The sequence below is a fragment of the Schistocerca cancellata genome, chromosome 2 (assembly GCF_023864275.1).
Source record: "Schistocerca cancellata isolate TAMUIC-IGC-003103 chromosome 2, iqSchCanc2.1, whole genome shotgun sequence".
Taxonomy (NCBI): domain Eukaryota; kingdom Metazoa; phylum Arthropoda; class Insecta; order Orthoptera; family Acrididae; genus Schistocerca; species Schistocerca cancellata.
Genome location: NC_064627.1, coordinates 770,736,113 through 771,024,470, shown reverse-complemented (window position 1 = coordinate 771,024,470; position 288,358 = coordinate 770,736,113). Strand labels below are relative to the sequence as shown.

The 288,358-nt window shown below is 39.9% G+C and overlaps 3 protein-coding genes across 6 annotated transcripts; 2 read left to right on the top strand and 1 right to left on the bottom strand.

Moving 5' to 3' along the window:
- The first annotated feature begins 52,043 nt into the window (after nt 1-52,043).
- Nucleotides 52,044-59,085, top strand: LOC126162599 (transmembrane protein 186-like). The gene is made up of 2 exons (XM_049919207.1): nt 52,044-52,521; nt 58,765-59,085. The coding sequence occupies exons 1-2, from the start codon at nt 52,167-52,169 to the stop codon at nt 59,067-59,069; spliced, it is 660 nt and encodes a 219-aa protein (XP_049775164.1). The 5' UTR covers nt 52,044-52,166; the 3' UTR covers nt 59,070-59,085.
- Nucleotides 59,052-144,248, bottom strand: LOC126162598 (28S ribosomal protein S7, mitochondrial). Its single transcript, XM_049919206.1, has 6 exons — nt 144,050-144,248; nt 117,726-117,911; nt 117,584-117,647; nt 99,386-99,553; nt 79,391-79,528; nt 59,052-59,262 (listed from the first exon to the last, which is right to left on the bottom strand). The coding sequence occupies exons 1-6, from the start codon at nt 144,112-144,114 to the stop codon at nt 59,182-59,184; spliced, it is 702 nt and encodes a 233-aa protein (XP_049775163.1). The 5' UTR covers nt 144,115-144,248; the 3' UTR covers nt 59,052-59,181.
- Nucleotides 144,249-144,279: 31 nt separating this feature from the next.
- On the top strand, nt 144,280-283,140 carry LOC126162596 (dual specificity mitogen-activated protein kinase kinase 4-like). Of its 4 annotated transcripts, XM_049919202.1 has the most exons (11): nt 144,281-144,707; nt 147,941-148,066; nt 187,526-187,607; nt 196,822-196,953; nt 239,946-240,009; nt 240,107-240,220; nt 240,321-240,440; nt 267,030-267,149; nt 267,368-267,547; nt 280,571-280,797; nt 281,039-283,140. In XM_049919202.1, the coding sequence occupies exons 1-11, from the start codon at nt 144,665-144,667 to the stop codon at nt 281,202-281,204; spliced, it is 1,374 nt and encodes a 457-aa protein (XP_049775159.1). In that variant the 5' UTR covers nt 144,281-144,664; the 3' UTR covers nt 281,205-283,140. The 4 variants fall into 4 exon arrangements, with proteins under 4 accessions (XP_049775161.1, XP_049775162.1, XP_049775159.1 ...); XM_049919204.1 differs by lacking the exon at nt 196,822-196,953 and having other exon boundaries at nt 144,280-144,707; XM_049919203.1 differs by lacking the exon at nt 147,941-148,066.
- Nucleotides 283,141-288,358: the final 5,218 nt, after the last annotated feature.

Here is a 288,358-nt window from a genome sequence, read left to right as displayed (position 1 = left end):
GCTTAGCGTATAGTGCTCTGTACCAATTCTAGTCATTTCCTTTCCTGTTCCGCTCGCAAATAGAGAGAGGAAAAACCATTGTCTGTATGCCTCCGTCTGAGCCCTACCTTCCCGTATCTTATCTTCATGGTCCTTACGCGCAATTATGTTGTCGGCAGTAGAATCGCTTGGCAGGCAGCTTCAAATGCCGCTTCTCTAAATCTTCTCAGTCGAGTTTCTCACAGAGAACGTCGCCTTCCCTGCAGGTGTTCGCATTTGAGTTCATGAAGCACCTCGGTAACACATGTTGTTCAGACCTACTGCTAACAAACATAGCAGCCCACGTCTGATTTGCTTTGATCTCTTACTTTAATCTGACCTGGTACAGATCCCAAGCACTTGAGTAGTAGTCGAGAATAGGTCGCACCAGTGGTCTATATGTGGCCTCGTTTACAGGTGAACCAATCTTTCCTAAAATTCCTTCAATAAACCAAAGTCGACCTTCGCCTCCACTACCACAATTTCACGTCCTCGTTCCATTTCATATCGCTTTGCAGCGTTACACCCAGATTAAAATGACTTGACTGAGTCAAGCTGCGCATAGTAATACTGTATACAAACATTACAGGTCTGTTCTTCCTACTCAGCTGCATTAACCAGCATTTCTTCACATCACACTAACCATAAATTTTGTCTATGTCGTCTTGTATCTTCCTACAATTACTCAACTTCGACACCTTACTGTACACCACAGCATCATCAGTGAAGAACCTAATAGTGATTTCCCTAAATCGCTCCAGGCAAATGCCGGAATGGTTCCTTTCAAAGGGCACGGCCGACTTCCTTCCCCGTCCTTCCCTAATTCGATGAGACCGATGACCTCGCTGTCTGGTCTCCTTCCCCGAACCAACCATCCAACCAACCAACCAAGAACCTAATATTGCTGCCCATTCTGTCTGCCAAATCATTTGTGTATTAAAAAATAGCAGTGCTCCTATCACACTTCCCTGGGGCTCTGCTGATGGTAGGCTTGTCCCTGATGAACATTCGCTAACGAGGACAACATACTGGGTTCTGTTATTTAAGAAGTCTTCGAGTCACACACATAGATGTGCTTGTCTGGAAAACGAGGTGCATTCAAGTTCTAAGGCCCCGATTTTTTTTCTCCAGACTGGAAAGAGATAGAAACATGCGCATTGTTTTAAAATGAGGCCGCGTTCATTGTCGATACGTCCCAGAGATGGCAGCACCGTATGGCAGATGGAATTTTACCGCCAGCGGCGAGAATGAGAACTGTTTTAAATACTTAAAATGGCGACGTTTTCCTTACTTGAACAGCGTGCAATTATTCGTTTTCTGAATTTGCGTGGTGTGAAACCAATTTAAATTCATCGACAGTTGAAGGAGACATGTGGTGATGGAGTTATGGATGTGCCGAAAGTGCGTTCCTGGGTGCGACAGTTTAATGAAGGCAGAACATCGTGTGTCAACAAACCGAAACAACCTCGGGCTCGCACAAGCCGGTCTGACGACATGATCGAGAAAGTGGAGAGAATTGTTTTGGGGGATCGCCGAATGACTGTTGAACAGATCGCCTCCAGAGTTGGCATTTGTGTGGGTTCTGTGAACACAATCCTGCATGACGACCTGAAAATGCGAAAAGTGTCATCCAGGTGGGTGCCACGAATGCTGACGGATGACCACATGGCTGCCTGTGTGGCATGTTGCCAAGCAATGTTGACGCACAACGACAGCATGAATGGGACTTTCCTTTCGTCGGTTGTGACAATGGATGAGACGTGGATGCCATTTTTCAATCCAGAAACAAAGCGCCAGTCAGCTCAATGGAAGCACACAGATTCACCGCCAGTGCTGAAAAAATGATGGTGTCCATGTTCTGGGACAGCGAGGGCGTAATCTTTACCCATTGCGTTCCAAAGGGCACTACGGTAACAGGTGCATCCTACGAAAATGTTTTGAAGAACAAATTCCTTCCTGCACTGCAACAAAAACGTCCGGGAAGGGCTGCACGTGTGCTGTTTCACCAAGACAACGCACCCGCACATCGAGCTAACGTTACGCAACAGTTTCTTCGTGATAACAACTTTGAAGTGATTCCTCATGCTCCCTACTCACCTGACCTGGCGCCTAGTGACTTTTGGCTTTTTCCAACAATGAAAGACACTCTCCGTGGGCGCACATTCACCAGCCGTGCTGCTATTGCCTCAGCGATTTTCCAGTGGTCAAAACAGACTCCTAAAGAAGCCTTCGCCGCTGCCATGGAATCATGGCGTCAGCATTGTGAAAAATGTGTACGTCTGCAGGGCGATTACGTCGAGAAGTAACGCCAGTTTCATCGATTTCGGGTGAGTAGTTAATTAGAAAAAAAATCGGAGGCCTTAGAACTTGAATGCACCTCGTAGCAGTGGTCCTATCACACTTCCCTGGGGCTCTGCTGATGGTAGGCTTGTCCCTGATGAACATTTGCTATCGAGGACAACATACTGGGTTCTGTTATTTAAGAAGTCTTCGAGTCACACACATATATGTGCTTGTCTGGAAAAGAGAGCCATCTACCTCTATATTGACATGGATCTGCGTTAAAAGATGATAGAAAGTAGATGGAGTAATCAGTTGAGAGGGGTTGTAATTAAATATGTTTTAATGATGGGCTGATGATGCGTTCTAGAGAGAGGGAGCTTTTACGGCAGGTCATTTACCACGCATTTAAACATTTTTTTCAGTTGTTCTCTTGGAGTGTATCAGTTGTGTGGAATAACCTACATTCGAAGCGTATACAGTTGTGTGTTTGTGTGTGACTTACAGCGCTATCTGCCTCTAATTATTAACACCAAACCTGTCCAACATCACAGTCAGCAGAGGACTTGCATGCATGTGTGATAAATCATGTCCACCTGTTTCGACACGTTCCTCTGGATGAATGAAGATGTATGCAAAGTATTCCATTTCTCTGCCACGTCTTGGACACAAATCAAGTCTTCAGTTTCAATTCTGCAGTGATTCTAAGTTAGTGATAGGGGTTTGTGAGGTACTGCAATCCCTGTGTATACATTTGCTTGACATATGTTCTGTGTGTCTGGAAGGGGCTGTGTTCTGTTCATGGAGTCAGTGCAGCATGACACGTAATTTCACATGTCAAACACCACATCCATGCGTTTGTCTATGTGCTCATAAGATGTCGTTGTTTCATGCATTTTCGGTTGCCGATGGTCATTTTATAGGACTGATGCGAGTATAGCATATTTCCAAACTGTAATTCAGTGTGAACAATGAGTGCTATACGCCCCCAGAAAGCTATATAGAGCATTTATCACACAGAATCTCTGTTCTTTTTCCTTTTGTGTAGATGGTAGTAGTTTTATCATCTTAAAGTTACTAGCCATAGTGAGTGGGATAGAGAACGTACAGGGTGAATGTAGGTCAGGAGTTGGAAATATATTTCCTGCACTGAACTATTAATAACATTGCATTGCACGCAACCAACATGTAGGAAATCACACTGCTTTTATCTTATAGCATGTTTAAGAGCAGAACCATGTAGCTTCAAAAGTGTGTGCTTATGTTCTTCAATTATTTCTCTCTTCCCAATACCTTCTTGACATCTAATCCAAATACTACAAAAATACTACAGAATTGAAAGCACAAGTGATTTACATAAAAAGTTTCATACTTCTTCTATCTGGAGCTCTGTCATGCATAAATCATTTGTTTCTTCTTCTTAATCGCCTGTTATATCAACACAACAATCTCAAATGTATCAATCTCCTATGTACTAAACACCAATAAGGAGTGCTAATCTCCTCAGCATGCAAGCATCTAGAGAGATCGTGTGTAATTGGTTGGGTGGTGTGAGTAAGATTGGTACAGAACAGTTCATGCGGGTAGGTAGTTATGATATTGGAATGAGAATACCGGTATATATCACAGGTGTCAGTCAGTTGTACAAATTTGGAACATGTGATTATGCTCTTTCTGAAAGCAAAATTTGGAAGTGCACTGATTACGTGAAACTCAGCCAGTTCTGTTCCTTAATGAGACATTGAATGTAGTGGGTATAGTGCACTCCTACTCTGGCCAGTTTCAAATCAAATGGGAGACAATGTAGCAGGGAGGGTTGGTTAAAGACAGAGGAATAGTTGCAAGATGCCTAGGGAGACCTTCGAGAGCTTTGCTCAGAATCCACAAATGCGAGAATATTTCTTGACTCCCATCCACATATGGAGAGATGGCCAATCGTAAAAACTTCTTAGAGAGTTTATGAAGTGTTTGGGTAAGGAAAGTAGTTTTTGCACCTCCTCTCTGCTGATGGCTACTTCCTACAGTGAGATACAATAGTTGTCTCATGTGATGTAAAAGGGTTCATGATATGTCACATGTATATAGCACTTGCAAAGTAATGGAGATGGGGGGCGGGGGTTAGCAATGACAAAGAAATTGAGAATCATGCTCCAGTTTTATTGGCTAGTAGCATCATGGGATTGATGTGATGAGATTTTTTCTCGACATGACAAATTGTCATGTCGTGGGTGGTGGTCTGGAACATGAGTAATTGGGTAAAATGCGTTTAAATTACGGGAAACCTGGTAAAAATCACAAAAATTGGTGGAAAATATATAAAACTGAGGAAAAATACTACAAAAGTGTGGATAAATGAAGGTACTTACATGCTCGTCTGGATGTATGAAAATAATTCCATTCCTACAACTGTGCGATTGACAACTAATGGTCCATACTATCCATATTCTATGGGTTTGAGTCCTGCAGAATACCCCATTGTTCTACATGCAGTCATGCGCTGTCAAGTCATAATAATGGAAGACACAGTGTCCAAAAATTTGGAGGTCAGGGTGACTACCACCTAGGACACCAAAACTGCGATCACATACCTGGTTGCAATATGCACGACCAACATGAGGAATCATTGTTCTGTGTCTCTTCGAAAACGGAACACAAAGACATTTGCTACCTCATCACTGTGGAATATGAGATTAAATGTATAGCTGTTTGGAAACGCTCGGCCGGCCGCGGTGGCCAAGCGGTTAAAGGCGCTACAGTCTGGAACCGCGCGGCCGCTACGGTCGCAGGTTCGAATCCTGCCTCGGGCATGGATGTGTGTGATGTCCTTAGGTTAGTTAGGTTTAAGCAGTTCTAAGTTCTAGGGGACTGATGACCTCAGATGTTAAGTCCCATAGTGCTCAGAGCCATTTGAACCATTTTTTTTGGAAACGCTCAACAATGCTACAAACTCTTCCAGTTTCCACATACTGCTGTGCCTTCCACATTTTTCTCAATAAGAAACACTGCCTCTGTCTTTTATTTTAAGTGTGCTATGTATTGTGAGAGCAGCTTAGATTACACTAGGCGATGTTCAATTTTCTGTGAGAGTCAGTGTATTGAAATGCGTTAATGTTAGTTTAGTACCAGACACAAACCTCAAACTCATGGCAGAAACACAAAATGTATAGCTGTGTACACAGCTGTTGTCATACACTGCTTTGATGTGTTACATCAAAAAACGATGTATCAGACTGCTTATGAACCATCAAGTCAAGAACCCTCTATTGTGATTGATAGCCTATGGGATATGGTTTTTCTCCAGTACTGGTGACAAAATTTGACACACGTCTGTGGAAGTGGCTTCGATCACTGGTTGCCTCTTTCAGTGGATCAATTTTTAATTCGATTCCCATATATGGTCGATGTCAACATGCTGACAGTGTTTGTTTCTGATATATCAGAAGAGAAAAATGCTTTAATATCTTATTATCTTATTGAGGTCTATACAACGCGACGTTAGTGAAGCTTTTATAGTTTGGAGCATTAATCTGTTAGGTGTTCCAACGAGGAGAGAGGGAGAGAGAGAGAGAGAGAGAGAGAGAAAGAGAGAGAGAGACATTGTGCTGTCAATGAAGACTCTGGCCCCATAAAACTGTCATATTTCTAGCGTGATAATCATAGAAATACCACAAAGGAGACTAGGACATGTACAGGGGGATATTTATGGGCTGTCATTTGGTATCAGTAAATTGTAGGTATTATACACTCCTGGAAATTGAAATAAGAACACCGTGAATTCATTGTCCCAGGAAGGGGAAACTTTATTGACACATTCCTGGGGTCAGATACATCACATGATCACACTGACAGAACCACAGGCACATAGACACAGGCAACAGAGCATGCACAATATCGGCACTAGTACTGTGTATATCCACCTTTCGCAGCAATGCAGGCTGCTATTCTCCCATGGAGACGATCGTAGAGATGCTGGATGTAGTCCTGTGGAACGGCTTGCCATGCCATTTCCACCTGGAGCCTCAGTTGGACCAGCGTTCGTGCTGGACGTGCAGACCGCGTGAGACGACGCTTCATCCAGTCCCAAACATGCTCAATGGGGGACAGATCCGGAGATCTTGCTGGCCAGGGTAGTTGACTTACACCTTCTAGAGCACGTTGGGTGGCACGGGATACATGCGGACGTGCATTGTCCTGTTGGAACAGCAAGTTCCCTTGCCGGTCTAGGAATGGTAGAACGATGGGTTCGATGACGGTTTGGATGTACCGTGCACTATTCAGTGTCCCCTCGACGATCACCAGTGGTGTACGGCCAGTGTAGGAGATCGCTCCCCACACCATGATGCCGGGTGTTGGCCCTGTGTTCCTCGGTCGTATGCAGTCCTGATTGTGGCGCTCACTTGCACGGCGCCAAACACGCATACGACCATCATTGGCACCAAGGCAGAAGCGACTCTCATCGCTGAAGACGACACGTCTCCATTCGTCCCTCCATTCACGCCTGTCGCGACACCACTGGAGGCGGGCTGCACGATGTTGGGGCGTGAGCGGAAGACGGCCTAAAGGTGTGCGGGACCGTAGCCCAGCTTCATGGAGACGGTTGCGAATGGTCCTCGCCGATACCCCAGGAGCAACAGTGTCCCTAATTTGCTGGGAAGTGGCGGTGCGGTCCCCTACGGCACTGCGTAGGATCCTACGGTCTTGGCGTGCATCCGTGCGTCGCTGCGGTCCGGTCCCAGGTCGACGGGCACGTGCACCTTCCGCCGACCACTGGCGACAACATCGATGTACTGTGGAGACCTCACGCCCCACGTGTTGAGCAATTCGGCGGTACGTCCACCCGGCCTCCCGCATGCCCACTATACGCCCTCGCTCAAAGTCCGTCAACTGCACATACGGTTCACGTCCACGCTGTCGCGGCATGCTACCAGTGTTAAAGACTGCGATGGAGCTCCGTATGCCACGGCAAACTGGCTGACACTGACGGCGGCGGTGCACAAATGCTGCGCAGCTAGCGCCATTCGACGGCCAACACCGCGGTTCCTGGTGTGTCCGCTGTGCCGTGCGTGTGATCATTGCTTGTACAGCCCTCTCGCAGTGTCCGGAGCAAGTATGGTGGGTCTGACACACCGGTGTCAATGTGTTCTTTTTTCCATTTCCAGGAGTGTACTTCTGAATTTCTTTGTGCAGTCCATGTATACTCTGCATGTCGTGAATTCTCTCGTTAGTGTGATATTTTTGTCGCTGTGATAGCCCTCTAGCGAAATGTCTTGTGGCTGATCAGTGCTGTAGGAATGTGATGGGATTTCGAGAGAACTAGCAGGGATCTATGACTTGGCTTTGGGTATCAGTTCTTCCTGCTCCAGTAAACATCGACTATCATGGAAGAATGTATGTAATATAAACAAAAGACAGGAAGGCTTTTTAATTGTAATTACATCCTTTATTCTTTGATGAGTATGTGATAATGACAAATTGGTGGGAAGGGGGTTTATTAATTGATTAATTTAATCATTAATGAGTTAATTAATTTGCTATCAAAAGTGCGCTTGTATTGACGAGAGGAAAGGGTTGGAGACTTCCAAGAATGATGGGGGAGGAGGAGGGAGAGCGGGATGGGGTGGGGGGTTTCTCAGGAGGATGGATTATCCCCAAGGGGTCATAAAATAACCTCCAGAGGGCCATAATCCACTTAGCAGAACAACAGACTAAGGGGGGAAGGGGGAGGGTTGAGAGGAGGGTCTGCCATCTTGAACAAATGTAGAGTGGGGTAGAATGAACTTTGCCTGACGTTACAGAAGCAACTCAAATCACCAAAATTGAGAAATTTGTCACTCTCCAACGAGACATGGACAAACAAAATGGTAGAGTGTGGGACCATGAATTCGGCGCTGAACAACAGACTAAGGGGGGAAGGGGGAGGGTTGAGGGGAGGGTCTGCCATCTTGAACAAATGCAGAGTGGGGTAGAACGAACTTTGCCCTTCTACTCACTGTATCTGATGTTACAGAAGGAACTCAAATCACCAAAATTGAGAAATTTGTCACACTCAAACGGGACATGGACAAACAAAATAGTAGAGTGTGGGACCATGAATTCGGCCCTGATAGCATCAGATGTAGAAAGAATTCCTCTGTACACACTGAACGACTCAACTGCGAAAATTTGCAGTCCAGCAGGGCGTTTTTGCCAGTGCAGGAAAGGCATATGGTAAGAGGGACAAGTGTGTCACCATATTCTGTGTCCATCATTGGGCAAGATTTCGACGACAGACGTTTCTTTTCAGTGTGAAAATTCCTCACACACACTGCAAGCAGAGATCTGCACACGGAAACGTGCATACCCGACCAAAATCTTGGCCGTTTCAGCAGATGTAGTTGCGTGAGTTTTGACAGTAATAAATGAGTGCAGAACGTTTAGTGAGTGTTGGACGAAGTTACAAATCTGTGCTGGCGAGCTGCAGAACAGAACTGAGTGCACATGAGCATCTTAAAAGCCCTGCCATTGTCAGGAATGCAGTTCCAGATAACCTTGAAATCAGCATTTAGATCACCCGTACAACAGTGGTGAACTGATACAGCTCTTTATCAATAAAATGCCAACGGAACACAGAAAGGTCCTGCTCTGTGTAGAGAAAGGTGATCTAGAAGGCTTCAGATTGATTCCAACGGTCCTGGATGACGGAAGAGAGAGTCTTGCAATTGACAAACACCAGCGCAGTAATTCAGATGAGGATGAGCGTATGAGCTATAATTTTGGTCGAAGGAGCAATGGCAACAGGCCTCAGAACCAACGAGGCAGTTGGTGCAGTCAGAGATAAGGAAACAATGGCGACAGTTTCTATCAGCTAAATCCGGCAAGACCAGTGAAGAGGGCAGGGAAACGAAGGAGCGTAAATTGTAGATATTCGAAATCCGGCTTCAAACAGTAATCACCGGGCTTGACGGGGCAAAGTATGAAGAGGTCAGGGACGACCTTAGGGTCGAGATGGGCGACACACAAATAGCAGTGTGTCCCATCATAGTGATAAGATTAGGTAACAGAGAATTTACTTCTACTCTGGATATGAGAAGTCTTATAAATGGAATACTGGAAACCGCATTTTGATCTGGGAACACGCGGAAAATTGTGCGGATTTGCTTGTCTTATTTGCTATGTTACCCACACATGGGGAACTCCTTATTTTTCTGAAAAATAATTTCCATTTGTAAAAATTAGTTATTTCAAAGATCATTGCCACAAGTAGGAAGTGGTCAAGCGTAATTGTTCATAACTGATTGTTAAGTTTTGTTTTTCGTCATTTTGCCATCACATTAGCTCGTAATTTGTTTCACGAAGCACGTTTAACTTTGCATTACGTCTTGTTAGTTATTATGGACTTACAAGGATGTGAAACATTCTTTTACTGGCAGATGAACTTCCCTGTTGAAATTGTGTTTTTTTTCACAAAGTGAATTTTGTTTAGATGTAAGATTTTGCAAGCATATTTTTTTTTGCTACAATATTAAAAGAAACTGATAAATGGCAAACAAAGAATATTTTCGTGTATTTATGCGCTCTCAAAGATGAGCAATCGTAGTTGTAGGTTTGACTTTGAGTTAATAAGAATTTTCATTCAATTGGTTTGGATGTTGCAATGATCAGTCTGATAAAGGTGGACAATGGTCCACATACTGTGTCTGTTATACCCAGATCTTTGTGTAATTGCTGATGCAAATTTGATTAATTTTAAATCAGTTAACAATGTATGCGTGAAATCAAGTCTGCACTGTCAACACAGGCTGAGAAATTACCCATTTTCAATTTCAGTTTTACGTAGGATTAAAATTCTATACATCCCTATTTTCGTGTTGCTTGCTCATTTTGTTTAAGTGCAAAACAGTAGCTACGGCAATTGTCCTCATATTTTCCATTTTTGTTGTATAAGTCATACGAGCATTTGGACCCTTTGCCAGTTCATACAACTTATTGGAAGAGTGTTAGGTGTTCATATTTTTATTTCTGTTTGGTTGCATCAATCAGGTTTTTTTGGGAGAAACCTAAACTAGGTGCTGAACGAATGTTCCATTTGACATGTATATTTTACTCTTTTTCCGAAGAGAGATGAGGGGTTGATGTAACATAACTGTCACACACCGCTTCGCGATTATTGTTTCACCGCTGTTGCGATTACTTTATAATGGATTGTGTATGTTTGGTACTTTTGCTGAGCGTGGAAACTTATTCGATTTCTAACAGAAAGGAAATGAATATAGAGTGCTTGGCAGTGTACCATTTCGGTCACCGGAAGGTTTTCACTGCGTCTCAAAAGCAGGGAACGGCAGTCTCCTGGGAGGCACCCAGTTTTCCTGCAACGGTCTTGTTTCCCATAACGTTATCGTGGGCAGTTCCTGGCACTAATCTGTTACAACAGGCGTGGTGCCACTGGCCACCACGACGTTCCCCTGTGGCTCCTTGAGCACGAAATTGGCCTTTCCGTCATCTAACCGAGCCACCTACCAGTCCTACCCTAGCCATGTGAGAAAGTCCGTTGCATTACCTACAGTTTACGGACAGTCCAATACAAACTATCGCCCCTGTCACCAGATCGATAAAGGAAATCATCGTTCGTCGCGTTGATAGCAGCGTTTCAGACACCACTCCTAGTGAAGTTTGGAATTTTGGACAGTTCTTGTCTCACGCCGACTAGTGCCCACTCACTGTACTTGGAAAATCTGTCACTCAGGCTATAGTGCAGCCCATCTTCAAAGCAGCTCGCAGTTAACTAATTCTGTTAGGCATCTTGTATGCTCAATTCTTTGTATTTAATATTTGTCTTGTTTATCTTGAATTTGTGTGAGCTGCATATGTGAAGGTCTTATTCCTTTTTATTCCTGCAATCTTCCAGCAAAGTGTAAGTCCCACAGTGCTTAGTGTCATATTTACTTCAGTTTACTTCATTTTTAAGACCATTGCTCTACGCTATTTTGTTGTAAATTATTCATTTGACTAGAGCAAACAAAAGTTTTGTATTCGCAATCTTGATTTACGTTTTGATATCCCTAACTTCCTATAGCTTCCCGTTGGATAGGTGACATTTATGTAATAAATATAACCAGCTGCATTTTTAGAATACTGCTTCAGACCGATGAGTTTCAGTTGTGCACAGAGAACAAGCAGCGGATTCAGATACACTACTGGCCATTAAAATTGCTAAACCACGAAGATGACGTGCTACAGACGCGAAATTTAACCGACAGGAAGAAGATGCTGTGATATGAAAATGATTAGCTTTTCAGAGCATTCACACAAGGCTGGCGCCGCTGGCGACACCTACAACGTGCTGACATGAGATAAGTTCCCAACCGATTTCTCATACGCAAACAGCAGTTGACCGGCGTTGCCTGGTGAAGCGTTGTTGTGATGCCTCGTGTAAGGATGAGAAATGCGTACCATCACGTTTCCGACTTTGATAAAGGTCGGATTGTAGCCTATCGCGATTGTGGTTTATCGTATCGCGACATTGCTGCTCGCATTGCCGAGATCCAATGACTGTTAGCAGAATATGGAATCGGTGGGTTCAGGAGGGTAATACGGAACGCCGTGCTGGATCCCAACGGCCTCGTATCACTAGCAGTCGAGATGACAGGCATCTTATCCGCATGGATGTAACGGATCGTGCAGCCACGTCTCGATCCCTGAGTCAACACATGGGGACGTTTGCAAGACAACAACCATCTGCACGAACAGTTCGACGACGTTTGCAGCAGCATGGACTGTCAGCTCGGAGACCATGACTGCGGTTACCCTTGACGCTGCATCACAGACAGGAGCGCCTGCGATGGTGCACTCAGCGACGAAGCTGGGTGCACGAATGGAGAAACGTCATTTTTTCGGATGAATCCAGGTTCTGTTTACAGCATCATGATGGTCGCATCCGTGTTTGGCAATATCGCGGTGAACGCACATTGGAAGCGTGTATTCGTCATCGCCATACTGGCGTATCACCCGGCGTGACGTATGGGGTGCCATTGGTTACACGTCTCGGTCACCTGTTGTTCGCACTGACGGCACTTTGGACAGTGGACGTTACATTTAAGATGTGTTACGACCCGTGGCTCTACCCTTCATTCGATCCCTGCGGAACCCTACATTTTAGCAGGATAATGCACGACCGCATGTTGCAGGTTCTGTACGGGCCTTTCTGGATACAGAAAATGTTCGACTGCTGCCGTGGCCAGCACAATCTCCAGATCTCTAACCCATTGGAAATGTCTGGTCAGTGGTGGCCCAACAACTGGCTCGTCACAATACACCAGTCACTACTCTTGATGAACTGTGGTATCTTGTTGAAGCTGCATGGGCAGCTGTACCTGTTCACACCATCCAAGCTCTGTCTGACTCAATGCCCATGCGTATCAAAGCCGTTATCACGGCCAGAGGTGGTTGTTCTGGGTACTTTTTTCTCAGAATCTATGAACCCAAATTGCGTGAAAATGTAATCACATGTCAGTTCTAGTATGATATATTTGTCCATGAATAACCGTTTATCTTCTGCATTTCTTCTTGATGTAGCAATTTTAATGTCCAGCAGTGTATATGACAAATGCAGAGGTGATAACGAGTGAACAGCTACTGAGCCATATTTTGACCTCTTCCAGATATGCCATTGTGTCATTATTAATGTTAATTGTGTCAAAGGATCAGTGATAGAACGTTTGCTATCTTTCTGCTTAATTTTATGCAGGCAATTAATTATAACTAATTACCAGTTTTGTTTCATTGGTGATTGTATTGTGTGGAACTGGGGACCTAGAAACAACGGAAAGGCTTCGTCCCTGCCGTAGCCCTCAGTGGTACACAACCCCACAACAGGCTACAGCAGTCCATTCACTCCACCGCTGCCCCACACCGAACCTAGGGTTATTGTGCGATTCGGCCCCCAGCGGCTTAAAAAACGTTCACTTCAGATGAGTCTCTTTCGTGTTCAGTAATTTCATGAGGGTTCTAGAGTCCACATGTACGCACGTTATGTTGGTTTACTTTACCGCTAACATGAAATGCTGGTTCGTCACTGAAAATTAACCGTGGTAAAAATGTATCGTGTTCCATGTCCTCTAGCAAAGCATTGCTGAAGTCAACCAGTTTGCTATTATAACCAACCCGAAGAGCGTGCACTTATTGTAGTCTGTATGGTTTATAGGCCAAACGACGACTTAACACCCGACAGAGGCAGTACCAGTTCACTGATCGAGCGGCGAATAGACTTTCCGCTCAGACGTTTGCCGAATTGTTTCGACCATATCATTTAGAAGTGCGAGGTCGATTTGTACTCTTACCTTTTTCACAAGCATTCTCTCTCTTCAAACTGGCGGTACCAACGACGAAAAGTTTTGGGTGTAGGCGCATCAATGCCAAAACGTCAACGAGAAGCAGGACCGAAATCACCGACTCACACTTTGCAAACTGCAGCACACAAAACGCCATCTGTTGAGCAGATGCCATGTTACTGCTCACTGACTACAAACTCAGAAGACACGTTGACTGGCATTTAATGACGATTTTCTGAAAATCTACGCCGCGCACATTCAATCAACATACATTTCCACGCCAGTACGTCCTATGTTTCGTAATTATTACCGTGAAAACATGGTAATTCTTTTTGAAACATCTTGTATTTTTCTCAATGTCATTGGTTTCCACGTGACGTCATATTATTCCACCTGTCTTTCAATTTTTCTGTAATGATATTATAAGTTTACCCTTTTTATTAATTAAAATTTTACGCGTTGTCACGGAAGATAATAAATGAGTGTTCCTTAAGATGCTAGGCTTTGTCCAAGCCTCATTATTTTCTCTTGACAGTAGCTAATTCAACTGTAATTACGTTTTGCAACTCTCTCTTTCGGTCATATTTACTCTAAAAGGGTCTTCGGCACACATTGTAAATCACTCGGAAAGGATGAGAACTAGGAGTGTTGCCAAAAAAAAAAAAAAAGTTCAAATGGCTCTGAGCACTATGCGACTTAACTTCTGAGGTCATCAGTCGCCTAGAACTTAGAACTAATTAAACCTAACTAACCTAAGGACATCACACACATCCATGTCCGAGGCAGGATTCGAACCTGCGACCGTAGCGGTTAGTCGGTTCCAGACTGTAGCGCCTAGAACCGCACGGCCACTTCGGCCGAGTGTTGCCCAGAGAATAATGCACCGCATTTTTTTTTCTCAGCCGAAAACAATTCTACGAATGCGAAACGTTACCTATGAATTATTTAAAATCTCCTGACGGAGCGCGCCAAGTTTCCGTCACTTCCGACAGATATTGTAGCTATAGGACAGTTCTGAAATGGCGTGTGAAGGTGATGTACGTTACAAGCAACGTGCCGTCACTGAATTTCTCACTACAGAGAAAGAAACTGTGGGGAATGTTCGCAAACGCTTGTACAAAAGCTATGGAGCATCTACTGTCTTCAGAAGTACAGTTAGTCGCTGGGCACGGAGGGTGAGGTCATCAGAAGGCGGTTCGGCGGAGCTCCACGACTTGCGGCGGTCGGGGAGACCATCCACGGCTGTCACATCTGTTCTGTTGCAGCGAGCTGATGTCGTTCGCGAGGACACACGCATTACGATTCGACAGTTGGCGCTGCATCTGTTAATCAGCAAAGGAAGTGTGGATGTAACTATCCGCACTCTTGGATATTCAAAAGTGTGTACAAGATGGATCCCACGGTGTGTAACGGTCGATCACAAATTACACAGAAAAAACATTTGTCTTGATTTGTTGCAATGTTTTGGAGCTGAGGGGGACGCTTTCTTGTGCCGGATTGTGACAGATGATGACACCTGGATTCACCATTTTGAGCCCGAAACAAAACGACAGACGATGGAATGGCACCATTCCCACTCCCCACTTCTTCCAACGTAAGGTCATGATCACCATGTTCTGGAATTGTTACGGTGTGGTTCTCATTGATGTGATTCCAAGCGGCGGTAACATAAATTCAGAAGCAATTGTCAACATATTAACAAAACTCAAGACGCTCTTCAGGAGACTTCGGCGCCATAGCAACCCAGAAAGATGTTTTGCTGCAACGCGATAACGCTCAGCGCCACACAGGCCTGAAGTTTGCTGAAGACATCGCTAAACAGGGTCGGGTTACTCCATCCAACATACAGCTCTGACCTAGCCCCCTTGTTCGGGACATTAAGGGATGCCATTCGTGGAAGACATTCTGAGGACGAAGAGGAGGTGATTCACACTGTGAAGCACTGGCTCTGCCACCAGGACAAGGATTGGTACCGACAGGGCATGCACGCCCTTGTTTTGCGCTGGAGGAACGCCATAGAATGGGATGGAGATTACGTGGAAAAATAGGGTGTGTAGATAAAATACTATTCTTTCGCGTGTGTAATTCTCATTATGTTCAATAAAGAATTGTTGAAGGAAAAAAAAGTGGTGTTTTGCTTTCTGGGCAACGTTCATACTTTGATCAGACTGTGTGCTTCTAGTAAATAGCCCTGCAGTTATTTTCTTACTAGAAGCATTCAGATGCAAACCATCATGTGTATGATGTGACCAAGGGAGGGGATTGCATCACACTAGTGTATGAACGCAGTTCTCACCTGAGCTATTTTTCCAGTTCTACATTAAAACGTTCCACAGAACACTTCATCCTGGGCTTTCTAAACAGCCAAAGAGTGCTATGGTCTTCACAGTGGAGCGAGGAGCGTTTTCAGCCAAGTGTCTGATGTCCTCAATTGTATAACTGACGTTGCGGTATCAACGGTTGTATGCACTTCCAACTACTAAACACGATTCTTCTTACTGATGCGCTAGTATTAATCTTAATCATAGAAAATTTTGATAAAATTTCCTCTTTCCTATGATTAAGATTTATACTAGCGCAGCAGTAAGAAAAATCGTGTTTAATAGTTGGAAGTGGATACAACTGTTGATAGCGCAACGTCAATTATACAACTGAGCACATCACACACTGTGCTCGCAAGTGCCATGTTTGCATTTCCTGGCCTACTAGCTGTCGACTGTTTCAACACTCTGCCAGCAGCCCAAGATTCCATCGTCCAACCACGTGTTCACTTCCGCCGTAGCAGACTTGTGCCACCCATCCCGCGGGACTACACGACGGTCATTCTTTCTATGCACTATTCGTGAATGGAAATGGTGAAACAGTACCCTCCGCCACACACCGAAGGATGGCTTACAGAGTGTACCTGCAGGTGTAGATATCAGGTGACATACGTAAAATGTTCGAGCCACTGTTATTTGATTCCAATTGTTTACTATGAAGTCCTGCCACCGGTTGGTTCTCTTTCTATTTACCTACTTTAGCATTACAATCCCCCAGGAAAATTTTGACATCGAACTTTGGCAGCTTATCATATACACTCCTGGAAATGGAAAAAAGAACACATTGACACCGGTGTGTCAGACCCACCATACTTGCTCCGGACACTGCGAGAGGGCTGTACAAGCAATGATCACACGCACGGCACAGCGGGCACGCCAGGAACCGCGGTGTTGGCCGTCGAATGGCGCTAGCTGCGCAGCATTTGTGCACCGCCGCCATCAGTGTCAGCCAGTTTGCCGTGGCATACGGAGCTCCATCGCAGTCTTTAACACTGGTAGCATGCCGGGACAGCGTGGACGTGAACCGTATGTGCAGTTGACGGACTTTGAGCGAGGGCGTATAGCGGGCATGCGGGAGGCCAGGTGGACGTACCGCCGAATTGCTCAACACGTGGGGCGTGAGGTCTCCACAGTACATCGATGTTGTCGCCAGTGGTCGGCGGAAGTTGCACGTGCCCATCGACCTGGGACCGGACCGCAGCGACGCACGGATGCACGCCAAGACCGTAGGATCCTACGCAGTGCCGTAGGGGACCACACCGCCACTTCCCAGCAAAGTAGGGACACTGTTGCTCCTGGGGTATCGGCGAGGACCATTCGCAACCATCTCCATGAAGCTGGGCTACGGTCCCGCACACCGTTAGGCCGTCTTCCGCTCATGCCCCAACATCGTGCAGCTCGCCTCCAGTGGTGTCGCGACAGGCGTGAATGGAGGGACAAATGGAGACGTGTCGTCTTCAGCGATGAGAGTCGCTTCTGCCTTGGTGCCAATGATGGTCGTATGCGTGTTTGGTGCCGTGCAGGTGAGCGCCACAATCAGGACTGCATACGACCGAGGCACACAGGGCCAACACCCGGCATCATGGTAAGGGGAGCGATCTCCTACACTGGCCGTACACCACTGGTGATCGTCGAGGGGACACTGAATAGTGCACGGTACATCCAAACCGTCATCGAACCCATCGTTCTACCATTCCTAGACCGGCAAGGGAACTTGCTGTTCCAACAGGACAATGCACGTCCGCATGTATCCCGTGCCACCCAACGTGCTCTAGAAGGTGTAAGTCAACTACCCTGACCAGCAAAATCTCCGGATCTGTCCCCCATTGAGCATGTTTGGGACTGGATGAAGCGTCGTCTCACGCGGTCTGCACGCCCAGCACGAACGCTGGTCCAACTGAGGCGCCAGGTGGAAATGGCATGGCAAGCCGTTCCACAGGACTACATCCAGCATCTCTACGATCGTCTCCATGGGAGAATAGCAGCCTGCATTGCTGCGAAAGGTGGATATACACTGTACTAGTGCCGACATTGTGCATGCTCTGTTGCCTGTGTCTATGTGCCTGTGGTTCTGTCAGTGTGATCATGTGATGTATCTGACCCCAGGAATGTGTCAATAAAGTTTCCCCTTCCTGGGACAATGAATTCACGGTGTTCTTATTTCAATTTCCAGGAGTGTAGTTATAGCGCCAAAGAAACTGGTATAAGCATGCGTATTCAAATACAGAGATATGTAAACAAGCGGAATGCGGCACTGCGGTCGGCAACGCCAGTATAAGGCAACAAGTGTCCGATGCAGTTCTGTGATCGGTTACTGCTGCTGTAATGGCAGGTTATTCAAGATTTAGGTGAGTTTCAACGTGGTGTTATAGTCGGTGCACGAGCAATGGGATCAGCATCTCCGAGGTGCGATGAAGTGGCGATTTTCCCGTACGACCATTTCAAGAGTGTGCCGTGAATATCAGGAATCTGGTAAAAAATCAACTCTCCAACATCGCTGCGACTGGAAAAAGATCCTGCAAGAACAAGACCCAAGACGAGTGAAGAGAATCTTTCAACGTGACAGAACCGCAACCCTTCCACAAATTTCCACAGATTTCCACAGATTTCAAAGCTGGCCCATCAACAAGTGTCAGCGTGCGAAACATTCAACGAAACATCATCGATATGGGCTTTCGGAACCGAAGGCCCACTCGTGTATCCTTGATGACTGCATGACACAATGCTTGACGCCTCGCCTGGGCCCATCAACACCGACACTGGACTGTTGATGACTGAAAATATGTTGCCTGGTCGGAAGAGTCTCGTTTCAAATTGTGTCGAGCGTATGGACGTGTACGGGTGTGGAGAAAACCTCATGAATCCATGGACCCAGCAGGTCAGCATGGGACTGTTCAAGCTGGTGGAGGCTCTGTAATGGTGTGCGGCGTGTGCAGTTGGAGTGATATGGGACCCCTGATACGTCTAGACACGACTTTGACAGGTGACACGTACGTAAGCACCCTGTCTGATTGTCTGCATCCATTCGTGTCAATTCCGACGGACTTGGGAAATTCCAGCAGGGCAATGCCACACCACACACGTCCAGAGTTGCTACAGAGTGGCTCCAGGAACACTCTTCTGAGTTTAAACACTTCCGCTGGCCACCAAACTCCCCAGACATGAACATTATTGATTATATCTGGGATGCCTTGCAACGTGCTGTTCAGAAGAGATCTCCACCCCCTCGTACTCTTACGGATTTATGGATATCCCTGCAGGGTTCATGATGTCAATTCTCTCCATCAGTACTTCAGACATTAGTCGAGTCCATGTCACGCCGTGTTGCGGCACTTCAGCGTGCTCGCGGGAGCTCTACATGATATTAGGCAGGTGTACCAGTTTCTTTCGCTCTTCAGTGTGTAATGGTAAAAGACAGAAATTGCGAAACCAGATTTTAAACTTAAAAATATTTGCAGTAGTATCGTACTAGATTTGTGAATCCAGTCACTTCCTTGCAGATAGAACTCAACATGCATCTCTTATTGGAACAAAACCGACAGATGTAAAATTTAACTCCGGAGTACCCCAAGGAAGTGTGATAGGACCGTTACTGTTTACAATGTATATGTCTGGCCAAAGCCCGAAGACCGGTCAGATCGCGAATTGACCGCCCATTTCTCTCTTTGACCGAGAGGATTGGCCAAAGTCCGATTACTTGAAAGAATCGGCGTTATATCGACTTGGATAGCTTGCCGGAGGAGATTCCTGGCCAAAACGCGATGTGATTGCACATACGTTAGGAAATCCCTGGCTATATCGCACTACATACTGTGATGAGGCAACAATGTGCTGTAGGCGTCATGTGTCTCACTTTCAGTGTTAACAGTGCCGTGCACGTGGTAGCTGCTGCTTTTCGGCAAAGATCCTGCCTCTGCTCTTAGTTTTTCTTTCTGACAAACTGGATTAATTGTGAGTACTGTTACTTTTTCTGGTATTTTTGTTTGTGGTATTTGTGAATATTCCAGATGTGTTAAAGAAACGTCGGTTTATTACACGTAAGCTACCCCCCTTTTTTTTTTTTTTTTAGAAAATGATAACTACATTATTTTAATGTTATTATAATGTGTTTAATTAAATTGATTGGTTTTTTGACAGCTGCGAAATGGCTCTCTACGATCGCAGTTTTTTTTAAAATAATTTCTTCAAATAAGTAAATACAAATTATGCGACAATACCATCTTCTGTAATTCCATCAGTATTCATGTACTTCCTCTATCGTAAACTGCATAAAACCCTCTACCAAGAAACATTAGTACATACACATAAACTGAAAAGCTTTTTATTTTTTCAAACATTGATTAAAAACACTTTAATAAAAACGTTTGTTTATAGAGAAACTGTATAAAACACCCTTTTTAAGACGTGAAAACACCTTGCTTTAAACACACCAACCCTGAGTAGGCCCTGGTATTCGTGTGTATAACCGTCAGATAGACCGACAAAAAATTTTCTGAAGATAGTAGACCTAACTGTTTTAACAGATCGCTAAAAACTGACCTTTTACTGATATATTCTAATGCCACTGGACCATACTATTCATATGAAAGATAACATTATTTGTACCTTCTTCCGAGGCTTATTGTTACGTACATTCTCAATTTCTAAATTTACATGACCCCTAAGAGAATTCTTGTCAGTGAACTTGAGCTTAGCTTCCTTTCACAACAGATAAACCTCTCTTCGGGACGTTTGTTTCAACTTGTCAGAAGGCCAATTAACAAACACGTGATAAAAGTTTTGCACAAATCCATTTTAAACACAATAACGTACATTTGTGTGCTGCAGATTATCGCGACTCTTTCTCAACTAACATACGTGAATTCTACACCTACATATATACTCCGCAATCCACCATACGGTGCGTGGTGGAGGGTACCTCGCGCCACAACTAGCATCTTCTCTCCCTGTTCCACTCCCAAACAGAACGAGGGAAAAATGACTGCCTATATGCCTCTGTACGAGCCCTAATCTCTCTTGTCTTATCTTTGTGGTCTTTCCGCGAAATGTAAGTTGGCGGCAATAAGATTGTACTGCAGTCAGCCTCAAATGCTGGTTCTCTAAATTTCCTCAGTAGCGATTCACGAAAAGAACACCTCGTTTCCTCTAGAGACTCCCACCCGAGTTCCTGAAGCATTTCCGTAACACTCGCGTGATGATCAAACCTACCAGTAACAAATCTAGCAGCCCGCCTCTGAATTGCTTCTATGTCCTCCCTCAATCCGACCTGATAGGGATCCCTAACGCTCGAGCAGTACTCAAGAATAGGTCGTATTAGTGTTTTATAAGCGGTCTCCTTTACAGATGAACCACATCTTCCCAAAATTCTACCAATGAACCGAAGACGACTATCCGCCTTCCCCACAACTGCCATTACATGCTTGTCCCACTTCATATCGCTCTGCAACGTTACGCCCAAATATTTAATCGACGTGACTGTGTCAAGCGTTACACTACTAATGGAGTATTCAAACATTACAGGATTCTTTTTCCTATTCATCTGCATTAATTTACATTTATCTATATTTAGAGTTAGCTGCCATTCATTACACCAATCACAAATCCTGTCCAAGTCATCTTGTATCATCCTACAGTCACTCAACGACGACACCTTCCCGTACACCACAGCATCATCATCAAACAGCCGCACATTGCTATCCACTCTATCCAAAAGATCATTTATGTAGATAGAAAACAACAGCGGACCTACCACACTTCCCTGGGGCACTCCAGATGATATCCTCACCTCCGATGAACACTCACCATCGAGGACAACGTACTGGTTTCTATTACTTAAGAAGTCTTCGAGCCACTCACATACTTGGGAACCAATCCCATATGCTCGTACCTTAGTTAGGAGTCTGCAGTGGGGCACCGAGTCAAACGCTTTCCGGAATTCAAGGAATATGGTATCCGTCTGATACCCTTCATCCATGGTTCGCAAGATGACATGTGAAAAAAGGGCGAGTTACGTTTCGCAGGAGCGATGCTTTCTAAAGCCGTGCTGATGCATGGATAGCAACTTCTCTGTCTTAAGGAAATTCATTATATTCGAACTGAGAATATGTTCGAGAATCCTGCAACAAACCGATGTTAAGGATATTGGTCTGTAATTTTGAGGATCCGTCCTTCTACCCTTCTACCCTATACAGGCGTCACATGCGCTTTTTTCCAGTCGCTAGGGACTTTACATTGGGCAAGAGGTTCACGATAAATGCAAGCTAAGTAAGGAGCCAATGCAGTAGAGTACTCTCTGTAAAACCGAGTTGGAATCCCATCAGGACCTGGCGATTTATTTATTTTCAACCCATTCAGCTGCTTCACAACCCCAGGGATGTCTATTACTATGTCCTCCATACGGGAATCTGTAGGGAGACTCAAACGGCGGTATGTTTGTACGATCCCCCTGCATGAAAGATTTCTCAAATGCTAAATTTAAAATTTCGGCTTTCGTTTTACTGTCTTCCGTTGCCAGACCAGACTGATCAGTGAGTGACTGGATGGAAGCCTTCGACCCGCTTACCGATTTTACGTAAGACCAGAATGTCCTTGGGTTTTCAGCAATATCTTTTGCTAAGTTATGACGGTGGTAGTGGTTGAATGCTTCGCGCATCGCTCTTTTTACAGCAGCACGAATCTCTACTAATTTTTGCCGGTCCTCATTCTCCCGATCTTTCTTGTACCGCAAGTGCAACTGCCTTTGCTTCCTGAGCATTCTCCGAATTGCGCTGTTAAACCACGGTGGGTCTTTTCCGTCCGTAACCCAATTTTTCGGCACATACTTGTCCAATGCGTGATTTACAATGTGTTTAAAATTTGCCCATAATTCTTCCACGTCCAACGTACCGGAAGTAAATGAAGTCGATTCATTTACTAAGTGAGATGCTAACAACTGCTTATCTGCTCTTTCTAGTAAGAATACTCTCCTAGCCTTCCTGACCGACTTTTTAACTTTCGTAACCATAGTCGTAATGACAACATCATGATCACTAATCCCTGTCTCAACACTGACACCGTCGATGAGGTCTGGTCTGTTCGTGGCTACCAGATCTAAACTATTTCCATTACGCGTTGGCTGTCGATTTAGCTGCTCAAGACAGTGTTCGGATAATGTGTTCAAAAGTAATTCACATGACGGCTTGTCTGTACCACCTGTAATGAATCCATAGACATCCCAGTCTATACTAGGTAGGTTGAAGTCGCCTCCGACTAATATAGCATGATCCGGGTACGTCTACGATACAGAATGTAGACTCCCTCTGAATGATACTAGAAATGTCACGGTGGAACCTGGTAGCCGGTAATAACACCCCACAATTAACTTTATTTCGCCTAGCCCTGTTAAACGTGTCCAGATAACTTCACAATCACACTCTATTTCGACGTCAGTGGACACAATATTTTTGTCAACTGCAATGAAGACACCACCTCCTACTGTGTCTAATCTGTCTTTCCGATACACGTTCCAACCCTCACTAAATATTTCAGAACTTCCTATCTCAGAGTTCAGCCAGATTTCACTCCCGAGAATAATTTGCGCGCCACACGCTTCCTGGAGGGCAGTAATTTCAGGAACTTTATTCGAACGCTCTGAAAATTTACTGCTAATATCCTGATAGCTGAAGTGTCTTTACACTCAGCGCGTCCTGATTTCCCTGCCTGCACGTCGAAAGGTGAGTGTTCATCAGGACACCTCGCACTCCTGCCTAGCCTAAAAAAACCCCATGTGCACGCCACAGGTACTCTGCTACCGGAGTAGCCGCTTCCTTTGTGTAGTGCACCCCTGACCTATCTAGGGGCGGCCGCTTTGGGAGGGAACTTTCCAAATGAAATCTGGCACTTATGTGTGCGGCACGCCTTTCAGATCGGGGAATCCCGAGCATTCGCACGTGTAGTGCATTCAGTTCACATAGCAGTCTTCATGAGGACTGGTGCATGCTTTAGTATTATCAATGCTCGGTATTAATTTTGTAAAACAAAATGTTATCTTTTTTAATAATAGTTTTCTGAATTAAAAAGTTAACGTGAGATTTTAATTGACCTCTCCCATCAAATAAGAATTGGTGACTTTTGCCGTACTAATTTCATCCATTTTGAGCTCACGTGACTAATGGACGTGCCCTAAATCAGTAATCAAACATACTAATTATTTGCTAGTAGGACCTAGGATGATGACATGTAATGGCATACGATTTCAATTGTTCGTGTCATTCTTCCGTAGGCTGACCCATGGCTACTTCACACGTGAACGATATTCACGGTGAAGGTGGGATACATTCAAATGCGGAAACGACATTTGATATGAGAAGCAGGTTCCTGGACACTTTGAATACACTTCTGCAAGAAAAAGCGAATAATAGCGGAATAATCACAAGAGATAGACTCTGTTGTAAGTAGTGGGTTGGGGAGGGGGGGGGGGGCTTATGTTTTACGACGATAAATAAGTAAACGCACTCCCGTCGTTTATTAATGACTTCTTTTATTCTCGCAGCGTATACACAATGCGTGTTGCATAGAGCGCGTACTACATAGAACTGATCTGGCAAAGATACAGTTGTTCTTGCCGTGATAGGGCAGCGATATTATTGGGGGGTAGAGCCAGTGGTTCTACGTCCCGACACTGTTCTTTCATAGAGGACGTCTAACAAGCCAAAGCAAAGCAGAGAAAAGAGAGTGTTGACCATCGTCGGCTAAGAAAATATGAAGTTACTGAAGTTGACGGAAAAGATAAACGTATTGCGCCAGTAACGGGAGACCACAGCTCTATTTTGTGCTCTGCCCCTGAAAAAGAACTTTTCGGAATACTGCACGATACTCACTTGAAAACGGCACAAGAAGATCGCGCACGGATGGAAAGGGAATACAGTTTAAGTACAAAAATATCACCAAAGAGGTGATTGCTTTGTATCTTCGCTTAAGCAAACCTTATCAGGCTAAACTGTCTAATCTAAAGAAAGATCTAGTTTCCAAACCTCTAATATTTAAAGAATTTAATTTTGGATACCAGACAGATCCGATAGACATGCAAAGTAGCCCTAACGGGGAGTACAAGTTCGTACTCAACTACCAAGACCACTTAACCAAATTTATATTATTGCGAGTCCCAAAAAGCAAAAGAGCAGAAAAAGTTGCTTACCATTTGCTTGACATCTTTACCACTATAGCTGCTCGAAGTGCAGTCAGATAATGATAGAGAGTGTTCGGAACAAGTTATGAATGAGCTAAATAACAAGTGGCCCGAACTGAAATTGGTACATGAAAAACCCAGACATAGACAAAGCCAAGGTTCTATCGAAGGGGCCAACCAGGATGTACAGAATATGATAATGACATGGATGCAGACAAATAACTCATCGTGCTGAGAATCTTCGATTCATCCAATTCATGAAAATTCGTTCTTTTCATCAAGGATTCGAGCAGTCACCATACGGGGCAATGTTTGGCTGTAAACCAAAAGTGGGGCTGAGAACTTCAAATATGCCTAAAAAAATTATTGATAACATAGTGACGAGGAAGCTCTTGAGAAAGTCGAACAAGAAATTAAGGATACTATAAATGTAGGAACAACTCCCAACAATGAAACTGCCGCCGTGGAGGTCGAACCATCGGGAAGTCGAGACCACCTACCTGACAATAATAAGGTGCAGATATGCTGTGTCGTTTGTAAAGAAGAGTGTAGTGCTGTATATTCTACGACGAAGATGTGCATGCAATTTTTGGAAGAAGTAATGAAGCAGGGGAACGATATGGAGGGAAAATTATTTACAAACTATGTTATAATAAACAAGAAACCAGGAAGAAGAGGGCAGGAGCTCACGACAATCTGCAAGCAGAAGGTGCAAAGAGCTTAAAAATTCAGATGCAAAATTCCCTCCTGCAAAAGTTGGAGACAATGTTCGCATCCGTATACCACATGCTGACACAGGTCGCGAGATTCCAGAAGCGTCCTTGCCATCGAATGCAGCTTTAGAATGGTGTTCTCAAGTAACTATGTTCCAGAAACGAGTACTCTGTTTTGCAGGAGAAACTGCTAACGCCGGAATCCGAGGCCAAGGAAGAAAAATCATTACGAGCCATATCGTCTTTACAGTCACTGAGCGGTGGCCGAGGATACAATTGATGCCACATGCTAAATGCGCCGCAAATCGCTGCATATGCAGAAAAATATTGTGTAATTCCAAATGTCATAAAAGCTTAACTTATTGTAATAAGTGAATAACCGCCGTATTAAAAAAGATTAATAAAGTGAATAGACTACAAAGTATATACTTCTTATAAGTGAAATTGATGAAATGAATAGATTCCACACAGTTTGAAATTGTACATATTCATCCATTCTTTATTTATCTTCTGATTCTGGCCGATCTGTTTGTGCCACTTAGCAAACTGGTCGGCCAGACCCCGAACTCAAGAAGAGATCGCACATTGCCTGGTCAATTTACAGCGATGTTCGCGATTTCCTGGCTTATACAATTTGAAATTGTTCAATTAAATCTGCTTTGCTTCTTTTAGGAGTTTGGGCGATCGGTCCCACCCACTTCGCGAACAGGCCGGCCTAATCCCGAAATCAGGAAAAGATCAGACATTGGCCGGCCGATTTAAAGCGCATTGGCCACTTCGCTACTTGGCCAGCCAGTTCCCGCTTTGGCCGATTTCGGCCTTTGGCCGTAACATATATAAATGATCTAGAAAAAAGCGTTGGAAGCTTTCTAAGACTGTCCATAGATAATGCGGTTGTCTATAAGAAAGTATCAAGCCAGAAGACAGTATGATTTGCATAAGGACTTGCAGAGGATTAATGAATGGTCCAGGCAATGGCAGATGATTATGAACGTAAAGAAATGTTACGTACTGCACATACATAGAAAAAAATCCACTACTCTGCAACTACACTAGTGATAAAGTCAAACTGCTTGAAAAGTGGAATGGCCATTTAAAACAAATAGTAGGAAAAACAGAGGCCGCACTGAATTTCATAGGAAGAATTTTAAGGAAATATAACTCGTCCACGAAGGAAGTGGATGACTAGGCCTACCTTACCAGATAGGGCTGATAGGAGAGTAGAGAAGATCCAACGAAGAGCGTCGTGCTTTGTCACGGGTTCGTTTAGTCCGCGCGAGAGCGTTACAGAGAAGCTGAACATACTCAAATGGCAACGCTACAAGATAAGCGTTGGGCATCAAAGAGAGATTTACTGTTGAAATTTTGGGTGAGTACTTCTCAGGAAGACTCGAACAACATATTATTTCGTCCTTCAAACGTCTCGCAAAATGACCACGACGAGAAACTTCTAGAAATTAGAGCTAATACAGAGGCTTACCGACAATCATTCTTCCCAAACGAGTGGAATAGGAAGGGGGATCAGTTAATGGTGTCAGACGTATGCTCCACCTCACACCGTTAGGTGGCTGGCGGAGTATGCTGAAGCTGTAAATGTGACTCTGGCCATAAATTCTTGCTTGTGAACCACATATTACAACTGAATAAACTGCAGAAACGTAGGAAATTAAGGAACGGGACATGGATGAACCGAAAATACCAGAGGTCGTTACAAGTTTCCAAGGGACTATTAGGTAATGATTACTGAAACTTGGTAATGAATGCAACAGAAGACGAATGGAAAGTTTTAAGATGTGAAGTAGTGAAGGCAGCAGAGAATGGAGGTAAACAGGTAAGATCCATCACAAATCCACGGATCACACCCAACATATTGAATATAAATACAGACGGAGAAAAAATGTAGCAAATAAAGCAAGTAAATAGCAATACAGACGTCTAAAAAATGAGATTGATAGAGAGCGGAAAATACACCACTGGCCATTAAAATTGCTACACCACGAACATGTCGTGCTACTGACGCGAAATTTAACCGACAGGAAGAAGATGCTGTGATATGCAAATGATTAGCTTTTCAGAGCATTCACACAAGGCTGGCGCCGGTGGCGACACCTACAACGTGCTGACACGAGGAAAGTTCCCAACCGATTTCTCATAGGCTAACAGCAGTTGACCGGCGTTGCCTGGTGAAACGTTGTTGTGATGCCTCGTGTAAGGAGGAGAAATGCGTACCATCACGTTTCCGACTTTGATAAAGGTCGGATTGTACCCTAACGCGATTGCGGTTTATCGTATCGCGACATTGCTGCTCGCGTTGGTCGGGATCCAATGACTGTTAGCAGAATATGGAATCGGTGGGTTCAGGAGGGTAATACGGAACGCCGTGCTGGATCCCAACGGCCTCGTATCACTAGCAGTCGAGATGACAGGCATCTTATCCGCATGGATGTAACGGATCGTGCAACCACGTCTCGATCCCTGAGTCAACACATGGGGACGTTTGCAAGACAACAACCATCTGCACGACCAGTTCGACGACGTTTGCAGCAGCACGGACTACCAGCTCGGAGACCATGGCTGCGGTTACGCTTGACGCTGCATCACAGACGGGAGCGCCTGCGATGGTGTACTCAACGACGAACCTGGGTGCACGAATGGCAAAACGTCATTTTTTCGAATGAATCTAGGTTCTGTTTACAGCATCATGATGGTCGCATCCGTGTTTGGCGATATCGCGGTGAACGCACATTGGAAACGTCTATTCGTCATCGCCATACTGGCGTATCACCCGGCGTGATGGTATGGGGTGCCACTGGTTACACGTCTCGGTCACCTCTTGTTCGCATTGACGGCACTTTGAATAGTGGACGTTACATTTCAGATGTGTTACGACCCGTGGCTCTACCCTTCATTCCATCCCTGCGAAATCCTACATTTCAGCAGGATAATGCACGACCGCATGTTGCAGGTCCTGTACGGGCCTTTCTGGATACAGAAAATGTTAGACTGCTGCCCTGGCCAGCACTTTCTCCAGATCTCTCACCAATTGAAAACGTCTGGTCAATGGTGGCCGAGCAACTGGCTCGTCACAATATCCCAGTCTCTACTCTTGATGCACTGTGGTATCGCGTTGAAGCTGCATGGGGAGTTGTTCCTGTACACGCCATCCAAGCTCTGTTTGACTATGCCCAGGCGTATCAACGTCGTTATTGCGGCCAGATGTGGATGTTCTGGGTACTGATTTCTCAGGATCTATGCACCCAAACTGCGTGAAAATGTAATCACATTTCGGTTCTATTATAATATATTTGTCCAATGAATACCCGTTTATCATCTGCATTTCTTCTTGGTGTAGCAGTTTTAATGGCCAGTAGTGTAGCTTAGCGGGAATGGATACAGAGCAGAAGTGCAAAGCTTTATAATTACGTGCGACTAGGAGAAAAATAAATTCCGTCTACAGGAAATTTGAAGAAGCCTTCGAAGAAAAGAGAAGTAGCTGTAGGAACGTCCCCCTCAGAATTATTGAGATACTTGGGAGAGTCAGCCATGACAAAAATATTCCACCTGGCGTGCAAGACACATAAGATAAACTTCAAGAAGAATGTGTAATTCCATTCCAAAGAAAGCAAGTGTTGCAGATGTGTATATTACCGATCTATCAGTTTAATCAGTGATTGTTGCAAAATATAGACACGAATTAATTACAGAAGAACGGAACACTACAAGCCAATGTCGGCGAAAACCAGTTGTGGTTTCAGTGAAATGTAGGAGCATAAGAAGCCTAACTTACTTTACAACTAATCTCAAAAGGGAAGCTGAATAGCGATAAGCCGACGTTTATAGCGTTTTCGGATTTAGAAAAAGTTTTTAACAATGTTGACCGCATTACCTTCTTTGAAATTCTGCAGGGATAAAATACACTCGAAAATTTATAGACTATGTGTACTGAAACGACACTGCCATTACAAGAGTTGAAGGACTTGAGACGGAAGCAGTAACTGAGAAGGGAATAAGGCATGGTTGTAGCCAATCCCTGGCGTTATTCAGTCTGTACTGTACACTGAGCAAGCAGTAAAGGAAACCAAGAAGAAATTTGGAAAGGGAATCGGTGTTCGAGACCGAATAAAATGGTTCAAATGGCTCTGAGCACTATGGGACTTAACTTCTGAGGTCACCATTCCCCTAGAACTTAGAACTACTTGAACCTAACTAACCTAAGGACATCACACACATCCATGCCCGAGGCAGGATTCGAACCTGTGACCGTTGCGGTCGTGCGGTTCCAGACTGTAGCGCCTAGAACCGCTCGGCCACCGCGGCCGGCCACCGAATAAAAACTCCGAGGTTCGCTTATCACGTAATTCTCTCAGAGACGGCAAAGGACTTGAGTGAGCGGCTGAACGGAATGTACAGTGTGAAAAGAGGTTATAACATAACCATCAACCAAATAAAAGAAGCGTAATAAAAAGTAGTCGAATTACATCAGGTGATGATAGGTTAGGAAATGGGACACTAAAACTAGTACATGTGTTTTGCTCTTTAGACATCGAAATATTTAATGATGGTTGAACTAGGGAGGACATAAAACGCAGACTGGCTACAGGAAGTAAATCATTTCTGAAAAAGAGAAGTTTGCTAATATGGAATATAAATTTAAGTACTTTCTCAAGATATTTGCAGTGTAGCGTTGTATATGGAAGGGAAATGTGAACGATTCACGCTTCAGACAAGGAAAAAATAAAAGTTTTTGATATGTGGGTACTACAGAAGAATTCTGAAGATTAAATTGGTGTATCAAGCAACTATTGAGAAGGCACTGAGTAGAACTGGGGAGAAAATAAATTTATGGCATTACTTGGTATAGTTGATAAGATACATCCTGAGATATCAAGGAGTCGCCTGTTTGGTTATGGAACGAGCTAAAATTTGTAGAGGGTGACAAACGTCTGAATACAGTAAGCAGGTTTGAATTTACATAGACTGCAATAATTATTCAGAGACGAAGAGGCTTCCGCAAGACAGACTAGCGTGGAGAGCTGCTGCGTCAAACCATTCTTCGCAATGATGACGATAACAACAGTTCAATGCCAATGACATGTATGAATTTTTATCACCGAACCGAATCATTTATGGCTGCGACATCACAACCGCCAGGGTCCCTCCAGTTCTTGATTCGCTTCTTCAGACCATCTGGTATTTTACTGTACTGCATCCCAAAGAATCGTGCTTTCCAAAGATCAAAGTTTCTGTCTGCATTCTTGCTATTTCTGTGTGTTTCGGGGATTAAGGGGAGGGGCGAGAAATCTGCCGTATCAACCACAGACAATATACAGTTTCCTGGTATCGATGGGAGTTTCTCCAGACGCCGCACACCGGATGCGCGTGACGCAATGCTTCCACCAATGGGCGTAGAGCGACACATGCACGCAGTGAGCGCTCGAGAACTGCGACGCCAACGGCTGTGACGTCGCGACACGGTGCGTGACACCGGCAATCTTTCTGGAAGTCTCCGCCCATACGTTCTGCTGCGCACCCGTAACAAAGGTGTCGACTATTATAGTGACTGTCGCCTAGCACGTTCTCCCCGTGCACTAGCGAAACGGACCAAAGTTTACATCCTGTGCAGAGTAAACTGCGTATTCTTAACTCTATACGTAAATACTGGTTCAAATGGCTCTGAGCACTATGCGACTTAACTTCTGAGGTCATCAGTCACCTAGAACTTAGAACTAATTAAACCTAACTAACGTAACACACACATCCATGCCCGAGGCAGGATTCGAACCTGCGACCATAGCGGTCGCTCTGTTCCAGACTGCAGCGCCTAGAACCGCACGGCCACTCCGGCCGGCACACATAAATACTGTTTTTATGTAAATGAGATTACGACTACTTACATAACCGCCTTTCTCTGGGAAGCCGGTGAATTGTTGTCGGGATTTCTTCCCTCTGTATGAAATCCCCAGTTTGGTACAACACTAATAGAGGAGGTTAAAAACTGGAATCGCTTTCAGTAGGAGTGAGTTTCGGGTTCCCTTCCGATCATCCAGATACACGCGTTTCGTGGTTTCGCCAAATCATTTAAGATGAACGCCGGGATAGTTCCTTTGAAAGGGTACAGTATTTCTGCCCTCACCAGTGGCTAATTCGGGCTTTTGCCCATCTGTAACAATCTTAAGTCGCAACTTTCATCCTTCCATTTTTTTTAGATTCTGAAGTGGACTGCCTGGGAACCACACATCTGCTGTTATCATTGCAAACGTTAATAACTTTTGAAAACATTACTGTAAATCAACACCAATTAGATAGATAACTAAAATACTGAGCAGTCTTGACTCAAAATTGCACGTCAAAATGGTAACCACTTTCGATTTGATCAAAAGTCATCTTCAGACTTCTGATCAGAATGTCAAAATGGTAACCAGTTTCAGTTATTCGGCTTGGCATTGATTTACAGTGTTGCTGGATGTCCTCCTGGGGGGTATCATGCTAAGTTCATTCCAATTGGGACATCAGATCGTCAAAGCCCGAGCTGGTTGGAGGGACCTGCCCATAACCCTCAGCTGAGGAGAGATCAGGTGACTCTGCTGACCAAGATAAGGTTTGTCAAGCACAGACACAAGCAGTAGAATCTCTCGCCGTGTCCAGGCGAGCACTATATTGGTGATATGTAAGCCCATGATATCTTGCCACGAAGAGCAACGAAACAGGTCGTAGACTATGGTCTATGTACCACTGTGCTGTAAGGGTACCACAGATGTCACCAAAGAGGCCCTGCTATGGAAAAAAAAAAGAAACGGCACCCTAGACCATCACTCCAGGCTGACAGGCTGCATGGCAGGCGACAGATAGGTCGGTATCCCACCAGTGTCCTTGGCGTCTCCAGAAACGACTTCGTTGGTCATTGTGGCTCATTTCGAAGTGGGACTCATCAATGAACACATTTCTACTCTTGTAAATGAGATTTCATGCCGAAGACGTGTCTAGGAGACTCCCGAGCAGTATTGTAGCAACCTGACTGTCGGCCGCCATACGGCCCAACAAACGGGAGTGATGGTCTGAGTTGCCAATTCTTTTCTTAACATGGCCTCTTTGGCTGTCATCCCAGCCACCTTACAGCACAGCGGTACGTCGACGATATTCTATGCCCTGTTGTGTTGCTGTTCATGGCAAGCCTGGGCTTACATTTCAACTAGATAATGCCGGCCATACATGGCAAGAGTTTCTATTGCATGTCTTCGTGCTGGCAGACCCCTACTTTGGCCAACAAGGTGGCTGGATCTCTCCTCAACTGAGAACGTTTGGAGCACTATGAGAAGGCCCTCCAACCATCTGGGGATTTTGACAATATAACGTGCCAGTTGAACAAAATTTGGCACCATATACCCCAGGAAGAGATCAACAAATCTATCAATCAATGTCATACCGAATAACTGCTTGTATAAAGACCAGATGTAGACCAACACGTTATTGACTTCTCAATTTGTGAAGCTCTTTCTCTTTAATAAACCATCCAATTTTTCTGAAATTGTAATCATTTGTTCATCTGTACATGTCCATCACATGTACCACTTTCTGTCCAAGATGGACAATTCCTTTGAAGTCGATCGCTTCTTTTTATTGCAGAATGTATCTCCTTGATTACAGTTTCATCCTTATGTGAGGTAATATTTGATAACTAGGAATTCAGGTGGGGAAACTAGGGATTGGGTCGCTCTAATGGAAGGACTAACGTCCCCACATTCAATGTTGATCATCTTTAATTCATTACGTGCCTTTATTAAAGTCAAACGAGTTTTAAAAACAATCAACCATAAAATTGACTCAGCAGACTTAAGAACAATGACTTTTAAACAGCTGCCACTGATTGTGAGCACCAGACCTTAACTATACACCAAAATTACAGAATTTTAAAGAAAATTAACTACAGTTAGCCAAATTCCCTGGATAGTGTCTTTTAACTAAATGGTCTTTAAACAGCTGTCATTAATTATGAACCCACTGTCACTCAGTAGATAACAAAGGTACAAATTTTAAAAACAATTAACAGCCACTGAATAGTTAGGTACAGTTCACCAAAATTCCTTCATCAGATTTTAAGCAAATGATTTTTAAACACCTGTCATTCAGTAGACAGCAAAATACAGAATTTAAAAAAGCAATTAACAGTCACTGAATGAGCAGCTACAGTTAGCCAAAATTCACTGATCAGCTTTTAAGCACATCGTTTATAAACAGTTGCCATTAATTATGAATCCACCGTCATTCAGTAGCCAGAAAAATACATCTTTTTAAAAACTATTAAGAGTCCCTGAATAAGCAGCTATAGTTATCCAAAAGTCACTGATCAGATTTTAAGCAAATGACTTATAAATAGCTGACATTAATTAGGAACCCACTGTCATTCAGTACACACTCAAAGTACAGAATTTTAAAAACATTTAACAGTCATTGATTATATCTTAAGCACATGACTTATAAACAGCTGCCATTAATTATTATGAACCCACTGTCGTTCAGTACACGACCAAGGTACAGAATTTTAAAAACAATTAACAGTCACTGAGCTACAGTTAGCCAAAATCCACCGATCACTTTTTAACCAAATGACTTTTAAAGAGCTATTAATTATGAGTGATGGTTGTATAATCCCCACTGTGTGTGTGTGTGGGGGAGAGGGGGGGGGGGAGAAGAGCGAGAGGTAAGGATGTACATGGAAGTTTCTTAATTTGGACAGGATGGCCACCGTCCTTCACCACCCTTCCACTCCTTAAGCCTGCAAGATAGTGGACTGCCTTCAGTAGCATTCAAATGACCAAATAATCGCCAAGGCGCTCGTGTGTTTTCCAAAACATTATACACACTCACAGAAACTGCTTCACAGAGCAGGTGATAACTGACAGCCAAAACCATGCTCAGTGCCTTCACCCGAGCTGATTCATTCTCTTGTGTACCATCCAGAATTCCGAAGCTCTCACGACTCTGGACAACTCACTCCACATAGCACACACTCACCTCCAAAACATACCTGCTTCATGGCTTTTGTCCTCACCAATGGCGCCACTGGCATACCTCCAAAGTTACTCAAACAAAGATCGTCAATGAGAGGCGTAATTGCTACAAGGCCGAGCCCACATGGCCCAGTCACCCGCACTGAACTCAAAGATGCCTCGCTGGGGTTCGGCACCAAGGGCAGAAGGTAAAGATGGGGCTAGCTACCCTCCTTAACCTGACTAACAGGTACTCTAGGGATACTCCCCCTCAATTCGATGTGGATCAAGGTTTTAACTGGCATCAGAAATCTTAAAATTTTACAGGGTGCTATAAAATGATGAGCCAGTTTATTAGAAGGGGTTGCTCCAGCCTTGGATCCGACGGTAAACCTATGAACAAACACGTGGTCTCCGACCTTCCCCTTGAACTCACGCCTCTCACGATTGTATCCACGTGCCTGACGCTTATGCACGAGCTCTGTATTGTGTCTCACTCTCTCATTATGTTGGGTGGTTTAGGGGTTTAGTCGTTTAAGGAGCAGCTTATCAATGGTGCAAAGACTACTCAAGGGAGATTTAATTGGGCAGGCCAAGATTAATGAGGCCAGAGTGACCTTGATGGCCTCATGCTAGCAGTACTAAAAGCAAAATTTAACTATGGGACAGAAAGGTCCATGCGTTTTTGGGACCTAGCATGAAATATTATCAATGCAGGCTTCAAATTCCTATCTGTACACTCACCAAAGGTTGGCTCTGGGTGGTAAGGAGTAGTGGTAACATACCTACCATGATGATCGAAACAAACTCTCCAGAATTCTGTAGATGTAAATGCGAGAGCATGATCACTTACTAGGGTGCTGTGTGGTCCAAAGACAGTAAAGACATCGGTAAGATGCCGTACAGATTCGCCACTAGTGACCCTGTGGTTAGGAATTAACCTAGTAAGAACGGAAAACCCATCCACCACCACCAAGATGTAACAGTCCCTCCCTCCCCCTTCTCCAGGTACGTGGAATGGGTCCTGCCTAGTCCGCAAAGAGATTGTCCATGGATATGCTCTCATGGGTAGACTCGAGAAGACCCTTGTGTGAGTTAGAACTGAGGTTCCCTTGTTTGCATAACCGACACCCCTCCACTAACCAATGTATTAATTGGTTGGTTGATTAGGAGGAGGGGATCAGACAACGAGATCATTGGTCCCATTGTATTAGGCAAGGATGGGGAAGGAAGTCAGGCATGCACTTCAATGGAATCATCCTGGCATTTGCACTTAGCGATTTAGGGAATTCACGGAAAACCTAAATCAGTGTGGCAAGACATGGGTTTGAACTTTCATCCTCCCGAATGTGAGTCTAGTGTACTAAGCACTGTGCCACCTCGCTCAGTAAACTGACATATATGCTTTCACACTGACGGCCAAACCACATGTTGTTTAATTTGGCCAAGATCTTATGGAAACCTAGATGACTGCCTACCAAGAAGCTATGAAAATACCTAAAAGCAGCAGGAACCAAAACCTGAGGCGAGCAGATTTTGAATGTGCAGTTGCCCTTCCCCTTTAGACACACAATACATTTATTAACAACATATCTGTCTGTGTGCTTGCAATTTAAAAGCCTTCTTTTTATTTGGTTAACATGGGAAATTTCTTCCTATCTCCACTTGAGATCGCAAAAGCGTTCAGAAACTTCAGTCAACACAGTGCCGCCAAGGCAAGTTGGCCACTATCTTCTGCATATTGTAGGGAGTCACAGCCTTCATACATGCGACTTAAAGTGCTGTCATCTGGACCCCTGATGTGATGAACTTTAAAACGAACTGCAGAGATGCAGACTTCCCAATGATCAACTCTACATGTTCTTCTAGGGCGTGCCAATACCCAACTCAATGCATGTGATATGCCCACTAAACCTGCTGGGCAGAACATGTGATTAGGGTTGTGGAAAGGGCCAAATAAGGTTGGGGTCAGTTTCACCTTAAAATTGTAATTTATTATAATTTAATAACACGTTTACCACCTAAACGGCACATAGCCGAACATTTACAACTACGAATTTCAAAATGCAATTCTTTCACTGCTGAAGGCCTCCAAACAAGAAATCTTAATAATCAACAAGATAAAAATGCAGTTAAAATAGCAAATAAAATAATTGATATATATATATATATGACAGTTAGGTGGAAAGCCTCAAGGCAAAAGTAGATAGACAAACATAACCAAGATGCGATACAAATGGCTGAAGGCCCACAATACATTTTTCAAGATTTTAAAATAAATTACAATAACCTTTCAAAGGCGAAAGTCCGTAATGTTTGAGCTTGAAAGGTAATTTTAAGAAAAAGGTTCCAAGCCGCAATGTTTAAGCTTGAAAGGTAATTTTAAGAAGAAGGTTCCAAGGCTGTAGGCCCACAATTAATTTTCCAAAATTAAAAAAAATACAACCATAAGCCTTAAGTTTTAAGTAGCTTAAATGGACTAAAAGAAAAGACAACACAATGGCAATAACCTTACAGCAAATATCTACTTGACGGAATTCAAACTTACTTACATAAAACACAGTAAAACCAAGAATTTTTTTATTGTTAGCCATGATAGATTATTAACAGACAATTAAACACCAGTGAGAAAGACAGTAAAGACAATAGCACTCAGAAGTCTCCAGGCGGTTCGGTCTGCCCTCGTTCACTTAGGTGAGACAGGTGGTGATCCCTACTATGCTTGGCCGGCCGGAGTGGCCGAGCGGTTCTAGGCGCTTCAGTCTGGAACCGCGCGACCGCTACAGTCGCAGGTTCGAATCCTGCCTCGGGCATGGATGTGTGTGATGTCCTTAGGTTAGTTAGGTTTAAGTAGTTCTAAGTTCTAGGGGACTGATGACCTCAGCTGTTAAGTCCCATAGTGCTCAGAGCCATTTGAACCAACTACGCTTGATCTGTCAGAACCCAAAGAAGGGACAGCCACGAACCGACCGACAAACAACTTGCTTGCCACCGATCGGTACATGAGAATTCAAACACAAAATGTCACGGGCGTGATTATCCACAATCAATCATGTATATGTATTAAGCTGTCAAACTACGCACCATGTTGGACAGCGACAACAGGTGAGGAAAGGACACTGCCTTAAATTACGTTAGTGGCCAGGGCAGGTAACCGGAACACTAATGGCCACAAGGCAGAAAATTCCGCTGGTGCACCTGAATTGTAGCCAACCAATATAGTTAATTCCACCGCATGGCGGCTAAATTTCAGCAATACAAACACTCAGTGTTTCTCACAGGAAAAACCTTCCCAACAGCGAACCACCGAAACGAACCACACAACATGAATGGACATGGCTTGGGTACTTGAAACCACTACTCAACTTTGACGTCCTAGGACGGTGAACCACGAAGCTCGTAGCCATCGGACAGCTCCACACATGCTCTGACACTGTGCAGGGACAGCCCGCGGACCCAGCCAACTGCACCATGCGGAGGTAACTTCCCTGGTCCGCAGCAACCGACCGATTCCTCTCAGAATGTCGACAACATGTAAAATAGTCGTCAGTGAAATTAATGCTAACTACACACACAACCTGACAAACACTTGCATGAAGACCTGAACGATACCCAACAGTAACTAAGCACACACGACGACAAATCGGGAGTAGATGCACACACACAGCCGACTCATGAACGATCGCCGAGCCAAACCGTCCGGTAGGACGAGCGACTGACGATCCACCAAGACCGTGGCCCAGCTCAAGTGATCCGTGGCGGCAATGGTCGGGCGAGCCATGTCGACGCAGACCTCACTTCTCCAACCCGACTGCACTAGTGCCGCATTGCAACTCCCCTACTGGCAGGTCCGGACTGCGCTCCAGACACGTTCCAACTGGCTGGCAGCCCGAACTCGCGACCCGAACTAGCCTACGACAGACAACGACCGGGAAGTAATAGCAGTCGAGCAAAGATACTATGAGAGGGGATATATCAATACGTGCTGCTAGCGCCGGCCACGGTCAGGCAAAGTAGCAACTCAGTGACACTAGTAATTTAAATTAACGTAGTGAGGTGGAAGTACGTTAAAAACAGGGTGTAAAATACATGATGGCAAGAACACGAGCCACGCACGGCTCAGCATGATTATCAGTCTTGAGCACAAACTCCCGATGCTCTAGGTAGAACTTAAACTTCTCCAAAGCGAAGAGAACTGCTAAAGCTTCCCAATCGCACACTGAATATTTTAATTCAGTGAGAAATAAGCAGAGTGATATGTGGGTGATGAGACTCCTGATGTTCTTGGAAAAGTACCGCTGCTAACCCAGAATTAGGTACATCTATCTGGACAATAAAGAGCTTGCTGAAATCTGAGATAACTAACACAGGAGAATTTCTATGGGCAGCCTTAATTGTCTCAAAGGAAGTTTGATAACTCCCCCCCTCCCCCCCCCCCCCCCACACACACCCAGCGGAAGAGCTCATGTTTCTTCCACAGGTTATTCAAGGGCGCCACAAATTGGGCGAAATTAGGAACAAACTTGCGAAAGAAATTTGCCATTCCAAAAAATCTGTCCATTCCCTTCGTGCCATTGGGTGGGGGTGGGGAGGGGGGCGTGGGAGGCAAGCAGTGTGTCTGCTCCCGAAACCAGGTGACCCAAATAGGATATACAGGGGCGAGCCAAGGTAATCTTAGAAGGCTTGACAGCCCAGCCTCCTCAAGATGTAACAAAATTTCTTCAAAGTTGTCCAAATGCTCCGCTAACATGGCACTATGAACCATCACATCATCAAAATAGTTATAAATGGATTTGAACCTAAGATTTTCCAAAACGTGGCGCAAAAGACAAGACAACATGGCCGTAGATAGTGAGAAAGGAACCCGATTAAACTCGTAATGGTTCCAAGCAGTAGAAAAGGCAGTTACTGGTTTGAAATCTTTGGTCAAGGGTATCTGATGGTAGGTTTACAGTTAATGTGAGTGAGATAGTAACTAACAACGCTAACGAAAGAAGGGAAACGATGGCCATTTTCCTCCTCCCTCTCCTCAGAGTCTTCCCAGTAAAAGGAAATAACCACACTCTGCTACCAGTTGGTAACTAGGAATTCAGGTGGGTAGATTTGGGATCAAGTCTCCCTATAAAAGGACTGGCATCACCACATAAGTGCTTCAGTGATCATCATCTTTAATACATAACTTGTCTTTATTAAAGTCTGATGAGTTAAAAGAAAAAAAAAAGAAAACCAAAAAACAGAAGTATAATCGACTGAACAGAGTTTAGAAATAAAGACTTATAAGCAGCTGCCACTAATTATGAGATACCAGCTATCAACTATACGACAAAAGTACAGAAATTTAATGACAATTAACTACAATTAGCAAAATTCCCTGAGTAGTTTTTTTTTAACTAAATGACCTTTAAACAGTGCCATTAATTATGAACCCACTGTCGCTCAGTAGACAGCAAAGGTACAGAATTTTAGAAATAGTTACAAGTCACTGAATAAGCAGTTACAGCTACCCAAAGTTCACTGATCAGATATTAAGCAAATGACTTTTAAACAGCTGCTACTAATTATGAATCCACCGTCATTCAGTAGACAGCAAAATACAGAATTTTACAAGCAGTTACCAGTCACTGAATAAGCAGCTACAATTAGCCAAAATTCACTGATCAAATATTAAGAAAATGACTTTTAAACAGCTGCTATTAATTATGAACCCACTGTTGTTCAGTAGACAGCACAATACAGAATTAAAAAAAAAAAAAAAAATCAACGGTCATAAATAGGCAGCTACAGTTAGCCAAAATCCACTGATCAGTTTTTAAACAAACTAGTTTTAAACAGTTGCTATTAATTATGAACCTACTGTCATTCAGTAAACAGTAAAATACGGAATTTTAAAAACAATTAACAGTCACTGAATAAGCAGCTACAGCTAGCCAAAGTAACTGATCAGTTTTTAACCAAATGACTTTCAAACAGCTGCTATTAATTATGAGTGGTTGTTACGAGGGTAATCCCAAAAGTAAGGTCTCCTATTTTTTGTTAGTACATAGACCTGTTTATTTCTACAATGGTTTACATCAGTGTACAGCTTGAACATTTAGCTGTTTTTCGACATAATCACCATTTCTGTCGATGCAGTTTTGTAGACACTGTGGCATTTTTTGTATGCCATGTCATAACAGCTCGCCGCCGTGCTGTTCAGAAAGTTATGAACCCCTTCTTTCACCTCGTCGTCGGAGCTGAATCTCAGGTGTAAAGTGGTATGCCCAGGTTTCCTCAGCCGTCACAACTGTGTCCAGAAAGTTGTCCTGTTCGGCTGCAAGGCGGTGAAGAAATACGCGGGAAACATCAACTCGTTGCCGCATGTGGTCCTCAGTCAGCATTCGTGGCACCCATCTTGCGCACACCTTCCGGTAGTTCAATGTTTCCATTAAAATTCTGTGAGGGCCATGAGGAATCGGAATAAAAAAAAGCGATCGATTTAATTACTTCTTTACAAGACCTGCATCTTCCCAAAAACCAGAGAATGATGAGCAAGAGAGATCCAACCCCCGCAAACCGAATTTTTTGTAAATAAACAATATACCCTCTGCTATGTAATTGAATTTCCTATCATGAGATCCTTCCTCTCTAGCAGAGAGCCGCCATTTTCCAGGTAGGAGAGAGGAGGGGAGTGGAGGGGGAGGTGGGAGGGGAGGAGGACGGAGGGGGGTTACCAGAGAGGGGATAGGTTAATTAATTGTTCAATTTAATTAAATAAATTGATAAAGTAGGAGGTTGCCAGTGAGAGGGACGGGGAAGAGTTGGCAGTTTCCGGAAGGCTTGGGATAAGGAAGGGGAGGGGTGGAGAAACAATAGGTTAAGGACCTGTCAATCAAAAGGAAGGATTATCTCCAGGGGATCCTAACCTGTCAATGAAAAGAGAACAACAGGTTTGCATCTGAGTGCATATTTGCCCCTGATGTAGGCAACCTGCACTAACAAAACTACCTGAAGCCCCCCTTGTCCTACTATTCACAATCACTCCCCAAATCAATGGCGCCACTGGCAGATCTCCAAAGTTATCCAGACAAAGACCGTCAATGAGTTGCAAAATCGACAGAAGGCTGAGCCTACACAGCTCAATATTCAGTATTCTCAGTACAGACAAAAGTCATTTCTACATGATGGCTATCAGGTGTGTTCAACGTTACTGGAACTTTCCATGTGGAGATTATAACAACACACAACTAGAGGGCATACACGTGTAGATTATCACCTTTTCTGAGAAGGGTCGAATCTTTGGCATGAGGGTCATGGAACCATCATACTGACTGATTGCACAACCATGTAGTGCAGTGACTATGGAACAAGTTGCAATGAAATAGACTCAGGATGGTAGTGACAAGAAAAGTAGGTATGGGCCCTTCCAGGAGGACTACACCACAAGAGGATCACAGGATTATTCGACTGGCTCTGATGACTAGATGGAAGACAGCAGCTGAAATCTGGGCAGAGGCTGTAGCCAGAGTGGGTTGAGACCTCTAGTTGCCATCTGTTGTTTACCAGTGACATTATACACAAGACAATAGATACTTGCATGGTGTGGAGTCAATTCAGAAATACGGAGTGGCCTCCTGTGGTGTTCAGCGATGACGCTTGTTTCTGATTTTGACAGACTGATGCCAATGTGTCAGTAGGTCACAGAAAGCAGTGACTCTCGAGACCCGTACTTCTCAAACGCTTGGAATCATAGTAGAGAGCTATCAGATATGACAATGGGACTGGTTTGATAATTGTTCACTTCTGGCCGAATGCTCGCCAGCATGTGCCAGAAATGGTAAACCCTTTTGTCATGCCCTTCATGACCAGGGCACCAGACAGCATATTTCAGCAGCAAACCCCAAACAGCAGCTCACACCACAGACATTCTGAGGAATGTACGAATCCTTGACCGGCTGACTTGTCCCCCAATGTGCCGCCCATGGAGCAAGTCTGAGTTACAAAGGAAAAACATGTACTTTGATGTCATCCTTCTACTGGCAGTCGTTATGAACTGACACAGCTTGTGTTTCAGGCATGGCAAGAAATTCTTTAGGATGTCATTTGGAGGCTATTTGATTCCATGCCACAATGATTACAAGAATGTAGTCATAGTAGTGGACGTTAGATCTAACACTGATATCGATGGTGGAAGTCAGTTCCAAATGGAATAAAAGTAAAACGATTTAATATCCATTATGTGATGGACAACTCAACAGAATTTGGTATCTAGGGCTGATTTAACTGTTCATAGAGACACTGACGCCTTGACTGAATCATTACTATGGAGTTATATAATAAATCATGGGGGACGAAAGCAAAGAAGGAAACAATGATATAGTTCTACAAAACAAGTGCCATCCTCCCTCACTATACGTGATCGAAGATGTTGATATTGTTATTATTTATAGAGTAGAATGTTTAAAAACGACATGGCTGCAAAAAATGTTCGAAATTACTGGATGTCGCAGATCCCCAGGGGCAAAGTTGAACAGACTGAGCGCCGGTGGTGCTACCTCGAGAAATAACACACAATCTTATGTGATTTTACCACTTTTTACAGAGCTTGAGTAGCAATCGAAGATGAAGCATTACTTGTAACAAGAACTTGAAGACATAAAATTATTGCGTAGTTCAGAAGGATGTAATGCCTGAAAAGCCAAGTGAATGATACAGAGAAAACTTTCGCATTAGATGCCATCCACACTGGAAGACATTTATCATCAGAGACAGAAACGTATGAGAAACTGGATCGTTCAAGACACAGACAGCTGATAAAGGTTCTTGACAAGCTGTTATTTTTCACATTAGAATTTGAGAAGATGCTCTTGTGTCGTGATGGTTAACACTGTGGGAGAAGATTCGTCGATAAATACCCTGTAAAAGATCCCATCCTAGTACTCTTCTCGTACTTGCAGACCTTGTTTATGAGCAAGTTACTAACTGAAATTAGGGGCTGGTCTAGAGATTGCAGCCCTGGACAAACAAGAGATCTAGATAGGCTCAAATAAACCTATAGACTCAAATTAAAAATATGCACTGAATAAACCACTCAGTTACAGATATAAAAGCTTTACATAATCAGTTAATGTGATACCACCGAAACCAGTGGAAAAGCGTCATTAAACTGTTCAAATTTTACATTTTTTTGGACTGGCAGTCACTACTCGATCATTAGGAGAAATTCAGACACAATAAATACCGAAATACCGCAGAAAATGGAGACGAGTGAGATAGAGGTTCTGTAAAACGATGATATGACTGCAAAACATTTAGAGTTACAGGGGTTGGCCAAAAGTATCGAAAGGGTTGCCTGCCCTTAGGCGCTAGAGCAGCAGTGACGCTCCACTCAGCTGAGTGGATGGCAAGGTCTCTGACAGGCCCATTTTTAATGTGCTCAACATAGGTACGTTGGTAGAACTGAAGGTCTTGCCGAAATGGGGTGTCTTAGAAGGATACTTTGCCGTTTTATTCACGCACATGTCAATGTTGCACTACCTGTGATCATGCCGCATGAGGGCATGAGACAGGAGGGCTGAAAAAGCATAAACACCCTTTGCTATTCTGGATCATGTTCAGATTGCGTCGAATGGTTCTGAACGTTCCCTGCTGGTTCCACCGTGTGTATCAGAGCAAAAATTACAGTCGCACTACACTCCAAAAGGGTTAGATGACGTTCAATGGGGTTGCAGCGCCATGATGTTCCTTAAGGTAGGATCAAATCGCCCGGGAAGGACGGGTGTCAGCAGCGTCGTCCTGTTGCTTACTGCGCTATGAACTGTCGTTTCGACTGCAACTTGTGGGAGATCAGCTACTCAAGGGAAGAGGTAGGTTCATTGACGCCCTTCATACCGCCTTCCGAGGATTTTTCGTGTCGGTTGGTTGCGGCTGTGTGTCTGAAATGTTTTCCTCGCCCATCCATAAGAAAACAGCGTGATTTCAAAGCTGGCTGCCGCAGTTCTGATCTCCATCGCAGGAGCGCCAGAAGAAGGGTTAAATGCGGCTAAGAGGGGTTGTGACGTCCTTCCCAGCGTGTAACACGCCCACGTTGGCCTTGGGCAGAATTGTGGTGAAATGTGGTACCAAGCGACGTCATTAACCCACTTTCCACATCACATGAACTGAGCTCTGCCCTCTTTCTCGCACGTGTCGACACCTTGCTGTTTGAAGCGTCTCCAACTAAGAGGTTGACGTCGCATGGTGCCATGCTTTTTCAGCATTACAAAGATAGGTTGTAGGCACCTTTGAGTATTTATCGGTTTCGAAAAAATGATACTTTTTTCGCAATGTAGATGTGCGATTGCTCCACAACATTGCCACTGGAACTTTGGTACATTTCATCCTTTGTGAATGACAATTGAAAATCACTAGGCAGTAGAGATGTATTTTGCTCTAGTGAGCGCAAAATTGATTGTAAAATGTACAAAATGAAAAAATAATAAATGTATATCAGTACCTCAATCCATGGAGCTTAACATAATTTGTTATGCCACAGGAGAGAAAGGTGACACCAGTTTAAAATTGTCTTGTGTTTTCAACTTTGGCCCCTAATTCTGCACTGAGCAGGTATCACTTCAGAAAGAAAACTGTGCTTTACAGAAAAAATTACTGTTTAATAAGGTCGTTGTGTAGTCTGTCTTGTGTACCTTCCACTGCACATTATAAGATGATGTGTGGAGCATAGGTATAGACATACAACTAATTCATTAATATTAGTTTATCGATATTAGTTCTTTTACTTTTTGGTTTCGTGACGTTTTTGGTCTTTTCAATTACATTTCTTAATATATGTCTTGTCTACTTGCAAGTTATCTGTCCCACTGACTTCTTTCATTGAATTTGTTAAAGAAATTTGTGTGTGTCACTTCAGCTTATAGACAGGTATTTTATCTGCGTGTACTGGCACTGACTGTAATTTTATGGATTCGTTTTGTACTGTGTTTTCATACTCTGTTCTGGATAATAAAATTATGTTTGCTATATGTTTTGTATAATTATTGTATTTTCGCAAGTTTCGTTGTAATTTCTCTGCAGTATGTATTTAATATATGCCACTATCCTTCCTCAGTTGCTATTACAGTGCTGTTTAGCATGAAAATCAAAACAAATGTTGCCCGTCTTTTTCAACTGAACTTTCTTTTTGTTTTTAACCAAGTGAGTTTCATTTAATTGTTTTAGGCATATTCTGTAGCATGCTGGAGTGTGATGAACAGCAGAACTATGAAGTGCAGTTTACTGAAAAATTTGGTCCAAAGAAGTTTGAGTCGAGAAATGCTAATGGAGAAACCAGTGATCATACCTAGAATATAAGATACATAAAAACCACTGATGAACCAATTGGTGTGTCATCCTAGAAACAAAAATACATCAAACTGCTTCTTAATAATTTGATAAATTCTGATTTAATAACAGTCAAATAATAAAGCTGTGTTCATTCTGTTTTTATGTGGCTTGCCAAGAAAATTGGTCCTTATGTTCCTGAGCGAGTGCAGACATGATTAATTCTTTATTAATTCTGTCCTTTTATGCAGACTATGCAAATCAATCTACAGAGATGGATGGAATGGATCTGTCCCAGCTACAAAATATACCACTTCTAGAAGACATGCCTTTGGGGGAAGATACCACGCAGAACCTCTGGGGTGTCATTATACAGAATGGCCACTTCAGAAGTCACCGCATACCAACACATCACAGAAAACTATAAGCATTGCTGCCAGCAAAGCACTCGCAAGTAACGAGTCTGAAAGTATTAGAGTAGAGTGTAATTATTATCCTGAGAATGTACGCATAGGTCATGTATCTGCTTTTCTTAACCCAACATTTTTAAATATCACTTCACATGAAACAAGTGATCAGAGCCATGGAGTTTCAGGTAGAAACTGATAAAGATTTACTCTATGAATGGTGTGTTTTCGGATGTGCAGCCGACTTTTTGATTCCTTTGCTCAACACAATATACAATATTTCTGTGACTGACCCAGTCGTCTTTTTTACGTTCTGCAAGATGTTGTTATGTGTACTCATTACCTGGGCTTCACCCCACAGTCTGTAAGTAGTGTCGATCTAGGGTTTCTATTCTAAACTATAGTAGAGACACCCGAATAGTTTCCAGAGGCCAGTGGCGGCAGTGTATTTTCGAATTTCCACAAATCTGATTTCTCACACAGTATTTTTTCCAGTGTACACGTTCTTACAAACTTAAGAACAATTTTTTGTGTTGTGATCCAAAGTAACGTCAGTTCCATAATCCCAATCTTGCAACCTCGACACCGCTGCTTTGTGGCTCTATGTGGGTAAGGTTTTGTGAGTGGAAAGTTCTGAATAATCTCTGTTGATTTTTCTTATATTTGCTTTACTGTTAAAGAAACTGTGTGCTGTTCGAGATCTTCTACTTTCTTATTTGAGTAGATATCCCTAACGAAGCCTAGCATTTTGGAAGCAAAACTGCCACAATGTTGGTTTGATGTGTACTGAACTTTCCAATATTCACACTCTTTATTCCAGTGCCAAAAGATCCTTGCTGGCCTCGATCAGTTTATTGTAATTTTCCGCATTCACTAGAGGATAGAATGACCGGCATTGATTTAGTGCACTGGAATTGATCCATTAAAAGAAATATCTGTTTATGCAGGTGTCGCTACATGGGTCACATCAGTGTGCATCTGTAATACATTTGATGACTTATACAGAATACTTTTCCATTATATTTGAGGCAGCTGGTACTAGGCATTGTTTAGTGTTGTACTCGATTTATTTCTGCGATAAATGTACTTAAGTGGTTTCTGTGAGCTTTACTTTTGGAAGGGGTCAAACAATTGGTCTTTAATAAAAGGCATGAGTACAAGTAGAGATTTACCCAGAACGAATTGTGTCTGCAGCATGTACATGCTGATTTGAAACTTTCTCGTAGATGAAGACTGTGTGCCAAAGCACAACTCGAACTTGGAGCTTTTGATTTTCGTGAGCAAATGCTGTAGTGACTGAGTTATCTAGGCATGACTAAAAACCTGCCCACATATCTTTACTTGCTCAATTACCTCTTTCCAGCTCTCTGAAAATACTAATCGGATTCTGAGGAGTGTAATGGTGTTGAATGCTCATTTCTTTTAGAACTACAATACCAGCAGCAGAAATGACTATAATTACAACTGAAAACGCAGAGTCAATATCGATACCTCTGTAATTAACATAGCTCTGTAAAGAGACTATATATCATTTAATAAGGACTTTTTCACAGTTCATTTGACAACACACAGAATTACAGCATCTTAAATGGTTCTGGCAATATCTGACACGAACAGCTTAGCTGAATCACCCTGGATGGACATCATAAGCACTGCTCAGCTATCAGAGACATGGCATAAAATGAATAAAAATGGCGACAGCAGAACCACACTGATCCAAGTGTCAGTTACATCATTTCAAGAAAACTGGGACAATGTGTTTGTTTTTGTTTTAAGGAAACGGTTTTTTTATAGTTTAATCTTTAATGAAATGCTGACTAATATGTTAGAATAAACTTAAAAATGTTTTATTGACATCTTTTTATTGAAAGATACAAAAGTTTGGTTCCTGCATTAAACAAAGCACTTGGATCATTTTCATAAAACGAATAATGAATCTACAGCTGTGTCACATCAAAACACTGATCTAATGAGGTAATCAAACTTGACCATCTCCAGATCTGCAGCGTAACATGTTTTCATCCTCCTGGACCTCATTGCCCCTTAGTCCTCTGGGTACATGCAGACTTGATAAGTAGACTGAATGACGAATTGATGGAATAAATTTCAGAAGTTTTTTTATGACTTGTATCTTTTTGTACAGTTTTGGATTTGCCACCATAGCCTATGCAGATATGTAATTTCAGAAGCTTATCAGAAATGGCCACAAACCTGTTTCACTAGGATTCAGGTCAATCATTTTATTCAGAGTATAAAAACTGCCAAAACTGAAGAAAGTCAGACATTAGAAAGCTGACTTTGACATAAATAACAACTTCTGTTACCAGTCGAAAAATACTCTGTAGTAATTTCTATGAAATATGTTATAAATTACTGTTTAAGAAATAATCACCTATAATAATATTTTGCACTTGAATCACTTCAGCCTTCGCACTAAGTTAGAACCATAAATTGGAAATGTGGCGGCAGCCTGACTCTGTGCAGGTCGACCAGTACCTCTGTGAGGACTAACTTCTTTGACTTACTTTTCGTGTGCTCTCAGTGATCTCCATACTAACTATAGAGATCACTGTGTGCTCTCGTTCAGCCACGTTGCGTGTCGTTTTTGCTATCAAGTGCTACTAGTGCGTGAAAAGACCCCGCGAATGAAGTGTTTATTATTTAACAGTATGTCTCTAGCACTTCTGAGAATAGCATAGTATTGAGTGGAGTACCCACAGGGTCATAACAATTCAAGTGCAGTTTTTCAGTTGGATCAATATGACAGGATGCATTTTTCAAAATAAGATCAAATCTAAAATTGGACATTGAGGCATACTTATAGAAGATTGTGGTTTTTATACTTGGATAAATATGGCTTGAACTTTTGTAGTTTTTCACATACATCCATGCAAAAAGCTCTAATAAAGAAAGAATGTCACTTGGATCAGTATGGTTCTACTATCCCCAAATGTCTTCCTGCAATGAAACCATATCGTCCAAAATGACTGATAAGGTGGCAAAGGTGGTTATGCAATTTTAATATGAATGATATTTCCCATTTTGGAATATAACTATATGCAATGCCAAACTGAAAATTTTTAGACTGTAGCTATGAGAATGAAAGCCTTCAGGAGAAAAGCTTAATCCTCTGCCTTTACTGTTGGCCAAGGACTTCAATCTCTGTGGCAGTGGTACTCACTTCCATCTCAAACAACAAGTTTACTTTTACAGGAAATTAATAAAACACACATAAGTAGGAGGGTTTTGCTGTTCCTAGCCCAGTGTGCACTGCTGCTAGATTTCCAATAATCAGATCCCCCTTCCCCTACCTCACTTATCTAGACCAATTGTTGTACATATAAGATTGTTGTAAATTGTCCCACTGGTGGAGGATACAGAGGCCGCCTGCATGGTTGCCAAGCTTAACTAGTTGTTGACAATGTAACCGAATCAAGCGAAATTAATTGGTAGCATTCTGCCAAGTGTGAGCTGCACATGTAGCACTTAGACAGGTAAGTCATGTTACAAGATGTCCCAAGATGGTGGTCTTAATAGAATTTTCAGAGGCTGAATGGTTGCCATGGGGAATGAATTGTGGTCCCCAATTGTGTAATCCACCCAAGTACAATTAATTCTAGTGTCCTGCCAGATGGCTTACACCAGTATTGATTGGGATAATCTACTGGAAATTCCAATTGGGATGTTACTATAAACAACTGTGGCTGCACCACACTGTAGGGTTATTTTGTAGTCATTTTGTTGATCTTCTTATATTAGCTCTAAATATAATTGCTCGGTTTGCAATCATTCTTTCTCATATGATTACAATGAATATAATAATTCCTACAATAGAAATTGTAGATCCAATTCTTGATACTAGTTACAGCTAAGTCCTTGCCACACCATGTCACCACCACAATGCTGAAGACTTGTTATGTGTGTGGTGTATCATTCATATCTTTTGTGGGCAATGGGTGCTGGCTACTGTCTGGGCTACCATGCATCTGCTGCTGAAGGGCTTCCACAAGGCTTACAATGCACTCTTCCACAATCATACTGCAGACATGCAAGCTAATGGATGACAATGGCATCATCATACAAGACCTAACAAGCGACTGTGATTCGACTGGCAATTCAGATGCTGTCAAATCACCGTTATCATTGTCAGACACCTCAGATGATGATGAGAACTGAATTTCTATGATGTAGCAGTCCATAACATGTAGTCAGCCGCATATACTTGGCAATGTTAGAGATTGGTTAGGTATTTCTAGAAGTCTCCTTCTGTCTTTACCTTTCCTTTGCGTAAATTTGCACATGCCTGTATTATTAACAATGTTTTACTGACTTCTCTCCTGCTTCTTCAAATTCTTGCAAATTTGTTGTTGCAGAGTTAGAAGATGTTGATCCCCTGTATTTCTTCATGTTTAAGTTGTAGTGCTGTTTGTGTGCCACCGTTTTCTTCTTCTCCCCCATTACTAGACGGTATCCAGGCTGCGTCATCAATATTATACTCGGAAGCACTTCTATTTTCTTCTCCACCATCACCCAAAATTATTGACGAACAACCAAAAAATGTGTATCTTCTTATATTTCACCACAGCAAAGTTGCAGTTTCCTTATTTAATTAGGACGTTGTTTTCTTCTGTCGGACCATGAATTGTTTCTGGTTTTCCACTGGTGATTATAGTATGTAATATATCATTCAGCAATTCGTTATCTGGCATCTGAATGAAAGATACATCCTCCTCTAAATTTGTATCATCACAGCTGTTTACACTTGCGCTAATACCTTCATTATGTGCGCTCTTGTCCTCTGAACGCAGGCTTCGTTCAGAATATTTTGATGTCTTGGCTTCCATACCACGCATTTGTTAAGTCCCTAATGTGCTACACATTTGACTGACTGATTGATAAGCAATCTCAACAACTGCCAGATTTAGATCTGGCGGAATTACAGTATCGGTTGCTGGTGTCTCACCTCAATTCAGAGAGCAAGGCGCACACAGTATTTCTGGTACATTTGTGGTGATTAACATGCAATAGTTCTGTGGGTTAAGATAGTTAACGTCAACGTGCATATGACGTTTTTAGTGGGCGTTTACGATTCTCGTCCAAAGTGATGATAGATATGACAGTGAAAGTTCAAATAAGTAGTAATGGAAAAATCTTAGCAACCGACGCACAATGTTCAGTGATTTATCGCGATGTGATTTCCACTCAGAAATATTACTTACGATAATTTGCCTTGCAAGGAACGATGTGACACGTCCTGCCATATACGAGATAACGATACCGGTATCATGGCACTAGTACGTGACTCTAAAAAGTCGTCAGATATGCCTGAGGTAAATGTATGTCAGCATATTCATAATAATTGTTTGATTGCAAACGTGTTCACAGAGTTACCGGGAAAGTTGTCTGTACTCCGCAAAACATCACTGAATATTTTCCTTGTATGTTTCATAGGTATCTTGCGCGACATGCTGTCGACATCATAGACCATAGATTGTTATATATGGTCTATGGTCGATAGTGTCAGCATTTTGATTAAATATTTGAAAGAACATCTTTGACATTTTATGGGAGTGCAAACGGCCAAATGTAAACATTGAAGTGCGCGTTGGTTGGAGGCATGAGAGATTCCGAAATAGTTTGTTGTTACGTGCTCGACGCTATAATCTAGTAAACATGCAGAGCATTTCAGACCTTAGTAGGATAGTAGTACGTTATGGGAGAACAAAAGTGCATTTCAGGGGGATGAAGACTATGCTTCTAAATACGAAGTGTAGTTGTGAGAACATCTTTCGATGTGCTGGAAATACTATAAACAACGTTGACGATAGTGCTTCAAGCATAAATACAAAAGGCGCTTCTGATGTATATACACCGTTTTATAAATTTCAGTATGTTCTTGCTGCAAGAAATCTATCCAGACTGAAGTGGTATCAAACATTTTGTACCGCGCTGAGTATTCCAACAGCGCTGTGTTTGGAAGTAGCTGGTTTGGTGCCAACTGATACTGTGAAAGCGGTTTTTATTTTAGGTTCGTCACTGGTTATTTTATGCAGATTGAATCTTAACCTCGTTACTTAATAGTATCTAAAACAAATTTGAAAGAAAATTATGTTAAAATGGCTCCTATTAATCTGAGAAACATCACTAGTAAGCTGCATGAAGATCCATTATACGCATTAAGATCCTCAGAAGCCGTTTCTTTTAATATCTTTTCTTCCCGGAATAACATAAGATAATCTAGAAATCATAATTTTCAGAATAGTCTGAAGGGTATAGCACTAGCCTAATTCGTTTCTAGTATTCGATACAGTTAGCAGCAATTGTGCTCTCTGGTGATGACTCATCTTAATCAAGCCATACACAACTTCAGCAATAAAAGGAGCAGTAAATGAGTTATTCAAAAGTATTGTTGGATAGTGGATAATCGCTCATCAGCTAACGCTGAAAAAATATGTTCCATTAAATTAAAGCGCCAATTTGTGATATTGGAACCCTTCCCCTGTAGTTGTGAAACAGACGTGTCTGAGGTATATGTTCGGTAGGAATGTGGTAATTGTTAATTTGCATACCCAACGGATGTCGCATAAAGGTTGTGGTGACAGACTGACCTGTAGCGTGGCCTATGCATATTTGGCCCATATTTAATGCACCTTTCACCATAGAACTAAAACTGAGAGGTGTATTAAGAAAACATATGAAATAATGGGCAAGTTTCCTAATATTTTCATGTATTTAATGTACATATTTCGTACATAAACTACAATATTTGCAAGGTGGACACCAACACAACTTGTACCCTGTTCTGTACAAAGTAAGATATACACAATATGATAAAAGTTTGTGGCGCCCTCTATCGGTGATGCTGGAATTCAATATGGTGTTGGCCCACCCTTAGCCTTTATGACAGCTTCCATTCTCGCAGGCATACATTCAATCAGGTGCTGGAAGGTTTCTTGGGGAATGGCAGGCAGCCCACTCTTCACGGAGTGCTGCACTGAGGAGAGGGTTCAATGTTGGTCAGTGAGGCCTGGCACGAAGTCGGCGTTCCAAAACATCCCAAAGGTGTTCTTTCAGATTTAGGTCAGGACTCTGTGTAGGCCAGTCCATTACAGGGATGTTATTGTCATGTAACCGCTCTGCCACAGACCGTGCATTATGAACAGGTGCTTGATCGCGTTGAAAGAAGCAATTGCCATCCCCGAATTGCTCTTCAGCAGTGGGAAGCAAGATGCTGCTTAAGACATCAATGTGGGCCTGTGCTGTGATAGTGCCACGCAAAACAAGGGGTGCAAGCCCCCTCCATGAGAAACACATCCACACCATAACACCACCACCTCTGAATTTTACTGTTGGCACTACACATACTGGTAGATGATGTTCACTGGGCATTTGCTATACCCACATCCTGCCATTGGATCACCACATTGTGTACCGTGATTCGTCACTCCACACAACGTTTTTTTCACTGTTCAATCGTCCAATGTTTAGGCTCCTTACAGCAAGTGATGTGTCGTTTGGCATTTCCAGAGTGATGTGTGGCTTATGAGCAGCTGCGTTGAGAGTTGGCAAAGGAGTATCAAAGATGTCTATTAATCCATAAACTGTTAAGGTCCAATGTTTAGGCTCCTTACAGCAAGTGATGTGTCGTTTGGCATTTCCAGAGTGATGTGTGGCTTATGAGCAGCTGCGTTGAGAGTTGGCAAAGGAGTGTCAAAGATGTCTATTAATCCATAAACTGTTAAGGTAGTAGCAATATACATCTCTATCAGAAGATAGTGCTTCATGAAGCTTATAAAAGTGGATGTATAGCACTGACAACAATTTTGCAGTTATAGAAACATTTGACCATGATAATTCATTCATTATTCTGTGATTATGAAGCTGCTTAGTGAGGCTTGTTGCAATATTATGAAATGGATAGATTGCTATTCACTGTAAAAATGTCATGTTAAGTTGCAGATGGCACAACTAAAAGATTCTTAACACATTGAGCTTTCAGCCAAAGCCTTTTTCAGAAAAGGAAACACACACATTCATACAAGCAAGCACACCTCATGCAAACATTACCATTTTCTCCGGACGCTCTAAATTACATATTAATCTTTTTTTTAGATTGTGTTTTAGCATGTCATCAGCTGGAACAGAAGCTGCTTGTGATGAACTTGCAGATTGCTTTTAGAGGAAATGGAATTTCCCAAATTGTAGTGAAGCTATTGAGGGCAAACACATTACCACTCATTGTCCAGAATACAGTGGAAGCCTTTATTTTAATTACAAAGCTCGTCCTGACATTGCTCATTTACCTATTGCAGTGTGGGATGATGGGAAAATTTTGAGACATTGGAATATTTTCTTAAAAAAAAAAAAAGAGTGAGAAAGTGTCAGCAGTATACTTTTCAAAACAGTTTCTGGCTACAAAACATAAGAATTCATTATTTTCTGTTGGCTGATAATTAACATTTTTCTGTTACCATAGAACATAATGACTCAGTTCACTGTGGGGTCGACAGAAGCGTCCGATCCCATGCGTCGGCTTTGACCCGTGATGTAAGGGTGTTGTGTGTGACGTCATGACGGTGCTGAGTTTGGTTTGAGTGTGGCTGTCTCCAGTTCTGTTTTATCTTATTTTATTTACTTTTCTGATCTGTTCGTTCTATCTTGTGATTTTTTTTTTTAATTTAAAAACACTTATTACTTATTTTAATTGTCTGTTTCCTCCAATTTCTGTTTTAGTTTATTATATTTATCTTTCTGATTTGTTCGTTCTATCCCGTGAGATTTTTTTTTTAAAAAGACAAAAAACACTAATCGGCTACTGAAGCATCTTTATCTTCTATGGGTTGCAGGGGTTACGACCCCTGGGGAGGTGGGTGGGTATTCATGCATGGCTGTCTTCACTTACACGTTGTAGCTACGCAAGGCGTCTAAATTTATTTATATTTAGTTTTCCCCCCACCCAAAACACCCCATTTCCCGCGCCTGTCCTGTTAGTGTCATTAGGCTTCTTGTGGAAAGTGTGTGTTTTTGTTTCCGCCATATTTGTGACATCATGGGTCAAAGCAGACGGGCGGGATCGGACGCTTCTGTATTTCCTTCACTGTGTGTATGAAAAACAGTCCAATAAAATGAATAGGCCTATACAGGTATAGACAGAGCTCATTGCACTGTGGAAAATGCTTTAGATTTATTGACAACTGATTTTAAGGGAACAGTGGAATTAACAGTTGAAAATGTTAGTCATGTGACTCTGTTATGTGTACTTTCATGATTTTGTTCAAAAGCAGCTAACATCTATGAATATGTATGCTCCATACGGGTTACAGCATACCGAGTGTTCTAGTTCAGAAGAGGTAGTTGCAGGCTCAAAGAGAAAGACAAGCTCTGATACAAATCTTGTGCCTTTACCAGGTATTTCAAAAAAATCAGCAACATGTGTTAAAGAAGTCTGAGAGGAATGTTTGGAATATATTGAGAGAAAGCCGATCAGAGCCCTGACAGAACAAATATAAGTAAAACTGGTCTCATAAAAATGTAAATATGTCACTACAAGTAATAAAAGGATACTTCATGTCCTCATAGAGTAATGAAAATAAACGACATAACACCTTACAGCTATGAGTCATGTTCATGCAAAGCAGAGGGGTTTATTAACTATACCAGTGTACAATGTTTTAAGAATAGGTTTAAAGAGGTAGTACGAGTTGAGGTATATATGGAAAGATATGCTAATGTGAATGTCAATATATTTTGTATTGTCAGTATTTGAACACAGCTTTCCTAAAAAAATTATTCAGAAAGTTCATTAAAAAAAGCCGGCAATAGATAACTAAAAGTGTCTAAATATTATGTCCGAGGAAAAGAGAGATTTATGTAAAGGCCGGAACAAGCCAAGAGCCAACGCCACTTAAATTCTACAAGAAAAACTGTAGTATTTTAAGGATAATTATTTAAGTGTCCAGAAATATGCACGTAAAGACAGAAATTAATAATGCTGACAATAACATTAAAACTATGTGGTCCAGTTACATTAATGAGGCCACCACTGATGTTTAATGTCAGTGTGCAATAGCCACTCGCAGATGGCAGTTAGCAGCATTAACGTGGAGGGTATATAAAGTGTGTTGGGGAGATGCGGAAGATTGCCCTCATCGTAATGCGGAACTGGAGTGATGTATCTGATGTCCATAAGGACGTGATTATTGGCTCGCTGGTTAAAGGTGGAATAATTTCCGGGTTAAAGGTGGAATAATTTCCCAAAAGCATAAGTTTTTTCATGTGTTGCCTTGGTTAAAATATACTGTTCATGGCAAACCAAACCTGGTGCCGAGACCACTGTGGTGCACCATGGGCCGTAGATGATGGGTGAATGATGGGTGCAGAGATGTGAATAGGCGAATAGATGTGTAACTGTTGAGCAGTTGACTGTACTTGAGAATAGCCTCACATTTAAGGAGAAAAAAAATTATTAATTGGATTCCACAAGAGTTGCCCAACTTTGAGTGCTGTTTATACATTCTTTCACAGCCGTAACAATAAAATATCATCAGTTGTAATTTTTTGTGGTCTTTCCAAGGCATTTGATTGCATAGATCATGTTACTCTCTTGGAAAAACATACGTTTAATGAACTGATGGCTTTACAAAAAATTGGTTTGACTCGTACTTAATAAATAGAATGTAAAAAGCTGTGCTTAATAGTTCTAACAATGTTGGAAAAAGGGAGACTTTTAGTGACTAGGGAGAAATCACAAAGGGTTCAATTTTGGGTTACTGTTATGTATGTGAAAGACCTTCCACTTCCTTTTATCAAACAGAATTAGTACTTTTTGCATATGATACTAGTGTTATAATAAATCTATTTAGAAACAGAACAACAGGGGATAAGGTTAATGACATTTTTCAAAGAATTGAGAGTTTTTCTGAAAATGGAAACACTAAATTTTGAGAAAACAGACTATATTCAATTCTGCACAATAAAATCATGGTACCAATTAATGTAGTACATAAATAGGAGTCAGTAAACGGGATAGAATGTTCCAAATTATTGCTTGTATGTACTGATGAAGACCCGTATTACTGAGCTGCTCAAACAGTTAAGGTCATGCAGCAACAATTTTTTTTTTTATAATTTACCCAATAAAATAAAATTTCTGTCAGGTAGCAAAGCAAGTTTTAAAGCTAATCTGAAATTATTTCTACTGGACAACTTCGAGGTGTGTGAGAAAAGTAATCAGACTGGCAACATGGAGAGAGATCTGGCAATGCTGTGTTGTTCTACTTGTGTAGACTGGTGTGTTTGTTCCTTCCAGATCCTCGGGCTGAGTTTCAAGTTCATACAGACATCATGTGGTTTTTGAAAGTGCCATCAGTGAAGTTGTGTTTTTGTTTTGTGTTTAGAAAATGGAACAGTGGAATTTAGAGCAATGTTGTGCCACCAAGTTTTGTGTTAAACTTGGGGAAACTTCAAGTGTGACCTATGTAAAGTTGAAGCAGTCCTATGAAGAACATTTCTTATTGATAGCACAAGTGTTTCACTGGCAAGGCCAAGAATGTGTTGAATATGAACCTTACTCAGGGAGACATTGAATCAAGCGAGACTGGACATTGCAGACAAGTGGATGTTGCATCCTGCAGTGCCTCATATCACATAGCCGTTTCTATCATGGATTTTTTTACCTCAAAACGCAATCCTATTGCCCCACAGTCCCCCTATTCACCTGATCTGTGTCTTAGTGACTTTTTTTTGTGTGACCAACCTACCAGTTGAGACCTTTTGGCACTGCTACCAAGACTGGGAATGACGACTCCACTGGTGTATTGCTGCCAAAGAGAACTATTTTGAAGGGGACAATATTGTTGCTACGGGAAAAAACCTTTGGTGGATAAAAATAAGTCTCATTACTTTTCTCATTCACCTCGTACACCATAGCCAAATTTTTATTTAAAAACTAGCAACTTGAAGAAGAAAAAAGAAGTTAATGTTAAACCTAGACCTGTACACACATCCTATAAAGTGACTAGTTGCACATCGTTTTAATAAAAGAAAATCATTCAGATGATGTATGGAACATGTAACTAACTCGTGGGTCATTTCTTCCATACTTGTTTTTGGCACAGTGTCTATCATTGGTGGCAGCTTGTTGTCTTTCAAAAGTAGCAATGCAAAAAAGGTGAACCACTTGGATTTGTATATTATTTCTACTGTGCTTCCACATTTCAATAAATAATTCTTTCTTTTCTCATAAACTAGTTTATTTTTACTGTTTTTGCAGGTGCAATGGGGACACTTGCTCTACACACAATTGGTGTACTTGGCACTAATGTAGTAGGAGCATTGTACCTCAATTCATCTGAGAGCCTTGTAAAGATTTCTTTTCTGGATTTCTATGGTCGCCGTATTGATACCATCTGTGGTAAAGAAGATATAATGTTGTTGTCTGAGTTAGCAGATGAACCAAATGACGTGTATATTTACCTCAGGCGTTACTCCACTTCACAGAAACTTAAGCTGAGTTTAAGATTTGGAAAAATTTTACACATGGATAAATTTGTATCAGTCTTTGGTCAAATAAAGTAATGTTTTATTAGCTACAGATGTATTTCCAGACTTATAATGTCAATGTAAATTTCAGTTGCTGTTGCAGCATGGAAAGCAATTACCAAAAAGTACAAAAGTATTTTTTTTTCTTCTATCCCCATCGGTAATGTGCGTATGCTCTGTTAGCTTCACAGAGTTTATGTAGTTCTTGCTTCCTTCTAACAACTTTTCCCTGTAACAAAAAACAGACTGTAATGAATTTGAATGACACTTTTGTTCCCTCCATGAAGGAATGTCCAGGAAAATTTCAGCAGATCACTCATGAAACTAAAACATTTTTATCATGGGTACAAGAAATATCATTGCCACAATGAAATCTTTGGACTTGGAACTTTAATTGAAGCAAATGCAATGTGCTCACTCCTTGATTAGCTAATGGTGATCACAATGTAATCCAAAATAATGTGTTTCTGCATTTCACACATTATTATTCACAATTCAGTTACACAGTATCCAGTTTCTTTCTTCCTGAATGGATTCTGTGTAGTAAGAAAGCTCAGTAATGAAATGTATCAGCAGCTGCTATTATTCTCATCGGACTTTAATACATAATTGTTATTTCTAACGCTCAGTAAAAAGAAGTGTCAATAATGTACAGCAACTCAAAAGGATGCTTGGAAAGCCTGTATACCGTGGTTTAACAATGTGTTACTATATAGACTGTCATTTTTGCATTTGCCATAAACCACATAGCACTTAAGATATTTAGGCAGCATGTTATAGCAACAATACACAGAATAAGCAAGACAGAAATATAAAATATGCATTTGAATATGAAAACAGTGGCAACATCACCTTTCTAGGCTTGAACATAGTAAAGAAAACAATATACACACCTTCAAATGGTCAAACAAGAGACACCCCCTTTTGCTACCTTCCAACACATAAATATGCTTCACACACAGCATTAGTTGAAAGAGCCAGTAACATATCAATGAATAAATATACAAAGCGTGACAAACTCAGCATAATCAAACAAATAGTTTCATTAAATGGCTATGACACACTTATTGACAACCTCATACAGAAAAGAAAAAAAAAAAAAAAAAAAACTGCTACAACAAAAATAGAAAGAAAAAAAAAAATCCCACTCTCCTATCAGATAGCATATTTTTCAGATTGTACCCAATTCCCATACACCACAGCATCAAGCCACGGGTTGCTGCTCATCCTGTCCATCAGATCATTTATGTATATAGAGAATAAGAATAGTCCTATCACACTTCCATGGGGCACCCCTGGCAATAATCTTGTCCTGATGGCCTATTTGAGCCTTGGAAACATTTTACAATACTGCTTCACATTAACTGTTGCAAACCATGGTAGCTAGATGGTCAGCAGAGGACCTGCTTCATTGAAAAAGAAATTGAGCATTACTTTTCTGGCCTTAGGGATGCAGTGGCCTTGTTTTAGATGATCAGATCCAGGTTGTTGCCACTCCATGCTCACGTATTTGGAAGGAGGGTCAAAGTGGTGACACATTTCATCATGTCACAATCTGAGCAATGAAATCCATTACTTCCTTTGTGTATCTCAACATATGGGTCAAGCAAACACCCATTCTCACTGCTTTCTCATTCATTGAAAGCTATAATGAAGCTTCTCGTGTTTACGGAATGCACAGTTCCTTTGATGACACCACCAGAATACAGTGCACCATCAAAGACACTTATCTCCATACACCTCTTTCATCCTTTGATAAATTTGTGAAACATGCTTCCCTTCTGTGCAAATAAATTGGCTGACCACACTTTGTGCTGATCGGGAAGAACTAATAATACAACAAACTGTAGAAACAACTCTTCAAAAATAAGGGAATTGCTGTGAAGCTGTTAATTATGCTTGTGCAACTGGAATACCACCACACCATCTCTTGGCAAACACATCAGGATTACACACAATACCTCTACAGCGAAGGTTTCCTTTTCAATTGGGGATACCTTTTATATATTTCTTCCTTAAATTAAGTCTCTTTGATACTAGTAGACTTCTTTTGGCCAGGAATGCCTTCTTTGCCCTTGGGTTTGCTTTTCATGTCATCCTTGTTTTGTTTGTTGTCTGTTATTTTGCTTCCATGGTAGCAGAATTTCTTAACTTGTAGTCCTTAACTTTGTAATTACCTTCCACTCCAAGACGTTAAAAAGAGATTTGCATGTAAGGCACAAACTCAAGAACAATTCTTCACTTGGAAACTTCTATTAAAGTATTGCAAGTGACAGAGGCAAAATATACTATATACATTAGTAGAATTTAAAGAGAGGAACAACATGATTATCTTAACACATTCTTTCAGAATAAATTAAACAGAAGTTGGAACTGATTAAGGTTAAATGGAACCCTTTAGTTCCAGTGACTTCTCCTCTTCTACCTCTCCCAACCAACCCACTTTTCCTACCTGAGGAAGGAAATACAAATGTTAACTTGATTCAAGGGAAGAATCTGAAACAGATAGATAGTAGTAAAAACCACAACACTCCAAAACTACCATCAAAACAGGTGCATAGAGTTATCTGAGGAATGAAAAAGTGAAGGTGTGGTCCACAGCATGAAAGGAGAAAGGAAATGAGTTGAAATGGAGGAAAACAATACAAAGGGAATTTGTGATGATATTTACATAATGCTCATCAATGAATACACTCCTGAAAAATGGAAGCAATGTTTCAATTATTCTACTTCAAATGAAAGGGACTTACAATGTGTAAAAACTATAGACTTATCTGACTTCTCCCTGAAATATACATAAGATCTTCACAAGAACATGGGATTTTAATAAACAAGAAAGCCAGATAGCTAGCTAGTTTTAGAGGTGAATAAAGCACAATGGTCCGTATAAGATCACGTATGAAATTACAGTCAGAGCAATAAATAGGAACCACCATTTCACTTGGGCTTAAACTATTCTTGGGAGGTGGTTGGATGGTTAAAAGCTGAAATATAAGAAGAAGAAATATTGCTGTCGCAGATGCATGCCCGAAAGTTGATGGAATGGACCAAAAGGAAGTTTCCAGATCCTTCAAGTAAGGAAATGAATACACATTAACGGAACATGTAAAACTGTCCTTCATTTTGCTGGCAACACTGTTTACCTTTATTCAGATGAACTTCAACAACTAATGAAAGAAGTTTGCAAGTAAGCTGAAAGTCAATTATAATAAGAATTTGTAATTACCATACAAAAAATATATATAAATTAAGAGCGAATTCATAGAACCAGTTGACAATTTCTTTTGTATTTAGGACAACAAAAGAAACAAACAGAAAAGTAAAAAAGAGGCTGGAGTGTAGAATTTTCCTCTTTCAATTCTAAACTTCCCACAATGCCGATGAAATTTAACAGAAGCTGTAGCACCGTCATATGGATTCTGCAGCATAGTAACATTGGCTGAATCAATATATTGTTTCTCAAGAGCTATTAGTACTGCTTATCTTGAAACTGACAAGGAGAGGCCCCCAGCAGTGAGACAACTTTTTGAAATCATCTATATGGTGATGTAGGTTTAGATCACAGCTATCACCTTGTTTGCGAGTTACAGGAGGGGGGGATTCAGAATTCTGCATGAGGTTCGATAGCATTAAAAAAGTAGCATCATATCGACTATAGCTTGTGTCATGTAAGATGGTGTTTCCACACATCGAGGCGGAGCTGTGGAGGGATGAGAACTATGCATGTGTGACAGCAGAGAGCGGCAAAGTCCACACTGCCAAACAGTGTTGCTGCAGACAAAAGTCAGGCTCATTTTCCTACAGTACATCATATTATATGTTCAAATCTATGTGGGGAATAGTAAATATTAAAACCAATTTTGATCAGTCGTCATGAGAGAAATATTAATTTACATCTGGACAAAGTTGCATCCACTGCTCCACAGATTTACTCTATGTGAGGTCGGGAGGCGAGAACAGCTGACACAGCTTTGTGAAGACACGAAGGACAATTTTTCTCAAAATGATAAGTGTCTAATAACAAGATTTTTGAAATCGTTTGCAATGACTATCATTTACTGTGATCTGAACTGTATTATAAGTAAAAATTTAATACATTACAAAATCAACTTCAAGCACACATGAAATCATTGGATTTGATTGACAACTGCTTCTGCTCAATAGAATTTTGAAAAATATGTATAAGGTGTGTGTGTGTGTGTGTGTGTGTGTGTGTGTGTGTGTGTGTGTGTGGGCGCGTGATGTGTTTGACTGTAGTTAAGTGTAATCACTGTGCATAAAAAGTAATTAGTGGTAGGAAAGACTAATGAAAAGACTACTGTAAAAATGGGCAGTAATTTGTCATATTTTTCGCGCTGTTAATGGGCATTATGAGTGTAAACTAATTCATTCGACATTACAGTGAGAGACCACATTTATAATCCATTGAACAAGCAAACAGTTAACCATCAACTGCGAATAACGCCAGGGAACAGTGACCGATGACATAAAAAACCACTGATATCTCGACCAGTAACAGTTACTGTCATTTTAGGGCCTTATCCAATTCGTTCCTTGAAAATGAGAGGGGTTTACATGTGGAAATATTGGACTTTTGACGAATTCATCCAGCTGCATTCTTGCATATTAGAGCATACAAAAAACATGGTGGGAGAAGCTTAACTTCTCCTTGGGTAATATGTTGAACATTAAAGTCTGTGTAATTTAAAGGATACAAAGTCCTAATCAAAAAGGCTAGGAAGTTCTCATTATTATGTATCGAACTGAAATGTTGACAAACATGTTTTTTAAACCACAAGTCTTTAAAACTAAGAAATATTATTACTTTGTTCCACAGTCTACATCGAAATAGCACCATCACTTCTATTTGAGTCTGTTTCTGAACAATCTGTTTGTAAATTTACAATGATGCGTTCAAGCCTTATATCCACCATCACTTCCCTGTGAAATTATTCTTTCTGAAGCTTTTCAGCATGCACAGATGTGCCCACACTACAGGTGGGATGTTATCTATTGCCTCATGCACAAGCGATTCAGTGAATATTATCTTGAATGTGTTTTCCTTCTCCCATATAGCCTTATCCTTTGCCCACATTAATTCCATAGGGCTACACTGACAGTGATGCATGGGTAAACGCAAAACTGTGTGACCCCATTCATGTACAAAGAAGTCAAGTTTGTACGTTCTGTCATGTGACCCATATAAATTAACGAGCTGCAGGACATCGGCACGATTCTAGTTTATACTGTGCTTAGTATTTTTATTTTTAAGTCAGGGAAAAATATCCGCTTTTCTGGTGTTTATACTTGGTGTTTTCTCTGTAACAGTTTAATTATAACTGGCAATGACCGACTTCGAAGCAAGGTATGACAAGAATTGTGAATCACATCACAAAACTAACAGTATTCATTTCCGAATGGTAGTCACTGCTGTTTTTCTTATATGCAAATACAAGTTTACTCTCAGGAACGAAACCATAAGAAGTTTCAGCATGCAGAATAATTATCTGAGAACCTGTTCTTATGAAAACTTTAAAACCGCCAGTACCAATACTCATTTTCCAGCAGAGCTTCCTGGAAAGCTTCTAATTGACCCATATTCCATCAAGGTAGTACACTGTTGAACAACCTCCTCCTCTTGTATCATGAATCTTTATATGGGATGTAGTTTGTGCTGCACCTATGTCACTTCTTTGAACTAAAAACTCTCTTCTTAACATATCAGGAACCAATGTCTTTTACACTGGTGAAGCATTTACCACTAAAGCTATTTTTCTCCTGCATAACTGTAACAAGTTTTTGTAATGTTGGGCATTCATCATTCACATGGAGTACTTTCAAACAACGCTGTTAATACCATCCATTTGTGTTACAGGTTCCTTGTGATTTTGATGCTTTCCAGGTGACACGAAACCAAATTTTCCTGCGGTTCCTACAGCTCTGGCACTTTCTTTTACAGTTATCTTTATATTTCTCTTGCTGATGCAACATGGCTCTGGAGTCCGTTCTTGTGAGTTCAGCTGTAAACAGTAGGAGACCTGCTTTCAAATTCACATTTATTGCCATCACCTGGCTTTTTTTAATCACACTTAAACATTTACAGATATACATTCACACCTACACAGCTACAAAAAAACTGACAGTTGAATGAATAATTTGATTGTCGTAAAGTGCAGCATGTAGGAGAGAGATTCTTGTTGCTAGCTGCTTGGAAAGAGAATGCATGTTAATGGCTGCCAGTGGCTAGTGGAGGAGGATGTGCAGAACGGCCTTCCAACATGATGTGGACTTCAGTTGTATAGTGTAATGGATAGGGTAAGGCATTGACATATGTAAGGTTGTGGGTTTGGATTGCGTCAGGTACTTTATTTTTTTTATTGAAATTATTTTGATCATTATTTTCATTCAATTAACTGGTTTAAATGCATTTTTTTTATTTCTGTTCCTTCATTACGTCAGTTTAATCATCATATCAATTGCTTCATTTCCTCTCCTTTTTCTTCCTATCATTCTTTGCATGCTTGAAATCTTTGTTCTCATGATTTTAATTAATTTTAGATATTAATTACATTTTAATATCTTTCATTTAATCATTCTATTTTCCATCAATGTCATTGCATTCATTATTTCTATTCCTCATTTTGCTTGAATTTAATTTTCCTAATAATCCCTTCAGAATCTAAGTGTGGAATTGTGATTTCTGAAAATACTGGAATCTGAACTTTATGCAATACTATTGTTTTGTAATAGAGTTTTACGTTTATTGTTATGTGCCAATGTTCAATATAATGACATGAAAGAAAAAAAAGAGAACAAATGAAAAAATTCATATGGTGATTAAAATGATGTGACAAAGGAATGGAAATAAAAAAGTACATTTAAAGCAATTAACTGAATATAAACAATGATCAGAGCCATGTCAATAAACATTTAAAAATGAAAAAAATTTAAAGAACCTGACAAAATTTGAACTCATGACCTTCAACACATGAACATCTTACACTAAACATTACACCACACCGCCCATCTGCAAAATCCTTCTCTTTTAATGCTACTGAGTATCATGCAAAATTCCAATTTTTTTTTTGGCAATTATTTGCAAATGAGTGCCCAACAGTGTGAATGCCTGCAGGATGTGATAGCTGGGATTTTAACCTTCCTCGCTATATAGATGGTTTCAAAAAGTTGATCCCACCACTGGTGACCCCTCTTTGTGAGTCCAGGCCTTCGTCAAAATTTAAGCATCCAAGACAAATTGGTACATCCAACTCATTGCTCCATAGTGTCAATGGTAAACCAGTTTAGTATCTGCAATGGCCATAGATCAATAAGACATGGGGATGAAAAATGAGGGTACTAACCTAGAAGATGGTAACTCCTTAAGGTTCAGTCCAGACTAAGTATTCACAAATTCTCAATAAAACTGACAAATTCAAACCTCTAGAAATGATTACACTGAGGGCTTCAATACAAAAAAAGACCAATTATTTGTAAAGGCACTGGAAACACATTGCAGATATCTAGAAGACATTTAACAACTTTGGCTAAATATGAAGATGATAACCAAATTATTAGTCTGTAACAAGTTAACAATGATGTGAATAACTGTAAGTCCATTCTGTTGTATGAAATCTGTTCAAAAAATTGCTGAACATTTGTAATTCTGTGCCAATGGTGTCTTGAAGCGAAATGTGGTTGGCATCCCTGCACATGCCTATGTTTTATGTGTACCTGCCAGAAGTTTCGTTGTTGTATGTCTGTCAGTTATTGTTCAGTGCTGTATTGAGTAGAACATTGTGTCGCACACTTTGCGAATTTCGAGATGGCGAAGGTAGAGGAGCAACATGTCTGCATTAAATTTTGTGTGTCTCTCAAGAAAAACTTTACAGAGGCATACAAAATGATGCAGGAAGCCTACAGTTATCAGTGCTTAAGTCGTGTTCAGTGTTATGAATGGTTCCAGTGTCCCTATTGAAAACCTCTGACATCTGAAATGTGCAATATTCTATAATGTCTTGAGTGTTGGAAGATTCAATTAAGGTCAAGCTTATCTTTAACATCGCCACAATGTACAATAGCTGCAGTTATCCACCCACAACCATGATGGGTAACATCATTCTCCATCAATGTAAAGTTCAAAACACCTCCAACAAATAGTGATGGCCCGTGAAGAACTGGTTGAGCTTCTAATTGGCTCTGCGTAGTAATTGATATATTGTCAACAGACACATAAACAGTAATACACAAACACCCCCCCCCCCCCTTTTCAGTAAAGCAGCATCTCTTTGAGTCATTCAATGCTGTTACACAAGCAGCTCCATGGTTGTGGGTGTATAACCGCAGCTATTGTAATTGTGGTGATGTTATAGATACGCTTGGCCTTGGATCTTTCAACACTCAAGACTTTATAGCATACCACACATTTCAGCTGTCTGAGGTTTTCAACAGGGACATTGGAACCTCAAACTTAGGATGTTTAGTACGATGATCTGACACTCTAACCAACTCATCCAATCTTCACATTCAGAGCTCACAGATACGGTTTGCATATACTCCGTAGTTCTGGTGTTACTTTTAATTACCATTTCCACATCTTCTACTGGAGAACAGCACACAGTCGAACTAAAGTGGCGTTTTGGTTGATACTCCATTGACACACAATGTTTGGCACTGATGTGAGTGTCTGACATCTGGAGGTTTGGGTGTGAGCTGTACTAAAGGTCAGACTGCTTGTGCAACAGCACTGAACATCTTACAGAGATGTTACTGTAGGAGGAGAAGGCATGCGCATGGTACTATTTATAAGTCTATTGACAATTTATCAATTAAAATGCAGAGCCAATTAGGAGCTCAACCTGTTCTTCACAGGGCATTATTCTTAGTTGGAGGTATTTTGAAGTTTATGTTGACAAAGAATGATGTAGCTCGACATGGTTGGGGATGGATAACCACAGCTGTTGTACATTGTGGTGATTAACAAAGATAAGCTGTATTGACATCTTCAAATTTTATAGTCCTGTCCTCCTCAGTTGCGCGCAATATTACGGTATATTAATAATTTTTACTTATGGACCGTCTGACAGCAACTGAATAAAACACAATTTTAGTGCCATACGCGTTTCGCCTTTATTTTCTGCAAGGCATCATCAGTGGCAGGTTGCGTGGACAATTTCCTACATATTACGCTCCTGTTGCATTGTTTAAAACAGGCCTTCTGTGCATAGTGTTGTGGGATGGCAAAAAAACCGCAAATTGGCGTTCATAAGAAGAAGAACAACACCAAAAATGCAACAGGAGCATAATATATAGGAAATTGTCCACGCAACCTGCCACTGATGATGCCTTGCAGAAAATAAAGGCGAAACGCGTATGGCACTAAAATTGTGTTTTATTCAATTGCTGTCAGATGGTCCATAAGTAAAAATTATTAATATACCGTAACAAAGATAAGCTTGGTCTTGACTCTTTCAGTGCTTAAGACATTATTGCACATCGCACATTTGAGATGTCTAAGATTTTCAACAATGACATTGGAACCTCTTATTTTATTTCATGTTTGCCTTTAGTTTTAAGGACATTTAAAAATGGCCAGATGGAAGTTAATGACCGATGCATGTTCAATACCACTGCTACCATGGTTAAGGACATTTAAAAATGGTCGGATGGAAGTTAAAGACGACTCTCATTCAGGATGTCCTTCAACGTCTACCGACAATGTTCATGTCAGGAACAGCAATGTGTATCAATTGAAGACTGACTGACTGAGAGATTGCAGAAGAATGTAGCAACAGCAATGAAATTGTAAGTTACAGTCGAAGACTGACTCTCTAAGAGATTGCAGAAGAATGTAACATTTCAGTTGAATCATGTCATGAAATCCTGACACAGCATCTTGGAATGCATCATGCTGCCACCAAATTTGTCCCACAGCTCATGAGTCAAGACCAGAATGACCTTCGCCTCGCAATCTAAGAAGAGCTTTCAGATCGCACAAATGAGAACAGTATGTTCCTTCAGAGTATCATAATTCATGATGGGATGTGGGTCTACAGATATGATATTGAGACCAAAGTTCAATCTTCACAATGGGTCCAGAAAGGTTCTCCAAGACCAAAAACAGCTTTTCAGATCAGGTCAAATGTCAAAGCCATGCTGATACTTTTCTTTGACTCTGAAGGATTAGTTCATAATGAATTCATGCCACAGGGACAAATTGTTAATCGACGGTACTATTGGGACGTGTTACAACACCTGCAAGAAAATGTGAGAAGGAAATGGCCTGAAATGTGGCGAGACAATTTATGGCTCTTGCATCACGATAATGCACCTGTGCATTCATCCCTGTTGGTGCGTGACTATTGCCCAAAAAACTAAATCACTGTGCTGCCTCATCCTCCGTACTCTGCAGATATGGCCAAGCAGAGTTTTTTTATTTCCAAAGTTAAAGACCCTAATGAAAGGATAAAGATTTGCAACGATGGATGACATAAAAGAAAATTCGCAAAACGCAATTTGTGCGATCCAGCAAGCGGCATACCAAGAGTGCTTTCGGAGGGGGAAACAGTGTAGGGAGTGGTAAATTTTTGAACATACTTGATTTACAATATGGCTATAACTTCAATTACATCATATGAAAAAGGACGAAAATGCAGAATTAAGGAAGCTGAATCTAGGTTACCAAAACGGTTTTCTATTTTTGACCAGTAAGTTGGAATGCAGGAATAATATGAAGAAACAAGTCTACCCAAACTCTTTGATTTGAGGAGGATATTGTTTCATTGCACAACTGCATTTGAACAAGGAATGGAAAGAGCTTGGATGATCAATTATGAGACTAGGCCTGAAAGTTAACTACAACAAGATCACAGAAGATAGTAAATATTAGTAATTAAGTTATTCAAGCAGTTGATGAATTTGTGTACTCAAAATAACTAAAGGTAAAAAGTAGATGGACACTGAAACATATAAACAATAGTGTAAAAATTGTTTTCAGCTCGTTTATGAAACTGAATATCATATTAAAAAGTAAAATCTACTGTTTGCCTGAAATTCTAATAGCATGCTGGGACTAGTACATGGGAGTAAGACATATGAACTGGGTAATGGAACACGGAGAAATGACATCGGTGACCAGATAGGAAAAAAATGCACTCATAATGCTAAAATGTAATACAAAAAAGTTCGGAAAAGGCCCTTATCCATTAGTGACAATAAACTTTTCTAATTTCTGAAGAATATCTTCTATTCTTTTAACCATTTTTGCTATTCTCAGTGAGATTTTGTATCACAATTAGTAACCCATCTACCCCAAATATCCTTCTTGTTAAGTATCTACTCGATTAATGACAAATCTAGATTGATGCTCTATGTTATCCATCTTTTCCCTTAACTACAATACTTATTAGTACAACTTCCAGTTCTATCAGTCTAGCTTTAAGTAAAGTACGTCCTCCGAACCTATACAATATACTTGTCTATCCATACACAACCCCTGCTCGCAAGCCCTTAACTCATTCACAATTACTTTTCCTTTGAAGGCATCACCTATAAACAAATCCATGGTACGGCCATTGGCACCCGCATGGCACCATCCTATGCCCACAAATTCATGGGCCATCTAGAGGAATCTGTTCTAAAAACCCAAAATCATAAACCGCTCACCTGGTTCAGATTCACTGATGACATCTTTGCTGCCTGGATCGAAGGTGAGGACACCCTATTCACATTCCTCCAGAACCTCAACAACTTCTTCCCCATTTGCTTCACCTGGTCCTACTCAAACCAACAAGCCACCTCCTAGATGTTGACCTCCGCCAAAAAGATGGCTACATCAGTGCCTCCATCCATATCAAACCTAGTAACAACCAGCAATACCTCCACTTCAACAGCTGCCACCCGTTCCATACCAAGAAGTCCCTTCCATACAGCCTAGACACCCGTGGTCGTTGCATCTGCAGTGATGAGCAGTCCCTCTCAAAATATACCGAAGGTCTCACTGATGGCTTCACTGACTGTAGTTATCCTCCCAACCTTGTACAAAAACAAATCTCCCATGCCTTATCTTTTCAGTATCCCACCACCTCCCAAAGTCCCACCATCCGGCCACAGAGGAGCATTCCCCCTGTAACTCAGTACCATCCACGACTGGAGCAACTGAATTACATTCTCCTCCAGGGTTTCGATTACCTCTTGTTGTGCCCTGAAATGAGAAATGTCCTGCCTATTATCCTTCCCGCCCCTCCCACAGTGGTATTCCGCCACCATCGAACCTACGCAATATAATCGTCCATCCTTACACAACTCCTACTCCCAATCCCTTACCTTACGTCTCATAACCCTATAATAGACCTAGATGAAAGACCTGTCCCATACATCCTCCAATCACCACCTACTCTAGTCTGGTCACAAACATCACCTATCCCATCAAAGGCAGGGCTGCCCGTGAAACAAGTCATGTAATCTACAATCTGAGATGCAACCACTGTCCTGCATTCTGTGTGGGCATGACAACCAACAAGCTGTCTGTCCACATGAATGGCCAACGACAAACTGTGGCCAAGAAACAATTGGACCACCCTGTTGCTGAGCACGCCGTCTCCCTACAATATATCGTACGTTCCCGTAACCCTCCTGGCCTCAACCTTCATTAGTCACTGTTCTTATCCATCCAGCCCCTTCCCTGTTCCCATTCCATCAGTACACATCCCTCTATTCCACCAATGCACCCAGTCTTTTTACATCTCTCCTTTTCCACTACCCCTCCCCCCCCTCCTCTCTGCCCTCCGTCTCCCCACCCCCCTGCTCTCCATCTAACCTCCTGACTGCACCTAACTGCCCTAACCTCTTTTCATCTCATCCTTGCATGCTCTCCTGCAGCACTTCACCGTCCCCCATCCCTACTCTGCTATCTCCCCCCTCCCCACCCCATTCTCCTCCTTACCCACATCCAGTTGCCTCTCCCATCATGCACTACTGCTGCTGCTCGCAGTGTGGCTTCAGCTGCCAGAGGCTGCAGTCATGTGTGCGTGAGTTGCATTTGTTTGTGTGTGTGTGTGTGTGTGTGTGTGTGTGTGTGTGTGTGTGAGAGAGAGAGAGAGAGAGAGAGAGAGAGAGAGAATGTGTGTGTGGGGTCTATTTGATGGGACTCAGCATCTCCACTATATGGTGAGTAGCAACTATCCTTTCATAATATTGTTACATAGTATTAAAGAAGAAGTTATGGTTTGTTAATTGATTACAATAACAATGTTTGAGAATAAATGTATTATATTCATGAAGGAACTTGACTTCACCTATCAGAGTCCTAGAATTTTACAGTTTACGGTTCCTATATATCATATGACAGAAAGGGTGGTAGATGTAGTTGGGTATGTTCAATTTTTCAAATACACTGCCTAAGCTTCATCTATTATTTCCACTATTCTTTCATACAGGGTGAGATACTGCCAGCCAATGAGTTCAAATGCAACAACAGTGCCACTAAATTTTGGCATTGCTAATTTCTCATAATTTTCACCCCGACTGAGTTTCATGAGCTGTACAATTCAATCACGTTAAATTTCATGAATAGAGTTTCTTAATGCCTGAGATGTACACCTGTGTGACCAGCCTGAATACCAAGTGTGTCGTCGACAATAAATTTCAGTCTTCTACTTCTGCAGATATTGTGGTAGGCCTATATGGTGAAGGGAAAATGATGGTAGAGAGTGATAAAAGTTAAAACACCCTGTCTCACTTGGATGACCATGCCATAAGCTGCAGAGGTTGGTTCACCTATGATACCAGTGCTGCCTCCAGGGTTGTGAAAACCAGTAGGGCTCTGACTGCCATGTGGCGCTCTGGCCTGTTACTCTGACAGTGGTTCAAGAGATGCATCGATTAACTGTGTGCCTTGTGCCTCATTTACTACTCACTATAATGGATCACTGAGTGTTTCTTATGTTGAACTATGCAACAATAGAGTTTCTGATGTCAGCTTGCCTTCACATAGAAATTTTCTGACGGTCACATTCCAAATAATTCAATGATACATAGATTAGTAAAGAAATTTCAAGTGACTGGATCCATGTTGGACAAGAAAGGTCTAGAAAACCAAGCATTTCAAGCAAGAATAAAATTCACAAGTTAGAAGCAGTCTCAGAAAGAAATTCAATACAATCATAGCAATACTTAGCACTCCACATGGTGTCCATAGCATCAGCTCCAGAGCTGTGCACAAACTTAAATCTCACTAACTAATGGCAGTACATTAAGTGGCCAAGTGGTCTCTGATTGGTATCAGTACTGCAACTGGCTATTTCAGCCTGTGGATGATGGAGTTTTCTGTTGAAGCATGGCTGCATTTATCAAGGCATGTGATGTTACACAACAAGCAATGTTGGAGATTTAGAACACACCTGTTATATCAAGAGCAGCTGCATAATGTGAAAACTGGAGTATAGTATGTAATTACTCCAATGTGAATTACTGGACCACTCTTTCTCAACCAAATCATAACTTCTGATGGGTATGTGAATGGTATACTGCAATCTTATCTCTCTGTGTTTTCCAGAGAACTAACAGATAGCGAAAAGACCTATGGTTATTTCATGCAGGACAATGCAAGAACACATGCCATCAATGCATCTAAGGCAGTGTTATGAGATTTTTTAATGGTAGGATAATTGATTAGCCTCCTCATTCCCCGGCTCTAAATCCATGAGACTTTTATCTTTGGACAACGTTAAAAGATTAACTATGTGCAAAAATACCTATAAACTCAGAGAGGCAGTATTCAGCTTGCAATCTCGTGAAAATAATGGGAAGCTTAATTTAATCACATGCTTCTTAGTTTATACTCACCTAATGGAAGACATACAGAGTCATGAGGCAGCTGCCACAGAAATTAGCTGATACACATTTAATGAAAGCTATAGGCATGCCTTTGTGTTGTTCGTAAAACACCCCGTACACTAACACTGGAATAATTTTAGGCTTCCTGTTGATTCACAAACCTCTCTAGTGTCTTTGTAACATCACTGAAAACCAAGCTGTTGGGTGCCTCAATTTCATACTCCATCCATTCATCCTTGGCTATTCATCCCTACTATTTTCTTCTTGTCAACAATGTTGCCGACTTCCCTCTCTCCAGCATTGCTTCATTAAATTATCAGGAGACAGACCACAGCATACTGCTTTGTTCCCACCAATTGAAACATCTTATTTATACTCAGGTTCAGAGTGAATTTTCTCTTTTTACACAATGTACAATTTCCTCTTTTCCTTCTTCCCTTCTCCTGATTAAATATGGAAACCATGTGATGCATTCATTCTGATGCTGCTGTCAGCTGTATTTTACTCTTTCTCTTCATTAATACAGCCTCAAATATACACAGTGCCCCACAAGAAAAGTGAAAAGGGGATAATGAAACAAAAGGAAAATTCAAAGGTTGAGAGAGTATGTGATGGTATTTCAGTCATTAAAAATCAAGTCAAATTTACAAAGAACTTGGCACTATGAGTCCACTTATCAGTGTTCGGTTGCTCTCCCTCTTTGTTGGATGCATGCATTGATTCATTTGGGGAGGGTGTCACAAAGCTGTTCTATCCTCCTCCTGAGACAAGCCAGCCCACAACTGCTGTAACTGACCCTTGATATCCCAGGTGCTGGGACTTTCACGAAATTGACGTCTAAGCTGGTTCCAAACATGTTGTATCGAGGACTGATCTGGCCACGGAAGTGCCTCAACAACATACAGACAGTTTACAGACACAAATGCCATACGTGGATAAGCGCTGACCTGCTGACCCCATGATACTGTCACATAAGGAGTAACACATGATGATGCAGGATGTCTGTGACATACCACTGTGCTGTCAGAGTTCTCTCTATCACTACCAGCTGTGATATGAAAACATTGAGGGCTCCCCGCACAGTGACGCCAAGAGAAATACCACTCTTTATCTCAAAAATATGGGAAGACTGAGAGACCTCTCCTCCATGTTACCAACATACCCACCTACGATGGTCATCAGGGGTAATGCCGAACCATGATTCATTGCGGAAGACAATGCAACATCATTCATCAGCAGTCCAGGCTTTCTGGTCATCTGGTCACGGCAGCACTCCAAATATAACCATTTCTGTTTTGGTGTTAATGGCAGCATACACATGGAATGGTAGTTCCCTAGTTCAACTGCTGATAGAATCGGACCAATGGTGCAGGATGACAGGGAATCCGTAATTTGGTGTGGTCCTGTTCTCCACTCAAATTCCTACTCTGGTTGGTCCTGCATTTATTCTCACAATGGCTGATGGTATCATGGAGAACATTTTACATCGGTTGGTCAAAAGCAAGAATCTTCATCACAGCATTGCACTACCAATCGTAGGTGCAGAACAATCAAGCTCAGATACTTTAATCATTGGTTTCTGTTTTGTCTAATCGGCACTCTCCTCAGGCTGTGTTACCTCCGTGACTCCCATGATTTATCTGCCTCCCTTTTCTACAAATGATGAGCCTGTTTGAAGAATGGGACACATACGAGAAATGTCTGCAACAACGCTTTCAACCTTTTAGGATTACTGATGCTATTTAATGTCCTGCCTTGTTCCTGTCATGGGTATCGCCAAGAATGTATCACGTCCTATGTCAACTTGCAGCTTCGCAGGACCCTCTTCTTTGAAATTTGACCAAATGTAAGAACTTCTCTTCAAAATACTACTGTAAATGCACCCATGTTATCACATCCTGGGTTGAGTTTTACTACTGTAGGAAGCAACCACATCAATTCTATCGAGCACGGGTGTCTGAACTCTGTGGGTTAAGCCGTCATTGTCATTTTCTGTCTGATGTGCATAAAGAGCCATATGCGGATCAGATGGTGAGAAATGCTATCATTCATTTAGCTTTGGATTGTGAGGTGTAAGAGAGAGCCCTCAAGTGTGAAAATCCATGCCTCTCCGAGGTTTTAGCTATAGCACAATCGTTTGAGGTGTCGCACGCTGCAGGTAACCAAATTGAGTCATGGTGTGAGGTATTACCAATCCAATCCTTTCCTCAACACGCTTCAGATAGTTCACAGGGGGAAGATTGATCACTGCGTCAAGGCTGCCAGCCTTGCTCCCAGCAGCAGCTGCACTAACAAAGTAAACAAACCAGTAAACAGCAACATATGCATACCACGCTCCCATCCTCCCCTTATTGTTTCATTAATCATGAGCACTGGGACTGCCCAAAATGCTGGGCACCTGTCATAACTGCAACAAAAATTGTCACATTGCTTCTGTTCGTAATGCAAAAATTCAGCACACATTGCTTCTGTTTGTAATGTCATATTCAGCATGACAATCCCAATCCAGATACGTACATAAATATTGTATCAGCAATTTCTGTTATGCCAAACAAGCTTTTCATTGATGTTATGGTTTTTTGTAAAGTTCTGCAGATGCAAATGGATACAGCAGCTGTGATAACCTCATTAAACTCACAAACTTACAAGAACTTGAGCTACCCTCCACTTCTCTTTGTGTCACGAAACTTAGTACGTTACAATAAACAGAGTACAGAGAATGTTTTTGGATTAGATGCTTTTGAGTTGTTTGGTTTTAACATTTCAGATGAAGTGAATCTAGTGTCCTAGCAAGTCCCATATACGCAGTTAGATGCATTATGTTCCGAGTTTTCCTCTTTGTTGTCTCCTTGATTGGAGTGTGCCAACAATTTTCAAGTGCACATTACCATGAAACCTTCTGCTCGGCCTCATTTTTTCTGGGTGTATCTTGTTCCAGTGGCACACAGGAAATAAGTCACAGGTGAATTAGATCACCACATGTAATCTGGTTTTGCTTGGCCAGTTGCATCAAGTGAATGGTCTATCCTCCTTATTTATAGTAAAGAAACCATCGGGCTGCTTATGCGTCTGGCAATTTTAAAGTTTCTGTGAATGCACAATCTGTAGTGGATACATATCTGATACTGCGCCTGAACAAATTCTTTGCAAAGTCATAAGGTGGTTAATATTTCTCAAAAACTGACAATTCAGATGCCTATTTACAACTCCCTTTAGATACAATCACAACATACGTTAGTTGTCAATACCCCTTGTAGACTGTACCAATACTTGCAGTTGCCTTTTGTAATCATCAGCGCACCCACTATTTTTCAACATTTTTTGGAACAACTTGCAGTGTCTGTGCAGGGTTGTACAAACTATCTGGATGATACTTTAGTTTCTGGTACCTCCACTGAGGACACTTACAAAATCTCCTTACTCTTTATTTCTGTCCTCCAAGTGGCGGGGTTGAAGTGTAATTTAGGAAAAGTCAATTTTTTTCAACTTTCTATCATTTATCTTGTATTTGAAGTTTCTCATGAGGGTCTCAAATCCCTGCATCAACATGTTTCTGCTGTTGTATTGCTTCCACTCCCAACATCAGTCAAAGAGCTTCAGGTTTTTTCCGGGCAAAGTCGCCAACTACCATAAATTCTTGCCTGGGACAGCAACAATTGCACAGCTGTTATATGCGTTGCTGTAGAAAGGGACTCAGTTTCGCCCCTGATGATCGGCTTGTGAAATCACGTTTTCCACCCTTAGACCATGTTGCAGTCTGCGCCCTGTTTAGTGACATACCAACCAGGCTCAAATTAGATATTCTCAGACAGAAAAGGAAGTTTTGGCCATTGTATATGCTGTGAAGAAATTCCATGTTTTTCTCCATGGTACCAAATTCCACTTGGTCACTGATCATAAGCCATGGGTTTCCTTATTCTGTCAATCTGCGTAATTACTAGATAAAGCAGCACATAACATTCAATGTTCGTCTATTTTCCTTTCGCATTACAAGTACAAGATTCATTTCCACCCTAGGAATCAACAAGCAAATGCCGATGCTTTGTCCTGCCTGCCGGCCGGTCCGAACCTATGATTTGATTACGAAGAATTGTTTTGTTTCCACATTGATGTTGCCACATGGCAGACAGTTGATGGCTTTCCTGTAACTAACATGCAGATCATGAAGGCTGTAGCTTTGGATCCTGTTTGTAGAAGATCATAGTTTGCTGGATTCACCACCTTCTCGTGTATCCACCCCCTCTGCAAGTATTACATCTTTTGAAATCGATTCTCTGTTGTGGACAGTGTTCGGGTTTTAGACACAGATCACACAGCCCCTTGGGTAGTGATCCCCTCACTGCTTTGTTCAGAGGTTCTCCATTTATTACATGCAGGTCATTGGGGTGTATCACGCACAAAAGTGTTGGCCCTTAGACGTGTATTTTGGTCCAGTTTTAATGGTGACATTACCTGCCTAGTTGCTTCTTGTTCACAGCATGAGACACACCAAGCACTTCCCTGGACGTCACTGTCTCCTTGGCTGACACTGTCCATGCATGTGATTGCATACATGTAGATTTCACTGGCCCTTTTCTCATTGCTTATTGGCTCCTGGTTGTTGTCACATATTCTCATTTTCTGTACGTTGTTCGTTGTGCTTCCACATCCACAACTGCCACCATCAGAGCCTTGGCCAAAATTTTTTCACTCAAATGCTTAGCCAAGATGTTTAGTATCTGATAATGGTCCACAATTTTCATCACAAGGGTTTGCAGCATTTTGCAGTGCCCATGGTATCTGTCACTTCCTTGCCCCGACGTTCCATCCAAAATCTAATGATGAAGTGAAATGCCTAGTGCGAACATTCAAAACTCAGATGAAAAAGTATGTTGCCAACTCTTCATCCCACGTTGCCTTAGATCGGTTTCTCTCCTCATACAGTTTCATGCTGACTGGTTATAAGAGCCCAGTGGAGCTATTCTATGGGTGCTAGCCGAGGAAGCAGCTGCACTTCCTGCATCCTCCAGCTGGACATCAACCCGTGCACCCACTGTGGCTTTCCAGCCAGGTGTAGCTGTCTGGATACACGGTTTTGGACGTTGCCCTAAATGGATTCCAGCTGTCATCGCAACATGCCGGGGGCAGCGTCTCTGCGACATCTAAATGGAGGACAGCCTCTGCTCGAGGCACCATGATCACATCACTGCTGCTTCTCTACTCCTGCACGGGTGTGACCATCCATCCTTGGTGGCCGAACCAACAGTTCCTCAATTGCTTCCGATGCCATGGTCAGGAATGCTGTCACCTGTTCCTGAGCAACTGCTGATAACAGTATTATTAGCACTGGCAGCACCAACACCAGAGCCAATGCCTAAGGTTGACATGGAAACAGCCCCAGCATCGCCATTCGACCATGTTTTTGTTAAGTGGTGTATATTATCACTGGCCCAAAGTTAAGTAATAAAAACATGAATTCTCACTGTTGAGGTTAGATTTTATGTTTGAAAATTTACGCAAATGAGATCATTGTCAAGAGACAGTACCTGATTATTTGCAGCATCCACTAATTCCCACGCAAGCTTTTCTGGAAAATGAACTGTGCGTTCTTTGTCTTTAGCTGCTTCAATTAACCATTTCATAGCCAGGAAGTATGAGCGCTTTTCAGTGATAGGCACAGGAACCTGGAAAGCCAAATTTCTTAACATAATATTCACTTTTTAATAGTATGTCACATATTGAATAGCGGTTGTTCATGAGACATACAAATGTTTAAACTCTTAAGAATAAGAAAAGGAAATTACAGAATGAATGAAACTTTATAGCACTGGTTCTTAGAAAATGATTTAACTGATATCTGCTTTCGGGAAACAACTGAAGTTTCAAATTTTGTGTAATAATCGTGTTGCTTTAGTAAACATACATCTTCCTCCACTGGTTGAGGTTACAGCAGCACTCCATGGGTAAATTGCAAAGGAATCTTTGTCCACATCCACATATATTTTCAGCAGCCAGTGCAGGGCATGATACAGTATACTTTGTTTGAACATTAGCAAATGTTAAAAATTAAACTATGCTGATAAAAGTAAGTTTAAAATGTAAGTCATCAAGTCTGAGCAAGCATAATGCAACAAACTTCAGAATCATGAGAACTAATGCTTGATTAGTCTCAGTTACTTTATACTACTACAACAAACAATATTGTAAAATGATATGTATGGCCTCCACAATTCATTGCAGCAAAGATTTTTGCATTGCAGTGAGGACTTTCAGCAGTTTCTCTACACCCCTGACACTAATATCTATTTCACTAATCTTCTTAGTGGTACGAGGATCAAATTGGGGCAAGACTCCTGTCTCGTCTGTGTGTGACTGGACACTAGCTTTGGTGATACTAATAGCCTTTATATATACACAGAATTTCTTTGCATTTTGCAAGAGATCTTTCAACAGCATTCTGGTGTGGTAGCCACTGAAGGCTTCACACATGGCTCTCTTGATAGCCAAACGTATAGTCTCTGTTTCTTTACAAGTTTCTTTACAGTGATTGTATAGTATGGAGGATTCCTCCTATCATAAACCATTCTACTGGTTACAAATCCACCCACTGTGTTGTCAACTATGCTGGTATAGTTCTTCTACATGCTCCTGTCCTGTACCAAAAGTTTAAAGTTCTTCATGAGATATGACACTACTACTTCTTTATCTATCTTACTGAACATTTAAATCTGTCTACATGTTTTAGTTGTCCTATGTACTTTGATCGTCATTGTTACTACAACTGCCCCTTGATCAATGATACCACTTTCAACTGGACATTCTACTATATGTAACACTTTGTAAAACATTTTTCATTCCAGAAGATTTATAAGTAGCCATCACTTAAACTGTCTACTTTTCGTTTGTGCAAAACATTACATTTTTAAAATATTTTAAAACCACTTGTACCTTAAGCAATTTGAAAAAAATAGTAATTCCCATCTTTTATTCTTACAAAGGGACCTTACACACTGAGTGTCTTCCATTTTCTACATACTGATAGGATTTGAAACTCAGTGCACAGACATCAGTTTCGTAAAGCAGTCTGATGCAATTTTCAAAATCAAACTTGAACATTGAAAACTTTTCGAGTGCAGTTAAGTACAACACATCTATAAACTATTAACATGGCATCAGTAGTTGAGTGCATAGTAGAATTGTATATTTGCTCTTTTGATATTTGTTAGTAGCAAAAGTTTTATTAACAAATAGAAATATGAAATCATAAATATTCAACCATAGTTTTTAATAAAAATAATCTTTTTATTTTTAATTACCACTAGTATGAAAATGACAGTATTCATAATAAATTAAAATTTGGTACATCAGTGCAAAACACTGAATATAAAATAATGTTCTTTTTCATTTCTAGAGACTGAATAATATTACTGAAGTACATATTTGTTTTCATTTAACAATAAGGCAGTTAGCACATCTGTACCAAACTTTAACTTATCTTCATTCAAGTAGTAATTAAAAATAAAAAGATGTTCTTTCTATTAAAAAAACTATGATTCAATATTTGTTAGTTAAGATTTCTATTTGCTAGTAAATATGACATTTAACTGATAACATAACAACAAAAAATTGCAACTAGCAAATTTTGAACCAGCAACTATGCAGTTACCAGACTTGTATATTACAGTTTGAGCTACTGATGACTACATTAATTATTAACAATTGTTTTGTACTAAACAGCACTAAGAAATCTTACCTTCGAAAGAAATTTTTTTGAGTTGTGTATGCGCCCCCCCCCCCCCCCCCTCTCCCCAGAACTGCTTCGCACTGCCCTAAGAAATTTATGTATTTGCACTGACCTTTAAATCTTACAAATATGAAGAAAACTGAAGAGGGCCAGTCTGCCTCTACAGTCTCTCTGTTAGATTAGCACAACTGATGGGATCATTATATATTCAAGTATAAGATTATGTTACTTAGGTTGTGCATATGCATTTTTAATCACTGTCCTCATTTTTTAAGGAGATCTAATTTCTAACATTCTATAACACTCTAATGCCTGAAGTTTATTTTCTCACGAGTAAACTTTTATGATAGCTTCATATCATCTTTTTGGTTCTTATTATCTTCATGCTTTATATCTTAACAAATTACCAGACTACCACAGACAAGAGACTAGTACAACCCATTCAAGAGGACTGCTCTGGTATTTGAGGTCTCTGTCAATTAGTCTTAACAGTAAACACAAAATAATTTAGAGAGAATTGAAACAGTTTACTGTAGTGCAAAGGGAAGTGTGAGAGGGATGCTTAGGACAAGAAAAACGGAATTGTTGGAAGAAAGGTGACATTATCATTTGGAAAGCCTGTAGGGTAGATTTAGAGAGATGGCAGTAAAGGCAACCCATGCAATAGCTCTATTGCCTCCATCATATGGTCACCATCTCCAGTTCTATGTGTGAACGGGTTTGGATAAAGAAAGTCTACTATTAATACAGAGCACCATCTACTACATGCTAAACACAGGTTTGCAGAGTTTATATGTCGATGATTGTAATCTAATTCTGGAAATGACATGTCTTTGCTTTTCTCATTTAGCACAAGTGTAATGTGCTGCAAATACATAGAAAGAAAGATCCCTTATCATTTAGCTACAATATAGTGGGTCAGCAACTGAAAGCAGTTAATTCCATAAATTATCTGGGAGTATGCATTAGGAGTGATTTAAAATGGAATGATCATATAAAGTTGATCGTTGGTAAAGCAGATGCCAGACTGAGATTCATTGGAAGAATCCTAAGGAAATGAAATCCAAAAACAAAGGAAGTAGGTTACAGTACGCTTGTTCGCCCACTGCTTGAATACTGCTCAGCAGTGTGGGATCCGTACCAGATAGGGTTGATAGAAGAGATAGAGAGGATCCAACGGAGAGCAGCGCGCTTCGTTACAGGATCATTTAGTAATTGCGAAAGCGTTACGCAGATGATAGATAAACTCCAGTGGAAGACTCTGCAGGAGAGACGCTCAGTAGCTCGGTACGGGCTTTTGTTGAAGTTTTGAGAACATACCTTCATCAAGGAGTCAAGCAGTATATTGCTCCCTCCTACGTATATCTCACGAAGAGACCATGAGGATAAAATCAGGGAGATTAGAGCCCACACAGAGTCATACCGACAATCATTCTTTCCATGAACAATAGAAGACTGGAATAGAAGGGAGAACCGATAGAGGTACTCAAGGTACCCTCCCGCCACACACCGTCAGGTGGCTTGCGGAGTATGGATGTAGATGTAGAGACGGTGATGTACTCTTTCTATGGCGTCAATCAATAAACTATTCTCCCAACCAATTTCAATAACAAGCGGCAAACAATCAGTAATCTTTAAAGGTAATGATAAGGCAAAGGATTAATTTTCTCCAACACTTCACTTTCGATTTTGCATTTATTGTCACGCCCTTCAGTGCGAACCACAGAACAAGCAAGTGTAACAATGAGAGAATATTTGCACTCATAATATTTGCTATATAACTTGAGAAATACTTAATAAACAATAGGAATCTAAAATTATTCCTTTTTAACAAACATATTTTTCAACAGTTAATAAAGTCCCATAAACTTGAGCAAGGATCACCTTTTCGGTCCCTGAATAAGTCCGTAGGTAACATAGGGGACAATCAGACATACATTAAATGTTACACCACTGAGGACAATCACTCATTAAGAATTATAACCACAAATTAAAGAAGATTCATTTAAAGCAATTAACATCAATAGCATATAATTAAGTCACATCCCAGCAAATGTATCAAAACCAAATCTTTCAGTTCTGTAACAACATTGGATCGTGGAATACGCCGGATTACCGACACAAAAGGCAAAATTTTACCAAACAGCAATTTCTCCAAACCGAGAACCATCTTAATAGTGTACAATACTTAGGTTATCCAGAACTACTCTAATTCACCTTTCTTGGGCATAACGGTGGAGTAGATAATTAACCTCTTATTTCATTCTCCTGGAACACTGAGTGGCAATAGACGCTCGGGAAACTCTTACCCCAGCGTGGCTCATGAAAGAGGATGGCTCCAACAGGAGGAAACATTTACCCGAACTGGAAAGGGAACTCGACTAACACGAGCCACTAGGTTGGACAAAGACCAGTTGGTTAATTTTAATCATTAACCAAAGCTTCCTGGCCAGCGGATGAAAATTACAGAGGCAAAGGTAGCTTTATTTGTGCTCACAAGAATTGATAACTTCTGCAAATGAGATTCCGGCAGAACTACTGCCGTAGTATCAATATGGGACTTCGGAGCTGAGGAGAGCAAGTCAACAACGGTCTCTACCCAATAAGCCCAACATTTCAGACAGACTGAGCAACTGACATCAGTCGTGGCTAGGCGGATTACCAAATAGAAACTACCTTAATATAATTAAATAGAGCACTTAAATGCCACGGGGACTAAACTCCTTAACACAAGAATATGTACCCAATAACAATGACTAAAGTTAAATATGCCTACATACTAAAACACAACAGATATTGGCAAAGATAAAATCTTCTCGGGTTGACAGCCAAGTCAATGTGTTATTCTCCAGCAACATTTCAGCAAGTTTCTGGAGAACAACACATTGACTCGGCTCTCAACCTGAGAAGATTTTATCATTGAGATTCGCTGAGAAAGCCTGCATTCTCAGATATTGGCGAACATTAACATAATCTTGCATTTCAGACATCCATAACAATGTGAATATCCAAACAGTGACCTACGCCGTCCATGGGAAAACAATGGCTTGCAAAAGGTCCACAGCAAATTATTCTTATTATTTTTTTTTACAATGTGCACCTTAAGTCAGCATGGCGTTCAAATGCACGATCATGCAAGGGGGCAGTAACACACACGCAAAGTAATTTCCGATCACAAACTCAAAGCAGAGAAACGTTGCCATGCAGTTATTAATAGCTCCCACAACACTGGGAGATTGTTCCCGCCAGATGACGACCGTTGCACTAACTAGATGAAAAATCTTATTTTCAGTGACGACACCACCTTCTGTAGGTTATTGGCAGTTGCAGATGGACTTCAAGGCTTCCCCAGCCCATGAACAGAAACCAAACGTTGTCCACAGATTTATGGCCTCTTGTGTCCTCATGCCCCGGGTTTTTGAGCCCATCCAGACTTAGCATAAAGGGACTGAGCGTCCCACTGCAGAACGGTCGTCCAGGGACAAACACTCATCTCAACTGCCTCATGCGCCCTCGGCATGGCACACAGTGCCTCCTTCCAGAGCGCGCATTAGCAGAGGCTCTGCAATGCCCTCTAGGAAAGCACAGAAATTCCAAACAGGAGTAAACCAAGGGAAAAACAGGAACCGTGGCAAACGACATGGTTCAGATGGAACATTCAAGAGTTCACCTTGACACCTCATAGAGAAATAGCAGCAAGTAATGGGAAGGATCATCTTTTGCAGTCAATGTGTACACCTCCGGACCTTGTGTAACGTGTTGCAGATGCTGTTCTGGTGGCCACTGAGGGTACATGGTGCAACAATTTGCAAATTGTGACAAATGTTGGAGTAAATGATGGCTGTCGTCTGAGCTCCGAGGCCATACTTGGTTCATTCCAGTAACTGGCAAAGAAGACCAGTCTTGCTCATGAATCTCAGTGAAGCTCACAATCTTCAGCATTTTCCCAAGAACTGATTGTGGTTTACCGGTTGTGAGCTGAATAAAAGGGTGGAACCAGAAACTGGAGGCTCTGTGGCATGCTGGACTGTGACTTCCTGCACTTGTGCCATATTGTTAAGAACCGTAGGGTCCTATAAAATAGGTCAGGGGTGCACTACACATCAGAGGTTACGACCAAGAGAGCTGACTGTTGTGAAATGCACACAAGAGTTTCTTTTAGATCTGGTTACTATCTACCCAGTCCAGATAATGATAGCTGTAGGAGGCTGAAGTATTAGTGTAACACTTAAAGAAATGTCGCCCAACAGATGATGCTATCAAAGCATTAGCAACAAGATCTTGCAGTTTGAAGCAGTCCTAAAGGACAATGGAGCTCATACAATACCAGCTATAGAAAGCTGGATACAACCAAAAATTGAAAGAAGTGAGACTTTTTTGGCTATGTATGAGTGTATATTAAAAGAATAGACTAATTGGAAATGTATGTGGCATACCTGTTGCAGTAGCCAAGAAACTCAATTCCATCAAGATACAAACTGAAGCTGCATGAGAAGTAGTCTGGGCCTGACTGATTATAAAGGATGGGCATACACTTATAACCACCAGACTAATCTCCAGGTGAAACTGAAAACTTTAGATAAATCCTCATTTTGCTAATACATATGTTCCCAATCATATAGTCATCACTGGAGGGTACTTAAAACATCCAAAAATTGACTGGGATGATTACACAATTGTAAGTGGCAGATGAGTCAAGGAATTCCAGGAAATTAATAGCAATTACTTTCTTGGAAAACTACTTGGAACTATAGGTATAAAGGCTATTAACAAAACACAGCCAAAACAAGTAGAAATTACAATTTCAGCCCACTGGATAGGCATTAACATCATAATGAGGAACTTGAAATATGTAGCTCTGCAGCAGGAGCATTTAGAGGCACTGTGGTTAAAGTGTAAAAGAATAGCTGATAAAGCACTGAATACATATGTACCTAGATTCCATGGCATGCAGTCACTGTAAAGAAACTTACAGAGAAACTGCGAGTATTGCATAATACATAACAGGTATGGGAAAAAAAGAGGTATATACATAGAGAGATGCTGAATAAAACACTTTTAGTTGTCAAGAGGGTAATGCCTGAAGCCTTCAGTGACTACTGCAGTACAATCTTAGCAACATACCCCACAGAAAATCTAGAAGATTCTGGTTACAAGTAAAGGCAGTCAATGGCATCAAAGTTAGTGTCTAGACACTCACAGATAACAGTGGAATCAAAGTTGAGGATAGTAAAGCAATAGGAGAAATGTTAAACTCCATTTTTAAATTGCCTTTTACAAAGGATATATAAGTGAGTGATGTACATATTAATGTCAGTGGCATTATCAAGCACCTGAAATCGCAAAAACTGAACAAAGTTCTAGAGTCTGAACTCATCAAAATTCTGGAGCCCAACAGAATCTCTATCAGATTCTCTACACAATTTGCAGATGAGTTAACTCCCATTTTGACCATAATATATCACCGACCTCTCGAACAAAAAATGGTGTCCAGAGTTTGAAAGAAAGCGTTTGTCACACCTGTCTGCAACAAGAGTAGCACAAGTGATCTACAAAACTTAATTTTGAATTTCATTGACGTCAGTCTATTATAAAATCTTAGAACATATTCTAAGCTCAAGCATACTGAGATATCTCAAAAACAATGATCTCCATGCCAACCAGCATGCATTTTGAAAACATCGGTCTTGCAAAATCCAACTTGAGCTTTTCACACATGATATCTCAAAAGCTATGGGTCAAGGCTATCAGGTGGGTGCAGTATTTATTGACTTACAAAAAGCACCTGATTTAGTAGCACACCAAAATTTATTAACAAAAATACTATCATATTGGCTAGCAAATGAAATTTGCGACTAGACAGAGGATTTCATGGTAGTGAGGCTACAGCATGTTATCTTGGATAGAGAGTTATCAACAGATCTGCACCAGGGAAGTGCATGAAAGACTTGCTGTTCATTGTATGGAATACTAAAATAAAGTCCACCCCCACCAGTGTTTCTTTGTTACGGTGTTCTTTTGTATGAGAAGGTTAATTTCAGGAACTACTGTTGGGATTTTAATGTGTTCCTCACTAATATATGGACTGATTAACAAGCAAGGTTATGTATATAATTAATAAGTGTAGTAATGATGAGTGTGTAAGACATATATTTTGTTATCCATTCCATGTAATGGGTATCTGGAGTCACATCGAGTGCCAATGAGAGAAAAGCAGTAAAGTAAACAGCCAGCACAGCTCCAGAGAATCAGAGATCAGAATCCACACATATCTATCTATGCAAGTTTCATTGATGTCAATGTGAAGACTAATGTCAGGAACTACTGCAGGGATCTGGATATGGTTTTCACTAACAGGTAGAACGATTCACGGGGATGGTTTGTGTAATTATTTTATTATCGCTGTGTCAGACAGAAGTCGTCTGGTTGTAGACACAAAGAACCCCTTGAGTGTGGGGATGCAAAAGGCCAATGATGTTTACGGCAATCAATGCCCCATATAATGTCTGCCCTGCAAACACAATATTGGCTGCTAGTGGCAACAGGGGGCAGAACTGGAGTTGCCCAATGGTGAGCACAGCATGAGGCTATGGTGTGTAGTTGACCTGCTTAGTCGACATGTAATTCACAACAGTGCTTCAGTGCAAGTGGTGTCGATACAAAGCAGAGCAATGGCAATAATAAACAAAGCAAACACTGCATTATATCTACAACAGTTTCCAAAGTTGACATTTCATCACAAAGGAACCCAAGGAATTTCATAGAGAAAGAACTAGCTGATGAAATATTAGCATTTCTGCGAGATGAGTCGGTGGAATGTGTGGTCTCATAAACGCTTGACTGTGCGGACAATGTACATGATGTAGCAGGACTTTGAATTTCGCTGTGCTACACTCGTTTCCTCAGATATAAATTATACCGTCGCAGCTGTATGAGCGCTCGACGGCAGAGAAAATATATAAGAAAATGAAGGTACTAAAATTGTAACTCTTTTTGTTTTCTATCCGTCTTTTGTCTCTTGAGAGCGGAAGCTTAACTTACTTATTAGCTAGTCTTGATCAGATTAAGACGAAAAGACTCATTGATGTGCATATGTATTGTGGAAGTTGGTATGAAATTCGGACGATGGAAGTAGCAACGTAAAATAAATTGCATTCAGTACCAAGATGGTTTTGATTTGTATAAATTAGTGATTCCTGGACGAGTGCAAGATTTCAGAGCAGCTACTACTTTTCATGCAGAAATGAAGTGGGAGATTTTTGAAGACCTGGATGCCGCACGAAAGAAGACATGTTAACATGGTAAAAGATGAACTCTTATCTACAACCTTCCCCCCTATTAATCACATTTTGTTATTCTCTGTTCTCTTTCAAATAATTTTTGTAGTGGAGATTGGTTTGACTTTTGCTCAGAAACGCCACAAGGACCACCACAACAATAGCTTTTCCGAATCACTAAGTCCGATAACTTTTCTGTAATACGAAGTCCGATTTGCATTTTATTCTTTCCCTTTTTCACAGTCATTAAAGATTTTAAAACCCCCTTTTCATTCACCATTTCTTCCCACATTTTAAATCCTTTCTTTTCTTCTCTTCTCTTTTTCTTTTTATATTAACCACTACAACTGGCTCCCATGACAGGCCGCAATCTTCGGATGTGTCGTTTTTGAGCAAATTTGAAACTTTAATTTGTATTTTTTCCCAACAGAGAATAACCAAAAATCCTGAAGTTCAAATGGTAACTAAAAGACTAACTTTATTGTACCTAATCAAATGATTATACAATAATATTGTAAAGAATTTTTGTAACTAATTCAATCTGTTTTTCTTTGCATTGCATATATTGATGCAAAACTGTTACCTTGAGACCTTTTGGTGATTATCCGACAGAGATGTGTTAAGAAAATCCATATTTTGACGAATACGATTTACGCAGAAGTGACTGACCAGCTGCTGCAGGACAGAAAATTTAACGGTGAGTCACACAATTATATTTCATTCAAACATTCAATAGCAAACTGCAGAATCCATTTTTCCCTTTCCACACATCCTGTAGTTTTCTTCTAGATTTTTCCAAAATTATCTATCTCTATTGTAGTTTGTGGTAATTATAGTATTGTTGTAGCATATGAAGATCGTGAATTTGACCGTCAAACAGTCATTTGTTATGAAGAATTTTGCCCGCCCTGCTGCATCTTTCTCAAACCATTGTTGCAATAGAACAATCATTTACATTGATGAGAAAATATTTCAACCTAAATTTGAGTCAAATCTTTATTAATCAGACTTATATTATTCCCTTTTTGACTTACGATTATACATCTTATGACAATGGAACGCGGTAAGGTCGAGATAGTTTTGGCAGATGAGTTAAGTGAAATAGATTCATCGTTCAACCAACAAGAAAGTCTGCGTTTCCCTCCATGGATGAGTTCACAGATCAATGCAATGATTTTGCCTCAAACTCACAACCTTTGTGATAATACACAGATAGCGACTTTAAAGGACGAAATGTGGAATGGACGCGAGACTAGACCATCAGCGCCATTGTTAACATCAATGTCAGAACTGAATATGAGATAAATTCAGCAATGTGACACAAATCGGACACAGGAGACTGACAAACTGGACCGACTATTAGAGTTATTTGCAGACATGAAATGAGACGTTAGTCAGAAAATTGACATATTAAACCATACTATGACCGAAAATTTGGAACCAACAACAAACAGATGACAGAATTAAATACCACCACTCAACAGCTCAGCCAGCGATTTGAGACATTGTTCGACCGAGTCACTAAACAGGAAGAAACAATATCACCCGATGTGAGAATCAGTTAACTCAAATAGTTAATGTGCAGCAGGAAGTGAACACCCCTGTTTAAGAGTCAGCCCAGGCCCACACTTCAGCTAGCTCCACCGAAGAAAAGCTGACTGAAGAAGTGGGAAATATTACCCAACAGCTCACAATGGTAGTTCTTGAACAAACCCACCTCAAAGAAAAGATAGAAAAATTAGAAGACCGAGCGGACCTCGCGTCACTAAACGACGACACCAACATGGCAGAAAGAATTGTACATGAATGTAAATTATGTGACTACTATCTGGACAAAAAACTTGAAACAATTACACAGGACATACTTTCAAAAACAAAGACACATGTTAAAGACGAGACAAAACACATAGAAGACGAAGTGACAAAATTACGAGACAATGTTGTGCCGTGTTTGGCGATTGGTGCAAACGCATCGTCAGGGAATGACAGAACAGCTAAAACCATGGCTAATGACACAGACAGAACACCTATTGTGGAATCACCCATTTCCAATCAAAATTACAATGTGCCGCTTTCTTTTCCACCAAACGAGCAATATTACGGTACAACACCTAGAGTAGCAAGTGACATAAACCACATCAATACAGTTATGCCAACTGGCATGGCCGATGACACGTTTGTAAGGCATGGATATTTCCAGACATTTTCCAGTGAGGACAAGCACAAAGTCCACCCTATTGTGTTTTTTAGATCATTTGATGGTGTTTTTCCACGCAGTTGGTCAGAAGTCAATAAAATCAGATACGTCACCAATCTCATGAGAAGACGAGCAGCTAAGTGGGGTGCTGCTATGAAACAGCGGTGCCTTACGTTTGAACAGTTCGAACAAGCCATCTTGGATGAATTGTGGTCCGAGAATGAGCAACAGAGTCTAAGGAGAGAAGCGTGCAACCCTGAGACCTATGACCCTAAAAAAGAGACATTAAGACAATACTTTGAGAGGTACCTAGACAAGACACTGTACTGGTCCAAACCAGCCGACTTGCCAGCGATAACTGACACTTTAAAAAACCACTTACACTTTCCATACCGAGACAGATTAATAGGAGTACTGGAGAATGACATTAAGACTTTCTTAAACTTCTTAGATGAAATAGACGTAGTTTACAGAGGCGATTCACGCCATTCAAATTTTACTCATATTAGTAACCAAAATCAGCACCCATCACCGTAGTGACGGTGGTTGGTGGAACCATTCGTCCGCACCGCGGCACAATACGATGCCGGCGCGCGAAACATATTCAAATGGAAACTTGTATGACGGTAGGAATAACCGCAGAAATTCGAGGAATAACAATAACAATAATTATCACCCATATCAAAATGGTAACTACATGCAAAATGAAAATCACAGACAGTACAACAACAACTGCAATAGGAGACGTGAGAATAACCGGCACAAACAGGACTACTTTGACAGGAACATGCCATATAACAGGCATAATTACCACCAAAACAACAACAATCCCAACAATCACTGACAGAATATGTGGAACACACAAAATTCACGCATGACAAATCATAACCCTCCATGGAATCCGTCGCTGTTCCCCAGTACAGTTATACACTCCCTGCCACAAAGTAGCAATAACAATTGCAGCGCACCATCAGCTGACGTGTGGGTGCCAACCGGCCTGAATGTAAACATAGTGGAGTTGATCAATGAATCCAGCCAAACACAGCAGACGATGGAAAATAGTAGACGACTGAGCTAAGCGCTCGTGCTTCGGTCGTGAGGTGTTGTAAGAGCGCAAAGACTGAGATGGTTTGTTTCCTCAGGTACGATGACAAAATGACAGCAGAACAGGAATTAACCGACGAGAAAAACATTAAATCAGACAGTTGTGTTAAAGAATTCATACAAGCTATGGCATGGGTTACGTTTAATGATTATAATGTACAAATTTTATTCGATACTGGTGCTGCTGCAAGTGTGATGTCAACCGCATTCTATAATGAATTGAAACAAATTATAAACATACCTACTTTACCTGTACAGAACTGCCACGTGTTTTAGTGCCACAGGTACTGAATCTAAGAACATATGCATGCAAGCCCTAGTTAACTTCATGTTTTCCAATACACAGTTCAAGTGTAATTTTCTGATTGTAGACAAGCTTATTATACACTGCATCCTAGGGTTGGATTTCTTGAATGAACACAAAGCAATCATAGTTTTAAGTAATGGCATATATCACTTATCTGTAGGAGAACAACAAAATGAACAAGACGATTGATCCACGACAAAAACATTACAAAGTAAGTCAATTTCAATTGGTATATCCTACCATAGTTAGTGTATGTAACTTAACACTTGAAGATTCAGACTATCAGGAGATTGAACAGGATTTATTGTATCAGAAATGTGTTGAATCTGACTATTTAATGAAACAACAGCAAGAAGAATTGTACAAATTATTATGTGATTATGCACAAGTTTTCACTGAGAGGCCTGGTGTAATCAGAGGTTACAGCTACAAAATGGATGTTAAGCCACATAAGACTTATTGTAGGACACATTATAATATTCCATGGGCGAAGAAACCTGCAGTTTTACATGAAATCGAATGTATGTTGACCTGGGGTGTCAGAAAAATCACATTCCCCTTATTGCAGTCCTATCCTGGCGGTAGGCAAGCAAGATGGCAATGTCAGATTGGTGCTAGACGCACGTGAAATCAACAAAATTATTATACCTGTTAACACAAGACCCGTCAACTTGGACGAACAGTTGCTAAAATTTTATAATGTACAATACCTAACTAATATTGACCTTCGCTTATCGTACTGGCAGGCGTCCCTTCACAATGACAGTCGTAAATACACTGCTTTCCTTTGTGAAGGACGCAGTTATCAGTTAAGTGTGTTTCCTTTTGGTTTGTGCGTAAGCGCCGGTGTGTTCACCGAGGCGCTTGACGCCGTTCTCGGCCTGTGTTTGTTGTCACGCGTCACGGCGTACGTCGATGACATTGTTATGGCAACAAATACGTGGGAGGAACATATTGATCTGTTACAGCAAATTTTATTTAAATTTTCACAAGCTTGAGTCACAGTAAATCTTTCAAAGTCCCACTACAATGAGGAGTACAACGATGATATGTGCTTAACAAGTGAAAGTGATACTGAAACAGGTGTTGAGGCATGCAGTTCATCATGCTTGTCGAATAGGGAGAGATAAAGCCTGTCTCCAGCGAAGCATAGTAAAGAACAGTTGTTGTCCCAGGAGCAGGTACTAAACATAACTATGTACATTGAAGATCATCCACAACATATTACAAAAAATTATAAACAGATTTCAAATAAACCTACAAGCCATGCGGGGTGGCCGCACGGTTTGAGGCACCATGTGACAGATTACGCAGCTCCTCCCGCCGGAGGTTCGAGTCCTGCCTTGGGTGTGTGTGTGTGTGTGTGTGTGTGTGTGTTTTATTCTTAGCATAAGTTACTTTCAGTTAGTTTAAGTAGTGTGTAAGTCTAGGGACGGATGACCTCATCAGTTTGGTCCCTTCAGAATTCACACACATCTGCACATTTGTAACCTACAAGAATATGACCACCTAGTGCATAAGAAAAACTTACAGATATTCAATGGAGGACAAGGTGCACTTGTTACAAAAATTGGCATTTGCGCATTTCAAGCATGCTCAATACAATTTACAGGATGTGCATCATGTGACCTATTACATTACGCATTTAAAACTGCATGCGAGATAGACTGCAGTGACTTGAAGGGTAGCATTGGATGGTTGCATAAGTTCAAAAAGGCTACAGAATTGGAAGATGTAAGATAACGAAATTACAAACAAAGCATCAACTTGATGATGCACAACAAGCAGCAGAATCGGCCTGCAAATTTGTAGATGAAATCAACAAACTTATATCATCATTCAGAAAGGAATTTGTTTTCAAATCTGACCAATTGGGATTTGAAGAGGAAATGCATATGAAAGGAACCCTGGAAATTAGAGATACCAAGAGAGTTGTATCAAGATCAATTAACATCAACACCTCAACGCATTTGTAAACAATTATGCTCGCTGTTAATCTGGATGTTAAATTGGATGGAAAGTTACTTAGTGTGCTGTGAGAGGTTGGAGATGCTTTGCCCCCTGAGATACTTTCTCGTGTGCATGATCTTGCAAGAGCAGAGGGGAATATTTATGTCACAGCAAGAGGCAGGAAAATGGGCTTAAGAGAACTAAAACTATGGTATGAGCACTGCTTTTGGCCAATAGCTGGTCAAAATAGCTTGCTTTTGCTTCCTGGTCTGCATATAAATATCATTCTCCTTTAGAGCAAACTATCCCTCCTGAAAAGTGTGTGATATTGCAACTCATATCACCTAGAACCACTGGACAAGCCCGGGCTCTAGATGTTTGTTTTTTCCGTGCCTATTAAAATATATTATTGCACTATCTGCAGCTATGCCTTAAAGGATAGCCAGTTTCACATTAAGCACCATGACAGACTGTTTCACATTCAGTTGTGTGCCATCACATTCCATCAGTTCTCATCACCTCATTTCACCAATATGATTCTATATGCATTCCTTAAGAGTGGATGCCTAGCTGAAAGTCCTGCTCAGTTTGCAACTCCCACAGAGTTCACCTACAATCTTGATGGTGCAAACCCCTGTGATCACCATGGCATGCCATTTTTCATTTGGTGTTCATGGTGCAATCTAATGGTTTGTTTTGAACATTTCTTGAATGTCTACAATGTCCATTTTGCAAAGTGTAATACGTACTTCTCATAGAAGGTTGATCTCTGCCACTACTGCACACTCATTTTCTGTCACCATCCTGATGCACATGTTGAGTCATTAGCAGCTAATGTTTTTCCTGTCATAATTGTTAACACAACACTTTCAAATGAGCCTTACTAAATACTGAACTTGCAGCCTTGCATTTGAGGGGTTCCTTATTAGTGCTACCTAAGTGTTGTCTGCTCTATCCAAGGCAGATAATTATAGTTACTGTGACACGAAATACAGTGGAACAACGGCAGAAGTAAAGCTTGAGGGAAGGTACTATGTTTTACATAAATAATGCTCTCGACCTACCCAGTCCACATCAAGGCTCCCCTCCCCTTTCCCCTCTCCACATCACTTTCCTGAATACCACTACTCTACTCACACACCAATTTTTTAAAGACAGCTTAGTCGGTAAGTGCACTGCCTGTGAAAGGCAAAGTTCTGGATTGTAGTCTCAGTCTGGCACTGTTTTAATCTGCCAGGAAGCCTCAGTTAATGGAAGTCAATGATGCAAATCAACAATTTTAGTGGTCAGCACTAATGCTATACTTGTAGATAAATGTAAACAGTTCATTATTAACTCTCTCTCTCTCTCATGCACTATGGACGAGTTTCTCCATAAGACCTGGGCAGTAAATCACAAGAATTAAGAAGCATGGTCAGTACAGAATCTTACATGGATTCAATCAATTAACAGAATAATATTCAAATTGTAATGACTGATTGCTGGTCATTGTAGCTATGAAGACCAGAATTATAAATTTATAAAGAGGGAATTATGCTAAACATGCACTTTTGTTTATGGTAAGCATATGATGTATGAGGAAAACTATAAAGACCACACAAAAAAATGTCACCTGCAATCATAAAATATCTTTGTTGTATCCAGGTACAATAACATTTCATAACTCGAATATCCACCTCCAAGGGCAATAAAAGACTGTACAACTCCTGCAAGAGTGTAACACAGTGGCTGTCTCATGCTTACATAAATGATCATTTCATGCTAGAACAAGTGTGTGAGGATGAGGAGCGGGAGGAGGAACTGAGGAAGAGTGAGTACTGTTTTAAATCTCAAATACTTCAAAATAATTACAGATGAGCACAGTACTGAAAAGAGAAGACAAGGGAAGAACTCCTCATGTCTTTGTTCTATGAACCACTCTGACATTTACTTTCAACAAATTCCTTGAAAAATGTCATTTGAACCCCGCACTTCCAGATACGAGCCCAACACTCAAACTATTGTACCATTTCGCACATTTAGTGAATACATATCCTGTCAAATGAGAATTTTGTTAACATCAATACAGATTTCAGAAAGAACGTACTCAGAACATGTACTTTTTCATTGCAATTCTACTTTATAGCATTTCTTTCTTTCAAGGGACATCTGATTTAGTGTTCCTAGTCTTCACAAACTGTTTAAATTCTGCACACAGCTAAAACAATCACAAAAAACCTACATTATTAAGCTATCCAATGAAATAGTTTGTCATATATTTTAGCAGTGGAGACTGCATGTCATTTAGTGAAGATCATATTTCTGGACCTTATACAGAAGTATTAAACCGAGTTGTTCAAATGATTAAAAAACTAAGGGCCTATTCCTGAAATACAACCACAGAAAACTAAGCTTTGAAAACTTGTACTGAAAATAAGTGATCTACAGCATTTAGACTAAAGTTACGCTGTTCTTTCCATTCTTCACAAAATCTTAATCCAAATACATTCTTGGATATTTTCACAAAGTGATACCCAATGCCATAGACCTTATACTGCTTTTTAACTTCTTTCTTTCTCCTTTTAGTTCAACTACATTTGTATTTGATAACTTTATTTGAACATTCACTATTTGATCTCTGCACTTACATTCAGTCTTTCAAAACAGTTTAGTGTAGATCTTCAAATAAACAATGAAGTATTTGTTTTGTAAATAAAACTGCCTTTTCCTGCTGCTAGTTATTTTATTTATTCCATACGCGTTTCGCCTTCTCCTGTTCTAAGGCATCATCAGTGGGATCTATTGTGTTGTGTTGTGGTCTTCAGTCCTGAGGCTGGTTTGATGCAGCTCTCCATGCTACTCTATCCTGTGCAAGCTTCTTCATCTCCCAGTACCTACTACAACCTACATCCTTCTGAATCTGCTTAGTGTATTCATCTCTTGGTTTCCCCCAACGATTTTTACCCTCCACGCTGCCCTCCAATACTAAATTGGTGATCCCTTGATGCCTCAGAACATGTCCTACCAACCAATCCCTTCTTCTGGTCAAGTTGTGCCACAAACTTCTCTTCTCCCCAATCCTATTCAATAATTCCTCATTAGTTATGTGATCTACCCATCTAATCTTCAGCATTCTTCTGTAGCACCACATTTCGAAAGCTTCTATTCTCTTCTTGTCCAAACTATTTACCGTCCATGTTTCACTTCCATACATGGCTACACTCCATAGAAATACTTTCAGAAATGACTTCCTGACACTTAAATCTATACTCGATGTTAACAAATTTCTCCTCTTCAGAAACGTTTTCCTTGCCATTGCCAGTCTACATTTTATATACTCTCTACTTCGACCATCATCAGTTATTTTGCTCTCCAAATAGCAAAACTCCTTTACTACTTTAAGTGTCTCATTTCCTAATCTAATACCCTCAACATCACCCGACTTAATTCGACGACATTCCATTATCCTCGTTTTGCTTTTTTGATGTTCATCTTATATCCTCCCTTCAAGACACCATCCATTCCGTTCAACTGCTCTTCCAAGTCCTTTGCTGTCTCTGACAGAATTACAATGTCATCGGCGAACCTCAAAGTTTTTATTTCATCTTCATGGATTTTAATACCTACGCCAAATTTTTCTTTTGTTTCCTTTACTGCTTGCTCAATATACAGATTGAATAATATCGCGGAGAGGCTACAACCCTGTCTTACTCCCTTCCCAACCACTGCTTCCCTTTCATGTCCCTCGACTCTTATAATTGCCATCTGGTTTCTGTACAAATTGTAAATAACCTTTCGCTCCCTGTATTTTACCCCTGCCACCTTTAGAATTTGAAAGAGAGTATTCCAGTCAACATTGTCAAAAGCTTTCTCTAAGTCTACAAATGCTAGAAACGTAGGTTTGCCTTTCTTTAATCTTTCTTCTAAGGTAAGTCGTAAGGTCAGTATTGCCTCACGTGTTCCAGTATTTCTATGGAATCCAAACTGATCTTCCCCGAGGTCGGCTTCTACTAATTTTTCCATTCGTCTGTAAAGAATTCGTGTTAGTATTTTGCAGCTGTGGCTTATTAAACTGATTGTTTGGTAATTTTCACATCTGTCAACACCTGCTTTCTTTGGGATTGGAATTATTATATTCTTCTTGAAGTCTGAGGGTATTTCGCCTGTTTCATACATCTTGCTCACCAGATGGTAGAGTTTTGTCAGGACTGGCTCTCCCAAGGCCGTCAGTAGTTCCAATGGAATGTTGTCTACTCCAGGGGCCTTGTTTCGACTCAGGTCTTTCAGTGCTCTGTCAAACTCTTCACGCAGTATCGTATCTCCCATTTCATCTTCATCTGCATCCTCTTCCATTTCCATAATATTGTCCTCAAGTACATCGCCCTTGTATAGACCCTCTATATACTCCTTCCACCTTTCTGCTTTCCCTTCTTTGCTTAGAACTGGGTTTCCATCTGAGCTTTTGATATTCATACAAGTGGTTCTCTTATCTCCAAAGGTCTCTTTAATTTTCCTGTAGGCAGTATCTATCTTACCCCTAGTGGGATATATAATGATACAGTTTTGTTAGTTATAGATTATCAAACAGTTCACTTCGCGATTTTTTTAATAAAGTATGTCAGTGGCATTACCATTTTAATAAAGAAATATGCCTTTACTTCATGATGGTCTTGGTCTTTAATGAGTGAATAAAATTCATGAAAGTCAATCTAAATAACTCAGTGAAGTTCTGAAGAATGTAATATAGTTGCTCTTGAGGTGACTAAGCCTAAAATAATTACATACATAGCCTTGTAAGCAGTCATAGCAAGCACCATCTTAGTACATAATTGGGGTAGACTTTTATGTAAGAAGACGTGTGTGTGTGTGTGTGTCAAAAATGCTTTTTTCCTACTTGACAGCATTAAGTGTGGTGTATATTATGACTGAATTGTAAAAGAGAGCTTGGCTGAAGATGTTCGGTTTGAACATAAGTTAACTTACTTGATAAGTTGCACCACCTCGTTTTATTGGTGCAACATGCAGCACAGGTCTTGAATTAGCAATAGCTTTATGGAAAATTTTTTGTGGATTAGTTTCAATTTTTGACTTTTCAAGCTCATTTGCTTTGTTATATCGTTCAAGCTGTATCCTTTTTATGTTTTCAAATGCCTGTAACAGAGAAAAATATTTTCATGCATAAACTGAAATTCGTTAATAATCCTCTCATACTACACTGCAGGACAGCTTTGTATCAAATGTGTGGTACATCATTAACAAGTGTTTTCTTTCAAGGATGAAATACAAACAGTAAACCGTGAAGTGAATATAAAACAGACTATTTCTTGAGAAAAGAAGTAGAACTGCTCTTGGAAGCTCTATCAAACTTAAACTGACAGCCATTCAATAAGACTCAGGTGGTACAAATGAAGTAAAGATATAATGAAGTATCTTTTTAACTTCGTGTAGCTGTTGTGTAACAATGGTGATAGTAGTGACAGGCACAAGAAGTGAGGGTGACTGTTAGACTACCTTTACTGAGTACGAGATTTGTCGCATCTGATTAATAAATTAATTTATTTATTGTGCATGCATCACCACCTATACTGCATACTTTCATTAAGCATCCACATGGATGCCTTTGTCATTTACTATGATAAGGTCTGCCACTGCAGAAGTTTTGCCTATTTTTGGCCATATCATTAGATGTTGATGATCTTGTATTGTACCACACTCACAGGAATTGCTCTCTTTATATCCCCATTTTCACAGGTTGGTACTGCATTGTATGACACCAGTTCTTAAAGGGTTAGGTGCAATGCATGCTGGAAACAGTACATAATTCCCAGCAGCCATTTGTTCTTACAGCTTCATTAGTGTCTGATTAACACAGTTTTGCCATAAATTTTCTTGTCGTATTTCAGGTGGCTCGGCTAAAGGATTGGTCATTCGCATAAAACTTTGCTGGGACTTCAGTCAGTATTGCTGTACCTGGTAGCCTTATATGGGTACCTGTGATCATTAGACTGTTTCCTACTTTCAGACTCAGCTGCAACTTATCTTCTGATTGTGGATAGAGCTATGATGAGAATGGATAAATTTGTTGAACTGGTGCTTGCTTTAGGCAACAAGACACTACACACATTGATGATGATTCTGAAATGATGTAGCTAATATCAAAAATAGTTAGAAAAAAGTTTTAAGCACCAAATGGCAGCACAGGCAACTACATGCTCATAAATATGTTACAGGTACTGTAACAAGAGATTCTTTAATGTTGAAAAGATGATGAATGGGTAGGATGAAACAAGACAAATGAGGTGTTATTTAAAAAATCCAAGATTACAGGGCAAATGAGAGACAACAGGACAGAACACAGACAACCTAACAATGACATGCTACTGGCAGATGATATTTGTAAAACTGAGAGGGGGCAAATTATAGCTTGTAGCTCAGAGATAACCAAAACTGGGAACATAAATGAGACAAAACAGGCACCAACAGATAAAATGTAAGAATGGAGTATGTAGTAAGGTGGAAATAACCATGGAAAAAAGAAACATGTCAAGCCATGTAAAGAATAATAAAATGTAAGTAATGGAAGGAATAATGGTAACCACTCAATATATAGTTGCAGTGTTGAGCAGACAACAAGATTAAAATTCAAAATTATTGAGGCTTTTGTAGCCATTTGTTGACAAACTGCCTATTGGAATCTGTTTTGGGTTCTTCTGCTGAAATTTGTTTGATGATTTTTCCAATACTTTACCAGCACGAGTGGTCAGCATTGTCAAAGCTTCACTCTCCATTGCTGGTAGTGGACTGGACTTGAGCTTGCGGGTGCAGTTCATATGTCCCTGTCACGCCAGTGTCCGAGAGCTTTTCCTTGGCTCTCCCTTGCTACCTGCAATTGTTGTTCGCCACAGCTTGGGAATCCAGGATCTATTCCCAACAAAGAATTTCCTCAAGCTTGCTGGAAACACTGTCATGTTTTTGGATCTGTATGGCTTCCCAGAACAAGTGAGCATGGAGCTCTTGTCCACAGCAAAAACCTCTGTGTTGGAAAATTTTATTATGTGGTCACTCTCACACAGTGCATGCTCCACCACAGCCAATTTCTGTGTCCCAACCTATGATACAATTTGTGTTCTGTGATCCTGGTGTTGACGGACTATCCAGTGGTTCCAACATAGACTTTCCCACATGTACAAGGTATGCAGTATATCTCCGACATGGCACTCTACCAGTTATGCAACTGGTAGAGTGTCCATTGCTTCTCAGAGAGCTTTCCATGTGTTGCATTTTGTGTCTGAAGTGCTGTGTCTTACATATTCTCAAGGTGAACATATCTGGAGTCCCGTGCTGCAGCAAATGACCATTTTGGGCAGCAAGGGGAGAACCATAGTGATAATGATCAGGGAAAAGCCCTCTGAAATTAGTGCAACAGGTAAATACTATCTGTAGCTGCAAGCTTGACTCCAGTCTGCCACCAACAATGGAGGGCGAAGCTCTGACAATGCCAGCTACTCGTGCTGGCAAAACACCAGAAAAATTCTGAAGCAAATGTCGGCTGAAGAACCCGAACAGAAGCCAAAAGGCAATTTGTTAACATTGAAATTGTCACTAAGCTTTCAGACAATGTCCTTTCTACTCTAACAGACAAAATACATACTGGCAGACTATATTATCTTTGTGCTGCCACCCAATTTCGGTCAGGGGTTGTTCTGGTGATGCGAGTGAAAGGAACAAGGAAGAGGGGCAGGGGAAGGGTGGAGTGGAGAGAAGAGACAGTAATGGCTGGGTGGTAGAGACAGCAAGAGAATGGTTTAGGAGTGTGACACCAGCAAGCCAACCCTGGACTCTGGACGAGCAGAAGAAGTTGCACAGAGGCTAAACTGAGGTCCAGCACTTGGGTGGATAGGGAGAAAACATACTCTTCAATCAAAGTGGTCACAACTAATGTTATAGTGCGTTACAAAAAATCACTGCAATTACAACAGTACACATCTAAGAAAGGGAAGATGGAAAATGAAGGGACAGATATAGATGGATGAAGACAGAGAGAGAGAGAGAGAGAGAGAGAGAGAGAGAGAGAAATTTACTGTCTATATACATCTATTCATTTTCACTGATCGTTTAGTTATCGTCTTGGCAATACAAAAACTTATGCAGTGGTTGACTGTAAGCTGGATAATGGTTGTTGTCTCACAAGACACATTGTGGAGAAATAGAATGAGTGATCAGATTGTTATGGACACTTGGCAAATTAAAAATAATTGCTCTTGGTGAATCAAGTAAAATACTTTCTACAGGGTACCACTGCCATCAAGGAAAATTTGATCGACACAACCCACACTAGAAAAGCATTGTGTGGTATTCTGTTGTTTTAAGAGAGGTAAGTATGTAATGGCCTTGTCGTACTACTAACCTATTTGTAATTATGGTAAACTTTTATTGTCTTTTATTATGAACCTTCAAAATTACATGACATTGATTGGCTGTCATAACATGTAACTACAAACTCACAAAGATTTATAAGTCTACACTTTGAGAATTGTTTTCACTTAAAGTGAACTTTTTATAAATATTAACAATGTGTAAACTCATTATTTGCTTATTCGATGCATGCTGGCATGGGGTGGTAGGTTTGCAACTGTTCAGTAATCTGGAACTTGGTTAATTTTTTATTTTGTCCATCTCAGTTGCATTGATGTAAAACTCAGCAGTAGTGGTTACAGGTTTCGGGCTGACTCGCCCATTTTCAAACCACACACCATGCTATTAACCTCAGTTGTTCATACAACATTGTTAAAGCTATTGTAATTATTACAGAGTGTTCAGAGGAAATTTGGGGAGGGAGGGGACGAGGAGGAGAGGCTTGTTTTCTCTAGAAACAACATTTAGCACTTCAGTTCACTCTTACCTTAGTTATGAATTTGATAATTGAAATTTACCACTAAAACAAAGTGCCTGTATTTACACCTTGGCCAGGAACCTGTGCAAACTCACCTCGAGCATTTTCCTTCTGAAAATAAATAATTATGGCTTCTAAAATTGATCACCAGTCCTGGAGGGATAAATTTTGAAAATAGTTCTGTTCACTGGACTTGAAATAATTAATAAATTTGTCTTTGAATAAATGCAACTTCTACTTTTAGCACCAGAATGAAACTCTCACAAGAATTCAGCTTCTATCTTTTTAACAATTAACATCATGAAATTTTTCAAATAAAATGTAGTTAGTTATTATTATCATGTGGTTGCATTTGCTTTCATCATGAGAAACAAAGTAAACTGAATTCTTGATGTAATCAAGGCCTAATTCTTGCAGCACTGAATTTTGCATGCAAATATCTTGGACTCATGGCCATAATTTACATGAGATGACTTTATCTGCAAAGTGCTAATCATTGTCTTCCTCCACAAACTGAAACATTACAAGCACAAAATATCTACATTTTGTAGAGTGGACTATTATGTGAACCTTACTCATGCACTGCTTGTTAGCTACTCTGTCCACTGTTGTCCATTAGCTGCACACTTGTTCCAAAGAAAAGACATACCAAAAACTGGGAAAGACAAGGCCAACGGTAAAACCTATAATGATAGTATCTGCTGGAGAGCCTAGTGTGAATTTCTCCCAAAGAAAAGGTGTTCCAAAAGTGGAAGAGACAAGGGAAATAGCTTTACAGTTAAAAGACATTATGGCTTCCCTTTTTCGATAACTGAAAATCATTCTCTTCATCAGGAAGAGGAGAAATATTCACAAATACATGTGTTCATAACAATATAATAAGGGGATCAATTACTAATTACAAAATAATTATACAATCATCTTACGACATCTCTCTCTCAGTATCAAATACATTGATATGGCAGTGGCATAATTGTGAGAAGTGAAGGCAATGATTAAATTGACTGGGTACTTATAAAGAAAACTAGTATTCAAACAGTCAACAGTATATTTGTCCTGACAAGTAAGGCTGCAGAGGAGGAAGTGTCTAAAAGGCAAACAAAATGAGCCTTAGTGAAGCACCTGGTGAATGTGATCAGTGAGAATAAATTTAAGTTTTATAGTGAGTTCTGCATTTCATCCTTGCTGTGGATGTGGCTAGTGAAAATAGTGCCACAAATAGTGTCGCTATTTCAGAACTTGAAGATGAGCTGTAGGGTTCAAGTATTCCAGAAAAACTTCTATAAACAAATGTTGAAAATACTGACTTTAACAGAGATCAGCCTAACTGCATGGATCTGTTTGTTATGTTAACTGTGAAACAGTTAGATTAAGGGGAAATGAAGTAGAGAACAAGACTGTCTTAAATGGATAACATCAGAAGTCTTTGGCATGGATAACATCAGAAGTCTTTGGCATCGAGGAATGTTGATGTTGTGGAAGTAGGCAATGATGGTGACAATGAAGGTAATATGTGTTTGTTGCAGGGTTCTAGAGCACATTCTTAACTCAAACACTGTTATGTTCCTGGAAGAAAACAAGCTTCTTTCAAAGAGTCAGAATGGATTATGGAAAAACAACTAGTGTGAAACAAGGTTGTTTTATTCACACAAGACATCATGCAAACAATAGGTGCTGGTTAACAGGCAGATTCCTTCTTTCTGAAAGGCATTTGACACTGTACTACATCACTGACTAATGTCAAAGATAACATCAAAAAGTGCATCTTCAAAAGTGTGTTATACCAGATGGACTGTTTCACAAAAATGAAGGTAACATTGACCATATCCTAAGGAAGTGTAACAGAAACTCTAATGTTTTTAATATATAGGGTGTTTCAAAAAGAATATACATATTTTGAACACACATTTATTAAACGTGTAAGACAGAAAACTGTGAAACTTAAGATATGTATTTATGAATCTCTCAAATTTAGATACAGATATTTAATACGTCATCCACCAGCATCAATACTCAAATTCCTCCCATACTCGGGCAAGCATGTCCATCATCAGCAATGTTACAGCGCTATGAATCCAGTTCGTCACCTCTTCTAGGTTCTGTGGTAAACGTTGTCCTTAACGAAACCCCACAGGAAGAAGTCACAGGGTGTCAAATCTGGTGACCACAGAGACCAGCTGAGAAGTGTTTCTGGTTGTTTGACGATCAATCCAATAGCTCAGTTGAGTTTCATTCAGATATTTACACACTTGTCGTCTCCAGTGAGGGGGTGTCCAGTCTTGTTGAAAAATAAAGTACTCCTCGTTCAGCCTCGGAAACAACCAATTTTGTACACAGTACAATACTGCTGACTGTTAACCATGTTTCCATCAAAGAAGAATAGTCCCTAAACAGATGAGTGGAACAGTGTAAAAAACACATTGATTCTGGACGATTCTTGTGCATATTCAGTGTGTGCGGGTGGGTTATGTATGCCACAAATTTGAATATTGTGTTTGTTTACTTTCCACTGAAGTGGAAAGCTGCTTCATCACTGAGTATGATGCGCTGTGCAAAGTGTTATCATTGTCAATAGCATTTGAAGCTGGTCAGAAAATGTCAAATGTTTGTGTAACTTGTACAGCTTCACAACCAACTGACATCTTAAAACACACCAAGTTTTGTTGCTGTAGGCAGTTTAACTCCTGACTAGTATGACAAGTTGACTTCCACAATTAATTTAGTGGGATCCGCTTCAGCTGTACTAATATTTATCCAAAGCAAGACTGGTTTTGAGATTTTAAAATCCCTTCTTCAAGTGTATGAAACTGTAACATAAGAGAGGAGGAACATAATGGAAAGTATGTGTAAAAACCAGAAGAGCAGACAGCTGAAACAAGGTGACTTACTTATTGTATACAGTAATACATAACATGCAGTTGAGTCAATCAGTACAAAAGTTCCAATCATTACATGCGGGCAGAACTAGAAAAAATAAAAAAGGGAAGGCCCAATAATCAAACTGATCTAAAAATGTAACATCTGGACGCGTGGGGCGAAGTAAACAGAAGAAGAGAACAAACACAGTACTCACTCTGTCCGCAGCCGGACAGCAGTATGTTAGGAACGCCAACCACTATTGTGTGGAGGGCCATGCCAGAGGTCTGGAAAAACAGTGTGTGTCAGGCACCAACTGTGTACAAGCAAGTAAAGTGACATTATCAGCGATGATATATATATATATCTAAAAAGAAAGATGATGAGACTTACCACACAAAAGCGCTGGCAGGTCGATAGACACACAAACAACACAAACATACACACAAAATTCAAGCTTTCGCAACAAACGGTTGCTTCATCAGGAAAGAGGGAAGGAGAGGGAAAGACGAAAGGATGTGGGTTTTAAGGGAGAGGGTAAGGAGTCATTCCAATCCCGGGAGTGGAGAGACTTACCTTAGGGGGCAAAAAAGGCAGGTATACACTCGCACACACACACATATCCATCCGCACATACAAAGACACAAGCAGACATTTGTCCTTTTTTCCCCCTAAGGTAAGTCTTTCCGCTCCCGGGATTGGAATGACTCCTTACCCTCTCCCTTAAAACCCACACCCTTTCGTCTTTCCCTCTCCTTCCCTCTTTCCTGACGAAGCAACCGTTGGTTGCGAAAGCTTGAATTTTGTGTGTATGTTTGTGTTTGTTTGTGTGTCTATCGACCTGCCAGCACTTTCGTTTGGTAAGTCACATCATCTTTGTTTTTAGATATATTTTTCCCACGTGGAATGTTTCCCTCTAAAATAAATATATATATATATATAAAAAAAAAACAAAGATGATGAGACTTACCAAACAAAAGTGCTGGCAGGTCGATAGACACACAAACAAACACAAACATACACACAAAATTCTAGCTTTCGCAACCAACGGTTGCCTCGTCAGGAAAGAGGGAAAGAGTGGGAAAGACGAAAAGATTTGGGTTTTAAGGGAGAGGGTAAGGAGTCATTCCAATCCCGGGAGCGGAAAGACTTACTTTAGGGGGAAAAAAGAACGGGCATACACTCGCACACACACACACACACACACATATTCATCCACACATATACAGACACAAGCAGACATATATAGAGGCAAAGAGTTTGGGCAGAGATGTCAGTTGAGGCGGAAGTGCAGAGGCAAAGACGTTGTTGAATGACAGGTGAGGTATGAGTGACGGCAACTTGAAATTAGCGGAGATTGAGGCCTGGTGGATAACGGGAAGAGAGGATATATTGAAGAGCAAGTTCCCATCTCCGGAGTTCGGATAGGTTGGTGTTAGTGGGAAGTATCCAGATAACCCGGACGGCGTAACACTGCGCCAAGATGTGCTGGCCGTGCACCAAGGCATGTTTAGCCACAGGGTGATCCTCATTACCAACAAACACTGTCTGCCTGTGTCCATTCATGCGAATGGACAGTTTGTTGCTGGTCATTCCCACATAGAATGCATCACAGTGTAGGCAGGTCAGTTGGTAGATCATGTGGGTGCTTTCACACGTGGCTCTGCCTTCGATCGTGTACACCTTCCAGGTTACAGGACTGGAGTAGGTGGTGGTGGGAGGGTGCATGGGACAGGTTTTACACCGGGGGCGGTTACAAGGGTAGGAGCCAGAGGGTAGGGAAGGTGGTTTGGGGATTTCATAGGGATAAACTAAGAGGTTACGAAGGTTAGGTGGATGGCGGAAAGACACTCTTGGTGGAGTGGGGAGGATTTCGTGAAGGATGGATTTCATTTCAGGGCAGGATTTGAGGAAGTCGTATCCCTGCTGGAGAGCCACATTCAGAGACTGATCCAGTCCCGGAAAGTATCCTGTCACAAGTGGGGCACTTTTGGGGTTCTTCTGTGAGAGGTTCCGGGTTTGAGATGAGGAAGTGGCTCTGGTAATTTGCTTCTGTACCAGGTCGGGAGGGTAGTTACGGGATGCGAAAGCTGTTTTCAGGTTGTTGGTGTAATGGTTCAAGGATTCCGGACTGGAGCAGATCTAAAATGGGTGTAGTAATGTAAACATCAAAATAACACACAAGAATGATCAAGTTGGAACCCATACATTTCACAAAGAACGGCTAAGAGAAGCAACTAAATGAATGGGAGAAAAAGTAAATCTGTACCCTACAGATTAGTAAAAAAATATGCGCTGCAATAGGTAACCAGAAAATGGTAGATAGGCCAATCATTATTCCTTTGTATAATGTATGGCACCAACATGATCTTTTTTATGCATTGTTTCAATGCTTTCATTTTAGACTTGTGATGGTTTTTATATATTTTATTTTATTTTATTTTTGTCACTTGAATCAATAATGTATCATACATGTGAAGATTTACTTAGGATGGTTTATATTACCATTAATTTTTATCACTGATCTCACTCTTTTTATACCTTGTTCATTCATTTTACCTGTGTACCATCACCTTAAAACATCACATATTGTCACATGCTTGAAAGTTATTTGGTCTATCGGAGTAGCAGAGCTCATTCATATTCTATTATGTCCTTAGATGTAGTATAGTAAGTGCTTGGACCAGTAGCTCCAGATTTTCTATATCTTTGCTGATAACATCAGTTTATTTGCTTTGCACAGTTGGCACCCGCACTCACCATGCTTCCACACCTCTGGCGTAGCCCTCCACTAAGTAGTAGTTGACGTTCCTACCATGGTTCTGCCCAGTGGTGAACAGCGTGAGTACTGTGTTTGTTCTCTACTTCTGTTTACTTCGTCCCCCCCCCCCCCCCCCTGCAAGTGTTACATTTTTAATTGATTTGATTATTGGGCTCTCCCCTTCTTTTTTTCTAGTCTCGCCTATATGCAATGATTGGAACTCTTGTACTGACTGGCCCAACCACATGTCATCTATTACCAGATACAATAAGTAAGTCACCTTGTTTTGGCAGTCTGCCATTTTGGTGTTTACCCGTATTTCACATTATATTTCTTGTTTCCTCTCCTTTATATATTACAGTTTATAACCTGATGATGGGATTTTAAAATATCAAAACCCATCATAGTTTGAATAAATGTTAGTACAACTGAAGCGCATCTCTCTAAATTAATTACCAGGCCTCTCATTTGCAGATGTTCTATGTATCAAATTCTGTGAGCTGATTTTGTATGAGTATGCTGGAAAGCAGTTTGAATTTGTGTAACATTTTTGATGGAAACACAAGGGCTGCCTGGATTCTTCCCTTTACACACACATCCTGTACCTACAAACTGTCAGTACCTTCTGTGAATGTTCCAGCCATTTGGAGGCTCAGTTTGGTAACTCAGTCTGAAATGTCTCTGCATATAATCATGAAATTACACTTTGAAAACTCAAGAACACAAAATGATTTCTGCTGTAAGGTAGCCATTTTGCAACATGTGATAGTAACCAAGCAAACAGAAGATAACCAACATCTAGCAGCAATGAATATAAACTAGACAATGTATTTGTTCCTCCAATAACTGAGCTGTGATGCAGCAATCAATATCTCGACACACAATACTTTGTAATATGTACAGGGTTATTATAATTAAAGTTTAACTTTCAAAACACTGTAGAAATAACACCACTGGTCAGAATGACATCAAATTGCAATGGAATATTGTTGGAGGAGGAAAACATACAGCAGAAGAAGAAGAAGAAGAAGAAGAAGAAGAAGAAGGAAAAAAAAGTATGAAAATTGATCAATAGATGGCGCTGTACGTGACAGAGTACGTAAATGAAAAAAAGGTGTCACGTGCATATGTGCATGACCCACTAAAGTTTGTATAAACATGCTGGGTACACGGCTTTTCCTCCGTCTGTGACATTCACCATAACTGTCTCAATACAGGATTGCACTCTGCTTGTAAAGCTGTATTTAAAGATTGATGACTGTGCACATGTGGCTCTGCAGAAGTTCTGGACATGGAAGGGTTTGAAAAAAGGTGTTGTGAAACTAAATTTCCGACGCATTGATCCAGTTTGGATGTCTTTTAGTTTATGAATTACAGATACTTAAAGACAAATAAAAATTAGTGCAAGAACTGTGAAATTAACAGTGACTAAATAAAAACAGCTACACAGAAAAACACTGTGTCAACTGTTGGTCACTGATGAGTGCTACCAGTTGAGTTGCAGTCTAGCATTGCACAATTATTTACACGGCAGCTTTAAATGGAAAACTACTTATTAGGATTAATTAATAATTTTCACTTATAATGAATCCATACAAACTAATGAATACTGCAGCATTTTGTAGGGTTTGTGTTCCCAATGCATAGGATAACATTGTAAAACATAGCTAAGTTAATCAGGAGGATATATCAAACATGGTGCTCACGTATGAATGAGCTGGCTTTAATTATGATTTTGTGTGTGGAAAATACAACTTCAGTTTGTGTGGCACGTTGGCTGCACAGTTATGGAGACTTGCCAATTTCAGCAACTGTGTTGTATTACAATACATAGCAAATTTCACAAGACTAATCACTGCACTTAGAGAAAATTCCAGGGCAGTCAACTCTTGGAATTTTACACGTATGTGATGAGCTGAAATAATTTAACCATTTTACAATTTATGCTAGACTAAATTCTGCTCAACTGGGATACCTTACAGAGTTGATATGAAAAGTACCCAAAGGTGGGATCAACTTTTATGAACCACCTAAATGGTGTTGCAGGTAGAGTCCCAGCCATCACACTCTACAGCCACTCCTGAAAGTGTACCCTCATTTGCAAGTAATTGATAAAAAAAATTACGAATGTCACATGAAGACTAGAACTTTAAAAATATTAGTATCATGCAGAGTGGCGGCACAGTTTAATGGTTAAGGTATATGGAGCCAGCTGAGGGTTTGAATCCTGTCAAATGTTATGAATTTTTTTTATTTTTAAGTAACTCCGGTTAGTGTTTTTGTTCAATTACTTAGTTTAAATGTAATTTTTTCCATTTCTAAATGTTTGTCAAGTCACTTTAGCCATCTTATTAACTTTTTCATTTGCTTTAATTTTTCTTCCAATCATTTAATATTTCTGTCCATGTGATTTTTATCGTTTTTATGTATTGGTTGCAATTTAATTTCTTCCATTTTATCCTCTTATATTTCTGTAAATAAGTTATACAAAACTGCAACCAGTCACTTGTTTGAATAATTATGTTTTATTCCATGAATCGGTTTTCGAACCTTTTCAGGTTCATCTTCAGATGGTTTCAGGAAGTTACATCATTATTGCTAGCATAATGCTGGGTGCTGGCTCTATGATAAAAAGATGGAACACACTTTAATGTATCACCATGACTACAGCTTATCTGTCGATATGGATGTAAATTTAGTTTTTTACTTACTGCGACAGTATAGGCAGCTTTTCTCGGTTAGTGTCCATCTGTCTGCCTCCATTATGATGTCCAGTTGTTATATCACTACGCACACTTCCATGCAAACTATATTAATTTACACTCTGACAGGGAAACTTTTCCAGCATACAGCATGTGCTTTACAATTGTTGCTTGTAACAAAGATCTTGACAGAAAGATATGGCATAGGCATAATTTGTTCTTCTTTACATGTATTAAAGTCGATATAAGGGCAAATATTTTAATCAGACTGGCGATAACATGAGACTACAAAATAAAATAAATACTCTTTAGTTCAGCTAAAGGTATACGTATAAAAGTTATAGTGATTGTAATGGACTAAAGCTGTTTGTATGGCTGGCTGTACACATTATACTTAAAAAAACTATGAACAAAAGTTCTTTAACTGTTAACTTATTTTTATTCTAACATTAAAGTGATTGGGAATATTGGCAAAGGCACAGCTAGAAGTAATATGTATAAAAGTACTGATTTATATTAGCAGTAGAGGGCTTTGACATTTAGAAATATAGTACAGGTTTTATTCTGTGGTAGGATATTACATTGACACTGGTGTAGTTAGGATGTAAGGAGAGGGAAGGGGGTCGTTGGGGGCTGCTTTATTACAAACGCTATGTTGATGACACTCTCATTCTGTTCAATGGATCAACAGAAAAAATAGATAATCTAGCCAAAGAACTTAATAAAATTCAATTAACAGTAGAATATGAAACACCAGAAGGCATTAACTATCTTGATCTAACAATCTCAAATAAAAATCAAAAGCATAAATTTCAAATTTTCAGAAAGCCAACAAACACCAATATTACCATACACAAATCCTCTTTCCACCCAGACCAACATAAAAAAGCATTCTTCTGAACAATGGTTAATCACATGCTTAAAATCCCAATTGACACAAATGAAAGACAAAAAGAAACAGAAATTATTAAATAAATTGCCTCCAGCAATGGGTACAACCCTGCAATAGTAGATAAACAACTCCATACAACAAAATTAAATCAACCAACTGCTGAACAACCACCCACAAACAAGAAGACAACATTTTATAAGTATGCCTTTCCTAGGGAAGATTTCTCACCAAATTGCCCACCTCTTCAAGACATACAACATAAAAATAAGTTTCATCACCAACAACATACAAAATAAAATCATACACAGCACCAACACCACTATACAACAGTATCAAAAGTCAGGTGTGTACAAGTTCATTTGCAACTCATGTCCAAGCTTCTACATTGGACAAACTGGTGGAAGCTTCACAATAAGATTTAAAGAACACATAGATGCACTCTGTCTTAACAACCTGAAAAGTCCAGCTTTGCCTCACATCTTGCCCAATACAATCATTCTGCAAACAACATAGAACAGAATCTGCAAATACTCCACTTTGCCAACACTGGCACAACACTTGACCTTCTTGAAGAAACTGATATATTTATCTACACAAATACAGCACCTGACTACCTACTCAATGATCAAATTGAACTGAGAAACAAATTTTTCCTTCAGAACTTTGAAGATCTACTAGTTCAAAACAAATAACCACTCAACGAATGCTACACCGCCCCCCCCCCCCCCCTCTCCTTACATCCTAACTACACCGGTGTCAATGTAATATCCCACCACAGAATAAAACCTGTACTATATTACTAAATGTTAAAGCCCTCTACTGCTAACATAAATCAGTACTTTTATACATATTACTTCTAGCTGGAACAAACAGAAGCTGCCCTTACCAATATTCCAGATCACTTTAATGTTAGAATAAAAAATAAGTCAACGGTTAAAGAACTTTTGTTCATAGTTTTTTAAAATATAAAGTGTACAGCCATACAAACAGCTTTAGTCCATTACAATCACTATAACTTTTATACATATATCTTTAGCTGAAATAAACAGAATCTACTCTTGCTAATACTCCAGATCATGTTAACATAACAACAGAAATAAGTCAACAGTTCATCTGAAGGTTTGTTTTTAATTTAAATTTAAATATAAAGGTTCTAGTCTAACAGATAGCTGCATCTCACTGCAGATACAATAACTCTGTATCATTGATTCCTGGGTATTCATGTTAATGACAATCACATTTTAAAAAATGCTAAAAACTGCCTGTATTATATGTAATATACAAATAGAAATAAGATATCAGATCACCTGAAGTTTGTTCTTGTAGTAATTTATTTTATTTTGTAGTCTCATGTTATCGAAAGTCTGATTAAAATGTTTGCCCTTATATCAACTTTAATACATGTAAAGAAGAACAAATTACATCTATGTGCAAAGTACGCCTATGCCATATCTTTCTGTCAAGATCTTTGTTACAAGCAACAGTTGTAAAGCACATGCTGTATGCTGGAAAAGTTTCACTGTCAGAGTGTAAATTAATATAGTTTGCGTGGAAGTGTGTGTAGTGATATAACAACTGGACATCATAATGGAGGCAGACAGATGGACACTAACCGAGAAAAGCCGCCTATACTGTCGCAGTAAGTAAAAAACTAAATTTACATCCATATCAACAGATAAGCTATAGTCATGGTGATACATTAAAGTGTGTTCCATCTTTTTGTCATAGATCCAGCACCCAGCATTATGCTAGCAATAATGATGTAACTTCCTGAAACCATCTGAAGATGAACCTGAAAAGATTCGAAAACCGGTTCATGGAATAAAACACAATTATTCAAAAAAGTGACTGGTTGCAGTTTCGTACAACTTATTTACATTCAATATACAGTCACGGTTCTAAAATATCCGTAATGGATAAGCACAAACATTATTTCACATTGCACAAAACCCACTGCTTCATACCACAAATTATTAATGGCTTTGTCAAAACTTACAGTAAAGTTGGCTCACATCATGTTTCTCCTATGCCAATATGTCCTACACTATCTCTTCAGTTCCTTTATGACCTCTCACTGGTGTTCCCTATGGACAATATGGTGAAATCTCGATATGTCTCATTCCATAGTATTCCCACATTTCCTCTAAATTGTGCATTGTAAATTGAGGACCACTGTCCAACAATAACATGCCAGGCTTCCCCACTTGCACAAAATAGTCCTTTTCTTTCTTCTTTATCAAGACCCCTGAAATAAATCTGTTGCAGTAACCCCAGAAATATACCTGTTGTGGCCTTCATCAGTGCAGTTGAGCAGGTGGCTCTCAAACTGCCTCCAAGTGAAATCAAAGTTGTCCAACGAGATACATGCAGGTCGTTCACCAAGCATTGTGGTGTTACCAGCAGATAAGGGGACTGCTACCATCATGCTACCGAAGGCAGACTATGATAGCACAGTTTGACAACTTCTGGATTCCAGAATGAGATTTTCACTCTGCACCGAGTGTGCACTGATATGAAACTTCCTGGCAGATTAAAACTGTGTGTGCTGGACCAAGACTCGAACTCGGGACCTTTGCTTTTGCGGTGAAGTGCTCTAACATCTGAGCTACCCAAGCACGACTCACACCCCGTACTCACAACTTTACTTCTGCCAGACGAGTCTCCTACCTTCCAAACTTTACAGAAGCAATTTTGTAGTTCACATAGTCTTTAAATTCAGTATGATGGTAGATTGACAGGCCACAATGCAAACAAAGATGTATAAGAAGCAATCAAATGAAAATGAGATAGGACGGAATAAAAATTCGCCAGCTGCTAGTAAGACACACACACACTGAGGGATCCATACAAACTTAATTAGGTATACGGACTGTTTATCCATTAGCAGAATCAATCAAGAACCTTGGTGATTTTTGTCTGTTATCAATATTGATACTGGCAAGATATTGGCCCCAGGCATACCAACACTTTCAACAATGTTTTAATTTCAAATTTAAAGTAGAATAAAAGAAATGTTTTTTGTGACTTATAATTAAAAATTAACAATTTCCTATTTTTTCTCTTTACTTGTACTGTGAAACCTATCTTCTTGCCAAATTTCATTATTCTATGTCATGAGGAAGTACCCTCTACATTTTACTGAGTGAGTCTGCGAGTAACCAAATATGTGACATAAATGGCCATACCTTTTGACTGCACAAACTTAGAATATTTTCATTTTTACGCCATCAAAGTACTGTAGGCCACAGTATGTGACATAAATTTCAACTTGAAATATCAACCAGTTCCTGAGAAAATGGGGTCAGATATATATACAGAGAGTCTGATAACAAATGACATTTTTTTCATGTGATATAATTACAAGTTAACAATTTCAGGATTTTTCCTTTGGTTGTAGTGTCAAATCTTGCTTCTTGGCAAATTTCAGGATCTATGTCAACAGGAAGTACAGTTTTAAAAATTCGGACATACATACATACATAGATACATACATCATATGTATATACAGACAGACAAATGGGCAGTTAAGTGATCCTATAAAGATTCATTTTTTCCGACTGAAGTACAGAACCCTAAAAAGTAAGTAAACCGTTTACTGTTTCAAACATAATCACCATAAATGTTAACACATTTAATCTACTGTGGGACAAGATGACACTAGTTTCATGGAAAAATGTTTGTGGTTGCCCACGACACCATGATTGTACCCAAGCATGCAGCTCTTTGTCTGAATCAAATTGACAAATGTCATTCTTCAGGGCTCCAAAAATATGGAAATCGCATGGGGAGCGATTGAGACTGTATGGATGATGTGTAGGAGCTCTCCAGCAAAACTACTGCAGTGCAATTGGAACAACCTAGGCAACATGTGGGTGGGCATTATCCTGCCATCCTTCAACATTCATGGGCGTTAGGACTTGATGGCTCACTGGCTTTTTTGGAACATGACACCACAATTAATGCACAGTGCTACGTGGACACTTTGCAAAAACAGAAGAGCACCATGACGTCCAAAGGCCCAAGAATGTTGAAGGACAGCATCATTCTGTTGCAGGATAATATTCACTCACATGTTGCCAAGGTTATTTCAACTAAGTTTAGAAGTTTTGCTGGAAAAAAACTTATACATCCACCATACAGTCCAGATCCTTGACCATGTAATTTCCATATATCTGGAATCCTGAAGAAAGATATTCACGGCCGTCAATTTGATTTGGACGAACAGGTGGTCACCTGGCTGCAAACAGGGTTGTGTAGGCAATCGTAAACATTTTTATGTGAAGGCATTGACCATCTTGTCTCACAATGGTGATTACTTTTGAAATATAATGTTTGAAAACAGTATTGGCAAAGCAGTGACTTGATTAGATAATTTGAAATAACAATCAGTCTTGATCACTATTTTTATTAAAAAGTCTCATGTAATGATAAATGGTTTTTATCCTATATAGATCATCATCAGTCCATGTTTCATAAGGAGCACTGACAAGTTTCAGAAGACACCTCTGGCAGCTTGAGCAGTTTACTCTTATTCCTCCCTAAGCCCCCCCCCCCCCCCCCCCTCCTCGAATTTGTTGCATTTTCATTTGACTGCCCATTATACTTACAGCAGAGATCATTCTACAGAGATTACAAAAGAAGTGACAGAGTAGTTAGTTTCAGTAGGGGTTTTACTGTAGGTAAACCACAAAACAATCACTAGAAATGATATGTTTATATCAGGGAAATGCTGTTGGTGTTCCTAACCTCTGTATATGTTGGTCGGATGTTCTACAGTAATGCACACAACTGGGCAAGCCTAAGTTTGCCTTGGTCATGTATGATGCACAGTGATGAACAGTATTCAAAATTAAGTTGAAATTTTAAGTTTACTCTGACCAGTGATTGAATTAATTGCTAGCTTACAGAGAACAAAATCACTCACGACATGACAGGGCAATATATGACCTCCTTGGAGGAAAAATATTATTTCATGCAAATGCTAGAAGGAGCCATTATATTAGCATTTAGTTAATAAACTCTACATTTGCATTCTTTTAATAAACACAAAGTCGAATTCTTCCAAATTTTTACATACCTTTTGTACCAGCTCTCGGGCTAAAGCTTTCCGTCCCGATTTCATAACATGATTTGTAAATTTCCTGCAAATCATAATGCAATAATGTATTCACAACAGATTAAATAAATAAATATACAATGAAAAAATGTTGTTTATTTACCTCACAATATCATCATGAAAAACAGACGAAGTCTGATCATTTAGGGCGGCTTTCACAGGTAAATGTGAGAGCTTCTGGGCTTCTCCTTCTTCTATTAATCTATTCTGTTCATTCTGCTTAAATACAGGGTCAATAAAATATGGTGCGTATGAACTAAACGATGCTTGTTTCACAACATTACAGCATCTGAAAGACATGAATACACTCTTTTTTAAAAAAAACACCCACACAAAATGACAGAATAAAAACTAATTGCTAAAATGGTTTTAACAATATGTCCAAATGGTGATGTGTGGAAACAGATTTGATTTCACCTCCAACAAGGTTAGATTTGAAAACCCTACATGTGGATAAAAACAAATAAAAATTGGCTTGTTCAGCAACATACAAAATTACAGAACATCTGTACCTGAGATACTGCTATTGCAGGCAGAAAAGATATGCCTTGAGTTAGCTAAAGACCGATCACAATCTTGATTTGAGGAAGCAAATCGGCCATATCCCTTTCAAAGGAATAATCACAGCAATTTCCTTAAGCAATGTAAAGAAAACCACGGAATACCCATCTGATCCCTAATGTGACAGTATCTCTAGTGTTTTACTCTGTGTTGCTTTGCTCAGTGTAGTTGTTGCAGGAGTGAATTTTAATTTGCTCTCCTTGCCAGTCTTTACGTTTGTGTTGTCTGTTATTTAGAGTTCAGTTTAAAAATAACCATCCTTTATTTTCTAAATTTGTGTGTGATATATTATTATTATTGTAAATGACTAATCAAATTTATGTCAAATGGGCATCAAATCTCATTAAACATTTACACAAGGCTTTTGGGTGCCTCTACTAACATTAACACTATGATTCACAGCTCAAAAAGCAGCACAGTCAATGGCACACAGTAAATGAAAACCCTTGCATGAAGTTTGTATGCATCCAGGTGGCTATGAAAATGATGTGACACCAGAATATGAACAAGTTAATCAAGAAGCTCAGTCCTACATGTTTTTTCCTTAGAAATCTTTCCCCTTGCTGATCTGCAGGCAGGATTGTATGGATAGTTTCAGTCAATACTGACCTGTGGCAAAATCTTCTGGTTACTGAACTATGGCAAAGTCTTCTGGGGCAAGGCGGCCAAGGTGACAAAAGTATTTATTCTACAGGAGTGTGAATGTAAAATTGATAACCAAATATCAAGCAGAAGTGAATTGAAAGACATTGGGCTTTTTACACTCACATACCAATAAAATTATTCACTAATGGTATTTGGTTTAATAATAGTGAATTTGGGATGAACTGAGAAATTCACAATCACATAAATAATTTCCATATGGCTCATGTTTCATCCATGGCAAGATGTTTAGAAAGAAGGTTTACGTTCTCAAGAACAAGTATTTAACAGATTGTCATCAGACATCAAGCAGGAAATTGCTAATCCCCAAATATTCAAAAATGTAGAGAAAGAGTATCATATTACTCACTATTCCTATAGTTTTTCAGCATATTTGGGTCCAATGAATTGCATTTCCAAGTGCTGCACTTATTCCACTACTTTACATTATACTGATGGCATTATCAACAAAGAGAACTAATTGCGCTTCCTGGATATACACTCCTGGAAATTGAAATAAGAACACCGTGAATTCATTGTCCCAGGAAGGGGAAACTTTATTGACACATTCCTGGGGTCAGATACATCACATGATCACACTGACAGAACCACAGGCACATAGACACAGGCAACAGAGCATGCACAATGTCGGCACTAGTACAGTGTATATCCACCTTTCGCAGCAATGCAGGCTGCTATTCTCCCATGGAGACGATTGTAGAGATGCTGGATGTAGTCCTGTGGAACGGCTTGCCATGCCATTTCCACCTGGCGCCTCAGTTGGACCAGCGTTTGTGCTGGACGTGCAGACCGCGTGAGACGACGCTTCATCCAGTCCCAAACATGCTCAATGGGGGACAGATCCGGAGATCTTGCTGGCCAGGGTAGTTGACTTACACCTTCTAGAGCACGTTGGGTGGCACGGGATACATGCGGACGTGCATTGTCCTGTTGGAACAGCAAGTTCCCTTGCCGGTCTAGGAATGGTAGAACGATGGGTTCGATGACGGTTTGGATGTACCGTGCACTATTCAGTGTCCCCTCGACGATCACCAGTGGTGTACGGCCAGTGTAGGGGATCGCTCCCCACACCATGATGCCGGGTGTTGGCCCTGTGTGCCTCGGTCGTATGCAGTCCTGATTGTGGCGCTCACCTGCACGGCGCCAAACACGCATACGACCATCATTGGCACCAAGGCAGAAGCGACTCTCATCGCTGAAGACGACACGTCTCCATTCGTCCCTCCATTCACGCCTGTCGCGACACCACTGGAGGCGGGCTGCACGATGTTGGGGCGTGAGCGGAAGACGGCCTAACGGTGTGCGGGACCGTAGCCCAGCTTCATGGAGACGGTTGTGAATGGTCCTCGCCGATACCCCAGGAACAACAGTGTCCCTAATTTGCTGGGAAGTGGCGGTGCGGTCCCCTACGGCACTGCGTAGGATCCTACGGTCTTGGCGTGCATCCGTGCGTCGCTGCGGTCCGGTCCCAGGTCGACGGGCACGTGCATCTTCCGCCGACCACTGGCGACAACATCGATGTACTGTGGAGACCTCAAGCCCCACATGTTGAGCAATTCGGCGGTACGTCCACCCGGTCTCCCGCATGCCCACTATACGCCCTCGCTCAAAGTCCGTCAACTGCACATACGGTTCACGTCCACGCTGTCGCGGCATGCTACCAGTGTTAAAGACTGCGATGGAGCTCCGTATGCCACGGCAAACTGGCTGACACTGACGGCGGCGGTGCACAAATGCTGCGCAGCTAGCGCCATTCGACGGCCAACACCGCGGTTCCTGGGGTGTCCGCTGTGCCGTGCGTGTGATCATTGCTTGTACAGCCTTCTCGCAGTGTCCGGAGCAAGTATGGTGGGTCTGACACACCGGTGTCAATGTGTTCTTTTTTCCATTTCCAGGAGTGTATGATGGAAGATCATTTATACAGAAAAACAATAACAGCAGTTCCAATATCTATTCCTGTGGTACACCCATAGTGATTATTAGATTCTTATGATGCTATCTTACTGTGTATGCTCCCTTTGTGTACTATTAATGTAATATTTTGTAACTTATCAGTTAGGTAGGATGAAAAGCAGTTACCAGTATGATACCATGCTATTTGAGCTTCTCAAGGAGGGTACTGTGAACTGCACAAGCAAATGTTTTTGATAAGCCACAGGAAATATCAGTTGGTAGCATTTTTACATTTAGTAAATGTATAACATGATTTACAAATTGAAAAGTAGCATGTTTTGGGAGAAACACTTTGAAATCAACCAAAACAAGCAGTTTCCAGAAAGAGACTAAATCTTTGGTATCTAATAATATTTTCCAGCTATGCCTATGTTCTTCTAGTCACACATGCAGGCATAAATGGGGTAATGCCTATTGATAGGATATTGTGGAGAGAGTAAGGCAAATCAACTATTTCAATCTACCCAAGAAAAATTACTAACGGAAAGAGATGTGATTTTTAAAGAAAATACAGTTCAAAAGGGTCTCCTGAACCTACCGTAACAGATGTATGCTCTGTCCCATAACATAATGATGATGTGGCATGTGATGTCACATGTGAACAAACCGAAAGTGAACAGAACACTGACAATATGTCGTTGCACAGACTTCAGATCTGTCATTATCAGAAGAAGCTTTGTAAAGTAAAGGATTGTACAAAGGTTCTCAGGCAATTAAAGAAGAGTGGCAAACATACTGAAAATAGGACATGGGAAACAGCTATTTTCCCTCAGATAAAAAGCCAGTCAACACCAAGTGGATTTTCAAAATTAAAAAGGCTGTTAAAGGCGTCATTACCAGTTACAAACCACATCTAGTAGTTAAACGATGCACTGAACCAAAGGGTCAGTCTACAAAGAGACACATGCTCCAGGAGTCTGCTACAATTCCGTAATACACCTGTTTGCTTTAGCTTGCCAGATAAATATTATCCAAAATATATCGCTTACACATTGCTGCAACATTCCTACAACACTATTTGAAAGAGCAGATTTACGCTAAAATCCCAGAGACTGATTTTCTCACTAGAATTATTAAGGACAAGTGCATCTAGAGAGTTAAGAAAGCAGTTTGTGGGTTAAAACAATGCCATTGCAACTAGAATATTAAACTATGTAGAACCGACTTAAACACAAACATTAATAGATGTGCAACAGGTTCATATATTTATTAGAAGAACAATGTAACAATATTATGAAAAGGAAAGTTGCTACTCACCATGCAACAGAGATGCTGAGTCGCAGAAAGGTGCAACAAGAAGACTGTCAGAAATAAAGCTTTTGGCCCATAACGCCTTCGTCAAAAATAGACACCCCCCCCCACACACAACGCAACTTGCACACTCATGACTGCAGTCTCAGGCAACCGTAGCCATACTACAAGCAGCAGCACCAGTCTGTCTGCTGCTCACAGTGTGGCTACGTGGCTACAGTTGCCTGAGACTGCAGTTGTGTGTGTGTGTGTGTGTGTGTGTGTGTGTGTGTGTGTGTGTGTGTGTGTGGGCACGCGCATGCGCTTGGATGTGTGTCTGTAGTCTATTTTTGACAAAAGCCTTATTAGCCGAAAGCTTTATTTGTGACAGCATTTTTATTGTGCCTATCTGTGACTCAGCATCTCCACTATACAATGAGTAGCAAATTTCTTTTTCATAATATTGTTACATTCCATCCTGGACTTTCCATTGTTAGAACAATAATTGAATGATATATTAATTTTTGCAGTGTATGTTGGCAACATGTTGATTTTAAGTAATAAGCCACAAGAGAAGGGAAGTGACAAAAAGAAACTCAAACTACAATTTACATTCAAAAATCTGGTAGTACTGAATTGTTTGGGCATCAGAACCACAAAAGTTCACAAAAGAGAGTATTGTAAATGAATCAGTCTTTATATAGAATGAATACTTGATAAATGCAACATGAAGAATTGTAATCCAAAGTTGACAAACTCTGAACAACAATTACATACTCAGACATGACCTGTGATCCAAGACAGATGAAGAGAGTACAGTCATGAGAAATATTCCTTAAGACGACCTGTAAGCAGGGAATGTATGAACAATCTGGCACAAAATCTGCATATGCAATTGCAGTTGTAAGTCATTTCAACAATAATCCACGAATACTGCACTGGCAAGTAACTGAAAGAATCCTGTGATACATGAAAGGACTAAAGATTGAAACTGTCACTGTCTAGTGCTGAAAATTAGGCAGGAGACACAGAGGGTAGAAAATCAGCCACTGGATTTATGATTAAATTACAAGCAGGTGCAATTTCTTGGAGCAGCAGAAACAGCCTACAGCAACTGTATCAACTATCGCAGATGAAAACATGATCTTTGCTTCAACTTGGTCACGAGACACTCAGACAGCAAAGATTGGAAAATGAAATCTCTTCATTCCTTGGAAGTAACCTAATTAGAATTTACTGTGATAATAAGTGTGTGACTGATTGTCCAAAGCAAGTGTCTACAAATAATAAACCAAACATACTGATGCCAGACATCAATTTCTTAGAGAAAAATACAATCGGCTCAGGTTATAAAGGAACAAAGTCCAACAGAGCAGAAGCTCACTCAAATCTAGATGAAGCAACACTCACGACTACATAATCACCTAACTGAAGATTGTCATAATTCAATGACGTAAAATGTGTTTTTGATGCACATGCAATGTGACACTTCTTGCTCTTTCAGTTTAAATCTGGCTAAGAGCTTCTTTTTGTCACTTCCCTTCTCTTGTGGGTTCTAACTTAAAATCAACATGTTGCCAATATAAATTTCAACAATTAATATATCACTTCCAACTTCTAACAAATTCATAGACCTTTTGTACATCTATTAATGTGCAAATTTAAGACTGTTTTATTTAGCTTAATATTCTAGTTGCAACTATATCAACATTGAGTACTGACTAATGATTTGGTGTCACCTGAGTAACAAATACATCAGAAATGTTTTAATCATTCTAAAACTGCTCAAGTTGACTGTTGGTAATGTTACTGTGAACTGGAAAGGTGAAGGAACAACTACAGCTCTGATAAGATGAGAACCATCGAGCATTGTGGAGTGTGAGTATAAAAAATTGCAAGAAATCAATTCCAATTCCAACTGACTTCCAAAGTACTGGCTCTGAGCACTATGGGACTTAACATCTGAGGTCATCAATCCCCTAGAACTTAGAACCACTTAAACCTAACTAACCTAAGGACATCACACACATCCATGCCTGAGGCAGAATGCGAACCTGTGACCGTAGCGGTCACGCGGTGCCAGACTGTAGTGCCTAGAACTGCTCGGCCACACCGGCCGGCTCCAAAGTACCACCAGGAGTCCAACTAGCACAATAACTCTGTGCAGGGAGTTAAAAAGAAAAAGGTACAGTGGTCAAGCAGCTCCTCATACATCATACATTTCTATAGTCAATGTTAAGCGACACTTGAGGTGGAGTAGAGTGAGACAGTCTGATGGAAGGTTTTAGATTAGGTGAATGCCTGGAATGTTATCTGGTATCATGTATGTACAGATGAGATGGTGTTATTGTTATGGTTTGGGGGTGTTCCATGTGCTTAGGATGTAGTTCCCCTATTGTGCTTAAGAAAATGCTGAATGTGGAGGGATATGAACACATGTTACAGTATTGTGTACTGTATTTAGTACAGGAACAGTTTGGGTTGTTTTGAAAAACAGTCCTATGCAAACACAATTCATTTATTTTTGTATTGTATGTTTTGAAACCTTTGTGTCATCTTCTGTGCGGAGACCGTGTGTATGGATATGGGTGTGTGTGCGAGTGTATACCTGTCCTTTTTTCCCCCTAAGGTAAGTCTTTCTGCTCCCGGGATTGGAATGACTCCTTACCCTCTCCCTTAAAACCCACATCCTTTCGTCTTTCCCTCTCCTTCCCTCTTTCCTGATGAACCAACCGTTGGTTGCGAAAGCTTGAATTTTGTGTGTATGTTTGTGTGTCTATCGACCTGCCAGCGCTTTCGTTTGGTATATATATATATATAGTTATAATAGAAGGAAACATTCCACGAAGGATATATATACATATATATATGCCTTCACCCTGGCCAGATTACACTCCCATATTTTATTTACTAAGGCTTGTCTGACATTTGGCATTACCCCCAAAGGCCTCACACTTAAAGTTCCCATCTCTGGCTGTAACCCTTCTTTCCATCAATCCCCTATACCAGTTCCAAACTGAACAATCCATTGCCCTCACCCACCTAATCCTTCACCTACACATCAAGTCAGCCAATGAACACAATCGTCAACTCCTATCCTTAATAAAGTCCTCAATCTTTCCTCTCCCACATCCACACCGGCTGTTCAGAGCATCCTCCTACAGGCCAACCGCAAATTAGAACAGCATGCCACCCTCCACCTCAAAAAACTATCCAAACTCCTGGTTTACCACCTCCGGAAAGGCAACTCACTCACCCTTCACAACCTTTCCAGCAAACATCAACCTCCTCTCATTGCACACAGACCCAGTCTCTCCCATCTACTCAATCTCCCACTTCCAGCTCCATTATCCCCAAAACCTCAAAATTCTAATCAATACAATCTGGAACCACAACACCCTAATTCAGTAGTTAACCTTTCCTCCAAACCTCTCTCCCAATCCGAAACCTCTGTCCTATCCAAAGGCCTCACCTTCAGCCCTACTCCCAGATTCAACCAAACAGCCCTCGTCAACGATTTACTGTCCTACACTTGTACTCTCTGCTGGAAATATCACTTTGCCATGAAGAGAAATGATCCTAATCCTACTCCTAATGATCCAACTCCCCAAGACACTATCCAAGTTGAACCCTGCCTGGAACAGTTCCATCCTCCGTCACAGCAAGACCCACCTCCTCTTCCTCAAAATCACCCTCTCCAAACCTTCCAGGAATTTCTCACTTCCAGCCTTGCCTCTCAATCCTTCTTAAAAAACATTAATCCTACTACCAACATCACCACTGCTGAAGCCCAGGCTATTCGTGATCTGAAGGCTGACCAATCCATCGTCATTCTTCCGGCGGACAAGGGTTCCACGACCGTGGTACTTGATCGTTGGGAGTATGTGGCTGAGGGACTGCGTCAGCTTTCAGACAACACTACATACAAAGTTTGCCAAGGTAATCCCATTCCTGATGTCCAGGCGGAGCTTCAAGGAATCCTCAGAACCTTAGGCCCCCTACAAAACCTTTCACCTGACTCCATCAACCTCCTGACCCCACCTACACCCCGCACCCCTACCTTCTACCTTCTTCCTAAAATTCACAAACCCAATCATCCCGGCCGCCCCATTGTAGCTGGTTACCAAGCCCCCACCGAACGTATCTCTGCCTACATAGATCAACACCTTCAACCCATTACATGCAGTCTCCCATCCTTCATCAAAAACACCAACAACTTTCTCGAACGCCTGGAATCCTTACCCAATCTGTTACCCCCGGAAATCATCCTTGTAACCATTGATGTCACTTCCTTATACACAAATATTCCGCACGTCCAGGGCCTCACTGCAATGGAGCACTTCCTTTCACGCCAATCACTTGCCACCCTACCTAAAACCTCTTTCCTCATTACCTTAGCCAGCTTCATCCTGACTCACAACTTCTTCACTTTCGAAGGCCAGGCATACCAACAATTAAAGGGAACAGCCATGGGTACCAGGATGGACCCCTCGTACGCCAACCTATTCATGGGTCACTTAGAGGAAGCCTTCTTGGTTACCCAGGCCTGCCAACCCAAAGTTTGGTTCAGATTTATTGATGACATCTTCATGATCTGGACTCACAGTGAAGAAGAACTCCAGAATTTCCTCTCCAACCTCAACTCCTTTAGTTCCATCAGATTCACCTGGTCCTACTCCAAATCCATGCCACTTTCCTTGACGTTGACCTCCATCTGTCCAATGGCCAGCTTCACACGTCCGTCCACATCAAACCCACCAACAAGCAACAGTACCTCCATTATGCCAGCTGCCACCCATTCCACATCAAATGGTCCCTTCCCTACAGCCTAGGTCTTTGTGGCAAACGAATCTGCTCCAGTCCGGAATCCCTGAACCATTACACCAACAACCTGAAAACAGCTTTCGCATCCCGCAACTACCCTCCCGACCTGGTACAGAAGCAAATTACCAGAGCCACTTCCTCATCCCCTCAAACCCAGAATCTCCCACAGAAGAACCACAAAAGTGCCCCACTTGTGACAGGATACTTTCCGGAACTGGATCAGACTCTGAATGTGGCTCTCCAGCGAGATACAACTTCCTCAAATCCTGCCCTGAAATGAGATCCCTCCTTCATGAAATCCTTCCCACTCCACCAAGAGTGTCTTTCCGCCATCCACCTAACCTTCGTAACCTCTTGGTTCATCCCTATGAAATCCCCAAACCACCTTCCCTACCCTCTGGCTCCTACCCTTGTAACCACCCCCGGTGTAAAACCTGTCCCATGCACCCTCCCACCACCACCTACTCCAGTCCTGTAACCCGGAAGGTGTACACGATCAAAGGCAGTGCCACGTGTAAAAGCACCCACGTGATTTACCAACTGACCTGCCTACATTGTGAAGCTTTCTATGTGGGAATGACCAGCAACAAACTGTCCATTCGCATGAATGGACACAGGCAGACATTGTTTGTTGGTAATGAGGATCACCCTGTGGCTAAACATGCCTTGGTGCACGGCCAGCACATCTTGGCACAGTGTTACACCATCCGGGTTATCTGGATACTTCCCACTAACACCAACCTGTCAGAACTCCGGAGATGGGAACTAGCCCTTCAGTATATCCTCTCTTCTCATTACCCACCAGGCCTCAACCTCCGCTAATTTCAAGTAGCCGCCGCTCATGCCTCACCTGTCTTTCAGTAACATCTTTGCCTTTGTACTTCTGCCTCGACTGACATCTCTGTCCAAGCTCCTTGCCTTTACAAATGTCTGCTTGTGTCTGTGTATGTGCGGGTGGATATGTGTGTGTGTGCGAGTGTATACCTGTCCTTTTTTCCCCCTAAGGTAAGTCTTTTCGCTCCCGGGATTGGAATGACTCCTTATCCTCTCCCTTAAAACCCACATCCTTTCGTCTTTCCCTCTCCTTCCCTCTTTCCTGATGAAGCAACTGTTGGTTGCGAAAGCTTGAATTTTGTGTGTATGTTTGTGTATCTATCAACATGTTTGTGTTTGTTTGTGTATCTATCAACATGCCAGTGCTTTCGTTTGGTAAGTCACGTCATATATATATATATATATATATATATATATATATATATATATATGTGTATGACGTGACTTGTGTCTGGACAGCTTGTGTCTGTGTATGTGTGGATGGATATGTGTGTGTGTGTGCGAGTGTATACCTGTCCTTTTTTCCCCCTAAGGTAAGTCTTTCCGCTCCCGGGATTGGAATGACTCCTTACCCTCTCCCTTAAAACCCATATCCTTTTGTCTTTCCTTCTCCTCCCCTCTTTCCTGACGAGGCAACCGTTGGTTGCGAAAGCTAGATTTTTGTGTGTATGTTTGTGTGTCTATTGACCTGCCAGCGCTTTTGTTTGGTAAGTCTCATCATCTTTCTTTTTAAATATATTTTCCCACGTGGAATGTTTCCCTCTCTCTCTCTCTCTCTCTCTCTCTCTCTCTCTATATATATATATATATATATATATATATATTAGGAGGAAACATTCCACGTGGGAAAAATATATCTAAAAACAAAGATGACGTGACTTACCAAACGAAAGCACTGGCATGTTGATAGATACACAAACAAACACAAACATACACACAAAATTCAAGCTTTCGCAACCAACAGTTGCTTCATCAGGAAAGGGGGAAGGAGAGGGAAAGATGAAAGGATGTGGGTTTTAAGGGAGAGGGTAAGGGGTCATTCCAATCCCGGGAGCGGAAAGACTTACCTTAGGGGGAAAAAAGGACAGGTATACACTCGCACACACACACATATCCATCCGCACATACACAGACACAAGCAGACTGCTTGCATATAAATGGTCAGCACGTTGCCTTATTTTTCACTAACAAAGCGTAATGTAATTTAAAATCCTACTCACTCCAAATCCCACTGAGAAGTCGCAATAATGGTCCATGGAACACACAAATAATTGACTAACTCTGGTGTCATCCCTTTTAAGGTTTTCACAAACTTTCTGTTTGCTGCAGAGACTGCTTCTCCCTACCGATACATCTTTTTGGTATTCCTGTATCAGACAATAAGTATCGGGCCTTTTCTAACAATAATTTTTTTTACATTTCTGTCACTCCATTTTGTTTCTGTGTGTAAGGTACAGTTGTTGGATATCTTATTTCTTCATTCTTTAAAAAGTTTGATAGTTCCAACTTAGTTTCATGTTACATGGATCATTCTGCACGATAAATGATAATAATGTGGAACAAGTCATTTTACATACACACTGCTAATTAATTTGGAAATGTGGCTAAATACTGAATCTTTCTAAGGCTTTTTTAAAAATTTTATTTTAATGTAAATATGTGAATTTGTAATTTCTACCCACCACCTTTTACACATTACCATAGTAGGAATTCTGCTACAGAATACAAAGAGGTGTCAAGTAGAAACTTTTTCAGTTTGTTTTCAAATTTTAGCCTGCTGTCTGTCAGACATTTTATATCACTGGGTAAGTGATCAAAAATTTTTGTTGCAGCATCAAGTACCCCTTTTTGTGCTTAACACAACCTTAATGTGGAGTAATGAATGTCATTTTCCTTCTGTTATCGTAATTATGTACATCATTGTTCATTTTGAACTGCAGTAGGTTATTTGCAACAAACTTCATCTACATCTACATGGTTACTCTGCAATTCACACTTAAGTGCCTCGCAGAGGGTTCACTGAATCATTTTCATACTACTTCTCTACCATTCCACTCTCGAATGGCGCATGCAAGCAACAACTAAATCTTTCCGTTCGAGCTCTGATTTCTCTTATTTTATTGTGATGATCTTTTCTCCCTAAGTAGTTGGGTGTCAAAAAAATATTTTCGCATTTGGAAGAGAAAGTTGGTGATTGAAATTTCGTAAATAGATCTCGCTGCAAAGAAAACCGCCTTTGTTTCAATAACTGCCACCCCAACTCGCGTATCATATCAGTGACACTCTCACCCCTATTGTACGATAACATGAAACAAGCTGCCCTTCTTTGCACTTTTTCAATGTCCTCTGTCAATCTTACCTGGTAAGGATCCCACATCGCAAAGCAATATTCCAGCAGAGGACGGACAAGTGTAATGTAGGCTCTCTCTTTAGTAGGTTTGTCGCATCTTCTAAGTGTTCTGCCAACAAAGCGCATCCTTTGTTTTGCCTTCCCCACAATATTATCTATGTGGTCTTTCCAATTTAAGTTGCTCATAATTGTAATTCCTAGGTATTTAGTTGAATTGACAGCCCTTAGATTTGTGCGATTTATTGTATACCCAAAATTTATTGAATTTCTCTTGGTACCCATGTGGATGACCTCGCACTTTTCTTTGTTTAGTGCCAATTGCCACTTTTTGCACAATACAAAAATTCTCTCTAGAGGAATAAATATACTGTGAAGCAGTAGACAGAATGCTCAACTCCTTAAACAGATGTCTACAAAATGGCTGCAGGCTAGTGCCACATATTATTCTTACAGCATGTTTCTGGGCAATGCATACTTTCTTTCTTAAAGATGAGTTACTCCAGAACATTATATACAACATTACTGAATGAAAATATGCAAAGTATGTCAACTTACTGATTTGTCTACGCCCAAGATTTGCAATGATTGAAAGTGTAAATGTGGCTGAACTAAGATGTTTTAGAAGTTCGAAATTGCACTTTTTCCATTTTAAATTCTCATCAATATGGACATGTAAGAATTTTTAAATTTCCATCCTATTTATTAATGCCTCACCGTGTGTTAACTTATCATTGGTGTAGTACTCCCAGATGTACAGAACTGAATATGTTGTGTTGTTTTAAAATTGAGGGTGACATAATTTGTGAAAAACAACTCAATCCTACTTTTAAGAACATTGTTTCTGTATGTATGTTTGGTGCTAGTGTCATTCGCAAAATGAACTAACTCTGCTTTTGTATATTAGTTGGAAGATCATTTACATATATGAGGAATGACAGTGGTCCAAAGTTGAGCCTTGGGAAACTCAGACGTGATTTCTCCCCAGTCAGAATTATGTTCCCAGATTATATTGGCTGAATTACTAAATAAAACTTTCTGCATTCTTTTGGTTAGATATGGCATTATTCATTGGTTGGCTAGAGCATCAATCCCATAAAACTTCAATTTATCTAGGAGAGTACTATGATTCACATTGTCAAATGCCTTATAAAAATAACGGAGAATACCAACTGGTGCTATGTTATTGTTTAATGCTTGTAAAATTTGGTGAGTGAACATGTAAAAAGAATTCTCAGGTGAGCAACCCTTCTGAAGCCCAAAGTGAGATTTGTTGAGGTTATCATTGTTGCTAAGGTGACATATTATTCTAGAACACATAACCTTCTCAAAAATTTAGGAAAACGACATAAGCAGTGAAACAAGTTGGTATTTATTGACATCTCTTTTATCACCTTTTTTACAGAGGTTCTTAACAACTGATTCTTAACTGATATATACCATCAGTCTCCCTGGAAAAACTGTCTTGAGTCCGTGATGCATAACATATTTCCCACAAGACTGGGCTTATTATATGGGAAGAAATCTTTAGCAGTCTTTTGGAAACACCGTAAAACCCAGATATGCTTTCATTTGTAAGAGAATGTATAATTTTCTAAATTTCAAAAGGAGAAGTAGGTGATAGTCCATATGATTGAATTCTATGAGAGTTATTTTTTCCACATACTACTGTGATTTTCTCTTGAGCTGTTTGTCCCTGCGCTTTCTATTATATTTAAGAAATGATTATTAAATAATTTTGCTACATGTGCTATTTGTTCACATATCCTTCTCTTTGTCAACACACAATATAAAAATTTTACTACCAGTCTGTTTTCCCACCACCTTCTTGAAGTCTGACAATTTCAGGTACTTTCACTAAGTGTATACAAAAATATTTATATTGAATTATCATCTAGTAGTGTCAGAAACTGTCTAGTACCTCCAAGTGGCATTGTTTGCATTGATCCACACAAGTCAGATTGTATCAATTCAAGAATACTTTTTGCTCTCAATTCAGAATGCTGAAAAGGCAGTCTTGTCTGTTTACCTTCCCAATAATCAACACATGACATATACAGTGTGTCCAGGAACACTTTCATTTATTTATTGCACAAGACCCAAACATTGTACAGATTATCATACATACGTAATTTTGAAGAGAAACCCTGAAAGTCCCCCCCCCCCCCCCCCCCCATGTATACAGTCACAACGTAGTTTGTTAATATCCCGATAGTCAGCGCTAGTCACAAACATGGTTAGTTCAGATGCGGAGTGAGTTTTCTATGTGTGTTGGAGTTCAACAAAAACAAGTGTGCTACAGTTGTTCAAGAGATGTTTAGAACCAAGTACGGTAAGAAGCCACAAACAAGGAAGGCCATTTACCACTGACACAACAAATAATTCGTTACGATGGGTTGCTTGTGCCTAGCAAAGAGAAGCAGACGTCCCAGTGTGAGTGAAGTGAATGTGGAGTGCGTAAGAGAGACATTCATAAGGAGTCCACGACAGAAGCTGTCTATGAAACCATTCAAACTGGAGCTAGTGCAGAAGCTCAATGATGAAGACAAAGATATGAATTTCAGTTTTGTTCGCAGTTGCAACAATTGAATGAGGATGGCATTGTTGTTCACTTAATTTTTAGCGACAAAGCCACTTTTCACACTAATGGGAAAGTGAACAGGCATAATTGTCGAATCTGGGGTACAAAGCATCCACACGGATGCACTGAATTTGAGAGTTATCCCCCAAAGGTAAATGTTTTTTGTGCCTTGTCACACCGAAAACTGTATGGGCCATTCTTCTTCGCTAAGAGCACTGTCACTGGATATTCCACTTGGACATGTTGCAGCAATGGCTAGTGCCTCAAATGCAATTGGACTCTCCATTCATCTTTCAGCAGGATGGGGCTCTATCCCATTTTCATCGTGAAGTTTGTGGGTAGCTGAACACAGAGCTGCCGCGTCAATGGAACGGCTGTGCTACAGAAGGGGACAGCTGCTTCATGAAATGGCCTCGCTGATTGCCAGATCTCTCTCTGTGTGACGTTTTTCTGTGGGGACACATTAAAGATCTGGTGTATGTATGGCCTGTACCACGTGATGTGCTCCGGAAGAGAATACGGGAAGCGATTGCCACAGTCGACGATGCCATGCTGGGATGGGTACGGCAAGAATTCGATTACCTTGTTGACGTCTGCAGGGTCACTTACGGTTTGCATGTCGATTGTTTTTTTTTTTTTTAAAAACTTTCAGAGTTTCTCTTCAAAATGCAATATGTATGACACCTGTACAATGTTTAGTTCTTGTGCAATAATTAATTGAAAGTGTTCTGGACTTTGTATACACCCTATATAATGAAACTGTTCATACTGTTCTGTAAAGCTTCCGTTATATCAGGACTTAAATGTCTCAGATTTCTATGTCATAAGTTCATGTCATTTTATAGTGATACTGTTTGGATGGTTGTCTCCGACCACAATTTAGTGGTCATGAACTGCATATTAAAACTGAATAAATTGCAAAAAGGTAGGAAATTAAGGAGATTGGACCTGGAACTTTGAAAAAATCAGAGGTTGTTGAGGGTTTCAGAGGGAGCAACTGACTGTAAGAGGGGTAGAAGATGAATGGGCAGCAATAAGAGACGAAATAGTGAAATCAGCACAGGATCAAATAGATAAAACAACAATTTCTAGTAGAAATCCTTGAATATCACAGCAGATATTGAATTTAACAGATGAAAGGAGAAAACATAAAAATGTAGCAAAAGAAGTGCGCAAAAAGGAATACAAAAGTCTAAAAAAATGAGATTGACAGAAGTGTGAAATGGCTGCACACGAATTGCTAGAGGACAAATGTAAGGCTATAGAAATATATATCACTTGGGGAAAGATAGATTTCAGCTATGGGAAAACCAAAGAGGCCTTTGGAGAAAAGAGAAGCAGTGTATGAGTATCAAGAGCTCTGATGGATGCCATCACTAGACAAGAATGGGAAAGATAAAAATTTCATGGAGCAATGGTAAACCTAAGTTGAAAAAAGATCTCTGGAGTAGACAGTATTATGTCAGAACTACTGACTTCCTTGGGAGAACCAGCCGTGCAAAACTATTCCACTTGGTGTGAAAGATGTGTGAGACAGGCAAAGCAGAATGTAATAATTCCAATTCTGAAGAAAACAAGGGCTGACAGGTGTGAATATTACCGAACTATCTGTTTAATAAGTCATGGTCACAAAATATATTACAAATTCTTTCAGAAGAATGGAAAAAAATGGTAAAGCTGACCTCAGGAAGATCAGTTCCAGTTATAAGGAAATGTAGGAACATGCAAGGCAATAGGTTAAGGAAAAGCAAATGTGTGTTACAGCACTTGTAGATTTAAGGAAAGCTTTTGATAATGTTGACTGGAATACACTCTTTGAAACTCTGAAGGTAGCTGGGGTAAATTATATGGTGTGAAAGGCTACCTACATCTTGTACAGAAACTAGACGGCAATTATAGGAGTCGAAAGCCATAAAAGGGAAGCAGTGGTTGAGTAGGAAGTGAGACAGGATTGTAGTCTATGCCTGATGTTATTCAATCTGTACATTGAGCAAGTAATAGAAGAAACCAAAGAAAAATTTGTGTATGAATTAAATATCAGGGAGAAGAAATAAAAACTTTGAAATTTTCTGATGACATTGTAATTCTGTTGGAGACTGCAAAGAAATTGGAACAGCAGCTGAATGGAATAAATTGTGTCTTGAAAAGGAGGAAAATCAGATGATGCTAAGAGAATCAGATCAGAGCAAGACACACTAAAGGCAGTAGACAGGTTTTGCTATTTGGGCAGTAAAATAATTGGTGATGGCCAAAATAGAGGGAATATAAAAAATAGACTTGCAATGTCAGGAAAAGTGTTTCTGAAGAAGACACATTTGTTAACAATGAATATAGATTTAAATATCAGAAAAGTTTACTGAAGGGGCATAATCTGTATCACTTCAGGCAGGGGAGTTACCTTCATAGTCTCGGATGTTATAAATTTTAAAATGCTGTGTCTCTGTATCAGTTCTAGATATTTGTTAGAGTATTTTTAATTAGAAAGAGAATTGCTTTATGATTACAATGGTATCCTCCATTTGGACATATCTGTCAATTTTTTTTTTACTGCCGCCTTTTGAATTTTTTTTTTTATAATTTACAGAAAAAAAAAATGCCAATCCAGAAAAGTTACATTTCTTTTCTCTGTTGATTAGTACTATGTAGTACTATATTCTCTGTAAAGTAGAGCTTCCACTTTTACGTTGAACAGGTTTTATTTTAAAAAATCATTTTTTTAACTTTCAGGGGTAATCTATGACTTCACTGAAGTCGTTTCTTACTAATTTCTTTGTTGCAATGTTTATTTCTATTGTCTTTGTTGCAGTTATTTTTCACCACTTTCTCTGTTGCAGTTATTTCTTATCACTTTCTTTGTTGCAGTTATTTCTTTTCACTTTCATTGCTACAGATATTTCTTACACTTTGTTGTAGTTTCTTTGTCTCAGTTGCTCATTGCAGATTTCTGTATTGTAGCTGTTAAGTACTAATTTGTTTACTGAAGAGGCTCCTAAGAAAGCTGAGACCATCTACTGAGTTCTGTGTTTTTGTGGGGAATTTGCCAGCTGACACAGTTGCAGTGTGTTTTGTGAAAAGGACTGTTTGAAATGTCTTCTGACTGGGGCGACAGGACAGTGAAGTGTGCTGACTATTTGCAGATCCATAAAAGAGTGCTAGACTTTTTCTGTTCTAAATGTTCTCACAGAATAACAACAATGACAGTATCTTAACAAGGTGAAGCCTCCCATGGTGCAGATGATGGAGATTTTGCATCAATGGAGGAAGAATTACATACACTGAATCACTCAACTACAGAGGTAGGTGTTAGTACTGTTAGGAAACCATGGTCAGTGAAGTTGAGTCATAAGCTCTATGCATCACGAAAGTGCAGAGAGATTACTAAAGGTATGGATGAATACACTACAGCAAAACTGACCACACTCTTCAAAGTAGAAATTCCATCTTCAGAAGCGGCTACAAGGGTAGCGGAGTACGTGTGGAGTGCACATGGGGGTTTTTTAGGTTAGAGAATCCCCTCCCTAGGCCTGACAAGACGCCTCCTGAGACGCGGCAAGGTAGGAGTAGGCAAAATGCAACAGAGAATAACAATATTAATGTGCTAATAGTAAACTGCAGGAGCGTCTATAGAAAGGTCCCAGAACTGCTCTCATTAATAAACGGTCACAATGCCCATATAGTACTAGGGACAGAAAGTTGGCTGAAACCAGAGGTAAACAGTAATGAAATCCTAAACTCAGATTGGAATGTATACCGTAGAGACAGGCTGAACAGTGAAGGGGGAGGCGTGTTTATAGCGATAAGAAGTGCAATAGTATCGAAGGAAATTGACGGAGATCCGAAATGTGAAATGATTTGGGTGAAGGTCACGGTTAAAGCAGGCTCAGACATGGTAATTGGATGTCTCTATAGGCCCCCTGGCTCAACAGCTGTTGTGGCTGAGCACCTGAAGGATAATTTGGAAAATATTTCGAGTAGATTTCCCCACCATGTTATAGTTCTGGGTGGAGATTTTAATTTGCCAGATATAGACTGGGAGACTCAAACGTTCATAACAGGTGGCAGGGACAAAGAATCCTGTGAAATTTTTTTAAGTGCTTTATCTGAAAACTACCTTGAGCAGTTAAACAGAGAACCGACTCGTGGGGATAACATATTAGACCTTCTGGTGACAAACAGACCCGAACTATTTGAAAAAGTTAACGCAGAACAGGGAATCAGCGATCATAAAGCGGTTACGGCATCGATGATTTGAGCCGTAAATAGGAATATTAAAAAGGGTAGGAAGATTTTTCTGTTTAGAAAAAGTGACAAAAAGCAGATTTCAGAGTACCTGTTGGCTCAACACAAAAGTTTTGTCTCAAGTACAGATAGTGTTGAGGATCAGTGGACAAAGTTCAAAACCGTCATACATTATGCGTTAGATGAGTATGTGCCAAGCAAGATCGTAAGAGATGGAAAAGAGCCACCGTGGTACAACAACCGAGTTAGAAAACTGCTGCGGAAGCAAAGGGAACTTCACAGCAAACATAAACATAGCCAAAGCCTTGCAGACAAACAAAAATTACGCGAAGCGAAATGTAGTGTGAGGAGGGCTATGCGAGAGGCGTTCAATGAATTCGAAAGTAAAGTTCTATGTACTGACTTGGCAGAAAATCCTAAGAAATTTTGGTCTTATGTCAAAGCGGTAGGTGGATCAAAACAAAATGTCCAGACACTCTGTGACCAAAATGGTACTGAAACAGAGGATGACAGACTAAAGGCCGAAATACTAAATGTCTTTTTCCAAAGTTGTTTCACAGAGGAAGATTGCACTGTAGTTCCTTCTCTAGATTGTCGCACAGATGACAAAATGGTAGATATCGAAATAGACGACAGAGGGATAGAGAAACAATTAAAATCGCTCAAAAGAGGAAAGGCCTCTGGACCTGATGGGATACCAGTTCAATTTTACACAGAGTACGCGAAGGAACTTGCCCCCCCTTCTTGCAGCGGTGTACCGTAGGTCTCTAGAAGAGCGTAGCGTTCCAAAGGATTGGAAAAGGGCACAGGTCATCCCCGTTTTCAAGAAGGGACGTCAAACAGATGTGCAGAACTATAGACCTATATCTCTAACGTCGATCAGTTGCAGAATTTTGGAACACGTATTGTGTTCGAGGATAATGACTTTTCTGGAGACTAGAAATCTACTCTGTAGGAATCAGCATGGGTTTCGAAAAAGACGGTCATGTGAAACCCAGCTCGCGCTATTCGTCCACGAGACTCAGAGGGCCATAGACACGGGTTCACAGGTAGATGCCGTGTTTCTTGACTTCCGCAAGGCGTTCGATACAGTTCCCCACAGTCGTTTAATGAACAAAGTAAGAGCATATGGACTATCAGACCAATTGTGTGATTGGATTGAGGAGTTCCTAGATAACAGGACGCAGCATGTTATTCTCAATGGAGAGAAGTCTTCCGAAGTAAGAGTGATTTCAGGTGTGCCGCAGGGGAGTGTCATAGGACCGTTGCTATTCACAATATACATAAATGACCTGGTGGATGACATCGGAAGTTCACTGAGGCTTTTTGCAGATGATGCTGTGGTGTACCGAGAGGTTGTAACAATGGAAAATTGTATTGAAATGCAGGAGGATCTGCAGCGAATTGACGCATGGTGCAGGGAATGGCAACTGAATCTCAATGTAGACAAGTGTAATGTGCTGCGAATATACAGAAAGATAGATCCTTTATCATTTAGCTACAAAATAGCAGGTCAGCAACTGGAAGCAGTTAATACCATAAATTATCTGGGAGTATGCATTAGGAGTGATTTAAAATGGAATGATCATATAATGTTGATCGTCGGTAAAGCAGATGCCAGACTGAGATTCATTGGAAGAATCCTAAGGAAATGCAATCCGAAAACAAAGGAAGTAGGTTACAGTACGCTTGTTCGCCCACTGCTTGAATACTGCTCAGCAGTGTGGGATCCGTACCAGATAGGGTTGATAGAAGAGATAGAGAAGATCCAACGGAGAGCAGCGCGCTTCGTTACAGGATCATTTAGTAATCGCGAAAGCGTTACGGAGATGATAGATAAACTCCAGTGGAAGACTCTGCAGGAGAGACGCTCAGTAGCTCGGTACGGGCTTTTATTGAAGTTTCGAGAACATACCTTCACCGAAGAGTCAAGCAGTATATTGCTCCCTCCTACGTATATCTCGCGAAGAGACCATGAGGATAAAATCAGAGAGATTAGAGCCCACACAGAGGCATACCGACAATCCTTCTTTCCACGAACAATACGAGACTGGAATAGAAGGGAGAACCGATAGAGGTACTGAAGGTACCCTCCGCCACACACCGTCAGGTGGCTTGCGGAGTATGGACGTAGATGTAGATGTAGATGTAGAAGAAAATGAAACAAAGCACTCCTGTACCTCATGCCAGGAATTTTTCACAAATATTAATTCATCTCCTGAATACTGTGCATCCTACAGCAAAAAGGAGCTCAAGTTCAAATAGTGCAGTAATTTTTATCTGGAAGATAAATGGGACTGTTCTCGGCAGAGTGCCAACAAAAAATACACTATAACTGTAACAGTTGAAGGTCAAAAAGTTGTGAAAGTGAAGATGCCAATGACTCGCAGTATTAAAGAAACTTTTGCAAACTATAAGAGCAACTATACAACTTCACATATTGGAAGATCAAACTTTTATGTACTATGACCAAATTGGGTAGTTCCACACTCATCTAGAGAAGTCTGTTTATGTGTGTACTGCGAAAATTTTGAATTGTGTGTAGTAACTTCGAAGAACTAACTGGAGCACGTGACATATGACACCTTGGTTGGGCATGTGAAGTCATTAGTAGCCTGTGATGTTGTAGCGGCACTACCATTTGGGATAGGAAAAGTCAGTTTTGGTGCAATATTTCGGAGCACACAAGTTACAGCCAGGCACGGGCCTGTTGACAGTAAGTTATGCTACCAGCGGTTGTGATGCAGAATGGAGGCCACAGGGCCATAGACCCGCTGAAAAGAGTAAACGCAGCGGTTTTGCATGTCGCAAATCACAGGCAGAAGGGGCCCACTGGCTAACCTAGCATGTTATGAGTATGTGATGCATACGGCAAAACAGAGGCACACAACTGTGTCTAAATAGCTGCAGGTTTCTAACGAGATTCATTCAAGTGTGGCAGCTCTCCTGGATGGCGGGGCGTGTAACACCACCAGCTACACGCAGCAGCAGATGGGGCGCCAGCATTCCAGTTCACGGTGGGTCACTGGTTCGACCCCTCCGAGGCCGACGCGGGGTCTGTAGCCAGCCAGCGGCAGGCCACTCCATGGCTCGCTACTGCGGGCAGTTGTCCTGGCTTCCAACACATGCCAGAGGCATACCGAGGTGAGGGCCGCAGATTTGGATGCCGGATCGTGGGTGCTTGTTGTCGTCACGATCTTAGCAACGCCGGCGAGAAGCACACAGCTGGCCGCCTGCGGCTCACACCGAGCGGTGCTGAGTCAGCAGGGACGCAGACCGCTGAGTCGACTGCCGGCATCCTGATGACGACACAACTCTGCTGCTGTACAAGGCCGACACACAGCAGGGCAATACAATTTTGCACATCTGAGACCTGATCCTTTACAAGTTTACACTCAGTTACTGCAGATTCTCACAAACTATCTTCATCAGTATGAATTTCCCTGATATATTCTTGAATTTCATTACGTACAAGTTCGCATTGTTGAAGCATTTGAGTATGAATTTCGTTTTTAGAAACATTTAATTTATGATCTAGTGTACTGACTAAACCTTCCCCCAAATGCTCAAGTTTCTTGACTGGATAAGGGAGCATTTCCTTCAGACTGATTAATTAAAGTTGAATGTTTTGTCACAACATCTTTCTCTTAGTGGAGGGATATGTAGTGATACATCCCATTCCTTGAATGAGGGGTATCATGCCCTTAAATACGTACCATAGCATCCAAATATGTTCATGACTGAAAGTAGTTGATAAGTGGTGAGCACCCCCATTGTTGGGAGGTGTTTTAAATTGCAGGTGCTATTTGCAGCTACAAGGTCTAAAATATTTCCATTGTATGTGATCTCTCAGACTAGCTGCTCAAAGCATTTTTCGGAAAATGTGTTCAAAAACACTTCACAAGACTACCTGTCTGTGCTAAATGCAATGAATCCACAGACTTCCCAGTCTATACTTAGTAGGCTAAAGTTGCCTCCAACTAATAATATTGCATGATCTGGCTAATTCCACATTAGTGCCCATAGTCTGTGGTTGAATGCCTAATTTAAAGCTGTCAGCAGAAACAGGTGACTGGAAAAAAAACGAACAATCTAGACCTGTTACACGTGTCCAGATAACTTCACAGCCACATTAAGATTCAGCCTCAACAGAGACAACATTTTTGTCGACTGCAATGGTCACTCCTCCTATGGCATCTGAACTTTCTTTCTGATTTACATTAGGCTACATGACTTGCTAAATATTTCAAAGCACCCTATTTCGAGTTTCAGCCAGCTCTCTGTACCAAAAATTTTGACAAGTTGATTTGTCTTTATTCTTCTGATTATGTGATTTTGCTATCTGAGTCAACTAGTGAATGTTCATCAGAGTACTTCCGGGAGAGGGAGACCATGTGTAACCACAAGTATTAATGCTCCACTGACCAATCAAGGAGGGAGTCCTGCAATTCTCCGCCTAATAATGCAGATCCACTAGTGCCAGCTGTCCATATGAGCTGAGGATGCCCTCACAACCCCAGTGACTGGCATCAATGATGCTGACATGAGCCAACTGGCAAATCATTTCTCCCACGTGCCAGGGGAAGATCCACTGTGTCGGGCACACTATGAGGTGGCTCAGCAGGGTGAAACAAATGACACATGAGATGTCCTAAGCAATGCACCAAATTCTGCACCACTGCTACATCCCGAGGCAGCACCATGAAGACAGGTGGTCATAGACAAAAGCGCATTCAATTGTCCGTGAACTGCTGGCAGCTCTTCCTGCGTCTGCACACATCCTATCCATTGCAGCAGAAGTAAACTACAAAATCACTCAGAGAAACCTAAATATGCAACTTGCTATCCTCCTGAGGTGTCACCAATAGAGACTGACTCTTTACTGAGTTGTGTACTGGCTGTTGAAAAGTAATGACTTATGTGCTACTGACTGCCTGAATCAAAAACATACATAGAATTTAAAAATTAAACTATGAAGAAAATACAGAAAAAGCTAAATACATAACCAGCTGAAACTACCTGGCAGATTAAAACTGTGTGCCCGACCGAGAATCGAACGGGTACACAGGTAGATGCCGTGTTTCTTGACTTCCGCAAGGCGTTCGATACAGTTCCCCACAGTCGTTTAATGAACAAAGTAAGAGCATATGGACTATCATGGACTATCAGACCAATTATGTGATTGGATTGAGGAGTTCCTAGATAACAGGACGCAGCATGTCATTCTCAATGGAGAGAAGTCTTCCGAAGTAAGAGTGATTTCAGGTGTGCCACAGGGGAGTGTCATAGGACCGTTGCTATTCACAATATACGTAAATGACCTGGTGGATGACATCGGAAGTTCACTGAGGCTTTTTGCAGATGATGCTGTGGTGTATCGAGAGGTTGTAACAATGGAAAATTGTACTGAAATGCAGGAGGATCTGCAGCGAATTGACATGCATGGTGCAGGGAATGGCAATTGAATCTCAATATAGACAAGTGTAATGTGCTGCGAATACACAGAAAGATAGATCCTTTATCATTTAGCTACAAAATAGCAGGTCAGCAACTGGAAGCAGTTAATACCATAAATTATCTGGGAGTATGCATTAGGAGTGATTTAAAATGGAATGATCATATAATGTTGATCGTCGGTAAAGCAGATGCCAGACTGAGATTCATTGGAAGAATCCTAAGGAAATGCAATCCGAAAACAAAGGAAGTAGGTTACAGTACACTTGTTCGCCCACTGCTTGAATACTGCTTAGCAGTGTGGGATCCGTACCAGATAGGTTTGATAGAAGATATAGAGAAGATCCAACGGAGAGCAGCGCGCTTCGTTACAGGACCATTTAGTAATTGCAAAAGCATTACGGAGATGATTGATAAACTCCAGTGGAAAACTCTGCAGGAGAGACGCTCAGTAGCTCAGTACGGGCTTTTGTTAAAATTTCGAGAACATACCTTCACCGAAGGGTCAAGCAGTATATTGCTCCCTCCTACGTATATCTCGCGAAGAGACCATGAGGATAAAATCAGAGAGATTAGAGCCCACACAGAGGCATACCGACAATCCTTCTTTCCACGAACAATATGAGACTGGAATAGAAGGGAGAACCGATAGAGGTACTCAAGGTACCCTCCGCCACACACCGTCAGGTGGCTTGCAGAGTATGGATGTAGATGTAGTAGACGTAGAACTCGGGACCTTTGCCTTTCGCGGGCAAGTGCTCTACCATCTGAGCTACCGAAGCACGACTCACGCCCGGTACTCACAGCTTTACTTCTGCCAGTATCTCGTCTCCTACCTTCCAAACTTTACAGAAGCTCTCCTGCGAACCTTGTAGAACTAGCACTCCTGAAAGAAAGGATACTGCGGAGACATGGCATTGCCACAGCCTGGGGGACGTTTCCAGAATGACACTTTCACTCTGCAGTGGAGCGTGCACTGATATGAAACTTCCTGGCAGATTAAAACTGCGTGCCCGACAGGTATCGAACCTGGGGTCCCATATCTAAAGGCAGACTTTTGCAGTAACCACCAGCCCACGAGCTGCAGACAGTCAGCTGCTGGTACCTTGCTCCATTCCTATGTAATATATCTAAAGAGGTGAGCATATTCAGAAGCTTTGGATAGATCACGCACTGCAACAAGCCATGCTGTGCTGGCGAGGCTTCATACAGTCATACTTCAAACGTATGGGTGTATATGAAAACGTTTATAGATTGGTTTGAGGAATCTCTTCTCCCACATGCCAGGATTTCTGATCGAGGCAGTTTACTACTTCACTTTAGCCGAGGCGTTCTTCGGCTCCGAAGTGTTAATGGTATAAAATTTGTTTCCCCCAAAATGCAAAAAAGCTATTTAAACCACTGGATGTCTTCAAGCCTAGGAGTGATTGGGTAGAATGACGAGTCGGTGGAGGAGGAGGAGGAGGAGGAGGACGAGGAGGAGGAGGAGGACGAGGAGGAGGAGGAGGATGTTAGCCAGTGTGAGTGAAAATGATTCGCGCTACCTTGAGGAAACGATTAGGCAGTTTAAAGAAGAGTTCATTTGTGCTTGTGGAAAGATGGCTCTAGAAAAAATTCACAGAGTACGATATGTGCACAAAGTGCTGAAAATTATGAAAATATGGAACGACACTGATTGTTATTATTATTATTCGTAATTTATGTTGCTTCTCTTTCCAGAAAATATATCAGACAAAGATACCTGACACTGTTGTTAATAACATTTATTGTTCCAGCACACGTTTCGAACACTTTACACAATAGCATATTCGTCTGTTTAATCTCCAACCTTCGTAGTATTCATACGAAAATATACACTCGTTCAAATTAAAAACAAACTTCACCATTCAGACATCACTCTACGCGTCACAGCTAAACTCTTTGCTGCATTTCAAGGATGTTAATGGCACAGACAAAACGCCACAGCATGTAAACATTTCTGCAAAGGAATTTGTGATGCCTGTTAATCAATGAATTCTGCATTACGAACTGAAAGGGTGGTGAAGATAAACTACACATCTACAGTTAAAAAAACGTTAAGAATGAGTGAAAGTTTAATAAAACGTAGTTCTGTGCAAGTTCTTCGAACAGTAAGATAAATGTGTCAGTAAACTTTATAAGTGGAAAGCAGGTGCGCGAAGATATTCTCTCGCTAAGGTCCTAGGCTGGATAGGAGTTGTTGTTATATACCTATAACAGATGGTTTTTATTATTGGGGGTGAGCATTTTCTTTTATTGAAAGTACGAGAGAAAGTGTCTTAAAGTGGCGGAAATTTCGTATTTATTTTTGCTGAGGACAGTAATCAAAAATTTCAATATGGCGGAACCCCAAGGAAATTCTTCAAATCAAATGAACCAAGGTGTGTTTTTGTCAACCAGTCTAAATGACATACTGCTTTTATTTAAAATATATGAAGTGTATTTTATTCAAATGTTCATTAGCTTTGAATGTCCACTTATTTGCAATATTAGCGGCTGATAAAGTGTAAGTAGTAGTAGTAACAGCACTTTCATGACATGTCAATAGAGCTGTTTAATTTGTAAAGGTTTTGTATACCAACCCTCATTTTTTTAATTTGTCATCCATTAAATCTTGCTAGTACTGATTGCCCAGTTCCAAATATTCAGGCTTAAAACATAAGCGTTGTCAACTAAATAATGAACTGTCATTACTGGTAGTATAATAAAATGCCCAAGACTGTTGACAGCTCACAGAATTTTTAAACAACGTATACATATAATTGATATTAAATTAATATACTTCAGTTATTGAAGTTTCATGTGATAGTGCGATCTCAAGCGTTTAGAAATTATACCCTCTAGAGGACAATATTTTTATTGTCCAACTTGGTGCAAAGTTTGTGATTTACATTGTCACAGGAAAGACACTTTCACTATCAAATTAAAAAAAAAAAGAAGCATTATGCGCTGTTTACTTCTATCCACTAGTTTGTCCATGGATCATTTTGACAGTGGTATGAAACACATCAAGAAATACATTAGAACAAATAGATAGTATATAAATTCAAAGAAAATTAAAATTGTAGAATAAACACTGTCTATAATTGCCATTCAGAACATACCTCCAAAAATGCAATACACTAGATGTAACATTTATTTTGTTTGATATTCTGTGTATTCACATTTGATTAATTATTTCATTTGTTCTTGCACCATTCACTACAACAAAGTTGGACATGTCATATACCATACATAAATAATAAACACATATATAAAACATAAACAAAATAGCATAGAACTAGGTAAGGAAAGGGCAGGAAGTCGACCTTGGGCTAATAAGTGGAACTATTCCAGCACTCACTTTATAGCAGTTTGGGAAAACCATCAGAAACTCAAGTCAAGATGTCCAGACCGGGTATAAAACCAGCTTCTCCCGAATACAAGTCCATCTTGCTCGGTGCATGATTAAAAAAGAGAACCACATATACGTAGTCTTCAAAGATATTGCAACACGCAAAAGAATGATAAACTTGATCATGATATATTGCTCTTCTGAGGGAAGAAACCACATGGATGATTATAAACCCTGCTGAAAAGTGTAACACATGAACACTTGCTGCCACAGTATACATCACAACCAACCTTTGCCAGGTGCTTTCTCTGAGAGAGTATATTGCACTGTATTTGGAACAAACAAAGCCAACAGTAGAAATATATTTTTGCAGAGACAGACACACAGCACAGATGGTACATCAGTCAACAGATTGAAAAGAAGTACTTATCAATAAACAAGGGCATTTTAATACTAAATGCTAACACATTCACGTACATTATAGAAATACTTATTGACAAGAAATTATGTTAATCCTGTTGTAAAAGCTGTTTCCTTCTCCAACATCTTAATGGATGTTGGCAGTGGATTGTGAAGAATGACACTAAATGGCTCAGATTTCTTTGAGTGTGAGTTACTTTTACTTGTTCTACATAGAGGGTTGCCTCAGTTGCGAGTATTATTACTGTGGTAATTGGTTTGCAGTTCGCCATGTTTAGCTCTGATCAGCAACACACATTTATAAACGTACAGTAAGCACACACCACTCAGTATGAAACTAGTGTCATCTCAGACAACATAATCTTAGCTGCATTTTTAGGTCTGAATGTCATTTACATATATAATGAAGAGAACGGAGCCAAAACACTACCCTGTGATTCACCTATTTCAGCTTTCTTTGCATCAGATACTAGTCTGATTTTATAACTAAATTGAATTGATGTGACTTCCACAACAGGTGTTGTTGTTGCTCTTGTTGTTGTGGTGGTGGTCTTTAGTCCAGAGACTGGTTTGATGCAGCAATCCATGCTACTCTATCCTGTGCAAGCTTCTTCATCTCCGAGTAACTACTGTCCACCTACATCCTTCTGAATTTGTTTAGTGTAGTCATGTTTGGGTCTCCTCCTATGATTTTTACCCTCTGCACTTCCCTCCAATACTAAATTGATGATCCCTTGATGTCTGAGAACGTGTTGTACCAACTGACCCCTTCTTCTAGTCAAGTTGTGCCACAAATTCCGCTTCTCCCAAATTCTATGCAGTACCTCCTCATTAGTTATGTGATCCATATTTGTACCACTCAGAAGGCCATATTGATTACTGTTCAGTAGATTGTGGTCATCTAAGTACTTGATGCTTCTCTGTTTCATTACTCTAGCTCAATTACTTTAGAGAATCCTGAGAGAAATGATATGGGTCGACAATTTTCAATTTTATGCATGTTATTACTCTCAAATAGGTGTATTTCCTTCTGAGATTTTTAGTCTCTGTGAGGAATGCTCTGTCAGTAAATGATGAATTAACAGTGTCAGCTAAGGGCTTTGCAGTATGTAAATATTTAGGGGTATAATACTTATGTTTCTCCTGACTTGTGAAATTTAACTGTTTGGGAAGCATTTATAAAGTAATCAGTTACGTAGTGTGGCAGTTGATACTCTTCATTTAGCAAACAATTGCAATAAGCTATTAAAAGGCTGTTTCACATCATAATATTTATTGAAGCCTTGTTAGCAGTTACTTGAAGTAAATGCTGCTCTTATACCTTGTGGAATATTTGTAGTGGTACGGTATTAAAAAAAAAATGAATTGAGAATTACAGGGCTGCAGTAACAGTATTAGACTTTTTAGCTTTCCTGCACCATCCTTTGTTGCTGATAGTTCTTTTAACTATAAATTCCAGAATTTACCTAGTCTGCTAGTTATCATTTTATACAAGTACTAGTTCTTTCCCCATATGGTATGCAAAACTATAAAGCCATCTGTCACCTTTGACACAAAGTAATGCATGATTCTGTAAATGTTTAGTTGTTTATCAGATTCTTAAAATTTTGAGCACATGTAGGTCTATGTGAAATGAATGTGCAAATACACAATGAATTTTTGTCAGAGTGAAATAAAGTAAGTGCGCTATAACAAATGTTAAATTTAGATATGGTTTTAACAATACAGGAGATGCAAGCCTTAATCACAAAAGACCTAATAATACCAGTACTGATATTATTATTGTTATTATTCTTATTCTTACTGTACTAATCTAATAGTTAATACAGCTACTATTATCATGTTTATTTTTAATTCCAGTTTCACACTATTGCAGTGGTTTCAGTCCCAATTTTGAAGTCAAGAAACCTTCATCCATTGGTGAAAATACATACAAAAGCATTAATAAAGATACAGACAGATGCTTTACTGAGAGTACAGACAGAGGTATTAATGAAAAAGATTATTGTAAATAGTCATGCTTAGACAACATATCTGTGGACAGTAGAGAGAATTTGTACTGTAATTGGTTTCTTATAATGTGATAGGTGATGAGGTTTATGGATTTAGAGAAACCTTTATGGACAGTTCCTCAGAGTAAAATAACAGTTGGGATTTTTTTTTTTTCCACTCTAGCTGAAATGCCAAGTTTGCATATTTTGTAAAGTTTTCACCTCCTTGTACTATGCCTGTTTTCCTTGGGCAGAAAAGATGCAACAGGAAGGAGAGGAAATTTCCATTACTTGTTTAAAGTTATGAGATGTGATATATAGTGTGCAGCTGTCTTTTGTGCGAAGACTGGTTTATGTTTGGGATGCATGACTGTCAAGATCATGCCCTATTTGTTTCTAGTATTATGGCACATCATTTTCTTGTTACAGTTTAGTCCTTGTTACCTAACGGGGTATTAATATACCATTTGATAGTGTTTGTTGTTATAACAGTCAAGTAAGTTTATTTGAATCAGAATTGATATGATTAGCTGTTGTTAGTCTGTGCAGTGTCAAATCCCCTAAGGTTACCACTGTGACCATTTTAAACTATTTGAATGATTCTTTTTTCCCCCACATATATACATTTCATCATTCTGTGTCAACATGTAGCTACCAAAACACTTACCTGGGAAACTTTTTAAGAGATGATATCTCAGTAAGAGACTGCTGTTGTGTGACGAAAGTAGGGATAAGATTCAGTGATTGTGATTGTTGTTTGTATTTCAACTACTTTCAAATAATTTTGTGCTGCATTTTATTTTCAAAACAATTCTGATGGAATATGATTTGTTTTAAACAATAGGTCTGGAGTTTGGGAACTCTCCTACTACCCGTATTTCATTTATACACTGGTTGGAGCTTGCATGGTTACCTGTTGTGTGTTTGTTTTTTCCACAAGTAATATGGAGGGCTTTACATTTGCCGTGGCACAGTTCAAAACAAGTGACTTCTCAGCATTTGAGAAACATGGCAGAATAACAAGACGTGTTTCTTAAAATAAACAAAAGACATTTCACAAAAAATATTAAGCATGTACACCAACAGGCTTACAATGAAAATGTAAATAATGTCGTGAATAATTGAAAGATAATTGGGGGGGGGGGTTGGGCAGGAATGGGTTGAAAAACAAAGAACAATCTTCAGTTGGGTGATTTTGGTTATCATACTTGAAATGAGCGAGGTCATACATAGTAGAATTTGTGAGATGGTTGTATTTTTCCTTAATGCATTCTTTCAGAAAACGTGTGGTTACAAAAATGGACTTGGCAGGGACTGCATATGACCTACAGTGAGTGAGGCTCCTTATTAATATGCAGTGGTGGGACTCATAATGGGAGAGACTGTCACTCACAGCTGTTAGCTAGAGCAGTTTCAAATTTCATAAATGTTTGAGCAATACATGACTCATACCCTGGAGAGCATACAGTATACCACTCATTGAAGCCATGATAATTGCTAAATGTATGTGGCGGGCTTACTAAACTGCTGCCCCATTGATTTGGATGGAAACCACAAACTTCTTCAAAGCATCTAAATTCCTTCAAAGTGTGTGTGTTTTTTTCCCTCTCTCCCATTCTCCTTCTCACACTCCTCTGTACACTGAAGTGCAAGATTTATGGGCAAAAGTAGCTTTTGGATGATTTGTTACTGCTAAGTAACATAGCTCAATGAAATTTGGGTTATACATCAAAAGAAATTCAACAGTATAGTACAGAAAGTTACAGAAAGAAGTCCACTATGAAGTGAATAGAAATAGCAGTTTTATTCAAAGACAATAATTGCACTGAAGTCACCACAACCCAAGATGGTCTCTTGGATATTATAAATGGTTGGACATCTTTCTTAATAGAGTGTGTGATTATCATTAGCAGCAGTGCATGTCCTGCAGCGTACTCCCATGCAGGACATGTTCTTGTGATAGGGTGTTCATTCTTCCACCAGCAATTCGCAGCTACTGGTTTATCATTGATGCATGTGGATGTGCTGCAGTTTATTTGCCCAATGCATCCCACAAATGCTCAATAGGATTTAGTTAGGGGAAGTGGCAGGCCCATACATTCACTGAATATGCTCTCATTCCAAAAACTACTACTACTCCTGTACTGTTCAGTGTGGTCACACATTGTCAACATTGTGCGTCCCTCCACTTGGACCACGAAGACAATCACCTTTGACAATGCTGAACATACTCTTAGATGGCAAGAGGGGTAACATTGTCTGCTCATTGGCAAGAGCCATAATGTTTTAGAATGCAAACTGTTGGCAGTTGCTGCTTACTTCTTTCTTGTGAATTCCTGTCATGTCCAAACTCATGTCAGAATGTCTGTCTGTAAAGTTGTTGTTATTTTTGTATCCATGACAGTACAATAAAATTATTTACAAAATCAAACATTTCTACAATATATACACAGGATTTTACACAAGTCAAATTGGTTTTGAGGCCCAGAAATTGGCAGTCTTGATTGCTGGAACATTTGCTGTGACCAGATCATCAAGTGTGCAGGATTCAGGCAACTTTGGGCAGATCAAGAGGTGTGCATCATCTTGAGATTCTCTGCATTCACAGGCTGCGTTTCCAGAAATGTATCCCCATCATTTCAAGATTTGTTTCCACTGCGTCACTCCAGTCCGCAGTCTGTTCAGAGTATTCCACGTCTGATAAGGTTGTTGGAAACCAGCAACAGGCTCTTCCTTTAGGTTTTTGCTATTACTATTACCAGTTATTTTCTGACACAGCTCAATTTGGGGAGTGAAAGGTGAAGATGTAATTGCTTCAGTTGTGTGCAGGAAACTCTTTCTGGACTTCAGCCTTGAATATGGTGCTTCACTTCCAAACATGGGATGCCAGGGGCCGTTTTCCTGTTTTTTCTTTTAAACTTCTGTCATTGTTCTTCGTTTTATCTCTAGGAGTGCTATGCCTGCCAGCTGGTAGATTTTGTCAATTGGAGTTGATTGTAGGCAACCTGTTATGACGAGGCCTGTCTTGTTGAGAGCAGTATCAACATTCTTGGTGTGTGCAGAGTTCTGCCAGACTGGTGCTCCATATTCAGTTGTGGAGAGACATAAAGCTAGGGCAGATGCGCATAGGACATTTGGTTGAGCTTCCTATTAGCTATTAGTGAGCCTGCATATTATATTATTTTGGCTGCAGACTGTGAGCTTTGTTTTCTCGTCGTGAACTTTGAAAGTGAGTGTTCGGTCAAGCTTTACTCTGAGGTGTGTAGGGGTGTATGTATGTTGTAATTGCATTTCCCTCCAAGTTATATCCAGTTTTCTTGTAACTTGTGTATTTCTCAAGTGAAATGCAGACACCTGTATTTTGAATGGGTTGTGCTTTAAGGTGGTTGTTATCATAGAATTTTGTCAGGTCTTCAAGGGCTGCAGTCAGTTTCATTTTCACCTCTCCAAATGTAAGTCCTTGGGCTGCAACTACTGTATCATCGGCATAGTTGAAAGATCTTGTATCTGTCCCGACAGGTTGGTCATTGGTGTAGATATTGTACAGCAGTGGTGCCAGCATACTCCCTTGGGGGGGGGGGGGGGGGGGAGACCATTCTTCTGTATTCTCTGTCAACTTCTCTTGTTGTTCAGGATGATGAAGAACACCCTGTTTTGAAGTAAGCATTGGGTGAACTGCATTAATTGATAGTTCTTGGTGATTGTATGAATCTTTCTTGTCAGTTGGTTGTGATTCCCTATATCGTGTGCTGCTGTTAGGTCCACGAATGCCACAACTGTAATTTGCCCTCTCTTGTATCCGTTCTCAATGTGCTGAGTTAGGTTGAGGATTTGACCACAACATAATTTTCCTGGACGAAATCCTACCCGTTGTTTCATTAGGCTCTGGTATACATAACCTGATGTGCAGTTCAAGATCATTCTTTCCAACAGTTTGTATAGATGACACAGAAGAGAGACTGGTTGAAAGTTCTTGGGGTCTGTCGATTCATACCTGGGTTCAGTAAGGCTACCAATTTCGCTTTATGCCTGAATTTGGGTATCTGTAGTTTAAAAATTCGGTTGTTAATTAGATTTAAGATCCACCTTTTAGTTCCTGATCTGAACCTCTTAATTTGTTCTACTTGTAGATAATCTAATCCTGGAGCTTTGTTACTCATCATGCAATGCATGGCATCCTCTAGTTGTGCTAATGTGAAAGGGCAGGCAATAAAGTCATTTTCTTCATCATATCTTTTTATAGTTTGGTCTTGATATATCTTCTTTTCATTTTGCCATTTAATAGCAGATGATGAGGTTCTTCATCAGTAGCTATATTAGCCATTTCAGCAGGAGCTTTAGTGTGGTCATCGTTGAGGTTTTTCAAGAGTTTTCAGGCTTTAAGACTGCTATGCTTCATGCCTGTGTCACTAGGTTGCACCACTTTTCCCTTCTGAAGGCAGATATGCCAGACACAGCTGTTCACCTGTTCCAATTCTTTCTTCAGAAAAGGGTCCTCATTGATTTAAGCAGTGCTTTTGAATCTTTGTTAAGTCGTGGAATATATGTAGTTCTGCATCCCCTAGGGATATATTTTTGTAATATGGTTTTCATTAGGTCGACAAACTGGTCATACATTTCTGGAATGAGTTCCACATTTTCCACTTCCTTATCCAGATCTTCTGCAAAACTGCTCCACTTTGCTGTCTTAAAATTAAGTCATCTCTTGAACGGGACTCTTTCTGGCACCACAGCTGCTTCTACAGAACAGATTATAGGTCGATGTTGATAATGGTGGGATTGGCTCCATAACATCTTTCTTTGACTGGTGTGCTATACGTTCACTTACGGAGATGTTATCAGAGTTCCATCCAGGCCACCTTCCACTGTTTCAAGGGGTGGTTTCTTAGTATCGTGTATGAGCTTCAGTTCTATGCTTTCGGCCCAATCTTTGAAGTCTTCTCCATTCTTGTCCGTGTCCCTGTAGCCCCATGATGAGCTGTGACATTTGAAATCACCCATAACAAGTTTTGTTGGTTTGCGACAGAAGTTACTTGGTTCCTTGAAACTGAAGTCTGTCTTTAGTGGTTTATACACTGATGTTATTGTGCATGGCTGGACTTCAGCGGTCAAAATTTCTACATCATCTTCTGCCATTATGTATATGGATAGGATTAGAAGGTCCGTTTTGGCAAAATATTGCGCTACCATATTGAGCACTTGGTCTCTCAGCAATCAGTTTCATTCTATTCAACATTGGCGTCTGTTCAGTGTGGCCTCTGTGGGTTTCTTGTATCAAAAGAAAGTCACAATTTGCTTGTTTGTAGATGTCTGATGGCAGAGCTTCTTTCTCATATGATATTCCTTCAATGTTAATGGAGACTGCTGTCAGAGCTGGCTTTGATATTTTAAAAGCCTTTTGAGTTCTCATTTTTGTTGTCCTGGTGGTGGAAGGAGCTGACACGAGGGTGACTCCTAATGTTGCCCAGGGAACGCCTGATCATTTGTGTCGGCGTATTATTAGCAGAATGATCTTCATGGAGGCTTCTTGGTTTGTTTGTGGCTGTAGAGAGTAATTGTATGCTGATGCAAAGTACATATTATTAAGTGAGACAAGTAATAGGTGGTTTTGGCACTGGGATGCTCCCTGTGTAAGGGAGTAATGTTCATTTTTAGATCCAGGAATATTAAATGGTTAGGTACCCCAATCAGTCATACATTGCAGTATTCCACTGTATGTGCCACATTGTTTCTGGATGTTTTCTAATGTCATCTACACATATTCCATTAAGCTGCCATTTTTGTCTTTCTTTCGTCTTTATGAATCCAGCATCCATTTGCCTGTCTGTGTGTCATGCCCACTTCAATGTAATTTTTATTACAGGTGTGGCTCTCTCTGTAGTCCCTTCCATATTGTTTCCCTGTTTCTCCGAGTGATTTCCAGTATGTATCTCCATTGCTTGGTGAGGGACTCTCATAATTGGATGGGTTTTTATGTTAAAAGTCCATAGTTTCTGTTATTAATCAAAACTGGTAATACACAAGGATAATGACCTTTTTTTCTGAGATAGAGGAAGTACAGTTTCGAAATCCATGTTTAGCTTACTGAAATCACTTCAGGCCATTTTTATCCTTCAGTTTATTTCTTTTCTTGTTCATGTGGCGAGTGCCATTGACTGCCAAAATACGAAAATTCACAACTGCTTCTTTGTCTTCAGAGCTAACTTGAACAGTTTCATTTTTGACATTTGTCATCCTTTTTTAAATTTGACTCCACCTGGAACCTGGAAGTGCTCATTGATCGTACTTATTTCAGTTGGCGAAAGAGGGTACAGTAAGCAGTTGTAACTTGTGTGTATTGTAGCTGATCTAGATTTCAGTCAGTGCATGTGTGTGACAATCTTTAGTGCTAGACGTAATACAGGAAGCAATTAAAATACAGTGGCATTTATGTTAACACCAAAGTACAGTTGTATAAATTTCACACATGAGTGGATGGTATGTACCAGCAGATAAAGTTAACACATTTCAGTCATTATTTGGTGTAGTCCCTCTTGAAGTATATACATCAAGAGTTCAAATTACACTAGATTAGATTAGATTAGATTAATACTTGTTCCATAGATCATGAATACGACACTTCGTAATGATGTGGAACGTGTTAGGTTAATAAAAGATGTCTGTACAAGATATTACATTACACAAAATATTGCATGACACTAATGTTTAAGGTGCACTTCCAGGTTCAAGACAGAGTAATTAATTAAAAAAAAAATTCCTTACTGGGCATGTGCTACAGTCTAAATATACAAAAATTCCGTGAGTGAAACTCGCAATTCTGAATAAGCACATTAACTTGGACAAAACTTGCATCGCAAGAAAGTTAACACAAAGTATGTACAGTCACACATCAAGAATAACTACAGCAAGAATGGTGGTTTTGGATGCAAAAGGAAATGTGAAGTGGCGATTATGATAAGTGAAATTCAGGGTCTCTTTGTTAAAAACAAATTTTAAATCAAGAATTATATCAATTGCTCTTTGCCATATCGGCATTGGTTAGTTCCTTGATCTTTAATCATCTTTCTTTGTTTATTTTTGAATAAGTAGATAGAGTTGCCAATGAAACTAGACTAAGAAATTTGAAAAAAACATTGAAAATTTAGAGAATGAATCTAGTAGCTCTTACGGCAGTGGCAATGCAAATTTTAAATGTTATCCTTGAGAGTTTAATTTTACTAATAATATTTTTAATGGACAGGGAGAAAAAAATTTTACCTAAAGATTTCCAATACAACACCCATACGTGTATTGATACAAGGACAGTAACCGATACTGTAGTATACACCAAGGGAGCAACTGTCAGCTTGAAATTTACCAAGCACAAACAAAATAAGATCACTGTATCAGTAAATAAAACTATAGAGAGTGAAATGCTTTGATTTTTTTTTTTTAAACCACTTTGTATTCAGCTGACAAAATTTTCAAAAAATAGCTTAGAGTTGATTGAAAAAATAAGATGTAACAGTAGCTAATGTCATGGAATTTATTAGACATAACCAGTTTATGCACTTATTTTCCGATAAATGAAACGATAGAGATTATTAAACAAAACTTTTAATGCAGAGTATATTATCTAATGATGAAATAACAGAATTTCTTCCAGTGCTTACTCTTATTTTAGGTAACAAGTATATTAAATTCAGTAGAGAAATATTTGTACAAGAAGGTGGTTTAAGAATGGGTAGGCCATTATCAAGTTTCCTAGAAGATATTTTGTCATTTCATTGGAAAATAATTGTTTTAAGGTAGTACAAAAGTGGCAAGTACAGTTATATGTTATCTTAGATATGTAGATGATACATTGCTCCTAGTAAAACAGTTGTCGACAGGTTCAGTAAATTACATAAGAAAATTATGTTTTCTTGGAGATGGAGTCGGACAATCCATAAATTTTCTAGGCTTAACTGTCAGCATTTCTAGTGATTAACACACCTTTGCCATCTACAGAAAAGAAATCCATGTTTAACCCTCCAAGCTGACGTAAGCAGGCATTTTTCCATTTTGCATTTAACCAGTTAATTAAAACCCTAGTTTCTAAAATAGAATATGAAGTAGAGTTGAACATAAATATATACTGGAAAAGTTGATGATTACCCACATAATTATACAGGGCAGCAATTATTGAACTATATGAAATAAAATCATCAAAACTTCTGAATGGTTCACATTAGGATGTTCAAACTTTGCGGTTGGCCGTGGGGCATGATGTGAATTAGTATGCACATGCAAATGCAACTTGTTGTTGTCAGTCATTTGCATGTGTAAATGTCAGAGTAAAGCATGCCTGAGTGTATAGCGCTTGTGAAGGCCTACTATGCGAGCAATAAAAGCCCAAAGGTGGTTTGCGACCGAGCTCAAGCTGAAGACAACTGGTCCAAGTGTGCTAATGATCAAGAATTTGATTCACAAGTTTGAGAGAACGGGTAGTGTTCGTGATGACAGTGTCAGCAATGTTGGTCATCCAGAGAGGGTGAAAACATCGAGAAGACGCGCTGTGTTTCAAACGAGCCCCAGGAAATCAATCAGATGAGCTGCACAACAGGTGGGAATGAACCAGGAGACACTGCAACAAATTGCTGTTGAAGACCTGCACCTCTTCCCATACAAAATTCAAACCCATCAGCCATTAAACCCCAGGACCATGGAACAGCGGCCGTGTTTTGCCGACACTATTGTTCACAGGATAGACAAACAGGACTTTGATGTGAATGTGGTTGGGTTTAGTGATGAAGCCCACTTTCATTTGGATGGGTTTAGTGATGAAGCCCACTTTCATTTGGATGGGTTCATCAATAAGCAGAATTGGTATATTTGATTGACTGAGAAGCCGCATTTCGCGACAGAGAAGTCTCTTCACCCTCAACGGGGGACTGTGTAGTGTGCAGTGCTCAATCAGGGAATAATCAGTGTGATATTCCTTGATGGCATGGTGCTGGCGAATGGTATGTGAAAGCTTTGGAAGATGATTTCATGCCCATTATCTAAAGCTATCCTGAGTTCGACGAAATGTGATTCATGCGAGACAGAGCTCGACGCCATCGAAGCAGGAGAGTGTTTGATGTCGTGGGGGAGCAATTTGGGGACCGCATTGTAGCTCTGAGGTCCCAGAGGCCACTGACGAGGGCCTTGATTGGCTGCCATATTCTCTGAGTCAACATAAACGACTCCATTGTGTGGGTCTATATTAAAGACAAAGTGAACAGTAATAACCCCAAAACCATTGCTGAGCTGAAAACAGCCATTCAGGAGATCAACAGCAGCGATGCTCTGACACTTCAGCAGGTCATGCAGAATTTTGCTGTTCATCTGTGCCACATCATTGCCAAGGATGGCAGGCATATCAAACACGTCATAATATTTATGATTAACCTGTAGATCAGAACCATATACAGGTGAGACCTGAAAACAGTTATCTGTCAGTTTTCTTAACATGTATGTTGTATTTCACTGTTAAATGTCTTTTCAGTGTAAAGAATTATAGAAGACAACTTGGGTGCACAAATGTGGTGATATGTCTTTATTCCGTTACTTTAAATTGAAAAGACAACTGCAGTGAAACAAAAGAAAAGATGCTAGCAGTAGTGAGAGACATTAATAATTTTTTATATTTATATGGGTATAAACAGTATAAAAATTCTGCGAAGTTTAATTTCAAAACAAATTCAGCTATAAAGAAGGAAACTGTATTTTTTAAAATCTTTCATATTGCATATAACTTTGATTTCCTTGACATTTTGATCCAAAGAAATGAGTTCCCTTAAAGGAGACAGACGCGATTTTTTTTTCATAGCACTTATTATTAAGTTCATACAACTGTGCACTGTGTCTTTGTGATGATAGGACATCCACTAACATGTAAAATTCGAGAATGGGACCCAAACAGCGTTTTTCCTGCTGGGCCATGAAAGGAATTGTGATTCAGCAGGAGATACGCAGTTAATCTCAACATCTTTAAATTCATGTGATACCTGGTCGAAATGTGTCCTATGTACCAATATTTATCATATTTGAAAGCCACGTACCGCCTGATTGCAACTGTTCCCACAAAACATTTTTATAAGCTTCCACGGCAACAGTGATCCCATTTCCTTTGTTTCTGTTGAGTGTGTCTTCATTAGAAAGGTGTTAGTAGCAATGCCTACAAATACTTGGTGTGAATGTGTTCCTGTAACTGTCCTCATTGTACTGTACCTGCATTCTAAGAAACCTTCATACAGTTTGATGTCGTTTGAAGAAACGAGGAAGATACTAATGCCCTGTATTTTGTAGAGTGCCCATGTGAATAGTGCAACCATTTTCCTGATGTAATGGATCTCCTAAATCAGAAATACAGACTTAATTCAACATGCAATGAACAGATCCAAGTTTTATCACTTGCTCCGCCTTCATGGAACATTATCAGTGTAACATCTACTTCTGGCATCACAGAGCATATGATATGTGCAACAGGAAACGTGAAAGACTTGTTTCTCCAGAATGCAGGAGTTGTTAAAGAAGTTACCTGAAATTGCCAAACAACATGTAGTGATGCTTTTACAAAAAGGACAATTTTTCAAGAGTTCATGCAAGAGAGGAAAGATTATGTTTCCATCATGATAAGTAACAGATTCACATGCAGAAAATATTTATTTTAGTTAATCTGGGGGAATACTGCATGAAATGCAGAGTGTTAGTATGTTCTTTGTTTCTTCACAGGAGATCAAATCTTATGAAGGTTTCTTGGAATGCAGGTACAGTACAGTGAGGACAGTTCCAGGAACACATTCGCACCAAGTATTTGTAGTCAATGCTACTAACGCATTTCTAATGAAGACACGCTCAACAGAAACAAGGCAAATGAGATCACTGTTGCTATGGAAGCTTATAAAAATGCTATGTGGGAACAGATGCGTGTCGAGAAGTATGTGGTTTTCAGATATGATGAACATTGGTACATAGGAAAAATTTCCCAGGTATCACATGAATTTAAAGATGTTGAGATTAACTGCATACCTCCTGCTGAAGCACAATCCCTTTCATGGCCCAGTAGGAAAAACCCTGTTTGGGTCCCATTCTTCGATGTTACATGTAAAGTGGATGTCCTATCATTACAAAGACACAGTGCACAGTTGTATGAACTTCATAATAAGTGCTATGGAAAAATTGAACTCATTTCTTGTTTGGATCAAACTATCAAGGAAACCAAAGTTATATGCAATGGAAGATTTTTAAAAATACAGTTTCCCTCTTTATAGCTGAATTTGTTTGGAAACTATACTTCGCAGAAGTTTTGTCTGTTTATACCGGTATAAATGTAAAAAATTATTAATATCTTCATTACTGCTTACATCTTTTCTTTTGTTTCACTGCAGTCGTCTTTTTAATTTGCAGTAACAGAATAAAGCTATATCATCACATTTGTGCTCCCAAGTTGTCTCCTAAAGACATTTAACAGTGAAATACAACATACACATTAAGAAAAATGACTGATAACTGTTTTCAGCTCTTACCTGTATACAGTTATGACCTACAGCTTAACCATAAATGTTTTAGGAATAGTTTTTCAAGGAATACACAAGTTTTTTATTTACCAATTCCCCATAGTGGTGAATGTAGATGGTACGTGTAATTGGCGTAATTATTTTATTCTTTGGCAATGAAAAAAATGAGTTAGAATATTCTTATTTGTAGCTAAGATTACTCCCAGATATGTTCCAGCAAAAAATCAAGTCTGTACTCAACTGTCTACATACTCCCCCAGGAGTTTTATTGCAATGGAGTTACCTTTAAGGGAAGATACAAAATACTAATTGGAATGCCAAATGCTTTTCATTATTATTTCTACTTAACACTAAGACTACAGAGTTACAGTGCAAAAGCTGTGGTACATATTGTTTTCCTGTGCAAACAGTGGCGTCAGTGCAATTTAAACGCTGTATGTGTGTACTCCAAGAGAGACTATGGTAAATAACAGCTGACCTGTTATCTTTATCTGCTGGTATGTGCCATTTCCTTATATGTGAAATTTATACAAGTGCACTTCGATGTTAACATGGATGTGGTTGTATTTTAATTTCTTCCTGTATTACCTCTAGCATTGACGATCTACCCCCATGAACCATGGACCTTGCCGTTGGTGGGGAGGCTTGCGTGCCTCAGCGATACAGATGGCCGTACCGTAGGTGCAACCACAATGGAGGGGTATCTGTTGAGAGGCCAGACAAACATGTGGTTCCTGAAGAGGGGCAGCAGCCTTTTCAGTAGTTGCAGGGGCAACAGTCTGGATGATTGACTGATCTGGCCTTGTAACATTAACCAAAACGGCCTTGCTGTGCTGGTACTGCGAACGGCTGAAAGCAAGGGGAAACTACAGCCGTAATTTTTCCCGAGAACATGCAGCTCTACTGTATGATTAAATGATGATGGCGTCCTCTTAGGTAAAATATTCCGGAGGTAAAATAGTCCCCCATTCGGATCTCCGGGCGGGGACTACTCGGGAGGGCGTCGTTATCAGGAGAAAGAAAACTGGCGTTCTACGGATCGGAGCGTGGAATGTCAGATCCCTTAATCGGGCAGGTAGGTTAGAAAATTTAAAAAGGGAAATGGATAGGTGAAAGTTAGATATAGTGGGAATTAGTGAAGTTCGGTGGCAGGAGGAACAAGACTTTTGGTCAGGTGATTACAGGGTTATAAATACAAAATCAAATAGGGGTAATGCAAGAGTAGGTTTAATAATGAATAAAAAATAGGAGTGCGGGTTAGCTACTACAAACAGCATAGTGAACACATTATTGTGGCCAAGATAGACACAAAGCCCATGCCTACTACAGTAGTACAAGTTTATATGCCAACTACCTCTGCAGATGATGAAGAAATAGATGAGATGTATGACGAGATAAAAGAAATTATTCAGGTAGTGAAGGGAGACAAAAATTTAATAGTCATGGGTGACTGGAATTCGTCAGTAGGAAAAGGGAGAGAAGAAAACATAGTAGGTGAATATGGATTGGGGGGGGGGGGGGGGGAGGAATCAAAGAGGAAGCCGCCTTGTAGAATTTTGCACAGAGCATAACTTAATCATAGCCAACACTTGGTTCAAGAATCATAAAAGTAAGTTGTATACCTGGAAGAATCCTGGAGATACTAAAACGTATCAGATAGATTATATAATGGTAAGACAGAGATTTAGGAACCAGGTTTTAAATTGTAAGACATTTCCTGGGGCAGATGTGGATTCTGACCACAATCTATTGGTTATGAACTGCAGATTGAAACTGAAGAAACTGCAAAAAGGTGGGAATTTAAGGAGATGGGACCTGGATAAACTGAAAGAACCAGAGGTGGTAGAGAGTTTCAGGGAGAGCATAAGGGAACAATTGACAGGAATGGGGGAAAGAAATACAGTAGAAGAAGAATGGGTAGCTCTGAGGGATGAAGTAGTGAAGGCAGCAGAGGATCAAGTAGGTAAAAAGACGAGGGCTAATAGAAATCCTTGGGTAACAGAAGAAATATTGATTTTAATTGATGAAAGGAGAAAATATAAAAATGCAGTAAATGAAGCAGGCAAAAAGGAATACAAACGTCTCAAAAATGAGATCGACAGGAAGTGCAAAATGGCTAAGCAGGGATGGCTAGAGGATAAATGTAAGGATGTAGAGGCTTGTCTCACTAGGGGTAAGATAGATACTGCCTACAGGAAAATTAAAGAGACCTTTGGAGAGAAGAGAACTACTTGTATGAATATCAAGAGCTCAGATGGCAACCCAGTTCTAAGCAAAGAAGGGAAGGCAGAAATGTGGAAGGAGTATATAGAGGGTTTATACAAGGGCGATGTACTTGAGGACAATATTATGGAAATGGAAGAGGATCTAGATGAAGATGAAATGGGAGATAAGATACTGCGGGAAGAGTTTGACAGAGCACTGAAAGACCTGAGTCGAAACAAGGCCCCGGGAGTAGACAACATTCCATTTGAACTACTGATGGCCTCGGGAGAGCCAGTCATGACAAAACTCTACCATCTGGTGAGCACGATGTATGAGACAGACGAAATACCCTCAGACTTCAAGAAGAATATAATAATTCCAATCCCAAAGAAAGCAGGTGTTGACAGATGTGAAAATTACCGAACTATCAGTTTAATAAGTCACAGCTGCAAAATAATAACGCGAATTCTTTACAGACGAATGGAAAAACTTGTAGAAGCCGACATCGGGGAAGATCAGTTTGGATTCCGTAGAAATGTTGGAAAACGTGAGGCAATACTGACCTTACGACTTATCTTAGAAGAAAGATTAAGAAAAGGCAAACCTACGTTTCTAGCATTTGTAGACTTAGAGAAAGCTTTTGGCAATGTTAACTGGAATACTCTCTTTCAAATTCTGAAGGTGGCAGGGGTAAAATACAGGGAGCGAAAGGCTATTTACAGTTTGTACAGAAACCAGATGGCAGTTATAAGAGTCGAGGGACATGAAAGGGAAGCAGTGGTTGGGAAAGGAGTAAGACAGGGTTGTAGCCTCTCCCCGATGTTATTCAATCTGTATATTGAGCAAGCAGTAAAGGAAACAAAAGAAAATTTCGGAGTAGGTATTAAAATTCATGGAGAAGTAGTAAAAACTTTGAGGTTCGCCGATGACATTGCAATTCTGTCAGAGACAGCAAAGGACTTGGAAGAGCAGTTGAACGGAATGGACAGTGTCTTGAAAGGAGGATATAAGATGAACATCAACAAAAGCAAAACGAGGATAATGGAATGTAGTCAAATTAAGTCGGGTGATGCTGAGGGAATTAGATTAGGAAATGAGACACTTAAAGTAGTAAAGGAGTTTTGCTATTTAGGGAGTAAAATAACCGATGATGGTCGAAGTAGAGAGGATATAAAATGTAGACTGGCAATGGCAAGGAAAGCGTTTCTCAAGAAGAGGAATTTGTTAACATCGAGTATAGATTTAAGTGTCAGGAAGTCGTTTCTGAAAGTATTTGTATGGAGTGTAGCCATGTATGGAAGTGAAACATGGACGATAACTAGTTTGTACAAGAAGAGAATAGAAGCTTTCGAAATGGGGTGCTACAGAAGAATGCTGAAGATAAGATGGGTAGATCACGTAACTAATGAGAAGGTATTGAATAGGATTGGGGAGAAGAGAAGTTTGTGGCACTACTTGACTAGAAGAAGCGATCGGTTGGTAGGACATGTTTTGAGGCATCAAGGGATCACAAATTTAGCATTGGAGGGCAGTGTGGAGGGTAAAAATCGTAGAGGGAGACCAAGAGATGAATACAGTAAGCAGATTCAGAAGGATGTAGGTTGCAGTAGGTACTGGGAGATGAAGAAGCTTGCACAGGATAGAGTAGCATGGAGAGCTGCATCAAACCAGTCTCAGGACTGAAGACCACAACAACAACAATTGATGATGGTCATTCAGTGTCTAAAACCTGATTCTGCCACAATAAACACAAGTTGTGACTGATTACTGTACTTTCTTTCATCAGTTGTTTTATTATTCAATGTTTTAGTCTTGTAATTGATTTTCAGTCCTACTTGCTAACTTGCTGTGTCAAATCATTCGATTTGTTATTAAAGTTTATGCGAACAGTCTGTTTTGGATATGATCAGTCCGCTCCCATTAGCTGAGTGGTCAGTACGGCAGAGTGCCATGCCAAGGGGCCCGGGTTCGATTCCCAGCTGCGGCAGGAGATTTTCTCCGCTCAGGGACTGGGTGTTGTGTTGTCCTCATCATCATTTCATTCTCATCTCTGACATGCAGGCCGCTCAATGTGGCGTCGAATGCAGTAAGTACTTGCCCTTGGTGGCCAAACTTCCCCGAATGGGGGACTCCTGGTCCACAATGCCGTACACTCATTTCCATTTCTTTGGATGTGATCAATTAAAACAGATTCATTCTTCATTTGCTCATTGCAAGGATCAGAAGACTTCCTCTTGGAATGCTGAGAATTGTATTGGTTGAATCTCCTTGCCTGACTCTTTCTACTGTCTTGATGAGGCATAGCAGAAGCCATAGAATAGATATTTGTTACTGTACTCGTATAAATTGAATCATTGCCTTGTCTCATTAGGGCTTTTTCTACAGATTTCAATGAAAATGAGTTGGAAGCTTTTCGGAATCCATGAATTGCGGAGAAAGTAGTAAATCATAATAATTTCTTCATTCTCTTATAGTTTTGTTGATGACTTGAAATTGATCTGTAAAACTAGCCCCTCCTAAAGCCAGCATGTTCATTTGCCTGATTAATTGTTTGTTCTATGTAGGTCATTATAATTTTAGTGAATATTTTTTGCAGAGGAGGCTGGTAAGTCTAGTTTTATTTGTGTGTCTCCTTTCTAGTGTAATTGAAGAAATAGAGCATTGTTACATTTTTAAGAAATTGTCTTTGCTGGAGCATTTTTAAAGCTAATGGATTTTGTCCTCAGCAAATTCTTAGAGCATTCAATGTAAAACCTAGAATGCAGGTATGTAATGGGGCAGAAGGTAGCAATTCTTTCAGATCATGTGCTGTTTTGCCCTATGTGGGCGCTTTTTCCTCGGAGATAGGCCATATTCTCCTTGAAACACTGTGTTAAGGTTATCTTCTGACCTCCCACGAAGATTGTAGCTTTACTCGGCTCTGTAAAGGAACATTTATGGCTTTGTAAGGCGGGTGTGTATCGGATTCCTTGTGGAAATTGTGAGAAGTCCTACACAGGTCAAGCAACACACAATGTTCATGAGAGATTTGTGGAACATCAAAGATACACACGTTTATCACAGCCAGACATTGTATTGACACATGGCATTCCATGAACTACAGTGATTTGAAGAGTCTAACATCAACCTCTTCCTTTCGTGATTCCGTCTTCAAGGAAACTATAGAGATTAGATTAGCTAATAATTTAATAAATAGAGATAATTGTTTTACTTTGTACAAAGCATGGAACCCAGCTCTTGGGATAATTAATCTGCAGAATAAGTCGTCATGGTGTCATTCTTGCCGTACACAGGTCAATAAGCGAATAAAATGTCTACACGTCTTTGCCATACGTGGCACGTATGTAAGCATCTCTCTTTGTTGCCAGTTAGTGTCTATGACTTGCAGGCATGTACTAATGGGATTGAGCATGTAAGGCCGCGCGTGGCACCTTGTCGTCAGTCTCGAGACTCACTCTGAGGATGGGCGGATGATATGCACCCGAAATACCAGTGGAAGAAATTTGGTTTAAGTGGCTGCATGCCAGAAATTTAACGGACTGTCCATATGCCTCCATATGAGCTGTAATTTCTCTTACCTTCACGATACTTAGGCGAAATGTAAGTTGTTGGTGGTAGGATCCATGAGGTTCACAGTTCTCAGTTTCTGAGCTAAGTGTTAAACCAGTTAGTCCTTTGCCAATTTTTACAACTAAGATGCAAATCAGTACTTTCACTGTTACTTTTATGACACTTGTGCTGTGTGATTAATTCTTTATGTTGACCAGTGTATGATCTCAATAGTTCTGAAGAAGAATTCGCCTGAAAGATAACAGCATTGTCAGTATTGTTTATGTGCTTAGCAACAACTTAGAGCCTTCAGAGTTAGACAACATACACACACATATTCATGTAAATGCAGCTCATACACACATGACCACTGTCCCTAGTTGCTGAGGCCAAATTGCGAGCAACAACTCATGATTGGAGAAGCACTCTGGGTGGTGGGGGTAAGGGGGAGGCTGGGGTGGGTAAGAGGAGGATAGCAGTGTAGGGATGAGGATGGTGAAGTGCTGCTTGTGGGAGCACACATGGATGAGGTGGGGAGAGGATAGGGCAGCTAGGTGCAGTCTGGAAGGTAAAGGGAGTTGGAATGGAAAATTTTTTTCACATTTTTGGATTTTTATCTCATTATAAAATTTGCAATTTTCTGAATAAAATGATGTATATATCATTTATAACCTTACGTGGGAAGTATTTTATTTTATTTTTTTAACTATAATCTACACCAGTTGAAAATGTTAAATTTTTTACTTGCGTTACTTCAAGATCTAATGAAATCGGTAATTTTTTATATAGAAGGCTGTGGAATGCTGTGTTATAAAAGTTAAATTATGTGTTTGTATTGGTAGCACTGTCAGAAACAGTATCGTATCGTTTCATAGTATAAACATGCATTATATGTCTGCCGCTCGTGGTCTCGCAGTAGCGTTCTCGCTTCCCGAGCACGGGGTCCCGGGTTCGATTCCCGGCGGGGTCAGGGATTTTCACCTGCCTCGAGATGACTGGGTGTTTGTGTTGTCCTCATCATTTCATCATCATCCAGAAATGTGGCGAAATTGGACTGAGCAAAGATTGGGTAATTGTACGGGTGCTGATAACCACGCAGTTGAGCGCCCCACAAACCAAACATCACATCACATCAAACATGCATTATATGTTGAAGTGCTAACATTTTTCCAAGGAAAAGTGACGAATAGATTGGTAAATCTCTCAAAAAGTAAAACATGGGTTTCATGGTAATAGATTTTTGAATAAAGGGAAACGTGTTCAGCTTGTGGCGTGTGAAGTTACAGATAATGAAATACAGGCAAACTTGTCAGTATTGTGAGAAGCACCAATTAGTGCTTCGAAGATTAAAACAAAACATTGTGATACACAGGTTTCACAAAATGAAAGTGATGTAAATGGTAGGTTAGATTATATTCTGATAGATTTACACATCCTAACAAGGGTATTAGATGAATGTGTGTGTTGTAAAATATGTGGAGGGCCAGTTAGTTTACATAAAGACAGTGAGGTATCAAATGGACTAGCCAGGAAACTTATCATTAATTGTGCCAGTTGTAAATATACTCATTCATTTTAGAATTCTGAAAAGCGTAAAGATAATTATTTCGAAGTAAATGTATGGTGGTTTTACGGATTGAGAGCTATTGGCAAAGGACGCACAGCAGCAGAAACAATGTGGGCTATGATGAATATGCCACGCCCACCTCGTAAAATCGACAAGTATGCAGGATTTATTGGAGCTGCTGTGGAATCTGTTGCATGTGAGTCAATTTAAGGGTGCTGCAAATGAAGCTGTTGAAATAAATGATGGTATGACTGACATACCAGTAGCTTTTGATGGCACTTGGCAGAAGTGCGGGTACAGTTCTAAGAATTCTGTTGCTACTGACTAGTGTGGATACTGGTAAGGTGATAGATTTCCAGATTTTAACCAAACATTGTTATAAGTGTAGTCAGGGAATGAAGAAGGGCATATCTGTGACAGAGTGGTGATATGGAGGCCACTGCAGCTATTGAAATTTTTAGTTGATCTGTGAACAAAAAGGGAGTGTGTTACACTAAGATCTTATGTGATGGAGACTCAAAAGCATGTAACAGTGTAGTAGTCGCTCAGCCTTATGGTGAGAAGATTATCACAAACCTGGAATATGTTGGTCATATCCAGAAGAAGATGGGCACTATGTTGAGGAAGTGGAAACAAAGTTTGAGAGACTAGAAACTTTCTGTTGGTAAAACCATAAGAGGTAGGCTGACAGACAAAATGATTGATGAACCACAGCAGTATTATGGGATGACAATTAGAAATAATACTGAGGATTTGTTGAAAATGAAGCAGGCAGTATGGGCTACCTTCTTCCACAGACCGTGAACTGATGAAAAATCAGTACATCACCTTTGCCCCCACCCCCCTCCCCCCCGGCACCTGATTCATGATGCAATTACCGCAATGCCCAGTGCTGAAATAGTTCATACAACCATAAACATTCCATCCCAGCAGCAGTCACGGATATCATAGAACCTATTTAACAATACCAGAGAAGGAAAGTTGCTACTCACCATATAGCAGAGATGCTGAGTTGTGATAGGCACAACAAAAAGATTCACACAGTTGTAGCTTTTGGCCATAAAGGCCTTTGTCAGCACTCACACACACACACACACACACACACACACACACACACACACACACACACTCATGCAAATGCAACTTGCACAAGTGTGCAGTCTCAGAGAACTGAAAGCACACTGCAGACACGTGTGCAAGTTGCGTTTGCGTTTGCGTGTGTGTGTGTGTGTGTGTGTGTGTGTGTGTACTGCTGACAAAGGCCTTTATGGCCGAAAGCTACAGTTCTGTGAATCTTTTTGTTGTGCCTATTGCAACTCAGCATCTCTGCTATATGGTGAGTAGCAACTTTTCTTCTCTGGTATTGTTACATTCCATCCTGGATTTTCCATTGTTTGATAAAACCTTTTTACAGAGATCTTGCAAATCCTGAATTACTGAAGAAGTGTCTGCATGGTCAGACTCAAAATCTTGATGAGTTGTTCAGTAATCTTATATGGACTCACTTACCAAAAAAATGTTTTTATTGGAATGAAGACACTAAAGTGGGGGGTCAGTGATGCTGTTATTGCTTTTAATGATGCCAACATTGGTAGGGTGAAAGTGCTACAGCATATGGGAATTAATCCTGGAGCAAACTGCATTAGAGAACTTGAATGGATGGACAAGGTTGGCATTGATAAAGCAGAGTATGCAGCATAGTTGGCCACTAAGGAGTCCAGAAAGAAGAAAAGAAGGAATAACTTGGAAAAAGATCAAGAGGATGATATACAGTATAGCGCAGGGTGCTTCTCAGTGAGTAAAAATAAAAAATTAAGCATATATAAGTGAGTTACAGTCTTTTGAAACTTTAGAAGCCTTTCCTGAAAATTTACATTTCCTGTTGCATTTTTTCCTAAATCTCAGAAACCACTTCTTGTAGTGTATTAAAATTTTCAGGGAGTAATAAGATACATATCCTGAGTCTACTGAAGTAAAAGAAGAACATAATGTTATGTATAATTAAAATTATTTACGATAACGTACAAAAAAAGTACACATAATTTTAACAGTGTAATTAAAAAATTGTATTTTCAAAATCAGTGGCTGAAATGCAATTATTGTAGTTCAGTAGACTCAAAGCATACAGTTTAATGTCCTGTAAAAGTTTCATGTCAGTGGCTACAGTGGTTCCTGAAATCCAGGGAAGCCAAGTCACTAAATTGAACATTGTCGGGATAGGGTATTCCAACTGGCCTTAAGACGGCCCTGGGAGAGGGGGGCAGAAAAAAGGAGAAATAAAAAGATTGTGTGTGTGTTGGTGGAATAGAAGGCTGCATAGTGCTGGAGTGGGATCAGAGAAGGGGATAGTTGGGTGTAGGACAATGACTAATGAAGGTTGAGGCCAGGAGGGTTATGGGAACATAGCATATATTGCAGGGAGAGTTCCTACTCGCGCAATTAAGAAAAACTAATGTTTGTAGCACAGGCTGTGAAGCAGTCATTGAAACAAAGAACATTGTTTTGGACGCCATGCTCAGCAACTGGGTGGTCTGGCTATTTCTGGGCCTCAGTCTGTCAGTGGCTGTTTGTGCGGACAGACAGCTTGTTGATTGTTGTGCCCACGTAGAATGCAGCACAGCGGTTGGAGCGTAGTTTGTAGATCACATGATAGCTTCAACAAGTAGCCTTGTCTTTAATGGGGTAGGTGATACTTGAGACTGGACTGGAGTAGGTGGTGGGGGAATAGATAGGGCAGGTCTTGCATCTAGACCTATTACAGTGACATGTGGCATTAGGCAAGGGCTTGGGAGCAGGGGTGGAGGGACAGAGGGGGATACTGTGTGGGTTCAGTGGACGGTTGAATACCACTGTGGAAGGGGTGAGAAGATAACTGGGTAGGACATTCCTCATGTCAGGGCACGACGAGAGGCAGTCAGAATCCTGGCAGAAAATGTGATTCATTTGCTCCAGTTCTGGGTGGTACTGACTCATGAGGGGAATGCTGCTCCGTGGCTGTATGGTGGGACTTGAGAGGTGGTGGGTGACTGGAGAGATAAGGTATGGGAGGTCTGTTTTTTGTACAGGATTGACAAGGTAATGTGCTCCCACAAGCAACACTTTACCTTGCCACACTCCTACCATGCTATCTCTCTCCCCTCTCCACCACAGCCTTCTCCTTACCCTCACCACCAAGATTGCTTTTCCCATCATGCATTGTTGTTCGCAGTCTGGCCTCGGCAGCCAGTGGTCATGTGTGTATGAGTTGCATTTGGGTGAATGTGTGTGTGGTGTGTTTGCCGTCTAATTCAGAAGGCGGCCTTTTAGCTGTAAGCTTACTTGTTTAGCAGTGTTTGTGCCTGTCTGTGACTCAACTTTTCTGCTGTAAGGTGAGTAGCAATCTATCCTTTTCATAATATTGTCATTATTCTATCCTGCATTTCCCATTTTATGGAATGTGTGTGTTATACACAAAGTCCATTCTGAGTAAGCTATCATTATTGTAACACTTTGTGTGCTTACTATAAGTTCTATTATGCCTTTGATCTGTCATAATTCCTTGTGGTTGGGTTTGTATATGAACATTGGTCTCCTCACTGCCAAATGAGGTGTTTTATTGCTATACGACACTTGACAATGAAGACTAGACAGATGTAATAATCTATGTTTCAGCATCTTTAAGAGCTCTCTGTGAAAGGTTTATCTCATGGCGTCAGATGTGAATGGAACTAAATTTATTTTCCCCCACAATATTTGCTCACACATTGGCTTGCTACATCTTCTCCTGATGGTACAGTGGCTAATGTATATGGCATTCATGCATCACTTGCTGTGCTTGCTTATGGGGAGTCAATAAATACTGCAGTCAGTCTCTGATTTCTATTTTATCGCTCATCCTCAAAATGTTTGGAAAAATCTCATCTTCAGGTGGACAAAAAATCTATATCTATACTCTGCAAATCACTGTGTAGTGTGTGGCAGTGGGTACGGCAGAGGGTACGTCACATTGTACGAATTATTGGGGCTTTTTCCTGTTCCATTTACCAATGGAGTTTGGGAATAATGATTGTTTAAATACTTCTATATCCTGTAATTAGTTCAATTTTGTCCTCACTATCCTTATGGAGCAATATGTAGCAGGTTGTGAGGTATTCCTAGATTCCTCATTTAAAGTTGGTTCTGGAAATTTTCTAGGTAGCTTTTCATGGGATAATTTGCCTGTATCTTTAAGCATATGCCAGTTTAGTTCTTTAAGCATCTTCGTAAGATATTCCCATATGTGAAAAAAATGTGTGACGAGCTGTGCTGCCCTTCGTTGTATCCATTCAATATCCCCTGTTAGTTCTACTTAGTATGGGTCCTACACACTTGAACAATATTCTAGGATGGGTTACATGAGTGATTTGTAAGTACTTTTCTTTGTAGAATGATTGCAATTCCCCAGCATTCTGCCATAAAACCAAAGTCTACCATCTGGTTGACCCACAGCCGAGTCTTATGTTATCATTCTATTTCATATACTTACAAACTGTCACTCCTAAGTATTTGTGTGAGTTGACAGATTACAAGTATGATATAGCCATAGGATACTACACTTCTTCATTTTGTGAAGTGGACAGCTGTACATTTCTGAACATTTAAAGCAATTTGCCAATCTTTACACAACTTTGAACATTTTTTTTTATGTGCATCTTTTTGACTGGAAGTCTTGGGGAACATGGCCGTTCACTATTGCGAGAAAATGAAATGCCTATAGCCATCTGCATGATTTTATTTATTGTGTAGCTATCAGTTTTGGCATTTCAATGAGCCATCTTCAGGCCATAGTTGATGCTGAAGGGGTTATCACGATCCATATATACACTGAATCAGTGGCTAACATGACTGGGTTACGCAGGCTACCTGTAACTGTGGTGTCAGTACTCCAAACCATCAAATGCTGATGGTTGGAGTGCTGACATCATAGTTAAAGATAGTCTGCGTAAACCAGTTATGTTGGCCACTGATGCAGTGTACATGTGGATCATGTAAACCCCTTCAGCATCAATTACAGCCTGAAGAGGGCACATTGAAGTGCCGAAACTGGTAGCTGCACAACAAATAAGATCTTAAGGATGGCCATAGGCATTTCATTTTCTCACAACTTTGAACTCTTGTCAATATCTGACTGAATATTTTTGCAGCTTTTTTCAGACAGTACTTCATGGTAGAAAACTGCATCATCTGTGGAAAGTCTGAAGTTACTATTGATATTGTCCACGACGTCATTAATATTCAACATAAACAGCAATGGTCCCAACACACTTCCCGGGTCACACCCCAAGTTACTTCTAAGTCTCATCTCACTCTGTTTGCAAGTGAAACGGGAAAGGAAATGACTAGTAGTAGTACAGGGTATCCACCACCATGTGTCATTCAGTGGCTTGTGGAGTGTCTATGTAAACGTAAATCTGTCATTGCCTCTCCATCCAAGATAACTTGCTGCATCCTCAGTACCAAAATATTCTCAATCCAGTCACAATACTTTTGACAGCCCAAGTAGTCTAGGTGGAACTGGCACTATCTTTTGTCGTTGTTCAATGACTTTGTCAGGCATACTGGTTTCCTTCAAGAGAGCCCTGGTCTTCTTGTCCACTTTGTCTGTAGGGTCACAATCCAAGAGTCTATACGTAGGGTCCTCCAGAAGCTGGCGCACTTTCTCATCATAATCAGTCTGCTACAAAATGAGTAAGAGTTACCTTTGTCTGCTGGCAACACCATGATACTTCTGTCTTCGTGAGCTTCTTGAGTGCAAGCCACTCATCACTTCAGGTGTTCGATTTTGGAGTCTTTGTCCTGGTGAGCACCCTGCAGGTCTCCCAGTGAATTTCTTTAGCCACATTTGGTGTAAGTACATTGGTTACTTGCTCCACTGCACTGATGAAACCTGAAATGGGCACATTTTATAGAAGTCATTGCAAAGTATTTTCAGAGTGGTGTCATCAAACTGGTGACAGTTAATCACAGTGCAAGTGCCCTCCATCTGCTTCTGGATGTAGAGTCTGTTGATGTAATTCTTCATACTTACCTGGTGATCTGTTGACATTTTGTGTCAGGTATTCTGCTGAACATTAGCATCAGTCTTGCATGATATTTCAAAGACGTGACTCGTGATCTCCATCGGGTGTTACCTGTGAATGCTTGTCAACTAGAATGGTTTCAGTATTTATATGTACACTCTTTTCCCTCCAGCGTTGGTTCCACGCATTCAATATGCCGTGTGCTCCTGCTAGCAGTGTCCTTACGTGTTCCATCTTTGGCCTGAGTGCCTGTCTGTGGGCTGACATTCAGTTTTTGGTCCACTGTGGTTCCTGTCTGGAGTCCGCTTCCAATAGAGATGTTCTTAGCTCTCGTTGGTCCCGCCAAGTATTAGTGTTTTGTCTTTCACCCCATGCACAAATCTGCACACTGGCATTCTGTTTTTGGTCCAGTGCTGTTCTAGGTGTTTCCTTTGTGGTCTGCTCACACTAGAAGTGCCCTGTGACAGTCCATCTTTGGTCTGGTGAGCCTGGATCTTTATCTGGGGCTCTTTTCCAATGTCCACACCCTCAGCTCTTCTTTTTGTGGAGTTCTGCTGCTGCTCCCATTGTGTTTTCAGCAACTCCAGTGCAGAATCCCAGGCTATACTGAGTTGGTACATAGTGTCATGGTTCATGAGGTTTTCCATCACCTTTATCCCCACAGATCCTTTAAGTCTGATCAGTGCAGGGGAGCAAATAGCCAACACACTTCCATAAAATGTAACAGAAGAAATTTACCAGAGTCATGCAGGGTGCTCACCAGGACTAAGTCTCTAAAATTGAACATGGTAAGTGACGAGGGGCTTGCACACAAGAGGCTATGGAAAGGCAGCAGCATCATGGTGTTGCCAGCAGACAAAGGGAACTCTGCAGTTATTATGCATTAGGCTCATTACAATCATAAAGTGCATCAACTTCTGGAGGCCTCTGCATGCAAACTCGTGGAATGTTATCCTATGGGCAAAGTGGACTAGAAGATCAGGGCTCTCTTCACGGAAAGCAGTATGCCTGGGAAGTCTTAAACAACTATGAACTGGAGTGCCCTCTTCTATGTAGACTGTATAGGCTGCTGAAAGTACACAAAGAGGTTATGCCACTGTGCCTAGTTGTGAGCAACATTTGTGCATCAATGTACCCAACAGCCAAGTATTTGAAGAAACTGCTGTTCCCTTATGTGGGGAAGTGTGTTCACCACATCCACTACTCTGAGGACTTCTTGCAGTGTCTCAAGCAACTACATCACACAGAATCTGATATAATGGTCAGTTTTGATATGGTATCCCTGTTCACTAGGGTTCCACTGAAAGACTCGCTGGAACTGATTAAAAGATGCTCTGTTGGACCTGTTCAGACATATACTGACCTTAACTTATTTTCTGTATGGGGGGGCAATATTATGAACAGACAGAAGGTGTAGCCATGGTCAGCCTTCTGTCTCCAGTGGTTGCCAATATGTTTGTGGACAGATTTGGAGAGTAGGCATTAGAGATGGCTAGATACAAACCCACACGCTTCCTCAGGTATGTAGATGATACCTTTGTGATCTGGCCTTGTGTGGTTTAGGCTCAATGACTTTCTGGAACTTGTGATTTCATGCCACTCAAATATTAAGTGCATAATGGAACTGGAAAAGAATGGCCACCTGCCATTTCTAGATGTACTTGTCAAAAGGAGAGCTGGACCTGATGGGATACCAGTTCAATTTTATACAGAGTACGTGAAGGAACTTGCCCCCCTTCTTGCAGCAATGTACCGTAGGTCTCTAGAAGAGCATAGTGTCCCAAAAGATTGGAAAATTGTACAGGTCATCCCTGTTTTCAAGAAGGAATGTCGAACAGATGTGCAGAATTATAGACCTATATCTCTAACGTTGATCAGTTGTAGAATTTTGGAACATGTATTACATTAGAGTATAATGACTTTTCTGTAGAATAGAAATCTACTCTGTAGGAATCAGCATGGGTTTCGAAAAAGACGATCGTGTGAAACCCAGCTCGCGCTAATCGTCCACTAGACTCAGAGGGCCATAGACACGGGTTCCCAGGTAGATGCTGTGTTTCTTGACTTCCGCAAGGCGTTAGAAACAGTTCCCCACAGACGTTTAATGAACAAAGTAAGAGCATATGGACTATCAGACCAATTGTGTGACTGGATCGAAGAGTTCTTAGATAACAGAACACAGCATGTCATTCTCAATGGAGAGAAGTCTTCCGAAGTAAGAGTGATTTCAGGTGTGCAGCAGGGGAGTGTCGTTGGGCTGTTGCTATTCACAATATACATAAATGACCTTGTGGATGACATCGGAAGTTCACTGATGCTTTTTGCGGATGATGCTGTGGTATATCGAGATGTTGTAACGATGGAAAATTGTACTGAAATGCAGGAGGATCTGCAACGAATTGACGCATGGTGCAGGGAATGGCAATTGAATCTCAATGTAGACAAGTGTAATGTGCTGCGGATACATAGAAAGAAAGATCCTTTATCATTTAGCTACAATATAGCAGGTCAGCAACTGGAAGCAATTAATTCCATAAATTATCTGGGAGTGGGCATTAGGAGTGATTTGAAATGGAATGATCATATGAAGTTGATCGTCAGTAAAGCAGATGCCAGACTGAGATTCATTGGGAGAATCCTAAGGAAATGCAATCCGAAAACAAAGGAAGTACGTTACAGTACACTTGTTCGCCCACTTCTTGACTATTGCTCACCAGTGTGGGATCCGTACCAGATAGGTTTGATAGAAGAGATAGAGAAGATCCAATGGAGAGCAGCGCGCTTCGTTACAGGACCATTTAGTAATTGCAAAAGCATTACGGAGATGATTGATAAACTCCAGTGGAAAACTGTGCAGGAGAGACGCTCAGTAGTTCGGTACGGGCTTTTGTTGAAGTTTCAAGAACATACCTTCACCGAGGAGTCAAGCAGTATATTGCTCCCTCCTATGTATATCTCGCGAAGAGACCATGAGGATAAAATCAGATAGATTAGAGCTCACACAGAGGCATACTGACAGTATTTCTTTCCACGAACCATACGAGACTGGAATAGAAGGGAGAACAGATAGAGGTACTCAAAGTGCCCTCCGCCACACACCGTCGGGTAGCTTGCGGAGTATGGATGTAGATGTAGATGTAGATGTAGATGCCACCACCCAGTGCAAAAGAACGAAGTTCTGATGACATTGATATTTTCTTCCTTCAGTGACATGTTTTAGGTGCCAAATGTTCAGATGTATGTCCTCCCGCTGTTCTAATGAGACTGTCTGTAGGGCATGTGGACAGGTGTCCCATGAGGGCAGCTCTCAGTATGTTAACTGTCTGGAACAGCCAACCTTCTCATTCACCGCAATGCTCAGTGTTCAATAGGCAGAAGAAAATTCAATAGTATAAAACACTTCACTGCCTATCTTATCAAGATGCAAAGAAAAGTTTGAAAGACTTCATCTGACTGATATGGTCTCAAATTTTGCAACTGTTGTGTCACAGTCCATATCTCAGGTGATGTCAAGGTCTCGCATGACACTTCCTGGCCCTCGTTGTATTCAAAGGCTTGCCCTACAGTTGAGGGAGGGAATGTCAGCTCCCTTACCCTGTACAACTGTAGCACCGATGGCACCTACACCATTGGTGTGACCAGAGGTGCCTAGACTCCTCTGGCATCATGTGGCATGAGGATACCTGCCAAGGAGCCCCCCTGTCAAGACAAGGACCAGTAGCCAAAGGCTGTATGGTCCTCGTTGCTCCTGGAAGATAAAATGGAGAAATCTTTAAGGAAATTGAAGTCTCACAAGGATAAGATAGATAAGCAGAAAGATAAACTACTTTCTGAAGCTTTGGATGTTGCACTACCCATCCCTGCAGATGTTGAGCCTATGCACACTGATGATGCATCTCACAATCAGGTGGACTATGATCTAGTAGTGAAGTAATCACATCCATCTTTTCCATTCGCCATTTTCTCAGACCTTACTCCATTGCTCCTTCAATGGAACTTTAACAGCTCTTATCACCATCTGACTGAACTCCATCAATTAATGGCTACTTACTCCATAATGGCATAGTACGTCAGGAAACATGGTTTACAGCAAAACACGTCCCTGCTCTGGAAAACTTCAAACCCTGCTGTATCAATTGCGTTAATGTCAAGAGAGTGTCCTGTGGGGTCTGTAACCTCGCACCCTCTGATACTTCCAGCAAGCAGGTGCACTTTACCAGTGCATGAGAGGCTGTGGCCGTTAGTGTGTACCTGTCAGCTTGGGTGACAATATGTAAATTTCATCTATCCTCAGATGGACCTTTCCATTATTACGAGTTGTTAGAGTGGAACAGCTATCTCCCTCTTTCCTCTTACTGGGGGACTTCAATGCCCATAATCCTCTGTGGGGTGGAGCAACTATGTCTTGCAAAGGTAAAGTACTAGAAAACCTTTCAGAATTGGACATTCGCCTACTCAACACAGGAGCTGCAACACATTTAGTGCAGTCCATGGAACATACTCAACTACTGATCTCACGGTTTGCATCCCAAGTATCTTATACCTTATTCAGTGGCCGTCCATGTTGATGATGATCTTTGTGACAGTGACCATTTTCCTATTGTTCTCTTCCTCTCCACTCACAAATGTCTGGAACATGATCCATGTTGGTCATTTTGAAAAGCTGACTAGAAGGCTTTCATCATCATGGCCAATTTTGCAGCCAGTTGTGCAATGGATATCCGATAAAGTGGTGCAGGATACTCTTGATACTATTAAACATACTATAGCAGCAACGATACCCTACTCCTCCAGTTCATCCTGATGATCACTGGTGCCATGGTGGTCTGAAGATATAGCCACATCTATCAGGGAATGCCGCAGGGTGCTTCAACAGCACAAGCACCATCCCTCTATGGCTAATTTAATAGCATTCAGGAGACTCTGGACGAAAGTACAGTTTTCATTAAAGAAAAGGAAGCAGGGGTGTTGGGAGTAATGTATATCAACTGTGCAATCTCACACACCATCGTTCCAAGTAAAGACTAAACTCTGGCGCGTTTGTGGCCTCCTCCATCCTCGGCAGTTCCTGGTGTCCTCGTCAGTGGTAACATCTGCCCTGATTCCATGGAACTTGCTGAATGTTTTGTGACACAGTTTGCGGAAGTGTCTGATAGCAGTAATTACTATCCTCATTTCCTGACTCTGAAACATCTTACTTAACACCACCTGCCAACCTTCCATACACACGGCACATGGCTCTCTATCGTACAGCATCAATGTCAGTGAATGGGAGCTTTGCAGCACTTTGAGTATCGAGATATGGCTCCTGGATCCACAAAATCCGTGACCCAATGCTCTAAATTCATTTTGCGAACAGCAAAATATGTATCCTTGGGCTTTTTAATCATATTTGGGAGGAAGGAGAATTTCCCTGGAAAAGGACCCACATATTTTAACTAACTACTGGCCAATCTCTCTCAAATGGGCTGTGTAAGCTATTCGAATGAATGGTCAATCACCATCTTTGTTAGTGCCTTGAAGCTGGAGAGCATATATCACAATTTCGAAGTGGCTTTCAGGCTTTCCAGTCCATCACAGATCATCTGGTTCATCTAGAATCTGCAGTGCCAGTGCTTTTGTGTATTGCCAGCATCTGATTGCTGTATTCTTTCACCTATAGAAGGCATACAATACCACCTGGTTATGTCTGTCACACCCAATCTACACTGCAGGAGTGGTGTTTTCGGGGCAGTTTACGATTTTGATCGAGAATTTCCTGTCTCTCGGTCTGGATAGGTTTCAACTTTCAGCAACCATTATGTACAGGAAACTGGAATCTCTCAGGGATCAATTCCGAGCGTAATGCTGTTCACTCTTGCTGTCAATGATATCATAAATGCAGTGAGCCTCACAGTCTCTCCATCACTGTATGTGGATGATCTTTGCCTGTGCTCTACTTCTGCATCACTGCGCACTGCTGAGTGCCAACATCAGGTGGCTGTCTAGAGAGTAAGTGATTGGGCCCTGAAACACGGCTATCAGTTTTCTCCTGAAAAATCATGAGTTATGCATTTTTGCAACTCCGAACTCTGCACCTGCAACCAGAAATTTATCTTGGTGACCAGTCATTTGGAATCATTGAAACTTTTAATTTCTTAGGTATTAATTGTCAACAAGATAGCTTGACTGCCACATGTGCAGTTGGCGACGGGAGCCTTCCTTATGATCACTGTTGACAGCCTAGTGACACAAGCTGGTGTCCCACCATTGTGGGTTAGATGACAGCAGCTTCTGGCAAATTATGCAATCATAATCTGTCAGAGGCCTACTTTCACCCAACTCTGTTCCACAACCAACGGTTCATACTGTTGAGGCATCACCCAAAACTGGGTGGACCAGATGGGATTAGACTTGATATTCTACTGAAGGACCTCTACAGCCTCCTTCACTCTGTGTTCCTACAGCTCCCTCTTGACAGCCCCCATAGTCTGTACCCTGTCCTGCGATACAGATGGATCTGTTTTCTTTTGTGACCCCAAAAAGGATGCTCATCCTACCCTTCTCCGACACCTGTTTCGTTCGATCTTCCATTATTATTTTAATTCAATATGCATCTACACGGATGGATTGAAAGTCAGTGACAGGGTTGGTTATGCTTTACCACATTCAAGGGGATACGAGAAGCACTCTGTCAAGTGCCTGCAGTGTATGCACTGCAAAGTTGGTTTCTGTATCTCAGGCATTGAGATATGGCAAATCCATGGCCACAATGAACATTCTGATCTGTTGCAGTTCCACGAGTTGCTTAAAAGGCATATTGCTGTGCTATCCCAGAAATTTTTTGGACACCAACATCCAGAACCTACTGGTTGAGCTCTACAGCTCTGGAAAGTCAGTGACCTTCATCTGAACACTGGTTCACATAGGGATTCCAGGAAATGAACTCACCGACCATTTTCTGTTATACAAGAATGGATGCAGCTGCACGAGACCAACATGACGTTGGAATAATGAGCTACTGGGCATTGACTTATGACTACAACTTCAATGCAAACATCATGAAGACATTGGTCCACCAGGCATGCAGCTTGTCAGATCCAGACAGTCTGGTGGCAGAAATAGAGTATCTATGATCAGTGTTATACAAGAATGGATACACAGCCAAACAGACTCAGAAGGCCCTTCAGCCACTCCAACATATGACCTAGAGGAAGAGCAAGATGAGGCAAAGACTCTTGCATACATGCCCTATGCAGAATCAGTTTTTCTGCCAAAATCGGCCTGATTCTGAGGAAACACAATGTGAAATGTGTGTTCTGCCCTCCTACCACAATAAGAGGGCTACTGTGAAATATGAAATATGACCTGGGGCTTCGAAAATCAGAAATTTGTAATAAAACTTGCCAGTGTGGCATGCCATACACCGGCCAAACAACTAGGACATCGGACATCATATGCAAAGAACATCAGAGGCGTACCCAGCTAAGACAGAGAACTATATTGGTCATTACCAAATATTGTCAGGAATTCAATCATTTCCTGAACTCTTATGAAATGAGGGTTCTGACACAGACCCCCCGATACTGGGCGAGTCTGCGGAGATAAAGGTGATGGAAAACTGGCTACCAACTCAGCAGGGCCATGGGTTCTGCACTGGAGTTGCTGGAAACACAATGGGGGCAGCAGCAGAACTCCAGAAAAAGAAGAAGTGAGAATTTGGATGTCAGAAACGAACTCCAGATAGAGCACCAGGATCACCTTACCAAAGATGCAGCATTGCAGAGCATTTCTAGCCAGAGTAGCCTGAAGAGAGAGCACCTAGAACTGCACTGGACCGAAAACAGAATGCCAGCGAGCAGACAATTGCAGGGAATTGAAGACATAACACCAGCACTTGGCCTGGTGCACAGGACAGAAGAGGGGATGCTTAAGAATGTTTCTAGTGGGAGTGGACTGCACAGAGAACACCAGGAACCGCAACAGACTGAAAATGGAATGCCAGTTCACAGACAACCACCCTGGACTAAAGAGAGAACACCTAAGGACACTACTGGTGGAAATGCACTGCAGACTGAACACCTGGAACTGATGCGGGAGGGCTAAATGCATGGATGTAAATACTGGAACCATTCCACATGACAAGCCGTGTGATGATGATAATGAGTCAGAGTTGTCAAAATATTTCGTGCAAGGATGATGCTGATACCCGACAGAATACCCAACACCTCAAGATGAATTTCACATGTTTGATGTTTTCAGAATCCATGCTTGTTGGCATGGAGGACGTCATTCTGTTAGAGATATTTAATTAGTTTGAGTTTGGGATATGTTCTAAGATTCTGCAACAAATGGATGTCAAGGATATCACATGGTAGTTTTGTGGGTCGCTTCTGCTATGCTTCTTGTTGATAGGTGTGACCTGTGCTTTCTTCCATCTATTGGGCATGTCTTTTTGAGAGATCAATGATAAATTATTGTTAAAAGGGACCTAACCTAGATGAAAATTCAAGACAGAGTCCTTAGGAATTTCACTGGGCCCTGGAGCTTTGTACAGTTTTAGCAATTTCAGCTGCTTCTCTATGCCACTGACACTAACATCTATTTCTCTCATCTTTATAGTGGTACAAGAATTAAACTATGGTTGTACTCCTGGGTTTTCCTTTACAAAGGAACAGAAACTTTGACTGTCAAAATTTTATCAGTAAATTGTTGAAGTATTCATAACAAATTTACCTTATTTCCCATATCGTTAACGTTGATATGCAGCAAGATTTTAGAACATATATTGTGTTCAAACATTATGAATTACCTTGAAGGAAACGGTCTATTGACACACAGTCAACATGGATTTAGAAAACATTGTTCCTGTGAAACACAACTAGCTCTTTATTCACATGAAGTGCTGAGTGCTATTGACAAGGGATTTCAGATCGATTCTGTATTCCAGGATTTCCGGAAGGCTTTTGACACTGTACCACACAAACGGCTCGTAGTAAAATTGCGTGCTTATGGAATATCATCTCAGTTATGTGACTGGATTTGCGATTTCCTGTCAGAGAGATCACAGTTCATAGTAATTGACGGAAAGTCATCGAGTAAAACAAGTGATTTGAGGCATTCCCCAAGGTAGTGTTATAGGCCCTTTGCTGTTCCTTATCTATATAAACGATTTGGGAGAGAATCTGGGCAGCTGTCTTTTGTTGATTGCATATGACGCTGTCATTTATCGACTAATAAAGTCATCAGAAGATCAAAACAAACTGCAAAACGATTAGAAAAAGTATCTGAATGGTGCGAAAAGTGGCAGTTGATCCTAAATAACGAAAAGTGTGAGGTCATCCATATTAGTACTAAAAGGAACTCGTTAAACTTCGGTTACACGATAAACCAGTCTAATCTAAAAGCCGTAAATTCAACTAAATACCTAGGTATTACACACACCTACTAAGGAGACTGCCTACACGACGCTTGTTCCTCCTCTTTTAGAATACTGCTGTGCGGTGTGGGATCCTTACCAGGTAGGACTGACAGAGCACATCGAAAAAGTTCAAAGAAAGGCAGCATGTTTTGTATTATCACAAAATATGGGAGAGAGTGTGTCACAGAAATGATACAGGATTTGGGCTGGAAATCACTAAAAGAAAGGCGTTTTTCGTTGCGACGGAATCTTCTCACGTAATTCCAATCACCAACTTTCTCCTACGAATGTGCAAATATTTTGCTGACACCAACCTACATAGGGTGGAACGATCACCACGATAAAATAAGGGAAATCAGAGCTCATATGGAAAGATATAGGTGTTCATTCTTTCTGGGCGCTATACGAGATTGGAATAATAGAGAACCGTGAAGGTTGTTCGATGAACCCTCTGCCAGGCACTTAAATGTGATTTGCAGAGATGTAGATGTACTCCCTTCAGGAAATTTCTCACACTCAGATTATTCTCGGGACTGAGAGCTGGCTGAAATCCAAAGTAGGAAGCTCTGAGATATTTAGCAATTCCTATAATGTAGGTTGAAAAGACAGATTTGATGCTGTAGGAGGAGGAGTGTTCATTGCAATCGGCAAGAATATTGTCTCTACTGAGGTTGAATTTGAGTGTGACAGTGAAGTTGTATGGTCACATATAACAGATCCAGGTGAAATCAAGGCAGTTGTTGGATGTTTTTACCAGCCACCTGATTCCACTGTGACAGTTGTAGAGTCATTCAACCATAGTCTACAGTCAGTAGTGCAGAAATAATCAGATCATGCAATATTAGTTGGAGATGACTTTAACCTACTGAGTATAGACTGGGACATCAATGTATTCATTGCAGAGGGTACACACAGGCAGTCTTGCGAAGTATTTGTGAACACATTTTCCAAAAGCTGTCTTTGAGCAGCTAGTTTGAGACTCCACACACAGTGGAAATATTTTAGACTTGGTAGCTACAAACAGGCCTCACCTTATCGATGATGTAAGTATAGAGACAGGGATTAGTGACAATGAGGTCATCATTGTGACTGTAGTTACTAAGGTTAATAAGTCAATCAAGAAGGATAAGAGAGTATTTCTAGTAGAAAGAGCAGATAGGCAGTAGTTAGCATCATACTTAGACAGTGAATTAACATTATTTAGTTCCAGTATGATGAACACAGAGGAATTGTGGGTGAAGCTTAAACAGACTGTAAATCCTGTTCTGTGGAAGTATGTGCAGAGTAGGTAACAACAAAATTTGGAAACTGCTGTGGAAACAAAGGCTGTTGCACTCTCGGTTCAAAAGAGAATGTGCAAATGAAGATGAACTCAAGTTAGTAGAGATTTGTGTATCTGTAAATAGATCAGTGCGCAAAGCATATAGCAACTAGCACCGTCATACCTTTGCAAAAGATCTTACTGAGAACCCGAGAAAATTCTGACCGTATGTAAAATTGCTAAGTGTGTCTAAGGCTTCCATCCAGTCACTCATTGACGAGTCTGTTGTGGCAACACAATATATTAGAAGGACATCCGAAGTTTTAAATGTCATGTTTAAGAAATCATTCACACAAGAGAATTGTTCAAGCATACCATCGTTTGACCATTGCTCAGACTCCTGTATGGAGGACATAGTAAGAGGCATTCCTTGTGTAGAGAATCAACTGAAAGTGTTGAAAACAAATAGGTCACCAGGTCCGGATGGAATCCCAGCATGGTTTTGCAAAGAGAATTCAACAGCATTGGCCCCTTACTTAACTTGCATATATCACAAATCTCTCACCCAGCACAAAGCCCCATGCGATGGAAAAAAAGGTGTGTGTGACTCCTGTATATAAGATGTGTAAAAGAACAGATCTGCAAAATTACAGACCAATATCCTTAACATCAGTTTGCTGCAGATTTCCTGAAAATATTCTGAGTTCGAATATAATAAATTTCCTTGAGATGGAAAAGCTGCTGTCCACAAATCAGCATGGTTTCAGAAAGCATCACTCGTGCAAAACTCAACTTGCCTGTTTCTCACTGATATCTGGTGAACCATGGCTGAAGGGCAACAGACATATATTTCATATTCATTGATTTCCAAAAAGTGCTTGACACAGTGCCCCACTGCAGACTGTTAATGAAGGTACAAGCATGCGGTCTTGATTCCCAGGTATGTGAGTGGCTTGAAGACTTTTTAAATGACAGAACCCAGTATGTTGTCCTTGGCAGCGAGAGTTCATCAGAGGCAATGATATTGTCAAGAGTGTCCAAGGTAAGTGTACATAATTGAAGTGTTGGACAGAGTGAGTAGCAAAGGACAGCTGTTTGCTGAGGTGTATGGGAAGGAGTCATCATTGAGTGACTAAAGGAGGATAGAAAGTGACTTACACAAATTTTGTAGTTGATATGATGAATGGCAGCTCCCTCTAAATGTAGAAAAATATTATTTAATGCAGATGAGTGGCAAAAACAATCCTGTAATATTTGATTACAGCATTAGTAGTGTCCTGCTTGATGAAGTCACCATTATTAAATATCTTGGTGTAATGTTGCAAAGCAATATGAAATGGAACAAGCATGTAAGGATTGCAGTAAGGAAGGTGAGTTGTTGAACCCTTCATTGGGATAATTTTAGGAAAATTTGATTCATTTGTAAAGGAGACTGCATGTAGTACACAAGTATGGCCCACTCTTGAGTACTACTTGAGTGTTTAGGGCCCGAACCAGGTCAGATTAAAGGAAGACATCGAAACAATGCAGAGGTGGCTACTAGATTTTTTACCAATAGGTTTGAATAACGCACAAGGATTACAGAGATGCTTAGAGACCTGAAATGGGAATCCCTGGAGGGAAGACAGCATTATATTCAATGAACACTATTGAGAAAATTTAGAGAAATGGCATTTGAAGCTGATTGCAAAATGATTCCAGTGCCACAAATGTACATATTGTCTCTTACTGAGGCATACAGATTGTCATTTTTCTCTTGCTCTATTTGCGAGTGGAACAGGAAAGGAAATGGCTAGTAGTGGTAGAGGGTGCTGCCCGCCACACATCTTACAATGACTTGCAGAATATATATGTAGATGTAGAAGAATTTCTGCTTTTGCTTTGCTATCCTCAGTTTCAGTTCCTGTCACATCTGTGATTGATGGGGTGCTAACAGTCTTTAATGTTTGGTGTACATAATTTGTGTGTGTGTGTGTGTGTGTGTGTGTGTGTGTATGTGTGTTAGATCATTTATTTGGTTTATGATTACAAGTAATGTAACTGCATACATTCAGTAGTAGTAGTAGTAGTAGTAGTAGTAGTAGTAGACTGCTTTTAGTTGTGCGAAATTTGTAAGAGTACGTATGTTGCAACTGGGAAAGACATTGCTTAACTAGTAAGGATCTCAAAACAAGAAATGGAAATATTAAAAATAATAGCAGCTGTGAGTTGATACAAGGCGTAGGGTATAGATAACTGAAATAATTGTAAAAAATAAAACCTATACGACAAGCCAAAACTGACATCGAGGCACTCTAGCAGCCTGTGTGTATTACGCAGGGCTGCATATCACAGAATATTGCCAATATCTTCAGGTTCCACAGTATTAAGTTAGTATTCACCATAAATAAATAAATATATAGTAGAGATTTAGACTTTATATGAAACAGGATGTAAAGAATAGCACACAAAATCAGGCATATATAGGATCATTTATAAACTGTGTTCAGTAGGTAAGTTACATCCAGAATGTTATGTTGCTCGACAATCTGAAAGAGAATTTTATAAATGCACGAAGAAAAGTATATAACAGCAAATGTTTGACTATTGTTAGTCAACAGAAGAAACAGGCCACAAGTTTGATAAGAGACATTTCTCAGGATATTACGCAACATGGAGAAGAGAGACCAAATGAAGATGCATGAAGAACTAGACACATTTTTCCTTTCTGTTGAAGGTGAACTGCATTATAAAAAATAAGATAACTCTACCCTTTCCTCCAGGCATTTTGAGAAAATGTTACATAATGTCAAAGTGTTGTGTTTATTAGTACCCTGCTGAATTGTATAATAACAATATTATTTGTACCTTTGCACTCATTTAAGTGTATATTAATTTAAAGGTATAGTATTCTTGAAACAAACTGTCTAATTTAGACAGAACAATACATGTGCCACAAATTCTTTATCTTTATATTCAAATGTAAACACTATGGTTGTGTATGTTTGTGGTGGGAGGGGTGGGGGATAGTTGGTAGAGCATTGCAGTAGATGCGTAACATCCAAATGCATTATGCAAATCTCAGCACATTTAGTCTGGTAAATAGTATATGTACAAACAGGTTTTGTATGATTCATTAAAAATACTTGAAGGAAATGTAGCTGCTCAGTGACTTAAAAGTGATAGTTGTTCAGAACCTGACAAATTAGGTATATTCATGGTAACCCCTCTTTTTCTGTCCATCTCTATTTCGAGCACTTCTTTGTAATTTAGGAAGCATCCATCCATTGTTTGGTCTGTGTTCACTGATGATATTTGCTCCACCTGAAATAATAAATTTATCTTATTCTGTTTTTAGAAATTATTTCATGTGATCTTTTCTCTTAATGCCATGTGATACTCCTTGTTGAAGATCGTATCTGTTCAGCAGTACTAAAACCTGTATTCCTGAGTGGCTTTCCTGTTTAACGCCTCAGTAGTTTTGTTTTCTCCAGTCCTTTCCCATCCGAGTATCAGATGAAGGAATGGCTGCACCCAAGGTGTATGTAGGATTCTTGCCACATTTTATTTGTGTATTTATTATGCTAGCTGATTTTTAGACTTTGTTCTATAGTACATTGATTGTAATTTCTTTACCTGGTCACTTTTAATTGTTGTTATGTGAATAGCTTACCTTTTGAATACAGTAAAGTATTTTGTGACTTGCTCATGAGGGGTAGTGTGTTTAAGTACACAATATACTGCCTTTTACAATTGTACATATACTGAGTCATTAAGTGATAATATGATATAGCTCTAAATAATTTATCATCCTTCTGTAGAACTTGTACATTGTACTATTTAATTTATAATTTTGATAATTTCTTGGTGTGTCAGGGTTTGTTATGTGTACAGTATGTATTTCACACTGATCAATTGTGTTGTCCATTACAGCTGAGAAAAGGAGACAGTTGAAACTCAGTTTTGGCTCATCTGGCGGTGGTTATGGGAGCGGTTCAAGTTATCAGCCATTTGTGTGAGTGAAAACTACAGGAGTAAACTCTATTATCATAGTCATAATGAGAGCAAAATTTCTGGGACATTATATGTGCAAAGGAAGAATAGACCACCACTGACTATATAGATGAAACCAATGGGTGGTGCATAGTAGGTAAAAAAGGACAGGCGAATTGCTTAGCACCCAAAGTCATCATTTATTTTTCATGGAGCAAGAATTAGTGAGAGAACATATGACACTTCTCTGTTACTGTAAAGCTGCTAATTGTATGTGTTTGGGGAGGAGAGGGGACAAGCTACCTATTACCTCTTTCACATATGCCACATGAAGCTATGCATTGAAAACATGTACGGGAAAAGCATCCATTCAGATCATCTGTAATGTGAGTGGTTGTTTCTGCTTCCTTCACTTTCAAATCCAGCTGCAGGCTATATCTGACGATGCTTTTTATAAGTCTATTAGTCTGCTGCAGTCTAGTAGGTAGATTTTGGTTTCTTTTTTTGGTTAAAGATAAAATGTATTGCATTCATTTTGGGCTGCATTTTGTAGTATGAAGCATACAACACCATCACAGAGTATTATGTCCTAAAATTTTTGTTTCTGTTTGGCAGCAACAGCACATTGAACGTTTCACAAGGGAAGTAGTGTTTTTCCAGCCTATTTTATGAAATATTTTAAATGTAATGAATCATTCTGGGTGGATGTTTGTAATAACAGTCTCACAGAAAAGCACACTGCCTGCAAATTTCCATTCTGAATAATAAATTTAAATAGTATTTTATTTGTGGTTCCTGTGTAGTTTCATGGTTCTTTATCTTGGGACTGCGGCCAATCGATTTCTTAGCTATAATAATTTATTTCATCATAATCAGATACATGTCTGTGTTCATAGTCCGATAAGAGAATGTCTCCTTCTGTGCTGTGTTAATAAAATTATCACAAAACCTCTCCCACAGTAAAGGAAAATACAACAAAAGTCTTAGATAAATTATGCAGGATTGAAATTGTATCTCTCACAAGCGTTAAGTGACATACATATTGAGAAGTAAATCGACATCTGTTAAATTATTTCGTGTGGGGTGTATTATCAGCTTCCCATAAAAAGTGCATGGTCAATATGACTAACATGGTTGCTTGTATCTTTGATAGTTACACATTTGATTACAAGCAAATTAGTATTGGGCAGAACTGCAATCTTGTAATAGATCTTTTGTCATTTCTTTGATTTTCAATACCATTCTCTGGTGGTCACTCACAAGTGCTGAGTGATGAATCTGTTGTGACAGTTGAAAGTTTTTGTCAACCGGAGATTTGAACCCAAATATACTGCTCACATAACCAGTTGCTTTAATTAATTTGGCCATCTGAGCACAGCTCCAGGACCAGTTCAGACTGTTGTAAAGCTAACCTGTATGAAGCAATGGTTTTCCTAGAAGTTTCAATATTTTATACTCCTGTTCTACCAGTGCTGGTATTTTTGGGTATTATAATACTTCACAGCTGATATTGCCGTGTTCGAGTCCTGATGAGGATAAATGTGAATTCCCACTGTGAAGTTCAAGTCCAGTATTGGAATCAAAGAAATAAATTGAATGAAAATTTAAAAATGAGATATCTATAGTATGTAAAACAAGGGGAATGCACTCACCCATAGTGGACTAAGGTGTGGCACATAGAAACATGTAACAAGAATCACTGTGCTTTTGGGCTCTTGCACTTTTTCTAGTATAAGTACACACATTCCCACACAAACACTCAAATGCACACACTGGTGGCCATGGTGAGACTAATTATTACTGATTATTTGTAGCAATTACCTAGACTGAAGGAGGCATAGGAAAGGGTGCAAGGAGGGGATAATGGGGAAGAGAGAGGTCTTTTGACAGATGACTTGGTTTCTGAACAACAAGATGAAAGGAGTAAAGAGAGCAGAGCATAAAAGAGAGCTGGAAAGAGGGAAAGGGGGAGGTAGGGGGAAAAGTGGACAGGAAGGTATAGATGAGGAGGGAGACAGGACAGAGGAAAGAGAAAGCAAGAGGTGTGTGTGTGTGTGTGTGTGTGTGTGTGTGTGTGTGTGTGTGTGTGTGTGTGAGAGAGAGGGGGGGGGGGATGAGAGAAGGCAATACACCGTGTGCTTGGGGAAGGGGTGCTGTGGACAGAAGAGAAAAGGAAAAAAAATAAAATTTTTATCCATTATATCTCTGTACAAGGTTTATGCCTATCTATAAGGTCTATTGCGAGCTTTGTTATACATAGAGGATCTTTCAACAACTAAACACAGGTAGTGGAGGCAGCACCAATTGCAGTGAATTGGAACTTTTGTAAGTGGTAGTTGGCAATCTTGTGAAGAGTATTAACCACTTGTTTAATTAATATGTATGTAAACATAACTTCTAAGATCTTGGTTACGATGGTGTATTTGCTCCATGAACGTACGTTTGAAGAACAGTGTCCTATGATCAGATTTTTACTTTCAAGAATAGGGCAGGAGAGTAAATTGTGTTTTTAGTTGTGGAACTGCTTAGCTGTTGAATATGTTCTTTTGTCACACACGCACGCACACACACACACACACACACACACACACACACACACACACACAGAGAGAGAGAGAGAGAGAGAGAGAGAGAGAGAGAGAGAGAGAGAGCGCTAGCACTGAGGTAGGGCCTCATCCAGAACCTTAGTGGCAATTTCAGTGTTTATTTTCTTATCAACTGCTCAAAAACTCATTCAGATGTCTTACTCTGTTGATAAATGGTTCCTGAAGTGAGACTACTGGTCTGACAACAATTTTTGGGTATTCTTCTCAAAAACCTTCAAAATACTGGAAATAAAGAAATTGGTCAATAATTGTCTGTATTATTTCTCACGCTCACACTCATACTCCCACTAGTTTCAGTAAAGAATGTTTTGGTCTAGCTGAGAAGTATGTGAAAGATACATTGCACAAGTGACTAGTGCAGCAATTACATATACTATCTCCCTGCATTTCACTAGTCTTCAGGCATAACATCCTTTGTACAGGCAATAGCATTGACTTGAAAGCATTATGCACTAGATCACTAATGTACATTGTAAAGAGTGATGGCTCTATCTCACTCCCTTGGGATACTCCTGAAATTATCTTTACATCATATATTTTGTTCTGCTAAGTATGACATGTTGCAAAGAAGTCTTGAATCAGTCACATATTTTGTCTGACTCTCAGTACTCATATTTTGTTCACTGAACAATAGAGCATAACTATATCAAATGCCTTTCTGAGGTCAAGGAACATTCCATGAACCAGGATGCTGTTGTCTGCAGCACTTTGGATCTGTTGGACAAACAGAGCAAACTGAATCATTTGAGGAATTCATGTTGATTTTTATAGAGGAGATTTTCAAAATGTTATTCTCCAAAAAAGTATAATATAGGAACATAAAGAATGTTCCGTAATTATATAATAATATTACAAGAAGGAAAGTTGCTACTCACTGTATAGTGAAGATGATGAGTCGCAGATAGACACAACAAAAAGACTCTCACACTGAAGCTTTTGGCCAACACACACACACACACACACACACACACACACACACACACACACACAACTCACCCGCATGACTGCAATCTCAGGCAACTGAGATCACACTGTGAGCAGCAGCACCAGTGCATGATGGGAGTGGCAACTGGGTGGGGGTAAGGAGGAGGCTGGGGTTGCGAGGGGGAGGGATAGTATGGTGGGGGTGGTGGACAGTGAAGGGTTGCAGGTTAGATGGAAGGCAGGGGAGAGGTGGGTAGGAGGGGGGGGGGGAGTAGCAGGCAAGGAGAGAAATAAGTAAAAAGACTGGGTGTGGTGGTGGAATGATGGCTGTTTAGTGCTCGAATGGGAGCAGGGAAGGGGCTGGAAGGGTGAGGACAGTGACTACAAGGTTACGGGAATGTAGGAAGTATTGCAGGGAAATTTCCCAACTGCGCAATTTAGAAAAGCTGGTGTTGGGGGGAAGGATCCATATGGCACAGGCTGTGAAGCAGTCATTGAAATGAAGGATATCAAGTTTGGCAGCATGTTCAGCAACATGATGGTCCACTTATTTCTTGGCCATTCGTGCGGACAGACAGCTTGTTGGTTGTCATGCCTACATAGAATGCAGCACAGTGGTTGCATCTTAGCTTGTAGACCACATGGCTGGTTTCACAGGTAACCCTGCCTTTGATGGGACAGGTGATGTTAGTGACCGAACTGGAGTAGATGGTGGTGGCAAGAAGTATGGGACAGGTCTTGCATCTTTTGTTGTGCCTAACTGTGACTCAACATCTCTGCTATATGATGAGTAGCAACTTTCTTTCTCATAATATTGTTATATTCCATCCTGTATTTTCCATTGTTTGATAATTCTATAACAGAATGACATCAGCAATATTGGTCTATAATTATGTGTATTTATTGGACAACCCTTCTTGAAAACAAGAATAACCTCCACTTTTTTCCTACAGATGGATACCTTATTGCCCCAGTGACCTATAAACTGCAACTAGAAAGGGAACAAGTTCTTTTGTACAATCTCTGTAAACCTGTATCATGTGCCTCATCTGGTCCAGATAATTTTCCACTCTTGAGCAGGTTTAGTTGATTTTTTTCTATTCCAGTATCACTTCTCAATATTCAATATCTGTGATTTTGGTGTTCATGTGGTGGAGGAAGAGCCGCACTACAATCTTCTGGGGCAAAGTGATCTTTGGAAGGACACCTTCTGTTTATGCGCTAGCATACTTCCTGAGTCACTGAAATAATGATTTCAGTTGGTTTTAATGAACAAACCGTACAAATGCCCTGCATGTCCCCAAGTAATGTGCCCAGTAGCTGAAGCAGAATTGAGTCATTAAATCTAGTATCCATGTGAGGTTCTGGTAAGTCACTTCTGTGTAGCAGAAGGGCTTGTGTTGCACTGATTATGAGTCCATTACTAATAGGAACATTGTAAATGACGTTGCAAAACAAAGTTGTATAACAGGTGAATGTTTGGTACATTCATAGGCCGGTCAACTACACAGCAGAAAAAAAACCAACATATTCCATCTGTTGCATATGTTTCATGTAGAGACTGTTTGTGAGCTGATGGATTGTGGAACTAAAGGTTTTGATTTCAGTGTGTTGGTAAGCTAGGAAATATTAAACTGTGTTTATTCAAACATGAACATAACTCCAGTCTATGTGTACCCTCTAAGTTCATTCTCAATTTTTCTAACAAAACAACAGATCCTGAAAGAAGTGAGAACTCTGAAAATAGTGAAGAGGATGTAATGCAAAACAGTATTGTCTATTTTGCTGAGTATATTAGCACTTGTAAGATATCTTCAGAAAGTTACCTCAAATAATATAAATAGTGTACAAATTAGTAGCTGATAGTTGCTAGACTATAAGAATTTTAGAAGTAGGCTAAGTGTATCATTGGCAGAACAGGTAGTAATGTATATACTGTGTGCATATTGTGAAATAGCTTGTGTCATGCTGATGCTGGTGTGGTCTCTTCCGTGGCCATTTGAAATCTGTTTGTTGAAGTGCAAGATGAAAGGACTATCCTCATTAGCAGATATAAGTAAATAATAGTGACATTAACTGAATTTAATGTCAGAGTCTGGCAGAACATGACAGTAATATTTAATAAGAAACCCTTGCTTTTTGCACTATGGCTATACATGATCATAGGACACTGGGTCAGACTACAGAAGCTTTCAGCAAGTGTGCATGTACAAACAGAAAAAGGAGGTACAGAAAGTTACTTTTTAAAATCCCCTTGATGATGAAATTGTTAAAGAGGCAGCACAAGTTAGTATTTGACAAGTATTATCCAGGATATTGGCCGTGGCCCACTTGAAAAACTAGCTTTTAATTTTCTTGAAGTCATTCAGTAAATACTGGCAGATGAAATCTGGATAGCTTGAAGGGATTTGTACTTCTCTGAATCCAAGTTCTGTACTAAGAGGAACATACTGAATGACAGTGCCGAAGTTGGTTGTGCGATAAGTGAACAGTGGTCACAGGTGATTGAATGGTTCCAGCAGACAGACAGATTTTGTAGACATGGAACAGTCTTACAATTTGTAGGTGCTATTGTGGTTTACATCAGACCTTAAAGAACTTATTTACTGAAATGTGTTCATTCACTGCATACAGTCAGACAAGGAACAAAAACTTGAGGGAATGGAATTGTGGCTGGCAAACTTTTTCCCAGTATTATCCAGAATAATTCGAGCTTTATTTTCAGCATCGTCATTAGTGCTGGAGCCATTATACCATTATTTTCATTTCATTAGTACACAGTAAAAATACATGAAATTATCAGAGCTAAAAAAGTCACATGTACACTATTTAAGAAGATACTGCTATCATCTTTTAACATAGAGCACTAACCTCGAAATCTAGTTGAAGATGAAACAAAATAACCTTTTCTTATGCCATAGCTTATTTCTCTGTTTTATGGCTTAGTTTTGTGATTAATTCATCCACTCATTCATTCATCATGTTGTGAAGATCCTTCAGGAATTTGGAAGAAATTACACATGTTCATTAACAAAGTGAAGGAATTGTTAGAAAGATTTTGTATTATATACTTGCATTTCGTTGTTTAATTTTATGAACATAGACATATGCAGTTGTGTGTTTGGACTTTATAATTGGTGATGGATAACATATTTCATATTGAATATTGCTTTTGAAATGAATCTATCTTTAAGTTCACCTTAATATCCGTTTGCTTGTCTGTGTGATTTTTTTTTCTGTTTTATTAATTAGAATATTTGAAAATATTTTTAATTAAGGTAGAAGTGATAGTTCTCTGTAGTAATAAGCATCTTGTTTGTCACCTTTTCGTGTTGTGAATGTATGTTTCCATTTCTCTGGTGTCTGTTCCAAGTTATATCTTTCTTGGAAAATTCTTTGTTGGCCTTTAATGATTTTTATTTAGGATCACTTCAAAAGCTCAAAAGTAAATTTTTTATGCAGCAAATTTGATTTGCTTTTGTTGAAACTCTGTGGTAATGTTACTTCTCATTTTCTATTCCTACATACTCTCTTTTTACTTCTGACTGTTCTAAGTATTTCCATTTCTGTATTATTGAAATTGTTATTGTGATTGTATTATGTTAATTCTGTTATTATTTGTGTTTTTATTTCTAGTAACTATAAGCAAATAAGGTTACTTACTTTTAAGCATAAATATTCTAATACCTAGTACCAGTCTCTAGCTCACAAGTTTCTGAACTATTATCCTCAGTATATATGTTTCCACTAATCTCTTATTCTTTGTTTCACTCTAGTTGTTATGTTAGATATGTTACCAAACTTTCTTAAAATTCTAAATCTCTCAACTTTGTCAGTGCATTTTATTACCAATGCAAACAGTGTGCTTTTAGAAATTTGATGTGTCATATTAATAAGTACTGTGCTGTGCTGTTATTAATTTGTGTAAATCGTGCTTTCTTTGTATCATTTGTGTTATAATGTCTTTGTGTTACATGCATGAATATTTTTGCAGCACATCCATGAAAAAGTGATAATATTTGTCAGTATAAAATAATTTACAGTTACCAACATAATTCTTACCAAGGGTGCTGTTGATTCCAAGCAGCCAGTGAGAGAGTAGCAGACAGATAGTGTATTATGAAACAAGAGATGGAGAAATATTTTCGCATTCTCATTTCTCATGTCAGTATACCACCACCTTGGAAATTGTAACATATTCAGAAGAAACAGTTAAATAATTGCCACAACCCAAATTATAAATTTAAATACTGCTCATTTCACTTACAACAATTTAAGCTGCGCTATCAAGTCCCAGTCTAACGAAAACCTCATAATTCATTGACATATTTGGAAGAAAAACAAACATTTGTGACAACAGCAAAGAAGAGAAAGGGGTTCAATTTCAACACTACAGATTCATTCTCTCTGTTCTGACCTCTCATTGGTTACATGAAACTATCATTCCATTGGCTAAGCTAAACTGGCTCATTGCCAGCCTGTGAGCAGCAGAGAAACACAATCATGACTGGTGCTGGCTGTGCTCTAGACTTTACTTGTGCATAAGTGTTGTCCCACAGAAAATAAGTGTGGCGACTGTAGTTTCTAATCACTGTCACATATACCTACAAAATCAGCATTGATGCAAGCATCAGAAACTTTAATATTAGATCATGTAATGTATTATTTACATAACTAGTTGAAAGATATCAAATATAATTATGGCGACAGAAATATAAAGTTTACAGAATGCTTTTGAAGCTAATAGTGTTCTATTAGAGGAAAATTAAGAAGCGAATGTAGTTAATTGTGTAGAATGTTGGAAAAGGTGGGAGAAAGAGATTGGATTGGGGGGTGGGGGGGTAGTCATAAACATTGGGCAAGCTTTTGAATCTTAAGTTTGACAAGCTTGAGTAGCGAACTTCATATTTTTGTCTGTTTCCTATCATGTTTCACGTGTGCAGCTGTTTCATGTATTTGTGACACCATTCAATTTTTAATTTCTAAGGAGCACTTACCAATTTTGTATGTTGTAGGAACTGATCAATTTGGTTTGTAATGCTAAAACAGCAAATAAGTGAAGAAAAGCATCACAGTATTTGTTTATCATGTTTGTAATTTTTGTAACAAGCCTGCCACAATGTTTTTCAAAGTTGATTGCTGTTTTCATATTCACCTCATTTGTCAGATGTAGAGCTGAGTGTTACCTGATAAAACTGCACGTTGATTAAAATATTTAAAAAGATGACTGTTATGATTGATATCTCTGTCTCCAACAGATTTCTTTTTTCTAGTGAATACAAGTGCTGTATGAAGCATGTGTGCTGGTATTACAGATTGAAATAACAGGTAGCCTTTCTTGCAGGTGCAGATTTACACTGTGCTATGATTGTTTTGCATGCCCTGTGTAGGTTGCAATCATCGCTTAATGTGGCGGGTCTGTCAGCTGTGTAGTTGTGCTATGGTTCAGCATGTGCATTGTATTTTAATACACAGTTTTGCATTACCGAGCTCACTACTCGTGGTACTGGTGAATATTACTAATTCCATTAACCGTTATTGGTAGAGGTGGGTGGTTTTTCTGTATACACAGCTAATTTGTAAAAAAATTCTATTGCACAACTCTCAACATTTTGCTACTGTATAGTGCCAGTTGAATTATATGTTGATTAAAAAGAGAGAAAATGAAGTTCATTATGAGATAAAAATAATTGCGATTGTGTTTAGGTGTCGAACATCTCAATCTGGTTCAAATTCTACAGTTGATGAGAGGCTCAACTCAAGTCCTGTTCGCTCACGAACAGGATTTTCTCGCTCTCGACTACCCTTCACCCAAGACCTGATGCCCGACAAGTCACGGTGAGCCCCATTCTGTCAACAGTGTGCAACCAGCAGTGTGTGTGTGTGTGTGTGTGTGTGTGTGTGTGTGTGTGTGTGTGTGTGTGTGTATTTAACCAGCAGTAACATTAAATAAGCCTGTTGTAATTAAATTCCTGTTTTGTAACAGGTTTAGATTTCTTGACTAGTTCGCTATGAGATGTGTAAATTGCATAATGACTTCAGATGTAGAAGTGCAGAGTGTGCTGATTATAGTTCCCAATTTCTCCAAATAGGGGAAAGTTGCTTTCTGTATAATATTTCATGTTATTTATTACCTTAGAACATGTTAGAACATATTCTTTGGCTCATGTTGATGATTTAAATTTTAATGTGTTTCATCATCATTTTGAGTTGGGTCAAAAGTAAAATAAAAAAAGGAAACATTTATCACTGTGACTGTAGGAATGTCTATTTGCTCCATTTCAACCAATGAAATTACCATACTAGATTGGAGAATTACTCTCTTACCCCAAGTTTATTATTAGCTGAAAAAATCTGTTCTGGCGACTAAATATGTTGCGGCAATTTTGTATCATTACAGTCTATTTTCTGTTATAACTGTAACTAGTGAAAAGCTGTATCCAAGGTTCTCGGGTGTCCAGCTGGATCCGATCGTCGAAGTTCCACGATATTTCAGCGAATAACTGTTCTGCCATCATCAGGTGGTGCTGATGGAATGATCTGCCTGCGCTGTGTCCGTGGTATTTATGTCAGCGGCCAGTCTGGCCCTGACCAGGGCCAGACTGGCTCTTCGCTTAATACGGTTCGCTGCAGGCGTGCATATGTGATGCATCATTTTGGCCAAAGTAGGTATGGTGTTTTCAGCCCTACACTTATGTAAAAAGTCGAGAGAACTCAGCAGACGTCCTTTCTGGTTTCGAAGCTTATCCAGTTTCTTCACCGGTTGGTACATATCCTCCCCGTAGAGGTTGGTAATATGTGATCTGAGGTTTAAGCGAAGAGCCAGTCTGGCCCTGGTCAGGGAGAGGATTTGCTACACCCGTCTACTACTCGACAAGAACGCCAAGGAGCTGCTGCATCTTCACCTACGATTATCCTCCATACTACAAGATCACTCCTGGGAATGGGTGGATGGTGTTACCTGGGCCCAGGCAGACTGGACCCACCGGAAATCCACGGAGAAGCAGATCACCAAGTTTGCATGACTACCTGGCAAACCGAAAACCGAAAAATGAGATAGTGTGCACTAGACGGACCGTGATTAACCTCATGGGTAAACCACTTGACGACACAGCTACAGCTGTACTTGAAAAAGGACTCAATTTCGCACCGACACCTGCATCTCTGCCGTTCAATGAAATAATCTCTTCAGTAGAACAGGCAGTCTGTGGCTTACCAGATGACAAAGCAGAAGAAATCAGAAGGGAAACTTGCCGGATTGTTTCAAGGGCAACACCGGCCAGAAGCAACATCTCGGGAGCAGAAAGAGCAGCCCTAAGAGCCCTCAGAGACAATAAGGAGATAGTCGTCCTTCCTGTCGACAAATGAAATGCCACAGTCATCCTTGAGAGATGTGACTATGAACAGAAGATGCTGCAATTGCTAGATGATCCAGCATATCGGAAAATCAACACAGACCTGACCAGGAAGATACAACAAAGCACTGCCACCCTTGCTGAAAAATGGCGCGGTTGAGGACAAGGACATCAAAAGACTTCGCCAACATTCGGCGGTAGCTCCGCGGATATATGGTCTCCCAAAAACGCACAAAGAAGGGATGCGACCTGTAGTCAGCAACATAGGGGTACCAACGTATCTTTTGGCACAGCACTTGGCGGGTATGCTAAGACCTCATGTGGGGAAATGTGCGCAACATATCCGGAACTTGACGGACTTCATTGGCCGCCTGAAGGAGATGACAGTACAAGAATCTGACATCATGGTCAGCTTCGATGTCGTCTCATTATTCGCACGTGTCCCGCTGGAATATTCTCTCTACTTAATCAGTGAGAAATTCGGGCCTGGCCTGACACAACTGTTCAGGCACGTGTTAACATCTATGTACTTTGTCTTCAATGGTCAATACTACGAGCAGACTGATGGCGTAGCCATGGGGAGCCTGCTCTCCCCAGTGGTGGCCTACCTGTTCATGGAGAGTTTCGAAGAGAAAGCACTGGAAGCCGCCGAACTGAAACCTATATGCTTCTTTTGCTACGTGGACGACAAGTTCATCATCTGGCCACATGGACAGGAACAGCTACAGATACTTTCTACAACAGCTAAATTTGGTCCACAGTAACATTCGGTTCACCATGGAGACTGAGAAAGATGGAAAACTATCCTTTCTTGATGTCCTAGTGGAATGTATGTCTGATGGCTCACTGGGTCACAGTGTGTACCGCAAGCCTACACACACTGACCTGTACCTACATGTCTCCAGCTGCCACCATCCGGTGCAGCTTAATGGAATGCTCAACACCTTGGTACATAGAGCACACTCGATCTCTGATGAACAGAACTTGCCAACAGAACTCAAACACCTGGAGACCGTGATCTGCAAGAATGGGTATGGCAACCGCCAAATCCAAAGGGCCTTCCGACAACAGAAGTGCAGCAAGAACCGAGATGAAGAACAAGCCGAAGAAGAGAAGCAAGCTCAGGCCTTTCTGCCGTTTGCTGGCAACGTGTCATCAAAACTAGGGAGACTGTTAAGGCGACACAAGATTGACACAGTCTTCCAACCACTAGCAAAGATTCGTGACCTACTAGGAACGGCAAAAGATGACGTAGGCCTTAAGAAAGCGGGCATATACAAAATCCTACATCGGCCTAACAGTTTGCACGGTTGAGGACCGATGCAAGGAACACGAATGTCACACCCACTTTCACCAACCCAGCCATTCGGCCCTAGGAGGACACTGCATTGAAACTGGACACACAGCGAGATTCAAAGAGACAAAAATCCTGACGGCCACAAGTGCCTACTGGGACAGTACCTACAAGGAGGCCATAGAAATTTGTGTAACAGATAACCTCATCAACAGGGACATCGGGTTTCAACTTAGCAAGGCCTGGAAACCATTGTTAAACACCGTCAAAGAGCAACGGCGTGAGCGGACGTGAGATCCTTCCACAACAGGGGACGGAGATGAACTGCACCTACCACCGGGCCCGGCTGCAGCTACACCCCCACCCCCCATCCCCCACCACCACCACCACCACCACCACCACCACGCGGCACTCCGCTCCATCGGCCGTCCACGCCAGGGTACGACTCGGGACCCTGCGGACATAAATACCATGGACACAGTGCAGACAGATCATTCCATCAGCACCACCTGATGATGGCAGAACGGTTATTTACCGAAATATCGTGGAACTTCGACGATCGAATCCGGCTGGACACCCGAGAACCTCGGATACAGCACACTCGCTGGGAAGGCCTCAGATCACATAGTGAAAAGCTTGTTTTCTTTTTACCTAATGTGCTACATGGCACTGGGGTTGTATGGTTTGTATATGTTTAAAGTTGTTGAAATTGCTTCTTTTTGTGTGCGCTTTAATATGGTGATGGTTTCTCTACTTTTGCATTGCTTTTGATTAACAAAGCAGCTTATGCTTGGATAGTGGATTGTTATAAAGAAAATGAACTTTTTTGGGTTTCTGCTTGTTTATCTTTGAGCCTTTTACCAGAGTGTGTAGGCAGTTAATATACATTTTTGTTATTGGTTGTGTTTACAATAATTTAAGAGGTATGAAAAACAGACAGATGTAGAAAACTGATGTAAACCCAAATTTACCACTGTAGTGCATTCCTGGACGGGTTGGGGATTTTCTCCGCCTCGGGACTGGGTGTTCATGTTGTCCTCATCATTTCATCATCATCATAATTTGTGTCAGTGACTACATTGGATTGTGTAAAACTTGGGACTTGGTACGCATGCTGGTGACCGCGCAGTTGAGTGCCCCACAAACCAAACATCATCGTCAACACCGTAGTACATCAAAATAACATGAAGTTGTGCATATTATGTGTTGAGGAGTGTAATTAACTTCTGTTGTTTGATTTTTTCAGTAATTATTTGATCAAAATGTTGTTTCTATATCTGCTTAAGGTGAATCTCTTGCAGAATGAGAACAAAAGGGATGGGCTAAACACCTTTTTACATCCAGCACTTTAGGTACCCATAGTGACTGCATATATTTAAAGCATTTTCAAGCTGCAAAACTTTGTGATATCAGAAACAGATTGTTTAATGAGCTACTAATATCTGATTTGTTTTGTTGTCCAACCTGCTTGTGATATCTAGTGCATTCTGTGTTTGCATCGCGTGTTTATATAAAATGAAATGAGTCTTACAAAGAAGACTGCATTATTTTAAGTTCTTTGCTTAATGCAAGAGCAGATATAGTGCAAAGAAAGCCATTAAGTAACAGCCATTAACACTTTGGTATTTCTTGGTATTAGAGCCAACCTGTCATCATCACTTTCTGACACAGATGACTCGCACTCTCCAAGATTTCTATTAATATGATCCGTGATCATGCTCCTTCTAATTTTTCTGTGGTAATCTTTATTCTACAGTTTTCTGTGTGTCTTATGCAAGCTGCCCATGCAGGTGTTGAGGTAGTGTCTATTGCTTCGTTTGTGCCTCTCAGTATTTTGCAGTTTGGAATGTACTATTATTCTCCACTATGTATGACTGTACATGAATCCATACTCGCTTTGTTGGGCTACAATGACACTATTATGGTGGTAGTCAAACAACACAGTGCCCATACCGATTCAAAATTTAATCAATAAATTTGGTATGCTAGTTCGTGGGCAGTGAGAAGAACCCGCTGTTCTCTTCTGAATTAACAGTGACATGAAGTCACCATTGAACTTGTGCTAATATGGATACTAAAAAAGATATATAGGAGGCACAAGTTTGTGGTGACTAATTTATTTAATGACATAGGTCGATATAATCATCATCAGATAATCAAAATATGAACTGGACCAATATGCGAATAGTATGGAGTCATGTAAATTACATCAAGATAACACGTCCCATGTCATATTTGCATGTGCCTAAATTACATGACCCCATACTACTTTCTTGTGAATCCTATTCATATTTTGATTATCTGATGATGATTACATCAAAATTGTCATTAAATGAACTAGTCACCACATAATTGGTGACTCCTATATATTTTTTGTAGTGTCCGTATGAACACTATTTGAATGGTTAAAAAACTCTCCTCCGGTCTGTGACAAACCAAGAGGTATTCTGTATGAGGCAAACTCGGCAATAATATGAGGCAAGCTCAGCAATAATGTCTGTCTTTTTTATGTTCCCAGTTGGAGCTTAGTTCACTTGTGCAGAGTGGTTGATCACGTTATCCACGACTATAATCAAACATGCAAGAATATACAGCAACAACAATTTTCAAAGACACTGTATGAGATATGAGAATGGTAATCTTCAGAATTTGTAGTCTGCTAATTATGGAGAATAAAGCCAGTTTCTACAGCACCTTAAAAATCAACTTAGGAGAATAAAGCCAGTTTCTACTGATCCAACATGAAGCACTATGTCACTTACCGTGCCAACTGGAACTTTTAGTCCATCGTACCCATTACTTAATTGCAGCACATTCCTCTTGCCTAGTTGTGATTGATTTAAGTTTCATCTGTAATGAAGTCTCTATTTACACTTTTCAAGTTACTTTAAGCATGTTCTTTATAAAAATCAGTAAGCCATTTTATTAATTGTATTGGCTTTCGATCTGAAACACTTAGTTTTACGTAGGGTTGATGTTTCATGAACAGATTGATAGTGTCTACTTTTCACAAAAAAATTCAGAACTGTAGTTTATTCACATTTCTTGTCATTATTATTTTTCTATGTAGTTTTCTAATTCATAAATGTGTTTGAAAGTTCTGATGTCTACATCTGCAGCTGATTTTATTTTATTTTATTTTTTGGCTTGCCCACATACAGCACAGGCATGTTATTAATGCATAAACATGTACAGTTGTTCTAAGCCTTGTGAGAACAAGTTGAATTATATGAATCAATAAAGTATCATTACCTGCAGGCATTCTTGATGCTTGACTGTAAATGACACACACACACACACACACACACACACACACACACACACACACACACACACACACAAATTCCTGCTATGTCTGTTATTTAACAGCTGGTCTTTCACAACTAAATACGTTTTGTGGTTTTCCATCCTCGTGCAAAGATCAGAACATATTAAAATCGACTGATATAGAGTTTTTTTTAATTGTTTGTGGTAATCTAATGATCAGAACAACAAGAAAAAGCTATCTTATACACGGTGTCCCAGGAGGAATGGTCAATATTTAGGGATATGACGTAAATGATATTTTTTTCTTAATAATAAAGGATGGGACCCCTCCACGTCCACACCAACGTGGTGACCAAACCAAAAGTTCTACTTTCACCTCCGTATAACATGTTTGTTTTTGAATCAGGAGTCACAGGATGCGGGCTGTGATGTTATATATGCGTCTAGGTAAGATTACTCATTAACATGGTCCATCAGGAGATGAAAGCAATAGAAGGGTAGCGGTTGTAAGGGCAGAGGAAAACAAGTGCCAAGGCAAGCGCCAAGGGAAAAAAACCTCTGCGGCAGTGCATGCAAGGTGTGGTTATGTTAGTGCGAGGTATCGTGCATTGTTACCTTTGTTGTTGCTGGAGCTCGTTGCGGGGCTTGCTGCAGTTGCTGCGTCCCTGCAACAGTTCAAAGTCGTTGTACATTAGTGGGCAATCGGTCATAGATTGGCTCACAGACAGTGTAGGGGGTGTGTGTGGTTGGTTTACGTGCTGTGTATAGTACAGTTTCCCTGCGGTTGCCTGTTTTTTGGCTGGTCAAGCATCTGGGGTTACCAATAGTAGCTGTGTTGCAGGAGCTTGCCAGTACTGTCGTGTTAGCGTGCTATGGACCATAGATGTTTAGTTCCTAGCCAATAGTGTCTTTGGTCTGTTATGCTTCCATCTATGGTTGTGGTCGTAGTTACCCAGAGAAAGGATAAACAGGTTGCGCGAGTGTCTCGTGTTATTGCACAGTCGTGTGGAGAGCTTTTGGAATACCTGCAAGATGGTATCTAGCTGGTATTCCCAATGAAGGTCCGCGATGCGTGTGTAGCGCGGAGCGTTGTTTATGATTTTGAGTACTTTGTTCTGTATGAGCTGCAGACGGCATAGGCGAGTAGGCGCAGCGTATCCCCAGACGGGCTGCGTACGTCATCAGGGTCGAATAAGTGTCATGTACATGGACTTAGACACCTTCCTATTCAGTGTGCTACGCCTGTTAAGCGTAGGGTAGAGTTGTTTGAGCCTCGCGTTTGCTTTGTTGGTCACGTGTTGGATGTGGTCCCCCCAGAGTAGTTTCCTGTCCAGCCAGATACCGAGGTACTTGACCTTCTCGCGCAAACATACTGGGCGTGTGTGTAGTGTTATTGGGTTGCAGTGCTGATGTTTGCGCAGTTGCTTCAGTCTTCTATCCAATCTTGCGCAAGGATGGCGGTGTCATCCACGTAGATTGCCACCGTCAGGTTGTATGTAACTGGGAGGTCGTTAATGTAGAGGTTAAACAGTAAGGGCCCTAGGATGCTTCCTTGGGGTACTCCTGCCTGGATACCATGTCGTGTTGATTGGAATGATCATATCTACATCTACATATATACTCTGCTAGCTACCAAGCGGTGTGTGGCAGAGGACACTATTCGCACCAAAGTCATATTTTTCCCCTCTGTTCCATTCACGGATCACGTGAGGGAAAAACGGCTGTTTGAATGCCTCAGTACAAGCTCTAATTTCTGTTATCTTTCCGTGGTGATCATTGCGCGATTTGAAAGATGGTGGTAATAATATATGTTCTACATCCTCAGCGAAGATCGGATTTTAGAATTTAGTGACCAGCCCCTTCCGTTTAGCACTTCGTCTATCTGCAAGTGTGTCCCACTTCAAATTTTCTGTGAGGTTTGTAATGCTGTTGCAATGGTTAAATGTATCAGTCACGAATCTAGCCACTCTTCTTTGGACCGTCTCAATCTCTTGAATCAGACCCAACTGGTAAGGGTCCAATACAGACGAAGAAGACTGGACGAACTTAAGTATTGTAAGCAATTTCCTTTGCTGAAGTACTGCATCACTTCAGGATGCTACCAATCAATCGCAATCTAGAGTTTGCCTTACCCGTTACTTCTGTGATCTGATCGTTCCATTTGAGATCATTTCGAATAGTCACACCCAGATACTTGACAGATGTTACCGCTTTCAAAGACTGGGCATTTGTTTTGTACTCATACATTAATGGGGATTTTCACTTTGTTATATGCAGTAGGTTACACTTACTAATATTGAGAGATAATTGCCAGTCATTACACCATGCATTTATTTTCTGCAAATCCTCAGTGATTGTTCACAACTTTCGTGTGATACTACTTTCCTGTAGACTACAGCATCATGAGCAAACAGTCTAATGCCGCTGTCAGTACCATCAACCAGATCACTTATGTAAATCATAAAAAGCAGTGGACCTATTACCCATTCAGGGCGACATACTGCTCTCTGCCTGTTAGAAAACTTTCTATCCAACCATAGACCGTAAGTGCGCTCTTTTTGGAGCAAGCGACAGTGCAGAACTGAGTCGAACGCCTTTTGAAAGTCGAGGAATATGTCATCGCCCTGGGTGCCGGTATCTAGAGTCCAGAAAGGTCATTATGTCTGAACACAAAATATGTGTCATGATTCTACAACAAATCGATATTGGTGAAATTGGCCGGTAATTATGTTCATCCGATTTTCTACCCTTTTTATAGATTGCTATGGCCTGGGCCTTTTTCCAATCTCATGGAACTTTCCACTGTTCCAATGGTCTCTGATAGATGGTGGATAAGAATGGCGCTATATTTGTAGCATAGTCAACATAAAATCTTACGGGGATACCGTCTGGGTCAGATGCCTTCGTGGCATCTAAGGATCTTAACTGCTCTACAATCCCAGATACACTAAACATTATGTCAGCCATTCTTGCATTTGTTCGATAATTGAAAGGGGAATGGTGCTGCAGTCCTCTACTTTAAACAGGTTTTTAAAAGCTAGGTATAGAATTTCGGTCTTCTGTTTAACATCATCTGTTACATTACCCATACTGTCAGCAAGAGAAGGTATTGAATTATTTGTAGCATTCATAGATTTTATGTACGACCAAAATTTTTTTGGGCTTATTTTTAGAATCTGCAGATAAAATATTGCTTTCAAATGCATTAAAAGAATCTCTCATTGACCTCTTGACAGCTGCTTTCATTTCACATAATTTCTGTTTGTCAGCGGAGCATTGACTGCGTTTAAAACAACTGTGCAAAATTCTCTGCTTTCTCAGCAACTTCCTAATATGTTTGTTGAACCAAGGTGGATCCTTTCCCTCCCCTATATTTTTGCTAGGCACATATTTCTCTAGCATGTGGTGGACAATACCTTTAAATTCCCACCAAAGATACTCAATATCTTTGTGTCCCGCGGTGAATGCTTGGAACTGACTATGAAGATATCCATTAATGGCACTTTTATTTGCTTTCCTAAACAAGAAAACTCTACACTTTTTTTTTTTTTTTGCAACTTCCTCTGACATAGAAGCCACGACGACATTATGGTTGCTAGTACCTTCTTCTAGATAAACTTCCTCAAAAAGGTCAGGTCTATTTGTCACCAAGATATCTAATATGTTCCCATCTCGAGTTGGTTTTCTAACAAATTGCTCAAGGTTGTATGTTAAGAGCGCTCCTAGAATAACTTCACACGAGTCTTTGCTTCTGCCCCCTGTGATAAATGTGTAATTTTCCCAGTCAATGGACACCAGATTAAAGCCTCCACATATGACTAATGGATAATTTGGATATTCATTTCCTATGTACTCAAGACTTTCCCTGGCACGTTCTGTGACATTTGTTGTGGATGCTGGTGGTCTATAAAAACATCCTAATACAATGATCACTCCTTGTATGATTGGCAACTTTATCCAGACTCTTTCACTGCCCGACCCAGTATTGATCTCAACTGCATTTAAGCAGCTTTTAACTGAAATGAACACATCACCTCCCATAGCGTCAGTCCTATCCTTCCTAAACATTTTCTAATCTGAGTTCAAATTTTCACTGCTATTTATGTCTGGTTTCGACCAGCTTCCGTTACCTAATATAATATTAGCATTACCGTTGTTTATTTTGTAGAGTAACTCTGGGATCTTGCTACACTTCGACAATGCAATGAAGCAAAACATTTCATATGGTCATATACCCTATTCTGAGTGGTTTCCAAAATAGAACACATTGTGAAGGTTCAGTTAATTTTTTTTATTTATTATTTTTTTTTAAATTTTCTTATTGACCAAGTAAGATAAACATAACAACTTCAATTGCACTTCTTTTCTTGTTGTTTTCTGTTTTTCCAGTACTTCTTCATCTTCTCCTCATGTTCTCATTTCCTTTCTTCTTTACATGTTGTTCTTTATTTCTTGTTTCTTCTACATTTAAAGCCTTCTAAATTTAATGTTTTATGCTTAAAAATTCTCCTGTCGTTTCTGATTCATTAAGTTGTTACTCTCCTTTTTTTATTTCTGTAATCTGTGCTATTGACGATTCCTTCTTCCAGAAATGCAGGAGTATTTGTTTCATGAGCCTATTCTCTCATACATTCAGTAAAGGTGTCCAAAAAAGATTAATTTTCTTTTAGCCATTACTTCTGATATTTTGTCTGTATTTTTGTAGATCTCCTCATTACTTCTCATTTTCCAGCCATTTGTAGTTTGTATTACACTCATTATTTTTCTAACTACCCGTATCTTTCAAGTACCTCTATTGTGTCCGGCTTATAGTTCATTGTTAGGTATTCACATCCATATAAACATTCTAGTTGTACCACTGTGGTTTAGTGTTTCAGGTTTCAGTTTTTTTTTAAAGATATACTTTCTTTTGTAAATATTCTTTGTCGAACCATATGCTCTCATCGTTTTGTTAACTCTTACATTTACTGCATATTTTTCTAGTCTATGTTGTTGTATAGTTTCTCCAAGATATTTGAATTTACTTACTGACTCTATTTTACCTATTTGTGTTTCTATGAATTTTGGTGCATTTTTTATGAGTGTCATCAATTTTGTTTTTTTACAGCTGAAATTTTGAGACCAGTTCTATTTGCTATTTTATCCAGAAGATTTATTTCAATAACTGTGTCTGTCAGATTTTCGGAAAGTATTGCATAATCATCTGCAAAACCCAGGCAATGTAGCTTAATACCATTTGTTTTCCTCCCTAGAATTATTGGTTCAGTTTTTGTGATTCTTTAGTTTCAAAGTGCAGAGCCTTACAATTTTTTCTTCAATTCAGCTAAACAGTAAAAGTGATAAACCATCTTTTTCCCTTCTTCAGAAACACTTTCCTTGCCACAGCCAGACTACATTCCATTATCCTCGTTTTGCATTTGTTGATGTTCATCTTATATCATCCTGTCTATTCCATTCAACTGCTTTTCCAGGTTCTTTGCTGACTCTGACAGGATTACAATGTCATTGGCAAATCACAAAGTTTTTATTTCTTCTCCATGGGTTTTGATTCCTAATCCAAATTTTTCTTTTGTTTCCTTTACTGATTGCTCAATACACAGACTGAATAACATCGGGGCAGGCTACAACCATGTCTCACTTCCTTCCCAATCACTGCTTCCCTTTCATGCCCCTTGACTCTTTATAACTGCCATCTGGTTTCTGTACAAATTGTAAGTAGACTTTCGCACCCTGTATTTTGCTCCCGCCACCTGCAGAATTTACGTCAACATTGTGAAATGCTTTCTGTAAGTCTACAAATGCTAGAAATGTTGGTTTGCCTTTCCTTAACGTGTGTTTTAAGATAAGTCGTAGGGTCAGTATCGCCTCGCTCGTTCCAGCATTTCTACGGAATCCATACTGATCTTCCCCAAGGTAGTCTTCTACCAGTTTTTTCATTTGTCTGTTAAGAATTTGCATTAGTATTTTGCAGCCATGATTTATTGAACTGATAGTTCAGTAATTTTCACAGCTGTCAACACTTGCTTTCTTTGGAATTGGATTATTACATTCTTTTTGAAGTCTGAGGATATTTTGCCTATCTCATACATCTTGCTCGTCAGATGGAAGACTTTTGTCATGGCTGGCTCTCCCAAAGCTGTCACTAGTTCTAATAGAATGTTGATTAGTCCCGGGGCCTTGTTTTGACTTGATCTTTCAGTGTTCTGTAAGTTCTTCATGAAATATCATATCTCCAATTTCATCTTCATCTACTTCCTCTTCCATATCCATAGTATTGCCCTCAAGTGCTTCGCCCTTGTATGTGCCTCTATGTACTTCTTTCACCTCTCTGCTTTGCCTTATTTGCTTAGAACTGGTTTTCCATCGGAGCTCTTGATATTCATGCAGGTGGTTTTCTTGTCTGCAAAGGTCTCTTTAATTTTCCTGTAGGCAGTATCTATCTTATCCCTAGTGGCATATGCCTCTACATTCTTACATTTGTCCTCTAGCCATCTCTGCTTAGTTATTTTGCTCTCCCTGTCGATCTCATTTAGATGTTTGTATTTCTTTGAGATGTTTGTTTTCTCCTTTCATCATTTAAATTCAGTATCTCTTCTGTTACCCAAGGATTTCTACTAGCCCTCGCTACTTGATCCTCTGCTACCTTCACTACTTTATCTCTCAAAGTTACCCATTTTTCTTCTACTGTATTTCTTTTCCCCGTTCTTGTCAGTCGTTCCCTAATGCTCTCTCTGAAACTCTCTACAACCACTGGTTCTTTCAGTTTATCTTGGTACCATCTTCTTAAATTCCCACCTTTTTGCAGTCTCTTCAGTTTTAATCTACAGTTCATAATGAACAGATTGTGATCAGAGTCCACATCTGCCCCTGGAAATGTCTTACAATTTAAAACCTGGTTCCTAAATCTCTGTCTTACCATTATATAACCTATTTGAAACCTTCCAGTGTCTCCAGGCCTCATCCATGTATACAACATTCTTTCATGATACTTAAAACAAATTATGCTCTGTGCAAAATTTGCCCAGGCGGCTTCCTTGTTCATTCCTTACCCCCATTCCATATTCTCCTACTGCATTTCCTTCTCTTCCTCTTCCTGCTATCAAATTCCAGTCCCCCATGACTATTAAATTTTTGTCTCCCTGAATAATTTCTTTTATTGCATCATACATTTCTTCAATCCCTTCATCATCTGTGAAGATAGTTGGCATATAAACTTGTGCTACTGTGTTAGGAGTGGGCTTCATGTGTATCTTGGCTACAATAATGTGTTCACTATGCTGTTCGTAGTAGCTTATCCGCATTTTTATTTTTTTTATTCATTATTAAACCTACTCCTGCATTACCCATATTTGATTTTGTATTCATAACACTGTATTCACCTGACCAGAAGTCTTGCTCCTGCTACCACTGAACTTCACCAATTCTCACTATATCTAACTTTAACCTATCCGTTTCCCTTTTTAAATTTTCTAACCTACCTGCCCGATTAAGGGATCCAACATTCCATGCTCCGATCTGTAGAACGCCAGTTTTGTTTCCCCTAATAATGATGTCCTCTTGAGTAGTCCCCACCTGGAGATTCAAATGGAGGCCTATTTTACCTCCGGAATATTTTACCCAAGAGGATGCCATCCTCATTTAACCATACAGTAAAGCTACATGCCCTCAGGAAAAATTATGGCTGTAGTTTCCCCTTGCTTTCAGCTGTTCGCAGTAAGAGCACAGCAAGGCCATTTTGGTTAATGTTACAAGGCCAGATCAGTCAGTCATCCAGACTGTCGCTCCTGCAACTACTGAAAAGGCTGCTGCCCCTCTTCATTAACCACACGTTTGTCTGGCCTCTCAACAGATACCCATCCATTGTGGTTGCATCTACGGTATGGCTGTCTGTGTCGCTGAGACACGCAAGCCTCCCCACTAATGGCGAGGTCCATGGTTCACGGGGATGGGGGTACCTATTAAAAAAAATGTAGTTTCTATCAATTTGACCTATGGCAGCACTATCTAGTAGGCCGTCCATAGCGCCATCTGTTTTCCCCTCATCACGCTTGAATAGATTTATTGTTCTTATTTTTTCATTTGCTGCTAATTTTGTGAGTAAAATAATCAATAGCTGTTAAATTTTATGTCTTATAGGCTCATTCACATCAATAGCTATAACAGCTGAACTTTTTAATTGCAAGAGCAGACGCGACCAACACTATCTGGCTTGTAGATGCCATTAACACCACCACTTAATCTGAATAAACTTTCATTCCTCATAACACTGCAAGCCATGTTGTGTCCTCAAGGACATGCAAGTATTACTACTTGTATTTGAGACCAGTTGCTAACAGTAGAGCATTGGTTAGATTTGATCTAAAACTTTGCATGTTATCATCTGTAACACCTTATGAGTTTTTATCCGCAATTATTATGTGATTCTCATTTTAGGAGTCATGTCCTTTCATTCACAGACTGCCAGCTGAGTCTGTGTTACATATCACGAGAATTACCATAAATAACAGGTTCCTATGATCCTAAAGGTGCTACTTGTGACCCCTCACTGATAAATGCATCAAAACAAAAAGGACAACAGTCTCATGACACATTGCCTAATGCAGTCAACAAAAAGTAGTACCTGCCGATGCTATACCCCAGGTAACCTTCTACCTAAAAATAAAGTAACAGTGGAGTCCTCTCCTTGTATTGCCAATTACTGCGTGTTGTAGGCCTCTCCAGGCTTTTAACATATGAGCTACACCTGGCCTTGGACCCTTCCCAGTTCAGTAACATCATGAATCCTACTACTTACTAACAATTACTGATTGACAAAGCTGTGATTAGAACGATGACAGCCATGCTTGACTTATTTATTGATCACTATGCTAGCCTACTGACCATCTCTTGGTGATTTAGTTTCATTACCTGTCGCATCTAATGGATCTATGATAAATATTTGCATTGCTCTTTAAGTTTCTGTGTTATTCTGTTTATTTGATAATTATTAGCCTTAGGATTCAATATCTTTCATTGAAAGCAGTATGAATACTGACAAACATCTCTGTTTTAACATTTTGGAAATAAAAGGGTCCGTACTGTAGGATGTAATGAAGGTAAAGAGGGACTGTATTGTCAGAAATGTCACAGGGTGGTTAGAAAGAAAAGGGAGTTAAGGGTTCAGTCCTGAACACAGGCAACTGACACTATCCTGCAGCCCAGTATCCCCTCTACTTGTAAGGCTTGTCCTCACAGTCTGGATGAGTGATGTTAGTTATCCCACAGAACAGGAACTGTGGGTCTTCCTTACCAGCCCCAAAATGTAGTTCCAACTGCTGCTACTTTAGATAACCAGTATTCCAGACTTTTCCCGTATTCTCCATTCAAAATGTTGAATATTTCACATACCGTGTTCTACTAGTATACAAAAATGTTGTTAGTCCTTATCCAGTGAATATAAGTTCACAATTGACTCCTTTTTTATCAAACTTTCATAAATTTAATGGCTTTAGAATTATGTTCATATATCTTCTTTTCTCTCAAATAAATCAGTAATGGATTTACAAGGTTAGAAACAATTCTTTCACCTTAAAACTAGCGGCCAGTAAAAGATTTCCAAAATATAAAATTAAAATTACATTCTAGTGACAATTACATATGCTTATGCTGTTAGCTTTAGCATTAAAGCCAAATTTGTACCGTTGACCTACTTAAGGTAAGTACTCAGTATTGTCTTACTTGCTGTACATCATATAATACATTGACGTTACCAGTTACTCAGTCTTTAAAAAATAAACCTTTGGATGTGGTTTGTTTATTTCCCAAGGCACTACATACCAGCAAGAAAGTATACATATTTCCTTGTACTTTGATCTGCATCTGTGCATTTATATCATAACTAGCTCACCGACAATAAATTCGGGTTTCACGGTCCTTTCACTGTACTTCTGCTATCTGTTTCCAACTTGCCGTTGGTGGGGAGGCTTGCGTGCCTCAGCGATACAGATAGCCGTACCGTAGGTACAACCACAACGGAGGGGTATCTGTTGAGAGGCCAGACAAACGTGTGGTTCCTGAAGAGGGGCAGCAGCCTTTTCAGTAGTTGCAAGGGCAACAGTCTGGATGATTGACTGATCTGGCCTTGTAACAATAACCAAAATGGCCTTGCTGTGCTGGTACTGCGAACGGCTGAAAGCAAGGGGAAACTACGGCCGTAATTTTTCCCGAGGGCATGCAGCTTTACTGTATGATTAAATGATGATGGCGTCCTCTTGGGTAAAATATTCCGGAGGTAAAATAGTCCCCCATTCGGATCTCCGGGCGGGGACTACTCAAGAGGATGTCGTTATCAGGAGAAAGAAAACTGGCGTTCTACGGATCGGAGCGTGGAATGTCAGATCCCTTAATCGGGCAGGTAGGTTAGAAAATTTAAAAAGGGAAATGGATAGGTTAAAGTTAGATATAGTGGGAATTAGTGAAGTTCGGTGGCAGGAGGAACAAGACTTCTGGTCAGGTGACTACAGGGTTATAAACACAAAGTCAAATAGGGGTAATGCAGGAGTAGGTTTAATAATGAATAGGAAAATAGGAATGTGGGTAAGCTACTACAAACAGCATAGTGAAAGCCTTATTGTGGCCAAGATAGATACGAAGCCCACACCTACTACAGTAGTACAAGTTTATATGCCAACTAGCTCTGCAGATGACGAAGAAATTGAAGAAATGTATGATGAAATAAAAGAAATTATTCAGATAGTAAAGGGAGACGAAAATTTAATAGTCATGGGTGACTGGAATTCGAGTGTAGGAAAAGGGAGAGAAGGAAACGTAGTAGGTGAATATGGATTGGGGCTAAGAAATGAAAGAGGAAGCCGCCTGGTAGAATTTTGCACAGAGCACAACTTAATCATAGCTAACACTTGGTTTAAGAATCATGATAGAAGGTTGTATACATGGAAGATTATATAATGGTAAGACAGAGATTTAGGAACCAGGTTTTAAATTGTAAGGCGTTTCCAGGGGCAGATGTGGACTCTGACCACAATCTATTGGTTATGACCTGTAGATTAAAACTGAAGAAACTGCAAAAAGGTGGGAATTTAACGAGATGGGACCTGGATCAACTGAAAGAACCAGAGGTTGTACAGAGTTTCAGGGAGAGCATAAGGGAACAATTGACAGGAATGGGGGAAAGAAATACAGTAGAAGAAGAATGGGTAGCTTTGAGGGATGAAGTAGTGAAGGCAGCAGAGGATCAAGTAGGTAAACAATCGAGGGCTAGTAGAAATCCTTGGGTAACAGAAGAAATATTGAATTTAATGGATGAAAGGAGAAAATATAAAAATGCAGTAAATGAAGCAGGCAAAAAGGAATACAAACGTCTCAAAAATGAGATCGACAGGAAGTGCAAAATGGCTAAGCAGGGATGGCTAGAGGACAAATGTAAGGATGTAGAGGCTTATCTCACTAGGGGTAAGATAGATACTGCCTACAGGAAAATTAAAGAGACCTTTGGAGATAAGAGAACCACTTGTATGAATATCAAGAGCTCAGATGGAAAGCCAGTTCTAAGCAAAGAAGGGAAAGCAGAAAGGTGGAAGGAGTATATAGAGGGTCTATACAAGGGCGATGTACTTGAGTACAATATTATGGAAATGGAAGAGGATGTGGATGAAGATGAAATGGGAGATACGATACTGCGTGAAGAGTTTGACAGAGCGCTGAAAGACCTGAGCCGAAACAAGGCCCCCGGAGTAGACAACATTCCATTGGAACTACTGACGGCCTTGGGAGAGCCAGTCCTGACAAAACTCTACCATCTGGTGAGCAAGATGTATGAAACAGGCGAAATACCCTCAGACTTCAAGAAGAATATAATAATTCCAATCCCAAGAAAGCAGGTGTTGACAGATGTGAAAATTACCGAACAATCAGTTTAATAAGCCACAGCTGCAAAATCCTAACACGTATTCTTTACAGACGAATGGAAAAACTAGTAGAAGCCGACCTCGGGGAAGATCAGTTTGGATTCCGTAGAAATACTGGAACACGTGAGGCAATACTGACCTTACGACTTATCTTAGAAGAAAGATTAAGGAAAGGCAAACCTACGTTTCTAGCATTTGTAGACTTAGAGAAAGCTTTTGACAATGTTGACTGGAATACTCTCTTTCAAATTCTAAGGGTGGCAGGGGTAAAATACAGGGAGCGAAAGGCTATTTACAATTTGTACAGAAACCAGATGGCAGTTATAAGAGTCGAGGGACATGAAAGGGAAGCAGTTGTTGGGAAGGGAGTAAGACAGGGTTGTAGCCTCTCCCCGATGTTATTCAATCTGTATATTGAGCAAGCAGTAAAGGAAACAAAAGAAAAATTCGGAGTAGGTATTAAAATCCATGGAGAAGAAATAAAAACTTTGAGATTCGCCGATGACATTGTAATTCTGTCAGAGACAGCAAAGGACTTGGAAGAGCAGTTGAATGGAATGGATAGTGTCTTGAAAGGAGGATATAAGATGAACATCAACAAAAGCAAAACGAGGATAATGGAATGTAATCGAATTATGTCGGGTGATGCTGAGGGAATTAGATTAGGTAATGAGACACTTAAAGTAGTAAAGGAGTTTTGCTATTTGGGGAGCAAAATAACTGATGATGGTCGAAGTAGAGAGGATATAAAATGTAGACTGGCAATGGCAAGGAAAGCGTTTCTGAAGAAGAACAATTTGTTAACATCGAGTATAGATTTAAGTGTCAGGAAGTCATTTCTGAAAGTATTTGTATGGAGTGTAGCCATGTATGGAAGTGAAACATGGACGATAACTAGTATGGACAAGAAGAGAATAGAAGCTTTCGAAATGTGGTGCTATAGAAGAATGCTGAAGATTAGATGGGTAGATCACATAACTAATGAGGAAGTATTGAATAGGATTGGGGAGAAGAGAAGTTTGTGGCACAACTTGACCAGAAGAAGGGATCGGCTGGTAGAACATGTTCTGAGGCATCAAGGGATCACCAGTTTAGTATTGGAGGGCAGTGTGGAGGGTAAAAATCGTAGGGGGAGACCAAGAGATGAATACACTAAGCAGATTCAGAAGGATGTAGGTTGCAGTAGGTACTGGGAGATGAAGAAGCTTGCACAGGATAGAGTAGCATGGAGAGCTGCATCAAACCAGTCTCAGGACTGAAGACCACAACAACAACAACAACAACAACAACAACAACAACAAAACAATTTTTTTCTCTCTTTGTACTGTCGACAATGGAGCCCATTTTAATTTAGCTAATTATGGTTCCCCTATCACCTTGTTTCCTATTATCGAGGAGCTTTCCTTGTACTTAAGCGAGTCATTGTTTTTAATAACTCACCCATTTAGGGTGTCTTTTTGCACAGTATGTGTGACATAACCTCACTAGTTATCTCATGACTTGTCCAGCTGGACTCCCTTATGGGTGGCATTTTGATATCATTACATGTCGTACAGATTACTTTGTAGCATATGTTTGAGCCCTGAAAACTGACTACCGTTGCCAGATAGCGATCTGTTGAGTATACTACAATTGAGAAAATAATAGTTTTCCAGACACCTGACTACATGCCTTGCAGTAGTGGCTCGTAATGGGTATAAACAAACATATTTTGATCAAGAATGAGATTTTCACTCTGCAGCGGAGTGTGCGCTGATATGAAACTTCCTGGCAGATTAAAACTGTGTGCCCGACCGAGACTCGAACTCGGGACCTTTGCCTTTCGCGGGCAAGTGATCTACCATCTGAGCTACCGAAGCACGACTCACAACTTACGAGAGCTTCTGTAAAGTTCAGAAGGTAGGAGGCTAGATACTGGCAGAAGTAAAGCTGTGAGGACCGGACGTGAGTCGTGCTTCGGTAGCTCAGATGGTAGAGCACTTGCTCGCGAAAGGCAAAGGTCCCGAGTTCGAGTCTCGGTCGGGCACACAGTTTTAATCTGCCAGGAAGTTTCACATTTTGATCAACATTACAATGCTATGAAAGCGTGATATTCCTCCTTGTCCTTTAGGTAAATGAGGTTCCTACAGAATATGAGAGTTAATTATTCTGCATACCCCCCCTGACCATTTTGTTCCAATGGTAGATTTTGTTCAGGTTGGCCAAATATTTTCTAATCCTATAACGACCGTATCCGTTATGAAAATATTCAGTCAACAATATGAATGGATACACAAATTTTCCACCACTCCTCCAATACAAAATATTCTTATGCCTAAGCTACATAGAATTCCTTTCTATTGTCAGTTGTTTGGCTTCTAAGGCATTAGTGACAGATTTCAAATTGGGATCAGAAGTTTGCTCAAAAATCGTGGCATGCATTGTTGGTTTTTGGTGTTTGCAAGTAGTTTGAGTGTTATGAAATAGATTTTAAATTCTCTTCTTGTCTCTCCTACTTCAGGTTATTCATCCAAACCATCAGAAATGTTAGATGGTGCATCAGTTATTACATTTTGTGGTCTTTTGTTTATTGTATTTCAAAATCAAAATGGTGTAGGAAAGACTCGTCTCCTCAGTCAATGGTGCAGTAATGTGTAAAATTCATGTTTGACCATCAGCTGCTTTTACTTTAACCCAAATATCAACTGGTTTCAGTCATGGATCATCATCGTGGATAAGGGTTAAAGTGGTTTACGCCACCACCATTACATTTGTCATTACTTAAATAATGTGTAGAGCATGTCCTGTATATCAGTATATGACACAGGACTTTTACAAGCAAACATACTAATACTAAGTGGGTACACAGAGCAGTACTGAAGAGAAGATCAGGTGCAATAATCTACTTGTCCTTGAAACCATCAGTGATTGGTGGTCTGTGTAAACTATCGCCTTACTGTCATGTAGAAGATACCTAAATCATTTGAAACCTCCATGCTATTGCCTTTCTCCATTACAGAATAATGAGTTTCAAGTTTATTTAACAAATGACTGGCAGTGCAATACTGTGTGTTCTCCCTTGTTAATGTGTCTCACCTTGAAACACTTCACATACCAGACCATAATCAAATGCATCTTTCAACAATTTAAATTAATCTGACCTGGGATGGTGTAGTAATTTAATGTTAATCAAATCTCTTTTGCGTCTGTCAAAGATAGCACATTCTTCTTTTCTGAATTACCTCTTATGTTTTTGTTTAAGAAGATGCATAACAGCTGGGTTGGTTATATGAATTACCAATAGAAATTTACTCTAAAACTCAAGTTTAGTATCCCTGCCAGTGGATACTTTAGTGCAGAATGCTGCCACAAAGGGTTTGCTTAGGGGCTTTGCATGGTGAGAGCCACTGACCCATGTGTTTACCTGCTGGCGGCAGTGAGTGTGGCCAGGCAGTTCTTATGTAGATATCAACTTCCTCAGATATCAACTTCCACAGTGCTCTATTTTCTGTGTTCTTAATTACTCTGTCACTCGGGCTGGTCGCATTGTGTTAGCTACGTGGTGTTCAGACTTTCTGCACCCCTGTAGATTGACTTTCACGTTGAGTTTCATTCCCACTTTGTGGATTCAGCTTTCTGGGCAGTTACTCGAGCCACTGTCATCTAATATTTTGTGCCAACAATGTGTGTATTGTGCAGATACAAAACCAACAGTTTCCTAAAAGGGTTTTAGTTGCTTGCAGTCGTGAGCATAAGGACACTTAGCAATAACTTCCAGTTTTTTAGGGTCACGCTTAGCCAATGAGCTTGTAGTACATCCCCTAAGAACTTCACTTCTTTCCATCCAAAGGAAGACTTCAGTTTCACAGTAATGCCCCTTTCTATAAACTTTTGAAAAATGCTACAGAGCGTGGAACATGTTCATGTAATGAGGTCATCAACAATAACTTTTTGTAATTATTCTTGCACAATGCCATGTCCAGGGCCTATGTAAATACTGACACACATACATTTATACCAAATGGCAAAACACAAAATTGATACAACTGTTCATAAAACAAGTAGACAGTATACTTTCTAGAATCCATATACTAAGGTATATGCTGATATCCAGTAGTTAAGCCGATTTTGCTAGACTAGTTACTATTTCCCTCATCTGTTGTGACCCACCTCATTGCACCCCTATTCGATTTAGAGTATGTGCATCTAAAACTAAACATATTCCAACTCCTGGTTTCTTCATAACCAAGAGAGGATTGTTGTAAGCACTTTTAGAACATTCAATAATACCTTGTTCTACATCGAAGCACCAGAGAAACTGGTACAGGCATGCGTATTCAAATAGAGAGATATGTAAACTGGCAGAATACGGCACTGCAGTCAGCAACATCTGTATAAGACAAGTGTCTGGCGCAGTTTTTAGATCGGTTAATGCTGTTGCAGTGGGAGGATATCCAGCGCATGAGTGATTAGACACAGCATCTCTTAGGTAGCGACAAAGTGGTGATTTTCCTGTACGACCATTTCATGAGTGTACTGTGAATATCTGGAATGTGGTAAAACATAAAATCTCTGACATCGCTGCAGCCGGGAAAAGAACCTAAAAGAACGGGACCAATGACAACTGAAGATAATTGTTCAGTGTGACAGAATTGCAACCCTTCCACAAATTGCTGCAATTTCATTGCTGGGCCATCAACTAGTGTCAGCATGCAAACCATTAAATGAAATGTCATCGATATGGGCTTTGCAGCCGAAGGCCCATTTGCGTACTCTTGATGACTGCACGACACAAAGCTTTACAACTCGCGTGGGCCCATCAACATCGACGTTGGACAGTTGATGGCTGAAAACCTGTTGCCTGGTTGGATGAGTCTCATTTCAGATTGTATCAAGTGGATGAATGTGTGTGGGTATGGAGACAACCTCATGAATCTGTGGACCATGCATGTTAGCAGGGGGCTGTTCAAGCTAGTGGAGGCTCTGTAATGGTGTGGGGTATGTGCAGTTTGAGTGATATGGGTGGGGCCCCTGACATGTGTAGATACGACTCTTAACAGGTGACATGTACGTAAGCATCCTGTCTGATCACCTGCATCCATTCACATCCATTGTGCATTCCACGGACTTGTGCAGTTCCAGCAGGTCAATGTGGCACCCCACATGTTGATATCTGCTACAGAGTTGCTCCAGGAACACTCTTCTGAGTTTTTTTGGGATGCCTTGCAACATCTCCACCCCCTCATTCTCTTATGGATTTATGGACAACCCCATCAGGATTCATGGTGTCAGTTCCCTCCAGCACTACTTGAGACATTAGTCGAGTCCATGCCACGTCTTGCTGCGGAACTTCTGCGTACTTGCGTGGTCCCTACACGATATTAGGCAGGTTTACCACATTCTTTGGCTCTTCGGTGTACATACCATTTTCCTCTAGTAATTCCTACCTTGAGAATTTTTTTTTTTTTTTTTTTTTTTGCCTAAGGCTTACAGGCTGGAGTACTTGGGACCCCCCTGCCTTCTTCAACATTGGATTTAAATTTGGTGGCCAAATTATTGCTGTTTTGTAGTCAAAAATCCTCCCACTGTTCTTTAGCTGAACTAATAGCAATACATCTTAGCTGTTCCAGACAACTTTCATTTGCAATTAAATGTTCAGGTTTATTTAACGTATTCTGTTCCCGTAAACTTTCATTCAACCAACATTTCTTTAACGAAGGGTGTATCTTCCTGCTTCATGTTCCTGACTGAAATTTTTTTTGAAACAATTCAATTTTAATTATTTCTGTGACAAGTGCATGCTAATAATACTTACCTGCTAATGACATATCCATCCTCAACCATTAACACTTTCCCAATACTGTACACATGCATGCACGTACGTACGCATGCTGAGGTTTCATTTTTTGTTGGGTATGGAGGGTTCCTGAGCTGGGGACTAGTAAGCGCTACAGTCCTGTCACCATAAGCTCTGGGCATGCAGCATGATGGCAGAACATTGTGTGTCGCAGAGAACAGGGATCTTGGCTTTACTGCCCAGATCATGAGGATGGTTAAAACTTCTATTAAAAATTCCTCACCCTCAAGGTGTGCTGTGCACTGACGAGATGCATGGCTGTTGAGGTGAAATGGTCATTAGCGGACAACCTCTGGGGAACCTGCCACACCGCAGTTGTATAAGGCATTTTTAGTCACATGGGGTTCTGACTGAGTGGACCCATATTTCCCTAGCTGCTTTTGGGACCGAGGTGGAACCCTCAAAATCTTCCTCTTTCTCCTCATGGCGTTATGGGTGTACTGCAAGGGAGTATTCACACCCAATCATCCAAACAAATGAGAGAAACTAGCCTTCCTGATAATCGGAATCAGTTGCACTACAGCAACAGGTCTGAAGTAGTCATAGAGGAGGAGGGGGAGGAGTAACACCTTGTTAAAAAACCTTGGTTCACCTGGCCCGGATGATGGTACCTCGTGAGGGCCCCTTGCCAGGGATACGGTGAAGACCTCAACGGCAGCAAAGGCGGAGAAGATGGACTTTGGTACGGCAGAGCTGGTGGAAGAGGCACCTTTTCTCTTTGGATACAAAAAGAGTACAAGTAGTGACTGTACCACAGAGGGGCAGCTACAGACAGTGTCTGACTCATGGTGAGCGGCTGCTGCTCATTCGGATTTCCGGGAGGGGAACACATTGAGAGTAGACATATTTGAAAGGAAGAAAGGGACAGTGAAGGGAGGAAAGATAAGGATTGGAACATGGAATGTGAGGACACTACTGCAACCAGGAAAACTAGAGAATGCAAAACCTGTTGCCCTCGGTTTGTGTGAAATGAGATGGGGAGAGAATGGGGAGATAGAAAGTGGGGATTATCAGCTCTTTTACTCGGGGGAAATCAAGAGTGGTGAAAACGGAGTAGGAATATTGATAGGACAAAATTTGAAAAATAAGGTAATGAAGGTACAGTATATTGCTGGAAGACTGATGATGATATGACTGAAGGGTAGTTCAAAAGATTTAGTGTTAATACGGGTATATATGCCAACCAGCCAGCATAGAGATGAGGAAGTGGAAGAATATTATGAGAAAATACAAGAACTCATCGAGAAAGAAAGTAGAAATGCTTGCGTTATCATCATGGGGGACTGGAATGCATTGGTGGATGAAGGAAGAGATGAAGATGCAGTAGGAAAATTTGGATTAGAAATAAGAAATGAGAGAGGTGAACGACTAATTAGTTTCTGTAAAGAAAATTAATTATCAGTGGGTAACACATTATTTGAACACCACAAAAGGAGACATTACACATGGATATCAAATTTGAATAGCGAAAGATATCAATTGGACTACATCCTGATAAAAAAAGGTTTAGGAACTGTTTGAAGAATGCTAAAGCTTATCCAGGAGCAGATATAAATTCAGACCACAACCTAGTAATGGGAGAAATACAGGTGAAGTTGAAAAGAGTCTGGAGAGGTAAAGCAAAGGAAAGACCAAACATAGAGAGACTCAAAGAGGTAGGAAAGGCATCAGATTTGGAGAACAGATTTATGGGAAAATGGCAAAGAGGTAGTGTTGATGAAAATGTTAATGACAAATGGATAAAAATGAGGGAAGGACTCATGAACTCTGTCAAAGAAGTACTAGGAATTAGAGTATCCCAAAGCACCAGGAAAGAATGGCTAATAGAAAACATGGAAGAGCAGAGAAAGTGGAAAAGTGTAGAAACTGAAGAAGGCAAAAAGAGGTACAGGAAAAGGAACAAGAGGTGCTATTGGCCTGTTAAGAACTATAGGGGAAAGGTATGTGGAAAAAGGTAGAGAAATCTTTGCTGTTTTTATATATTTAGAAAAGGCTGTTGACAGAGTTCAGTGGAACAAGCTGATGGATATTTTGAAGAGGAAGGGAGTTGATTGGAAAGAGAGAGAACTGATACAGAATCTATATTTACACCAGAAAGTAAGGATAAGGATTGGAAATGAAATGTCAGAAGGAAGCAGCATTGGACAAGGTGTTAGACAAGGTTGTTGCCTTTCCCCACTGCTGTTTAACGCATACCTTGAAGAGATTGTTGCAAAAGGCTTAGATGGGAAAAGAGGAATATGTATTGGTGGAAAGAGAATAGAATGTATAAGATTTGCTGACGACATGGTATTAGTGGCAGAAAGTGAGCAGACAGTGAATAACATGCTGAAAGATCTGAATGAAGCTTGTGTAGAATACGGGATGCAATTAAACACAGCAAAAACAAAGAGTATGGTCATCAGTACAAGATGCAGACTGTCCAATATTAAAATAGGTCAATCTACCATTAGCCAAGTAAGCGCATTTAAATATCTTGGTAGCACAATAACTGAAGACTTGAGATGTCACCAGTAGGTGAAAACTTGAATTGCCATAGGAAAGGAGGCACTCAACAGAAAGAGGAGACTCTTACATGGCAAATTAGATAAAGGTCTAAGGAAAAGGCTAGGCAAATGTCTTGTCTGGAGTGTGGCACTGTATGGGACAGAAACATGGACACTGAGATGAGAGAATGAAAGGTGTTTTAATCGCCATGAACAAAGTGAGCATGATTAATAATTCTGCTGCAGGTTGCTGGCCACCATTTTCTGAGATACATTGCACATCAAAAGGCTGTTGTTGCTGACCATTGTTTCCTCGAATACATTACACATCAAGAGGTTGTGGTTATGTTAGGATGCAAGTGTAAATTCAGGGCTACAAAAAGCATCATTTCTCATAAATTTTTAGAAAAGAACAAAAAAATTAAATTCAAGAAAAAATGCCTCAAGATTGACTACTGTTTCATACACAACTGCACTCTTGGTATCACACAGTATAAGGTTCACTGTAGAACTCCCTGTACTGTTGAGGAAGGAATGACAACATTGTCAATAGGCCTCCGTGTGTTACATCTGTTATAAATGGCTGGTCTTTCAGATGACGTACGGTTTGGCACAAGTCAGCCATGGACTTTCATCCTTGAATGCACTGACATTTTTTTTACTTTTCTGATTCAGAGTAAGAATTTTTGATAGCTATTTGAGATGGATACGTATGACACACTCTGATCATGCTTCATTAGGAGATCATACAACCCTGCACTAACAACGATGTTTCAGCAGCATCTTTAAAATCAAATATGTCAGTTGTATGCATTGGAATTACATGAAATGGGTTCATAGCTTTAACTGACTCAACAGTCTAATGTAAATCCTGCAGAACAAAGGCCTTGTGTATCATTCTTCATTTTTCTAGAATTGCAAAATCTCTGTTGTACCTCAAAAAAATTGTGCCAACTGAAGTGGAAACTGGCATTTTATCTCCTTGAACCATCCCAGACTTACCAGAAACATAATTAAAAACACAATTGTGGTATTTTTATTTTGACCAGCATGGTTGTGTGACAAGATAACAGTTTGGTAAGGAAAGTTCAGACAGACTATAAATAATTTAGGGTGAAAGGAGACAACTCAGTTGATAGTAGGAGCATTGAGTAGTTGATAAGCAGACAAGAAAGGATGAGAACTTTCAGATGGATCCTTTAACATGCTAGAATGTGTACACACACACACACACACACACACACACACACACACACACACACGTGGGGATGTTCGGATGGTGTGGCTATAGGGAGAGGTGAAGCGAAAGAAAGAGTTGGGGGAGGGCTGGCAGACAGCTCATTGGCAGTAATGCGGTGCAAAAATTGCAGCAGAATTGGTATATGACATGGATGCTTTCATAGATGGCACTGCATCTGATGGGATCCTATTGCATTTGCGTAAATATGGGCCGTACTTCTTTTTTCTAATTTTTGGATTGAAAAAGGGTAATGCAACCTATAATCGAGATTTTTCCCGTTAGATCATAAATTGTCAAATTTCAAAATGAGATGTACACGTATCGTACTGATGCTTTGAGAACTCAAATGGGAATCCATGGAGGAAAATGACTTTTTTTCTAGAAATACTGTTGAGAAAATTTAGATAACTTGTCATTTGAAGCTGATTGCAGAACAATTCTACTGCCACTAACATACTTTTGGGTAACAACCACAAAGTTAAGAGAAATTAGGGCTTGCACAGAGGCATATAACAGTCATTTTTCTCTCGCTCTATTTGCGAGTGGAACAGGAAAGGAAGTGACTAGTAGTGGTTCAGGGTACCATCCACTGCGCAGGTACAGTGGCTTGCGGATTATGTATGTAGATGTGGATGTAGATCTTATGGGTTGAAATTAATACTATTACAGCCTACTGCTGTTACTTTTGTAAACCATCAAAGATTCAAGAAGAAAATAGCAGAAAAACATACCTTGTTTGCAAATAAAGTAACTGTACTTTGTTTTATAGAATTGTCAGCTTGTTTGTACCTACCCAAATTGAGCACATTCACTTCCCATCATCTCAGTATCACTGGATCTGATTCTTCACCATTGCTAGCTGATTCAGATACTGCTCAGAATCACTATCACAAAGGAGGTCATCTTAGTCCCATCAAGATTTTGGATATTCCAGATTTTTTGAAGCTTTTCATGACATGTTCTTCTGATTTATGGTCTTCAAAACAGCATGTGTAAATGTGCAGTGGTGTGTCATAGTGAAGAAATATTCAAATGAGACATTTGGAGTGGACATACAAAGAAACCCAGTTGTAAATCATTCAGTTCCACAATTTCATTAATTAAGAGGAGGAGAAGAAGACATTGTCAAGTGTGCAGCATCATCATTTTTTTACCTTACACCGTAAGATACTCAAAGTAGCAAAAAAACTTGTGATTTAGAAGGTTTCTTAGGATTTCCTTATTGATGTTTGATCTGGGTGGTTGTAGTTTTGTTATAGATTAGATAAAACACTGGCCTCAGTGTAGATTGGAACCGACAGCCAACGCAGCACGACCCCATTACCTCAGAGTTGTTGTAGAGCTGTTGCGTTTGTCTCTGCCTGATGCCCCAGTAATGGCTAGGACTGTCTGATCACAGTGCAAAAGATGAGATTAATTGCAATTGGCCTTCCTTGACCCAAGACTATAAATTGATAATGAGATGTCACACCTGATGTGAAAATCACTCAGATTACTCTATTGAAATGACATGAAAATATCATGAAGGAGTTCCTGGGTGAACAGCCAGGGGTTTGTGGCCAATAGGCACAATATTTCAGCAAGCGACCACGTTGCCATCATCAGGTGCACTGATGAACTGACTGCCGAGGCGCTGGGCTTTTATCTCCTTCCCTCCTCCAAGTGTTACCAACACGGTCTGCGTCCAGGCGCGGAGCATTCGGTTCACAGTCCGCACACTGGGCAATGTGCTGGTGGCGTCTTCTTAGTATCTCTGCCTGTTCTTGAAGTCATTTCATTGTGGGATGTCTTCTTTCTCCTTTTAATCAGATTCAAAGTGGGTTCCCAGGCATTACTAAGGATGTATTTGCTATATTGATTGATCAGCAGTTCCCGTATGCTAATCTTGATAGATTCTTTAATGACGCAGCACCAGTATTTGGACATCTGTGTCAGAACCTTTGTCTGGTCATAATTCATTCTGTGTAATTCCGAGAGGCAATTTTCAGCACCCACTGGCTTGTTAGTCTGCTGCAGTTTGGTGTGCCATTGATGTTCTCGGCAACCTTCTATGATATGCGCGCTGTTTGACCTATGTAAGTCAAGCCATATTTGCAGGGGATCTGGTAGACTCTGGATTTCCATAGTCCTAAATTGTCCTTGACATTACCAAGCCATGCCTGTGTCTTAATTGGTGTGCGTAAGACAGTCTTCACTTGATGTTTTTGAAGAATTTGACCTCTCTTTCCTGATAAAGCACCACAGAATGGAATAAATGCTATGCTCCCATCCTGCTGAGTTTCCTCTTCTATTTCCTCCAGTTGTACAGTCCGTGTGGGACATAGAGCCCTCTGAATCTGCTTCTCTGTGTAGCCGTTTTTCCGGAAAACTGACCTCAGATGTTGAAGTTCTTGGTTAAGGCTCTCATTGTCTGATAGGATATGGGCCCTGTGAACCAATGTTTTGAGGACACCGTTCCTCTGCAGTGTATGGTAGCAGCTGTTTGCATGTAAGTAAAGGTCGGTGCGCGTCTTCTTATGATACACGCTGTGACCCAATGTTTCGTCTACTCTTCTTTTAACCAGGTTATCCAGAAGGGAGCACTCCATCCACTTCGACTTCCATGGTAAACTTTACGTTCTGGTCTATGGAATTGAGATGTCAGAGGAAACCATTCAGTTTGTCTCTGCCATGCGGTCATATGACAAAGGTGTTGTCAACATAGTGGGTTTCCACTGTGCTGAATGCAAGGTTTCCTCTTCGATATGTTCCATGAACAAGTTGGTGACAGTCTATCAAGATTTGGGTACGGGAACCACTGATCAATTGAGATAGCGGTTACATCCTTAGCAAGGGCTGGGATCCTGCTTTGAATCTGATTAAAAGGAGAAAGAAGACATTCCACCATGAACTGACTTCGAGAACAGGCAGAGATACTAAGAAGATGCTGCCGGCATGCGCCCCTGGGCGTGGACCGTAAAGGAACAGATGCTGGATGCTCCACACCTGGGTGCGGACTGTGTTGGGAACACCTGAGGGTGGAAGGAGATAAAAAGGCCAGCGCCAGCACTCCAGCACTCAGTTTGTCAGTGCACATGATGAAGGCAACGTGGTTGCTTGCCGAAATCCTGTGCACATTGCATACTAAAACTGAGCTGTTCACCCATGAACTTTTTCGTCATGAAGTATGCTGGGGGAAATTGAAGAATCGCAAAAAAATATCAATTGAACTTAGCAGGATACTTCTGTGCCATTCCAGATGTAACTTGATAAACAGTTGCCAAACATATTCCTTATTGTTGCCAAGTTTCAGTTGTACTGCTTGCAGGAGAATATGTTTCCAAGCTTGTGTGTTCCTTGAGTGAGCTCAGAAGTGCACACATCTTGTGTCATAAAAACACAGCTGATGAGGCTGGAATACTGGAAGTATATGCCAAGGAGTTTTATTCCCATTTCTGTAATTAGTTTTAGGCACAAGAGTATAGTTAGCAATAATATTCATATTCACTGACTGCAAAGCAAACTACACAAGTCTATAACGGTCATTATTATTTTTGTATGTCTATTTTAAATGTGCTGAAAACAGGAAAGGTCATTCACTACATGTGATTCACATTTTTGGAGCATATCCTGTGTAAGTATGACGAATAGGCAACACATATTTGGATCATTATGGACGTAGAGTATGCTTTTCTTAAGAATGGTGTTATTGGCAGTGAATGACTTAACTGCCATGTGAGCTGTGTTTAACATGTCGTAAAAGGTGTAAAAAATTATTTACAAAACAAGAGGCATAAAGGATCTTTATACATGAAAAAATGGTGCTAAAACAGACATGATAAAATGTGAAGTAACCTATGTTGAGTAGTACTATGAACAGTAATTATGTATATTATGAAATATTGTAGTTATGATTGGTAAATGTGTTTGACTAAACTATAGTATAAATACATACTGCAGGTGCAAAGGACAACTTTATTTTATAACATTACTCCATTGTAAACATGCCGTGGAAGTTACGTTTTTAGTTTCTCAGAAATTAACAACAGTTGTGGCATTACAGAATTGATAAGCAGGGTTTTGATTTTGTTATTTGTCAGTCTGTAGAAGCTCTAAGACATCATGTTACAGTCAAATGTTTACTTCCCAGAAAGTCAGACATTGATAATAGCTTAACTTCCCTTCTCCATCATCTTCTGTCCATTGCTGCAATCCACTATCTGTGCACATCTTTTGCTGATTGATGCAGGTCTTTATGGAGGACATCACTCCACTTCTTCCTTGGCCTTCTAGGGGGTTTCTTTCCTGTAGGGATGAAATGCTTGGAGTTTCCATGGCCACCTGTTGTCTTCCATCCAAGTTACATGTCCAGGCCACTGCAGTCACTTACTTCTGATGATTTTGGCTATATTGGCATCTTGGTACAATTCGTCTAACTCTTGTTTGTGTCTTATCCTCCAGTTACTAATGATTGCATCTAATGTTGGACCAAAGATCTTCCACAGCACTTCTGTCTCATATGTAGGGAGTTTATAAAAGTTGTGCTTTTTGGATACTCTCCATCGCTCAGCCACATAGTACTGCGGGTTGGATCAAGGTTTTATTTAGCCAAATATTGAACCATCATGAGAGACATTTGGGCCGAAGCATTTTTGTTAGGCTGTAGAAGCCTACTGGGATCCTGGCATTGATCTCTTCTTTGCATAATGAGTTCTCTCTGAGAAGCTCTTCATATATTTAAATTTGCTGACACTCTTGTAGGACCGGTCTCTCATCCACAGTGACTGTAATTTCCTGTCTCTTGACCTTATTGACAACCCATTATGAAGAAATCCTTCATGGATCTGTTTATGAGTAACCTGGATGATAGTTTTAAAATTGCTTTGTGTCTCAAAATCTTCATCATTTAACTGTTTGTCTCCTTTCTCGAGTTAATCATCCTAATATGAATTGGTTTTTATGATTTTTTAAAATTTGCACAATATGTCATTTTTGACTGACGTCTGGGTAATACGACAAATGACTATAGCAGATTTAGGAAGGTTTAAAAAGTAACATTTAATGCATGTGTATTGAGTTAGTTATTGTTCAGAACAAACCAACAGTGTATATCTAAAAATAGCTCTATTTACGAACATCACAAAAATCTTTGCTCTATTACTTTGACCAGCACATTCAGTGTGTGCCCATTCCTTAGACTGTAGACACCTTAACCAGTACTTTGAATTTTCTTTCACAGAATAATTCTTTTCCAAAGTAAACTTGTGTTCTGGATTTTCTTGCTGGAACACCATTTTATTTTTCAAGTTCTTTTACGCACAAACTCTTGGTAAATACAGTAGGGTGTTATCTTGGATGTTTACCTTCTGTGTAGCTCATAGACATGCGACTTGAAATGGAAGGAATGGGACTGATGTTTGATGTTGACTATTTGCAATCTCGGTGATGGAGAGATTTTCTGTTTTGAAACATCCGTATTGATGACAGTAGCAGTTTTAGGGCTCTGTTTATTGGGTTGCCCAGTTGTTCCAGTTTCTTCATTTTCACAGAGTGACCAGCCCATTGGGAATTTCAGGTTGGTGCATCCTAGGGTCAGATATTGAATGTCTGTGGTTGCTGTTGCTGCAGACAAATGATATGGAAACATGTCTGGGTTGAGAGGCCAAAGTCCAGTGTGCCGAAAGCCACTCTCAGCAATAGGAATAGTTGCTGCTCTCTCATTAGCTTTAGCAAATAAATGACAGAACTGTTATTGAGAAATAGTCCTTCCATGATTGATATTGAGTAATCTTGTTACTTCCTGAGAATAGTATATTTTAAGGGGTCCATAGAATGAGACCTCTAAGGGTCTCTTAAGTTGTAGCCATGTAGAAGTTCTTAGGAGTGCTGCTGATGACGAGTGCCGCAGGTACGTGAGTGGTTTCACACACAGCCACAGCCACTGAACGAAGGCACTGCTGGCCATCTTGGTGGTCTGCTTTGCCCCAAGTGGCCACCACAAAAATTGTCATAGATAGTGCTATTGGGTATGGGAACACATGGACCAAACGTCAATACAGAAGTTTTGCCATTGAGATTGAGACGTGGCCTACCATATGGGACCTGAAACATGGCAGTTACAGCAACAAGATGCCAAAGAAGAATGTGTGGTAGTCTGTCATACGGAAATTTGAAATGATTTCACTGGCATGTCCACAACAGTAAAAAACTTGTTCAGTAAGAAAAGTAAAGTTTATTTCCGTCAAACATAAGTAAAACAGGAAATATTTTAATAGCTAAAATACTTTATAGAAATTCAGTACATAAAAAGTTGCACTTCAAGCTAACATTTCAGATGTGTGTTAGTCCTGATTTCAAATTTGATGTTAAATTGAGTCATTTCCATCTTCCTTTATCAGCTGTTTGGATGCATTTAGTTGCATTTCCAGGTAGAGAAATGTCTACTGGCATCTCACCCTCTAGTCCAGCAATAAGAAGCGTGTACTCAGACATATACCCATTCCTTTCTCTGACAAAGTTATGCAGAAGGCAGCAAATTTCTGTTGTAATTTCTGCAAAATATTGTTGAACTTATGTACACTAACATGTCTTTGTAGCACCACTGACACACATTTGGAGTGCCACTCATGCTCAGTAGCAGCCTTCATTATTTTTGTGGCTTGCATGCCTATCTAAAAGAAGAATGACTTTATTTTCCATAACGGGTTTCACAAAGGAACAGAAATGTTTCAGCCACTGTACAAAAATTTCACCTGTCATCCAGCCTGTTTCCCATGCAGTGCCGACTGTTCCTAATGAAGCCTCATCAGTTAGTTTGTTCTTCCAGTTTTTCCTGTGATAAAGCAACATGGGTAGAATGAATCCAGAAGGACCCATGTAACATTATTAATCACATGCACACCCCTTTCTGCACTGGTTAGTGCACTTACCTGCTTCTTTCTAGCCTGAGCAAATACTTCTGCAGTTTTGTGTACTATAGTCAGACTAGACTCATCCATATTGTGAATGTTGCATGTAGAAATTCCATCCTTGTTCAGAAATTTATCGTAAATACAAAAGAACTGCTGCACCAACTTCTTAATTAAAATTAGCTGGACAGAGAAAGGAAAGAAGAAGAGATGAACAGCAAGAGGCGCAGGAGGAGACGGACAGGGAATGGGGATGGGGATGGGGATGGAGGAGAGTGACAGAGAGGGGCTGAAGGAGATGGTGTTCAGAAAGAGGGGGGGGGCAGAGGGAGGTGAAGAGATGGATTAATAGAAGATTGGAATAAATACATGCTTGCACAACACCCAGTACTCAGTTGGTAGTACATAAATACTAAACATGTAAGTACTGTTATTTCATACACTAAATGAGTAAAACATTACCTTTTGATATTTGGTTATACTGTTTACTGTTTAGGAACAAATTCTGATGTATTTTATATTCCACTTTTCTTCAGTTGTATTTTGTTGATAATTTGAAATCTTTTAACAATTTCGTATAACCATTTGCAAATTTATAAAACTTGTCACAAGTTGACTACCATAATTTACCATCATGATATACTGCTGTGGTTAAGTCTGCAGAGTACCTGTTTCTTGTATCACCCCACTTGTTTTTCATAAGTGAAAAAACTTTCTCAACAAAGGCATTGGAGACTGGGACACTAAACAAAAACCTAACAATTTATGAACTAGTTTGGGGCATTACGATCAGGCTCTGTGTTTTTTTTTAAAAAAAAGAAGAAGAGAAGAAGCCAATTTAATATGCCTCAGCATTCCTTGTTTACATTTTTTGATCGATTATCATTATAATTACTGAATTCTTAGTAAGTGTCATCAACACACACATGATCAGTAAGGTGAAGTATTTCCACTGCATTCTTGTCGTTTTGTAGATCAAAAACTTCTAAAGATTCATGCTTATTATTTTGAGTGACATCAAACTTATCTCCAAAATACTTCTTCATAGAAGCGTACAAACTGATGAAAACTGTCTTTTGCAATTGTGTAGACAGCCCATTCATAAGTTCCATTGCCTTGCTGCCATAGACATTATCCTTCTATCTTTGATGGATTTTTGTGGTGAGAAGTTTAATTTGTTTGTATGTTTCATCATTAATGAAAACTGTTGACAGTAACTTAGGACAATCTCCAATACTCTGGTAGTAGCTTTTAATTACATCCCACTTGTCTAGCAGTCTGGTTAGAGCAGGAGTCGATGAAAGCTACCTGCAGGAACATGGTGTAGAATCTCAGCCCATTTCAAATCCACAGATTGAAAAAATGATTTCAGTTGGTCCCTATTCTTGGCAGAGGGCAAAAAGGATTATAAATTTTCGATGCAATGTTCTTCACACAAATATATAATTTATTTATAGCAAATTTCTTAGCATTGTGCAGTGTGTGGTTGGAACAGTTGGGCTTTAAAAGGTTCTCATTTCTATTGAGCAGCAACTAATACACTGAATGTTGTTTTTCCCCTGAAATTAACATTTGCATTGTCAGCACTGTATGATGATACCTGATTTATACTCAGATTATTGATTTTCAGGCTCTGGAGGACCAAATCAGTCATTGCTACAGAAGTTTCATGAGCGTTCTTGACGAATCAAGTACTTTTTGTTTTGAACTCCCTGCAGTGGCTCAAAGTAGTGTATGCATACTGGAAAAAAATTTTATTTTTGTTTCTGTTCCATGCATCTGTTGGCAGAGAAAATGATTTGAAAGCCTTTTCTGGGCAGTTTAAAACTTCTAAAAAGTTTTTAACACTTTTGGGAGCTCGCACATTTTTCACAAGCACTTCTTCCTTTGGGTGTTGAAATATCAGTTTCAGAACAATTGTTAATGGGTGAAAATATGGGATGCAAATTCATTCCCCTCATCAAGCCTAGACTAACTTAGTGGTGTGCTTTACAGCGTGATAAACTAAACCCAGTTCACATGCGCAACACCATCACACTCAACTTTATTATTTAAGTTTACAAAATAGTTCAAGAGTGCAGAACTGCTTACACTTGAACTTTGATTGAGTTTATGTCCTTTATACAGAGAATGTTGTTTGACTTCACTTTGTCCATCACAATGCTAAAATCCATTCTGCACATCATGCAAAGTGTCCTATCCTTATTTTACCCTCAGTTTTAGCAATGAAAATATCTTCTCCCAGTTCTTCAATTACATCTCCCAGTTCTTCACTTACACCAGCTGATGAGATTTTACTTTCTTATTTGAAGAAATCTTTTCACTATCACTAATTTCTAATTACCATATGTTAAGGACTGCAAACTTGATTGAATCATTTGCTTTAACACAGGGCAAGTGGTGAGCACAGAACACAAAACAATGCCAGTGGTGGTGATGGGACGTAAACAATACAAGCAGGGATCAAAAGGATGCTACTTTCAAACCAATCCTTGTTTGTTTTGCTTGCAGTTGTTTCCAGCATTGGTGTGTATAATAAAAAAATTGGTCTCTGACCAGAGGTAGTCACATGTCAGGCTTAAAAATATATTCTCTTTTATGGGCCATGTTAATTGTGACATCTTTTGCAACTGTTAAAAAATGTAAAATTAGTGACTCCGATCGAAGAAAAAACAGAGGGGCAAAATTAAACCCAAAAAAATGGAGGAATCCATTAAAACGCATTACTTGGCAACCCGAGAACATACTCACTTTGGTACTTTGCTCAAGAATGTCTCTGCCACTTATTCTTTGATATGGTTAAATAAAATTATAAAGCAGCAGGTTACCAGTGCACTTAATTATGAGGACTGAGTTGTGGGTGGTTGGAAGTGTATTTTGATTTTTATGCTTGACTAACCACTTGCAGAGTGCTATTCTCTACATAGTTGTAAGTAATGTGACCTCTTACTGCCTATCTCATATGATGTGTGTTATTTTTGTTTAATTATTTGTGTAAATCACCTGACTCACCACACTTGACAGTTGTAATAAATGTAACATTAGCAAAGTTTGTTCCCCTCCTTTTTGTTCCCACTGTGTGTAACCAGGCAGAAGAGGCAACACAGTGAATATATGGTGCCCAAGATAGAGCTGGCATTTGATGACACTTTCTCTCAGTGATCATGAGGTGCTTGCATGTGACGTTCTTGTCATATTTTTTCCCAAAATTGTTCTGTTAAAACAATACCTTTCATTTTCCCTCCACAAAGTAGATTAATGTTGGATATAACTTCATAGTGTTACCAGTAAGTACTTAATTATTCTGACTGAATCTTTACAGCTATCTGCTAGTTATCATACAAAGAGAAATATCAAGTGGGGAATTCTACATTTTCTTACAGCAATGATAGTTCACCATAGATGTCGGCACCATGCTGCTTACACTGTATCAGGGATTATTTCATAAACGTTTCTTTCATGCTTCATTGATGCAAACTAGGCATTAACTATTGTTATGATAGACACATACCATCCAGGGCAAGGCTGAGTCAACACATTCGAGCCAGTGTTGGCATCAACAGTGTTTGTCAATTGTGTGGATAGATGGAATAGCATTGGCCCCCAATGTTAGGATGACTCCATTGCTTGTTGGTATCTTTACTGAAAATCGGTGGACATTGGACCAGTATCACTATGCTGATCATCCATTGATGGCAACTTTATTTGTTTTCTCTCTCTTTATTGTTTCGAAACTGAGTTCGTTTGTTAGTTCATTCATCATCGTATTCATTTCAAAGTTTAGTTTTTTGAAATGTCTCACAGACAATGGAGCAATGTTATTTATGCTCAACATCACAAATACACCTGCTGCGATCTGTGTGTCAGACTTGTTTACATTGGCTCTGTATGAATTCAACTGAATGTTGGCTTCAGTGTGTGAGCACTGTCCCATAAATATTGGCCAAAGTTGGTGCCAGCATTGGCATCAGTATGTGGACAAAGGGTAATGTTATGGCTTCTAACCATCATGATTACTTTGGAATAGGCCTGTAAAAGTAACATATAAATTGGAATTATGTGTGTTCAGTCTTATCACATTACCCACCTGTTATGTAGTATCGATTACTTATTTCATGTATTAATATTCACTGTAATATTGCATGTGTGTTACAATATGTCATTACTGTGAAGCGATCGTTATATATGAGTTTGTTAACAGTTTTACTGTGTGATTGGTGAGGGAAGTGTATAAACAAATCTCTAAACATTCTTGACTTTGGGTGAATCATCAATTGCAAAAAAAACAAGTATTACTTATCAGTAATTGTAACTAATTAAACACTATGCATTCTTAAATTCAGCAGCAAATAGTAATTCTGTGTTGTATTGAGCCCTGCCATAAATATATTGTTTGACATTCTTATCAATGCTTGGTGGTAAACTCTCCTGCTGCTAGCACTAAAGCTTTGTCTGAAAAGTTATGGAGCTAGATGTCAAACATTCTTAATATACGGTGTGTATATGGTTTGATTAAAAAGAGATGAATAAATTCAGATCTCTGTTAAAAGGAAACTGTTTTATCATTATTATAATTTGCTATTGCTATTTACGCGACACAACTGGGAAATTCTATTCAGGCCTGTAACTACTCTTTGCCACAATAAATGGACACATTAACTTAAGTTCTCTATTTTTGATGTTCAGACACACATCTAATGATAACATATTCATAGGACTGATGAAGTGAAATATGTTGACTGTTTGTCTTGGCCTAAGTTGGACATGAATTACGCATGTGGAGGAAAACGTACAAGTATCTTAAGTGTTGTTGGTACCAAATGGAACTTTGAGAATATCTATTACTCAGTAACAAATACATTTGCAACAATTCCTCATGTGGGAAAGTACTCAATGCGAATGTGTGAAGTGGGTCTGTAAGTTTAGTAGTGTAAACCTCGAAGCTGTTTAATGACTGTTGAGGTGAAATCCTATAGAGGAGAGCATTGTTGTGAGGCATCAGTGTAATCATTGTTGTGGAAGAAGTGTGTAACATTCTTGTGTGTGTGTGTGTGTGTGTGTGTGTGTGTGTGTGTGTGTGAGAGAGAGAGAGAGAGAGAGAGAGAGAGAGAGAGAGAGAGAGAGATGTATGTGTATGGAGGTCGAGAAGGAGGAGGAGGAGGAGGAGGAACATGTGGCAAATACATTTTGGTTGGTACAGAATTGATTTTCCATTAATATAGACCTTTGGAGTTATTCAGAAGGCAGACAGTTTGTAAGCGTCAAGTTGGACAATCATTTTTGGGTGGCACAGACATTTTTTTGTGAGGGCCAGAAGACAGTGAAGGATAACAAATGCAACAGGTGGCATACAACTGGAAAGTGGCAACTGAAATAATAGAAAAATTTGGACGATCCAGTTCAGTAGTCAGTGCATGTTATCTGTAACTGGCCATGGCATATCGTTTTTAGTCTGTTGTATTGAGTACATATCAAAGAGAAGGGTCTGAAGTACGTATGATTGTTGCCCTCCCTACCAAATTCAGTACTGTCTATTATTCTGGCTTCTTTTCTGATCTTAAATATAATACACGTTTTAATACTTCCTGGGCAGTCTTGCAAGCCAGATTTCTCACAGTGGCTCAGATTTTTTCCAGAAATTTTGGCAGTGCTTCATCTGGAGTGTGAGACTTCTCAGATTTCATCTATTTCAGGCTGAAGTTTACCCATTTTACCTCTTCTGGACATCTCATCTTATCAATTGTGTTTTCCTGGGGAACCCTGTTACTTCAAATGAAATCACCTCTTCTGTCATAATCAATCTACTTCAGGCTCAGTTCCACATTACTCGGTGCTAAAACCCATTACAGACAACCAAGAAACTTTAGCACCTCTCAGTTTCTGCAACAGTTCCAAACTCCAATGACTTCATATGGCGTAGTCCAATTTTTCAACGCTTTTTGCTATCATCACTTATGTTCACCATTAATAACTATGGTTAGTTGATTCACAACCTTTACATCTTCATTTTCCTGGTATTCCTCCACAGGAACTTCACACTCTCGTGTTTGGGATTTTCTTGTTGAGCCTATATTTCAAACATCAAATGTTAGAAGATGAGTTTCATATTACAAAGAACTGTAATTTTCACTATTTTATCCAACATTCTTGGAAAACAGACAAGGTGCATGACATGTGTTTCATGATTCTTCACCCAGGAACAGAATTAATTTAAAACTATTGTTTGAGCAAATTTCACTGAAATTGTGGCTGCCAGTCAAACTTTTTTGAAGATGATCCATCTACATAATGTCAAACCACATAACAGATTTTCCCAAAGCATCTAACGTTAACATAGTTGAGTGTTGAATAAGCAAACAGTGTTGAATAAACCTACTTGTAGTTTTAAATCTTGATGGAGGAGGATGGGGAGTTGTTGGTGTTTGTTGTGGGGGTAGCAATCAAACGCTTGTGAAATAAGTCAGCTGATTCAGCTTGAAAACCCATAGGATTTTATTCAGTCAAACCCCAATGAAAGACTTTGAGGATAAATTCTTAGACTGCCATAGCATCACCAGCAGAGAATGCCTGAATGGCTGACTGTTACTTGCAAGTTATATAAAATTGTAACAGATTTTCTCCTCAACTGAGTGAAATGCATATGACTTTGTCTTTATCAAAACAAGGAGGGTTTCTGCTCCGTAACTAGTGACCTGAAAAATTCGCATTGTGCAATAAATGTAATATAGATGTGACTTCTGCCTCAAAAGGCAAAAACTTGAAATTACCTAACAGACACTATTTAACACTGAATTGTATCCCAAAGAACTATTTCACCAGAGATAGTTTGAAATCATGATATTTTTTGTATATAAATATTGAAAATTTATCCAATTTTTGGTTACTTGTATTGCACATCATCTGTTGAAGTCCAATTTGGAAAGAAAATGTGCATGAGAATGTATTTTCAAAGTAAAAAGTGCATGAATGCAATGACGTATCAGTGCACTCGATGCACTAGTGCCACACCAACTGAGGCCAGTTGCATGGTGTGTAAAAGATACATGCTGCATAACACAATGTAGGATTCTACCATGAGACCTAACATTGTAGAACAAAGAAACATGTAAATGTGTTTGCTAGCTAAAGCTCAAAATTTGGTATAATGTGGACACTTTAATGCAAGTTTTAGGTGGCCTCTGTTTTTAAGTGTGGGTGTGTCAAATAGGTAGTATTCCCTCACACTTTTCCTCTGTGCTCTGGCAGTCTTAATTCTAGATTGTTTAAGCCTGTGCCTGATGACCAATTGATAGCATCTGCTCAATGCATTACAGTGATTGGGAAACGAAACTTGTCATTGTATTTCAACCATGTCAGAATTCTTTCCTAATGCGCGAATAGAGTTATACTTCTGAGCTAAGTGCCTTTTTCATTCTATCTGTAGCATTGTGTATTGGTCATAAGGCTGTGAATTAAACAAGACACACACTTTATACTGGTGGGAAAATGCTGCTGCTTCGCAACAGACACAATCGTTTTTTGGCTGCTTGAATAGAGCCAGAAAAAAAAAAGCTCAATAGGGAGGGAAAAACGGCTGAATTTTTTTGCAAAATCCAACATTTCGGTCAAAAAGCTGTCCATTCGCCACTTTTTAAAATTATTTTTAATAATGAATTTCAAAGGGCTAAAGCTTCACCTTCAGACATACAGCTTGAAAACTTTTTAACTTTGAACATACAATCTTTTTTTAAAATAGATGCGAACTTAGAAATAGATTAAAATTTTGCCAATAATAGATGCTACTTTTTCATGTCCCTATGAGCATGACACTTAGATCAAATCACTTTGTAGCCAAAAATCAAGTGTCAAGCCTCCCTCATCCTCCATTCCCAATTTGGCTTAGGTGTACTTATTTCTTTTCCAAAAAACATAAACGTGCTTGGAAAGTAACTCAATGTATCTCTGTTACCGGCATTCAGAGGGCCACCTAGACAGGTTGAGGGGGCTGATTACGTAAAAAGTCTTTTGTAAATTCACATGCATGTTTTAATTTACATGTTAGGGAACTTTCCAGATAGACTGTTATTTCCTCCACAGTTCTTGAGAAACTGCCTCATTATAGTGTTGAGGGCTAGTCTATTAAACCTTAACTTTCTGACTTTTAGGGGATCCACTGTACATTATTTTTTATCTAAGTTTAGGAGGCAATCTGGTTACACTTCCTTTAAATCATTGTTATTATTACTATTTCACAACAGCATGGAGTGATGTATAAAAACTTTCTTCATCTACAACTGGCTGGCATTAACTTGTAGATAAACACTGTAATCTTTACTTTATACTATGTTTGTGAGACACATAGGGGAAGTCTTCTAGCAGATGGATCATGCTGTTGATAAATAAATAAAGAAACCCAGTTTTTGTGGTAAGCTTTGTTGGCAAAGGCAACAGCTTCTCACAATAAATTTCAGAATATTCAACTTTTCACTGAAGTTGCTGACTGTAAGGAAACATGAAAAATAAAATGTTCTCATTGTTTTGTTAATATTTTTAATTAAGTATTATTTTTGTACATTGCAGGGAGAAATTCAGAATGTGTCAAAGTATCCAGTCCACTGGGAAACTACAAGTGTCACCTACTTTGGTAAACATCTTGACTTCTTAAATCTAGTAACTTAATGGAGATAGGATTATTGATTATGTCATTAAGGAATTTTAATGAGGAAACTCTTTCTGATCAGGTCTACGATTTCACTTCAGATGATCTGCAAGATCTTGGTGAAATTGGGAGAGGAGCTTTTGGTACCGTAAATAAGATGGTGCATAGGACAAGTAATACAGTAATGGCTGTGAAGGTACTATAACTTCAACACAAATAGAACAGGCAGCACAATTATAAAGTTTTTCATCTTGAGTTATGTTGTTCATTGTGATCGTTGTTATTGTTGTTGGCAGAGAATTCGCTCTACAGTAGATGAAAAGGAACAAAAGCAATTGCTAATGGATCTTGAAGTTGTTATGAAGTCCAATGAGTGTCCTTGTATTGTCCAGTTTTATGGTGCCCTCTTTAAGGAGGTGAGTTTAAATTGAAATAATTTGCGTTATACATTCTTTACTCTTGTTATGCCGATTTCACACTATGGCAGTACAGTAAAGTTAAATAGTTTTGTTAGAGCAGATAGATAAAGATGACTTAACTATTTAATGAACCCAGAAATTAATCAGTTTTGTGTGACAATTAATAATTAAAATATTGAACAAAATTGAAGTTTTTAATGCTTTATGTTGCCTTTATAACTATTTCTCCTGTAACATTGTACAGACCCAATGTCAGAAGTAACACCAACCAAGTTTTTTTCTGCTTTCATATGGAGAGATTCGTAACAACACTGAATGAAGTACAGAACAGTACAAAGGCTCATAACTATAGAACACATCTGTATACAGCCTCATGGGTAAGCTTATGATAACTAAGTAAATATAAGTTAGACCAAGGGCCTGGCGCGCCAGTGTTATGTTGGGCTGGTGTGCACATAGTGTGGCGCTTGCTGTACCATCCGTCCAACTTGTGAGGCGACCTCTCTAAGCAAGCCTTGGAGATAGTTGTGTTGCACAATGTTTGATTATGCGCACTCACACTATAGAGTTACAGTACTCCTTCTTCCTTGGGGAAAAGTGTTCACTGTGGACATGTCCATGTCTTCACTGGTAGGTGACAAATGCTGAAGCGAGTGTTGTGCAGACACAGGAGAATAGGGTCTGAATGGCATGGCATGGACAGACCCGGCACCCAATCCTCACAAGAGGCTGTAAGGCAGCACTGGTGGTAATGCTGCTGTATCTATGTCTACATCCAGGCAGATACTCCTTGATGGAGGCAGTAGAGAAGGTGATGGTGATGGTGGTGATGGGCTGTGGAGGTAGCAAAGGCCCAGCACTGACAAATCAGCCCGGTGGTGGTGACACCCAGAGCGAAGACGGTGCTAGACCTGGAGGATGCATGGAACGTGCTGCGGGGCCCAGCACAGTCGGCCACATGGGTGGAGGGCTCTTCTGTGTGCTGTCTGTCACACGTGGATGGAGCTACTCATATTGACGACACCAAACCATCAAACGTGCACGCAATACAGAGGCGGTGGCCTCGGTAGCTCTGGACAACTGCTGGTATCCACTTAAGTTACCTGCCAAACCACGGGCAAAGTGGATGGAAGCGATGTGAGGTGGGTGCTGGTGGATAACTGGGAGTCTGTTGGAGCATAGAAGGGGCTTACGGGGTTGGTGACTTTGAAGTAGCTCTGCTGGACTATAGTTGCCAACTGGAGTAAACATGTTGAACTCAAGAACCTATCAAGGGCTTCCTTGGGAAAAGATTCAGTGATACATTTTTTTGTCTGGATTTTGAATGTATGGACCAGCTGCTCCACCTCTCCATTGGACTGGGATGAGAGGGGGGGGGGGGGGGCTGTAACATGCTGAATGCCACTATTTGTTCAGATATCTTCAAAAATCTTGAGACACAGACCTTGTGCCGTTTTCCGTCACAAATGTATAAGGCAATGCTTCTAAGGAAAAAATCTTCGAGACGACGACGACTAGAACTGCTGTGGATGTGGACACGAAATGAACCACCTAAGGGAATTTTGAGAAAACATCAACTACTACAAGCCAAAAGGAGTTAAGGAACAACCTGCAAAATCAGCATGAATATGATCTCATTGTCAATACCTGCCCAGAATGTGTGGCAGTAGGCAAGCAATTTTGTATGAGAAATGCCCCAGTGATCCAGGTGGGGAAGGCACATAATACCCCATGAGTGGAATCACAACCCTGCAGACAGCCTCTTTGGTAGCCGACAGTTGCACACCATCAACTGTGATGATGAACTGAAGAACTGAGAGACGCTGATGGAGATCATAATAATTATGCAAAGGATCCAATGCTCAGCCAGATGGTGTATCCAGCCAGCCGTGGTGGACAAACTGAACATCCTGACATAAGACATGATCGGCTGCAGCTGGTACCAAAATCTAAAAATTGGTAATGAGAAAACTGTCATTGGTGTTTTGGGCTTTGACATCTAAATGGAAACACAATAGTTCATCCTGATCAAATTCTGGGTCATACCCAATCTGCAATTGAGAAGGAGCATCCACCATAGCATGTTGTGCTGTGGGTCGGAAATGAATCGCATAGTTATAGAGTGACAGAAACAGAGCCCAGTGCTGCAGGCAATGGGCTACCTTGTCCGGTAAAGATGCCTAAGGACTGGAAAGAGAAACCACAAGTTTGTGATCAGTAACCAAATGAACTTAGAACCATATAGAAAAACATGAAATTTGTTGAGTCTGTACACAATAGCAAGGGCTTCTTTTTCTATCTGTGAGTAGCACTGTTGTGCCTGATTCAAAGTTTTGGAAGTGTACGTAGTAGGGTGTGTGGAACAGTCAGCATATTTTTGTGCAAGAATGTCCCTCAGGCCATACTGAGAGGTTCTGTAGCAAAAACAAGATGTTTCTGTGGTTTGAAGGTAACTAAGAAAGATGACGAGTGTAATTTTGACCATAATAAGGTAAAAACATGTTTGCTAATGGTTGACCAGTGAAAAGGAACATCTGTATATAAGGGACCATGAATGGCTGGGCCCATGTGGCTGCACCAGGAAGAAATTTATGGTAGTATGCAGTCTTTATGAGAAAGGCGTGTGACTCTTTGACAAGGTAGGACGTGGCAAAGCTGTAATGTCCTGTACCTGCTGGCATAAGGTCTTGACGACAGCATGCAAGACTTCAAAACTGAGATGGATGATAGACAGCTGAAAAAATTGTGATTTGTCCAAGTTGCATTTCAAACGGGCAACCTGTTGCACTGTGAACGAGGGACAAAGGTTCTGTAAATGTTCATCTGTTGATGAAACCTGAAACCACAATATCATCTATGTAGTTAATGCACCTTGGCATGGTGGCCAAGAGTTGCTCCAAAAATCATTGAAAAATGGCAGGAGTCCTAGACATGCCGAATGGCAGGTGCTGGTATTGATAGTACCCGAAAGAAGCATTCATTGTGAGTGCACAACCCCAAGGAGGTATTCACTGTGAGTACACATTTGGAATCATCATCTAGAGGCAGTTTTAAGTAGACTTGTGACAAGTCTAATTTGGAAAATATTGCCCCATCCCCTCCAGAAAGCCGTTCTAAGAGTTTGTCCAGATGGCGTAAGGGATACGTGTCAGTAATGTACTTGAATTTACAGACACTTTAAAATCACCAAAGAGCCGTATGTTGCCATTAGGTTTGTTGACAATTACCAACAGAGTAGCCCATTCACTCGAAAAGACATGCATGATAAAACCCAAAGACACAAGTTGATTTAGTTCCAATTTGACTCGTTCCCGTAAAGCTACTAGGACTGGACCAGCACAAAATAAAGTGTGTGTATGTGGGGGGGGGGGGGGGGGTGTCACAGGTTGTATACGGCCCAGGACATCCGGGAGATCCGGGAAAAACCCGGGAATTTTTTAGAATTCCGGGATTTTTCATTGTTTTAGATTTCAGTTAGTTTTGTAGGTTTGACGTGTAAGATCAGATACGCTGACAAAGAACTTTAGTCCACTACTGCTGAATAATACTGCAGCAATGAAACATAAATCAGAGAATAACACCAAAATAAAAGTTTAGTTGGATAGAAAATGGGTAATTTACACAATGCACAGACCAGTTTGCCGACACCGAAAAGTGTCAAAGGCTTTAGGTCGAAGATTATGCAGTACGTCCGTAACAACTAACGTGCATTCGATGTGCGTGACGTCACAACTGTTTAAATTTCTAACAATCACCAGAAAATATTACGAATAGTGGCTTGAGATGCATTACTTTCAAAGTAAATTTCCATGCAAGATGATTTATGTTACGTGTGAGAATGTGCAGTGAATTTCTTAAATCACAGGGCTTTATAACTCTCATTCAAAACGTAACACTTTGAGGATCAGCTATTTGAAAAATGTCGGGCCCAGAAGATAAGTCATTTATGTCACTATTTAAAATTTTACTGGCACATTTGTATTTGATATGACTTAACATGTAACACACGCTAAAAAAAGACCGAGTTTCAGGTTAGTTTTCATGGTTAATGTTGTTCTTTCATAGATAAAAAATTATGCAATCAATGCCAAAAAGTGTAATTGACCTTCAAAAAAATGTGCATAATGTATTACTGAGCAATGTCACAAGTCTCTTCATGCTAGAACACTTCGACTTTTCTACGCAACTGATAATCATTTTGGCACGATTTTAATTGCCGAATTAGAGCCTGTTAGTAGGCCTACGGACTTCCTATCATTGTAGGACTAATAACAGTGGATGCCAATAGACGGTGCAATTCTCGTTCGTACATACACATTTGCTTACGAGTTAACGGGTGTAGAAACGCACTTAGCTGAGTTGAGCGAGCTTAGCGTAACTTCGTAATGTACGCGCCGCGGCCTGTCTTTCTCGTAGGCCTCATGCTCTGAATAACTGCCGTCATTCGCTAGCGAGGTCACGTGACATGAGCTATGACTGGCTGACAAAAGTGCATCGCTCAACGCAATCTCTATTTTAGAGTTTCGGAAGCTACCGTGCTGTAATTTGTGGAATTTGTGTAAATACTTTCGCAATACGAAAATAATTGTCCCGCATCAAACAACTTTCCAAACGCATTGTTTTTCCAGGATTTCGTTTCCTAAAGTGGTGGGACGTCCTCCGCCGGTATAAGACCTTTACGATTACGATTCAAAGGACTGATATGTTTTATAGCTCGGAGGGAAAGTATACTGTTACTTAACCCAGATGTATTTTCACCCGTTTTATACGCAATTTCATCCGGGAGAAATTGTGTTTTTAACCGGGAAATCCGGGAAAAACCCGGGAATTTTTTTTTCTTGTCCACGTAGACACCCTGTGTCAGTTTCATTATGAAGTGAGCCTTGAACTGGTAGCACACCCTAAAGCTTCTGAAAACAGGGACGAATATTCTGAGCAAAGCACATCCAATTGTTGGTACGGAACTTGATCCAATAGCAGATGCACTTCATCAGAAGCAGAGAACCCAAAGATTTTGATAGCATGTAACCCAAATAAGTTTCCAATGTTGACACCAGCTACTACTACACATGTCAAACATTGAACAGCTGGTTTGTACTCTACGGGAATAGAGAACTGCCCCAATGTACGTATTGTTGTTTGTTGTAGCTCACAAACTGATGAGACACAGGACGATCCTGGTGAGACGAGATCCATATAGGTTTGAGAATTTAACAAAGCCACTGCTGCACCCTTGTCCACTTGTATTTGTAAAATCTTGTCCATCACATATACTTTAATGTAGAGCTTGTTGGGGGGCTCCCACCACTTGGGAAACACTGTTCATGTCCATGTTTATGTTTGGTGAAGGAGGTTGAGTTACACTCAGACGCAGTATATCTTCTTTTTTTTTATGAAGGTCACTTGTCACCCAATGCTTTGGGCATGCGGCCCTCCCATGTTGAACAAGACAATAATGGCACAATGGAAGAGGAACATGTGGCAGCGGTTGTGATGCTGACTGCTATTGCTGCTTGGCATGGCGCTGCCCCATGTGGTGTGGAGGCCATGGTTGCGTGACCATGACATCATCCTTGTACCATGAGTGAAATGACAACAGCGTAGGAGGAGAGCAAGCAGTGGTGGTTACTTCACACCGTTCTTCTATGTGATTAACTGCTGCTGTGGATATTTTAAAAGACTGAGTGTTGTTCAGAACATTTGTGAGAGAGGGGTTTTCATATTGTAAAGCACATTCACAAACTTTCCTATCAGGGACCTGTCATATTATAACATCTGAACCATTGAATCAGCATATGAGTCCCAGTGGGCCTCAGTAGCAAAGTGACTGTGATGGCTAAGCATTAGAAGTTCTGCTGCCCAAGCTCTGTACCACTGTTGTAGCTACTTCTGCAATGGTGGAAGTCAGTGCAAGCACTCATAACATGAGTATGTTTGTAGTGATAATTAGAGATCGACTAGCACATTCATCAAAAGAGAGACTGGTAGGTCTATGAAGAAGAGCTCACTTACGCAAAAATTGATAAACAGAAGGAGACATCCATGACAAAAGCAAAACTTATGCAAGTGGGGGCTGGCGTCTCCAAAACCTTGAAAATGTTGCTGAAAGAGCTTTTGATATGCACCCGAATCTTCTACAGAATCAACATAGTGGAATCATCATATGGAGAAAATATTGGGGGTTGTATCAGTCGTGGCGGGACCTGGCACATCAGTGAGTCTGTCAAACTGTTTGGTACCACAAAGAGAGCCTGTTGCTTTTCAGTGAGAGCTCACTGTTTCTCAACAAGAAATTAAAGATTTTCTTCTACTGACATGTTGGTTTTATATCGAACCAAGAAACGAATGACACATCAGAACACCATACTCTTTGCCGAGCATCTTGTAATGTTGTACAGAAGCAATATCAGAAGTAATACTAACCAAGTTTTATTGTGCTTTCTCATGGAGAGAGTCACATTAATACTGAATGAAGTATAGAATGATAAAAAGAATCATAACCATAGAGCACATAAATATGCAGTCTCATAGGTGAGCATACAGTAAGTATACATAAGTGAGGCCGAGAGCCCAGCACACTGGGCTTATATTGGGCTGTCGTGTACACAGCACAACACTTGCTGGATCATCTGTCCACATTGTGAGGTGACCTCTCTAAGCCAGCTGCAGAGGCATTTGTATCACACTGTTTGATTTTGCGTATTTCACACTATAGGTCACAACAAGTTTCATGCCAACTTTATTAATTACTAATGTTTTTGGAAGAAGGAAAGACCTAAATGACATCAAAGAATTTCTTAAGTCCTGTTATACATATTGTTGTGCAAGAGCAGTCAGTTTGGATAGAAAACATATCAAGTTTCTTATGAATTTAACCTGTTGAACTAATTTATTTGATATTATACAATGTATGTGGCTATCTTATGTTGTTATCAGACATGAATGCTGTTGCCCAGCACACACACTCATTTGCAACTTGTTATATGAGATGTATTTTTTATGATACTGCAACAGGATCTGATAAAAAGAGAGTAGGTACCAGCTTTTTTATGCTAAAAGTGTGAACTTTGAGTACTGAGGAAAACACAGGAAAATCGTAAATTAGGATTTGGATTTGGAAGCTGCTAGAATTACACTTTGGAAGATCATTTGGAATGAGCAGAAAAGCTGTGTAAGGTTGCATTTGTTTTTGAGAATTGTGACAAATTAATGATGATTACAGGTACGTCATCAGCATTTTGCAGGACATAGTTTATTGAATGTGTTCCTACCATATTCTTACATTAGTAAGTAGTTGGAGTGATAATCTGAGTGATTATTGTGAAGAATGACAACATTAACATTTATTGTCTTAATATTAAAAATCCTGAAAACCCATATCTGAGAATTTCATGCGACAGCAAAATATTCATACATAAATTATACAGCTTGCCCCAAGAGTTTTCGTTGACAAGTTAGCAATTTCCAGTAATCCCTGCAGTCCCCCCCCCCCCCCCCCCCCCCCCCCAAATCCTGTAAAAACTGGAACTCCCATGTATCAAATAACTTCAGACATCTGATTACTTTCCAAATGAGTTAATGTGTTAAATAACTGAGGATGAAAACCTTATGTTTGATGACACAAACACCCTAATTATATGTTGGTTGTATTAGTTTCGGATGGAAGGGGTTGGTGGAAAAAAGTGCTAACCCTTAAAGCAATGTTTTGATAATTGGCTTGTTATATGTTCAGTTAAATTTGTGAATTGTATACTTATGCGCCAAAACATTATGAACACCTGCTTAATAGCTTGTTCGTCCGTCTTTGGAATGAAATATGTCACTGATTTTGCGAATTAGGGATCTGACAGTTTGTTCGTAGGTTTTTGGGTATTTGTGGCATTAGCTGTCTATGCACAGGTTGTGTAATTCTGTTAAATAATTGGCCTCTTATTTATGTACACAAAGCACTGTAGCATGGTTCTGGCTCCAAGACATGGACAGCTATACTGCTGAAAGATGACATCGCCATGGGTGAAGACATCAAACATTAAGGCAGGGCTTAACAACTGGCGGTTTTGAGCGCGAGTACTCGTGTCTGCTCAGGCACGGGCTCGCGAGCAGCTGCAAGGTCGCGGTGTAGGGAGGGACGGGAAATGCGTGCGCACTTTTTGAATAGGGCCGCAGCGTGCCTATTGAATTCGCGCCGACTGTGTAACGTTTAAAGTACTACGATCAGCTCTAACAGTCACTTCACTGGTTAAGAATAATGTCAAGTCGCCGTTTTGTAACCTCAACCATGCTTCCGCAGTTCAACCCCCATTGGGAGGAATTGTATCTGTTTACAGAAAAAGATGGTGTTGCAGAATGTTTAGTATGTCACAAAACGCTGAATTCTTTTAGGAAATTTAATTTGCAGCAACATTATATGTCGTACCACGTGAAAGACTACGGAAGTGGAAAATGTGATGGACCAGACCGTGCACAGGAAGTTATTAAACTTAAAAGGAAGCTATCCGAAGAAGATCTGGACGACGAAGAAAAATCAACTGAGGCAGATCTCAGAGTGAGTTACAAAATTGCTTTGCTTTTAGCAAAATCCTTGCGCCCCTTCACTGATGGTGATTTAATAAAAGAATGTTTGGTAGTTGCAGTGGAACATTTGTGTCCATCTCAAGTCGAACAGTTTCGGATTGTGCCATTATCTAACATGGACCATTATGCGTCGCATACAGGACATGGCAGACGACATCCAGAGCCAGCTTGCAAATATCTGTAAAGATTTTATGGTGTATTCTCTAGCTCTGGACGAAAGTGTTGATATCACTGGAACAGCGCAGCTTGCCATATTTATTAGGGGTGTTAATAGAGATCTTCAGGTGAGGGAGGAGCTCCTTGATGTAGTAGCCATGAAGAACACTACAACCGGAGGTGATATTTTAAGTAGTGTTGAAGAAAGTGTTGAAAATATAGGATTGTCGTGGAATTCTTTAGTTTCAGTGTCTACAGACGGTGCACCAGCGATGACAGGGAAAAAATCAGGTTTCGTTGCGATGTTGAAGGAGAAAATGCAAAAACTGACCGTGCGAATGAAATAAGGGGCGTTCACTGTGTGATCCACCAGGAAAACTTATGTGCAAAGAGTATCACTCTAAAAAATGTGATGAGTGTTGTTGTTTATACAACCAATTATATAAGGAACAATGGGCTACAACACAGGCAATTTAAAAGCTTTCTTGAGGATGTAGAAAGCCAGTATGGTAGCCTGCCTTATTACAGCGAGGTCCGCTGGCTTAGTCGTGGCGAATTATTAAATCGATTTTTTTGCCTATTAGATGAGATAAATATGTTCATGGAAATAAATAACACGTGTGTTCCTGAATTGAAAGAGCCTTCATGGAAATGTGATCTCGTGTTCTTAGCAGATTTAACTAGCCATCTGAATGCTTTGAACATTTCACTACAAGGTAAGGATCTGCTAGTTACTCATTTCATAGATCGAATATGAGCTTTTAAAATGAAATTGACACTTTGGTTGAGTCATTTTCCTAAATTTTCATCCATACAAGATGTTCACAAAGACTGTGAATGTTATTCACATAGTTTAGTTGCCCTTAAGAAAGAATTTGATCAACGCTTTCAAGATCTGACAGCACTAGACAGTGATTTTGATCTGTTCTCCTCCCCATATTCAGCGAATATTGAAGAGATTCGTCCTGAGCTGCAACTAGAAATTATTGACCTGCAGTGTGACAGAGAATACAGAGACAAATTTCAGAACAAGAAAAACATTTTGGAATTCTACAGACACTTCCCTCAGGATAGATTTCCTCGTTTGCACAAACTGGCGGCTACAATAATATCAATCTTCGGTTCCACGTATGTTTGTGAACAACTGTTCTCTGCAATGAAATGTAACAAGACGCGCCTGAGAAACGCATTGTCTGATCGAAATTTAAACTGCACGCTGTGCCTACAATGCACAATAACAATTACTCCAAACATAGACGCAATTGTAAAGGACAAAAAGTACAAGATAACCGAGAATCCCACACTTCAGTGACACCTTTTATTGTGTAACAGTTCATAAATTAATACGAATGTAGAGGCATACACTAAGCTAATAAAATTATCTGGAACGTGTACATTCTCCTTTATTTGTTTCATTTGTTGCAGTAATAATTCGTGAGTGATATCCCTACAGGTGGCCGCGGATTTACATTGATGGCGGCAGCTGTTGTGTGCCCCACATGACTCTTCCCACTCTCCGCTCTGGTCCGGTAGTGGGGGTCGCGTGCTCGCGCTGCTCCGTGCTCGCGCCTTCCAGCTCACAGCTTGCTCCGCGAGCACGTATGTTGTGAAACCCTGCATTAAGGGATGTAGGTGGTTCACAGCTGTCTTCAGTTACTACACTGGTCCCATGCAAGTGCAGGAGAATGTCACCCATAGGCATAACACTGCTCCCACCAGCCTGCGTCCATGGCGCTCTACACATTTTGAGCCAGTATTCATCTCGATGGTGGTGTTCATGGAGACGACCAGCAACCTAGTGTAACAAAAATGTGATTCACCCAAAGAGCTGATACATTTCCATTGATTGATGGTTGAATCCCGATAGTCTCATACCCACTACAGTCATAACTGACGATGTTGTTGAGTCTATGGTGAACAATTAATCTGAAACACTTGTGTGTGCACCAGCATTGTGCTCTTTCAGCAGAGATGCCACAGATCACCATCTATCCAACTTCATTGAGCAGACAAGCCTCCAAACCCTACATTCTGTGAAGAGTCGTGGACATCCAACTGTGTAGTGTCTAGTGGTCATTTTACTGTCCTTCTACTGCTTTCCCTAGATGTTCATGACAGTAGCACATGAACATTTGACCAGCTTCACTGTTTTCAAGAACTCATTCACAAGCCCTGTGTACTCATAATCTGCCCTTTGCACTTATGGATTTACCAATTTTCAGCCCATATATTTGCTTGAGTGATCGCCTGTCCATGTCTGCTCCACTTACAAGCTTCTGTTATCACGTCATATGCCCTGAATGCCACCAGGTGACATCCAGCATCATTGTAGGCAGTTGTCATAATGTTTTGGCTCATCAGTGTAAATCACAAAGGACTTATTTGTAACTTTTTCTAAAATTTCTTACACTGTTTTTTAGCTGTGTTATCCACCACATGGGTAGACTCCTAGAAAATAGTTAACTTCAAACATTGTCCCTTCTATTGTTGGTTATCACAGTCTACATCAAAATGTATTGGGAAAAGTTTTCACTGCAAACATATGTTTTACTAAGTACATCAGACAGTAGTGAAAAATATTACAGTAATATTCACAAAGTAACTGTGTTCAAATCTTGTGCAAGTGAAAAGCAAACTGACAGGAAAGTTTTGGTGTGAGTTCAGGTATATAGAAATTGTGTGTGTGTCTTTGGAGGTTTCTGTAACTTCCAGCATTTAATTCTTGGAATTTTGTCCTCATAACTTTAGCTCTTCTCAATTATGGCCCTTTAAATTTAAGGGCCCCATTCTTCTCAACTTCAATACTTGTCGGGTTAGTATAACTTGCAAACTTGCAACCTATCACAAGTCTTGCAAGTATCTGACTCTGGCAGTTGAAATCCAGCATTATTCATAGTAAATCGGCTGTGATCTTGACATTACAACAGTAGCTGCACTGCTTCTCATACACTACTTGGGGGGGAATATGCAACACTCTCAAGGACTGTGTTCAGTGGCACCAAGGTAAAATATGCACACACTGAGGGGTTGTAGTGTTAGTGATTTATTTCTCATTGTCATCAGCGATCGGATGGCACTAGGAGTCGTGTCTATGTACCCCCTGTTTTGTCTCTGCAGGCAGTAACTGTGGTGAGTTTAGAGATGAACACTGTTTGCGACATTTACTCTAGCGTCAAACGTGCCCTACCAACAGATAAGTACTCATGTTGAACAGCTTCAGCCATTTGAACGAGGTCACGTGACGGGCCTGCTGAGAGCGGGATGCATTCCCAAGGATTGCTGCACGTGTTGGGCACTGTATATTGGCGGTGTGTTGCTGCTTTTGGTAGTAGTCTGTGGAACATGCCTACATCTTTAGAACAGGTTCTGGGTGTTTGCTTAGCACGGACACATCGACGTTTACATGGTAGAGACATGTCAAGATCAATGTATTTTGCGAGTCTTGTTGCCCGTCATCCAGGGACGAAATATAGGCACATGTTGCACCTCTGGCCAAACTATTATCGACACCATGCTGCCACCAGGCATGGCTCTTCTGGTGCTGTGATGGAGCGGACTGGATACTGGAATGGTGCTCTGTTGTCTTCAGTGATGAGAGTAGGTTCTTTCTGTATGTGAGTGATGGACGTATACATGATTGGTGTAGACCTGGTGAGTTGCCTATTCCAGAATGCAGCCAACCATGACAGACAGGCCCCTAGCAGAAATCAGCTACAACTTGTGGTCACATTTGGTGTTTCTGAAAGGTAAAGTTACCAGTGCCTAATACATAGCACAGAGTGTTATCACCTGGTACTGCACTTTTTTCAGTGGGAAGGTGATGTGCTTTTTTCACAGGACAGTACAGGTCCACAAACGGGCACTGCAATGCAATGTGCTCGTCAAAGTGTACAACTGCACTGGCCGGCAAGATCACCAGATCTCTTGCCAATTGAATACTCATGAAACATGATGGAACACTTAAGTCGTTCATTACCCAGAACCTGTACGAAGCATTGCAGAATTGCAACAAAAGGCACAAGATGATTGGGACAGTTTATCACACGATGCAATTCATCACCTTTATGATTGCCTGTATGTGAGAGTACAAGCCTACATTGCTTCCAGAGGGGGAGAGGCAAGGGGGGGGGGGGGGAGGGGAAGGGTTACACTGTGTTTTGATGGGACTGTTTGGGCACTTTTCACTGTGGCGTGTGTTTCATTTGATCTTGATTTGGCAGCATGTATATTTTCATCTGCAGCTTGCAGCCAATCAGTTACAAATAGTCTTTCTTCACCATCAAACTTAAATACAATATCTCTTGTGACATTTGTTGTACTCAAGTTGATAATTATGCGTTCGATGAAAACAGATCACATTAGCATTGAGCCAAGAAAGCAATAATTACAACTGATATACATAACATACTCTGTAGGTTATGCAAAGTAATTTTTGTTCAAGTATGCATTATTATAATTTGCCAGCACATTTATGATACTGAACAAACATTTAAATTGCATTTATTAATACTAAAAACAATACTCCATGTTCAGTGGTAAAAACTTGCAACAGACACACTAGTCAACAAGTTCAGAATGGTGGGGGATGGGAGGGGGCAGCAGTTGTAGTGCACAGTTAAACCTCTCTTAAAATTATAACTTGTAAAGGAGTCTATAATGTTCAATGCCCACAGGCACAACCCATAAGCAGTATAATTACAACTAGTTACACATGGCCAAACTACAATTCACGTGTGACATACAGTGACAAGAAGTTGCACTGTCACAACTGTTGCCCCTTCCATACGCTAGCTGCATTAAAATGTGATGAACACATTACCAACACCTGTTCATTTCAACACACCACAGCTTCTGGAAATGAGCTAGACAAATTACCCTATGATAGCCTAATTATTATCATTCATGGTGAATTATAGTTAATCCACTTGCAAACTTAGGTCTAAGCCTACCCTTGTGCAAGGAAATAAATCAGGTAGGAACCAAACCCTGGACCATGGTGAAAGGTCAAAATGAATGACGGTATGTGAACGTGTGACCAGAGAGTTCCATAACCATAACTCAAAAAGCTCAAACCAAACTAAATGCCTCAAAATATCACTGGCTAGAACCCAGTTCCAAGGTTGTGTAATTTCTTACTTAGTATTTTCAGCACACTCACAAGTACAAGTCTTAACAAGAGAGGACAACCAAATTGACAGTCTTACAGTTAGCAAGTACATAGGTTGTGAACAAAATAGAATATACCAATTCAGTACAAAAGTCGTTGAGTGAATTGCATCTCTCCTCGTACGTGTCCCCTTGTGGTAATTTATTTACTATTGAATATATACGCCAAAGTTTCATTTACATCTGCTTGGTCTAACCATCCACAGCACACCACACTATACAGGAATTTAGGATAACTGATTATAAATGCCACATTGCAAATGTCTGTGCAACTGGTATGGCAGATTACCAGTAATGCTACAATAGGTGGCCCATCTTGGTGTTTTCATATTCTAGCTAGCTAGTAGTCAAATTATGTTTTTTCCACAAAGAAGGCCTTCCGTTTCTGATGCCAACATCACACAAACTAGCATGCTGCTCTACCAAACCTCCTCGGCTTTGTCACACAGGGAACCATAAGGCCCAGAATCATGATCATCTTTAGGGAGCTCAGCCGAACCACACCAATTGTTAAACAATGATGTCTTTTATAATTACAGGTGGTGATAAAGAATGTGTATCTTAGCACCTCTGTACTGGCTGATAAGAGTTTTGGTCTCAGCCTAACGTTAACTAATATGTGACTTTAACTATCCATACGTTGAGTGACATATTTTTAGTGCTAAAGAATTAGCAACATGTCTACCAGACAAGCACCATGGGCAGTTTGCAACATTGACTGTACTGTAAAGGAAGATTAGGGTTTAACATCCCATCAATGCCAAGATGGAGCATGTGCTCGAATGTTTCAAGGCTGGGGAAGGAAATTGGCCATGCCCTTTAAAAGAAACCATCCTAGCATTTGCCTTAGGCGATTTAAGGACATCATGGAAAACCTAAATCATGATGGGCAAACCATCGTCTTCCCAGTGTGAGTTCGGTGTGCTAACCACTGTGCCATCTCACTCAGTGACTCAATAGTAAATAGTGCTGGACATCTACTTGATTGGTAATTGTGTTATTTCAATAGAGTGACAAGTTTGTACAGAACAATAACTTCCTGACCCAGGAAGAGTTCCAAGTTAGTGGTTGCAATCAAGATTCTCAGCAGTTTCTTGCAACCAAGATTGACACTCTTGTGTTCTTATATCTACATTTTCCCTAGTATAAAATTACAAAGAAACGTAATGCATTGCCAGTACTTATATTTAGGAGATGAAATACCACTGATGTGATGGTAAATTGTAAGCTCCTCCCCTGCTACACTCTTGCTGGATATGATTTTTATTCTCGTCCTCCTCCTGATGTGTGGGCTGCAGGAGGAGGTGGAGGAGGAGATTAGTGTTTAACAGCCCATCAACAATGACCTTATTAGAGACGGCGCACAAGCAAGGGTTAGGGAAGGGTGGAGAAGGAAATCGGCTATGTTATTTCTGAGGAACCATCCTGGCATTTGTCTGAAGCAATTTAGGGAAATCACAGAAAATCTAAATGAGGATGGCCCGATGCAGATTTGAACTGTCGTCATCCTGAATGCGAGTCAAGTGCGCTAACCACTGCACCACCTCGTTCAGTTGCAGGCTGCATAGGGAGTGAGCTCATAAACTTTATTTGCAGGATCTTGTATTGCCAGGTTCAGGAAATGTCTTTGGCGGTCACAGCATTTGTTCAGTGTCAAGATCTATAGCACCACACTTATCAGTTCAACCAGGATGACTTGTATTGTAGAAAGCCTCATGTTTTTTTTTTTTTTTTACTTTATCTACATTTACTACCTTTAATTAATCCTGGCCCCTTCAGAAATATCATAGGATAATGATGAAGTACTTAATTTAGTTCTTCCTTCTTCTCCTTTGACAAACCAGTTATCTCCTGAATTTTCTTATGAATTTGACAAAGAACAGCTTTGAATTATCTTTCCTCTAGTTACTTTATTCATCCTTAGCATAATCAATAATATTTATCTGAGCTACAGGTCCCTCATTATCCACATTAATACATTGTAAATTCATCCATGCACAGTGTTAATCTCTTCCTTAATGACACGCTCTGTAAATGCAGCTTCTCTTTCCTCATGACCCTTGCCAAGAGCAAAATCCACTTTTTTCACCATCTTCCATCCTGTCCCTGCCCAAAAGATAATGACAGAATTACCAGGAAATTTTGCTCATGTTCTTTGCCATCAATGTAACACTTTATTAACATCTAATTCATAATTTGCTTCCTTCTGTTTTCCACACACTGATAACACGTGCACTACTCACACAAAAATATGAGAGCTCTGCAATCTCACTTAACTGCAGAGACAATTTATACATTAGTGTATAGATCTGGCTACCACTGTCCAGAAGTCCATCAGTTGTGATACTATAAACATTAATGTCAATAATGAGCATCAACATATCTTCAGTATTACTTGGCAGCTTATCCATTCTCTATGTCAGTTACCCTCAGTAGCAGTACCTCTGTCGAAACTGGGTGAAAAGTTAGTGATGGGAATACTGTGATAATGTAGTTTACTCAGTTCACTGTTGCAGTGCACAAACTTTAATTGCAATTGGATGCGGTATAAAATACTTTTTATGCCCAGTTTGAGTCTCATGTATTTCAGTTATGCACAGATAATGACCACAAACCACATTTGGTTGATGTCCTGTAATATTGTTTGATTGCACAGTTGTTTATGGGTGGCAAGTAAATCATTGAAACAGTCACTATGTAAGTCATTTTATGTAAGTCACTCATTGCACTGTCCTTCCAATCAAATAATCATATCAGAATGAATAAAATATGCATATTATCAGTAATCCATTTGTATAATAAAAGGGACGTATATATGTGTGTATGTTCCACATCTCCTCCTAAACCACTGGACCAATTTCAACCAAACTTGGTACACACATCTCTTACTGTAAGGCAACCATTACTGTGGGACCTAAGAATGACCTACCTATCATAGTCCAGGTGATATGACGCCTTAAACAATGAGATGCATGAAAATTTATTACTTCTTTGCTACTAATTCTATCCTCAACACATTTTGCAGACAGTATACACATAAGCCACTGAATGTACCTACACTTGTGTATCATTGTATGACACACAGTTCTCATCTTTTCGTCAAGAGACTGCGGTTTCTAGTAAGAATTGCTTTTGCAGTTACAGTTAACAAGTCACAGGGGCAGTCTTAAATACTGAGGAGCAGATATGACAGCTCCACGTTTCTCTCTTCAATGACTTTGTCACTCGAGGGTGGGTTCACTCAAGAACGTATTCATCGTTCCTTCTGGACAGGAAACTAAAAATATTGTTTATAATCTAGTTCTGAGTTAAATAAACATTACAAAGAATTTGTGTGTTGCATACTACGTTTCTTAATTTGGATATTGTCTTTATACGTTTGTACATTATATGTATTTCTTAGTACAGCTGTTTCATAAACTCAAAGGTGTCTTCATGAATACATGTAAATGAAATTTTTTCAGTATTACACTACAAACACAGATCTTTTATTAGTTTTTCATTTCTATTAGAAAATTGCCGAATTGAATACCCAGGCAAAGTCGTATTTGCTGTCAGTAATTAAGCTTTTTTAGGTGCTGGGAATGTGTGATATAAATGACAGTATTGAAGATACAAAAAAAGTGATGGAAGAAAAACATAACAATGTAAAGAATCCTCCTGATTTGTCACAACTTCCCACTCTCGCAAGTCGTCTCTTATGCCATAATCCATATCACATTGATTATTATTAATGGCAAGTGCTGACATGTTGACTACAGCTACACTTTTGAACTGAGTCCCACCCAGTACTGCACAAAGTTTTAACTATGAAGGTCAGACTGGTAAGTATTCATCATTCCTTTCCCAGCCCATTGATCTGTCTTGTTTTTGTCTGTCATCTGTTACAATCTTCCCTATGTTGTCTGTAATCTGCATTTCTACATGCTCCATTTTCCCTTCTGTCAAAGTGATTTGGTGACCCATAATTTCTGTGAAAACTATCTTCATGTGGTGAAAAACATGCCTTACAGTTTCCTCTACCAAAATTCCATCTCTTTATGTTGTCTCCTTTCATGATCATTATTATCCATACAATCTAATGACACGTTTCATCAGTTTCATGGTGCAAAGACAAAGCTGTTTTTGCTTGTACCACTCAAGGAAATCTTTGAATTAAAATTTCAGTTAACTAATTATCTTTTACTCAATCATCTAAGTATGTATGCTTTTATCCAAATGCTTTTGAAAATATTCTCACATGATTCCTGCTTTCTGAGTGTAATTTTGTGATGACAATAATGATGTTTTGATAACCCACTGATGGTTTTGTAACCAATGTTTGTTAAAAAAAGCTGATTCAAATTCTTTAAAAGTTTCACATTTTTCAAATGCCTTAGGTGCTACACAGGTAAATGGCAATTTTTAAATAGCTCACACATGTTAGTTTCTGTCTTTCTGATCATATTTTAGGGAAAAGATTTCAGATGTATTTGATGAAAATCACTGGATACGTGCCATGAACTGATTTGAATTCCTGAAGTCTTCTCAAATTTTAACTTTGATAAGACTCCAAGTGTGATAACTAGACCTTGGATTCTTAGGTCATACAAAGTGCATTTTAGACACCTAAAATAGGCTCTTTCAGTACCTCATTTAGGCTATATAAAACCTAAAAAGCACATTACATATGTACGACAATATTGTTATTCATTAAAAATAAAGACAATGAAAAGAGGCTGTTTCACAATATAGCCAGCATTATACTACTTTACTGTTCAAATGGATCCCAAATCTTTTTACTTTTTCCTAGACAAAAATACAGTATAAAAAACATATAGGCATAGGTTGAAATACGTGAGTTTAATAAATATCTGATAAAGCAGTGGTTTCAAACATTCAGATCATAGTCATCATAACAGTAAATAACTAAAACCTTCTCTAGGTTTTTGGCACAAAACACTGTGGTTGTAACGCCTAAATTTATATGCTGAAAAAGGATATCTACACCAATGGTGGTCAACCTAGTCCTCTTTTTAATAAAAATGTTATGTTTGGTAAGTAACTATTATTATATGCTGTGAATTTTTGTAACTCTGCTTATTATTTTTATACACTGAAGTTACTTCCCTACTTTATAAGTTACCATTACTGTGGAATGGTAAGCAGTTAGTAAATTGTATTACAAACAGAGGCAGGTAAAAAGGGTGGATTACCTCTATTCTACATCAGCAGATGTGTCAGGGGCGTGCTTCACTTCCTGCACATGTTGGACTGGAATGCTGCAATTAGGGGAGCTTGATTTTTGTTAAATATGGATTCTGTTGCATTTGAGTTCTGTTCTCAGCATTTTCTTCTGTTGAACTGTTCATGAACTGAAACTAGAATGCATTTTTATCAATGAACATGTTACTCTTTATATGTCTGTCGGTACACTATGTACAAGGTTATTTTGGGAGGTGGATAAAAAAAATTGACATTCCTACAATGAGAGTCAGTGTATAACAAAGGTGGGAGGTGTGGATCTTTTAATGCAATGACTAGGCAGCTTCAACTCTCCCCCTTGTGGTGTCCCCCCCCCCCACCCCCCCCCCACCCCCAAGTGAGCTCAGTTCAAGTTTTATTAATATCTTTTTGGGAACAGGCAGTTAACCAGGATTCTATGAGCTACAGATTCGCCCCCCCCCCCCCCCCCCCCCCCAGTGTTGTTCATGCTGCTCTATCCTGTGCAAGCCTCTTCATCTCTGATTAACTACTGTAACATACATCCTTCTGAATCTGCTTACTGTATCCATTTCTTGGTCTCCCTCTGTGATTTTTACCCTCCACGCTTCCCTCCAATACTAAGTTGGTTATCCCTTGATGCCTCAGAATGTGTCCTACCAATCAATCCCTTCTTCTAGTCAAGTTGTGCCACAAATTCCTCTTCTCCCCATTAGTTACATGTTCTACCCATTGAATCTTCATTATTCTTCTATAGCACCTCATTCAAAGCATCTATTCTCTTCTTATTTAAACTGTTTATTGTCCTTGTTTCATTTCCATACATGGCTACACTCCATACAAATACTCTCAGAGAGGACTTCCTGACATTTAAATCTATAATAGAGGTTAACAAATTTCCCTTCTTCAGAAGGAAAAGGTCTGCCACGGTCGCAGCTTAATACGTAAGACAACCAATGTGGAACAGAAACAGCGTTTGTTTTATTGGTTCAACAAAACATCTATCATGATAGTTATTAAATTTTTTATGACCATATGCACTGATATTCAGGCACACCTTCAAATAAAATATAAACCATACTACTCAGATAACATGCATGACCAGTGTAACCTGCTAGACATGTGTCCACACATTGACTCAGTATCACCAGCTGAATGGTTGCTGGATGCTGGCACACACCAAACTAGGCCCGTTGTTGAGACCAGAAAAAGAGAGCGATGTACTTTCAGATTCACACAATGTATAATTCAGAAAAGTCATCAAAAACGCACGTACACAGGTACATTACTCAATAAATTCACCAAAAACTGGAACGTCTCATGTACATGTATATCTCAGAAAATGTTAAAAGTAGAGAAAATTATCCCTAGCTTTTAAAACTGTTAGGTTTTGGAAGGGGGGAAGGAGGGGCCTGTTACTCAGACACACGTTTGAAAAGGTTGCAGCTCTTACGAGGTTAAAGAGAGACAAAAACGAGAGGAGTGGGGTCACATTAGCAGTTCAAATGTAGTACATATTTAACCTCTGTACAAGACTGAGTGAGAAGTAAACATGGATTAAGAGAAAGAGAAATAAGAAGTGGAATGAGTAATCAGTTAAGAATAAGAGGAAATTCATAAAGGAGCTGTAGAAAAATTATAACGAAAAAAATGATGAAGACAAAGAGGAATTATAATTCATAATTGAGTAAAACTACTACAAAAAACTAATATAAATATATACCGGTAAAAAAAACATTACCAAGCCTTACAACTAGTGGATTCCTCTCAGACCAGTCTGAGTGACCTGCCCCTCCTTCTTACCCTTCCATCAACTATCCCTCTTTTCTCCCTTAGTAAGGAACTAACAGTTCTGAATGTGAGGAAAGTTTTCTCTGCTTTTAAATGTTGGTATTGGCACTAATGAAATTTTGCCTTATGAAACTAAGTATTGGCCAACCATTCTGTATCCATGTAATTTACAGTTTTGTCAAGTGAATTACTATAACATGATCGTTTAGAATCAGTGATAGAACATTGTGCTCAGCACAGGCTTTTCTAATGTGCTGTGTGCCTTCCACCACATGCTGCTGTAGAAATTGAAATGAGCAAAATACTCTGTGTTCCGTATAACAACATGATTAGATTAGATTTACTTTCATTCCACTTGATATGTAGTGAGGAAGTCCTCCAGGATGTAGAACATGTAAGAAAACAATAATACATGACAAATATTTGCAACTAAAACAAATAAGCTAATTTACCTTCCACAGGTCCCAAGTGGAATGATCGCCATTTTTTTAAATTTTATTTTTAATGAACACTATATGAAAGGATTATTTTACAACACTCATTTACTAAGATTGCATTAATGCACTAAATTTAAAATTTAAAAAAATGTTTTTTTGTTTATAAGGTAATAAACATATACTACAATAGTTATTTACAATGAACACATTATTGCACTGAAATAGTGCAGAAGTTAGAGAGAGAGAGAGAGAGAGAGAGAGAGAGAGAGAGAGAGAGTGTGTGTGTAATCTGGAAAGTTATTGTGTGTTCCTGAATAATTCACACCCTTTTGTACAAGAGTAAGTGACTTTAAATCCTTGTGAAGATCATTCTTATTTCTAGTATTGATTCCATGACCTGAGCTGTTGGTCTGAGAAAGTGATATATTTTTAATGACAAATTTCATTAAGGAATAAATATATTGGGAAGCAGTAGTTAGTATCCCTAGTTCCCGGAACAGGCCTCTGCAGGATGTTCTTGAGTTCACAACACACATAATTCTTATTGCAAGTTTTTGTGCCCAAAAAACTTCAGCTTGGCATGATGAATTACCCTAAAAAGTAATCTCATATAACATTATGGAGTGAAGTAAGCATAGTATGCCACCTTCTTAATTTTTATATCAGCTATGTCTGACAGAAATCACATTGCAAATAGAGATTTGTTTCAGCACTTCTGTGGTGTGCTCCTCCCAATTGGATTTATTATCAAGCTGTAATCTCAAGAATTTAACACTGTCCACTTCTTCTATCTGCTTGTCATCATATGTTAGGCATATACTCGTGGGACACCCCTTACAAGTTCTGAATTGCATGCAGTGTGTTTTTTCAAAGTTTAGTGACAAAGAATTGGCTAGGAACCAATGATTAATGTCCACAAATATTGTATTAGCTGATCCTTGCAAGACTACACTTGATTTGCTATTTATTGCAGTGTTTGTATCATTGGCAAACAAAACAAATTTGGCACCTTGTAATGTTACTCATGAAAGGTTATTGATATAGACAAGGAAAAGTAAGGGCCCGAAGATGGAAGCTTGTGGGACCCCACATGTAATTAATTCCCTGTTGGATGATACCTGTTAGCACAATACATGTCTCTTTCCTGATAAAACCCATTGTTTCCTGCCAGAGATATAAGATGTGAACCATTTTGCAACATTTCCTGTTACACCATAATATTCTAATTTACTTAAAAGGATATTGTGATTTACACAGTCAAATGCCTTTGAAAGATCACCAAAAATATCAGTTGCCTGCAATTTTTTGTCTGATGAATTAAGTACATTTTCACCGTAAGTGTAGAACTGTTTAGAAAACCAAACTGCAACTTTGACAGTATGTTATTTGTGATAAGATGGTTACAAAAGTGATTGTACATTACCTTTTCTAAAATTTTTGAGAGTACTGGCAAAAGTGAAATTGGACGGAAATGACGCTATTTCTTTATCTCCCTTCTTAAACAGTGTCTTAACTTCAGCATATTTCAACCATTCAGGAAATATTCCACTGATAAATGACTGGTTACACAGGTAGCTTAATATGTTACTTAACTCAGAATCACATTCTTTAATTAACTTTGTTGATATTTCATCATACTCACTAGATGTTTTTGATTTTAAAGATTTTATGATGGACATTACTTCTGCTGGGGTAGTGAGGGTCAAATTCATATTATGGAAGTTACTTGAAATGTCTGATCTGAGGTATCCCATGGCAGTATCTACAGAATCTGACAACATCTTTTCAGTAACAGCTATAAAATGTTTGTTAAAAATTTCTGCAACACCATACCCTTCTGTCGCCAATGTATCATTAACTCTTAATGCTATTTGCCCCTCTTCATGTCTGGTTCTACCAGTCTCCTCCTTCACTACATCCCATATAGTTTTTATTTTGTTATCTCGGTTGACTATCTTTTCCTTGTAATGTATTTGCTTTGATGTCCATATTACAGTCTTTAATATTTTGCAGTATTTCTTGTAATGTGCTATAGCATCATCATCTGAACTTTTTCAGATTGACAGATACAGTTTTCTTTTTGTTTCACAAGGTACCATTATTCCTTGAGTAATCCTTGGCTTCTTTGTAGACTTTGCTCTAATGTTGGTTAGTTTGGGGAAAACCGTTTTCAAATAAGGTTGTTGTTGTTGTCGTTGTGGTTGTTGTGGTCTTCAGTCCTGAGACTGCTTTGATGCAGCTCCCCATGCTACTCTATCCGGTGCAAGCTTCTTCATCCCTGAGTAACTACTGGAACCCACATCCTTCTGAATATGCTTATTGTATTCATCTCTTGGTCTCCCTCTACGATTTTTACCCTCCACACTGCCCTCCAGTACTAAATTGTACCTCCTCATTAGTTATGTGATCTACCCATCTAATCTTCAGCATTCTTCTGTAGCACCACATTTCGAAAGCTTCTATTCTCTTCTTGTCCAAATAATTTATCGTCCACGTTTCACTTCCATACATGGCTACACTCCATACAAATACTTTCAGAAATGACTTCCTGACACTTAAATCTATACTCGATGTTAACAAATTTCTCTTCTTCAGAAATGCTTTCCTTGCCATTGCCAGTATACAGTTTATATCTTCTTTACTTTGACCATCACCAGTTATTTTGCTCCCCAAATAGCAAAACTCCTTTACTACTGTAAATAGCCTTTCGCTCCCTGTATTTTACCCCTGCCACCTTTAGAATTTGAGAGTATTCCAGTCAACATTGCCAAAAGCTTTCTCTAAGTCTACAAATGCTAGAAACGTAGGTTTGCCTTTCCTTAATCTTTCTTCTAAGATAAGTCGTAAGGTCAGTATTGCCTCATGTGTTCCAATATTTCTACAGAATCCAAACTGATCTATCTCGAGGTCGGCTTCTACCAGTTTTTCCATTTGTCTGTAGAGAATTCGCGTTAGTATTTTGCAGCTGTGACTTATTAAACTGATAGTTCGGTAATTTTCACATCTGTCAACACCTGCTTTCTTTGGGACTGGAATTATTATATTCTTCTTGAAGTCTGAGAGTATTTCGGCTGTTTCGTATATCTTCCTCACCAGATTGTAGAGTTTTGTCAGGACTGGCTCTCCCAAGGCTGTCAGTAGTTCTAATGGAATGTTGTCTACTCCCAGAGCCTCGTTTCGACTCAGATCTTTCAGTGCTCTGTCAAACTCTTCACGCAATATAATATCTCCCATTTCGTCTTTCTCTACATCCTCTTCCATTTCCATAATATTGTCCTCAAGTACATCGCCCTTGTATAGACGCTCTATATACTCCTTCCAACTTTCTGCTTTCCCTTCTTTGCTTGGAACTGGGTTCCCATCTAAGCTCTTGATATTCATACAAGTGGTTCTCTTTTTTCCAAAAGTCTCTTTAATTTTTCTGTATGCAGTATCTATCTTACCCCTAGTGAGATAAGCCTCTACATCCTTACATTTGTCCTCCAGCCATGCCTGCTTAGCCATTTCGCATTTCCTGTCAATCTCATTTTTGAAATGTTTGTATTTCTATTTGCCTGCTTCATTTATTGCATTTTTATATTTTCTCCTTTCATCAATTAAATTTAATACTTCTTCTGTTACCCAAGGATTTCTACTAGCCCTCGATTGTTTACCTACTTAATCCTCTGCTGCCTTCACTATTTCATCCCTCAAAGCCACCCATTATTTTTTTTATTGTATTTCTTTCCCCCATTCCTGTCAATTGTTCCCTTATGCTCTCCCTGAAACTCTGTACAACCTCTGGTTCTTTCAGTTTATCCAGGTCCCATCTCCTTAAATTCCCACCTTTTTGCAGTTTCTTCAGTTTTAATCTACAGTTCATAACCAATAGATTGTGGTCAGAGTCCACATCTGCCCCTGGAAATGTCTTACAATTTAAAACCTGGTTCCTAAATGTCTGTCTTACCATTATCTGATACCTTCTAATATCTCCAGGATTCTTTCATGTATACAACCTTCTTTTATGATTCTTGAACCAAGAGTTAGCTATGATTAAGTTATGCTCTGTGCAAAATTCTACCAGGCGGCTTCCTCTTTCATTTCTTACCCCCAATCCATATTTACCCACTATGTGTCCTTCTCTCTCTCCTTCTCTCTCTCTTTTCCTACTATCGAATTCCAGTCACCCATGACTATTAAATTTTCGTCTCCTTTCACTACCTGAATAATTTTTTTTATTCAAATAAGGTAAGCACTTTATTAGCAAAAGTGTTATATTTTTCATTCATGCCATGAGCACTGTAAGGATCATTCCATTGAATGTCTCTGAGGAGTGTCCTAAACCTTGCAACTGTGTTGCAAGAAATGGAGAACAGTAGCCACACACTTTTTGTTTGTAGTTTTCATTGAAATATGTGAGAAACAGTGACAGGTAGCTCCACAAACACAGAGAGGTGGTGACAGGGGGGAATGTAATGTAATGGATGTGAACCATTGTTGCCTGCATTGTGTGGCTAACAAGAGAAATGTGGCCTTATTTTGTGCTTCTTGGTTTATGTTGTAAAAGTTAAGGCTGACATACAGTAAACTACTACTTGGTCATCTTTGATACTGTGAAACACACATTTTCTACTGCAAGCCCTTTGGTTTCCATATTTTTCTTGCCTTTAAGATCTTTGTTCAGTAGATGAGATGTTTCACAGTAGAGAAGATGAGCAATTGCTCGTAGCTCTTGAGGAATGCATTTTAGAGCTCTTGTTTATTAGACTTTTTTTCTTGTTTTGGTCCATATTACCACATCTGAAAGTTGTCTGTCCAACAATCTTAGTGACAACAGTAGTCGTACATGTATTCCACTGTATCAGAATGCTTTTTACTTATAACTTTTGACTCCCTTTTGTGAACCAAGGTTCTTCACTTCAAGTTGATACATTTACCCTTCTCCATCATCCTTGAAAGTTTGTAACATCATCATGATATTGCTCTGTATATTGCTTCAGTAAAAATATCAATTTTCACAATGTTGATAAATTAAAATTAGACGCACATAAGCATTTTTTTCTTAGTGCTTGTATAAAATTTGTGTGAGATCTTAAGACTTTTGTCAGATCAACAAGAATTCTTCTCTGACACGTTAATAAGCAAATGACAAAAACGGTTTTAATGAGAAACAAACCTTATCCTTTGAAATTGAATTAATATTTTTAAATATCACTAAATTATTGTATTAGGTTTATTGTGACTGACTGATATGTTTATGATGTATTTTTATTTGTTGCAGGGTGACTGTTGGATATGTATGGAGCTCATGGACACATCATTAGACAAATTCTACAAATTTATTTATGAGAAATTAAATCAAAGGATACCTGAATGCATCTTAGGAAAAATAACAGTTGCCGTAAGTTTTATTTACCATACCATTACGTGCTCAAAAGGGGAGGGGGGAAGAGTATAGAACTGCATTGTTTCTCACAGTTTAGTTAGTTTAAATTGTTAATCATTTTATTGTCAGCATGTTTGTATCATTGTTTGCTTTTAGTAAATGATAGAATGACCTTTTGTATGAAGTGTCTGTATTGTTATCTTAAGTTGCTCACTAAAGTTTTGTTGAAACAGACTGTAACTGCCTTAAACTATTTGAAAGAGAAACTGGCAATCATACATCGTGATGTGAAGCCTAGTAACATTTTGTTGGACAAACGGGGAAACATCAAACTTTGTGACTTTGGTATCTCAGGACAGCTGGTGGACTCAATTGCACGAACAAGGGATGCTGGTTGCCGGCCATACATGGCAGTAAGTACAGCTCTTAACCAGGCGAGCCACTAAAATGTGTGTGCATTTTATTTATTAAGATCCCTTTTGCCCTTCATGTTTTGGAGGAAATATTAACAACATATTGTAAGACTTTTAAAAGTATTTATTTGCTAAATCAAATTATTTTAGGTTTTTCTTTGGACTTATTATGCAGTGATGTTGTCAGTGAGATAAAACTGGGTATAGATGATGCCAGAATATTGTTCATTCATGATCCATGTTACATGCCATTTGCAAGGTCTTAAAGCACTCCAATGCTTGCAAAATATGTTTCACAAATATTTTCTGGGAAGAATAGTCAACTACAAGACTACAACTAAATAAAGGTAGAAATAATATACTAGATGATGGATGTGACTGGATGGATTTTAAAAAAATAAAAATAAAAAAAATGTGGGAAATCTACTCACCTAGATGTGGCAGGAGTACACACAGATGTCAAAGTTAAGAAAATTAGCAAGCTTACAGAGCAAGTGGCTCCTTTTGGCAGAAGCAATGAAGGGGAAGGAAGAGGGATGAAGAAAAAGGATTGGTGAGGTTTAGAGAATGGGGGGAGTTTGGAAAAGTCACCCAGAACCCAGGTTTAGGGAAGACGTACCTGGCGGGATAAGAAGGAAAGACTGATTGTTGAAAGTCTTGCTCATGTGAATATCTCTCTCTCTCTCTCTCTCTCTCTCTCTCTCTCTCTCTCTCTGTGTGTGTGTGTGTGTGTGTGTGTGTGTGTGTGTGTGTGTGTTTTCTTTTCTGAAAAAGGCTTTGTCCAAAAGCTCAACATGTAACATTTGTGTCAGTTTGCAACTCAACATTTTATCTTTACAGTAACAATCTACCCTTTCCATAATATTGTTGATATTCAAACCTGGACTCTCAGAAACCTCAGAATCCTTTCTACATTTTTGGAATTTCTTCTGTTACAATCTACAGTTAATCACCAATAAATTGTGGTCAGAATCCACACTTGTCCCTGCAATTGCCTTATGGGTTAAAATCGGGTTCTGAAATCTCTGCATTACCTTTATATAATCAATCTGAAAGGTTCCAGCATCCCTCTTTAAGTCCCTTTCTTGTATACAGTATTTTTTCATGAGTCTCAAATGAAGTGTTAATGGTGCTTAAATTATGCTTTGTGGAAGATTCTACCAGGTGGCAGCTTCATCTTTCATTCCTTTCCCCCAGTCCATATTCTCCTTTCGTTTTCCTTCTCTTCCTTTTTCTATTACCAAATTCCAGTCCACTCCTCCAGCACAGTTAAATTTTGGTAATCTGATTAATTAGTTTTTATCTCATCATACATTCTTTCAGTCTCTTTATCTTCAGTGCTAATTGGCATATAAGCTTGTCCTACTGCAGCGAGTGTTGGCTTCGTGTCTATCATGGCTATGATGAATCATTCAGTATGCTGTTCACGGTAGCTTACTTGCATTTCTATTTTCATATTCATTATTAGACCTACTTCTACATTCTTCTTCTGTGGTGCTACAGTCCAGGATGAACCTTGGCCTTCCCCTACATTACCCCTATTTAATTTTGTATTTATAACTGTGTACTGACCTGACCAGAAACTCAGTTCTCCCTGCCAACAAACTTCACTAATCCCCCCCCCCAAATCTACCTTCAACCTATCCATTTCCCTTTTCAAATTTTCTAAACTACCTGTCTGATGAAGGAGTTTAACATTCAAGCTGTAACCTCTAAAATGACTGTTTTGTTTTTCCTGATGGTCCCTGTCCAGAGATTTGAATGGGGAGACTATATTACCTCTGGAATATTGTACCCAAGATGATGGGGTCATTTAACTACACACAAGAACTGCATGTCCTTGGGAAAAAGAATGATTGTAGTTTCCCCTTGCTTTCAGCCATTCATAGTATCAGCACAACAAGACCATGATGGTTGATGTTACAAGACCAGATCAGACTGTCGACCTGCAACTACTGAAAAGTCTGCTGCCACTCTTCAGGAACCACATATTTGGTTGGCAGGTCCACAGATATCTCACCATTTTGGTTACACATACAGTACAGCTTTCTGTAATGCTGAGGCATACAAGGGGCCCCACCTCAGCGAGGCATGTGCTTCTGGTCACACAGGTTGATAACATTTACACAACACTATGCCGCTTCTCCTGACTTCACTGTCCTTCAAATACATTCCACGGGTGTCCACAGCATTCGGACACAACCAGCCGACTAGCTTCACTGTTTCCAAGATCCTAATTCCAGTGCTCCAGGCCATGACAGTCTGCCTTTTATCAGTGGATTTCCTCATTTGTGGCCTGCATTGTCACTGGAATGATTCCCCATTTGTCTCTGCTCCGCTTACATACTTTCCTTTCATTTCACGTACCTAACACATTACTAGGCAGCATGCAGTCTAAATGGTTGGTGGTAGTCATAATGCTTCGGCTCATCAGTGTATATAATCAGGCTTTTAGGCTAAAAAGCCTGATTCACTTTCCGTGTATGCAACATAGATCATATCTCACCATTCTTCACATCAATAACTAATAAAAGCTGTTGTTTATCTTCATGTTTTTGCAGTGTAATAACCAGATCCTTTAAATTTTGGGATTAAAGCCAAATAAACTCTTAATTCTTCTTCTACTATTTCGTCTATGTACCTTTCAGCTGTCTTCAGAGTGAGCCAACAAACTGAAGCTGCACTCCTGAAATTTAATGTATCAAGAACTGTTCTGTTGACTTGGAGATCTTTCAGTTACACACCATAAAAATATCGTTTGAAATTTGATGTCCATTGCTTTCTTCTTTTTTGTCAGGCAAATGGGCACTATGTACAACTGATGTTCCTTTATTTCTACATGGTGGCACATGAAAAACCGACCACAAGTACTAGGCTACTCATTGATGCCCACCAGTTGTCGTCTGTTGTTTTGAAGCTGTTGCTTGCAATAGCTTATTTGTTATTTCATTACAATCTTATTACTACATGTTTACCTATTTGTTGTTGTATCTGCTCATGGTGGGCAACAATTTGCTTGGAATTGGCGAGCAGTCCTTACTCAAGGCCACTTTTCCTTTGCCACCCTGTATTTTACATGGCAGTCCCTTAACCTTTGAGTGCGTATGCTGTTTTCTGTAACACGAGCAGGCACACAGCATACTTTGTACATATGTCAAGAATAGATCTCTTTATGGTACCAAGGTAAACATGTATGAGCAATATCACAGTTTAGTGTTAGTTTAATTTAGTGACTATAAAATAAACTTACATTATATGAGTGAAGTGATAAAATAAACTTCCATTGTATCATTCTGTTGCCATTTACAAGTGTCACCCCACAGTAATGACCCACTGAATGCAGTAGCACCAGATCTCAGCTAACTGCTTTTCAGTTGCTAATTATCTCATAGATGATTGCCTCATTGTGGGATTATGCTGATAGTTCATAATCTAGGTCATTTTCTTGCATGGGTCGTAAATTTTTTTTTCTCACCTAACTCGCTGTTTATTTTATATTACTACCACACTCTTGAACATATGACAACATAACTTAGCATAGTGTAAGGTGCAACAATGAAGAAAAAATAAATATGGGCCCGCAGTTGAAAAACAACAATGGAACAATACAAGATAACATCATTTGTGGTTGGTGCACTTTATACATAGACACGCCTGCTTGAGTGCTAATAACATCTGTGGCTGTTTCAAAAATACATCTTCATATTTTATACCACTGCAGCCAAATCACCTTCTTGATCTAAACTTTTTATATACAACCAACATTGCCTCTGAATACCTTGTTTCATGTCTGTAAATCTAACAGTACCTAATACATTAAAGTGCCAAAAAACTGGTATAGTATTCAAATACAGAGAGATGTAAACAGGCTGAACACAGTGCTGCTTTTGGCAACACCTATAAAAGACAACTGTCTGGCTCAGTTTTTAGATCATTTACTGCTGCTACAATGGCAGTTTATTAAGATTTAAGAAAATTTGAATGTGGTGTTATAGTCGGCACACGAGTGATGGGACACAGCATCACCGAAGTAGCGATGAAGTGGGGATATTCCCGTACGACCATTTCACGAGTGTACTGTGAATATCAGGAATCCATAAAACTTCAAATTTCCAAATCGCTGCGGTCGGAAAAAGATCTTGCAAGAACGGGACCGATGACGACTGAAGAGAATCGTTCAACGTTACATAAGTGCAACCCTTCTGCAAATTGCTGCAGATTTCAATGGTGGGCCATCAACAAGTGTCAGCTTGTGAACCATTCAATGAAACATCATTGATATGGGCATTCGGAGCCGGAGGCCCACTTGTGTACCATTGATGACTGCACAACACGAAGCTTTATGCCTCGCATGGGCCCATCGAGACTGACATTGGACTGTTGATGATAGTAACATGTTGCCTGGTCGGACGAGTCTCATTTCATATTGTTTCGAGTGGATGGACATGTATGGGTATGGAGACAACCTCATGAACCCGTGCACCCTGCACGTCAGAAGGGACTGTTGAAGCTGTTGGAGGCTCTGTAATGGTGTGGGGCAAGTGCAGTTGGAGTGATATGGGACCCCTGATATGCCTAGATGCGACTCTGAAAGATGGCACAAAATTAAGAAATCTTGTCTGATCACCTGCATCCATTCATGGCTATTGTGCATTCCAATGGACTTGAGAAATTTCAGCAGGACAATGTGACACCCCACACATCCAGAATTGCTACAGGGTGGTTCCAGGAACACTGTTCTGAGATTAAACAAACATGTTTGCTGGGGACCAAACTCCCCAGACATGAACATTATTGGGCATATCTGGGATGCTTTACAACATCCTGTTCAGAAGAGATCTCCACCCCATCGTACTCTTACAGATTTTTGGACAGCCCTGCAGTATTCATGGTGTCAGTTCCCTCCAGCACTACTTCAGACATTAGTCGAGTCCACACCACCTCGTGTTGTGGCACTTCTGCTTGCTCGCGGGGGCCCTACACGATATTAGGCAGGTTTACCAGTTTCTTTGGCTCTTCTGTGTTTTATGTGTGTAAGGCCAGCACTAAGTGCATATACAAAAACTTGGAATATTGTCATCAGCTTTCAGAAGTTCTTCATACATTCTTTCAGAGTTTTCGCAAACTTCATTGCAAGAATTTAATAAAAGCTTCACCCTCCATTGCCGGCAATGGAGGGCGAAGCTTTGACAATGCCAGCCACTCGTGCTGGCGAAACGTCAGAAAAATCATTAGATGAACATCGGCCGAAGAACCCGAGACAGAAGCCAATAGGCAGTTTGTCAACAAGTGGCCACGAAAGCCTTAACAATTTTGGAATTTAATAAAACTTATAGCTTCATATCATTAATCTTAGTTTCCTGGCCGTGTCATAGATTTCCTTTGCTCGGGGACTCAGTGTTGGTGTTGTCCTCATCATTTCGTCTCATCTTCATCACAAAGATATGCAAGTGCCTGATTGGATCAGATACAAATACTCACACCAGGCAGTCAAACGACCTCAGATGGGATCTCCTGGCCAATATCATTTGATCATATAATTTCGTTTATAGCAACATTTACTAGGTTTTATGCTAACTCCTCCTATTGTGTCTTTTAATCATGGCTGATTTTCTTCTCTAATTGTACTATCTGTTTTCCATGCCTTTTATCATTTTATTTGGTTTGGTTCTAGTACTCTTCTGTTTCAAATCTAACAACATTTAGCATTCAATGATCATTCTTGCCAAGTCTATTTTCGTACATACTCTTGTAACCCAGTACTAAAATATTTGCATATGCATCTTGTTTGTATTTTTCTTTTCCCATACTCTGCTGTGCCAAGGTCGATTTTTTTCGATATTATGTTGCTTTTCAAGTGATAAGATCAAGATTCTCATTTCCAATTGTGCGTAACCCACTGTCCCAGTTTGCAGCCTTTCCTTTCAAATACTTAATCACAAAACAGATGTGTTTTGCATTCATGCATGTGCTTGGCATGAGACAGTAAAACCATGAAAAAATGCTAGTAAGTGTATATTCCACTTTAGCATAAGTTTATTAAAATTTACTTTAATATTAAATTGTGTTTGTTGGACTTTATGCAGTAAGCTTAGTGCTCTACTGCTGTATCTTTTTCTGGAAATACTACTACACTACATTTGCCATACTTTTTTGTGTTCTGTAATGTGTGCTCTGTAGTAGCTGATGATGCCCGATTTGACAGTGGCTTTGCAGTTCCTGTGCACTTTCTCAACATAAACTTGAACACATTTACCTTTTTCTAAAAATCTTGCACGTTTTTGCTTTTTGATGATTTTTGTGTGTTCTTCTTAATTCTCTTTAGGTCATGATTTAGACTTGAAAATTTCTCAAGTACCCATATATTTTTGAGAGTTCTGCTACTGCTACTTCTAATTCCTGGATTGGTTTTAATTCACTCATTATCCAATTTTGTTTTAATTTAGTTGTAATCTAACTTTTCATATCTAATGCTGCATTCATTCTTCTGTTAATTTTTAACTAGCTGATCTAGTATTTGTCAGTAAAGATTTGTTACTGCCTCCTCCCCCCTTTGCTTGCAGCCTTCTTATATTGTTTACATTTTTCTGTCTCTTTCTGCCCTGACATGATTTGTGGTATCATCCTGCATGTATCTTGGTGCATCTGTTTCTTTACCTCTGTGCTTTTTTCTGGCCTTTCTGTATGTTCAAATCAACATCTACATATGTACTCCACTAGCCAAGAGGCGTGTAGCGGAGGGCACAATTCGTGCCTAAGTCATATCCCCCCCCCCCCCCCCCCCCCCCCCCCCCCGTTCCACTTTCCACTCGTGCATCACGCAAGGGAAAAACAACTGTCTGAACACCTCAGTACGAGCTCAAATTTCCCTTATCTTTGAATGGTAATCATTGTGCGATTTGAAAGTTGGTGGTAATAAATATATGCTCTACATCCTCAATGAAGATCGCATTTCGGAATTTAGTGAGCAGCCCCTTCCATTTAGTGCATCATCTATCTGCAAGTGTGTCCCACTTCAAACTTTCTATGAGATTTGTAATGCTCTCGCGATGGCTAAATGTACCAGTCACGTATCTTGCCACTCTTCTTTGGACCTTCTCAATCTCTTGAATCAGACCCAGCTGGTAAGGGTCCCATACAGACGAACAATATTCCAAGACAGGACGAAGTAATGTATTGTAAGCAAATTCCCTTGTTGAAGGACTGCATTGCTTCAGGATTCTACCAATAAACCACAATCTAGAGTTCTCCTTGCCCATTACTTGTGTAATCTGATCATTCCATTTGAGATCATTTCAAATAGTCACACCCAGATACTTGAAGGATGTTACCACTTTCAAAGACTGGAAATTTATTTTGTACTCATACATTAATGGGGATTTTTGCCTTGTTACATGGAGTAGGTTATACTTACTAATGTTGAGAGATAACTGCCAGTCATTACACCACACATTTATTTTCTGCAAATCCTCATTGATTTATTGCCAACTTTCGTGTTATACTACTTTTCTGTGGACTACAGCATCATCGGTAAACAGTCTAATGCCGCTGTCAATACCATCAACCAGATTGTTTATGTAAATCGTAAAAAGCAGTGGACATATTACGTCGCCCTGGGGCACACCTGAAGTTATGCTTGTTTCTTTTGAAGTCACCCCATTCAGGACGACATACTGCTCTCTGTCTGTTAGAAAACTTTCTATCCAATCGCATATGTCATCGGATAGACTGTAAGTCCATCCTTTTTGGAGTAAGCGACAGTGCGGAACCGAGTCAAACACCTTTTGAGAAATATGGCATCAACCTGGGAGCCGGTATCTAGAACCTGTTCTATATCAGGTACAAAGAGGGCCAGCTGTGTCTCGCGTGACCGCTGTTTCCTAAAACCATTCTGGTTTCTGCAGATGAGCTTCTCAGAGTCTAGGAAGGTCATTATGTCTGAACACAAAATATGTACCATGATTCTACAACAAATCGATGTCAGTGAAATTGGCCGGTAATTATGTGCATCCGATTTTCTACCCTATTTATAGATTGCTATGACCTGGGCCTTTTTCCAGTCTCGTGGAACTTTCCTCTGTTCCAATGATCTCTGATAGATGATAGATAACAATGGTGCTATATTTGTAGCACATTGTCTGGGCCAGATACCTTCTTGGCACCTAAGGATCTTAACTGTTTTACAATCCCGGATACACTAAACACTATGCCAGCCATCCTTGTGTTTGTTCGATAATTGAAAGGGGGAATGGTGCTGCAGTCCTCTACCGTAAATGAGTTTTTGAAAGCTAGGTTTAAAATTTCGGCCGTCTGTTTATCATCTTCCATTACATTACCTGTACTGTCAGCAAGAGAAGGTATTGAATGATTTATAGCGTTCATAGATTTTATGTATGACCAAAATATTTTGAGGTTATTTTTAGAATCTGCAGATAAAATATTGCTTCTGCCCCCTGTGATAAATGTGTAATTTTCCCAGTCAGTGGATGCCAGATTAGAGTCTCTACCTATAACTAATGGATAATTTGGATATTCATTTCCTATGTACTCAAGACTTTCCCTGACACATTCTGTGACATTTGTTGTGGATGCTGGTGGTCTATAAAAAAATCCTAATACAATGGTCACTCCTTGTGTGATTGACAACTTTATCCAGACTATTTCACAGTCCAACCCAGTATCGATCTCAACTGTGTTTAAGCAGCTTTTAACTGCAATGAACACACCACCCCCCCATAGCATCAGTCCTATCCTTCCTAAACATTGTCCAATCTGAGTTCAAAATTTCACTGCTATTTGTGTCTGATTTCAACCAGCTTTTGCTACCTAATACAATATTGGGATTGCTACTGTTTATTTCGTAGAGTAACTCGGGGGATCTTGCTAGAGACACTTCGACAATTTACTAACATGAGATTTAGCATATTTAAATGACCTGTTTAGGCGAACTAACGATTTTTACAGTTGGCACACCCACATCAGTGTCATGAATTGGTAATTTTTCAGTCCAACGGTTTGTTTCCCGTGGGTGTATTATAAGCTTTTAACGCTCTGCTCAGTCATATTCTGCTAATGTCCAGAGATCCTAAATGTTTGAATTTAGCACTTGTTTCTCCCTTATTTTTATCATGTTTTCCAGTAACTACTCCTGATTGCACTTCTAGTATTGGTATTATAATTCTGATTTCTATTAAAGTTAATGAAAATGAAAACTATAAACACCCAAATTACTATTAAATTATTGCACAAATAATAATGTACTACTTTTAAAAATAATTACCTATAGCAGCAAATGCGCAACATGACTTGATGATTATTCCTCATTGTGCTGTTGGTAGTTGTAGTTTCATAGCACTGACGAACTGAACTGGTTTTGCTGTATTGGTTGTAAATGTTGTCATAAGCTTGTAGAATACATCTTGTATCCTTTGTTGATATCTATCACAATGTGTATACTGATCACATTTCACAATCTTCAAGTAACTATTTTTTTTTATTATTATTCGTCAATTTTTTTCTGTGCTTTCTCAATTGAAGACATGTCTATGAGACAGTAGCTAACAAAAACCATATAAAAAGTTGAGGGTTACAAAGTGAGCCATTGAGAAACATATATTGGTGGGACAGCAAAACAAACAAAGGAATCAGAAAACAGATTGGCATGACAGATGTAATTGTGACAGTAATGAAAATGACACGGAGATATGCATGACAAGTAGCTAGGCTAATGAATGATAGATGGACCAAGAAAGTATTGTTGAACTCAAGAAATAAGAAAAGTCAGAGGTAATGATCTAGTGGAAATAAGCTAGAAAACATTAGTAAACATGCTAGTGCAATATAGAACGTGTAAGACTGTAGACAATAATACATTGAGAGTAGTCTGGAGGTGGTTGTTATTCAGGAGGGATGGATGATGATGATGATAGAATTAAGAACAAGGTTTCATTACTTTCTTTATGTTCACTAAATTTTATGAAAGACAATCCAACTACCATAATCTTTTGCGTTTAATAAGGAAAAGTTTCATCACCTTTCCATACTTTTGAAGTACAAGATAAATCATACAGTTTCATATAGCCCTTTCTTGCAGCCTTCTTTGATGTGGATAAATTTCACTTCCATAAATTATAGCATTTCAACAGACCAACTGTCTAGCCTTTTTTTTTGCATATGTAACTACATTTGACAGTTCTTTTTTTATGAGTAGCAGGAGCATTGTGTGTGTTGGAGGAGTGGGTGAGACTTGTTTGTGGGCTTTTAGAACCAAAAATTAAGTTCAAGCCAAAGAATTTTTTTAAGCAATACTAATAAAAACACTGCTCTAAAATTATTCGTGTGAGATTATAAAATAAATCTTGTATGCACTGTGACTGAATAACATTAAAGTTAGTGTGTATGATATTGGGGAATGCCCTTGTTGTCCATCGTTTGTCACTGTGCTAAGCTATTTTGTTCTGAACAATCTGTGTTGCTTAAAACTGTGCCTTTTAGATATCCCCAAAAGAATTCTGACAACACATAACTGAAGTTCTCTCAAAATCATACAATCACTGAAGAGACAGTACATTTTGCTCATTCCAGTGTTAGAGAAGGGAAACAGCCACTTGATGTGTTCTGATGCATGCATGAGACTTGTATAAAAGGGGGTGAAACCAGTTGTATACTGATTCAGCATTGCACATCAAGCATCAATCACCCTTATGTAAACGATTTTTCAGGTGTCATGCTGGGGGTTTTAATTGATAAAACACATTAATTTTGAGAACTAATGCTTTATTAATTATGGGACCGTTGAAAGCATGTCATATCCATGAGTGAAGTGTAATTAAGTCAATAAAATCCCAAAGAAGCTCTTAAAATTATCAAAAGTATTCCATTCACTGCCACTGTTAGGCCTGTTTTACTTTACATTAAGGCATTGTCTGTACTTGACAGTGTCTGTTAAGTTTGGTCCATTGAACTTTACAGACACTGTCAAATACAGACACTGGAGTAACATAGTTCATGCAAAAGCCTGAGCAACCTGATGAGAAAACTGAACATGTCCCTCCTTGTGTAGAAATCATGTAATTGTGCAAGCAGTATGGGAAGTTTAGTTTTGTCCATGAAGCATGCTTTGATAGCCAAAGCGATTAAGGTGACCACTTGTGTAAAGTGGGAAATTCCGGGTTCGAGTCCGAGTCTGACATACGTTTTCATTTGTTTCCAGTAAATTGTATAGCTGTGCTGGTACCATATTCACACTATGTGAAAACATTACACGGATTTTTTTAAATTTATACATCACAAAAGTGGGGTGAAAAAGGTTTTTCATTTTCTTTCACAAAATGAAGTCCTTTCCAAACCTCTTTGTTTAATGAAAGTTACTGCATTAGCTTCGTGGAGAACATCATTAGTCTAGGTTACAATGTTCTATGTTCTATTCATTCTGTTTATATGTTGGTGACACTAACAGAAGCAAAATGAGTCAAGCACAGGTTATTGGTTAAATATACTTACTTCCAACTGGTGTTTGATATTTGCTGCTAAAGTTATATATGACCCAGTCACAGTAATGCTACAAACTTCTATGTTCAATGTCAGCAGGCAATAATCACTCACAGACAGCAGGTCGTCACTATCAGTGGAACATATATAAAGTGTGCTGGGGAGGGTGATGGGGAGAGAAATGGTGCAGTTGTAATGCAGGGACAGAAAGATTTATATGACTTCCTTGATCATTGGCTTTCGGGCCAAGAATGGCATTTCTCAACTGGCTAAGTTTATAAACTGTTTGTGTACCATAGTGGTTAAAGCATTCTGTGCGTGACAAAATGGCAATATCCAAAACTGGTGCCGAGGCATCTGTGGTGCACCTTTGGCCTTAGATGACAAAGGCAGTTGCAGTGAGGTGTATGGGTAAATAAACATGCAACAGTTGAGTAACTGGTCACCCAGATGAACCAAGGGACCATCATAGTATCTTCTCAATGAGCGTTCAGTGAATGTTGCTGCATATGGCCTCTGCAGCAGGCACTCGGTTCATGCTGAGTGCTGCACTTTGGCGATGAAATCTGGAATTTGTGTGCCAGTACTGAAGCTGAATGTCCACAGAGTGGTGACAGGTGGCCTTTTCAGATGAATCGCAATTTATGCTCCACCGGACAAATGGCCATTAGAGCATGTGGCCCTGTGACAGTCATTGTAAGGGTGCAGGCTGCAGGAAGAAGTGTTTTAGTCTGGGAAATGTTTTTGTGGCTTTTCCTGGGTGATCTCATCATTCTGGAAGGCACAGCGGAGCAATACAGATACACATCTGTCTTTGGGGACCATGTTCACCCCTTCATGTAGTTTGGTTTTTCCTTCGCATGATGGCATCTACCAGCAGGACAATGCAATGTGTCACACAGCTCACAATTTTTGTGCATGGTTACAAGAGCACCAGGATCAGTTTGCTAAACTCCCCTGGCTATTGAACTTCCTGGACATAAATCCAATTGAGAATCTGTGGAACCACCTCAATTGGGTTGTTTGCTCCGTGGATCCTCAACAGAGCAGCCTAGCACAGCTGACCACAGCACTGGAGTTGGCACATCTCCACATCTCTGTTTGTACCTTCCAGAGCCTCATTGACTCTCTAACTACATTTTCACACTGCTTAAGGTGTTTTTTCTGTCCTTTTACAAGTGGTCACATTAATTTGACTGGACTATGTATAACACAATAAAGACACGCACGCACGCATTTTGATATCCTGTCAATAAACATCACATCAAAATTTTAGTAGGAGTCTTATCTTAGTGTAAGTCATAAACTCTGTGTCCTGTAGCAAGTGAGACTGAATGTAATGAATGCCTTATAAGTCCGTGCAGATACAAATATATGTCTGGAGGTAACAGGAGTATTGTTTAAACTTTCATTCATGATGTGAAATCTTTGTCTGCAAGTATACCACAGTAACAAATTGTATTAAATATTGTTCACCTTTTGCTTTGATTTCCATTTCCTGTTTCTCACTGAAATGAATGTTTGCTTTTACAGCCGGAGAGGATAGATCCTCACAGAGCACGTGGTTATGATGTCCGCTCAGATGTCTGGTCCTTAGGAATTACTCTCATGGAAGTTGCAACAGGTCATTTTCCATACCCAAAGTGGAACTCAGTCTTCGATCAACTTAATCAAGTTGTGCAAGGCGACCCTCCTCGCCTCTCACCCAATGATAATGGAAATCATTTCACAATGGAATTTGTAAACTTTGTTAATACTTGGTAATATTTTGATTATTTACTGTTAGTTTGTGATTTTTTGTGTGTGTGTGTGTGTGTGTGTGTGTGTGTGTGTGTGTGTGTTTTGGGGAGGTAGGGTGGGTGATAATATATTTTAAATTAATTTCATAGTTTTCTTTTGTGAATTATGGTGCATTGTAACACTTTTCTCGTGTAGTTTTGATGAAACATGTTTTTGTAGACTATAAGATGTAACTGAATTGTTTTAACTTTTTTATTTCAGCCTCATTAAAGAAGAAACACAGCGTCCAAAGTACAGTAAATTGCTGGAGCATGAGTTCATTGTCAGAAGTGATCAGGAGTCAGTAGATGTTGCACATTATGTGAGCAATATCTTGGACAGTATGGCAAACAATGGTGCCACTATGTTCACTATGAACCAGCCATGATGACAATCATGTTATGTTAGTTTAACTTATGAACTCTGGAATCCCTGTTGGCTTCCACATGTCCTTTCCCCCAGAAAACTGGGTTTTGGAATTGTGGCTTTATTGATGGTCCTATGTCCAGTATCTGCTAGTGTCAGGAGAGTATTATGGAAGTAAACAAAGTGAGACTGGCATGTGCACTGTGGATGGAATTGGAATATATTCCATACACTTTTATATAAAAGTGAAAAAAATGTTGGAATTGGTTTAAGACACCCGTCATTTTGCTCATGTAATTATGTATTGGGATATCAAGAATGCCTATAGTACAATCACATTCTGTATTTTAACATGTATTGATCCTTGCTCATTTGTAGTGTTTTAAATGTTGACACCCTAAATTGTTAAATCAACTAGTAACTTCATGTAGCCCATAATCTTCTCTAAAGTTACATATAGTTTGAGAAGTAGTGCTGTGAAATCACCTTTTTTAACTTCAGATTGTTGTACTGAAGAGCAGACACTCATATTTTTATTGCAATGTGTTTGTAGCGCCATGGCAGACCATTTTTATGTATAACAGTGTCTGACTGGTCCAGCAATTCCTCTTACCCAAAGAATGGGTATTATATAAAATTGTAAATATTGATGTTAGTGGACTAGTGATTTGCCGTTGTGTGATAACAAACTATTGTTTGCAAAAGTATTTATTTACAATTAATAGTTGAAGGCTGTGCAATAATGGAATTTTCTGTTTCTAGCAATTTGTGTCTTGCCTCATCAAAGGTAGACATAACAATGAGTCAGATATTTTTAAGAAAATGAAACTATCTGTTTTATAAATGCTAGAAATTCTGTGATTTTTCCATTAATTTTGTTATTTTTGTCTTCTAGACATACATGTTCATATGAGGTATTCTGCTGTATTTGTTGAAGAAGAGATATGACCTCATTTTGTATTTATTTATTTCTCTATCTTGCTTCCTTATAGTTCTCATTCTATTACTTTGGAAAGGCTTATCAGCTGTTAGTTTTCATTCATTCAGCCAGAATCTATATTTCAAATTTGGAAAAAATTCTCAATTGTCCTGTATTTGTTTATCCCTTCTCAGGTTTTTTTGTAGAATAATAAACTATCACCTGCTGGTCTTAATTAGAATTTTTTTCTCCTTAATACTTATTGTGACTGCAGTTTGCAGTAGTAGCCTACTTGTGAAAATGGCAGAAAAAACTTGTCACACATTCTTCTTGCAAGAGTCATGGAATCATTCAGATGATTGTTGTAATTCAGATGTTCAATTTATATATATATATAAATAGAAAATGAAATCAGCAACAGTCCAAAAATTCTTATGAAAGAGAACTGCACTGTATAATATTTACTTACTGGCCATATAATGTAATGTCAGACTCAGAAATTCTCTCTGTGTTGAGAGACTTTTTTTTTTTTTTTAAATAAACATTTATTGGAAAATAGTTTTCATTTTATTCCTGCCATACTGCTGCAAGATTATTGTCAGAAATCTTTAAAACATGTTTGTATTTTTATTAAAGTGGAAATCTATGTTTTTTGGTAATTTATTTGTGGATAAAGGATAAACTGTATCTTCTGTCTTGCAATATTATGACATCCATAATTTACTGATACAGTACATGTGTTACTAAAGGACTGATAATACACTGAGAAATATGTAATGGTGAAATAGTGACATTTCAGCAGTGTAATAGATTCTTTAGTTCAGTGTAGTTGCTGATTATTTACTAAATTATTCTTGTCAACATTAGTGACAGTTACAAAAACACTTTAAGCATTAACTGTCAAACATATTGAATGTACCTTTTTGTTACTCCTTATTCATCAGATGTAATGAAAAAAAAACTAATATTTGTTTCAAATGAAAAATCATGCATTGAAAAAATTAGCACCTAGTTGCAAAATGGTGGCTAACTTTACACAAGAACCATGTAGATGCCTCTTTAAACTGACAAATGGAAGTAGCAGGTAGCACAAATATGCCAGCAGATATTTGTAGTTATGTGCTGTATTCACTGTTGAGATGGTTATGTCTGGACATTGAGCAGCAAACAATCATTAAAACTTTGTGTAGCAGCCTCATATGTACAAGTAAATATCAACAAAAAACTGACGTGACACAATAACAATGTTGAGTAGGTTTGTGTAAGTTTCATCTCTTGTACCTTAATTTCTGTTCCCAGTTGACATAACATTTATGTCAATTTTATTGGTTCTTTGAAGACATGCATTAAGGTTGTTGCTGTCTAGAATTTGATTAATTAAAGGAGTGAGAAGCTGAATAATATACTGTCTACCTGAGGTGTGCTATTCATTTTTTTCCCGCCAACTTGAATTTAATAGTGTGGTTTATACTTTGTAGAATATATACTGAAGTATATTCCTTACAAATGTATTATTTTTGACTTGGTAGAAAGCATTTCTGTTTCACAGTTGTATCTTGTAGATACAATCTGCTTCTTGTACTGAAACAGAAAATTGAATTTTCTTGAAAAGAATGTTTATATATTCACACAGAAGTTTTGAATTTACTGTAAGAATAACTTTAATGAATTGTGACCTTTTTTACGTACTGCTCCAATCAAACAAAAGAAGAGACACATTTGGTGAGCATTATTTTAAAAATTACTGCTTTCTGCTGAATTGAGAATTATGTCTACATTAAAATTTTTAAAGAGTATGAGTTTTTTCTGTGAAAAATAGATCTTGGATAATATGAAAGATCAAATAAATTATATGAACATGTCCATTAGAAATGTAATTTATTAGTTTTCCCTGCAGTAGCATCTAACAGCGCCCTGCCTAAAAGTTTACAAGTGATGCTGTGTCCTGTTATCCAGGCGCGTAATATTCTTTCTTGGTGCAACTTTCAAAATAAAAGCTATATTTAGCAATTATTTCTTGATTTAATGCTCCATGTTTTGCTATACGTCATGCTGAGCTTAGTCGACAGTAATTATTGAGCTGGGGTTTTCACTGGGATTTATGTAGGGAATGAACGAAATTTTGTTGTCTCTGCAGTTTTTGCAACTAGTAGCTCTACCAGTCATCTGATATGACTGAAAGCAACTGCTCTCTCTCTCTCTCTCTCTCTCTCTCTCTCTCTCTCTCTCTCTCTGTCTCTTGAATTTAATGTGAGAATAAGAACATTAACCGTGGTATTCTGTTTTGATCTGCATGATTAGGAATCAGTACTCCTTCACCATGAAATTATTATTATTATTACTTTCTTTAAATATGATGTAGGTTGCAGTAGGTACTGGGAGATGAAGAAGCTTGCACAGGATAGAGTAGCATGGAGAGCTGCATCAAACCAGTCTCAGGACTGAAGACCACAACAACAACAACTTTAAATATAACATTTATGAGACACTCAGATTTTTGACCATAATTTCAAGAGTTGTTTAGTACTCAGTGTTTCTTATTGTTAAAATAATTGTCACAAATTATAAATATTGCTTATGTATTGTTTGAGTTGATATAACCCGACAAGTAATCAATTTTACCCTCTGACATTTTTATCTTCCATGAGCTTCAAGTGACATGTTACTCATGTATTTTGTTCAGGATGTTGTGTTATTGTGGTTCAATCCAAAGACTGGTCTGATGCAGCTCTTCATGCTACTCTATCTTTTGCAAACCTCTTCATCTCTGAGTAACTACGACAACCTATATCCTTCTGAATCTGTTTACTGTATTAATCTCTTGGTCTCCCTCTCCGTTTTTTATCCCCCATGCTTCCCTCCAGTACTCAATAGATGATCCCTGAATGCCTCAAAATTTGTTTTCTAGCCAGGTTGTACCACAAATTTCTCTTCTCCCTAATTCTATTTAGTACCTCCTTGTGAGTTACGTGACCTACCCATCTAATCTCCAGTATTCTTCTGTAGCACCACATTTTGAAAGCATTTATTATCTTCTTGTCTAAACTGTTTATCATCCATGTTTCACTTCCATACATGGCTACACTTCATACAAATACTCTCAGAAAGGACTTCCTGACATTTAATCTATACTCAATGTTAACAAATTTCCCTTCTTCAGAAACACTTTTCTTGCCATTACCAGGCTACATTTTAAATCCTGAACCATCATCAGTTATTTTGCTGTCCAAATAGCAAAACTCATCTATTACTTTAAGTGTCTCATTTCCTAATCTAAATCCCTCAGCATCACCTGATTTGATTTGAGCTACATTCTATTATCCTCGTTTTGCTTCTATCAATGTTCATCTTATATCCTTGTTCAGGATATCATTTCATTCAATGCAAACAGTATCACTGTTTGACTTGTTCTCCTCTATTGTTCACATGAAATCCTACTGGCAGAGAGTTTTGTACATTGCTTGATTGCTGTTTTGTTAAGAGGGTGTGTTGAAAAGTAATGGATCTGAATTTTTATGTGAAAACTCTTAAAGATTTTTAAATAAAACAAATGTTATTAACATTAAACATCTTTATTCTCCATGTCTACTTATTTGCAGTCCTCTGCCACTGGAGGTCTTTGTATTGTAGCATTTAACATATCAGTCTGTAACACAATTATGTTAGTTCTTGAGAAACAGCCTGCTGTAACTGAGTTCCATTTTGAAAAGTTTATCCACACATGGAGCACCCTCTCCTTGAGCATGACAATGCCAGACCACTCATGAGTGCTGTGGCATGTGGAACAATCTGACATCTGGTGTTCACTGTCATCAGTCATCCTCCATACAGTTCTAACTTGGTCTCAACAGATTTTCATCTACAGCAGAGTCCCAGTAATCCGAATGTTCGTTTAATCCGAACATGAAAAAGTTAGTCTGAGTATGGAAAACTGTGAAGTAAACTGCTGTACATACACACTATTTTAATTTACACAGTACAGTAAATATGTATTAGAAAAATTGGCAAGAAAACATTAGGTTTAAACAATGCATAACAATGAAAAAAAAGCTGTCAAACTTACTAAAATACAGCAGACATTTTATTCCTACTTTTTAGATGACAAAAACTTAGTCATTGTTTTTTGGCATAATGAAGTCAGTCTGTTATATGACGCATAGTTTCGCCATCATCTCACAAACATCAAATCAGCAGGTGTAGCAGTGGGCTGTTGCTCCAAATAATTAGATTGTCCTGAAATTCAAGAGATGGCCACAGTTTTCTCCACAATTTTCTCAGAGTATTTTCTGAAATATTCTTCTATGCCTCAACTGGCCCAATAAACAACATCCTTCACAGTAGTCTTTTTTATTTTGTCCTTTAAAGGAATGCTATCATCTTGGATCAGCATTCTTAAAAATTGTTTTCTGTAAATCAGTTTAATGTTTGCAGTACACCCTGGTCCAATTGGCTGTGGAAGTGGTGTAATATTCAGCAGCAAAAACTTCACCACAATTTCTCCATCACATAATTCCTCAGTCCTGGGGTGAGATGGCGCGTTATCAATTAAAAGGATTGCATGGGGAGACAAATTATTTTCCTTAGAAAATCATTGAACAGAGGAAACAAACTGGCTGTGAAACCATTCTTTGAACAGCTTGCCATCCATCCATGCTTTTTTCTGGTTGTGATAATATACAGGCAGGGACTTCATGTTGCAGTTTTTAAAAGCTCTGGGGCTAGCAGATTTGCTGATCAGCATTAAAGGCAGATTGTGATTACCAGCATTGTTGCTGCACACTAATAAAGCCACACGATCTTTCCACATTTTAAAACCAGCAACATGGCCTTCTGCTTTTGATGCCAGGCTTTTTGTTGGCAATGCTCTAAAATTAAGGCCAGTCTCGTCAGTGTTATAAATTTGTTGGTGGAATACTTTACCCTGTCTTATCATGTTTCAAACTTGCCCAAGTATTCTTTCGCTGCATCTCTCCAGTAATTGTTAGCTTATGGATTCCATGGTGTTTTTTGAATCTGTCCAACCAACCCATACCCACTCGCACTAAAAGACTTGTCACCATTCATTAACTTGTTCAGGTAAACAGCCTTCTCCTGAACCAGTGCTCCACTCAAAGAAATTCCCCTTTCTCTTTCTTGTGTAAAACAAAGGAAAGAGCTTCATCCACTTTATCATATTGGGACAGTTTCAAAGTCTGCCGAATTTTGAGTGTTTTTCCTGAAGACATTGCGCAGGACTGTTCAAGCTTCATTCTGTTCTTCCTCCAATCACAAACGGTTGCTTTACCAACAACCACTTCCATTGCCAGTTTAGATACATTCTCACCATTGTCTATCTGCTTCAAAGCATTCCGTTTTTCTTCGAGATTTAATGTTGTATGTTTTTGTTTACTAATGAATGCACCACTATACCTTAACGAATACAATACAACTGTTAGACGTGCCAGCGATTGATAACTAACATAACCAAGCACTTTGCGAGCCAACTGGCAGTGCACTGACCTCAGACACTACAAAGGTCTCAACAATGCATGGCAGTAAGGGCAGGGAGTGAGAGTAAGCCATGGTTCCCACACTTGTTTCCATTTGTTACCTACTTATCTGCTTGGTATACTTCGTTCTAGAAACTCGTCACTGTAATTCCAGCTAATCCGAACAAATCGGTAATCTGAACACGGTCTGGTCCCAATTAGTTTGGATTAATGGGATTCTACTGTATTTCTAAAACTGAAAAGAACACCTTCAAGGACTTAACTTTAAACCATGGTTCTGAAACTGCCTATTCGACTGACTCCTGCTCTCCTTACTTTGAGAATGGTAGCCAAGCTCACTTTTGTAACACAACCGTCTGTATGCATTGATCATAATGAACATATGTGGACTTACATGATCAGGTGTGCTGTCACAAACATAACTTGACTAAAAAGCTCTTTTGAAGAGTATTTTATACACTAAGTGAGAATGAAATTATTGAAGTAAAAATCATTGGAAATAAGTTAGTTCTTTTGTCAAAAATGAGTAAATTCCAATAATGTTAAATTTCAAGAAAATCTTGAGTTTGTTTGTTAGTGCATATCTGTATATGTTAGTCTACATAAAGCTTGTTGGATACGAAAATGGTTGTAGTACAAAGGTGGTTTGATAAGTCTGGTAAATTTCCATGAAAGAATGCAACATGTTTGTTGCACCTTCATGGTTTCTAAGCTTGATTATTCCATGGATCACATAAAGAATTTCAAGAATTTACAGCATACTGTTCA

Coding starts and splice junctions, on each gene's coding strand:
- LOC126162599 (XM_049919207.1), top strand. CDS start 52,167: ATGCAGAGCATTTCAGACCTTAGTAGGATAGTAGTACGTTATGGGAGA. Junction 52,522..58,764: donor GAAAGCGGTTTTTATTTTAG/GTTCGTCACTGG, acceptor CTGTTTTTGCAG/GTGCAATGGGGACACTTGCT.
- LOC126162598 (XM_049919206.1), bottom strand. CDS start 144,114: ATGCTATTGTGTAAAGTGTTCGAAACGTGTGCTGGAACAATAAATGTT. Junction 117,912..144,049: donor GTTATTAACAACAGTGTCAG/GTATCTTTGTCT, acceptor CATGTCTTTCAG/ATGCTGTAATGTTGTGAAAC. Junction 59,263..79,390: donor TGGATGCTGCAAATAATCAG/GTACTGTCTCTT, acceptor TTTTTGTTACAG/GGAAAAGTTGTTAGAAGGAA.
- LOC126162596 (XM_049919202.1), top strand. CDS start 144,665: ATGGCGGAACCCCAAGGAAATTCTTCAAATCAAATGAACCAAG. Junction 187,608..196,821: donor TCAAGTTATCAGCCATTTGT/GTGAGTGAAAAC, acceptor GATTGTGTTTAG/GTGTCGAACATCTCAATCTG. Junction 240,221..240,320: donor ATACAGTAATGGCTGTGAAG/GTACTATAACTT, acceptor TGTTGTTGGCAG/AGAATTCGCTCTACAGTAGA.